Raw genomic sequence first — 245,840 nt, 5'->3', positions numbered from 1 at the left:
AGAATTACCTGGAAAAACTCAGCAGGTCTGTCAGCATCGGCGGAGAAGAAAAGAGTTGACGTTTCGAGTCCTCATGACCCTTCGACAGTTCTGTCGAAGGGTCATGAGGGCTCGAAACGTCAACTCTTTTCTTCTCCGCCGATGCTGACAGACAAGTTCTGTCGAAGGGTCATGAGGACTCGAAACGTCAACTCTTTTCTTCTCCGCCGATGCTGACAGACAAGTTCTGTCGAAGGGTCATGAGGACTCGAAACGTCAACTCTTTTCTTCTCCGCCGATGCTGACAGACAAGTTCTGTCGAAGGGTCATGAGGACTCGAAACGTCAACTCTTTTCTTCTCCGCCGATGCTGACAGACAAGTTCTGTCGAAGGGTCATGAGGACTCGAAACGTCAACTCTTTTCTTCTCCGCCGATGCTGACAGACAAGTTCTGTCGAAGGGTCATGAGGACTCGAAACGTCAACTCTTTTCTTCTCCGCCGATGCTGACAGACAAGTTCTGTCGAAGGGTCATGAGGACTCGAAACGTCAACTCTTTTCTTCTCCGCCGATGCTGACAGACCTGCTGAGTTTTTCCAGGTAATTCTGTTTTTGTTTTTGTTTTGGATTTCCAGCATCCGCAGTTTTTTCGTTTATATACCCCTCCTCCCTCGATCTGCAAGGCCAGAGAGAACAGGGGGCAGAGGACCATTTAGGACTGAGATGAGGAGAAATGTCTTCACCCAGAGAGTGGTGAGCCTCTGGAATTCGCTACCACAGAAAGTGGTTGAAGCCAAAACATTGTATGTTTTCAAGAAGGAGTTAGATATAGCTCTTGGGGCAAAAGGGATCAAAGGATATGGGGAGAAAGCAGGAGCAGGGTATTGAGTTGGATGATCAGCCATGATCATATTGAATGGCGGAGCAGGCTCGAAGGGCCGAATGGCCTACTCCTGCTCCTAGTTTCTATGTTTCTGTGTGAGAGAGCAGGGAGGGCAAGGAGGGAGGAGGTGAGAGGCTGGGCAGTGCAAGAGGGGGAGAAAGAGGGAAGCAAGAGAGGGGCAAGAATGAGAGAGACAAAGAGGGGCAGATATAGAGGCTCAGAGACTCAGACAGTGATAGGGGGGTTACATATACCTCCTCAGCCCCTTTTTCCTGCTTATTCAACAACTTCCAACCATGTTTTAAGCACCACTCATTGCACTCCATAAATTGACAGACATTTCATGCTTTTGTCCAAGGTTAGCTTGAGGGCATTAAAGCCCTGAATTGAGATCTCCCTCTTGCTGTTCCCCAACCCCCATTACCTTTAATGATCAGTGAGAAAATCAGGAACACAACCAAGTGCAAAATTTGAAAGCTCACTCACTCTAACTTACGCACAACTTAAAAATACTGCTGTATAATTTCTGAACTTATTACCTTTAATGTGACTTTAAGGTAAAATCTTCAATATTTAGAATATTTACTTACTGAACATTTTTTTTCTGGCATACGTCAAAAGCTAGGAACTGGCTTTGCAATTGTTTAAGATGTAGCTAATAAAGAACCTTTACTTAAGCTATTAAACTATTGTTGGTGCTGTTTCTCAGCTGAAATGTTAAACCGAAACCCTGTCTGCCCCCTCAGGTGAATGTAAAAGATCCCATAGCAGTATTTCAAAGATGAGGGCAGCTCTCCCCAGTGTCCAGGGCCAATATCTATTCCCAAACCAACATCACTTTAAAAAGGAATCTGATCTGTATCACATTGCTCTTTGTGGGATCTTGCTGTGTACAAATTGACTGCCAAGTTTCCTACAGCACTTCAAAAAGCTAAGGCCATGAAAGACACAATAAAGGAAGTCTGCTTGGTTAATAGAGTTATTGAATGATTTAACACAGAAAACAGCCATTTGGACCACTATGCCTATGCCACCTCTTGATAGAGCTAGCCAGTCAATCTCAGTAATAAACGGAGGTAGTTGTGGTTGAGAGAGGAATGTTACCTACAAGGTCCACAAGATTTCCCTGACAACCTGAGCAGGCAAACAGCATCACATCTCAAAGATGAAAGTTACACAGATTTGCTCAATTTCCAGCAGCACAGGTGAAAAGTAGCCATTTTTGGAAAGCAACAAGATGCAAGAAGAAAGAATTCATAGTTCAAATTTTCCAGTACCTGGGTTGTTGAAGATTGGACATAAGTTGGGAGATGCACATCGGGACCCTGCGGAAGTCCTGACGCACATACATGCAGGGTAACTGCCCAGGAAATTTCAACTTCCAATGGGCTAATTCCTGTTGCCTGGGACCCTCTGTGAAAATCTCTGTGACACTGAGCTCAGTTTGGAGACTTGGTTCAGATGCGTGGGAGTTACCTGCATACTTAGCCTGGAAGTGTTTCGCTAGTTAATATCTGGTCTAACTCAATACCTGAACACCACCACAAACAACCAGGCAACCATCACTCCCCAACTCAACCAGACTACTCCACCTCACCCACTCACCAACCCACCGAAAGACTTGGACCTTTAAAACCCGAATACGGCAGCTTCTGTCATGAAAAGGGGGTTTGTCCTCACTTTGTCTGTCTCTTCTTGCGCCTGACAGTCTTCCCCGTGTATATCTATGCTGACCCTTCGATGCTTCTGCTGAGATCTGAAGTCCCAAGTGAATAATCCCAAAATAGTTGGGTTGCAGAAACCTTTGCGGGCAACATCAATGCTGACCTCAAGATCTAAATAAATATCCAAACAGCTACTGCCAGAAAATATTGTTTTGATTGTCTCTTGCCACCACCCACCACATTCCAACCCACACCCTTCTTCTCATGGACCTATACATCAATCAGAGAGAAAATATTAAATTGTACATTCCAATCCCACCATTAGAACATTTTCATAATTGTGTTAGATTAGATTATACGAGAGGAGAGGAAATTTCCACCAAATTATCATATTTCATTAGGGAGTAGACACCCGACCATGCATTAGTTTCTTGTTCCAGATACCTCATTGTTGGCCATGTCACATGATCAGCAACTGTTTACAGAAATTAATTTGCCTACGTTTTTAATTTTTAAAATCAAAAATTCACAATGGTTGTCCCCATTTACTACCCTTGCCCATCGCGAGTGTGTGTGTCTAGCCTGATCTTGTATCAAACAGTTTGGCACCTAAATCATTTTAAATTGCATGCAAGACGTGATTGACGGTGGAGTGGACATTCATAATTGACCTCATCATAACAAATGTGGTCAGACATTTTCATGGAATCACAAGTGGAGGAGGACATTCAGCCCATTATATTTGTGCTAGCTCTTTGAAAGAACAATCTATTTAGTCCCACTCCTCCTCTCCCCAGAGCATTGCAAATGTTTTTCCTTTCAAGAATTCATCCCATTTTCTTTTCAACATTCTTTTTGGCATGCACGCTTGTTTCAGCATTATAATCTTAAACCAACCAGCCCTAGTCTTCAACCAACCAGCCCTAGTCTTCAACCAACCAGCCCTAGTCTTCAAAGCTCATTGCACACACCTCTCCACCTTAAATCCCTCTCCCAAGCATAATGCTGAACCGGTTTTTGGTTACTTCTAAGCCCTAAGCAATGGCTTGCCTCCCCCCCTTGTCCTTTTGACTTCTGAATCACCTTATGATGTGCTTCTATAATCAAAGGGTCTATATAGATACATGATGCTGTAAGATCATAACTTATTGGGACAGAATTACACCACATGCCTGTTCTTGGATTAGTCTCCAGGTATTAACAATTGCAAGATTACCCAAAAGGAAGTACCCAGAGACCTTGATGTCATACATTGATTTATATGAATTTGCAGAGACAGTTGATAAGATTCCGCACAAAAGGCTATTAAATCAAATGAAAGAGTGCAGAACTGAAGGTAATATTGTGGTATGGGTTGGTAATTGGTTAGGAGACAGGAGAGAGAGAGAATGTTGTCTGATTCGCAGGATGTGACAAGTGATGTTCCCCAGAATTCTGTACTGGGGCCTTAGTTTCTCACCATATATATCAATGACTTGAATCAATTAATGGAATTAGATAGCCAAGTTTACAGAAGACACAAAGTTAGGAGACACAGAATTCTGTTGAATGTTCTGTAGTATGAAATTACAAGAGGGCAGAAACAGTTTAAGTGAGTGAGCAAAACCATGGCAGATGAAGTTCATTGTGGGGAAGAATGAGATCATGCACTTTGGATCGACAGAAGAAAACATGAATATTTTCCTAATGGAGAGAGATTAGGAAATATGCAGGAGGGAAGGGGTTTAGGTCCATGTACAGTAAGCAGCAAAGGCTGGAGCATAAAAACAGAGCATTTTAAGAGGCTAGTGCAATGTTGGCCTTCAACTCAAGGGATTCGGAATTCAAAATGAGGAAGTGATGCTTCAGTTGCACAGTCTTGGTCCGACCCCTACATGAACACCAAGTTCCAGGCAGTACACCTCCTTCGAAAGGGTACAGTACAGCTGCACCAGAATGGTACCAGGGTTTACAGGGTTAGTTTGTGAAGACAGATTGGATAAATTTGGTTTGTATTCCCTTCAGTTTAGAAGATAGATTGATCATAAGTCAACTTGCAACTGAATGGTCAGATGTGTGAACTCACCATGATTTGCTTATAGATCTTTTGTGACGTATCCTCCATGTAGGCTGCAATATCGGATAGACGCTGCTATCATGGGGATCAGACTAGCTCCTAGGAGGAGGGGAGCTGCAATTCCTCATGAAGACAGAGTTTTGAAGGACTTTGCGACTTAGTGAGATCATCAAAATCTGAGTGGACTGCTGAGCCAATTTGTAAGATCTGCCTTAATTGTATGTCATTTAATGTGCAATTTGTAATTTATGTTCAACCACAATTTTTCTGTTAATTCACGTTTAACTCGTTAATTCTGAATTTTTTATATTTATTCATGGGATGTGGGGATTGCTGGCTAGGCCAGCGTTTATTACCCATCCCTAATTGCCCCTGAGAAGGTGGTGGTGAGCTGCCTTCTTGAATCACTGCAGTCCATGCGGTGTAGGTACTCCCACAGTGCTGTTGGGGATTTCCAAGATTTTGACCCAGCCAGAGTGAAGGAATGGTGATATATTTCCAAGTCAGGATAGTGAGTGGCTTGGAGGGGAACTTCTCGGCGGTGATGTTCCCATCTATCTGCTGCCTTTGTCCTTCTAGATGGTAGCAGTTATGGGTTTGAAAGGTGTTGTTGAAGAGCCTTGGCGAGTTACTGCAGTGCATCTTTGAGATGGTACACACTGCTGTCACTGTGCATCAGTGGTGGAGGGAGTTAATGTTTAAGGTGCCCATCGAGGGGGCTGCTTTGTCCTAGGTGGTGTCAAGCTTCTTGAGTGTTGTTGGAGCTGCACTCATCCAGTCAAGTGGAGAGTATTCCATCACACTCCTGACTTGTCCCTTGTAGATGGTGGACAAGCTTTGGGGAGTCAGAAGGTGAGTTACTCTCTGCAGAATTCCCAGCCTCTGACCTGCCCTTGTAGCCACAGTATTTATATAGCTAGTCCAGTTCAGTTTCTGGTCAATGGTAACACCCAGGATGCTGACTTGTGGGAGATTCAGCGATGGTAATGCCATTGAATGCCAAGGGAAGATGGTCATTGCCTGGCATTTTTGTAGTGTCAATGTTACGTGCGACTTATCAGCCCAAGCTTGAATGTTGTCTAAATGCCAATGACATAAAGGTATGCTGCATATGGTCATGGACTGCTTCAGTATCTGAATCGTCACAAATGGTGACCATTATGCAATCTTCAGCAGACATCCCCACTTCTAACTTTAAGCAAGGAAGGTCATTGATGAAGCAGCTGAAGATGGTTGGGTCTAGGACACTACCCTGAGGAACTCCTGCAGCAATGTCCTGGACTGAGATGATTGGCCTCCAACAACCACACCATCTTCCTTTGTACCAAGTACGACTCCAACCATCAGAGAGTTTTCCCCAATTCCCATTGACTTCAGTTTTGCTAGGGCCCCTTGATGCCACACTGGGACAAATATTGCCTTGATGTCAAGGGCAGTCACTCTGATTTCACCTCTTGCATTCAGCTCTTTTGTCCGTGTTTGGACCAAGACTGTAATGAGGTCAGAAGCAGAGTGGCCCTGGTGGAACCCAAACAGAGTCAGTGAGCAGGCTATTGCTAAGTAAGTCCTGCTTGATGACACTGTCAATGACATTTTCCATTGCTTTGCTGATAAACAAGAATAGACTAATGGGGCAGTTATTGGTTAGGTTGGATTTGTCTTGCTTTTTGTGGAAAAGACATACCTGGACAATCTTCCACATTGCCAGGTAGATGCCAGTGTTGCAGCTGTATTGGAAGAACTTGACGCGGCTAGTTCTGGAGCACAAGTCTTCAGCATTATTGACAAAACATTGTCAGGGCCCATAGCCTTTGCAGTATCCAGTGCCTTCAGCTGTTTCTTGATATCACGCGGAGTGAATCATATTGGCTGAAGACTGGCATCTGTGATGCTGGTGACCTCAGGAGGCCAAGATGGGTCATCTGCTCGGCACTTCAGGCTGAAGATGGCTGCAAACGCTTTAGCATGTTACAGCATAGGATAAATAGTATTGTAAAAGCAAAATACTGCAAATGCTGAAAATCTGAAAGAAAAACAGAAAATGCTGGAAAAACTCACCAGGTCTAGCCGCATCTGTGGAGTTAACATTGCGTCTGTACGATCCTTCTTAGTATTGTGTTTGCTTTGGAACATAGGAGCAAGAGCAGGCCATTCAGCCCATCGTGCCTGCTCCACCATTCAATACGATCATGGCTGATCATCCTCTTCAATGCCTTTTCCCCCCACACTATCCCCATATTCCTTTATGTCACTGGCATATAGAAATCTGTCAATCTCTGCTTTAAACATACTCAATGATTGAGCTTCCACAGCCCTCCGGGGTAGAGAATTCCAAAGATTCACAACCCTCTGATTTAAAATAAATTTCCTCATCCCCCTTATTTTGAAATTGTGTCCCCGGTTCTGAACTCACCAACCAAGGGGAAACATCTTAAAGGTATAGACAGAGGAAATGCAGTTAAGTATTTTGTAGGTTTCAGTGAGATCACCTCTCATTCTTCAAAACTCTACAGAATACAGGCCCAGTTTCCGCAACCTCTCTTCACATGACAGCCCTGCCAGCCTGGGACCAAGTCTGGTGAACCTTCACTGCAATTTCTCTATGGCAACAATATCCTTCCTAAGTTAAGGGGACCAAAACTGCACACTGTACTCCAGGTGTGGTCTAACCAAGGTTCTATACATTTAAAGCAAGACTTCCCCAGTCCTGTACTCAAATCCTCGAGTGATAAAGGCTAAAATTCCATTAAACTTCCTAATTGCCTGCTGCACCTACATGTTAGCTTTTAATGATTTATGGACAAGGACACCCAGGTCCCTTTGTACATCTACACTTTCTAATCTCTTACCATTTAGGAAATATTCTGCACATCTGTTCCTTCTATCAAAGTGGATAACCTCTCATTTTTCCACAATATATTCCATCTACCATATTCTTGCCCACTCACTAAGTCTGTCCAAATCCCCTTGAAGGCGCTTTGTATCTTCCTCACAACACAATTCTCACCTATCTTTCTGTCATCCGTGAACTTGTAAATATTACATTTGGTGCCCACATCCAAATCATTGATATATTGTGAACAGCCGGGGCCCACGTATTGATCCTTGTGGTACCCCAATAGTCACAACCTGCCAACACGAGAATGACCTGTTTATTCCTACTCTCTGTTTTCTGCCTGTTAGCCAATCCTAAATCCATGTCAGTATATTACCTCCTATCCTATGTGCTTTAACTTTGCTAACCAATCTCCTCTGGGGGACATTACCAAAATCTTTGAATTAAGCTGTCACATTTGCTAATCTCCAATTTTCTTGACATCTCCCCCCATTTTTTGGGAAGATTGAAAGATAATGGCAAGCCCTTCTGTTACCTCCACTCTAACTTCCTTTAGCAACCTGGGATGGAAGCCATCCAGACCAGGCAAGTTTTCCACACTAAGCATAGCCAGCTTTTTCAGTACATCCCATCCATTCCCTCTACCATCTTCATTTTTATGGATATTTTGTCAGCATCCTCTTCCTTAGTAAACACCAAAGTACTTATTAAATAGTCTAACCTATTCCTCATAATTACTCAAAACCTCTTGCAATAATATTGAATCAGGGACAGGTTCTCACTACAAAGTTAACATAAGCAAAGTAACAGTCATGAAGGAAACAACGGCACTAAAGAACGACAAACCCCCGGGACCAGATAGTTTCCACACCAGAGTTTTAAAAGAAGTAGGTGAGGCCATTGCAGATGCCCTAACTATAATCTTTCAATGTTTGTCAATTCAGAAAAAATTGCTTTGAATTGGAAAGCTGTGCATCTCACTCCACTATTTAATAGACGTGTGGGGGGAAACCAGAGAATTATAGATCAGGTGACCAAACAGTTTTTGTCAGAAGGTTACTAGCATCTGTAATTAAGGGTAGCTTTGTGAACACCTTGAAAAATTTCAGTTGATTAGAGAAAGCCAGTATGGATTTGTACAGGGTAGGTCAGGTCCAACACACCTGATGGAATTTTTTGGAGAGGTGACAACAAGAGTGAACATTGGAATGCCAATTGGATGTAATTTATATGGATTTCCAAAAGGCATTTGACAAACTCCCTCACAAGAGACCATTACCTAAAATTGAAGCTCATGGAATTGAAGGCAAATCATTGACCTGGTTAGGAAACTGGCTGGGCAGCAAGAGGCAGAGTAGGATAAGGGGCAGATACTCAAATTGACAGGATGTGATTAATGGCACACTTGTCCTCTGTGATTAATGGTGTCCCCACAAGAATCTGTGATGAGGCCTCAACTATTCACTCTATTTATTAATGGCTTACGTGATGGGATAGAAAGCCACATATTCCAATTTACCAATAACACAAGCATAGGTAGAATTGCAAGCAGTGCAGACGGAAACATAAAATTACAAAGAGATATCAATGAATGGGCAAAAATGAAAATGGATTTCAAGATAGGAAAATATGAGGTCATCAACTTTGCACTTAAAAGGATAAAACAGTGGACTTTCTAAATAGTGAAAATCTAGAAACAGTGAAGGAACAAAGAGACTTGGGGGTCCAGGTACACAGGTCATTAAAACGTCATAAACAGGAACAGAAAATAATTTTTAAAAACTAATGGAACACTGGGTTTTATATCTCAAGGACTAGAATACAAGGGGATAGAAATCACGCTTCAGTTGCACAAAGTTGTGGTTAGGCCACACTTGGAGTTGCCGTGAACAGTTCTGGGCACCACACCTTAGGAAGGACATATTGGCCTTCGAGGGAGTGCAATGTAGATTTAGCAAAATGATACCTGGTTTCCAAGGGTTAAATTAAATGGAGAGATTACACAAACTAGAACTGTATTCCTGGGAATTTAGAAGGTTAAGGGGTGATTTGATATTTTTGAGGGTTGGAGAGAGAGAAAAACTATTTCCAGTGGTTGGAGAATTAAGGACTAGACAGCAGAGTCTAAAAATTAGAACCAGGCCTTTCAGGAGTGAATTAAAAGACACTTCTACATACAAAGGGTGGGACAAGTTTGAAACTCTCTTCTGCAAACAGCAGCTGATGCTGGTTCAATTGTTAACTTCAAATCTGAGCATAATGGTTTTCTTCAGCTTAAGATGTTAAGGGATTCGGAACAATGGCAGGTATGTGGAGCTAGGTCACAAACATAAGACTATTGAATGGTGGAACAGGCTCGAGGGGCTGAATGGCTAATTTCTGTCGTGTTTCACTGACACAATAGAGACAAAATAACCCACAGATCTAAAGAGCTTCAATAAATCATGATACCAGCCAAAGAAAATGAACTGATGATGAATTCCATCTTAAGATGCAGAACAGATTTTTTTTTTTAAAAATGCAGTTAGGTGACAAAGTTCCAGTACCTTAGTGTAAACAAAATTTTCTATGAAAAGATAATCACAATAATTTATGTGACACATATATCCCAATTTCTGTTACACCTAAGCTAATACTGTGATGTTAGACAGCTTGACACAAACATTCCTACCTTTGATGTCTCAACATTTTTTCATACCCTCATCCTTCCTTTCATCAATGTCCTCCTCGTTTTAACCGTTAAATCCCGCAGCTGTTCTGGTTACCTTTCACTGACTCACTTTTACTCTTAAATTACGCAGAATATCCCAAATTCCTCTCCCCTCCACAGGGAAGCACCTTAGTTCAGCCAGCCATGAAGATACTGATGAGATTGCAGTTTCCAAGATAACCCTCAAGTGAGACAATTTCACCTGTCGCACAAAACTTGTATTTATATTATGGCTTATCACATCTCACAGAAACATCCATAAGCCCTTCACAAATAATGTGCTGATTAAAAAGTGAAATCTGTAGCAGTCGTTATGTAATGTCAGTCATGGCTCAGTGGGTTTTTTTTATTCCTTAATGGGACACGTGAGTGCTGGCTAGACCAGCAATTTTTTTTATTGCCCATCCCTAGTTGCCCTTAAGAAGGCAATGGTGAGCCACCTTCTTGAACCGCTGCAGCCCATATGGTGTAGGTACACCCACAGTGCTGTTAGGGAGGGAGTTTCAGGATTTTGACCCTTGCCTCGGAATCAGAAGGTTGAGAGTTCAAGTCCCACTGCAGAGACTGGAGCACAACCTCCAAGCAGGCACTTCAGCATAGTTCTGACCGAGTGCTGCACCGTCAGAGGTGCTGCCTTTCGGAGAGATATTACAGCCACATCTATCCAAAAAAAATCCCATGGAACTATTTGGAAGAGCTGAGGAACTCCCCCCAGTATCCTGGCCGCCATTTACCCTGCAACCAACATCACAACCACACATTATCTAGTCATAACCACACGGCAGTTAGTGGGATCTTGCTGTGTGCAAATTGGCTGTCAAACTTCCTATGTTACAGCTGTGACTGCACCTGAAAGTATTTCATTTGCTGTAATACGCTTTGGGTGGTCCCGAGTTTTTGAAAGGTTCTATATAAATGCAAGTTATTTCTTTATTCATAACTGTCCTTTCACCTCACTGATGACGGCCTCCCTCCCATCGATTTTGAACAACATTCCAAAAGTCTGAAGTGCAATAAGTTTTTTTTTAAAAAGTCATCTTATATTAGTTTACTACTGCAAACTCTTTAAACATAATTTGAAGGTACTGTTTTCCAGGCCCAATGAAATCAACCATACAGATTTCATTTAAGTTCTCTCAGATGTAGCAATGATAATTCTAACTTTCCAACCGATCTGCAGAACAGCGTCTAGTTTGCTTGGTGCAAACGTTGAAGATGAGGGATTAGATGAGGGTTGAACTGAAATTCCTCTCTCAAAACTGAAACCCACCTAATTGCTGTAAGTCGGGGGACAGAACAACCTCCCATATGGGGTCTGAATGGACAATCTTCAATGTTAAAATATGAAATCCAGGCAGGTTATAGCCTTCCTCTGGTGTGATTTAGAACAGGCAATTTAGATCTTGTGCCATTTGAGCAACATATTTGGTGAAGAACACTAATAAAACTAAAGGGAGACAGTTGCTGCTTAGCCTGTGGCTTCAAACCAAGTGACTCATGTTACAGATACTCATGTCAATACACAAAATATTTACAGAATTGCTCACTTTTCATTTTAATGTTGCAATTTTCCAAGCTATTTCAGTTTTATTCCATGTGAGTAGGATGGAGAAAGGAGATTTCTTATCCCTCAAGGAGACTGAACTTGTTTCCTGTTCTCAACAGAAATCACAAGTCAAGACATAAGGGTGTAGTAGCAAGGCGGTTATGGTTAACAGGCCATTAATTCAGAGACCTTAAGTTCCAACACTGCCACAACAGCTTGAGAATTTGCGCCCTGTTTTTTGAAAATAAATCTGGAGATAAAAGTTGGTCTCAGTAAAGGTGACCAGGAAGCCATCAGACTGACACAAAAACCCAACTGGTTCACTAATGCCCTTTTGGGGAGGGAAACCTGCCCACCTTACCCAGTCTGGATCTGTGCGAGGCTTTAGTCCCACACCAACCTGATTGACTTATAACTGCCACCCTGGATAAGCCAGTCAGTTCTATCATCACCTTTTCAGGGGAACTAGAGGATGGGCAACAAATGCCAGCACATTCTGAGAATGAATTTAAAATTGGCAGCAGCTGTCACCTGTCACCAGCCACCATTGGACAAATGGGTTTGGATGAGTTTTTTTCTGTCCTGCCCAAGATTGGTCCAGAACAACTTGGAATGAGGGTGAAACTGGCATGATGTGTGACATTTTCCAGATTCAACTGACTAGCTGAGTTACGCATACCTCCGTGTTTAGGGAGGCAAGCCTGTTTTTTTTTAAATGGGAGATGGGGTGGGAAAATTGTGCCTTAGGCGAAAATGTAAAGGGATGTAGACAACAAAAGATAAGTGGCCACATAGAAAATAGGAGCACAAGGCAGCCATTCAGCCCCTCGAGCCTATTTTGCCATTCAATAAGATCATGGCTGATCTGTTTGTTTCAAATTCCACATTCCCATCTACCCCCCAATAACCTTTGATTCCCTTGTCTAACACGAATCTATCTACCTCTGCCTTAAAAAAAATATTCAATGACCCCACCTCCACCGCCTTCGGAGGCAGTGTGTTCCAAAGTCATACAAGCCTCAAAAAAATTTTCCACATCTCTGTCCTAAAAGGGTGACCCCCAATCCTAAAGCCCCCCCTAGCTCTGGACTCACCCACAAAAGGAAACGTCTTTCCCACATTCACCTTATCAATGTCAAGACCATTTAGGATCGTATATACATGTACACATAAAGGGACAAAAATTCTTCAAAGCTTTTGGAAAGGCTTTGAAGACATTTCACTATGTCAGCTGACTCATCAAGGCTGTGGGGAAAGGAAAAGACATGACAGACAAAGTCAAAGTGACAGGAAACCCAAGATAGAGACATGAAACTGTCTGCAGCACGGTGACGCCGTTTGATGTCTTGTTGGAAAGAGTTGCCAATATTCCCTTTAATATTTAGTTGTGCATGGCCTGTTTTTTTTAAATCATTGTGCAATCCCTTGAAATTCTTTGACACACACACGTGATATTTATCAAAGAACAAGGCCTATGACGGACTGGCCAGCTGCTCTGCAGTCATGCACTCATTGCAGCTGAACAGGGACAGAGTGGCCTCCTTTGCCAGTCCAGGCCATCTTTGGTATCTCTGTAAAATGACTTTATACTTTTCAAATTTATTTATCCAATTCCCTTTTGAAAGTAAGTATTCAATCAACTTGCACCGCAGTGCTGAGCATTCCAGATCTGAAGAACAGGTGCTCAAATCCTCTGATGAAGCAAACTATTTGTGACTTTGCCTGTAAATATATCCTTGAGGGCAACAGCAGGTGAGGGCTGAATGTCCCTTTATAATCTAAGCTGCCAGCCAGACCTGCTTTGAGCCTCTTGATTTTCCAAAATGAATCCTGTAAGTAATAATGGTATCTTATTCAACAAACATGTTCACAGCCTGAAGGCTGACCTGCAGTGTGACTTACATCATAAAATTCATATATAGACTAAGTAATCAGGTTAAAAACGTGTAACTATCATATAGTAATAAAATAGGCAAACAACTTCAGCAGGTAACAGGGAAGTGGTGGATGGAATATTAAAAGGCTAAAGTTGAATTATTATATTAAAATTCCAAGCCAATGCACCATTTCTACATGACTGAAGTGCATATAAGTTTCTTCATTTAAGAAATCACTTGAGGACTTGAGCCATGTAAGGAATAGGGCTATATATATATAACCTTTGCATGCTACATCACACAGGGTTGAATTTAGTCAAAATTTTAAGTTGCCTTGATTGCTCTGGGCATGGTGGGGGCAATCAGTTCCCAAATTGGGCAGATTGCATAAAGGATTTTACGAACCTAGTACCAACATTAACTCTTCTCGTTTGTAAAGTTTAGAGCTTTGTGACGTGAAAGCTGTCGTCCGACTGATATTGAGGGTCTAAGATCAATCTCAGCACACACTTCTGTATTCTTTCGATCTTCTGCTCCTGTTTTCTATGTTCCTATGAAAACTGTCCCAATTTTGTGAGCCTTAGTATTTGTAGTTCCTCGTACTGGACAGCAAAGGAACACGAGGAGGCCATTCAGCCCCTGAAGCCTGTTCCAGCATCCAATTAGATCATAGCTGATCTGTATCCTAACTTCATTTATCAGCCTTGGTTCTGTATCCCTTGACATTCTTAGCTAACGTAAATCCATCATAGAGTGGCTACAGCACAGAAGCAGCCATTCAGCCCATTGTGCCCATGTCAGTTCTCTGCAAGGGCAACTCAGGTAGTCACACTAGCTCCCATCCTACTCTTCCTCGTAGCCCTGCAAATTTCTCGCGGTGCTTTTCCAATTCCTTTTTGATAGCCATGATTGATTCTGTCTCCACCACACACTTGAGGCGTGCATTACAGATCCTAACCACTTACTGCATTAGATTTTCCATATGCCACCAGTGCTTTCTTCTGTCAATCACAAATTAGTGTCCTCTGGTTTTCGACTCTGCTGCCGGTGGGAACAGTGTCTCCCAATCTCATCTGCACAGATCCATCACCATTTTGAACACCTCAATCAAATTTCCTCTCAACCTCTCTTCTCCTAGCTTCTCCAATCCAACCACATAACTGAAGTCTCCCATCCCTGGAACCATTCTCTTGAATGTTTTCAGCACCTTCTCTTTAAGAAGAACGTGAAGGGTTAAAGTGCAGTGTCCAGAATTGGACACAACACATCAGCTGAGGCCAAACCAACGTTTTATAAAGGCCCATCAGAACTTTTGCTTTTGTACTCCGTGAGCGGAATCATCCAGCCGCACTGGTGCTGAGCGTCATGGCAGGCACAAACAGACAATATGGCAAGACCACCAAAAATCAGTTTCATGCCATTGTGAAACTAGTTTTAAATCGTCCACTCCACCAGCCAATTGTGGGCTGTGTTTCCAGGTGCCGCACATTGGGAACCTAATCTCAATACTTCAGCATCTCATTATAAGCCCTGCTCGCTGGAAATATCCCCCTCCCCCCCAACATCAAATTTACTGTCCATGTCAGTGTGACTTCAGCACAGAGGGTTTCACGACTGCCTTTACAAAAAGGCGTGCTCCAGGCAAGCTGACCTTCAAAGGGAACTCAGAGGTGAGCGCATACAACCTTGCACAGTGCTCCCGAGCATCACTCGGGAAAAGGCATCGCGCATTTGAGGGGGAGGGTGACAAAGGCAAGTCGCTTTTCCCTGGCTGGCTTTCAGTGCAGTGCCAGGTGAGGCCACAGGGGGGTGTGGAGGGCTGGTGTGTCTGATGAGGGGGGCAAGGCAGCATAGACCTGAAGGAAGTGCACAAGGTGGGTGAAGGGGGTGGGGTGAGGGAAGCGGCCAGGCACTCGGACAAGCTTGTCAAAAGTGAGCGTTCTTCCACAGCTGAGACCGTTCAGCTGCAACTCCATTGACGCACTTGGAGTCGGGTGTCTGAAGCATTTCTGTCCACTCAAGCAACTCAAAAGCATGAGTGTGCCACCAAATACTCCAGAACTTTTCATCGCTCGGGTGCAGACCGCAAATTAATGTGCGTTTAAGGCGACTGCAAGTTGTACAATCCCTTTGTGAAAGGCGGCCATGGCGCAGTCACTGATGGAGGTGCTCACAGCCCCTTGCAATCTCTTTATTCAGGTTTGGACCAGTATCCATCATGGTTCAAGTCAACAGCGCAGCCTTGCATTGTGGCTTAATAGAATGCCTGCACCTGAGCTGAGAGCACAGCATGCAGTCTCTGTGGCCGAAGCTGCCACCAATCGGTCAAGTGGAGGGGGGGGGGTGGGGTGGTTGGGGGGGGAGAGAGGTGGGTGGGGGTGTCAAACAGCCAATAAGCGCACCACACACTGGCCAGTCAAGTGGTGGCCAGCACTCTCCTGTGTTAAGGGGCCTTCAGATTTAAGCAAGAGAAGTTTTTAGGACACATGTGCTAACCCATGTTTCTCTCTCCTTGATCCTGCAGGAGGAGAACATCAAGATCATGAAGCCTGATCTAGCAGTATCCCTCATGGCTTACAGGGAGCAGAGGAGGAGGAGAAGAGTGTGATGGAGGTGCCTGGCTCAGCAAAGGAAGGAGTACTTCCCTCAAGATGAGGGGTGGCAGGGCCTGCTGCGCGTGAAACTGAAGATCCACAGAGAGCTGTCACTCATAGGCACTTTGCTAGACCCAGAGTCTAGAGGCAACGCTTGTCATTCCTGCAGATGACCAAGAACCAGTGTCACCAAAGACTGTGCATGTCTAGAGAACTGGTTGGTCACATATGCCACCTGATGAAGGATTTAGTGCCATAGGGACATGGAGGGCATCCACTGCCAGTGGCCATGAATGTGACCGTGGCACTCAGTTTTTACGGCAATGGCTTCATCCAGGGATCCTGTGCCGGGTCTTGCAAGCCTCCACGCCTCAGTGTATCCAGGAGGTCATGGACGCCATCTTTGTGAGGGCACAGAACTTTGTGCATTTTGACCGGGATCAGGAAAGCCAGGAAGCAAGAGCGCTGGGATTTGCACAGATCTCAGGTTTCCCACAGGGGCAGGGTGCCATCGATTTCACTCACAAGGCACCTAGATCTCAATGGCAACAAGCAGTCAACTACGTCAACTGCAGGGGCTTCCATTTGCTGAATCTTCAGCTGGTGGGTGACCACCACAAACGCATCCTACAGAGAAGGGAGGGGGAGGCGACAGCTCCTACATCCTTAGCAGGCCTCAGATCCCTGACATGTTCCAGGGTCCACAGAGGCTGCAGGGATGGCTCATTGGGGACAAGGGCTACCCACAGAGAACATGGCTGATGACACCCATACAGCGGCCTCAGACTGCAGCACAGCAACGTTATAACAAGGCTCATGCTGCAACCCAGACATCTGATGGACCAAGACCAAACAATAGGCATCTTGAAAATGAGGTTCCGGTGCCTCGCCAGGTCCAGTGGAGCACTGCAATACAGTCCACCGAGAGAGTCATGCATCATCTAGCTTGCTGCATGCTCCACAACATGGCACTGCAGTGGGGATAGAACCTGGCTGAGGAGATGGAGGAGCTGCATGTCTCCTCCGGTGAGGAGGGTGTTGAAAGGGATAATGGTGATGAGGTCCTTGAAGGCGAGGATGCCAGCTATGAGGCCATCGGACTGGCCAGACAAGGCAGGCACACACGGGAGGCCCTCATAGATTTGTGGAAGATGACAACTAGATACAGTGATAACACTCCATAGATCTTCACATTGCCCTTGTGAATGTCTGACTCCTGTCTGGCTGAGGGCAGCTTGTTTGAGCTCAGTGATCAGGGTCATATCATGGAGACGCAGCCATGAAACTTTAAATGCACCTGATCCTTTGTCAGCCTTCAGCACCTGAACCTTTCAGGAGCACAGCGTCGCTGGTCATAGATGCTGAAGAGATGGGGGCCAGTCCCATCTCAAAGGTGCTGAGAGCACACAGAGAGAATACAGAGCTCTGTGGCACCTGCCCCCTGAATTCTGGCAGCAATGACAAGCACCACTGAGGTGCAGGCATTACTAATGTATCCAGTGAGTGTGAAGCCGGACCATCACTTTGGTCTGAAGGTTACATACTGCACAGGGAAGAGGCCCTGGACTGAGATATCTGCCTTTATCTTGTGCAGGAACAAAGGCTTCACATACGAACAAACAAAACAGTAGAAGTAGGCCATTCAGCCCCTCGAGCCTGCTTCACCATTCAGTAAGACCACGGCTGATCCGTTTGTGTTGAGTTCTAAATTCCCATCTACCCCTGATAACCCTTGATTCCCTTGCCTAACAAGAATCTATCTACCTCAGCCTTAAAAATATTCAATGACCCCCCCCCGGCCTCCACCACCTTCTGAGGCAGAGAGTTCCAAAGTCACACAACTCCGAGAAACAATTCTCATTTCTGTCCCAAAAGGGCAACCCCTAACTTTAAAAGTGCTGCGCAGTTCTGGGCTCACCCACAAGAGGTAACATCCTTTCTGCATCCATCTTGTCAATACCGTTTAGGATCTTATATATTTCAATTAAATCACCCCTCACTCTTCTGGCAGACCTAGCAGATTGCGTTTAATGTAAGAAAATGTGAAGTTGTTCACTTTGGCAGGAAGAATGAAAAAAGCAGAGTATTACTTAAACAGAGAACAACTGCAGGATTCAGAGGTGCAAAGGGATCTAGGTGTTCTTGTGCATGAGTCACAAAATGTTAGTATGCAGGTACAGCAAGTAATTAAGAAGGCTAATGGATGCCATCCTTTATTACAAAAGAAATTGAACATAAAGATAAGGATGTTATACTTCAGTTATACAGGGCATTGGTGAAACCACATCTCAGATACTGTGTGCAGTTTTGGTCTTCATATTTAAGGAAGGATATTAATGTAGGGGAAGCTGTTCAGAGGAGGTTTACTAGATTGATACCTGGAATGAACGGGTTGTCTTATAAGGAAAGGTTGGACAGGCTGGGCATGTTTCCACTGGAGTTTAGAGAAGTGAGTGGTGACTTGAGAGGTACATAAGATTCTGAACGGTTTCAGGTTCAGGATACATTTCATCGCCCGGATCCGACTTCTGTACACTGCTGCAGAGTGAATTGTTAAGGTTAACAGGTCCTGGTACCTTGAACAATCTGTATCCATATATCACGGCTACCTCTGTTTGCAAGCCATTTGGAATTGTACCATCTACTTTATGTTGTCCTGCCTCAACCATCCTGGCAAAATGTATCACTTCACTCTTACCTGCAATAAATTTCATCTGCCATTTGACTGCCCATTCCACCAGCCTGTGTATGTCTTGTTTATCCTCACAGGTCACAATACTTCCAAGTTTTGTCTTATATGCAAATTTCAAAACTGCCCTGTACACCTAAGTCCAGGCCATATATAACTCAAGAAAAGCAGTGGTCCTACTAGTGAGCCCTGAGAGCCCCACTGCAACCTCCTGCTAAGTGAAAGAAAACAATCTTTGCTCTCTGTTATTCAGCCAATTTAGTATCCATGTTGCCACTGTGTTCATTATTTCAGGGTTTCAACATTGCTGACAAGTGTGTTGTGTGACAACTTATCACTTTTTGGAAATCCAAGTAAATTGTACATTAATTGTGTGCAGGCGGAGGGCATTAGTTGGAGTTCTGCTTGAGCGCATATCAAAACACACGTAATGAAACTCTGCGTGGCTGTTAGGCATACACTTTGTAATTTTCCACTCTGTAAATAAATGCAATACTGAGTAAAGATTGGTACCAGTAGTGTCCCACTCAGACTGGCTTTCTGGAATAGGATATTCCATATACACATCAACCCTCACTGTTAACTGGGGGAGTGATGGCGTACGGTATTGTCGCTGGACTAGAAGAAATCTGGAATTAAAAGCCTAACAATGACCATGGAACCTTTGTTGATTGTTGTAAAAACCCATTTGGTTCACTCAGGTCTGTCATCGGTCCGACACGTGATTCCAGACCCCTTTGAAATGGCCGAGCAAGCCACTCAGTTGTAACAAACTGCTAAAAAAAAAGTCAAAAAAGGAATGAAACTGGTCAGACCACCCGACCGGAAACGACAACAGCAATCTCAGCCCTGTCGACCCTGCAAAGTCCTCCTTACCAACATCTGGGGGCTAGTGCCAAAATTAGGAGAGCTGTGTCTCAGTGCAACAGCCTGACATAGTCACCCTCACGGAATCATACCTGACAGATAATGTCCCAGACACCACCATCACCATCCTTGGTTATGTCTTGTCCCACTGGCAGGACAGGCCCAGCAGAGGTGGGGGCACAGTGGTATGCAGTTGGGAGGGAGCTGCCCTGGGAGTCCTCAACATTGACTCCGGACCCCATGAAGTCTCATGGCATCAGGTCAAACATGGGCAAGGAAACCTCCTGCTGATTACCACGTACTGCCCTCCCTCAGCTGATGAATCAGTGCTCCTTCATGTTGAACACCACTTGGAGGAAGTACTGAGGGTGGCAAAGGCACAGAATGTACTCTGGGTGGGGGATGTCAATGTCCATCACCAAGAGGGGCTTAGTGGCACCACTACTGACCGAGCTGGCCGAGTCCTAAATGACCTGTGGCAGGTGGTGAGGGAACCAACAAGAGGGAAAAACATACTTGACCTCATCTTCAACAATCTGCCTGCCGCAGATGCATCTGTCCACGGCAGTATCGATAGGAGTGACCACCACACAGTCCTGCCTTTACATTGAGGATACCCTCCATCGCGTTGTGTGCTAAATGGGATAGATTTCAAACAGATCCAGCAACTCAAGACTGGGCATCCATGAGGTGCTGTGGGCCATCAGCAGCAGCAGAATTATACTCAAACACAATCTGTAACCTCATGACCCATCATATCCCCCACTCTACCATTACCATCAAGCCAGGGAATCAACCCTGGTACAATGAAGAGTGCAGGAGGGCATACCCAAAAAATGAAGTGTCAACCTGGTGAAGCTATAAGACAGGACTACTTGCATGTCAAACAGCATAAGCAGCAAGTGATGGACAATGCTAAGTGATCCCACAACCAACGGATCAGGTCTAAGCTCTGCAGTCCTGCCACATCCAGTCGTGAATGGTGGTGGACAATTAAACAGCTCACTGGAGGAGGAGGCTCCACAAATATCCCCATCCTCAATGATGGAGGAGCTCAGCACATCAATGCAAAAGATAAGGCATTTATTACAATCTTCAACCATAAGTGCTGGGTGGATGATCCATCTCAGCCTCCTCCAGAGGCCCCCAGCATCATAGATGCGAGTCTTGAGCCAATTCGAATCACTCCACGTGATATCAAGAAATGGCTGAAGGCACTGGATACTGGAAAGGCTACGGGCCCTGACAATATTCTGGCAATAGTACTGAAAACTTGTGCTCCAGAACTTGCTGCATCCCTAGCCAAGTTGTTCCAGTACAGCTACAACACTGACATCTACCCGGCAATGTGGAAAATTGCCCAGGTATGTCTTGGACACAAAAAGCAGGACAAATCCAACCCAGCCAATTACTACTCCATCAGTCTACTCTCGATCATCAGTAAAGTAATGGAAGGGGTCATCAACAGTGCTATCAAGCGGCACTTGCTTAGCAATAACCTGTTCACTCATGCTCAGTTTGGATTCCGCCAGGGGCACACAGCTCCTGACCTCATTACAGCCTTGGTTAAAACATGGGCAAAAGAGCTGAACTCCAGACGTTAAGGTCACAATTGGAGCCCTAGCAAAACTGGGAATCTGGGGAAAACTCTCCACTGGTTGGAGTTATACCTAGCACAAAGGAAGGTGCTTGTGGTTGTTGGGGGTCAGTCATCTCAGCTCCAGGACATTGCCGCAGGAGTTAAACACTAAGATAAAGACAAAATACTGCGGATGCTTGAAGAGTCCTCAGGGTAGTGTCCTCTGTCCAACCATCTGCAGCTGCTTCATCGATGACCTTCCTTCCATCATAAGGTCAGAAGTGGGGATGTTCGCTGATGATTGCACAATGTTCAGCACCATTCAGGGCTCCTCAGATACTGAAGCAGTCCACGCCCAAATGCAGCAAGACCTGGACAATATCCAGACTCAGGCTGACAAGTGGCAAGTAACATTCACGCCACACAAGTGTCAGGCAATGACCAACTTCAGCGAGAGAGAATCCAACCATCACTCCTTGATAAAAACAGAATTACCTGGAAAAACTCAGCAGGTCTGGCAGCATCGGCGGAGAAGAAAAGAGTTGATGTTTCGAGTCCTCATGACCCTTCGACAGAACTTGAGTGAGTCACTTGAGAGACTCACTCAAGTTCTGTTGAAGGGTCATGAGGAATCGAAACGTCAACTCTTTTCTTCTCCGTCGATGCTGTCAGACCTGCTGAGTTTTTCCAGGTAATTCTGTTTTTGTTTTGGATTTCCAGCGTCCGCAGTTTTTTTGTTTTTATCACCCCTTGATGTTCAATGGCATTACCATCACCGAATCCCTCACTAACATCATCCCAGGGATTACCATTGACCAGAAACTGAACTGGACTAGCCATATAAATACTGTGGCTGCAAGAGCAGGTCAGAGGTTAGGAATCGTGCGATGAGTAACCCGCCTCCCAACTCACCAAAGCACAAGTCAGAAGTGTGATAGAATACTCTCCATTTGCCAGGATGAGTGCAACTCCCACAACACTCAAGAAGCTTGACACCATCCAGGACATAGCAGCCCACTTGATTGGCATCACACCCACAAACATTCGCTCCCTCCACTACTGATGCACAATGGCAGTGTGTACCATCTACAAGATGCACTGCAGAAATTCATCAAGGTTCCTTCAGCACCTTCCAAACCCACGACCATTACCACCTAGAAGGACAATAGGAACACCACCACCTGAAAGTTCCCCTCCAAGTCACTCACCATCCTGACTTGGAAATACATCGCCGTTCCTTCACTGTCGCTGAGTAAAAATCCTGGAGCTCCCTCCCTAACAGCACTGTGGCTGTACCTACACCATGTGGACTGCAGCGGATCAAGGAGGCATCTCACCACCACCTTCTCAAGGGCAATTAGGGATGGACAATAAAAATGCTGACCCAGCCAGCGAAGCCCACATCCCATGAATGAATAAAAACACAAAAAAAAATTCAAGCAAATTAGTTAAACACAATTTGGCCTCAAATCCATGTTGACTTTCCTTGATTTATCTATACTTGTATGAGTGACTGTTAATTTATTATAGTTTCTAAAAGTTTTCTCACCACCGAGATTAAATCCTGCTGTGTTTTATCCTTTTTTGAACAAGGGTGCAATATTCGCAATTCTCCAGTCCTCTGGTGTTAGAATCCCAGCTGAAGTTAATACTGGACAAGTCAGATACCAGAGTGGAACCTGACTTGGTAGATCCTAACTTTCTGTTTTTAGAAACCATGGAGGAAAGTTACTAAGCAAATCCAAAAGAGTCTGATGAGCTTTAAACAAAAAGAATAAAATATTTATTAAACAAGAAAAATTAACTATATTACACCAGACAAAAAGGTTGAAAAGATCTCAATACAAACTCATAAAAATGATCCAAATATTCACTATTCCTTCACTCCAGCTATCTTGCTACAGGCAAATACAAATTCAGAATGATAAAACAATTTACCCTATCCACCTTATACTCTAGCTTTCAGGCTAAGTATGCTGCACACATGAACCAACTGGTGAACTGTGGTCAGATACACCACACTCCAAATTAATGCCAGATGTGACCAAAGCAGATTCTATGGATTTCTCAATAACCCACCCAGATGCTTGTCACACCAAGAGCCAGCTGGTCTTGCTGAAAATCTGTCTTTCTCACGAGGGTTTCCAATCTCCAATATTTGAAGACCTGACCTTGGGATTCTCCCTGAAAGTCACTCCTGCTGGGAAGGCTTCAATAAGGATCCACCTCCAGGGATTCACTCACGATTTCAGGGATTCCTTTCCCCTGGATCTCCGAGAGCACTCAAGCTTCACCTTCCAAGCATGGCTTCAGTTCTTCGGCTGTTGCAAGTAAAACACCGCTGCGTTTTTGCTTTTCGTTCTTTTGAAACAGTATAAAGCGACAATTATTAACACTGATCGTGAGTTGTAGACTTAGGAGCTAGACATTTGTAATGTCTCACCTTGTGAATAAATCTGAAACTGAGTTAGGATTAACTTGTGATCTCCTCCTTCACCAACTTGCTGCAAGTTTAATATCTGCATTCCAGTGAATCAACAGCGTACCCTCGCCAATGCATCAAGATTCTTCCTACACCATTCAGCCAAAAACTGCAGCACAGTTCAGTCTCAGAAGGCCAGAAGCTTTCCTTGGCATCAGTGCAATGCCAAAAAAATAGCAGGTTTCTAAAAGAGAATAGAATCCATTTTATTAATTTCTGGAACATTTGGGTTTGACAGAATCTTTGCTGCAAATGGCCCATTGTTGTTGTGACTTATACATTTTTATTTCTCCAAGTTTAAAACAAATCATCTCCTTTATCTTCAATGACTCCTTCCAACATGAGATAAATTCCAGCCAACAGTGCTGTCAGTCACAGAGTCTTTAGCCAGAGCACTTCTGTAAATAAGGTGAAAGCAAAATACTGTGAATGCTGGAAAAACTCAAGTCTGGCAGCATCTATGGAGAGAGAAACAGAGTTAACATTGAGTCCATATGGCTCTTCTTCAGAGTTCTGAAACACGAAAAGTTAACTTTGTTTCTCTCTCCACAGATGATGCCAGACTTGAGTTTTTCCAGCATTTTCTGTTTTCATTTCTTTAACTAAGTGGAGAGAGGGATGAGAGATTAATCACAGGAAACAGGTTCCCTGATCTCTTCCTTCACAAGCTCAGATAAGTTACCTATGGAGGAAATCACCTTTGACTGATCTGCACCTACCAGCCTGTGGATGGTGCATTAATACAATGGCAAACCATGCCATCAAACTGCCTTCTCATGCAACTTATTCTGGAAGCACTGGGAACATCAAGTATGGAAGGCGAAACAAGATAATGCAGTTCATGAAGTTCATTCACTCTGCAAGCCTAGAACAATGTCAGGAAGTAGCGTCTAGGACCCGAGCACGGATCGAAGAAATACAAATATTTCCTTTGTGTTATCCAAGCGTCTTACATGTACCATTAAGTGTAAGGATCTCGGAACTGAAATCCACAGAGAAGAATTTTTGATTGCGCAATATGTAGAAAACATGCATATCCTTTTAGGGAATGGTACTTCCTCCAGTTTACCAAGAGATTGGATGGTTTAGACCAGAATAATTTTGCTGCAAATCCATCTCATGGCTTGCTCTTGGGGTTTTACACATAAGCCAAAGGAAGTACTTCTATTGCACAGGAATCCTGAGCCCAATTGTTTGGACACATCTTTTAGACTAATGGTGGAACTTTGATGTTTGTCATCTTTCTTCAGTAATGAAAGAACATCCTTCATCCTTTTTCAGCATGATCCCAAAGAACTATGTCCAAAATTAAGTTAACACCCACCAGCTGCTGTCACAAATTGGCAACTTGGATAGATGCTTGTATTTTTGGACAATGTTCTCAGCATCAACAAGAAGTTGACCAACAGAATGCTTTCTGTCAAATTAATGCCACAATTCTTTCAGATATACCCAGAAAAGAACATTCTTTGCCATTTAATATATAATTGTTGAAGATACCATTGAATGGAAGAGCAGACAACTGTGTCTCATTCACCTTCTAAGAGAAATGAATTGAAGGCTACCCAAATCCTTACATAGACTTTCAAGCTTGAGGACACATTCCAGACAAAAAAAAGTGGCCACATGCTACCAATGTATCCAGCCTAGTCAGTCTTATGGGTTGTGAAAGGGCACTTCCTATAGAATCGTGGAGTTGTACAACAGGCTGATGGTTCATATTGTGAATACTCATTTACTATTCTTTCCAAAAAGATCACTCACCCAAGAGGTTGGAGCCCTGTAACATAAAACGTGTGGTCAACATTGTCTCGTGGACAACTTTTGATTGCCAAAGCTGGGGGTTGAAAGAAATTTGGAAAATTCTTCTGCCCGAATTGCTGTGGTTTTTAAACCTTTTTTTGCCTCTCAGATCATTGCATAGTTCAGGGTTGGGTGGGGAATCTTTGCATGACACGTGGATCTTCTCCTGGCCATCATTGGTTGCATTTTCTTCAGAGGTTCACAAAGCATGAGGTAGAAAACCTTACAAAAATCAATAAAGGCAGTTCAAGCCTCATCATGTGACATGATCTTACAGAAAGCCAAAACCTGCCTTATACATTACGCAACTAAATAAATAAAATCTAGTCTTTTCCATTTTCCTCATTTCCAAACCTATCCATTAGCCTCAGAGGGGCAGCAGCTCCCAGAACGGGCACCCAGGATTACTGCTGATCCCACCCCTCCCACCTCACTTTAAGGACCTTAAAGAGTCTCCTGCAGATGAAAGGGACACGTCCAGCCATTGCACCTTTTTTGAATTAAACAAAAGTGGGACAATAATTCCCTGGTCTATTCTCTACAGTAATGCCTTGACCAGAGTCAGCATGCCAACCAATCAGCACCCTTTTCTCATACAGCATAAGTGGTTTCCCCCTTTGAAATTTGGCACTCATGCATCTATCCTGATGAGTGAAAGATGAAAAGCTTCGGCATGACACCTTTGTCAGCAATACTCACTTCTGTACGGTCAAAGGACACTGCTGTTTGCTGACATCACAAAAGGCGCTATTATAAATGTAGTATCCATCTCTCTAAGTATAACCCAAAGAACTTTGAAATAACGTAATACTTTAAGCTGCAATTACGTATTAAGCATGTTAACCATTTTGCACCGGGCAAGATGCCACAAATAGCACAAGATAAATAACCAGTTAATGTTTCCCGATGGCAGTTTGCTAATAATTCTTTTTTTTTGAATAGTGCCATAGGATCTTCAACACACCCAAATCTGCAAACAGGGTTTTGGTTTAAAGGTCGCCTGATAAGAGGAAAGTGGTTTGGGACAGTAAAATATTTCAGACTCATGGAGGTGCTCATTGCAGGTGTAGTGACTGACACCAATGTGCAGAACTGCAGGGTTGGTGGAGATAACAGCGCCAATTCCGGTTAGTCCGATAACAGATGCAATGCAATACCAACACTGAGGCAATTTAAGAAAACCCCTCACAAGGAACCAGTACCATTAGTGGTTCAAGATTTGTTTTGTTTTTTTTTTAAAAAATAAATGTTTCCACTTGTTGGGGGAATGTAAAACTAGAGCACCATCGATAATAGGATAGTTATTAACAAATCCAATTCAGGAAAAAGCTTACTTTTCCTGAGTGGTGAAAACGTGGAGCTTGCTAACAGAGGGACTGTTGAGGTGAGCTGGGGGAGTGTGTGTGTGTGGGGGAATGTGTGTGTGTGCAGGAGGGAGTCAGTGAGTGAATGCATGCGGGGTGGGGGGGGGAGTGAATGAGTGAGTGTAGGGGAGTGAGTGAGAGAAAAGGTCAGACAAGCCTGATCCCCGTAAATGTAAGGGTGAAAGGAATAGAAGCATTGCTGATAGGTTCAGATGAAGAGGGGTGAAAGGAGACACTTGGTGCAGCATTAATGCCGTTGGGACAAATGGCCTGTTTCTGTCCTACAAACTCAATCTAACACACATAGCCACAAAGTAACACATAACACAACTAAATCTGGGGAAATATAACACTCAAGGACATACTGCCAGTGTGGTTCTCAGTGAATCACCAGATTCCACACAGCTACAGATCAGGGATACCCAAAGATTGACACATGGATCAGCTGCAAAAAATGTTCTCACCTGGCCTTTTGACTGCTTCCCTCATATGACAGGCGACTGAAGATAAACACAATAAGGAACAAAGGTAACCTACTACTATCCAGCATAAACCCCTAGCTCTGGCCATTTTGGTAGCTAGCTGCGTCTCCCTTTAGGGCTCATGCTTCCAAAGACACTACACTCAATGGGGATTCCAGTAACTTTCAGAAGGATATAAAATAAATACGTGAAGAGGAAAAAATTACAGGGCCATAGGGAAAGGGCAGAGGAGTGGAACGAACTAGATTGCCCTTTCAAAGATCTGGCACAGACACAATGGGCCAATTTGTTTCTTTCTGTGCCATATAATTTGTGCCAGTGTTCTGGCCATTATTTATTTCTGAACCAACATTACTTTTTGTTATTCATTCATGGGATGGTACTCGAACCCAAATTCCCAGAGCATTACCCTGGGTCTCTGGATTACAAAAACAGAATTACCTGGAAAAACTCAGGAGGTCTGGCAGCATCGGCGGAGAAGAAAAGAGTTGACGTTTCGAGTCCTCATGACCCTTCGACAGAACTTGAGTTCGAGTCCAAGAAAGAGTTGAAATATAAGCTGGTTTAAGGTGTGTGGGGGGGAGAGAGAGAGAGAGAGAAGTGGAGGGGTTTGGTGTGGTTGTAGGGACAAACAAGCAGTGATAGAAGCAGATCATCAAAAGATGTCACAAATAACAGAACAAAAGAACACATAGGTGTTAAAGTTGGTGATATTATCTAAACGAATGTGCTAATTAAGAATGGATGGTAGGGCACTCAAGGTATAGCTCTAGTGGGGGTGGGGAGAGCATAAAAGATTTAAAAATGTTTAAAAATAATGGAAATAGGTGGGAAAAGAAAAATTATATAATTTATTGGAAAAAACAAAAGGAAGGGGGAAACAGAAAGGGGGTGGGGATGGAGGAGGGAGCTCAAGACCTAAAGTTGTTGAATTCAATATTCAGTCCGGAAGGCTGTACAGTGCCAAGTCGGAAGATGAGGTGTTGTTCCTCCAGTTTGCGTTGGGCTTCACTGGAACAATGCAGCAAGCCAAGGACAGACATGTGGGCAAGAGAGCAGGGTGCAGTGTTAAAATGGCAAGCGACAGGGAGGTTTGGGTCATTCTTGCGGACAGACCGCAGGTGTTCTGCAAAGCAGTCGCCCAGTTTACGTTTGGTCTCTCCAATGTAGAGGAGACCACACTGGGAGCAACGAATGCAGTAGACTAAGTTGGGGGAAATGCAAGTGAAATGCTGCTTCACTTGAAAGGAGTGTTTGGGCCCTTGGACGGTGAGGAGAGAGGAAGTGAAGGGGCAGGTGTTGCATCTTTTGCGTGGGCATGGGGTAGTGCCATAGGAGGGGGTTGAGGAGTTTGAGGAGTAGGGGGTGATTTACTAGTCTGGTGACAATACCACTAGGGCACCGCCTCCCCCATGATTGGTCATCATCACATGGCTGTTTGTGGGGCCATGCTGTGCTCAAATTGGCTGCAGTGGAACATATCTTAGAACAGTGGCTACACTTTCAAAGCAATTCATTGTTTGTAAAGCACCTTGCAATGCCAAGGTTGTAAAAGGCACTATGTAAATGCAATTACATATGTAACAGAAGAAAACCAAGTTTTCTTGTGTCTCCCTGCAGGTTTAACTTGGATAAATGAAAGGCATTCATCTTGCAGCAAGCAACAAAGAGAAATGTGCACATAGTGAAAAATTGATGAAAAACCGAAAGTGCCACAAATTCACGGCACTAACCAGCCTTTTTCATTCAGTTGCCGACTGATTGGTCGAAAATCCTCCAAAGTCCCATGTTATTTATCCTTTCTTTCATCTCATGTGGAATTTTGCCAGAAATATAAGCAACATAAAACATGACTACATATGAAATCACAGCAAACAGCACAAACGTCCAGAATTTTTATTTGGACTTGACATGGGTACCAATGTCAACTGGTGCTCAGGCACAGATAATCCACCTGGGGACATGAATTAATAAAGAGCTGACAGCCTTTGATGTACCTGTTTCGACTCCTATTAAGTATTTACCAGCAGCCCCCAGTCACAGGTTTGGCAACATTTTGACATTTTTAACAATTCTATCAGAATGTGGGTGTCATTGGCTCAGCCAGCACTTATTGTCCATTTATTGCCCACAAGGATGTGGTGGTGAGCCTGTCTTCTTGAAGCAAAGTTCACACAGTGTACGTACACCCATAGTGGGAGGGGCGGTGGGGGGGTGTGGGGGGTGCGTGGAGAATTTGACTCAGTGACAGTGAAGAAATGGTGATAAACTTCCAAGTCAAGATGGTGTGTGGTTTGGAGGGAAACTTGAAGGTGGTGGTATTCCCATAAACCTGCTGCCCTTGTCCTTCTGGACAGTACAGGTCATTTGGCTTGAAGTTCTGTTGAATCATTTAGAGTTTTTAAGAATTAACACAAGTCCATCCTTGATTGGGAGGGGTGTGGGGGAGAAAGATTATTTGCATTGTCAGGGTTGAGGGCAATTATTTGCTTAAAGAACATCGTGCACAAAATTTTGCATTTTTATTGTTGTGACCAGGTGAGGAGGAGTCAAATGGCTCCCGATTTGACTGTAACAGGATTTTTAAATTTAAAAGGATGTACTTGCTAATTCTGTAAGTGGTTAACTGTTTTCGTGCTGTGATCATAAAAGAACCGATCAAACAGGTTTTCTTGAGTTTAAGAGTTTAATTTTATTGTACTTAGACTGATCTGACTAAAATAATAAAATTTGCACCAAATTTCTCCTTCTCTCACATACACACACACAAATACAGATTAGAATGAGGAAGGATAGGTTGATCAAATTATATTCCATAAGTAAAGAGAATATACGGTTAGTGGCTCAATGACTCTGCTGATCAAATGCTCCTTTGGTGGTTCTGATATTTTGACTTAAAAGCTATGTCCAGTTGGTTTGGTTGTTCCTCTGGAGGCAGTGGTGTTGAGCAGAATTTCTGTTTTAAAAAGTCTCTTTTCACAGTAGATACGCCTCTGGTTGGTTTTGATCAGCAAACAGGGTTCAAAGGTTATCCGGAGGGGTGGAGAGAGAGACAAAGATTTAGCAAATCTGTAGCAGATTTGAGATAAGCTGTCAAGTCTTCATGCTCAACAGCTTCAGCTGCTTGTCCTCAGGTCATCAGCATCAACTCATTACAAAAAAAAAATGTTGAACGCCCAAAAAATGTTTGTTGATTTTGTGATTTGCTCTTTCTGCTGTCTGAGGAGGGAATCCAAAAAAGGCTGTTGGCTGTGTATTCCAAAAGGTAGCTTAATTAGCTCATGTCTGCAAAGTTACCTTCACCATTCTCTCATAGCCCAAGGGATTAGATCTAATGTCCCATCACCAACATTTGAATCTCAGGTACTTGTCTTAATGCCTTGTTAATGGTACAAGAGATGGTCTTTCACATTCTTCAGGGGTTTATTGTCTCTGGTGCTGTCTTTGCAGACCCGGCGTCTTCATCCCAATGAAGTGTCATGTGGAATGCAGAGTGATGAAAATTGGGGCGGCCATTTTCTGGTCATGATTTCCAATCATCCATTTTACCTTGTTTTATAATGTCTGTTCTTCAGTGTTCATATCCAAGTTTTCAGCTAGTGGATTAAAAATCACTATTTGAAATAAGCACATCTTCTTGACTTTACACAGATGTAGAAACATTTTATACATACATGAAAAGATATTTTCTCCCTGCCTGTCCCTAGCTATCCTAAACCAGGATGACTGGCAGGAAATCTGTCAAGATTGACTCTCATCAGATGTGGGGAAACGGGTCCATCTCTTTTGTTCATCACTTCCTGCAGGATTTAAAATTCAATATCTGTGCCTTCAGCTGCTTGGACCCCAAGTTAAAATTCCCTCCTTAAAGCTCTCTGCCTTCTTTAAGAATCTTGTAAATTCTGCCTCTTTGACCAGGCTTTTGCTCGCCTTGCAGAAACAAATTTAACCTCTGGCAACATTTCAGAAACGTTGTTGGCATGTGAGTGACTCTGACAAAGCCACATTTAGTACCCATTCTGGGGAGATGATGGGAATGGGCTTTCTGCCTAAATGACAGCATCCATTTAAATATGCTAAACCTAGTAGCTAATCATTCTTTTTCAAACAGGGTCCTCTTTTCCAAAACAAGAACAGAATTACCTGGAAAAACTCAGCAGGTCTGGCAGCATCGGCGGAGAAGAGTTGACGTTTCGAGTCCTCATGACCCTTCAACAGAACTAGGTGAATCCAAGGAGAGGGGTGAAATATAAGCTGGTTTAAGGTGGAGGGCGGTGGGGGGAGAGAAGTGGAGGGTGGGTGTGTGGTTGTAGGGACAAGCAAGCAGTGATAGGAGCAGATAATCAAAAGATGTCACAAACAGAACAAAAGAACACAGAGGTGTTGAAGTTGGTGATATTATTTAAACGAATGTGCTAATTAAGAATGGATGGTAGGCCACTCAAGGTATAGCTCTAGTGGGGGTGGGGGCCATAAAAGATTTAAAAATAATGGAAATAGGTGGGAAAAGAAAAATCTATATTAATTATTGGAAAAAACAAAAGGAAGGGGGAAGAAACAGAAAGGGGGTGGGAATGGAGGAGGGAGCTCAAGACCTAAAGTTGTTGAATTCAATATTCAGTCCGGAAGGCTGTAAAGTGCCAAGTCAGAAGATGAGGTGCTGTTCCTCCAGTTTGCGTTGGGCTTCACTGGAACAATGCAGCAAGCCTAGGACAGACATGTGGGCAAGAGAGCAGGGTTGAGTGTTAAAATGGCAAGCGACAGGGAGGTTTGGGTCATTCTTGCGGACAGACTGCAGGTGTTCTGCAAAGCGGTCACCCAGTTTACGTTTGGTCTCTCCAATGTAGAGGAGACCGCATTGGGAGCAACGAATAAAGTAGACTAAGTTGGGGGAAATGCAAGTGAAATGCTGCTTGCTTCAATCCTGCCACTGCCTCACCCTTTCCTATAATCTCTGTAACCATCTCCAGTCCTTCAAGCCCCCAAGATTTCTGCATTCCTCTGATTCTGGCCTCTTACGCATCCCCAATTTTAATCCTACCACCATTGTCGGCTGTGCTTTCAGCTCAAGAACCCCAAGCTCTGAAATTTCTTCACTAAATCTATCTGCTCCTTTATGACTCTCCTTAAATCCTTCCTCTTTGATCACCTATCCAACATCTCATGTGGCGCAGTGTCAAAATTTGTTTAATAATATTCCTGTGAAGCATCTTTGGATATTTTCCTACATTAAAGATGCAATATAAATGCAAATTACTGTCGAATGAATTCATCTTCGCTCAAACGGAAGCACACAAATACTTTGGGAATACAACTGAGCCCAACTTAGGTCTGTTTATTTACTTGCTCTCCTTTTCACCTTCTGTCTGAAAATACATTCTCTTTCACAAGTGAAGCAACCCAGTCTGTGATCTACACTGAGACTATGCCCTTGCAGCTGGTTCCAAACTGTGCCCTGGTGAACAATGAATAAACTCAGAGGGAAGCAAACTGGCCAAGCTGAGTGCACTAAAACCTGCAACATTACAGCAAGTGACTGAGATCTTGGTTGGGCTATAGCTAAAATCAGATTGTAGAAATTATGGGGAGCAATTCAGATTGAAAATCTCTTAGCTGCCACTTTAATGTTTAGGTTTTACAAATTTTAAGCAAAGAGCATTTCCTGCATGCTGATTATTTGTATCACTTTTAATCTAATATTTACATTCATACTGTGCCTTTAATGGAGTAAAATAACCCAATTTTATAGGCCAACGGGGAAAGAGCAGGGGAACCAAAGAGCCAACAAAGGAACAATGGGCAAAATGGCCACCCCTGTGCTACATGTTCCATGACTGCATTTCTTTAGACTGGGTGTGAACTTTACAAGGTAAATAAAAACTCCACCAATGCACTTCCACAGTGCCTGGGCTTTACAGAACCTTGAAGGCGACACTGGGTTTCCATGTACAAACACCAGCCTGAGCAACAAAAAGGAGGGAGCTTTTCACCAAAGACCCAAGCTCAAATCCAGCCCAAACCAACAGGAAATCTTTATATTCTGATGAAAGGTCTTCAACCTGAAACAATAACTCTGTTTCACTTCACAGATGCTGTCCAACATGCTGAGTATTTCCAGAATTTATTTCAGATTTTCAGCATCCACGGTATTTTCCTCCCGTGTGAAATGAGTTTGGCCAGTGGCAATTCAGTTCTAGTTACCAGGGAGCCCCACAGCAAGAATTTTTTTCTAACATTCAGCAGTAATTGCATTGACATTCAAATGATCTATGTATCTTTGGTGCATGAAAGGGAGGGGGGTAAGAGTTATCCAAGAGTGCAAAAGTGGAGCAGGGGTGACCCTCAGATTGGCATGACGCACGCTGATGAGGCAGAATGGAGGGAGCTGAGCACTAACTGACCATGGAGTGTTGAATTCAGATACAGGGGTATTATTGATTCTCTTTTCCATCTCTAGTTTCAAATCTTCCCCGGTCAACCCCATCGGTTTGATGACTAATCACTGTCATCTCTAGAAGGACAGCGGTGCTCTTCTGGTTTTAGTATGGGTCCCTTCTGCATAGCCTACCTTTGTTCTCGAGTTGTACATTTTCATATATAAAATAAATGCGCACAAACTACTGCTCAGTAAAGCAGTTTAGAAGAATTTTAAAAAGGCTTTTGCTGCATTAATTTTTGCAGCTTTTTGGAAATAGGCAATAGTACGTAAAGTGTTAAAAAGATTTCTGTTTTTCCTCAGTGCACAAGCAGATCTTGTTTACTTAAAATTAAAAACTTGGATCACAGGAGTTTTTCCCTTAAATGTAGAAATGGCATGCAATATAAAGAGAATAAAAAACGTGTGTACAAAATGTTCAGTGCAAATGCAGCCTGGCAATTAGTTTCTCAAATTACGCAACAAAGTGAACTCAGTTGAGAGAACATAGGGCAAAAGGTAGTTAGAGTGCAGTAAAGCTGGCAGTAACCAGCACCACCTGCTGGTTTTAAAACAAAACCTAATTTTTTCTCTACTAAACCTTAGTTATATACCAGAAATGAAATGCAGCCTAAAACTCTCCCTTAACCTCCTGTGGACATCAGCTGAGACTAAAACAAAAATCCCAAATAAGGCTTTGGGCTGGATCTGAATTAATAGGAAAAACTCAGCAGGTCTGGCAGCACCGGCGGAGAAGAAAAGAGTTGACGTTTCGAGTCCTCATGGCCCTTCGACAGGACTGATTTTTCTTTACAATGGGCATTGTAAAGAAAAATCAGTTCTGCGGAAGGGTCATGAGGACTCGAAACGTCAACTCTTTTCTTCTCCGCCGGTGCTGCCAGACCTGCTGAGTTTTTCCAGGTAATTCTGTTTTTGATCTAAATTAATAGCCTATTTCATGCCAAGCAAGAATTGGCACTCCCAAAACTCCTCCCTCAAACCAGATCTGTGCTTGTTGCACTTCCAAATGACACCTTTTGCAATTATAGGCTTTTTCTTTAGTATCTTTAATTTTTTTAATTAACCAGAGATGATAGGTTTTCCTCTTTTACTTTCTCATTGTGTATTCTGAAATATACCCTTAAATGTCTGCCCTTGCATCTCTATTGGCCTCTCTCTCTTAACCTAATTTGCCAGCTCACTTCAACCAGCTCTGCTTTCATGCCCTCATAATTGTCCTTATTTAAGATTAAAACACTAGTCTTAGACCCACTCTTCTCTCTCACAAACTGAGTGTAAAATTCAATCACATTATGATCGCTGCTACCGAGGGGCATCTTTACTATGAGGTTGTTAATTAATATCCTATCTCACTGCACAATATCAAGTTTAGTATAGTCTGCTCTCCGGTTGGCACTAGAACGTGTTGTTCTAAGAAACTATCCTGAAAACGTTTTATGAATTCCTCATGCAGGCTACTTTTGCCCCTCTGATCTTTCCATTCTATATGCAGATTAAAATCCCTATGATTATCAGCGTACCTTGCTGACAAGCTCCCATTATTTCTTCCTTTATACCCTGTCCTACCATGCGATTACTGTTCGGGGGTCTGTAAACCGCTCCCACAACTGACTTCTTGCCTTTATCATTTCTCAGCATTACCCAAACTGCCTCTGCATCCTGGTTTCCTGGACTTAGGTCACACCTCTCTAATGTACTAATACCATCATTAATGAACACAGCCACCCCTCCACCTTTGCCAAGCTTCCTGTCCTTCCCAAATGTCATGTACCCTTCAATATTCAGGTCCAAATCTATGTCATCCTGCAGCCATGTGGTGGCTATCAGATCATATTTATTATTTCAATTTGTGTTATCAATCCAGCTGATTTGTTTTGAAAGCTATGTGCATTCAGATACAGAGGCTTCAGTTTTGCCCTTTTAGTATTTTTGTAACCTTTAGGCTTCTCTGCTGATTTACACAGATTTGTACTGTCTGTTCCTTCCAGTCACGGTCTGTTTATCATTTCCCATATTAATACCTTTCTCTCTTGCCTTGTCTCTACTCTTTGGTTTACCACATCATCTCAAATTTGATCCCTTGGCCCCAGTATTTAGTTTAAAACCCTCTCTACTTCCCTAGTTACGCAGTTTGCTAGAACATGGGTCCCTGCATGCTTCAGGTGTAGACCAAACCAACTCAACAACCACCAGTTTCCCCAGTACTGGTGCCATGCCCCAAGAACTGGAGCCCACTTTGCAGTCTTTGAGCCACGCATTCATCTCTCTAATTTTGTTCACCCTGTGCCAATATCCATGTGCCCCAAGTAATAATCCAGAGATTATTACTTTTGAGATTCTCCTTTTTAATTTCACACCTAGCTCCCCTCACACACCTCATTCCTAGTCTTTATCACAGAATTTTTACAATGCATGAGGCCATTCGGCTTATCGAGTCTGCATTGGCTCTCTGAAAGAGCTTTCTATGAGTTCCACTTCCCTGCCTTAACCCCATAACCTTGCACATTCTTTCTTTTCAAATAGCAATCCAACTCCCTTTGAATACCTCGATAGGATCTGCCTCCACCACTCTCTCAGGAATTTCATTCCAAACTCCAATCAGCCTCTGGGTGAGAACATTTTTTTTCTCATCACCTCTACTCCTTTTGCCAATTATTTTGAATCTGTGCCCTCTAGTTCTTGATTCTCTCTTCAGTGGAAGCAGTTTCTCGCTTTTTACCCTGTCCATGCTCCTCAGGATACCTCCGTCAAGTCTCCTCTCAGCCTACTTTTCTCCAAGGAAAACAGTCCCAACCTCTCCAATCTATCCTCATAGTTACAGTTCTTAATCCCTGGAATCATTCTTGTGAATCTCCTCTGTACCCTCTCCAATACCTTCACATCCTTCCTCAATTATGGTGCTCAGAACGGGATGCAGTACTCCAGCCAAGGCCTAATGAGTATCTGAGACAAGTTTAACATGACCCCCTTACTCTTGTACTCAATACTTCTATTAATAAAGTGTAGCATACTATATGCTTTATTAACTGCTCTCAACATGCCCTGCCATCTTCAATGACCTATATATGTATACACCAAGGTCCCTCTGTTCCTGCATCTCCCCTTATTTTATACTGTCTCTCCATATTTTTCTTGCCAAAATGAATCATTTCACACTTCTCTGCATTAAATTGCATCTGCTACTTGTCTGTCCAATCCACTGAACATTTGTCCTTTTGAAGTTCAAGAATATCCTCGTCAAAGTTGACAACATTTCCAATCATCTGCAAATTTTGAAATCATGCCCTGCACACCACGGTCTAGGTCATTAATGTATATCAGGAAGAGTAAAGGTCCCAACACTGACCCCTGAGGAACTCCACTACAAACCTTCCTCCAATCTGAAAAACAACCATTATCATACTCTGTGGGCTGTCACTCAGCCAATTTCTTACCCAAGTGCCTAATTTCCCTTTTATTCCATAACCTAGAATTTTACTCTCAAGTATATTGTGTGGCACTGTATCAAATGCCTTTTGAAAATCCACATCAGCAATGTTTCCCTTACCATCCTTCTCTGTTACCTCCTCAAAGAACTCCAGCAAGTTAGTGAAAAATGATTTTCCCTGAATGGACCCATGCTGGCTTTCCTTAATTATCCTGCAGTTGTCTAAATGGCTATTGATTTTGTCCCAAACTGTAGTTTCCAGAAGCTTCCCTACCACTGAAGGCTAACTGACTGGTCTGTAGTTGCCGGCTTTATCATTGCATCCTTTTTTGAACAAGGGTGTAACATTTACAATTCTCCAGTCCTCTAGCACCACTCCTGTGGCCAAGGAAGACTGGAAGATTATTGCTAGTGCCTCTGCAATTTCCACTCACTTCCCTTGGGTGCATCTCATCGGTCCTGGTACCTTATCTATTTACCTATGTTGCATGGACCAAGGCCAGTGGCTCCTCTTTCCACTGCAAGTTCCTCTTCAGCCCTGAGCAGATATCTTGAACCCTGACACCAGGCAGGCAACACAGCCGTCTGGACTCTCTCTGTCTCGACTACAGAGAACAGTGTGCTTGTGCATGAGCAGGGGAGAGAGCTCATCCTGAGTGAGACATAGCCAGAGTGAGTGTGGGTATTGGCAATTTGGTGCACAGTGGGAATTCGGTGCACAGGGGAAGAGGTGCTCTTTGTATTTTTTTCTTTGCTATCCAACTTCTTAAATCTTCAGAGTGGTCTTGCCCTGCTGCAGCAGTAGAGGCTACAAAGGAGAGGAATGACTGGTAAGTAGTGGGTAAGGTCAGGTAAGTATTTACTACTTTTATTGCTTATAGCTCAAGGTCTTTTTGTGGTTTATACTTTGTATATTCTGTAGTAATGAGGGTCAGGAAAGTAGGGCCCGACAGTAATTGATTTAAAAAGTTTAATTTAAAGGGATAAGTCATGGCAGGAGAGCTCAGAGCCATGGTGTGCTCCTTGTGCTCCATGTGGGAATCTGGGAACATATCCAGTGTCCGGGACCAGCATGTGTTCAGGAAGTATGTCCAGCTGCAGCTCCTGGAAGCTCAGGTTTCAGGGCTGGAACGGCGGCTGGGGACACTGTGGAGCATCCGCAAGTCTGAGAGCATCGTGGATAGCACGTTTAGAGAGGTGGTCACACCACAGCTGAAGGAACTTGAAGAAGGGAGGGAATGGGTGACCACCAAGCAGTCCAAGGGAAACAGGCAGGTAGTTCAGGAATCCCCTGGGGTTCCGCTCGCAAATCTGTATTCCATTTGAGGCTGATGAGGGCGCTGGTTCCCCCAGGGAGTGTGGACAGAGCCAAGCTTCTGGCACCATAAGCAGCCTGTCTGTACAGGAGGGGAGGAAGAGCAACAGTAATAGGGGATTCTAAAGTCAGGGGAACAGATAGGTGCTACTGTGGCCGTCAACGTGACTCCAGGATGGTGGGTTGCCTCCCTCGTGCCAGGGTCCGGGATGTCACTGAGCGGCTGCAGGGCATCCTGAAGGGGGAGGGTGATAAGGCAGAGGTCATGGTACACGTTGGTACCAATGACATAGATAGAAAGAGGGATAAGGTCTTGCATCAAGAATTCAGGGAGTTAAGCAGTAGACTGAAAAGCAGGACCTCTCAGGTTGTAATCTCTGGATTACTCCCAGTGCCACGTGAATAGAAATAGGAGAATAGCGCACATGAATGTGGCTTAAGAGTTGGTGCAAGAGGGAGAGTTTTAGATTCCTGGATCACTGGGACAATTTCTGGGGAAGGTGGGACCTGTACAAGCGGGACGGTCTACATCTGAACCAGAGCGGGACTAACATCCTTGCAGGCGGGTTTGCTAGTGTTGTTGGGAGGAGTTTAAACTAATTCAGCAGGGGGAAGGGACACAGAATGTTAGCAGAATAGGGGCACATCATAATACAGTAAAACAATCAAGTCAGAGGGAGTACAGCTGCATTAAGTTTCAAGGGAGTAAGGCAAGGCTGGATGGCCTCTACTTTAATGCCAGGAGTATTACAGGTAAAACGAATGAGTTAAGGGTGAGGATTGACATGTGGAATTGTGATATAGTAACCATCACAAAGACGTGGTTGAGGGAGGGACAGGATTGGCAGCTCAACATTCCGGGATTTGGAATCTTCAGGTGAGACAGGGGAGGAGTTAAAAGAGGAGGAGGCTTTGCATTATTAGTTAAGGAGTCAGTTGCTGCAGTAAGGAGAGATGATATCGAGGAGGGGGCATCGAATGAAGCTTTGTGGGTAGAGCTTAGGAATAAAAAAGGGGCAGCTACATTGTTGGGTGTTTATTATAGGCCCCCAGATAGTCAGCAGGAAATTGAAGGGCAAAATATGTGCACAATTTGCAGGAGGTGTGTAAAACCAATAATAGGGTAATTATATTAGGTGATTTCAACTTTCCCAACATTAATTGGGATAAACAGTGTTAAGGGCTTGGATGGAGTGGGTTTCTTGAAATGGGCATAGGAGAATTTTTAGGTCAATATGTAGAGGGTCCAACAAGAGACGATGCAGTGCTGGACCTAATTCTGGAGAACGAAGCCAGACAGGTGGCCGTGGTGGTGGTGGGGGAGCATTTTAGTGATAGCGACCACAACGGGATACAGTTTAAGCTTGTTATGGGCAAAGAAATAGACAAGTTGCAAAAAAAATGTTTTGGATTGGGGGAGAGCAGATTTTAGTAAAATAAGGCAGGATCTGGCCAAGGTAGACTGGGAACAGTTACTTGTGGGAAAATCTACAGAAGAGCAGTGGAGGGGGGGGCGGTGGTCGTTCAAAAAGGAAATGGGGAAGGTACAGGCTCAACATGTTCCCTCTAGGGTGACAGGAAGGACTAACAAGCCCAGAGAACCATGGATGACCAGAGGTATTCAGGGTATGATGAGAGGGAAAAGAGAGGCTTCGAGCAGGTACAAGGGGAGCAAATCAGCAGAGGCATTAGTGGAGTATAGAAAGTGCAGGGTGGAGCTTAAGAGAGCAATTAAGAGAGCAAAGAGGGGATATGAGAAAGCTCTGGCTGGTAAAAGTAGTTAATATAGATATCCTATAATCCTATAAGTATATCATGGGAAGAGGATAACCAGAGTAAGAGTAGGGCCCATCAGGGACCAAGGGGGAAATCTATGGGTGGAGCCAGAGGACATCACTAGAGTGTTGAACAAATACTTCACATCCGTCTTCACCCAAGAGAATGAGAATGAAGGTATGGAACTCTGGGAGAGAGACTGCGAGGTTCTTAAGCAAATTGATCTAGGGAGTGACAAGATATTGGAGGTGTTGGCAGGCTTAAAAGTGGACAAATCTCCAAGTCCGGATGATTTGTGTCCCAGACTGCTGAGGGAGGCAAGGGAGGAGATCGCAGGGGCTCTGACCCAAATTTTTAATTCCTCTCTGGCCACGGGGGAGGTGCCAGAGGACTGGAGAACAGCTAATGTGGTTTCACTATTTAAGAAGGGTTGTAGAGATAAGCCAGGGAACCACAGGCTAGTGAGTCTCACGTCAGTGGTAGGGAAACTATTGGAGAAAATTCTGAAGGAGAGAACCTATCTCCACTTGGAGAGGCAAGGTTTGATCAAGGATAGTCAGCATGGCTTTGTCAGAGGGAGGTCATGCCTAACAAATTTGATTGAATGTTTTGAGGAGGTGACCAGGTGTGTAGATGAGGGTAGTGCAGTTGATGTAGTTTATATGGACTTCAGCAAAGCCTTTGACAAGGTCCCACACAGGAGACTTATAAAGAAGGCAAATGCACATGGGATACAGGGTAATTTGATAAGGTGGATTCAAAATTGGCTTAGTTGTAGGAGACAGAGGGATGCTTTAGTGACTGGAAGCCAGTGTCCAGTGGCGTACCACAGCGATCTGTGCTCGGTCCCCTATTATTCGTCATTTATATAAATGACATAGATGACTATGTGGGGGGTAGGATTAGTAAGTTGTTTGCGGATGACACAAAGATTGGCTGGGTGATTAACAGTGAGGTTGAGGGTCTTGGGCTAGAGGAAGATATAGATGGGATGGTCAAATGGGCAGATAAGTGGCAGATGGAATTCAACCCTGAAAAGTGTGAGGTGATACACTTTGGAAGGAGTAATTTGACAAGGAAGTATTTAATGAATGGCATGACACTAGGAAGTTCTGAGGAACAAAGGGACCTTGGCGTGTGTGTCCATAGATCTCTGAAAGCGGAGGAGCATGTTAGTGGGGTGGTGGAAAAGGCATATGGGACACTTGCCTTTATCAATCGAGGCATAGATTACAAAAGTAGGGAGGTCATGTTGGAGTTGTATAGAACCTTGGTGAGGCCACAGCTGGAGTACAGTGTGCAGTTCTGGTCACCGCATTATAGGAAGGATGTGATTGCACTGGAAGGGGGGGGGGGGGTGGTGGGGAAAGAAGATTCACCAGGATGTGGCCTGGGATGAAACATTTAAGTTATGAAGAGAGGTTGGATAGACTTGGGTTGTTTTCATTGGAGCAGAGAAGACTGAGAGGCGACCTGATGGAGGTGTACAAGATTATGAGGGACATGGGCAGCGTGGATAGGGAGCAACTGTTCCCCTTAGTTGAAGGATCAGTCACAAAGGGACAAAAGTTCAAGGTGAGGGGCAGGAGGTTTAGGGGGGATGTGAGGAAAAGCATTTTTTACCCACAGGGTGATGATGGTCTGAAATGCACTGCCTGGGAGGGTGGTGGAGGCGGGTTGCCTCACATCCTTTAAAAAGTACCTGGATGAGCACTTGGCACGTCATAACATTCAAGGCTATGGGCCAAGTGCTGGTAAATGGGATTAGGTAGGTAGGTCAGGTGTTTCTCACGTATTGGTGCAGACTCGATGGGCCGAACGGCCTCTTCTGCACTGAGATATTCTGTGAATAGTACCTATCCCCCTGACTGTGCTGTCTCCTATCACTACCACATTCCTCTTTGCTCCCTGCACCTCAATGGCATCATTCACCAAAATGCCATGGTCAGTCCACTCATCCACTTTGCAGTCTTTCTCCTCATCCACACATGTAGCAAATACCTCATAACTGCTGGACAAAGTCAGGGGCTGAAGCTCCTCCATCACTACACGCTAGTTCCACTTACCTGCCTGACTCTCAGTCGCATCCTCCTGTCTCTGACCATTGATCAACTCTAAAGTTCTGCCTAACCGAAGGGGAATGATTACCTCCTTGAACCAAGCGTCTAGGTAACTCTTCCCATCCCTGATGCCTCACAATGTCCGCAACTGAGACTCCAGCTCAGCAACTCAGAACCGAAGTCGCCTAAGCTGCAGACACTTTCTCTTCTTCTGCCCCAAATCCCCACCTGAATGAAATTCCCAACTCCTCACTCAATCCACATCTCATTCAGGTGTAGTCTTGGTGTCTGTGGCCCTTTCTGCCAATGCCTGTAATCTCATGAGATAGTTTTTGTTGTATCTGCTACTTGATGCTTAATTTATACTTTGTGACACTATAATTTGCCTGTCAATTAATGTTTAATTAACGTTTAATTTATGTGGATTCTGATTCATGTTAAAGTAAAATCTACAAAAAGAGCAATCTTGTTGGTAATTTCTTTATTTGGGGGTCATTTCGTAAATTTAGTTATTTTGGATTAAGGTCCCCCACAGAATCGTAATACCAGCATCATCTTCCTTGGTAGAGGCAAATGCAAAGTACTCATTTAGTCATGTCCTGTGTCTCCATATGCAAATCTCATTTTTGGTTCCTAATCTCCCCACTCCTCCTTTTACCATCCTTTTATGAAAAATTTTAGGTTGCAATATCCAATTCCAAATTAGCCTGACAAAGAATTAAGCACAAGCATAAGATGTCCAACCCACTCCAGCCTGAGGGTACTGTACCTAATGCAATGAAAGCCAGTCATGAGACTTTGGGTGATTTTTGACAGAGTCGGAAAATTACAAGCACTTTTCAAATCAGTAGTTCTACTGTCAAACCAATTAAATGCCACTACCCTCAACTGTGCTTCATTTAAATTAGAGATCCACACCCAGGCTTTCAGAATACCATTGTTTGTTGCATGGGAATGACTCAACTTGCCGCAACCAACACTAACTCTACAACATTAAAACTTGTGGGTCACATGCTTAACTGAAAGCTTGTGCAAACATTTCAAGAATGAACTCCAATGCAAAATGCGCACACTTACCTGGTCTGCTTTCCTTTGACACTATTGCTTGAATTGGAGTTTCAATATTAATTTCAATAGTAGTCCTTCACTGTTCCCTGTCACACCATGGATTACCTTTTCCCTACAAATCAAACAAAATACTTACTAAAAAAAAAATCATTTGCTATTTTTCCAATAACTGAAATTTTATGCCCAAAGTCAGGGCTAGAACAAAATCAATTCAAATTGTCATGACCTTGTGAAGCACATTAACATTTATATTTTGTACCATTTTGTGCCATTTATTTTAAGAAAAGTTGCTAAACTTCAAAAACTTTATTTCGGTAGTACTCACTTCACAGTGAGTGATGAAACACACTTACAGCTTATGTATTTCTGTTGTACACATATCAGGAAGCAGAGTGGGTGATGACTTATTTTTATTTTAATTCATCTCAGTAAAGAAACAAAATAATTTTGCACTATATTTGGATGGTTAGAAAATCCAAATAGTCCAATTGCTAACACTGGAAAAACAAGACAAGAAGGGCCTTCCCACATCCTACATTTGATGCTCTTTCAGAATTATTCCTTCAATTTGGTCGACTGTATTTGCTGCTCCCAGTGCGGTCCCCTCTACATTGGGGAGACCAAACGCATACTGGGTGACCTCTTTGCAGAACACCTCTGGTTTGCCTGCAAGCATGATCCAGGCCTTCCTGTCGCTTGCCATTTCAAAGCACCATCCTGCTCTCATGCCCACATGTCTGCCCTTGGCCTGCTGCAATGTTCCAGTGAAGCCCAACACAAACTGGAGGAACAGCACCTCATCTTCCGACTAGGCACTTTACAGCCTTCTGGACTTAACATCGAGTTCAACAACTTCAGACCATGAACTCTCCTCCATCTTCACCCCTTTGATGATCCTCTTTTTGCTACATTCATTTTTATTTTGTATCTAATTATTGTTATTCATTTATTCCTTTTATTCCTTTTTCTAAACTTTTTTCCGCAACCACAGCCCCTCCCACCACCCCACTGCCAAAAGGACCATCTGTTACTTGTTCCATATTGTTTTTTCATAGGGCTGATCCTTGTACTGCTATTAACACACTCTGCTTTACCTTTATGCCAATATCAGCATCTTCTTTAGCCCTCACCACTACCACTAACTCTCCCTTTGTCCTTTACTTCATGACATCTTTGTCAATCTCTCCTTAGTTCCACCTACCGCTGGCCTTCTATCCAGCTTCACCTACTCCATCCCCCTTCATCACATTTTCACTTTAACTCTGAAGGAGGGTCATACGGACTTGAAATGTTAACCCTGTTTCTCTCTGCACAGATGCTGTCAGACCTGAGTTTTTCCAGCATTTTCTGTTATCTCTTTGCAGCTTACCTTACCACCTAGCTGTGTATCATCAGCAAACTTAGGTAGATTACTCTCTGGGACATTGGAGGGGTAGGCCATTCAGCCCCTCGAGCCTGCTCCACCATTCAATACGATCATGGCTGATCCACTTCAAAGTCTTTTCCCCCCATGCTATCTCAATATTCCTTACTATCGTTTAGAAATCTGTCAATCTCTGCTTTAAGCATATCCAATGACAGATTCCACAGCCCTTTGGAATTAGAGAATTCCAAAGATTTACAGCCCTCCGAGTTAAAATATTTCTCCTGATCTCAGTCCTAAGTGGCTTCCCCATTATTTTCAAATTGTGTCCCCTGGTTCCCAACCAGGGGAAACATCTTACCTGCCTCTATCCTGTCTATCCCTTTAAGCATTTTTTGGCTTCGATGAGATTACCTCTCATTCATCAAAACTCTAGAGAAGCCAGACCCAGTCCCGTCATCCCGGGAACAAGTCTGGTGAACTTTGTTGCACTCCCTCTATAGTAATAATATCCTTTCTAAGGTAAGGGGACCAAAACTGCACATAGTACTCCAGGTCTCACCAAGGTTCTATACAGTTGAAGCAAAGCTTGGCTATTCCTGTACTCAAACTGTCTTGCGATAAAGGCCAACATACCATTAGCCTTCCTAATTGCTTGGATCACCTCACATTTTTCCTGTCTCTTCATCCAAGTCATTAATATGGATTGTTAATAGTTGAGGTCCCAGCATTGAAGCATTGATCCTTGCAGCACTGCCATTGCCTGCCAACTTGAAAATGCTCCATTTATGCCCACACACCGCTTCCTGTCAGTTAACCAACCCTTTATCCATGCTAACATTGCCCCAACTCCATGAGCCCATACCTTGCTTATTCACCATGTGTGGCACCTAATCGAATGGCTTTAGGAAATCCAGGTATACTACATTTACTAGCTCCCCTTTATCTACCTTGCTAGTCACATGCTCAAATAACTCAATAAATTTGTCAAACAGGAATTCCCTTTAGTAAAACTATGTTGACTTGTTCTAATCATACTGTGCCTTTCTCAATGAATTAAGACTTCCTTAATAATAGATTCCAGCATTTTCCCAACAACTGTTGTTAGACTAACTGCTTTCTCTCTCCTTCCTTTCTTGAAAAGTTGAACATTTGCCAACTTGCAATTTAGCGGGAATGTTCCTAAATCCAAGGAATTTTGGAAAATCAAAGCTGGTGCTTCCACTACCTTTGCAGCTATCGCTCTTAGAAACCTAGGGTGCAGGCCAGGGATTTGTCAGATTTTAGTCCCTTAAGCTTCTGCAGTACTTTTTCTCTGCTGTTAGTAAGTTCCTTACTCTAAGTCCCTCAGTAACTGTAAATTTCTGGTATGAAACTTGTGTCTTCTACTATCAAAACACAAAATATGTTCAATGCATCCACCATTTTCTCATTGCCCCTGATTTCTGCTGCCTCTGCTTGCTAAGGGACCAACATTTACTTCAGCTACTCTTTTCCTTTTTACAGTTATAAAAGCTCTTACAACCTGCTCGTATTTTTGGGGCTTAGATTACTCTCATTCTATTTTTTCCTTTTCCCCACTTTTTGGTGGCCCTTGGCTAGTTTCAAAAACGCTCAGAATCCTCAGACTTGGCAATTTTTTTTTTTTGCAAGATTGTAAGGCCCTTCTACCAATCTCATACTTTCCTCAACTTCGAATTAGCTACGGATGGGTCTTTCTTGCTGAGTTTTTATTTTTCAATTGAATTTATTTTTGTTGAACATGTTCAATTGTTTCTTTAAATGTCTCCCACTGCTCATTTACCACCATATCTTTTAGCCTATTTACCCAAATAACCTTAACCAGTTTTGCATAATACCTGTTTAAGATTCTTGTTTGTAATTGGGCTATGTCCCTTTCAAACTTAACATGGAATTCAATGGTATAATCATCACTATTTCCCAGTGGATATTTTATCATGACAATACTAACTAACACTGCTTCATTACACAATACCAGATCTAAGATAGTTTTATCCCAAGTCCGTTCCACAAAATATTGCTCTAAGTGTCACAAAAAGATTCTACAACTCATCTTCTAGACAATTCTTGCCAATTTGATTGTCCCAGTCTAAGATTAAAATCCCCAAAAATTGCTGTCCTGCACAGTAAGACAGAGCATACAAGTAGTAATAAATGAGACAAGTTAAAAAGATACCACAATAATCATGGGTGACTTTAATCTACATGTAGATTGACAATTTAAGGTAGCCTGGAAAATGAATTCATACAGTTGGAGCAGTACGTTCTAGAGCCACCAAGGAACAGGCTACCCCGGACCTGGTAATGTGCAATGAGACAGGATTAATCGATTACCTCATGGTAAATTAGCCTTTAAGTGACAGCGATCACAACATTATACAATTTCATGTCCAGTTTGAAAGTGAGAAGTGTGGGTCTATGATTAATGTTTTAAACCTATAATAACAGGTAACAGCAAGGATATGAAGGTAGAGCTGGCTAGCTGGCTAGCTGGCTAAGGCGACTGGGGCTAGCTGGCTAAGGCGACTGGGAAACTAGGTTACAAGGTTGCAGTAGCAGTGTTTTAAGGAGATATTTAATAACTCTCAGCAAAAGTTTATCCTCGTGAGAAAGAAAGGCTCTTCGAGAAGGATGTATCAACTGTGGCTAAATAAGGTAGTCAAAGATAGTATTAAATTGAAAAAAACACCGTACAAATCTGTAAAGATTCTTAGCTGAGGACAGACTTTATGAACTAGCAAAGAATGACTAAAAAAGATAATAAAGGCACACAAAGCACAGTAAGAGAGAAAGCTAGCTAGTAACATAAAAAGATACTAAGGATTTCTACAAGTATTTGAAGACGGAAAGAGTAACTAAAGCTAGCGTTGGTCTTCTTGAGTGAGTATCTAGGGAATTGATGATGGAAAACATGGAGCAGGTATTTTGTGTCCATCTTCAGCATATAAGACTTAGAAAATGTCCCAAAGATAATTGAAGTCAAAACGCAATAGGGTGGGATAAACTTAAAACAAGTCCCCAGGACCCATGGCCTGCATCCTAGGGTCTTAAAAGCAGTAGCAGCACAGATCGTAGATGCATGATCATAATCTTCAAAAATTCCTTAGATTCTGGAAGAGTCCCAGCAGATTAGCTAATGTACCATCTTTATTCAAGGAAGCAAGGATGCAGAAAGCAGGAAACTATAAGCCAGTTAGCTTAACATCTGTCATCTGTCACATTAAAATCTATTATTAAGGAGGTTATGTTAGGACACTTACAAAATCATAATGGGATCAGGCAGAGCCAACATGGCTTTGTGAAAGCAAAATAGTGTTCAACTAATCCGTAAAGAGTTTGACGAACATTTAAGGTGAATAATAAGGAACTGGTAGATGTGGTGTACTTGGATTTCCAAAAGGCATTTAATGGGTGCCACAAAGTTTACTATACATGAGCACATAGTTTACAGGGTAATATATTACCATGGATAAAGGATTGGTTAGCTAACAGGAAGCAGAGAGTAGGAGGGATAAGTGAGTCTTCTTTGGATTGGCAAGCTGTAATTTAAGTGCCACAGGGATCAGTGCTGGGGCCTCGACTATACAAGTGACTTGGGTAAAGGGATCGAATGTATGGTAGCTAAATTTGCCGATGACACCAAGAGGGGTAGGAAATTAAGTTGTCAAGAGGGGGTAGAGAGTCGCAAAGGGATATAAATAGGTTAAGTGGGTGGGCAAAAATTTGGCAGATGGAGGAAAATGCGCAAAAACGTGAACATGTCCATTTTGGATGGAAGAATAGAAAAGGAGTGTACTGCTTAAATGGAGAGAGATCGCAAAACTCAGTGGTACAAAGGGCTCTGGGTATCCTGGTTCATGAATCTGAGTCAGTGTGCAGGTGCAGCAAGTGTTAGGAAGGCAAATGGAATGTTGTCATTTATTGCAAGAGGAATGGGTTATAAAGGGGGAAAGTTTTACTGCAGCTGTACAGGGCCTTGATGAGACTACATCTGGAGTACTGTATTCGCTGCTCCCAGTGAGGTCTCTTCACTGGGGAAGCTAAATGCAGACTGGGTAACTGCTTTGCGGAACACCTTCACTCAGTGCACAAGCATGATCCAGGCCTTCCTGTCGCTTGCCATTTCAACACACTATCTTGTTCTCATGCCTACATCTGTCCTTGGCCTGCTGCAATGCTCCAGTCAAGCCCAATACAAGAAAAGAGTTGACGTTTCGAGTCCTCATGACCCTTCATGAGGACTCCAAACGTCAAATCTTTTCTTCTCCGCCGATGCTGCCAGACCTGCTGAGTTTGTCCAGGTAATTCTGTTTTTGTTTTGGATTTCCAGCATCTGCAGTTTTTTGTTTTTAAGCCCAATACAAACTGGAGGAACAGCACCTCAGCTTCCAGTTAGGAATTACAGCCTTAACATTGAGTTCAACAAATCCAGACCATGAACTTCATCTTGACCCCTTTTTTTAATTCAATTTTTAAATGATGTATTTATTTACATTTTTTTTATCCCTTTTTATCCTTTTCCCCACCCTCCTTCCCCCTCACAGGGGGGGGTTCTTTCACAGAGCACTAGCCATTGTTCTGCTAATAACACATTCTGCTATCTTACCTTTATGTCACTCTCAGAACCTTCGAGTCTTTAACATGACCATTAATGCTCGCTTTGTTAATGACACCTTTGTTAATTTCTCCTGAGCTCCCACCTGTCCCTGACCATCTATTCTACTCCAACCCCTTTTAAACAGTAGAAATCTATTACTTTTCTACTTCTCTTTAGCTGAAGTCATACGGACTCGAAATGTTAACTCTTTCTCTCTCTCCACAGATACTGTCAGATCTGAGTTTTTCCAGCATTTTCTTTTATTTCAGATCTTCAGAACCCACAATATTTTGTTTTTATCTGGAGTAATGTGCACAGCTTTTGTCTCTTATTCGAAAAAATATACAATTTCTTTAGAAACAGTTCAGAGAAGGTTCACTGAACTCATTCCTAGGATGAAAGGTGTATGTTATGAAGAAAGGATGAACAGGTTAGGTAGGCCTATACCCATTGGAGTATAGAAGGCTGGGAGGTCTTGAGGGGACTGGATAGTGTGGATACCAGGACGGCGTTTTCTTGTTAGGGAAACTAAAAAGAATAGGTCGTCTCCTTTTTAGGGCAGAGGTGAGGAGAAACCTTTCACCCAAAAGGTCACTGGTGCGTGGAGTTCTCTTCCCCAGATGGCAGTGAAGGCTGGGGTTTTTTTAATTTATTCAAGGTCAAGTTAGATAGACTTTTGTTCGATAAGGGAGTCAAAGGTTATGGGGTGCAGACAGGAAAGTGAAGCTGAGACCGCAACCAGATCAGTCATGATCCTGTGGAATGGTGGGACAGGCTTGAAGGGCCAATTGGCCAATTCCTACTAAGTCCTATCTTCCCATTATCTTTGTTACAAACTCCAGTGATTTCATGCTCTGTTTAATGCTCTGTCCAATGGTATAACTACTGTTAGGGGGCCTATAAACTACTCCCATCAGTTTTTCTGACTCTTGCTATTCCTAATTTCCATCCAAACAGATTCTGCTTTGTGATCTTCTGAGGCCAGGTCCTTTCTCACTATATCTGTATATCATCCTTTACGATCAGGGAGCACACAAGTGTCCATGACCGCCCCCGCCCGCCCCCCCCCCCCCCCCCCCCCCCCCCCCGACTCTGCAGTCACCAAGCATCGCCTGCCCTGCCATCTTCAGATTGCTTAATTATTTAAATGAATAAATTTAAAATCATGTCTCTCGTCCTGCTTGAGCTTATTTTCTTAATTCAATAAATTTACAATTATAAATATTTATTTTTAAGTAATTAAGTAGAAAATATAGGATATACTCACCAGCCAATCACCTACCTGCTGCCCTGTCATGTCACACCTTGATTTTTCTGAACATGGCTCTGACTGGCTCCTGGGGTCCCTGGGATTGTATGGTCTGCGCCTGCTCCTATTTCTTTGGTTCTTGTGATTTTCTCAAAGGCCACAAGATCCAAGTGTTGCTGTTTGGACACCCCTGGGATCGGACACAGTCAGAGACCATACGGATTCCAAAATTGAAGTCTTCTACAAATGCCATGACCTGATTTTCCCAAATACACACCTTACCTTACACACCTTGCTCTGTCGAGTACAACCAAAGCAGGTTCTTTCTCAGCCAAGGAGCATTGATGAATACTTGAGGCTGTTGCAGTAATTTCAAAGTCAAGGTTAAACAGTGTATTTTATAATTCAGCTCATGGGTCAATAAATATGGCACTAAGTCAACATTTTAATTTTTATTTGTATATGTCAAAATACAATTTTCAGAAAATAGTTGGAAGTTTTTGCAATCAGTTTCATGCAGATGCACTGTCTGCTCAATACTACCAATAAAACTGAAACAGCACACCAGCTACATCATGAAATCCAATATAAAGAATAAATAAGCTAAATATAAAACACTAAAATATTAGAAACATCTACGGTAACTTTGCACATGCACTCAACACATTCCACAATCTGCTAGCCAGTCAGTCAGTCACACACTCAGAGCACTGTGGTGAACCAGCATTCAAACCCTCTGTCGTCACTATTTCTGCTCATGTCAAGCCACAGTAAGATGTCACACACCACTGGTAATTACAATCCAACAATCACTTAGTCCAAATACCATTTGAATGTGAAAATCTAGTTTTCTTGGTACCTTTATAAAATCAATCTCCTGAGATTGGTAGTAAGAGTATGAATCCACACCTGCATAAAACCAATTAACAGAAAATGTCACGCCCCAGAGACAAGAGGCATTATGCCCCAATTACTAGAAGACTACGATAAGCGATGTAACACAAGAACCGTATTTTTATATGACGGGGTATAAATTCACATTTAATACAATATATTTAAGGATAATACAACAGCTACTGCAAGCTTAACAATGTACAATGACTCAGTATGTTTGAACTCTTCAGTGGTTTTATTTGACATATAATATGTGCCGTATGAAGTTGTATTGACGTTTAAATATATATTCAAAATAACCTGGGGTGATGCACAATATTGGTCTAATGGTAAGAGTGTTCACTGAATTTTTTTTTGTAAAAGGCCAAAATATAGGAAGTGCATTTAGATTTCTGGGCTCCAACATGATGATGCTTTTCCAAATTTCAGCGACTCTTCCCATCAGCCCCAAAACAATGGATACAAAACTAAAATAGTTATGTGAAGGCCATTAAGTTAGATTTCCAAAACAAATTTCCATTTCAGTGATATTACTCTGGCAGGAACTTAAATGGCCCGAATGTGACTCACAGAATGTAAAACACAGTAAGAAACCTCTCATTAATCTTTGATGCACATTTTTACATGTGAATATTGGAATCCCAATTCAAAAGTACCGCTTACCATTCAAGACACCATGCTTTTCCAAAAACTCATTTCATGTCTATATGCACCTTTTAAACCATAAAACCTCATCATTAAAAAGCCACATCTTTGAACAATCTGTTTTGTGTAACCATTACGCCTACACGGTGCATTGAAACTTAAAACAGTATGTGTGTATGTGTGTGTGTGTGTATATATATATATTATATAATATAAATATAAAATATACATACACAGTACCTGCTAAAATGAAAGTGCAGGTTACAGATTCCATAAGAACTTATGCTACAGACTTAAAAAACTGTGACAGATGTCAGTCAAGAAAACATTTTGTAAAATAAATCTACTTCAACTGATTTGTTATAAAGCATCTTATAAAGAAATGCATATTGCACAAACAGTGAAAGCTAACGTTTCACCAACTGTATTGATCAACATGGAGGGACAAATCACGATTTGCAGTTACCTCCACTTTCGGGCTTAGACGCATCATTTCCAAAATGGGATAGTTTTGTGAATACTTGTCCCAACTTGAACTGGCACATGGGTGGTTAAGCACATATTAAACACTTTTAAGCACGTGAAAAAGGAACACAATTCTGTGGCACAGTAAAATTTAGTTGTATTCTTAACTGTCTTTGTTGACAATGAAAGCAGTTTGTTGACGCAAGAGTTTTATGTACAAGTAGTAAGGCTTATTGGTTTAATATAGAGGCGCTTCTGCCCTTAAACACTTTCCTCATATTACTGTAAACAAGATTTTCAGTCATTCCACTTCTTCAGCAGTTTTAGCATCTGTTAAATGGCTATATATATTATATATATAATATATATATCCATATATAAAGACATTAAACAGGTTCATAAAAGATGATTCTCTTCAAGGTGGGAGCCTGGTCAGTCACTTCCATCTCTTTTTGATCACTTTGCTGAATGAGTGTGATGTAGCTCAGAGTTAATCAGTTTTCATGCAATGGCATCAACAGCAGTCCGAATCCTGTTTACTTGGAAAGTTTGCTGATGACTCTGATCAAAGCCCCATTTTCATCTTTCAGTCTCTGGTTGTCTGCTTTCAAGTCTGGTAGCATCTGCAGTGAAAACAAAGTACATGCTAAGCCACTTAATATAACCTTCAGCCTGCACACAACATTGAAAACAAAGATTATAAACAAAGCTGTACAAAACAGAACATGAACTGTGGGAACATGTACAAATTTTGAGAGTGGAGCATTACAATTTCATATCTGTGCTCACGAAGGTTACTTCAGCCTTGGAGTTTTCAGTCTTTTGTTATTTCTTGAAGTCATCTTCAAGCATTTCAAATACACACACAGTATATTCAAACTACCAGGTGAGTGAGAAATAAAACTGAGGCCCTTTCTGCTCTTTCAGATGGATGTAAAAAATCCTCTGGGGCTATTTGAATGGGCAGGAGAGTTCTCCCCCACATCCCGCCCAATATTCATTTTTAAACAACAGCACAAACAAGAGAATCTGGTCATCACATTGCAGTTTGTGGGAGCTTGCTCTGCATAAATTGGCTGCAGCACTTCCTACATTACTTCAAAAGTAACTCACTGGCTGTCAAGTTCTTTAGGATGTTTTGAGCTCGTGAAATGTCTCATATAAATGCAGGTTCTTTATTTTCCTTTTTAGCGCCTCAAAGTGAAATTTCACCTAGTGGGAACTAGTTAGTTTTCAAATGCAATGGCACAGTGGCAATTTTCTTCAACTGTCAGTGGGTTGCAGCCAATTTTAAGTATGCTAATTTTGTAACATATATCCAATGATGAGATGAACATCTACTCCACCAACAGTCATAACCCTGATTAGAGATTCTTCTGGGATTGGCAGCATCAGCTTTCACCTACACTTTTCAAATATGGTAATAGAATAGAGCTGGCCTTCATGATTGTTCTGAAAAGTGGAAATCATGCTTAAGAACTGACTCATTAAGTGAAAAATAAAGGACCCCGGTTTAATACAATAATGTATGCTGTTTAAACCAGTTTTAAACTTTTAGTGCTGTACCCAAAACAGAACAGGAAACATCAGCTTTTTCTGATCTCTGTCTCCATTTCTGGTGATAGATTGTCTACCAATATTTATTACAAACCCACCGACTCCAACAGCTATCTCAACTACAGCTCCTCATACTCTGCTTCCTGTAAGGACTTCATTCCATTCTCCCAGCTCCTTCGCCTCCATTGCATCTGTTCCGATGATGCCATCTTCCAAAACAGCGCTTCTAACATGTCTTCCTTCTTTCTTAACCGAGGTTTCCCTCCACTGTGGTTGACAGGGCTTTCCAACCATGTCTGACCCATCTCCTGCACCTCTGTCCTCACCCCTTCCCCACCCTCCCTCATCCCTCCCAGAACTATGATAGGATCCCCCTTGTCCTCACTTTTCGCCTCACCAGCCTCCGCATTCAAAGAATCATCCTGTGTCATTTCCACCAACTCCAGCATGATGCTACCACCAAACACATCTTCCCCTCACCATCCCCATCAGCGTTCCATAGGGAACGTTCCCTCTGTGACACCCTGGTCCATTCCTCCATCACCCCCAACTCCTCATCCCCTTCCCATGCAATTGCAGAAGGTGCAACACCTGCCTCTTTACCTCCTCAACATCCAAGGGCCCAAACACTCCTTTCAGGTGAAGCAGCGCTTCACTTGCTCATCCTTCAATTTGATCTACTGTATTCGCTGCTCTCAATGTGGTCTCCTCCATAATGGGGAGACTAAATGCAGACCGATTAGGCACTTTACAACCTTCCAGACTTAATATTGAGTTCAACAACTTCAGACCATGAACTCTCTCCTCCTTCTTGGGCCTTTTTTTTCCCAAACCAATTCATTGATGATTTTAATTTTACTAATTTTTTTAAATCCTTTTTCCCCAAACCGTGCCCCCTCCCCCCCAGGGGGCCATCTGTCACTTGTTTTTATGTTGTGCTTTCACAGAGCTGACCTTTGTTCTGCTATGAACACATTCTGCTTTATCAGCTTTTTGCCACTGTCAGCCCCTTCTTTACTCTTTACCACTACCACTAACACTCCCTTTGTCTTGCACCCATGGCATCTTTGTTAATTCCTCCTTAGCTGTTACCTATCCCTAACCTTCCATCCTGCTCCACCCTCTTAAACAGTATAAAATCCATCATATTTCTATTTCTTTCGCTCTGAAGTCATGTGGACTCAAAATGTTAACTCAGTTTCTCTCTCCACAGATGCTGGCTGGCAGGCCTGCGGAGTTTTTCCAGCATTTTGTTTTTATATCAACTTTTTCCACGTACCCAATCTCAAAGGTGATCACCCAACTGCATCATCCTAAACTAGGCTACAGCTAGCAATTGATTTATTTAGGTTGTAGCTGGATTGTGTTTACATCATTGTATGAGTTCCCTTTCTACTGTACAGACAGCTGGGTAAATCAGCAAGTTTTTATTGTCAAGTAAATTGCTAAGTTCTTGTATTTAACTTGACAGTAACTTAACATTATCGACTTTAAAATCGCAGCATTTACTGCAAGCTACGCAGTTTTTAAAAGAAGTTTAGGGGATAGGGCAGGCAAATGGAATTAGCATGAGTGCCTGTGAGGAGGAGAAAAACCAGTGGTTGACTGTCACAGCCTATTATGTTTAACTGCATGTAAAAGTACTAATTTCAAAAACTGCTTCTCCCTTGCATAATTCACATCGCAATAAGATGGAGTTAATTGTCACACATCTCCATCCTACAAACATACTAACGTTCATTCCATTTATGAATGTACATAATTTGAGCAATTTTCCCTCTACCACTCCACAATAGTGTTCCTCACTGCAAATCAGTGCTCCCTAATTATTCCTAAAAATACAAACTTATCAGGATTTGATATTGACCATGCAAAGCTGTATTTACACAAATGTAACAGTCTTACATCAGACATTAAATCGTGTCAACTTGCAGCCATGAACTGATCCAACTCCAGAGCATCCTGGTTATAAACAGCACCTAGATATTGCTCCTACAGCTTTTCCTGCAATTAATGCTTTAACTATGAAATGGCCCATCGTACCTTGGGCTTTTCTTGATGACAGCCATGCTAACCTCAGCAATCTTGTCTAGTCAGAAGACTTTGGGTTCAAGTCCCTCTCTGGAGAGTTGAGCCCATTACCAAAGCTGATACTTCAGTGCAGGGAGCACTGCAATGTAAAATGTACCATCTTTCAGCTGAGATGTAAAGTGAGGCACAGTGTTCTCTCTCAAGTGAAAGATCTCATGAAACTATTCTGATGATGAACTTGGAATTACATACGAACATAAATTAGGAGTAGGCCCGTCAGCCCCTCGGGCCTGCTCCATCATTCAATAAGATCATGGCTGATCTGAATGTAACCTCAACCCCACATTCCTGCCTACCCCCGATAATCTTTCACCCCTTGTTAATCAGGAATCTATCTAGCTCTGCCTTAAAAATATTCAAAGGTTCTGCTTCCACCACCTTTTGGAGCAAGACAGTCCCAAAAACACTCAACCCTCAAAGAAAATTTCTTATCCGTCTTAAGTGAGCAACCACTTATGTTTAAACAGTGACTCCTAGTTCTATGTTCTCCCACAAGATGAAACATTCTCTCCATATCCATCTTGTCAAGACCCCTCAGGATCTTAAAGCTTTCAATTATGTCACCTTTTACTCTTCTAAATTCCAGTGGATACAAGCCTAACCTGTCCAACTTTCTTTCATAACATAACCTGCCCATTCCTGGTATTAGTCTAGTAACTATCTCTGAACTGCTTATAACACATTTACATCTTTCCTTAAATAAGGTGACCAGTGCTGCACACAGTACTCCAAATATGATCGCACCAGAGCCCTGTACAAATGAAACATAACCTCCCTACTCTTGTATTCAATTCCCCTCACAATAAATGATAACATTCAATTATTAGCTTTCCTAATTACTTGCATACCAACCTTTTGTGATTCATGCACTAGGACACCCAGATCACTCTGAATCTGAGCTCTGCAATCTCTCCACCATTTAGATAATAAGATTCATTTTTATTCTTCCTGCCAAAATGAACAATTTCACATTTGCCAGATCTTTGCCCACTCACTTAACCTACGTCACTTTGTAGCCTCCTTACATCCTCTTCACAATTTACTTTCCTACCTATCTTTGTCTCATCAGCAAATTTAGCAACCATTCTTTTGGTCCCTTCATCAAAGTCATTTATATAAATTTTAAGAAGTTGAGGCCCCAACACTGATTCCTGTGACACACTACTCATCACATCCTGCCAACCAGAAGGCCCATTTAGGCCTACTCTCTGTGTCCTGATATCCAGCCAATCTTCTATCCATGATAATATGTTACCCCTTAACCCATAAGCTTTTATTTTCTGCAATAACCTTTGATGTGGCACCTTACCAAATGCCTTCTGGAAATCTAAGTACAGTACACCCACTGGTTCCCCTTTATCCACAGCATGTGACTCCTTCAAAGAACTCCAATAAATTGGTTAAACATGATTTCCCTTTTACAAAACCATGTTGGCTCTGTCTGATTGCCTTGAATTTTTCTAAGTGCCTTGCTATAACATCTTTAATAACAGCTTCTGACATTTTCCCTATGAAACATGTTAAGCTAACCAGCCTATAGTTTCCTGCTTTGTCTCCCTCCCTTTTTGAATAAAGGAATTATATTTGCTATTTTCCAAACTAATGGAATCTTCCCCAAATCTAAGGAATTTTGGAAAATTAAATCCAGTACATTTACTATCTCATTAGCCCCTTCTTTCAAGACCTATGGGTTAAGTCCATCCAGACCTGGGGATTCGTCAGCCCGCAGCTCCAAACAATTCAAGGTCTCCTGCGCAATATTTACCCCTCAACCAATGTCACTAAAAAGAAAATATTGTATGTTTGGAGGTCTTACTTGTGTGTGCAATCTGGCTGTTATGCTCCCAACATTGCAACAGTAACTACATTTCAGAAACACTTCAGCGGCTGAGCGCTTTGGGACATCCCGACGTCACCAAAGGTGCTTTATGAATGGAAATTTTTCCTCACCTGCACCTCTTCTTTCAAGTGCTGCAAGAGATTTCTCTTGGCTTGAAGCCATTTTATCTCAAGCCTCAGAGAGCCCCGTCGAACTGGAATTGCACTGGAGCGACAAGCTTTGACAGAATCTTAACACTTTTGTGTTAACCACAAAGAAACACAAGTGAAAGGATGTCAAATGGCAATTTAGTTCTAGTGCGCAGCCCAATTCCCAGTGGAGTTAAAAGCATGCAATTTGTATTGGCAATGTTTAACCAACCACTAGTCAATGCAAATTAAGTTCTTGGTGAGCTTGTAGGCTATGCTTAACCACACATCAAACTCAAATAGTGTAGCTCTTGAGAGAGTACTCAAAGGAACTCGGGGAGATGGGGGAAGCCACATTAGCAGCAGCACAAATATATAAAAGTCACACAGAATTGCCCAACTCTCAAAAGCAGCAAAACATTTGCATTCCACAAATTTAGATGAAGCACTGCAGCAAACAGAAGCAGTCCTCACTCAAAAAGATTGCAAAAAAGTGGGACTAGAAAGTTAACTGAAGTTTAGCACCTGCCTGGCTGTGAAGGGAAGTAATGAAGAAAAGGGAAGGAGCTACGAGTCCACAGCCTGGAGCTGCCTACGGGACTCAGAAAGCTTGGTAACCACTCTGGTCAGAGCCCTATTCTCAGCCAGCAGCCGCTCATTTAACTGCCTCAGAGTCTGAAACTCTTTTACTTGATGCAGGTTCTGCAGGGGATCAAAACACAAGGAGAAGAAACAGAATTGGAAAGCAGAATGATAGCAGGCATAAGGAAAGAAAAAAAGTTAATAAAATGAAAAACAGTGCCCAATTTTCCACTTGGCACAAGGACACAGACCTTGGGGGTGTTTCCCTCACAAGGAGTTCAGCAGCATGATGGTAAGGCAACTCAAATTTGAACAATTTGTATCACATTTTCAAACAGTCACTCAATACCAATTTTATGATCACAAATTACATCATACAGCACAAGGTCTCCATGCAATTCTGACTTGGAACTAACTTTCAGCTTACTCAATGGATCAGAGTTTATGATTTCTTTAATGTCACATGACACTGTCACCTGCTTGCCAAGACAAATTAATGTGCATGCATACACACTACTAATTTTTTTTTAGGAAATAATTGAGAAGGCATCAAACTATACAAGAAGGGCCTTCTGTCAGCAGTTGGCAGGGGGAGAATACAAGATAAGAGATTATAAGCCAGAAAGAGGTTACAGCCACCATATATAAAAATACACAGTAGCTTCACACTGCCATACAGGACTGAATTCAATCCTTTAGTCTCGACTTTAAAATTCTCCTCCTTGTCTCCAAATCCGTCCATGGACTCACCCTTCCCTATCTCTGTAATCCCCTTTGGTCCTACAACACTCAGATGTCTGGGTTCCTCCAAATCTGGCCTTGAAAGCATTTCCAAATTCTTTCATTCCACCATTGGCAGCTATGCCTTAAGCTGCTTAGACCCTGAACTATGGAATTCTCACCCAAAATCTCTTTGCCACCCTACCCCTCTCTCCCTTCTATATGCTCCTTAAAACCTACCTCTGACCAAGCTTTTGGTCATGTGTATGAATATGCCTTTGTGGTTCGGTGTTGAATTTTGTCTGATAATGCTCCAGTGAAGCATCTGGGAAATTGTGCTACGCTGAAAGTTCCATTAATGCAAGCACAGATACCATGGTATCTAGAAAGGAGTTACATCGCAGCCCCATGAGACAAAACATAATGTTTCTGCATATCCCAACACTTGTATCCGTGGCATTTTAAGTCAGGCAATGAAGGCAGACAAAGGTAGACGCGCAGATTAAGACCACTGCTGTTCAACAAAAACAGGCAAATGCAGAGGTCAGAATTTCACTGATCATTCTGGCTGTTTATGACCATAGGGAGCCAGACTACCAGGAAACACAACTTATGATCCTAAGATGATCCAATGCATTTATGGGCCATCTGTTAACACCTGATAGCTGTTGACCATCTCCTTATGCCATGCTTCCTTGTGCTTAGGATGCTTGATCAGGAATTGCAGAATGTTAACTCAAAAGATGAAAAAACAAAAAATATATGTCCAAATTAGGATCGTGTGCAGCTTCAGGAGGAACAAATCATATTCCAGACTTGAGTGTTCATAGATAGAGGAGAAGTTTTGTGGGGTCAGGAGGTAATCCACACATTCAAGTACTCAGCCTTTGCCTTGTTCATGTGGTCATAATATTGATATGGTTGGTTCAGTTAAGATCTACGCAATGGTGCTCACAACCTGCTGTTGATGTAAAAACCAGAGACTATTTGAAGCTCCAGAAATGCTTGACACACACTGAACCACTGGTTAGCTGATATTAAGATGACTGAAATGCATGCAACAGAGTAAAAATGTAATCCAAATACTCTTGTGGCTAGTTTCTTGGATTCCATAACCATGTCATCTCTATAGCTGAAATGTCAGATAAAACTGAAGAACTCAAGTGACGAAATCCTGAAGCAAGTTCCTCCACCTGGATAGAGCAACTGAAATTCTTCATGTAACATTGATAAATGTGAAGAATTACTGACAATACAGCAATGATTAAAAGGCTGCCTTTAGAAAATTCCACAGCTGGGAACATTCAAACATGTTGCAACTGGATAATGGTGTCAAGCTTCTTGTGTGTTGCTGGAGCTGCGCTCATCGAGGCAAGTGGGGAGCGTTTCATCACACTAACTTGAGCCTTGTAGATTATGGGCAGGCTTTGGGGAGTCAGGAGGTGGGTTATTCACCACAGGGTTCCTAGCCTCTGACCTGCTCTTGTAGCCACAGTATTTATATGGCTAGTCCAGTTCAGTTTCTGGTCAATGGTAACCCCCTCCCAGGATGCTGATACTGAGGGATTCAGCAATGGTAATGTCATTGAATGTCAAGGGGCGATGGTTACATTCTCTCTTGTTGGAGATGGCATTGCCTGGCACTTCTGTGGTGCAAATGCTACTTGCCACTTGCCAGTCCAAGCCCAGATGTTGTCCAGGTCTAACTGTATTTGGACATGGACTGCTTCAGTATCTGAGAAGTCGCGAATGGTGCTGAACATCGTGCAATCATCGGTGAACATCCCCACTTCTGACTTACGATGGAGGGAAAGTCATTGATAAAGCAGCTGAAGATAGTTGTGCCTAGGACACGGCCCTGAGGAACCCCTGCAGTGATATCCTGGAACTGAGATGACTGACCAACAACCACAATCATTTTCCTTTGTGCTGGGTATGACTCCACCAGCGGATTCCCATTGACAACAGTTTTGCTCGGGCTCCTTGAGGCCACACTCGGTCAAATGCAGGCTTGATGTCAAGGGAAGTTACTCTCGCCTCATCTCTGGAGGTCAGCTCTCTTAACTATGTTTGAACCAAGGCCGTGATGAGGTCAGAAGCCGAGTGGTCCTGGCGAAACCCAAACTGGGCGTCAGTGAGCAGGTTATTGTTAAGCAAGTACCACTTGATAACACTGTTGATGAAGCCAAGAATCTCATTTTTTAGGCCTCTGTATCAAAGACCATCCATCATCTGCAAAACCAAACCCTTGTCTTTTCTCCAGCTTGATGAAGCTAGAACCTCATACCGGTGATAAAGTGAAAATTACTTCTCATTACTAAGGTGCGCATGAATCACCCAATATAGGATGGTAATTCTGCAACAAAGGAGATGTTGAAAAAACATCAAGGTTTTGCAGGACAAAAATAAAAATACCTGGAAAAACTCAGCAGGTCTGGCAGCATCTGCGGGGAGTTACACAGTTAACGTTTCGAGTCCATATGACTCATCAACAGAACTAAGTAAAATAGAAAAGAGGTGAAATATAAGCTGACTTAAGGTGGGGGGGAGGGTAGAGCTGGATAGAGGGCCTGCGATAGGTGGAGATAACCAAAAGATGTCATAAACGAAAGGACAAAGAGATGTTGAAGGTGGTGATATTATCTAAGGAATGTGCTAATTAAGGGTTGAAAGCTGGACAAGCAAGGTACAGATAGCTCTAGTGGAGGTGGGGTGAGGTGAAGGAATCGAAATAGGCTAAAAGGTAGAGATAAAACAATGGATGGAAATACATTTTAAAATAATGGATATAGGTGGGAAAAGAAAAATCTATATAAATTATTGGGAGAAAAAAAAGGGGGGGGGGATCGGAAAGGGGGTGGGGATGGAGGAGGGAGTTCATGATCTAAAATTGTTGAACTCAATATTCAGTCCAGAAGGCTGTAAAGTGCCTAGTCAGAAGATGAGATGCTGTTCCTCCAGCTTGCGTTGAGCTTCACTGCAACAATGCAGCAGGCCAAGGACGGACATATGGGCATGAGAGCAGGGTGGAGTGTTGAAATGGCAAGCGACAGGGAGGTCTGGGTCATGCTTGCGGACAGACCAAAGATGTTCTGGCAAAGCGGTCACCCAGTCTGCATTTGGTCTCTCCTATGTAGAGGAAACCACATTGGGAGCAGCGAATGCAGTAGACTAAATTGAGGGAAGTGCAAGTGAAATGCTGCTTCACTTGAAAGGAGTGTTTGGGCCCTTGGACAGTGAGGAGAGGGGAAGTAAAGGGGCAGGTGCTGCACCTTCTGCGGTTGCATGGGAAGGTGCCGTGGGAGGGAGTTGAGGTGTAGGGGGTGATGGAGGAGTGGGCCAGGGTGCCCAGAGGGAATGATCCCTGTGGAATGCCGCCGGGAGGGTGAAGGAAAGATGTTTGGTGGTGGCATCATGCTGGAGTTGGCGGAAATGGGGGAGGATGATCCTTTGAATGCAGAGGCTGGTGGCGTGATAAGCGAGGACAAGGGGGACCCTATCATGTTTCTGGGAGAGAGAGGAAGGTGTGAGGGCGGATGCGCGGGAGATGGGCCGGACACAGTTGAGGGCCCTGTCAACCACCATGGGTGGAAAACCTCGGTTAAGGAAGAAGGAAGACATGTCAGAGGAACTGTTTTTGAAAGTGGCATCATCAGAACAGATGCGACGGAGGTGAATGAACTGAGAGAATGGGATGGAGTCCTTACAGGAAGCGGGGTGTGAGAAGCTGTAGTCAAGGTAGCTGTGGGAGTCGGTAGGCTTGTAATGGATATTGGTGGACAGTCTATCACCAGAAATTGAGACAGAGAGGTCAAAGAAGGGAAGGGAAGTGTCAGAGATGGACCATGTGAAAATGATGGAGGGGTGGAAATTGGAAGCAAAATTAATAAATTTTTCCAGGTCCAGACGAGAGCATGAAGCAGCACCGAGACAATTATCAATGTACCGGAGAAAGAGTTATGGGAGGGGGCCAGAGTAGGAATGGAACAAGGAATGTTCTACATACTCCATAAAGAGACAGGCATAGCTGGGGCCCATGTGGGTACCCACAGCCACACCTTTTATTTAGAGGAAGTGAGAGGAGTTTAAGGAGAAATTGTTCAGTGAGAGAAGTTCAGCCAGACAGAGGAGAGTAGTGGTGGATGGGGATTGTTTGGGCCTCTGTTCGAGGAAGAAGTTAAGGGCCCTCAGACCATCCCAATGGGGGATGGAGGTGTAGAGGGATTGGACATCCATGGTGAAGAGGAGGCAGTTGGGGCCAGGGAACTGGAAATTGTTGATATGATGTAGGGTGTCAGAGGAATCACGGATGTAGGTGGGAAGAGACTGGACAAGGGGAGATAGAATGGAGTCAAGTTAGCAAGAAATGAGTTCTGTGGGGCAGGAACATGCTGACACGATCGGTCTGCCGGGACAGTCCTGTTTGTGGATTTTGGGTAGGAGGTAGAAGCGGGCCGTCCGAGGTTGGGAGACTATCAGGTTGGAAGCTGTGGAAGGAAGATCTCCAGAGGAGATGAGGTCAGTAACAGTCCTGGAAACAATGGCTTGATGTTCAGCGGTGGGGGCCATGGTCCAGGGAGAGGTAGGAGGAAGTGTCTGCAAGTCGATGGTCAGCCTCTGCGAGGTAGAGGTCAGTGCGCTAGACAACAACAGCACCACCCTTGTCAGCAGGTTTGATGACAATGTCAGGGTTGGGCCTGAGAGAACGGAGTGCAGCAAGTTCAGAGAGAACCAGGTTAGAGTGGGTGAGAGGAGCAGAGAAATTGAGATGACTGTCACGCCGGCAGTTCCATAACCAGAACCCAGCTTATATTTCACCTCTTTCGTATTTTTACTTAGTTCTGTTGAAGAGTCATACGGACTCAAAACGTTAACTGTGTTCCTCTCCGCAGATGCTGCCAGACCTGCTGAGTTTTTCCAGGTATTTTTGTTTTTGTTTTGGATTTCCAGCATCCGCAGTTTTTTGCTTTTATCTTAAGGTTTTGCAGGACGTTGAGGGATAATAAAATATAATCCAAACCGATATCTTAGCATGAAGAAAAATATCTTAACCCGGCTCCTGTCTTGGTCAAGGCTGACGTTTCAAATCAAACAGATCATGACAGCCCACAAACATTGCACAGTCAACGCAATAGGGTTGAGTTCCTCTGTGCACCATGTGTTACAAAATAATAAACCCTCCCTTATATACTGATTTACTGTCTTGGATAACAGCAGAGGCTCTCCTCCAATTTAACCATTAGAAAATAAATTTAACTGAACCACACAAATCTGTTCGTTTGATTGCATGGAAACAATTGTGCCAGCTATCTAACAGAACCAAGGGGAAAACCAGGGCCTTCAGGTTTTGTCAAATGCAACATGATACAGCCTCTTTATATATCACGCACATCAAAAGAAAACCTTGTTGCAGATGGCTGCCAGTTCCAAGACCAAATCATGCAGTTGTCATTTTCTTTTTGAAAAAAGTCATTGCGGAATTCCAATAGCCGTATTACATTATGGTAAACAGTACAAAGCTCGTTTAAAAACAATTTTACTCTGCCATCACTATCACTTTGGTCAGCAGTCATTTAAACATTTTCATATTATACATCAAGTTTCCATTAAAGCAATACAAAAACCAATCTCAAATAAAGAACATTAATTGGATGAACAATAATTCACCTTAAGCTCCTCTTCCATTTCTGCGATCTTCCTCTCCAAAGCTCTTCTTTCCTGTTAAACAATGGCAAATTGTCACACCACTTGCATTGAAAAGGAAAATCAAGGCTTAGATAAATCACTTCTTGTTCTGTGTCTTCACTCTCAGTTTTAATAAAATAATTCTCCCCCTCCCCCAGCCTCACCTTTTTAAAACAACCAATTTTCCACTTCAATGAAAGTTTGCATACTATTCTGATGACAGTGATGGAAAGATATCTTGTGTGTTCTGAATCTGCTGAACCAATTACACCTTGTGTCATGGCTTTTAACCAACCTGAGTGCTAATCTGGAGCTGTCCAACCCTGGAAGGACAAGCTTTCAACCCGGTACATTGCACTGGAGAATACATACAGTCAGCCACAAGTGAGTATATGATATTTGAGGAACAGAACTTCAATAACCTGCAGTGCTTATAGTTTAAATTATGACTAAAATAGGTCAGCTTCTATTGTACATGAAGAAATGCATTCTGTAACAGTGGCACATTATATATCATCTTTTTTCAGACATTACTTTCAACAGTTGCTACTGCAGTTTTATTAAGAGTTGCAATGTTGACACAATTACCATAACAATATAATTCAATGCAAGATCCATTTCTGAATTTACCCTTCAAGCAACAATAAATCACAACTAAAATACGTTTTAAATATGTTCAGTGTTTGAGAAAACATCTATTTTCCAAATAGACTATAAATCCAGGAAGGCACATCTGGACATTAAAATGTCATTTAAACCAATACAATAATCCTCCAAGCTGATGAAAGTATCATGATCACTGAACTTATTCAAAACTTTCATTACCAGTACTATTCTGGATTGCACTGTAAATTGAAGCTTACCCTTTTCTCCATCTCTAGCAGTGACCGATCAGCTATCCTTTCTTGCCTCTGAAATACAATGTTAGGTCGTGTGTATTTAACATAATTTCCCTCATTCATATCAGGTTACACTCAGCATTCCAGAGATTAAGTGCTGGTATTCAATGTCATTTTTAAGTCACAATTATCATCAACATTTTAAGACTACTGATGTCAGTTGCAATTTCCCTTTCCAACAGTGCTTCAAGAAAATCATTTTACATTACCCCTTCCCAAACAGATCAAAACACCTTAGTTGTTCTTGAAGCACAATATGGAGATTCGAAATTGAAACCAATAGACTCTATTTCACTAAATTACAGGAAAAGTGAAGAAAGTGCATATGGACAACAAGTTCATGTAATGGAATAGGAAGGTCCACTAAAGGCAGGCAATCAACCAATGATCTTTAGTCATTAGTACTCACTCAGAGTCAAGAGTGGACTGGTGAATCCAAAGCTTGTTAATGTCTTCCATCAAAATAATCGAGTTGTTTGCAAACAAATCAATTTGGAAATATTCAGAGTCACAACCTAGTACCCTGCATCTTTTTTTAAAAAAATTTTCATGGGATTGGATGTTGCTGGCAAGCCCAGCATTTGTTGAACACTTGATCTGAGTGCCTTGCTCAGCCATTTCAGAGGGCAGTTAAGAGTCAACCACACTGCTGTGGGTCTGGAGTCACATGTAGGCCAGACCAGGCAAGGATGGCAGATTTCCTTCCACAAAGGACATAAGTAAACCAAATGTGTTTTTATGACAATCAATGCTAGTTTCGTGGTCACCATTATTGAGACCAGTTTTCAATCCCAAATTTTATTAATTGAATTTAAATTCCACCAGCTGCTATGGTGGGATTTGAACCCATGTCCCCAAAGCATTACCCTGGGTCCTTGGATTACTAGTTCAGTGATATTACCACTACGCCACTATCGCCCCATAATCTAGATATATAACAATTCTCTAATCATGAGGGAATCACTGCAACCAGTAAGACATGCATCATGAAGCTGAATGCAGATGGGGCAAGCAGCAACTTCAAAAGATCACCAATGATGTTCTCTATTTCTCTGGCCCAAGAGAAGAGAGGTTTGATACATTGTGTGACAAACAGATGGGTTTTATGAAATTAGCTCACCATACAGGGAACCCTCATATCTTACAATATCTGCAACGGCCTCCGTTTAGATTTGGTGCCAATGATCAAGATTCGTTTGCATCTGGTCCTTTGCTCAATTTGCAAAGCTGAAGATGCATTTTGTGTTGGTAACAATTGAAGCAGAGACTGACCAGTGGTGACTGGGCAGACTTGTTAGACTCCACTGGTCAGTATCATATGCTGTGTGATTAGAATCTACTGTACAAATAATGCCCCATTTAGAATACTAAGGCAAAACCTAACCCATGACTGTAAGACCTACTTAGGATCAAGATCAACTGAATATACAAATGCAAAATAAACTGAACATTTGCTATTCCGACTCAAACTTTCAATTTATATGTTACAGAATTTGTTTTTTCAAATGTCTGTATGTATTTACCTTTATCACCAAAGAGTTAATTGCTGCATTTACCTGTGTGATTTTCTCTAACTGCACTTTCAACTCATTCAGCTCCACGTTTGTGTCATGTAGACTCGCCTTAAGTTTCTCATTTTCTGCCAGGAACTGCTCATAAAGCTGTGAAAATATCACAAATTTCAATCATTGCAATACCTGGAATTCTGCTTTTAAATGCTACAAGTTAAATACCACTGTTCACCAATTACAGCATCGCCCCTTTTGATAAATCATTATGCCTGACAAAACTTTCAGTCATTAGCTTTGCGTGACCCAGGGGCATCACAAAGTGCTTCAAGCCAATTAATTATTTTTTGAAACGTAGTCACTCATGTAAGCAAACACAGCAGCCATTTGGAACCTGGCCAGGTCACACAAATAACAAGGTAAATGACTGGATAATTGGTTTTGGTTGAGGAATAATATTGCCTCCAGGACACGAGGAAAGCGCCCCTAAACTTCGGCAAATTGTGTCAAATAATCTTTTAGCCCAAACAAGCAGGAAAACAGGACCTTTGGTTTAAAAACGCATCTGAAAAACATGAACTCCGATAGCACCGCACTACCTCAGAATCTCAGTATGGAAATGTCAGCTTGATTGTATGTTGAAGTCCTATAACTCTAACTCAAGAGCCTGCTTTGCACGCAGATACAAGCAAGTCAGGGACAGAGGGTTATTTTACAATATTCAAAACTCTTTACAAAGCACAGACATAGAGAAGACACCACTTCAATGGTCACCTTTTTATAATCCAACGTGTCTTCCTTTTCTGCCCTGCTGTGAGGTGCATGCCGGCTTCCTCTGTAAGGGCAGAAACCAGTTCGACTAGCTAACTGCTCGGAACCCTCGTTATGTGCACTACTAGAAAGTCCCGAGTCAAACCTGTAAAACAATTAGACATTGTCAGGTTGATTTCTTTTCATGGTGTCGTGAATAGGTAATGCTGAGCACAAGTTTTTTGCAAATCAAGTAAATCCTCATGCAACAGCTCCAGAACATTGTGTTTTCTTACCAACTTTGGTAATCTTCCCAGCAAAACATTTGTAACACAAATAAGCTTATCACTCACACAAAGCTGTAAATCTTTGTGATTTGACTTCCCCAATTACACTCAGACACAATGATACTCTTCTTTTCCTCTTCCGACTCCCAAACAAAATGCAAATCAGGCATTCTATACTAACAAAGTCTACATGATTTTTTTTTTTCAAAATCCTGTCTAGTTTGTACCTTTGACTGTGCAGCAAGCACATTATCTTGTAATGGCATAAAAATGAACAAAATCATACCTTGAAAGTCTGTCATTCTGGGAAAAGAAACAAAAAGTTAAATTTTAGCAAATTTTCTAATCTTTCACGATAAAGGTCTAGTAAATATGAAACATAAATTGAGCAACAATATGATTTATTTTTCTCCTGGGAAGGAAAAGACATGGAGTTAATAGCTAATCCAAATTCAAGGTGATTCTGCATTTAACACAAATTGAGGATGAAATTAAGTTGAGAATGAGACACTTTTTATCCCCAAAAAATCTCAGCTAAGTTAGGGATATTCAAAATAGTTTCACAGCTGAGTGGCTAACCACTGATTAACATTTTAAAAAATTCTGCAAACCAAAATCAGGTCACTTCTATTGGAAAAGAATCATAAGGGTAGTGTTCAAAATTGTCCATTTTCATTATAAAAATTCCCATGTTTAGGAGCAAGCACTCAAAATCATTCCAATAAGTATGCAGTTCCCAACTGCAATGCTCCATCCTCTCAGAGTGGCTAAAGATGGTAAAATTTAGATCTTATACCTACCAATTCTAAATCCCATTGGATCAGAAGCAAACGAAAGTATGGAGGGGAAAAAAGCTTCACTGTCCATCTGGTCATTTCAAAAACTCTATTCGCCCACAAGGTCAAACATCAGTGAATTCTCCCTCAAATTTTCCCACAATATCTGCCTTCCTCCATAACCTAATCCATAATTCACCTTCCCGGTGTAAAGTCATTTAATCTAAGCAGTCATGTTCTTCTACACTTGAGCCCATGTTGCTGATTTAAGTTTGTGACAATTTTAGCCATATTAGCAAAATTCCACTTATCTACTCTTTCAAGTGTTTCCAGATTTCCTATCTCTGTTAAATTAAACAATCTTTTAAGTCTCCTCGCACAGATGCCTTAAGTATTGCTGCTTTTCTGCACTGCATCTAATATGCTTCATGTGGTACAGTACAGTTGCTAAAATTGTATACAGCACTCAAGAGTGCAAATATACATGCATCTCGTAAACAGTCAGCAGCACCTGAAATATTCCAGCCCAGCAGCTGCCCAAGTTTACCTTAATCCTGGCACAGCTTGAGCTATTGCTTTCAACAAGCTATCAATAGCCCAAATTTCTTTTCCTGTGCTGTGCTCTGTGGCACAGAACTATTCAGATTATTTTCTCTCCATTTATTTCCCTTTGCAGGTCTCATTACATGCATTTAGTCACATTAATTGTCATTTTGTCCTTCATCAGATCACCATCCCAAGCTACTGGGGTCCTTCCATTAGCAATCAAACTGTTAATATATATCATAAATATGAAAAAAATCAAACTTCCAAACACCAATGTTAACTGGCTGGCGCTCCATTCTTGCTCAGCTCCACAATCAGCTCGCTAAAGGGATGAAGATTTCCAACTTTATCTGAGTCATACTGGATTTTGCTAGCAAAGGCCAGAGAAGTAGGGGAGTAAACAAAGGGCCCTAATGCCAGTGCTTCATTGATTTGCAGTAGATGTGTAGAGCTCTACTTCTAGCATACATAGCAGGGTGTTCTGTCATATCAAGGATTACAATTAAGTAGGGCTATAACAGTCAGGTGTAGACAGGTGCATATGCCAGTTATATGTACAGGTCTTAAGGTCAAAAGAGGTGAGATTTAAGACAGCTAGGCCAGATACACAATGAATTTATGCAGGAGCAGAGCATCCAGAAAGAATGGGTAGCACATTTGATTGACAGAGGTGAGGAACTTCAACTTCAGTCAGACGAGCCCAAACCTCCCCAAGGAAGGTGAGACAACCTGTTATCCTATCCTATTATTCTACATCAGTTTATAAGGACTTGGGCCACAACAAGTCTATAAACTTCAATCTACTCAATTATTTGGGGTATAATCCTGTTAACTCCTTGGCCAAGGAGTTAAAATCTAAATTATCAACAATTTACATCAATCTCAGCAGCAAATGCATAATTAGTCAATGCAGAACTACTGAGAAATAATGGTAACCTTTCCCTGCTTCTGTAAGCACTTTTTCAATTCATCCTAATAATTATTTGCATGCACAATGTTTATGTTTCAGTGCTAAGATTCTAAGGCTAATAAAGAAATGTTAGTTCATGAATTTGGTACTCAATCTGTTTTATAATTGGCAAAGAAAAGGTTAATCCAATCAGCAAATAGTTAGAATCCTGATGGGAAATTAGTTATTGTAGATGCTAACAATCTCAACTGATTGATGGAAGTCAGAAGGGAGGAGACGACCTAAATGTTGGCATAAATCCCAGGCATAAACTGGGCAATAAGCCCCAGACATATGGAGTTAAAGCCAGGGGTTAAGGGTTAATCTGGTGCCCTTGATGGAATATTCCTCTGTCAAGATATTAACCTTCGTGATTTTAAACAGATCACCGCAGCTGTTTCTAATTATGGAGCAATGAGCAATTCTGATCATAAAATATTCAGAAGTATGGAGTAGAAATAACAGCTGAAGTCCAACATTAACAAAGTTTAGAATTCACAATTATCACTTTTTGAACTTGCCAAGTTGCAAAGGCTTGAAAGTTAAAGTACTCACACAAAGAGAACTATAACCATAAGTACTCCTTTGCACTAATAATTCAGATTATTCATCATTAACTGAACACATTAAGCATTTTCATGTAGCAATCAATATTTTAATCAAAAAAAGTTCAATTTTGTTATTACAATTTTAGGACATAAACACTGGAATGGAGTTTGTACCGAGAATTATTTATTTGACATTTTGTCACAATACAAGATGATTAATTTACACATCGAAAAGAATTACTGACTACAAATCCAACATGCAAAGGTCAAATATTATATACAAGCAATTTTCTATCTAGATACTCAAGTGGCTTTTATAATTTCATGCTTCGCAGCAATTATGTCAGGGCAAGCTTGCAAGTAAAAGTTACTTCTCAACTGTATCTTTTGAACTCAAGATTGCAAAGTTTTACATGCTCCTATAATGTCCTACATTCTGGTCAGGCCCATCTACTTAGTCCTTCATGGTTGGTGAAGCACGTTAAGCTCAGGAATGCTGCAAATGTCAAGTTAGGACTTATTCAGAGATTCATTGTATGGCTGGAAGGGATGAGAACTGGGTTCTTTCCATTGTGTCACAGGCCTCAAGTTTGTTTCCAATCTCATTACTGAAAACCCGACGTCCCTTGGATTTAGGATTCAGATTTTGCCAAGTACAACAGTGACTAATTCTCAGTTGCTGTCCCAATGGATCAAAATAAACCTAACCTTCCTGGACTACTGCAAGAATGCACAACTGAAATCACAGCACAGGAGACAGGTGGCCAGCACATTCAGTTAGGTAATACATATGTAACTTGCTTGCACACGCACTCTTCCTTGTTAAATAATGATTCCAGTTCCCTTTCAAATGATATTTATAGTCACTGCCCAGAAGACAAATTATTCCATCTCCAATAACCTTCAGTCTTCCAATTTTGTGAATGAAGTTTTATAATCTATCAAAACGAAACTATAATTTGGAAACTTAAATCAAATGGTAAAACTAAGCAAACAAAACTAAAAAAGGCCAAACATAATATTTATTACAAATGACTAAAGTAAAACATTACAACAATGACTATACTTCAAAAGTCATGAAGGGTTTTGGGAAATCCTGAGGTTGTGAAAGGTGCCATATTAATGCAATATTGGTCTACTAACAGCAGCAAGTCCAACTTTCCTAATATTTGTACAAACACTGAAAGATATCAAGCTAACTTTTCCCAAATGATATCCTAAAAAAAATGACAATAAAACTCTTGACATGACCAGAGCCCTTCACACAGAAGTCACCATTCACCATTAGTTAATAGCTACTAAAGAGCTTCCGCATATATACCTGAGATGATGTTACAGCAATACAATGAAGCATAAGGCAGACAAAGAAATTTTCAGTACTTTGCATGCATCAGAAAGGATATTTTCTCTGCTGAGAAGCAGTACTCAGATGATTTACTCCCAAAGATTAATTTAATGTGGATCTACCATGTACTGAAGTACTCAAAATTGACCTAATCAGTTCTGTCTTTCCGTTCATCTCCCAGCAAAGTGGTTAATCTTTGCTGAAAGATCTGCAGAGATTGGCAATTTACAAGTGCAGCACCAGATAATGCTCATCTAAAATGTTACTTATACAACAGATTATATAAAACATCCCACGTAGCCACAAATCTGACAGTTGGGAGTTTTACTGTCATGATGAAGCAAGCATGTTTTAAATTAAGCCAAGGAAAAAAGATGAGGCCAGATTCTTCCATTGCAATTCCAGCAGAAAATTTCTAACAGAATGGTTCTCAACTTGATTGATTCTAAATTTGATCCAGTATGGTACCAAGGAGTCCAAGTAAAATTGAAGTAAATGGGAATTAGGAAAAGCTTTCCACTGGCTGGAGTCATGCCTAACACAAAGATGACTGCTTTATCCAATTACTCACTAAAGCTAGTGCTATCCTCCAGAGAATGAGTCTGGGGAATTGATAATAAGAACATAGGATTTTTTTTTAATCCATCCATGGGATGTAGATGCCAGCATTTATTGCCCATCCCTAATTGCCCTTGTTCAGAGGGCATTTAAGAGTCAACCACTGTGGGTCTGGAGTCACATGTAGGCCAAAGCTGGTAAGGACAGCAGATTTCCTTCCTTAAAACGACATTAGTCAACCAGATGGGTTTTTACGACAATCGATAATGGTTTCATGATCATCATTAGACTTTTAATTCCAGATTTATACTGAATTCAAATTCCATCATCTGCCATGACAGGGTTCAAACCCAGGTTCCCATACTTTTACCCTAGGGCTCTGGATTACTAGTCAGCGACAATACCACTACGCTATCACTTCACAAAAGGAGCGGGAGTAGGTCATTTGGCCCCTCAAGCCTGCCTCGCCATTCAATAAGATCATAGCTGATCTGCCTCAGGCCTCAAACTCGTCTTTCGTGCCAGCTCCTCATCGCCCTCAGCTCCCCAAAATTTCAAAAATGTATCTACCTCCTCTTTAAATACTTTGTGATCCAGCCTCCACAACTCTCTGGGATCAAGAATTCCAGACATTCCCTACCCTCTGAGAAGAAATTCCTTCACATCTCAGTTTTAAATGAATATCCCCTTATTCTGTAACTATGTCCCCTAGTTTGAGATTCCCCCGCTAGTGGAAACATCTTCTCAACATCTAAAACAAAAACAGAATTACCTGGAAAAACTCAGCAGGTCTGGCAGCATCGGCGGAGAAGAAAAGAGTTGACGTTTCGAGTCCTCATGACCCTTCGACAGAACTTGAGTTTGAGTCCAAGAAAGAGTTGAAATATAAGCTGGTTTAAGGTGTGTGTGTGGGGGGCGGAGAGAGAGAGAGAGAGAAAGAGAGAGAGAGAAGTGGAGGGGGGGGGTGTGGTTGTAGGGACAAACAAGCAGTGATAGAAGCAGATCATCAAACGATGTCAACAACAATAGAACAAAAGAACACATAGGTGTTAAAGTTGGTGATATTTAGATAATATCACCAACTTTAACACCTATGTGTTCTTTTGTTCTATTGTTGTTGACATCTTTTGATGATCTGCTTCTATCACTGCTTGTTTGTCCCTACAACCACACCAACCCCCTCCACTTCTCTCTCTCTCTCTCTCCGCCCCCCCACACACACATCTTAAACCAGCTTATATTTCAACACTTTCTTGGACTCGAACTCAAGTTCTGACGAAGGGTCATGAGGACTCGAAACGTCAACTCTTTTCTTCTCCGCCGATGCTGCCAGACCTGCTGAGTTTTTCCAGGTAATTCTGTTTTTGTTTTGGATTTCCAGCATCTGCAGTTTTTTTTTTATCTTCTCAACATCTACCCTGTCAAGCCCCCTCAGAATCTTGTACATTTCAATAAGATCACCCCTCAATCTTCTAAACTCTAATGAATAAAGGCCAACCTGTTTAGCCGTTCTTGCTAAGTCAACCCCTTCATTCCAGGGATCAGCCTCGTGAATCTTTTTTGAACTGCCTCCAATGCCAATAAATCCTTTCTTAAATACGGGGACGAAAACTGTACACAGTACTCCAGGTGCAGCCTCACCAACACCCTGTACGGTTGCAACAAGACTTCTCTATTTTTAAGCTCCAACCCCCTAGCAATACAGGCCAAAATTCCATTTGCCTTCCTGATCACTTGCTGCACTTGCATGCTGACTTTTTGTGTTTCATGCACAAGAACACCCAGTTCCCTCTGTGCTGCACTTTGTTGGAGTCTCTCTATCTCCATTTAAATAGTAGTCAGTCTTTTGATTTTTCCTACCAAAGTGCACGACCTCACACTTTCCTACATTAAACTCCATCTGCCAAGTTTTTTTCCCACTCACTGAATCTATCTATATCCCTTTGCAGATTCCTTATGTCCTTGTCACAACATGCCCTCCCACCTATTTTTGTATCAGCAACAAATTTGGATACATGACACTATGCCCCCTCCTTAAATAGTAAATAATTGAGGCCCTAGCTTTGATCCTTGTGGCACTCCACTAGTTACATCTTTCCAGCCTGAAAAAGACCCATTAACCCCGACATTGTTTTCTGTGTGTTAACCAATCCTCAATCCATGCTAATACATCACCCCCAATACTGTGAGCTCTTATATTGTGCAATAACCTTTTATGTGGCACCTTATCGAATGGAAAACAAGGAAATGGCAGAAGTGTTAAACAGATATTTTGTGTCAGTCTTCACCATGGAAGACTTATAAAACTTCAAAAACATACTTGAAAATCAAGAGACAAACAACAGGCAGGAACTTAAAACTTTCACCATCATTAGGGAAAAGGTGCTGAAAGGCTATTAGGACAAAAGGCTGACAAGTCCCCAACACCAGTTGGCCTGCATCCTCAGCTCTTAAAGGAAGTGGCTCCAGGTATAGTAGAGGAATTGGTTATAGTCTTCCAAAATTCTGTAGATTCTGGTAGGGTCCCAGTGGGTTGGAAAATAGCTGAGGTAATACCTTTATTCGAGAAAGGAGGGGCACAAAAAGCAGGAAACTACAGATCAGTTAGCCTAACATTTGCCATAGGGAAACTGCTAGAACACATCATTGAGGTGTTCATAATCATAATTTGATCAGGCAGAGTCAACATGGGTTTGTGAAAGGGGGATTATGTTTAACCAATTTATTACTTTTTTTCTGAGGAACAAACAAACAAGGTGCATATGGTGTACTTGGATTTCCAGAAGGTATTTGATAAGCTGACAAATCAAAGGTTACTACACACACCCCCTGAAATCAAAAAAGGAGTCAGCAGAAAGACTCATAGGCTCAGATGCACAAGTCTCAAAGGTGAAAACACAAGCTGATAGAAGCTAAATAAAAAAGGGACACTGGGGTTCAGAGGTACAGAATTAGAACTGAAACAAAAATGCACGTATAGAATTTACGAGGCAGGTTGAAATTAGAATAGCATGTCCAGTGTTTGAGTACCTTACTTTAGGAACAATGTCAAGATTGTGGAGAGTATTGGGGAATTCCTTGGAGATCAGGGGTGAAAGGCTCTTTTCATTCAGGCAAATTGTAATGGTATACAAGTTTTGAAATTATGACAGGTTTTGACAAGGTAAAAGTTGAGGGAAATTCTGCCACTGGTTCATGAGTTGTTAATGACAGGCCATAAATTATCGACAAAGAAATAGGGAGGACTTCTTTTATGTTGAAGATTGCTGGGATATAGAATGTCATTCCTCAAACAGTTATGAATCATGCATGTGGATTAATAATTGATTTTTTAATTATGTATGGAAAAAGACTTGGAAAAAGATTTAAATGGATATCACTTCCTGGAAGGCAGCACTGGAGCAATGGGCTCCTTATGTGTTAAGGTTTTCTGGTTCTATAAAATAATATAGAAAAGAATAAAGACTGTTACTTTAAAATGGGTTCAGAACAAAGTCTGAGACCCCTGATCCAAGTGACCTTTGCTCATTTTGCTTTAGCTGAAGAGTGCACTTGGTCTAAACAACTCATGTGCACCTTCATAGACAATTACCTAATACTCTATTTATTTTCAGCAAAACACATTTCTTTCAAAAAGCAAACCATTTTGCTGCCGGTAATGGTGCCTTGTCTGCTGGCTAAATTTTTATTAAGACCCAATTAAAACATTGGATCTTACAACAAACATCTAGTGCCTTGCACTCTCATCATGCTCTTGGCCATATAAAAACAAAATTCTTCCTAAAAATATTCGAATCCAAGAATTTCTCATAAGTGGTTTCATCAAGTGGCACCAAACACTGCCCAAATACGTGCATTTTTAGTGCAGATTTAGTGTTATGTGGAACAGGAACTACTGCAGTAAAGCTGCTTGCGGGTATGATTTGGCAGATCAATGTTCCCATAAACAGAACAGTGAACGTCACAAATATTACAACAGAAAATCCCTTTACTTGAAATTTAATTAGTCTTGAAGTATTTCAAGCAATTCAGGCTCAAACACAGCTGACCCTGATATTAAAGCACACAAAAGTTAACTCTCAGGATAGTATGAGCTTATTCTTTTGATTGCAAATTTCTGTCGCCATTCCAAGAAAAATATTTCAAAGTTCAGTACTTAAGAGAAAGAAACTACCTGACACTTCTTGTTCATTCCATCTTCTGCATCTGACTGCTGCTCTTGTTCGTTCTCATCACTCTAAAAACAACAGTTCCAAATATTAGGATGCAAACTCAAGATATGTACACACTTGCTGACTTGCTCCATAGCATTGATCATGGGTAGTCCAAGGCTTTGTAGTGTTATTGGTGACTGCTATCAGACCAGCTTCTGAAACCCCATTGCTATTATACAGAAGCTTTAAATTTAGCACATCACAATAATTCTGAAAGTTTTTTTTCATTCATTCATGGGATGTGGGCATGGCTGGGTAGGCCAGTATTTATTGCCCATGTCTAATTGCCCTCAGGGTGGTGGTGAGCTGCCTTCTTGAACTGGTGCAATCCATGTGGTGTAGGTACACTCAGCGTTGTTAGGGAGTGAGTTCCAGGATTTTGGCCCTGCAACAGTGAAGGAATGGCAATATATTTCCAAGTTAGGATGATGAATAGCTTGGAGGGGAACTTCCAGGTGGTGGTGTTCCCATGTGTCTGTTGCCGTTGTCCTTCTAGATGGGAGCAGTCATGGGTTTGGAAGGTGCTGTTCAAGGAACCTTGGTGAATTGCTGCAGTGTATCTTGTAGATAGTATACACTGTTGCCTGGTATAGGGAATGAATGTTTGTGGATGTGGTGCCAATCAAGCAGGCTGCTTTGTCCAGCTTCTTCAGTGTTGTAGGAGCTGCACTCATCCAGGCAAGTGGTGAGTATTCCATCACACTCCTGGCTTGTGGGGAGTCAGGAAATGAGTTACTTGCCACAGGATTCCTAGCCTTTAACCTGCTCTTGTAGCCACAATATTTACATGTCTAGTCAAGTTCAGTTTCTGGTCAATGGTAAAATATTCAGGGCTCCAAAGATATAACTGCAATACCCATCAAATGCAACTACCAGTCCTTCTCCAAAAACGACTTCCCCAGAGTGGAGTATACATTTTGCCTAAGATTCAAGGTGTTAATTCATTTTTTCCACAGCTCCCTCCTCAAAATCTTCCTTAATTTCCCTCAGTTACTTGTATGATTATGAAAGGCACTTTTCCTCTGCTTTACTTCCTACTGTAGACCCATGGTTCTTGCTGAAGTCATCACAGAAGTAGTTACACCAGGTTTTTCCAACTGTCACAGGCAAGTGATAATTTGTTTTTGTCTGGCCTGATTAACTCCAGTTGCAATGTTCAGCATAGTCCGAGAGGTGGCTGCGGAGAACAGTCTCTATCCCCCTAACTATACTGTCTCCTATCGCTCCGGCATTGCTCTTCTTCCCACCTTTACCAAGGTCAGTCTGCTCATCCACCTTGCAGTCCTTCTCCGCATCCATACGGGGAACAAGCACCGCATGGCCCCTTCTGATTATTAAGCAACAAAAAGAAATCCTCATCCTGGGCGCTCTGCGCTCAGAATCTTTTAATCGAAAACAGCGTAGAGAGAGGGGCAAGACCAGTGGGAAACTGAAAACTGCTGAGGGGTAAGAATCCACTTTAAAACAGCATCAGCTGAGTCACTGAGCTGGAGGCCAAGCTGCAGGTACTGCACTGCATCAGAGCAGGAAAGTTACCAAAACACTTTATCCCAGGAGGCAGTCACACACCTTAGGCTAGGCAGAACTTTGGAATTGGCCAATCGTCATGGACATGTGGGTGTGACTGCAGGTCAGGCAGATATGGGGACCCAGCATGCAGTGATGGATGAACCTCAGCCTTGGGCTAACAAGTACAAGATACTGGCTACAAGTATGGATGAGAAGGGCTGTAAGGAGGACGAGCAGACTGGCCAGGGTGAAGGATGCCATTTGTGGGTGGAGCTAAGACGAAGGTGGTAATGATAGGAGATGGTATAGCCAAGGGGATAGATACTGATCTCAGCAGCTGCCAGAGGGAGCACCAAATGTTGTGTTGCCTGCCCGGTGCCAGGGTGAAGGACATCTCCTTGCGGCTGGAGAGGAACTTGGGAGTGTAAGGGGGAAAGATTCAGTTGTCATGTTCCATGTGGAAGCCAAGGACATCCAAGGTTCTACCCAAGAGTTTTTGAAGCATAGGGGTCCAAACTAAAACTCAGGAATCAAAGGTAATCATCTCTGGAATGTTACCTGAGCCACACACCAACTGGCATAGGGTTAAAACACATAGCTCAAAGAGTGCTTTGGGAAGGAGGAGTTTAGATTCATGAGGCACTAGCATCAGTACTCAGGGAAGAGAGAGTTACTCCATTGGGATGGGCTCCACTTGATACACGGTGGAACCAGTGTCCTGGCCAATCGTGTAACTGGGGCTATGGACAGGGTTTTAAACTAACCGAGAAGGGGGAAGGTTAGGGTGAAGAAAGACTTAGATATCCAAAGGGAAAGGTCGAGGTATTAGAACAGTATAGCAATGTAGCTAAAGACAAGCAGAGTGGAACATGAAGGGACAGAGAAATAACAAAAAATGTACATCAGCGAATAAGGTCATTATAGGGAATGGAAGTGAAATTAAATGAAATTATATTTTCTTTATCTGAATGTACGAAGTATCTGCAATAAAATAGATGAATTATTGGCATAAATAGAGGTAAATGAGTTAGATCTAATCACCATTTCAGAAACATAGTTACAAGATGATCATGGTTGGGCAATATATATTCCAGGGTACACAATATTTCAGAAAGATGGACAGAATGACAAAGGTGGTGGGATGGCCCATATAGCAAAAGATGGTAAAGTTATTAGCAAGAAAATGTCTGGCCTCTGAAGATCATGAAGTAGAATCAGTATGGGTGGAAATTAGGGATAGCAAAGAGTCAAAAAACACTGGTGGGGTTGGTTTATAGGCCCCAAACTGTAGTTATACGGTTGGGCAGAGCATTAAACAAGAAAATTATTGGAGCCTGTAACAAAGGAAATGTAATAATTGTGGGCAACTTCAATCTTCATATCGACTGGGACAATCAAATTGGCAAGAACAGTTCAGATGGTAAGTTTTTAGAATGTTTTCGTGACAGTTTCATGGAGCAGTACATAGTGGAAATGACTAGGGATAAAAGCTAGCTTAGAACTAGTATTGTGTAATGAAGCAGGGTTAATTAATGTCACAGTAAAAGATCCACTGGGAAATAGTGATCATAATACCATTGAATTCCACATTAAGTTTGAAATTGACATATTCCAATCAAAAACAAAATCTTAAACTTAGTTAAAGCCAATTACATAGGTATGAGGGGAGAACTGACCAAGGTTAATTGGGTAAATAGATTAAAAGATATGGAGGTAGATGAACGGTGGGAACATTCAAAGAAACAAATCCAAATGTTCAACAAAAATACATTCCATCAAAAAACAGAAAATCAACAAGGAGGACCCATCCATGGCTCACTCGGGAAGTTAAGGATAGTGTTAGATTAAAATAAGAGGCTTACAATGTTTCAAAAATCATAGTAAGTCTGAGGGTTGGAAGTGTTTTAGAAACCAGCAAAGGGCCGACAAAACATTGATAAAAAGGGGAAAAATAGAATAAGAGAATAAACTAGCCATAAATATAAAAACAGTTTGGAAGAGCTTTTATAGGTATATAAAAAGGAAAAGAGTAACTAAAGCAAACATTGGTCCCTTACAAGCAAACAGGAGAAATTTTCATCGGGAGTGAGAAAATGGCAGAGGCATTGAACACACATTTTGTGTCTCTCTTCACAGCAAAAGACAAGTTCCATACCAGAAATAGAATGTAACTTAGAGGCTAAAAACAGTGGTGAAATTAGGGAAATTAATATCTGGGCACAACCGTTCTCCAACAAATGAATCCCATATACATTCTTTCTGGATTATTTGGTATCAGAGAGCTCCTGGACAAATAACTGGCTCCTCACACATATTCACTTAGTGGAGATTGAATGAATTTTAAATAGCAGATCCTTGATTTTTCCAACAAAGGAGTCATGTCCAAGTGCTGACCGAGGAGGTAATACATCAAACATGCTTTGTTTTAACAATCGGATAAAGGCATCACACTTACATCCTGTGTCCAATAAGAAACACCTGTTGATCTCCGTTTTTCCCTAGGTCGCCGGCGATCTCTTATTGATGGTTTGTTTTGTGACTTATCATCTAATTTCTCTTCTCCTTCTCGCTCATCCTCCCTTTTGTCCGTTTCTAGTCAAATTAAAGAAAAGAATGTTTTTCCCTTTCGACAAACAGTGAAACTACAAGTTCTCACCAGCTTTACTAAAGCAACAATCATTGCACAAGTTCTCCTACAGCTTTTAGTGTGGGAATTAAACAGAAAAGCTAAATATTTTCAAGTACAATGTCTAGCTTTATACACAGATACTTAAGCGAATCCACTTCAGTATTCATTGAAAATTTACATTTTGGCCATACTTTATTTCTGGTCTCGATATTAAGACTGCAAGAAGCTGCCTATTTTAGTAAATTCATTTTGATGGACATTAGAAAATTTAAGTATACTGATGGTGTTAACAGCCTCCTACGGTGAATCAGAGTGACCTGGAAGGGCCCAAATGTAAACTATGCTGCATGCTAAGTTAGCTAAACAAGTGTTGGAGCACTTAATGAGGCCTACTTTAAAAAGCACATATGTGCGTTGGGTGTCATGTGACCAGGCTTGCCTTAAAATGGGTCTCCAAAGTGGAGGAACTTGGCATCATTCAATGCCCAGACACACGATCACTTCAGCAAAGCATATATGGTGTATCTGCAGACACCTAAGATTCTACAGTCCAGTGCGATTCAATAAGGATGAAGAAAAAAATTAAAGGTATTTTTTGAGAGCAATTGGTTGATTATTTTGGGGCATAATGGGGGAGGCAGCCAATTAAAACGCAGAAGAAAATCAAGAAAATAAAACACTTGGGGCTGAATTTTGAGGTCATCGGGCAAGCGCGGCTGGGAGAAGGTCTGCAGCCCACAATCGGCCCCAGACCGCAAATTCACACTGGCTGGCCAATTAACGGTCAGCCAGTGCGAAAGGCGTGCAGAAGTGCTCAGTGCTGCCGCAGTGGGAGCAGGAGGAGGGTGAGCGTGGAAGACTGCGCATGCATGGGGGGGGGAACCATGCGCTGAAAACCCCGAGGGCACAGAGCTGCCTCAGGGAGCTGAACTGGAGAAACGAAAATAAAGATTTTAAAGATGATATAAACATGTCCCCAGATGTGACTCAGTCATATGAAGAGGGACATGTTTAAAATGATGGTGAAAAATTTTCATTGAATTTTTACTTACCGTTGGAAGCCTCATCCCGCTCATGGATGAGGTTTCGTTAAAAATGTACAGGCCGCCTGGTCTATTTGCACGCGCACCAATGAACGGTTGAACGGGCAGTGAAAAATACATTAACTGCTTAAGTGCTTTAATAGGCCTCTTAGTTGTCGGCAGGCACACTGCCGACTCTTGAGCGCACCCGCTAACCGAAATATCGTGCACCATTTTATGCCCAATTGAATCGAGTGCATGCCTGCCCAACGAATGTAAAATTCAAGCCTGAGTGACACAATTTGGCACAAAATATAACTACCTCTCTTTTGAGATGTCGACTTTGAGTTTGAGTTTATCACATGCAGACTTGTGTACTTAATACTTGTGTACTTTTCTTACGAGGAAAGGTTGGACAGGCTAGGCTTGTATCCACTGAAGTTTAGAAGAGTAAGAGGCGATTTGATGAAAATACAAGATCCTGAGGGGTCTTGACAGGGTGGATGTGGAGAGGATGTTTCCTCTTGTGGAAGAGGAATCCAGAACTAGGGGTCACTGTTTAAAAATAAAGCGTCGTGAGTCTTTGGAACTCTTCCTGAAAATGCAGAGTCTTTGAATATTTTTATGGTAAAGGTGGATAGATTCTTGATAAGCAAGCGGGTGATAGGTTATCGGAGGTAGGCGGGATGCAGATTTGAAGTTACTATCAGATCAACCATGTTCTTATTAAATGGCAGAGCAGGTTCGAGGGGCGGAATGGCCTACTCCTGCTTCTTGTTCATAGGTATGACTCCATGCAGAGGAGAGATTTCCCCCCGATTCCCACTGACTCCAGTTTTGCCAGGGCTCCTTGATGCCACACTTGGTCAAATACTACCTTGAGCTCAAGGGCAGTCACTCTCACCTCACCTCAGGAGTTCAGCTCTTTTGCCAATATTTGGACCAAGGCTGTCATGAAGTCAGGAGCTGAATGGTCCTGGTGGAACCCAAACTGAGCATCAGTGAGCAAGTTATTGCTATGTAAGTGCCACTTGATAGCACTGTCAATGACGTCTTCCATCACTTTGCTAATGATCAAATGGTGGAATAGCCTTAAGGAGCTGAATGGATCTATTCCTTCTGCTATGCCCTTTATATTGTGAATGACAAGGTATAATGTTCCTGTCCTTTAAAAATAGAGTATCCTTAGTCTTGAGCTGAGTGTCACCATAGGATAACTACATGTTACTGCTCCCTCAAGTCATCTCATACTCTGTGAAATGGCCGGTTGTCATGTCCACAGATATAAAAAAAATCCTCCACATTATTCTGCACTTTCATAAAACAGTCACAGAAATTTATAGCACAGGAGACCATTTAGCCCATTGTGTTTGTGCCAGCATTTACCACACTGCAAATTAATAGAGAATAGGTTTAAATGAACCAAAATTCAGTTACATGCAAGTTATTCAGCAGAGTATAAATTAATAGTATGGTTGCCCAACACTATTTTTAATTGAGTATTTCACCTAATGGGTTCATAAGTATTCAGCAAATATATGGAGACTGACGGATTGAATGAGACCTGGCACATAAACTATTGCATTTATACAGTGCCTTTCATGTCCTCAGGATGTCTTAAAACGCTTTACAGCCAATTAATTACTTTTAAAGTGCCCTCACTGTTGTACAGTAGGAAATGGATTAATAACAAACAGATTAGCATTTGCAACACTTGAGTTTCAGTTTGCCTCAGGTGGTAGCTCAGTTCACCTCAATCAGAAGTTCAAGTTCCACTCCAGGGTTTAAGCAGATAAATTTAGCAAATACTTCAGCGCAAGTGTTGTTTTTGAATGAGATATTTAACTACCAGCATGAGTTTAGAGGTTTTCCCAGTGGCCAATAACCCACTGTCAACCAACTTTAACTAAAATTAGCTTCACACACATTGGTAGTTGGTTGCCGGCATAGGAGTGGCTGCATTTTGAAAGGAATACATTGATTGTGAAGTATTGGATGTGATCACATTTCCTGTAAATGCAAGTTCTTTGCCGAGAAGAGGAAAAGTTTGCCAAGATTCAGGTTTTCTTTTACAATTAAATTTTTATCTAAGCATACAGGATTTGTGTGCACACGCATGTTTAATATGTAATATGCCCACAGATATGTATATAAATGTAAATAAATTTTTAAAATGGACAAAATTCCATCAATTTGTTATGAAGCACACTCAAGTGGAACAGGTATAATATATAGTCTCAGACTCATGCTTAGCTCTTGCCAACAGACCACTCAGAAACAATTGCAACTTTACCTTTATCTACTTCTCCAGGGACTCGGGAGTATGCAGATGTAATGCCTATAAGGCTGTTGGGTCGATTTAGATGGGATGCAACGTATGAACTATTGAGGGCAGCAGTTGAGAATGCTGTGGTACTTGGCCTGTTACGTTGATAAGGCTTTAAAATAAAAAAAAATTGGAAATAAACAGTAAGGCTGAGTGAGAGCATTAAAATTTACACCAAAAACATTTACTTAGTGACAGCATTAATTTCATAGATTTTAAAAGGTTATTTCTTTTCAGCAAATCACTGATGAATCATTCACCCTGTTGGGTATTTTTCATTTGTCAAATTATCTGCAACTTCCAAGCATATTAACTACCTAGCATGGTGATTTCCAGGGGAACTGTACACTTCGCACAAATGGAAAAATAGTGATTGTCGGTGGACTGTACGTAAGCAGTATGTGGACTCCTAAGAAAGTCTTAGAAACTGCTGTGCCAGACGATTTTAAATTGAAATTAAAAGTAACTAGGAAATTCATAAACAGTGTCTGAAGAATAACAGGATTGTGGTCTGTGGAGAATGATCAACATGATGAGAATGAAAACCACCCTAGTGTAAGCAATCTTTCTTTCATTCAGCATTTTTCATTATCATGGGTAAGGTGCAAGAAGAATGACCCTGCAAAACAACCTCAGCAGAGCTGCCAAAGCTAATGTGTGCAGTCAAATCTAGATACCACCCATCTTCAACACTGGAGGCCAGGGGGTCTTTAGGAGCAACTGGGGTGTCCACTTGCACTGGCTGTGATCAAATACACAGATTGATAATGCTCCACTCGGAAAGGTCATTAACCGCTTCACATTTTCTCAATGTTGTCTTTCAAAATTATGGGATAAATTGTTTACTCAGTTGCCTTTGGAGAAACCAACATAACTGAGTCAGTTCATCACTAAGCATTTTGACATCTATCCACTAGCACAGAGATTCTAACCACACAAAGCAAAGCATTGCGGCTTCAGTGATAGTTCAGGGCAAGGCAGCTGAATGAAAAAAGCTTAACAAGTTATTTCCAAAGTACGTCCAAACTGAAAGCATATCGTTGGTTTTCAATGCTGGCATTACATTGTCACTGCTGGCAATGTTCTAAACAGCAACAATCCAATTGAAGGTACACTATTCAGCATCAATATCAATCAAGAGCAAGCTTTTTTAAAAAATTCATTCACAGGATGTGGGCTTCACTGGCTGTGCCAGCATTTACTGCCCATCCCTAGTTGCCCTGGAGAAGATGGTGGTGAGCTGCCTTCCTGAACCGCTACAGTCCATGTGGTGTAGGTACACCCACAGTGCTGTGAAGGAGGGAGCTCCAGGACTTTAACCCAGTGACAGTGAAGGAACGGCGATATATTTCCAAATCAGGGTGGTGAATGACTTGGAAGGGAACTTCCAGGTGGTGGTGATCCCACGTATCTGCTGCCCTTGTTTTTCTAGACGGTATCGTCATTGGTTTGGAAGGTGCTGTCTAAGGGACCTTGGTGAATTCCTGCAGTGCATCTTGCACTACTACTGCTGTATGTCGGTGGTGGAGAGAGTGAATGTTTGTGGATGTGGTGCCAATCAAGCGGGCTGCTTTGTCCTGGATGGTGTCAAGCTTCTTGAGTGTTGAGGGAGCTGTGCTCACCCAGGCAAATGGGGAGTATTCCATCACACTCCTGGCTTGTGTCTTGTAGATGGTGGACAGGCTTTGGGGAGTCAGGAGTTGAGTTACTTTGCCTGAATTTGCTTCAGGGGGCCCTTCAAAAGAGTCATTCAGACCCAGACAAAGTTGGTCAATAAGAACTGAATAGGGCACTGCTAGTCGCTGAGCCTATGAACAATTTGACATTGTCCATTGGCTTTTATTTTGCCTCATTTTATTCACACAAGTGTCTTTTTCAGGGCAGCAGTATTTCAAATGCTCATTCTAGAGGGCTCTTGGCAAGGTTTCATCAGCGCAAATGCCCAGACTTGTTGGACAAAACGAGAAGTGAGAAAAACGCTGACTCGAAGAAACAGAAAACACAGAATACCTATCCAACTTCTTGTGGATGTGGACAGATTGAAGGCTTGTCCCAATTGTCAAATGTATGTTAATTGTGGTTTGATTGTATGCAAATGAGCATTAACTGATGCTGTCACAAATAGGAACAGACTGAAACTGTGGTTGATTGATTAGGAGATGCATGTTTATTACCTGCATCTCTAAATCAATGCTTAAAAAGTGTAGAGTTTGGCTCCAGTGCTTGACTTCACCATCTGGCTTTCTGGGATGAGTTCATCCTTCGCAGTCAAAGATGATTATGGCATCAACAAAAATTCAATGAATTAAGCTTCAGGTGTGATGTGTTCAAAGATAACTAATCAGTACCATTTCAACATGAAAAACTAAGCCAATTTTGAATCCACCTTATCAAATTACCCTGTATCCCATGTGCACTTGGCTTCTTTAAAAGTCTCCATGTGGGACCTTGTCAAAGGCTTTGCTGAAATTCATATAAACTACATCAACTGCACTACCCTCATCTACACACCTGGTCACCTCCTCAAAAAATTCAATCAAATTTGTTAGGCATGACCTCCCTCTGACAAAGCCATGCTGACTTCCCCGATCAAACCTTGCTTCTCCAAGTGGAGATAGATACTCTCCTTCAGAACTTTCTCCAATAGTTTCCCTACCACTGACATGAGATTCACTGGCCTGTAGTTCCCTGGCTTATCTCTATAACCCTTCTTAAATAGCGGAACCACATTAGCTGTTCTCCAGTCCTCTGGCACCTCCCCCATGGCCAGAGAGGAATTAAAAATTTGGGTCAGAGCCCTTGCGATCTCCTCCCTTGCCTCCCTCAGCAGTCTGGGACACAGATCATCCGGACCTGGACATTTGTCCACTTTTAAGCCTGCCAACACCTCCAATACCTTGTCACTCCCTATATCAATTTGCTTAAGAATCTCGCAGTCTCTCTCCCAGAGTTCGATAACTTCATCCTCATTCTCTTGGGTGAAGACGGGTGTGAAGTATTCATTCAACACTCTAGCGATCTCCTCTGGCTCCACCCATAGATTGCCCCCTTGGTCCCTAATGGGCCCTACTCTTTCCCTGGTTATCCTCTTCCCATTGATATACTTATAGAATATCTATATTAACTACTTTTACCAGGCAGAGCTTTCTCATATCCCCGCTTTGCTCTCCTAATTGCTTTCCTAAGCTCCATCCTGCACTGTACTCCACTAATGCCTCTGCTGATTTGCTTCCCTTGTACCTGCTAAAAGCCTCTCTTTTTCTTCTCATCGTAACCTGAATATCTCTAGTCATCCATGGTTCCCTGGGCTTGTTACTCCTTCCTATCACCCTATAGGGAACATGTTGAGCTTGTACCCTCCCCATTTTCTTTTTGAATACCCCCGACTGTTCCTCTGTAGATTACCCCACAAGTAACTGTTCCAAGTCTACCTTGGCTAGATCCTGCCTTATTTTACCAAAATCTGCTCTTCCCCCAATCCAAAACATTTTTTTGCACCTTGTTGATTTCTTTGTCCATAACAAACTTAAACTGCACCATGTTGTGGTCGCTATCACTAAAATGCTCGCCTATCACCACCTCAGCCACTTGTCCGGCTTCATTCCCTGAATTAGGTCCAGCACTGAGCCGCCCCTTGTTGGACCCTCTACATATTGACCTAAAAAGTTCTCCTGTACATACTTCAAGAAATCCACTCCATCCAAGCTCTTGACACTATGTCTATCTCAATTAATGTTGGGAAAATTGAAATCACCTAATATAATTACCCTATTGTTATTGTTTTTACACACTTCCACAAATTGTGCATATATTTGCTCTTCAATTTCCCGCTGACTATCTGGGGGTCTATAATAAACACCTAACAATATGGTTGCCCCTTTTTTATTCCTAACTCTACCCACAAAGCTTCATTCGATGCCCCCTCCAAGATAGCATCTCTACTTACTGCAGTACTGATTCCTTAACTAATAATGCAACGCCTCCTCCTCTTTTGCCCCCTCCCCTGTCTAGCCTGAAGATTCTATATTCCGGAATGTTGAGCTGCCAATCCTGCCCTTCCCTCAACTACGTCTCGGTGATGGCTACCATATCACAATTCCACATGTCAATCCTCACCCTTAACTCATCCGTTTTACTTGTAATATTCCTGGCATTAAAGCAGAGGCCATCCAGCCTTGCCTTACTCCCTTGAAGCTTAATGCAGCTGTACTTCCTCTGACCTTTCAACTATGACAAATAGATTGACACAATGGTGCTATGGCTTGATAAAAAGCTGGAGGAGACTGAGAGCACCATAAATCTCAATGGCATAAGATTTGTGTGGATGTGAAGCACAGCTTCCCCAGAGCCTGTCAATAGAATTTACTTTGAAACGGCATTTAGCATGCTTAATGAAAATAAAAACACTATATTGTCAAAATATTGTGCTCTATTGTGCACATTTACTGAATAAATCATGTAAGTTTTTTCATAAAGACCATTACCTCTTCAGTGTTTCTACTAAACCGTTGTCTCTCGTCATCTTGAGTTTCCGGTTGATTCTTGTCCTCTTGCTTTTCTCGGTCTTGCTTTTCTTTTTCCTCCTTTTCTTTTTCTTCCTGTTCTCGAGTTCGACGGTCTAAACGACTCCGCCCGATTGTTTTCTCAGCTTCTTGTAGGTCCGTCAGTGTTACACCCTGCAAAACAGTTTTGTTCAACGCTCAGTCATGATTCACTGTGCATTCCTGTGCCTGTTACAGTAGTCTAAGCCCGAGGAACATTACCTATATAAATACTGGTTAGCCCTCAGCTGAAGTACCATGTCCATTTCTTAGTACCCCATTCTAGAAAGGATGTCAAGGCCTTAGAGGGGGTGCAGAGAAAATTTACTAGAATGGTATGAGGGGCAAGAGATGTCAGTTATGTACAGAAACTGGTATTGTTCATTTCGGAGCTGAGAAAGTTAAGGGAGAATTTAACAGAAGCATTTAAAATTACAAGGCACTTGATAGATTAGATGGAAGGGAATGGTTTCCACTATTAGTTGAGGAAATTAGGTTTTTTCCCCCATAGTGAGTTGTGATGATCTGTAATGCACTATCTGAAAAGGTGTGGAGACAGATTCAATACTTACAAAATTTCATAAATATCTGTAAATAAAAGAGGATTAATTGGATAGCTCTTTGGTGCAAGCACAATGGGCTAAACGGCCCATGTAGCCTGAGATGCTCCATCACATGCACCCAAGTCAGGGCAAAACAAATCAACTCCTGTAATAAAAACTATTACAAGTCTGAGTGCACTTACATCTGCTCTGCCTGATGGCACTTTTTGAAGTTAAGAATATCAGTTAAGGAACCAAGTTTTTTTTTACTCTTTTGCAAGATGAGGGCATTACTCGCTAGGCCAGCATTTGTTGTCCATCACTAATTGCCCTTAAAAAGGTGGTGATAAGCCGCTTTCTTGAACCACTGCAGTTCATTTATTTCAAATTATTTTATGGGATATCAGCATCCCTGGGTGGGACAGCATTTATTGCCCATCCCAAATTGCCCTCGAGGTGTTAGTGATGCACCGCCTTCTTGAACCACTGCAGGCCATGTGATGTAGGTACATCCATAGTGCTGTTAGGAAGGGTTAGGAGTTCCAGGATTTTGACCCAGCGACAGTGAAGGAACAGCAATATTGTTCCAAGGTAAGATGGAGTGTGACTTGGAGGGGTCCTTGCAGACAGTGGTGCTCCCATACAGATAGTGGTGTACCCATGCACCGGCTACCCTTGTCTTATGTGGGAAATGTCATGTATTTGGAAGGTCCTATCAAAAGAGCCTTGGTGAGTTGCTACGGTGCATCTTGTAAACGATACACACTGCTGCTAGGGCATGGTGGTGGAAAGAGTGAATATTTCAGGTGGTGGATGGGGGGCTCATCAAGCAGGCTCCTTTGTCCTCAAATGACGTCTAGCTTCTTGAATGTTGTTGGAGTTGCACGCATCCAGGCAAATGGAGAGTATTCCATCACACTCCTGACTTGTGCCTTTTAGATGGTAAACAGGCTTTGGGGAGACTGGGGGTGAGTTACTCATTACAGAACTTCCAGCCTCTCGCCTGCTCTTCTAACCAGTATTTATATGGCCAGTCCAGTTCAGTTTCTGGTCAATGGTAAGCCCCCCACAAGGTGTTGATAGTGGGGGAATTCAGTGATGGCAATGCCATTGAATGTCAAGGAGGTTGGTTAGATTTACTTTTGTTGGAGGTGACCATTGTTCGAGTCATTATCACTTCTGTGGCACGAATGTTACTGGCCCCTTAAAAGCCCAAGCCTAGATTTTGTCCCGATCTACCTGCATATGGACATGAATTGCTTCAGCATCTCAGGAGGTATAGAATAGAAACACCAATATGTAATAATAAGCCTATATGAAGACCCGTCAGATAGTTTCACTGTTTATAAAACCTGCAGCAAATCAAGTCAGCTCACTACCACCTGCTCAAGGACAATTAGCAATGGGCAATAAATGTTGACCTAGCCAGCAATGACCACACCCCATGAAAGAATATCAAAAGAGATTTGAGTATTTAGAGAGGGTATAATGCAGATTGTATTCACTATATGCTTCCTGGTATGAGACAACAGAACTGAAGATTCCAAAAAACTGGGGGTCTTTTTCCACATAAGGTAATTGGATGCAACAGGGTAGACAGAAGCAGATTTTTGCTGGTCATTGTGGGGTCAAGAATAAGAAACCTAGGTTCAAGATTAAATGTCAGCTTCAGGGCAGAGGGAAGAGAAAATCCTTTGCAGAACTACTTGGATTTCAGATCCAGGGTTGACAGATGATGTGAAAGCAACAACAAAATTTAAGATCACATTGGATAGGTGGATGAAGGGAAAGAACCTTTTCTGAACCAAGGAGAGAAAGACAAAAACTTACCTGCGTTGACCTTCTCGACTGCCTTGCTTGCCTTGACCTGGCTTTTCTTTGTGACTCAGATTCTTCATCTCGGACAGGAGTTAAATACGACCTTTAACATTAAACGTTATTTGAGTCAGGAAATGACTTTTAATTCAGATTTATTTGTTTGAAGAGAAGTATAATTTGCTCAACAACTTGGGCGCAAATGGCTTCTCATGTCTTTTCTTAAATATGAAAGTTCAAATATATCCACATCCATTTTTACTTATTCACAAATCACAACAGTCTTCAACTTAATTTCTCCTATCACTCTTAAATGTTTCAAAAATGGAAGAACATATTTATCTCTGCTTAAACTGTTGTACAAGTGCACCAATTCCAAAATGATAGGCATTGAACTCTCAGATTTTTCCCCCGAACCAAATTAATTGCAGGTGGGGTGCCTCGGGACTGAGACAATGCTGGACTTTGGAACTTGCTGGTTTTCTGGAAACAAATTAAAACCCCTTAATTCAGTGAATAAGGGACACAGGCAAATCAAATGATATGATTGCAAAGCACTTTAGGCTAATGGCCATGTGCTGCTAATATTAATTTACTTATCACACATTGGATTCAGTAAACCTTTCACACCTCACCCACTTCCCTAAGTCAGTGAGCCCTGTTTAAAATGAGAAAAGATCAAACTGAAATGATGTTAAAAACACTCTGTAGTTGTAACTAAAAACAAATTGTTTTTTATTAATGCAAGATTGGACAGTACTTTTATTAACTTTCTTTGAACTGACTTAGGCCATTGCAAGAAGGCGCTCCTATGCGGATAAGGTCAGGCGGATCAGTCCAAGTTGGGCTGGGTGTGGTCAAGGTTCGCTAAGCCACTCTGAGCACATGAAAAAAATGTCCGGTTTTTGGGTAGCCAGATTTGAGGTACTCTACCTGTGCATCAATCTGAACACGTTCAGATGTTAGACATTCCTGTTTTGTATGCAAACTGAATTAAAAGTTTCAGTGCTGGGCACAAAATTTATCTTTAATCTCTTCAACTCAACGCCAGATTATTCTTTCTGGAAGAAGCATTTACTTCCAAGTCATTTGTATTACAGACACCACTGACATGCTCACAATCAGACACTAGACATCAAATGCTAACAGACACCGCAGGACACAAAATTAGACTCGGTCCTGAAAGGAATTATTCAAATACACACATGCAGCTGAAGAAAAACGTGTATATCTGGCATGTATTACAATAGCTGATAACAGGGCTACAAACAAAAATCTCAAATAATTTGCTGATGATAAAATTTGCCGATAAACTGTTAAAATAGTGTATGATTGTTAAATTAAATCAAATGCTAATTTTTGAGTTGAATCAACAGTTGCTTTCATAAGTGAACACAAAGTCGACAGAGAACAAGTTGTCCTGCATTTTTTGCAAAGTACTAACCGGCCAATTAGAACTCCAGGAGAACAGTAGCATAGTGACTATGGTACTCAAATCACAGCACAAATTGAGAGCCCCAATCAGTTTGGGTTCTGCTCGGGCTGCTCGGCTCCAGGTCTCAATTACAACCTTGGTCCAAACATGGACAAAGAATCTGAATTCCAGAGATGAGGAGAGAGTGGCTGCCCTTGGCATAAAGGAAGCACGCCACAGAGTGTGGCACCAAGAAATCCCAATAAAACTGTAGTGGGGATCACTTTCTAATGGCTGTGGGTCTGAGGCGCCAATCATCTCAGCTCCACAACATTACTGCAGTGCTCTTGGGCCAAATATCTTCAACAACTTGATCAATTACTTTGTTTCCATCCCAAGCTCAGACTCCATCTCCATTCCTCAAGCAATTAAGCAATCCATGTCTGCAAGCGGCAAGGCCTGAACAACATGTAAACTTAGGCTGATAAATGTCAATTCATATTCCTGCCATGCAAATGCCAGGCAATGGTCATCTCTAACAAGGGAAAATCAAATACCACCCTTTAACATCGAAGTCACACACTCACTATTCCTTCAGCCTCTCTGGGTCAAAACACTAGGACTCATATGAACTAGTGGTGCAAGGCAGCAGCCCATCACCACTTATCAAAAGCATTTATGAATGGGCAATAGGTGCAGACCTTGCCAGCCTGCAGTGAAATGGAATTCAATAAATCTGATCATCAAAAGCTCCTCTTTTATCCTAAGAACCCAAAAGGGTTCACTAATATCTTTTAGGGAAAGGAACGTAACACTCATAACTGGTCTGACCTACAAGTGTCTCCAATCTTAATGCTTTTAGAAGCAGCTTGATAAACCAGTTACAATCAAGGCCACCAGCTTCTCAGGGCAACTAGGGGTGGGGAAGTAAACACCGTTTCACCAATGTTAAACTCATCACAAAAACTAATACAAGTTAATCTGGTTTTACAGATTAATCTATAGGCATCACCCAAAGGCATGGAGCTAGCTTCCATGTAGATACCGATAACACCTGCATTATTTCAGTATCACCTTCAAGCCTTTGATCACTGTGCTTCCCATTGCTTGCCAGATTTTGAGTTTTAGATAAAACAGATCAATTGATCAAAACTGAAGCCTTAGCCAGATACCCAACAAAAACTGAGCATAGTTCCCAAATCTGTTCTCCTTCCTGGCTGTTCACTCAGGTTGAGCATATTAGTGTCTACAGCTAAATTTCAATGTATCCAATCATCAATGCTATCCACTTCCAGTTCCACACAGCCTGGCCTGTGAAACCTAGCCATGGCTTCATAACCTTCACTCTTTACTTCCCACAGAGTGCTTCTCCTATTCTCCACACTTATCCAAACTTAGCCCAAAACGTTACTGCCCACATCTTCACACTATCGACCCCATCTTATTGAATGGCAGAGAAGGTTTAGGGGCCATATGGCCTATTTCTGCTCCTTTGTGTTATCTCCTTGAAAACTTCCACTGGCTTGCCATTTCTCAAAACTTAAGCTCAAAATTCTTTTCCTCACTTAAAGCTCGTTCCCTGATTGCGCCCCATCCTATCTCAAACTCCCTTGCAGCTCCCTGGGCCTATGGACAACCTACACTCAATGCAAGTCACCCAAATCTTACCTCCTTTAACTTGCCTTCCTCCATTCCACACTTTAATCATTGCCTTCAGCTATGTGGGCTCCATACTTGGAACACTATCGCTCTCACGGCTCCTTAAAACCCATTTCTCATACCATGCCAGTCACCTTCTCCAATTCTCTTACAACTGTTTGCCATTCCTTTTTGCCTTTGTAAAGCACCTTACATTTACTACATTAATGGTAGCATATAAATACAAGTTAATGCTGATTTTTAATGACCTAGCTATATCATCACCAAAAATGCCTGACCATGTGAATCCAGTTTAGCAGCTCTGGGTTGCAATGTTCAGAAGGCCAGGAACAATAAATGCTATTTGAAAAGCTCTAAATTTTGATATTACCAAAACCATGGGATTGTACGAAACTCTCTCCTCCTTACCCATGTGCCTATATTACGTATAACAAATTAGTCTTAATTTTAAGCACTTGTTTTAATATGTAATTCATTACCAATGGAATTTGGACCTTGTGAACATTTCATGTTCAAAAGAACTGCTTTAAACTCGCCCTTAGTTACAGTGCTCATTTTCTGTACAGCATGCTCCTTTACCACATTAGGAATTATAAATTGTAGCCGGAAATTTAGTTTTGGCTATGCTTCCTATCTGTCCTGATTCTGTCCCCACCTTCACCCAATAGCAGTAACTCAAACTGAGGCACGGTTTCACTAATATCAGCAACCATGTTGTGTATTGATACTCAGTTTAAATGGGACACTTGAATTAATGTTGTGCAATATGCTTGTGATATTCTTCATTCATCGCCAACGATGAAACATCTACAAAGCATGATAGCAATGGACAAACCTTATCCCTCCTTTAACAAACATAAAATTATTATACCCCCAATCCAGCAAAGATCAGCTGCTTCAACATCATCAAACCAGGTATCAAACCTGGGACCTGCATGATGACCTCTAAATAGTGAGACTAGGAAATGTTGACCTTCAGCAGGACCTGGTGCCCTTGTACACAAATCACAAAGTTATTATACAGGTACAGCAAAAAACTGGGAAAGCAAATGGCATGCTACCCTTTGTTACAAGGGGATTGGAATATCAGAGTGAATAACTCTTATTCTATTGTAAAAGGCCTTGGTTAGACATCTGGAGTATCTCGTACAGTTTTAGGACCCTTTACCCAAGAACAGAATTACCAGCCTTAGAGGAAGTGCAACAAAGGCTCTTTAGACTGATGTTTGGAATGGCGGGGCGGGGGGGGGGGGGAGATATTTTAGAAAGAAGTTAACTACAGTTGGCCTACATACCTGAGAATTTAGACGAATTAGAGGTGTCTCATTGAAATATGAAATTCTGAAAGGGCTCAACAGTGTAAATGCTGGTCAATTCTGCCTCTTAAGCTGTGCAGGTATGTGGCTGCACAGTCATCCAGAACCTACAGCACAGGGGGCAAACAGGCTGCGCACAGGAAGCAGCCCCTTTAAGATAAGTGCATGTATGGTAAACTTAAAAGGGGCCATGCAGTGCAAAATGTAAGGTTGAAAATACAATTAGAACCAGTTAAATATAGAAGGTTCAGAGGGGAGATGAAAAACCAAAGAGAAACTAAGAGGGAGTATGAAGAGAGACTAGCAGCCAATATAAAAGGGAATCCCAAAGTCTTCTCTCGGCATATAAATAGTGAAAGGGTGGTAAGGGGAGTGTGGCCAATTATGGACCAGAAGGGATTTACACATGGAGGCAAAGGATTTAGCTGAGGTATTAAATTAATGCTTTGCATCTGTCTTTACCAAGCCATGATGAAAGAGGAGACAATTCAGACACATACTGTTTAAATTTGATCAAGTGGTCGTATTAGAAAGGCTGCCTACTCTTAAAGCTAATAAGGCACCAGGACCAGATCAGATGCACCCAAGGATACAGAGGGGAAGTCAAAGTGGAAATTGAGAAAACACTGGCCATAATTTTTCAGTCTTCCTTCAAAAGCAGTGCCAGAAGACGGGAAATTGCAAACGCTGTGAGTTAAGACCAGCAACAACAAGCCACTAAGTTTAATTTCAGTGGTGGGGCAACTTCTAGAAACAATAATTCAGGACAAAATTAACTCAATTGCCCATGTATTTATTAATTAAAGAAAGCCAGCATGGATTGCTTAAGGGAAAATTGCGTTTAGCTAACTTGGAGTTTTTTTGAAGTAGTAACAAAGAGGTTTGATGAAGGCAATGCAATTGATGTAGTGTACTTCCAAAAGCATTTGGTACAGTGCCACACAACAGACTTGTGAGCTAAGTTAAAGCTCATGGAATAAAAGGGTCAGTTGCAAAATGGATACAAAATTGGCTGAGTGACAGGAAACAGAGTAGTGGTTAATTAATGTTATTCTGGTCAGTGTTGGGGCCCTTGCTTTTCCTGATATACATTAATGACCTAGACCTTGGTGCACAGGACACAATTTCAATGCTTGCGTATGATACAAACTTGGAAACATTGTGAACCATGAGGAGGATGGTGTAGACCTTCAAAAGTACATAGGCAAGTTGGTGGAATGCACAGACAGATGGCAGATGAAGCTCAATCTGGAGAAATGTGAAGTGATTCATTTTGCTAGGAAGAACATGGAGGCACAATTCTAAAGGGGGTGCAGGAGCAGACGGATGTCGGTGCATAAGTCACTGAAGGTGGTAGACTCTTCAGAAGGCTATTCTGATGAGTCATATGGATTCAAAAACATTAACTCTGCCAGGCCTGTTCAGTTTTCCCAGCATTTTCTGTTTTTATTTCAGATTTCCAGCATCCGCAGTATTTTGCTTTTCAAGGTGGTAGGACAGGTTGAAAGAGCGGTTAATAAAGCATACAGTTTCCTAGACTTTATTAATAGGGTCATAGAGTACAGAGCAAGGTGTTTAAGTTGAACTTGTATAGACCTCTTGTTCGGCTTCAACTGGAGTATTGTGTCCAATTTTGGGCACCGCACTTTAAGAAGGATGTGAAGGCATTGGAGAGAGTGCAGAAAATGTTCATGAGAATGATTCCAGAGATGAGGAACTTCAATTATGAAGATAGATTAGTGAAGTTTAGGACTGTTTTCCCTGGAGCAAAAATGGTTGAGGAGAGATTTGACAGAGGTCTTCAAAATTATGAGGGGTCTGGACAGAGTAGATCAGGAGAAACTGTTCCCATTCGAGAAAGGGTCAAGGAGGAGGGGACAGATTTAAAATAATTGGTAAAAGACGCAAAGGTGACAGGAGGAAAAACTTCATCACTGAGTGAGTGGTTAAGGTCTAGAATGCACTGCTTGACAAGTTGGGAGGAGCAACATTGAAGCATTCAAAAGAAAATTAGACAGTTATCCAAAAAGGAAGAATGTGCAGGGTTACAAGGAGAAATTAGGAGAATGGCATGAGGTGAACTGCTCAGTTGAAGAGTTGGTGCAGACACGATGGGCCAAATGGCTTTATTCTGTGCTGTAACAATTCTGTGATTCTGCAAACAAATGGCCTGAATGGTGAGAGAAATCACAAAGGGAATATGGATATTGGGGAATGTTGCCCTGGCTGGCTAGGCTGGAACATGAGGTCAGAGTCTCAGGATAAGAGATCAGCAATTTAGGACTGATTTGAGGGGAAATCTCTTCGTTCAAAGGGTCTTTAGAATTTTTTACCCCAGAGTTTACCCAAGACAGAGATCAATAGATTTTTGGATGTGAAGGGAGTTAAGAGGTATGCGGAAAGTACAGGAAGGTAGATTTGATTTAGATCCGTCATGATCATATTGAATAGCAGAGCTGGCTCGAAGGGTCAAATGGTCTAACCATGGTCCTATTTCATGCTCCTATATTCATGCTGAATGTGATTCAGTACAGCACGCACAACAGTTACACCATAAACTCCAAGGAACAGCTATATTATACATTTAAGTCACGACTGCAGCCGTTTCCTTTTCTTCAATAGCATAACGATTCTATACCAAATCTTCCAAAACCAACCCAGAATTAGAGATGCTTGACGTGAAATTAAAAAAAAAACATACACTCAGGTACCACTTCAAACTGCAAATGCTCAATTCAAACTTATTATACTAGCACAGATGTTAAAATGCATGCCGACTTAGAAGTGTCATTTTTATCATAGTCCCAAGCATCTAAATTATACAAATTTAGTGCAATGCTCAGAGTCAGCAATTATAAAAGAAAAGTTAATGAAAGGGGAAGGCCTGTTTCATGCCAATTGCTTTCACTTCATATCAGGTATTCAGGTAATTAAGTCATTCTAATGCTTTGGTTACAGTCTAATGAAGTACAACTCTTAAAAATCACAAGCCAGTATTAATGGCCACAAAGCATGCGGATCTTCATCTCACCGAATCTCGAAAGGAACCAATAGTCTGATGAGAAAAAAGTTGTTTTGGTAAAAATTCAAAGCATGGAATTACTAGTTAATGATTAAGTATAGCCTAGATTTTAAAAATAAGGGGTGAAAGAAGTAAAATGAAAGGAAGGGAAAGAAAAAAAGGAGAGAATAACAGGGGAAGAAAGAGCAGGGAAAAGGAACAAGAGGCTGAGATATAGAGAGGAGACAAAGCAAAGCATTGGGGGAGAGAGAGAATTTGATTGGTTCATAAACCCATGCATTGACTTGACCAATCTGCCCATTTCTCAACTTGAACAAATAAATTAGAACTACAAATGCCAAAGTAGCTTTTTGCATTGCAGGGCCCTAATGCTCGACTATTCAATTAAGTTCTTGCCCAGGACAAGAATTATTCAACAAGTAACAAAATTATTTTATCCACTAAGAGTCATTTACTGTTATATTGATAGTTACTTAACAAAAGCTTCCATGGAAAAACCAAAGTGTAGAAAGTCAGTTCGTACAAAGTTTAATTTTTTTCCAAATTGCAGGAACACTAAATTTGCCAAATAATACTGGAATTGGGTCTTGCCCTGACTCTTGGGTAAAGCAGTACATAGTGTATCCACTCAGGACCATCGATACCATTACTAATCTAGATCTTTAATCTGAGTCCTCTGTTGCGCCACTCTTCAAAAAAAATCTTGTACTTAGGATTTTTATTTGTCTCTCACTGCCTCGATATTTTGAAAGGTGCATTCCCTTCAATGCCATGTGCCTTTATTTCCATTAAAAGTCGATGTGGCATGTTATCAAATGACTTCCATAAAATGAGATATACAATGTCAACCATATCCCTTCCTAACAGCACTGAGGGTGTACCTACACCACATGGACTGCAGCGGTTCAAGGCAGTAGATCACCACCTTCTCAAGGGCAACTAGGGGTGGGCAATAAATGCCAGCAAAGTCCACATGAATGAATAAAAAATATTTTCACCAAACACTGCAAATTCTACAATTGCTCAAGCATGCCATGTCCTTCATTGATCCTTCATTAGCCTATGCCTTTCCAAGTATTTGCTAACTTCATCCCATGTTGAGCGCAAGCGTTGAGCGGAAGTTTACACATATGGGTTAGAACAAGCCAGTCTAGAGTTTCCTGATTTACCCGTTAACTGAATTTGCCACCTATAAAGCTCTGACAAATTATTAGAAAACTATGGCTAATGCCTCTTTCTGGGATAGATACCATTTGGGTCTTTTCTACTTATCCTGCTACTAACTTGAATATGTATCTCCAGTAATGGCTCTTTTTCTCAGCTACTACTCCAGTCTTATTTACAACTTCCTCTGGGGGAAAAAAATGAAGGAAAAAGAGTTCTCAAAACATCTCCAATATTTCATCAACATGGTTTCCTTATGGCTCTTATCAAAACAGCAATTATATAAATGACCAGCTAACAATTATTCCTATTGCCAATTATCTGGTCATTATCTCACTATTTGTGGGACTTTACTGTGCGCAAATTGGCTTCCTTACATTACAACAACTATATTTCAAAAGTATTTTATTGGCTGTAAAACATTTTGAGACTTCCTGAGATTGAAAAAGGGGCTAAAGTAAGACTCACAAGACATTAAAATAGTAAAATTTATCCACGTAAAGCTCAAGAGCAGATCATGCTTACTGCACTTTGGGGAAATGCAAGCTCTGATGGTTAAAACTGTAGTCAGATATCACCTCATCACCTGCCTTTCTGAATCACTAAGAAAGAAAGCCACACTGCCAAGACCTAACCTAATTCTAATTTCACATGTAATATCAGCCTGGTAGCACGAACAATGTGCCAATCTCTGTGCTGCATTAGAATCAAAAATAGCTTCTAATTTACTTTTAATACCTCTTTCTGAAGAATAAAATTCAATACTTTAACATAATGAATATTAGTTTCTAATAGGTTCTATTGATGGATGTTAAATACCCAGTAGTTTAAGATAATAAGGTGAAGGGGTGTTGGGTATTGATTAGCAAATTAAACTCAGATGTGTATATAAAGAAGAGTCAGCCTGCACTGGACGGAGACTGTATTAGAGTGGAGAATTAAACTCTGTGGTGATCAATGAAGGGTCTCTTCCAAGCATCCTAGTCTCAGTGTCTTCTTCACAAGCAGGCTTGGGAATTTCTCGGACAATTAATTATTATAAATTCATACGTAATATCTGTCCCCAAAGCTTCAAAGGCTGTCTCAGGTTATTCTATGTTATGATGCATTTTACATGTCCGCTTGATAAACCTGCAGCTAAAATAATTTAATCTCTCCTTTTGCAGCAGATGTACGAAGTGGTCTGTCCAAAATATGCCCCAACTCTCACCAAAAATAAGTGGAAAAGACAAATGGTAAATGGAACAAAAGTGGGCGAAAAATCTGGACATTACGCATGCAGGAATCATGGCACAGCATTGGAACCCTTAAATCAAATTTGTTTGAAGCGCATGCTAGATCTATATAAAATTCCATTAATTTTGCGTTAGAAGATTCTAAATCTTAGTAGCCACCTCTCTAAAGCTGCATCAACGCTACCAGGAAGACTACACACCTGCGTCTCTCCCTGACCTCTGTTGTTGAAGAGACAGTGCCAGTTGTAGCAACCGCTGAAGGAACATTCTCTTTCTCTCTTTCAGTATTGTCCCCCGTCGAGAACCGATTTGAGGTACTACAGCATATCAAGCAGCAACACAAACAAGAAAATAAGCAAAGCACAACAAACATGAAATCAAAATCAAGCAAAATCAATTTTCAAACAGATTTTGTATGACTTAAGTACTGGCTTTAAAGGTTAAAAAAACCATCAATTTAGGCCTTGGTCTGAATTGTCTTAATTTCTCTAAGGCAATTTTGTTTCTGCAGTTTAATGTGCAACTTGAGAATTCTATTCAAGTATCAGTTAACTACAATCTTGGTACCATCGTAGAAGGAATTTGTTTTCTCTTGGGAAGAACTAAAACAGCATTGTGGGGGTAACTACACCACCGACTACAAAACTGTTCAAAAATGCAGCTCCCCACCACCTTTCCAAGGGCAATTAGGGATAGGCAACAAATGCAGGCCTAACCAGCCACACCCACACATGGTGAAAGAATTAAAAAGTAGTCTGCTGAGGATAAGGAAATTTATTGCAGTACTGCAAAGATCAATTTCAAAGTTGTTTAAACATTAGACCATCTTATGTAAAACAAAAACAGAATTACCTGGAAAAACTCAGCAGGTCTGGCAGCATCGGCGGAGAGAGAAAAGAGTTGACGTTTTGAGTCCTCATGACCCTTCAGCAGAACTGGGTGAATCCAAGGAGAGGGGTGATATATAAGCTGGTTTAAGGTGGGGGGGGTTGGGTTGGGGGGAGAGAAGTGGAGGGGGTTGGTATGGTTGTAGGGACAAACAAGCAGTGATGGGAGCAGATCATCAAAAGATGTCACAGACAAAAGAACAAAAGAACACAGAGGTGTTGGAAGTTGGTGATATTATCTAAATGAATGTGCTAATTAAGAATGGATGGTGGGGCACTCAAGGTATAGCTCTATTGGGGGTGGGGGGCATAAAAGATTTAAAAATAATGGAAATAGGTGGGAAAAGAAAAATCCATATTAATTATTGCAAAAAAAAAGGAAGGGGGAAGAAACAGAAAGGGGGTGGGGATGGAGGAGGGAGTTCAAGATCTAAAGTTGTTGAATTCAATATTCAGTCCTGAAGGCTGTAAAGTGCCTAGTCGGAAGATGAGGTGCTGTTCCTTTGTTGAGCTTCACTGAAACAATGCAGCAAGCCAAGGACAGACATGTGGGCAAGAGACCAGGGTGGAGTGTTAAAATGGCAAGCGACAGGTAGGTTGGGTCATTCTTGCCCAGTTTACGTTTGGTCTCTCCAATGTAGAGGAGACCGCATTGGGAGCAATGAATGCAGTAGACTAAGTTGGGGGAAATGCAAGTGAAATGCTGCTTCACTTGAAAGGAGTGTTTGGGCCCTTGGACGGTGAGGAGAGAGGAACAGAAGGGGCAGGAGTTGCATCTTTTGCGTGCGCATGAGGAGGTGCCATAGTGGCGGTTGAGGAGTAGGGGGTGATGGAGGAGTGGACCAGGGTGTCCCAGAGGGAACGATCCCTACGGAATGCCGCCAGGGGGTGAAGGGAAGATGTGTTTGGTGGTGGCATCGTGCTGGAGTTGGCGGAAATGGCGGAGGATGATCCTTTGAATGCGGAGGCTGGTTGGGTGATAAGTGAGGACAAGGGGGACCCTATCATGTTTCTGGGAGGGAGGAGAAGGCGTGAGGGCGGATGCGCGGGAGATGGGCCGGACAGGGTTGAAGGCCATGTCAGCCAACGTGGGTGGAAAACCTCGGTTAAGGAAGGAGGAGGACATGTCAGAGGAACTGTTTTTGAAGGTAGGATCATCAGAACAGATGCGACGGAGGCGAAGGAACTGAGAGAATGGGATGGAGTCCTTACAGGAAGCGGGGTGTGAGGAGCTGTTGTCGAGGTAGCTGTGGGAGTCGGTAGGCTTGTAATGGATATTGGTGGACAGTCTATCATCAGAGATTGAGACAGAGAGGTCAAGGAAAGGAAGGGAAGTGTCAGAGATGGACCACTTGAAAATGATGGAGGGGTGGAGATTGGAAGCAAAATTAATAAATTTTTCCAAGTCCCGACAAGAGCATGAAGCGGCACCAAAGTAATCATCGATGTACCGGAGAAAGAGTTGTGGAAGGGGGCTGGAGTAGGACTGGAACAAGGAATGTCCCACATACCCCATAAAGAGACAGGCATAGCTGGGGCCCATGTGGGTACCCATAGCCATACCTTTTATTTGGAGGAAGTGAAAGGAGTTGAAGGAGAAATTGTTCAGTGTGAGAACAAGTTCAGCCAGACGGAGGAGAGTAATGGTGGATGGGGATTGTTCGGGCATCTGTTCGAGGAAGAAGCTAAGGGCCCTCAGACCATCCTGGTGGGGGATGGAGGTGTAGAGGGATTGGACATCCATGGTGAAGAGGAAGTGGTTGGGGCCAGGGAACAGGAAATTGTTGATGTGACGCAAGGTGTCAGAGGAATCATGGATGTAGGTGGGAAGGGACTGGACAAGGGGAGAGAGAAGGGAGTCAATATAACAAGAAATGAGTTCCGTGGGGCAGGAGCAAGCTGACACGATCGGTCTACCGGGACAGTTCTGTTTGTGGATTTTGGGTAGGAGGTAGAAGCGGGCCGTCCGAGGTTGGGCGACTATCAGGTTGGAAGCTGTGGGAGGAAGATGCCCAGAGGAGATGAGGTCAGTGACAGTCCTGGAAACAATGGCTTGATGGCTTTATTTCACCCCTCTCTTTGGATTCACCCAGTTCTGCTGAACGGTCATGAGGACTCGAAACATCAACTCTTTTCTTCTCCGCCGATGCTGCCAGACCTGCTGAGTTTTTCCAGGTAATTCTGTTTTTGTTTTGGATTTCCAGCATCCGCAGTTTTTTGTTTTTATCTTTTTAGACCATCTTATGTTCTGGATTGACAGGAGGGGAAAATGATAAATGGGGTGTCGAACTCAACAGAAAGTACTGGAAATATCAGGTGCAACAGCACTGGAAATGAAAACTTTGGGGGTTTCCCTTTCAGCTCCAGACTCCTCGCTGGAATCAATGAACCTGTCTTTTGCTTTTCCAATTGATGTTTTTCCAGCATTTTACTGTAACACTATCTTATTAATAGTTGCAGGAGTTTATCTGGATATGCTAGGCTTTGTGGCCTGGTCTGAATTACTTCATGCTTGCAAACAGTTATGTGGATTAGCTCTTAAGTCGTTAATTGCGGTGGCACTGGATCATTGTTCTCCTTATGGGTCCTCACCTTTCCTTTCTCAACAGCTCATCTTCTACTTCAAGTAGTTTAATTATGGTACTTATGAAGAGAAACATAAGTCATGTGTACCATAACTTCCCATATAATACCTCGCATTTTACACCTGTGGAGTCACAAGGCCACCTGTGGGCTGACTGAACATGTAATTTACTAGTGTTAGGGTGAAGTTCACTCCAATCAATGAAGTGCATCAAAAGCCCATATCAAACTATTCCCATATTTGTAAATAGGATACTTGTTCAAAAATCTGGACCGATACTTCAAAAATTGTATCCTCATTATTCTTACTGAAGGCTCTCATACATTTCTAATTTGTTCTTTAATTTAGTTTTGATACTCTAATTTATTACTCTGATTGCCCCTGCAATTTGCGATTACCACTGAATATCTTTAAACACTAATTGGTTAAGGTACACATCTGGGTACTTGCTGAGTCAAAATCCTGGAACTTGCTTCCTCACCACTGTGGGTGTAACTACACCACAGGGGCTGCAGCGGTTCAAGGCGGCAGCTTACCACCACCTTCTCAAGGGCAACTAGTGATAGGCAATAAATGCTGGTCTAGCCAGCGAAGCCCACGTGCCCTCAATGAAATTTTAAAAAGCACTAAGAACATTGGATACTGAAGCCATGCAAAAGATTTACAAGCAAGATACGGTAGATGGGAGGAGCTTGGAAAATACAGAACTGTAATCACAGGAAAAGATGTTAATGAGGAATAAACAAGATAGATTTTTCTGCTAGTCAACAAACCATAAGTGGATAACAATAAAGGCATAAGGAGAAGGAATGTGAGAAGAAATTTCTTCATAGCAAAGGGTTATGAAGTATGGAAGGCATTACTGCAAGCAGAGATTGAAGAGACATCCACAACACCATCCATGGCAAAGCAGCCAGTTTGATCGGCACCTCATCCACCACCTTAAACATTCACTCCCACCACCACTGACACAGTGGCAGCAATGCGCACATATACAAGGTGCCCATTGCAGCAACTCGCCAACGCTCCTTCAACAGCACCTTCCGAATGCGTGACGGATTTGCATCGAGAAGGATAAGGGTAACAGACTCATGGAATCAGCACAACCCGTAAGTTCTCCTCCAAGCCACAAAGCATCCTGATTTGGAAGTACATCAACATTCCTTGACTGTCACTGGGTCAAAAACTTGGAACCCCCTCCCTAACAGCACTGTGGGTGTACCTACACCACATGGACTGCAGCGGTTCAAGGCAACAGCTAACCGCCACTTTCTCAAGGGCAATGAGGAATGGGCAATATATGCTGATCTTGTTGGCAATACTCACATCCCTTGAAAGAACAAACAGTGGATTGGTGAGCACAAAAATAAACTTCAAGTAGATGATTCTGTTGTGCATCTAATAACACCACTAGCCAATGGACCAACTGGTCTCCTTCCTGACCAAAATTTCAAACTTTCCACAAATAACTATTGCACATATAAATCCAGTATCCTTAAGACACACAAAGGAAAGAAAACGTACAACATAAGAGAAAAAAAACCTAAAAACTTTCCTGTGAAATCTCTGCAATTCATTTGCTTTACCTGCCAGATGCAGAGGATGCAGAGGTCCTGGTAATAGGTTGCAGGCTGTTTGTTGAGGTAATGGTTGCTACGGTGTTGGTTGAAATGGCACTTTGAACAGGGCTGATCAAATCCTCTTTCCTTCTACCAAAAGAACTACTGAAGGGAAAAGCAAAAAAGTGGGGAGAAAGGTTCATCAAAAGTCTTTATGATCTCAATGCAATGCTAAATATTGACTTTCAGGAAGGTTAATAGATTCTTTTTTTTAAATAGCATATTCCATTTCTTTCCTACACTACATGTTCCATTAAACAGAAGGATTGGTGAAAATTCCTCATGTCAAATTCTACGTTTAAGTTTTTTTAAAAATTTGATGTTAATGGAGTCACTTAGCTAGATAATTGAGCCCACTTGTTTGAGCGGTTAAAAAATGAAATCAAAAAACAAGACATAAATGCAAGTTCTTTCTTCCCTTCTCAGATGGTTTAAAAGGATGTTGTTGCTGACATACACAACACACACACACACACCTTAATTTGTTATATACCGTAGCACTTATAGCAATGTTTAACAGATTCCAAAATTACCTTGATTGACAGATAGGGATAAAAATGCCCTCTGTAAAACAATATTTTATCCATATCAATCAATTTTGACAAACAAATGAGTGCAGGAACTTGGCCAATCCAAAATTTTACGTGGAAGCTTGCACATTTGTGTTTTAGTCTGTCCCAGCGGGAATAATTTATTATTCCTTGGGCACTGTTTAAAATAGAGATGCCTTGTGAGAATTTTCATCAAAATTTTTTCCAAGCACTGCTACGTTTAAAAAGGTTAGCTTTAAATGCAGCATTCTGTACAATGAACAGATTTTTTCTTTGATGTCAGTTTAAGAATATCTTCTAAACTTGGTAATGGTTTTTATTGCATCCTGTTTTCAGGCTATGAACAGTACACTGAATTCAGTGTTCCATAACATGAAAAAAATAATTTGACCAAAAGAATAAACAGTGGTTCGTATGTGTGCGGAACTGGGAGAGGTAGTAATAGAAAAGATTCCAAGTCAAATGCAATAGAGAAAAACACGTATGGAAATGTACCAGCACAATGTTTTTGATTTGCATTATTAGGCTTTGATCTCAAATATTGGCTGTGGTTCTTAAAAAGTTGTCCTTTAAACATATTCGTGATATTACTGAACGGTTAATCTTATTACACACTGGAAAGGCAGGATTTACCCTAAAGTTCTTTCAGCTCCAAGGCTAAAAATTATCGGATGCGTACTTGACTTCCCCTTCAGCCTGTCCATTTTTCAAAAGAAACATGTCACATGAGAGGAAGCTACTGAGGATTGCCGAATGTACAATTAAGTGGTTTTAAGGTTGAGGTTTGAATTCCATTTTTGCAGCAAAGATAAATGGGTTTGGGTAGATCAGTTTTGTTGAGAACAGAATTCAAAAAAATGTGGCACAAGGATATTTCAAGGGTAGAATATAACCACTCCAAGCACGCTGTTTTGCAAAAAGGTCAAAAAATGGTGCTCTGTTTGGTAAGGATCCAATGGAACAGGCAATTTCTTAAAATGCCAGTCAAACATGGAAGTGGAAACCAAGAGGAATGTCAACAATCCAATGTTTGAAAAGATACCAAACAATTGGCAGGCCACTAAAGCAGGTTGATTAAAATGACTGTCAACAGATTTATAGTTAACACTCATTACGCTTTGAGTTTTTTGATGCTTCCCCAATAAATACAACTTAACAAGGGTCAGGACAACCTGTACATGAAGCAACACAGAGGTAGATTTTCTTTTTCCTGGGCATACTGGAACACAGGGTGCAGCAAAAGAGAAATATCAGGCTGGGAGGATTGATTATCTCCACAGAGCCTGCCTGCCCAATATACCAAACATTAATTTAAAACGGAAAATTGGGTTCCCTTGGATCACACAAAAACAAAGGGAAACCAGTCAAGGAGCTGCCTTAAGTACTATTCCCAGGATTCCCAGTGTTCCAGGAATACTGAAAGTCATCCCAGCATATCAGCCCCATGCAACACCAAGAGAAAGTGGACAGAAGCCACAATGTGCATATTAGAATGCTTCCATACCAGCTTTCATAATATCATAGAATGATGCAGCACAGAATAATTCATCTCAACATGCTGATACCAGCTCTTTGATAGAGCTATTGTACTGATCCCACTCCTCCAGTGTTTCCCCACAGTCATGCATGCATTTTCCCTTTAAGCATTTATTCTCTTGAAAGTTACCATCTGGCAAGAATACAATTCACTCAGTCATCAGCTGTGCCAAATTTATAACATGGGGCCCCAGATGATGTAGACACACTACTGTCAGCATTCTGACCATCTTGACTATCAGGATACAGAATTGCAATGGAAATGTAGAGCAACCCAAACAGATTACTGGCAAAATTACATCTGAATCATGGCAGCTCTTTGTACAAAAGGTCATCCCAATATAACAAATTCCCTTTTTCTCACGAGCCACAACTACCAAAACTACATATTTTTTAAAAATACACAAATCATTGAAATCCACAAAAACTCACTCCCTAACAGCACTGTGGGTGTACCTACGCCACATGGACTGCACCAATTCAAGGCAGCAGTTCACCATCACCTTCGAGGGCAATTAGGGATGGGGAATAAATGCTGGCCTAGGCATCCCATGAATGAATAAAAAGACAATTATGAAAAAACAGATAAAGACTCCAAATACTGGAACTCCAAAGATTAATTTGTAAAAAAATTCAGCTTTATATGTGGGGGGGAAAAAAATCAAGTTACTGTTTGGGTACAGTCCCTGCAACAGAGCAGAAGGATCTATGCCTAAAACACTACCCATGTCTTTTCCAGTTTTCATATGTATTTTCAACATTTTGTATTGAAGCAAAATCTGTGCAGGGCTTGTATAATGGTAAGTTATCAGACAGTACTTATCTCTTATACTCATTAAAAAGCCAGTACCTCAATCAAAATTAGGAAAACGATGCAGTGAGGACATAATTGCACACAGAGACACACACACACACTAACAAACATGCACAAAAGGTCAGAAGAAAAGCATTCTAGTCAAACTAAGGTGTTGGCCTTTGCAAACAGTTCAATGTTATACCTTTTGTAGATGCTGTAAGATGAGTACTGAGTTGAAGATGGCTGCCTAGGCTTAGAATTAGTAGAATCCAAGCTGATGGTTGAGGAAGAGCTGGCTGGGAGATCTCTGGCACTGCTACTTCTGCCTATTGCTAGCAGATACGAATTACTGCATGCATATCAAGCAAGAAAGCACATCAAAATAATTAGAAAAACGTAATAAAAGCAATAGGAATACATGCTATCATGCATAAATGTAAAATGCAAAATAAAACGTCTTAAATAAAACATCTTAAATAAGCACTAATGTTAAATGAGTGACAAAAGCTAGAAAGTTGTTTGCAACGTTTAGTTTGACTGGACAGCAAAAGACAAAACCCAGTTTCAGGTTGAAACACAAAAACCCACCATTAATGAAATTTACGTAGCTATTGTAGAATGAGAATGGTTTACAGCACAGAAAGGGGCCATTCAGCCCATCATGTCTGTGCTGGCCCTGTGGAGAAGCAATTCACTGAGTGCCACTCCTGCCTTCTCCCTGTAGTCTTGCAAATTTTTCCTTATCAGATAATGATCCAATTCCTTTTTGAAAGCCCCAACAGACACTGCTGACACCATGCTCAAGCAGTGTAAACCACTCACTGTCTGAAAAAGCTTTTCCTCGTGTTGCCACTGCTTCTTTTGCCAATTACCTTAAGTCTGTGCCCCTCGTGTTTTTGATTCAGTGGGGACAGTTTTTCCCTATGTTCTCTGTCCGCACCCCTCAATATTTGCAATACCTCTACTAAATCTCCTCACCTTCTCTCCTCCAAGGAGAACTGTCCCAGCTTCTCCAATCTTCTGACGGAACTGAGCTTCCTAAGCCCTGGTACCATCCTCAAGATTTTTTTCTGCAACCTTTCTGATGTCTTTCACATCCTTTCTAAAGTGTAGTCCCCAGAATTAGGCACAATACTCCAGTTGAGGCCGAACCAGTGTTTTATCAAGGTTTAACGTAATTGTATTAAGTCCAGAATGTGGAATGCTTCATTAACCGCAATTTCAACCTGCCCTGCCACCTTTAATGATTATGCACATACACACCAAGGTCCCTCTGGACCTGCACCCACTTTAGAATTTTATATAATTTACCTGCATTCTTCCTACCAATATGAATCACTTCAAATTTCCAGTGCTATCAGCCACTTATCTACCCATTCCACCAAACTACATTGTTTTAAAGTTCCACACTCTCATGATTCACAATACTTCCAAATTTCTTATCAAACAAAAATTTTGCAATTGTGCCCTGTACCCCAAGATCTAGGTCATTAATATATAATCAGGAAGAGAAGGGTGGGACAATCTCTGGGGAGCTCCAGTATAAATCTACTTCAGTCGAAAAGCATGCGCTCACCACTACTCTTTGGTTCCTGTCACTCAGCTAGTTTCATATCAATGGCCCTTTCATTCCATGAGCTATAACTTTGTTCACAAGTCTTTTGTGCAGCAATTCATCAAATGCCTTTTGGGAGTCAGTGTACACCACATCAACAGCACTGCCCTCATCAAACCTCTGTGCTGCCTCATCACACTCAAGTTAGTGAAACACAATTTGTCCTTAACAAATCCTGTTCTTTTTGTGTTTCGACGATTTCACTTAAGTCCACATCAATAATAAACAATGATGTTAAATCAGTAGAAACACAGAAAATAGAAGCAGGAGTAGATCATTCAGCCCTTTGAGCCTGCTCTGCCATTCACTATGGTCATGGCTGATCCTCTACCTCAACGCCATACCCCTTGACTCCGTTAGAGTCTAGAAATCTATTTCTTTCTTAAATATATTCAGTTATTTGGCCTTCACAGCCCTCTGTGGTAGAGAACTCCATAGGCTCACCACCCCAAGTGAAAAAGCTTCTCATCTCAGTCCTAAATGCCCTACCCCACATCCTGAGATTGTGACCCCTTGTTCTTGACCTGCTAGCCAGAGGAAACATCATCCCTGCATTCAGTCTGTCCAGCCGTGTCAGAATTTTACACGTTTCAATGAGATCTCCTCTCATTCTTCTAACTCTAGTGAATACAGGCCTAGTCAGCCTAATCTCTCCTCATAACCTGCCATCCCAGAGTCAGTCTGGTGAACCTTCACTACACTCCCTGTTTGGCAAGTATATCCTTTCTGAGGTAAGGAGGCCAAAACTGCACACAATACTCCAGGAGTAATCTCACCAAGGCCCTATAAAGCTGCAGTAAGACTTTTTTGCTCCTCTTCTCAAGTCCTCTTGAAATGAAGGTCAACATACCATTCGCCTTCTTAACTGCTTGCTGCACCTGCATGCTTGCTTTCAGTGACTGGTGTACAAGGACACCCAGGTCCTTTTGTACATCAACATTTCCCAATCTATCACCATTTAAATAATACTCTGCCATTCTGTTTGTCCTACCAAAGCGGATAACTTCACACCTCTCCACATTATACTGCATCTGCCTTGTATTTGCCCACTCACTCAACTTGTCTAAATCGCCTTGAAGCCTCTTAACATTCTCCTCACCACTCACATTCCCACCTAGCTTTGTGTCGTCAGCAAACCTGGAGATATTGTATTTGATTCCCTCATCCAAATCATTGTTATATATTTTGAATAGTTGGGACCCAAGCACCGATTCCTGCAGCACTCCATTAATCACCGCCTAGTCCCAAATAAGACCTATTTATTCCTGCTCTCCATTTCCTGTCTGCTAACTAATTCTCAACCTATGCCAATATACTACCTCCAATCACATGTGCTTTAATTTTGCACACAAACCTCTTATGTGGGACTTTATCAAAATCTTTCTGAAAATCCAAATACTCCATACCCACTGGTTCTCCCTTATCTATTCTACTAGTTAAGTCCTCAAAAAACTCCAGTAGGTTTGCCAAACATGATTTCCCATGCATAAATCCATACTGACTTTGTGTAATCCTGTCAATATTTTGTAAGTGTCCTCTTGTCACATCTGTAATGGGCAATGAGCTCCAGGTATACTTCGAATGAGTTGTAGAAGTTCTGATGCTACTAAACTGTAACATGAAGTTTAAGATGCATTGGAAGCTGGTCATGGACTCATTTCCGGAAGTTATTACCAAACACTCTCTTTGTTTTAGGATGCCAAATTGTAGGAGGTATCTTGTTTAATATCATGAAAGAGGAGCACACTATTTGTATTTAGTTTACCCAACAGAAAACACCAACAGTGATTCCTAATTTAAAATTATTGCTTATGCCTTCATATAATGTGTCAGAACTTCATGATAACATTATCAACTTGGAACAGGTTCTTTGGGATGCAGGAGTGTGTCAACAGCATTCACGGTTCATATTCTTTCAATTATACTTGCAGACAACGAAGACAACACACACAGTTATCTGACAAAGCAGAGAACATCCATTTAGATTAAGAGCAAGATACAACAATTCACAACACAGTCGGCAAAACTGAGGTACTTACATCCAGCATTAGTATTAAAAGTTATGATCAGCTTTGCTTTACTATGAAGCCCGTTACAGGTGATGATCTTTTTCATGATTCTTTTACTAATGGAAACTACCCTATTTAAAATTTGCACAGAAACCCTCCCTGACATCATCTACTTTGCAGAAGAGGGCTGGGCTACACATGACTGACTTCAAAATTCTGCTGACGTACAGAAGAAATGCAGTGCAAATTTGGCAAGTCAAGTACTATAGATGTTTATAAAGTTTAAGGCATAGTGAATCAATCACTAAGGCAGGTCAAAGTGGATAATTTTAACTTGTTCCAGCAAAACAATTAAATGTGTTTCTGTAGAAAAAGGATTGAGGTGTGTCAAAAAAGCAGGCAGCTTTTTGAAAATGGTCAGGTCCTCAAATAGCCTTTTTCCATTAGCTCAAATTCTTCAATTCCTGTATAATTGAAACAGAGCTGCCCCACTTGCCAATTAGTTCATTATTTCTGTCAAACTGCAGCCCTCTCTTCATCCTTGTTCCAAGTTAGAAAAAATTCATATCAAAACTTCAAAAATTTACTTTAAAAAAACATCTATTTTTCCCCTTTGATAACTGTATTTTTAGTGCAGTTTTGTGGATGAGGAAAGTCACCCAGCCCATCTTAGTTCATCCATGAAGAAAAATTTTATGTTTCCCATTTCAGCATCCAATTACTTCTTAAAATTCCAAAGTTTGCAGTCCACTGCCATTTCTGAAAACCTACTGCATACATTAAACTACTTTTGCATTAAAAAGAATTACCCCATGTCAGTTCTAACGTTTTTGCCCCTGTTATATTGTCTGGAGAGAAACAAACTCTCTCAAAAACTAAGGGATGGATTTCAATGAAATTTGGTAAAGAAAAAGGATAGGCCTGAGGAAGGACTGGTTGGTTTTTGGGGAAACTGCAGATCTAGAGCCTGGAATTTTTTTTAACGAATCCATTAACTTTGGGAGATAAGGTAAATTGAGTTTTTTTTTTTAAAAAAGAATTTCATAGGTTGTTTGTTTTACAAAAAGTTGTGATTGTCCCAGTTGCTGTGGTGCAATTTGTCATAGCTGTCAAAATATGAGCAGAGTTTTCAGAGCAGGCTGTTGGATATGAATTGGCCTGAAGCCTCCTCAGTGATGAAAAGATTTAATAAAAAGATTTCTTTTTTCAGCTTTGTAGTTACACGGTATCAACCAAGGCAAGGAAAAGTCTCAAGCAAGAGTTGTGTAATTCTGATAACATTGAGTTAATATAGGTGGCGAAGATGTGCGCTCTGAGTGCCCTCTTCACTTGTTTTACCTGTCATCAGTTTGAACCTCCAACCGCATTTGCCATGCTTACTATTTAACTTAACAGTATTACATTTTCACTTCTTCCTATATCCTTACAATCTTGCATATCTTTCAGACACCTTATTTTCAGCCTGAAAGCCCACATTTCTTCGGGTTTCCCCCTCAACTGAACATATTGGGACACTGGAGTTCATCTTTGTGTCTACCTTCACTGCAATGCCTTCAGAGCTTTCATGCCTTTATTGTGACTCAATGACCAGAACAGGACCAAGTACTCAAAGAGTCTGACCAGAACATGACTTTCTGTTGATGTGAATTCTATCACAAATATGACAAAGAGAAAAGCTTCTTGGGAACCAATGTAGGTGTAATGGATTCCTTCTGTGCTGTCAAATTCTGTCACTCGGTTGGACATCCAAAATGGTTTTGAACATGCCTACTTTATTATCACTGTTTTGAGATTTGATCACATGTAGATGGTTTAAAGTTGCTGAATTCATGGAAGAGATTAATGTTTAGTGCAAGGAAGTTACAGATGAGGTCAATTTATCAAAGGAAATTTGCAAAGCTAATTAAATACAATATGCATCAAGCTGCCGAATGACCCTGTCCATTTCATACAACTTACCACAGGAAAGGTCCAGCCTAGATGCTCGCCAGTGGGGGTTGTGAGTATTGTCCATGAAAAATGTTAGCTTACTAATTACTGAAGCACCAAATAGTTCAGTAACACTTGGGAGCTATCTGATATCTGGCAATGCTTACTCTTTCATTTGCTTGAGAAGCATGATAAATGCATGACAGTAGAAATGGCCTGTTGGAGGATATCAGTGTTCCTTTTTTTGATATATGCCTAAACACAACAGCATCTTTAAGTGAAAGGTAGATTCCTCACCTGTAAATTGCAGCATTCGCCATTCTTTATAGGTCAGTATCCTTCCCAAACCAAAATGGGCAAACTCCAAGAACAAGGTACTCGTAACTATTCCAAAATGTTGGGAATGTCCTTTACAAGTTTTCTGGACCAGTGCCAGTAAAATTGCATAACCAGGAAGAACCAACCATCAAGGACCCACCATCTCTGTGCACAGTGCAAAATGTGGCATAAAACACAGAGCTGCCTGAGGCAGGCACCTGCATGGGTGTCATTCTCCTCCTCTGCCTTTTCTTTGGTTGTGGCAGGAGGAGGGTGTGTGCTGTAGGGTGATTAAAGGGGGAAAAGGGTGGAGAAAGAAAACTGTACCTGGGAACAGCACACAAGCAACTGTTGATTTTGCACATCTTCACCTGTGCTGAGGTACCTTGCCTGCCGAAAGGATGCAATAAACCCTGGATACCCATTCTTTGTCAGTATGCATTGGTAGCAAGCAACTATGTTGAAACAAGGGTGACAGCAACAGTACTCCAAGATTCTTCCTCCTCAAACTTTTTGTTTTCATCGTACAAATTGGTATACTGCAACATTTAATATACTACAGGGATGACAATTGATGAGCTGAATAGTTTTTTTTGATCAGATTAATTACTCTTATTTCTCCTGAATCAGGGTTACACGTAGAACACCCAATTGAGGTTTCACAATGAAGGCTTTAATCCCAGGCAGAAAGGTGACATTCTTAGCCAATTCAGGACAATACCCTCAAGAGCCATTTCGCAATAAGGTATCCCATATCATCTGCTCTGGCCATTTCTATATCATTTTGGTGTAGGGGTAACATATTAGCATGGGTAAAGCTGCCTTTGTTGTCTAATGGGCCTATTCAAATCTAATAAAATCAACAAGGATCAGTGACTGTGGTGAGGGCAGGCTAAAGTTGATTTTTCCTTTCTTCTAACTTGTTTCCATAACCAAATCACTACACAAACCAAGAGCTTCCAATTACCTTCTTTGATAATTAGGCACTACATTGGTGACAGCAGGATTTTGTGATGTAGACCCTTCAATGGTGGATGTATGATTCATTTCTTTCCTCTTCAGATCTTCTTCCCAACGTCGCCGTGTGTAAGAACCACTACGCACCAAGTTACTCGCAGAATCTCTGTGAAGCAATCATCTCAGTTGAATACACACAAAAAACGGGAAAGACTAAGGAAATAATAAAAGAAACTGGAGCAGGATTTTACCTGATTTCTCTCTCATCAATGTCAGATGCACTGGCTAGTCTTCTGGATGGGATGGTAGGTACAACATATGCAAGCCTCGCTCCTTTCTGGTCTTTCTCCTGTTGGCAAGGTGGAAAAGTAGTTCAACAACAAATTTTGCTTGGAGCTGCTAAATAATCTTGCCACATCTCTGCCACATTAAAATAATACATGAAACCATTTTATCACTCATAACATATATGCATAGTACTGAAAATGCAAGGAATCTGTCATAGAAACAAAACACTGGAAAGCTAGGTCAAAAAATGCTGGAAAGAGGGCAAGCATCACCTTTGGAGAAACAAAGGTCATCAAGATGATGCTACCTCTTTGTTTCTACAAAGATGTTGCCTGACCCAAATATTTTCAGCATTTTTTTTTTCAATTTTGTTTGTTGCTTGTTTTGTTCATTCCAAATCAGTCCTATTCAATTCTCCTGACTACCACTGACTTACCCAGACTCATGTTCCAGCAAAGCATATTTAACATTGGTCCAAATTATTAGGCTATTCCTACCCTTCAACCCTTGGACATATAATTTAGAATTACACCATGTAAAAACATTACTAACAAGCAAAGAAACTACAACTTACTTGTTTGCAGTTTATAAATCAGGATTGGAGATTCACAATGTAGGTTTCAAGGATAAATTAGGTAATTCTTTTTAATGAAGTGTGCTTTTTATCAAGCATGCTAACAAGTTCTTCTAGTTGGTAGGCACAGCCACCTCCCAAAGTAAATGACTAGGTACAGTTTCTTAGTGAAGACCCAGTCACTTTATTATGCTTGGGTCTGAGTATCCATTCATTTATATTGATATACCATAGGCTACTACATTGCAAACTGAATGTGATCACAGAAGAGGTTCCACAATGAAGGCTTTAATCCCAGAAAATCAGGCAAAAAGATGACATTCTTAGCCTGTTCAAGACAGTATCCTCAAGAGCCATTTCGTAATAAGGTATCCCTTGTCATCTGTTCTGGCCACTTCTAATCATTTTGGTGTAGGGGTGACATATTAGCATGGGTAAAGGACTGGTTAGCTAACAGGAAGCAGGGAACAGGGATAAATGTGTCCTTTTTAAGTTGGCAAGCTGTAACAAGTGGAGTGCCAGAGGAATCAGTGCTAGACCCTCAACTATTTACAATCTACATAAATGATTTGGATGAAGGGACCAAATATATGGTAGCTAAATTTGCTGATGACACCAAGATAGGTGGGAAAGTAAGTTATCATAGAGGGGTAGAGTGTCTGCAAAAGCATATAGGCACAGGTTAAGTGAGTGGCCAAAAAATTAGCAGGTAGAGTACAATATGGGAAAATGTGAACTTGCCCACTTTGCAGGAAGAATAGAAAATGTTTAAATGGAAAGAGCTTGCAGAAATCAGGTGGTACAAAGGGATCCAGGTGTCCTTGTAAATGAATCAGGAAAAGTTAGTATGTAGGTATAGCAAGTGATTAGGAAGACAAACTTGATGGCGTTTATTGCAAGAGAAACTGAATATAAAAGTAGGGAAGTTTTACTGCAGCTGCGCATCTCCTTGATGAGGGCATATCTTGAGTACAGAATACAGTTTTGGTCTCCTTATTTGAAAAAGGATGTAATTGCATTAGAAGGTGTTCAGATAAGGGTCACACAACCCGTTCCTCAGACGAGGGGCTTATCATACGAAGAAAGGTTGAACCTGTTGGGCCTGTACCCATTGGAATTGAGAAGGAGGAGAGGTGATTTTATTGAAACATAAAAGATCCTGAGGGGATTGTCGTGAAAACCCATCTGGTTCACTAACGTCCTTTAGGGAAGGTAATCTGCTGTCCTTAAAAGCAAAATCTGAAGCAAAACCAGGAAATGCTGGAAAAACTCAGCAGGTCTAACAGCATCTGTGGAGAGGAAAACAGAGTTAATGTTTCGAGTCTGTATGACACTTCTTCCGAGCTAATAAGAAGTAAAAATGTGATTAAATTTATACTGTTTAAGGAGGGTGGAGTAGGTGAAGCTGGATAGAAGACCAGCGATAGGTGGGAGCAAAGATGAGATTGACAAAGATGTCATGCACGAACAAACAAAGGGGGTGTTAATGGTAGTGGTAAGGGCTAAAGAAGGTGCTGATTGTGGCATGAAGGTATGAAAGCAGAGTTTGGTAATAGCAGGACAAGGGTAAGCACTCTGAAAAGAACAACATGAACAAGTGACAGATGGCCCTTGAGGGGGTGAGGTGGTGGGAGGGGACGGTGGTGGGAAAGAAGATCAAAATAGGATAAAAGTTGGGGACAAAACAATGAATAAAAATGAAAATAAATAAAAATAAAATTGAGTGAATATAAAATAAAAATAAATACTGAAAATAGGTGGTAAGAAAATGGGGTGAGAATAGAGGAGAGAGTTCATGGTCTGAAGTTGTTGAACTCAAAATGTTAAGCCTGGAAGGCTGTAAAGTGCCTAATCGGAAGGCGAGGTGCTGTTCCTCCAGTTTGCATTGGGCTTCACTGGAACACTGCAGCAGGCCAAGGACGGACATGTGGGTATGACAGCAGGATGGTGCGTTGAAACAGCTAGTGACAGGGTGGTTCGTGTCATGCTTGCAGACAGACCGGTGTTCTGCAAAGCGGTCACCCAGTCTCCATTTGGTCTCTCCAATGTAGAGGAGACTACATTGGGAGCAGCAAATGCAGTAGACCGAACTGAAGGAGGAGCAAGTGAAGCACTGCTTCACCTGAGTGTTTGGGCCCTTGGACGGCGAGGGAGGTGGTGGTAAAGGGGCAGGTGTTGCAGCTTCTGTGATTGCATGGGAAGGTGCCATGGTGGGGGTGGTGTGGGGGGTGTGAAGGAGGAGTGGACCAGGGTATCCTGGAGGGAACAGTCCCAATGGAATGCTGGTGGGGAGGGGAGTATGTGTTTGGTGATGGCATCATACTAGAGTTGGCGGAAATGGCAAAAGATGATCCTTTGAATGCGGAGGCTGGCGGAGTGAAAAATGAGGTCAAGGGGAACCCTATCATGGTTCTGGGAGAGCGAGGAAGGTGTGAGGGCAGAGGCGCGGGTGATGGTTTGGACACTTTTGAGGGCCATCAACCAGTGGGTGGGAACCTCGGTTAAGGAAGTAGGAAGACATGTCAGAAGGGCCCTTTTGGAAAGTGGCATCATCTGAACAGATGCGATGGAGGTGAAGGGACTGAGAGGATGGGATGGAGTCCTTACAGGAAGCAGGGTGTGAGGAGCTGTAGTCGAAGTAGCTGTGGGAGTTGGTGAGCTTGTAATGAATATTGGTAGACAGTCTATCACCAGAAATGGAGACAGGGTAATCAAGGAAGGGAAGGGAAATGTCAGAGATGGGCCATGTGAAGCTGATGGAGGGGTGGAGATTGGAAGCAAAATTGATAAATATTTCCAGGTCCGGACGAGAGCATGAAGCAGCACTGAAACAGTTATCAACGTACCGAAGAAAGAATAGTGGAAGGTGGCCTGAGTAGGACTGGAACAAGGAATGTCCCACACTGAGATGAGGAGAAATTTCTTCACCCAGAGTGTGGTGAGCCTGTGGAATTTGCTACCAGAAAAAGCAGTTGAGGCCAAAACATTGTATGTTTTCAAGGAGTTAGATATAGTTCTTGGGGCAAAAGGAATCAAAGGATATGGGGAGAAAGCGGGAGCAGGTTATTGAGTTGGATGATCAGCCATGATCATGATGAATGGTGGAGCAGGCTCCAAGGGCCAAATGGCCTACTCCTGCTCCTAGTTTCTATGTATGTTTCTATGTGTACCCCAAAAAGAGACAGGCATAACTGGGGCCCATGCGGATACCCATAGGCACACCTTTTATTTGGAGGAAGTGAGACAGGTTTAAGGAGAAATTGTTCACAGAGAAGTTGTTCAGCCAGATGGAGTACAGTGGTGGTGGAAGGGAATTGTTTGGGCCTCTGTTCAAGGAAGAAGAAGAGACCTCAGACCATCCTGGTAGGGAATGGAAATGTAGAGGGATTGGACGTCCATGGTGAAGAGGCGGTGGTTAGGGTCATGGAACTAGAAATTGTTGATATGATGTCGGGCATCTGAGGACTCGCGGATGTAGGTGGGAAGAGACTGGACAAGGGGAGATAAAACAGAGTCAGGTAGGGACAGGCTGACACGATCAATCCAATGAGACAGTCTTGTTTGTGGACTGTCAGCCTTCTGGACTTAATATTGAGTTCAAAAGCTTCAAACCATGAACTCTCTCCTCTATCCTCACCCCTTTTTTCAATATTAATTTTTATTTTTGATCCACTGATTTTTATTTTTCATTTTTTCATTGTTTTATCCTCACCTTATATCCTATTTTCGATCTATTTTCCCCACCACCGTCCCTTCCCACCACCTCACCCCCACAAGGACCATCTGTCACTTGTTCATGTTGTTCTTTTCAGAGTGCTTACCCTTGTCCTGCTATTATCACACTCTGCTTTCTTACCTTCATGCCAATATCAGCACCTTCTTTAGCTTACCACTACCATTAACACCCTACCACTACCATTAACACCTCCTTTGTCCTTTTGTTCATGACATCTTTGTCAATTTCTCCTTTGCTCCCACCTATTGCTGGCCTTTTATCCAGCTTCACCTGCTGCATCCTCCTCAAACAGTACAAATTTTATCACATTATTACTCCTCATTAGCTCGGAAGAAGCGTCATACAGACTCGAAACATTAACTCTGTTTTTCTCTCCACAGATGCTGTTAGGCCTGTTGAGTTTTTCCAGCATTTTGTGTTTTTGAATCTGCTCTCCTTACCTGGTCTGGCCTACGTATGACTCCAGACCCCAAGCAATGTGGTTGGCTGTTAAAATAATTGCCCTCTGAATAAGGGCAATTAAGGATGGGCAATAAATGCTGGCTCAGCCAGCGACACCCATATCTCACGATCGAATTTTTAAAAAAGGCTTGAAGGGCTGAATGGCCTGCTCCTGTAGCTAAGTCCTATGTTCCTATATGTTGCAATAGGGTCAATACTATTCAGCTAAGCCTGCACCTGGGTTGGTTAGGTGGCCTTTGCAAGACAATACAACCAATATGCTGAGAAGAAGTCTCAGTGATCCTGAAAAGATTCTTATTTCTCCAGCTATTTATACCAATTCATTTGTGACTGGGACCTCACCTGAAACTGCCAAGCCTAGGGGATAACAAGCATGAACTATGTTGGCTCTTTGCAGCATAGAAAACCTATTTCTACAGTCAAGTGGCACACTGATCTTTAATCTACCTCTCAAATATTGCCAACTCTTTAAAAAATTGACTTTACACCATCAGTTCTAAACTGAACTTTTTTTTTGGGGGGGGTGATGGAAGACGGGGAAGGATGGGAGAAAGGGAAGTGTCTGAATTACTTCATATCCAACTTTTCACAGACAATTTAGTACTCAACTTAAATGGGTTTCAACATAAATCGGATGATGTGTGCATTTAATAGTTACCTTCTCTTTGTTATCTAGAGTGGATGAAAGTCGAGGGCTTGAGGCCGAACGCATCACACCTGTAACATCCCTCTCTTTCTGTGCCTCTTTAGAAGCACTAATTTCAGCCAATGCACCATAGCTTCCAGTCTTCCGAAGCCCTGACCTCCAAGATGCCGGAGATGCATCTTTCTTCTCTTCCTCATCTTTACTCTTTTTTTCATCCTCTTTCGAAGACTTGATGAAAGGGGTGGCCAACTGTAAAAGAATTTTGAAAACTATACTATCCACGAGTGTTTATCAAGCTCCTGTGCCAGGGCAGACTATAAGTAAAGGTCAAGGATCAACAAAACAATCACTCATTCTTTCTGTACTTGACTTCTACAGTAAACCTGAACTACCATGACAACTTAATATAAAAGTATATATTCAAGTTATGATGTATCAATTCATTAGCTTTCTCAATGTGGGGAAAAAGGAAATGTTCCAGCGAATACAATATCAATAATACCAAGGCTAAGGACCAGATCATATAAACATACCTACAAACAAGTTCTTTAGGACCGAGAACTGTAAAATATTTCTAAATCAGGCAAAAGATGGCCATTTCAAAATACAGCCGTGTAAATCAGAAATGCACAACTGTTTTGCTGTAGAGCTTCAGAAACATAGCCTTCTTGAACGTCATGGGATTCAAGATAGAATAATCAATTTACATTATGATTTTTTATATGCCATTGTTTTGGATGATGTCTAAAAGATTTTCCCCAGGTCTTCTTCCAATATATCATTCAAAAAGCAATCAGATTTAGAAAATAGTCAATACCCTTCACCAAAAGATAAAGAACCCAAACTTTACTAAAACAAAATGACTCAGAAACACAAACAGTCCACCAACACAGTGAGATGGTGGAAAGTCTGGCCAAGATCTGATTCATCAGCTATGAGGTCCAATGATGGCAACATTTTAATGTTTACTGCAATACGTTGAAAATGTAGGGCTCTCAACACGGCATTATCTAAGAATACAAAAATATGCAGAGAATTTTCATAAGCTACAGATTTGTTCTTTACACTGAGCACAAGAAAACAAAGAACCACCTATCAACCACTACTGTTAATGTTGTCAGATGTCAATCATTCTAACTAGCTTTGTTGTACAATTGTACAAACATTGGGCTATTCTATAGCTCTTAGAGATACATCAACATTTACATCACTTTCCAATTTAACACAGAAATATTCAGTCCCTCCAGTTTAATTTCAAGTGCATTATTTGTCTGTGCGGCTTATTTTAATTTCCAAAAGATTAATACAATTTATAAATAGAGGGAAATCAGCTAGACTATATTTTGCAACAAAATAGCCAATTTTCGACCTGCTTCCAAACTGAAAAATTGTGACGACTTGTCTTGAAAGTCATATCATCTTTGAACATAAGGACAAAGAATTAACACCGCACTATTCAAATAAGTCACATCATTTACTAACGTAATACTAAACGTATATTAACGTAAGTGTATTTCTGTCTATGCACAGTGCCTTTGGTCCCCCAAGAGCTGAGGTGGGGGTGGTGGTGGGTGGGTTAACAGGAGACCACTATTGTTAAACTACAATGCCATGAATTACTCCATCGTTACATAATAGTTGGAGTTCATGCACTTTGAGGGCAGGTTAAGGCAATGCAACAAAACAGACGCGAAAAACGTATGTGCACACAAACCACACAAATTCCGCATTTTAATTCACATTTTCAGATGTCAGAACTATTTGTTTAAAAACATGAGGAAAATGAGTGTCATCACAACATGCACTGCAAAACTGGATACTTCTAGTAAACAGGTAACTTTACACAAAACACAAACCTCTGTGCACACAAAAGCCAGCTCACCATAACTTTTTCACCCTTTTGAGGCACAAGAACAATGCCAGTTTTACGCAAACCCTGACGCCAAGATGTCGGATCTAATGGCTCCGCCACAGGCATTAGTGGAGTAATGGATTCATACTGAAGCCAATTAAAACAAAAAGTGCAATGAGAAAACTGCAAGGAGAAATACGCAAGTGTGACATCAGTCGCATGCTATCAACGTGAATAAAATCATCAGCCAGAGAACACTTGAGGGACAAGTAGCTCAACACCTGACAGTATTATCAAACAGTGTATAGTCTTAAACTTTGAACAAATCAAAGTTAACTCACCACTTAGTTTGATATTTTTAATACTTGCTAGGTTCTATTAAAGTTCACAGCAGACTAGACTACACCTTGAGATCATAAGTTGAACAATTGCAGGTTGGGCAAACTGCTTCAAGTTCCAAGTCAGACTGCAAAATGTAATAACCATATAAATGTAAGACTGCTGCCAACATGCTGCAGCTCATTTCCAAAGATAAACACCTGACCAGGGCACACCATCAACAGACTTCTGTCAGAAGAGCAGCCTGACCTCAGTCTGACTGGCATCCTGGTGCAACAGTAACTGAGCTTTTACACAAGCATAAGGTTCCATTAGCATCACAAATAGTTTTTACTGTTTAGAGCCTAGCTGGAGTACCCACTTCTTATTTAATGCTTCAATTCAATGCGAGAAACTACCAGCTCCCAAATGTGGTGAGAAACTTGATGGAAGGCAGCTTATCATCTTGGTTTTACAGCCAATTTGGAACCTTAGATCCAATTTGTACTGCTTTTTTCAAGTAAATGCATACTTAACCCATTTTGCATCAATCTTTAAATGAGAGAATAACTGCACCAGTACAACTACTGGTTTCATTAAAAAGCAACATGAATCCATAATCGTAATCATGAACTGAAAGGCTGCAGACAAAAAAACTAAGTGACAATGTTAAACGTGTGCAAAACTGCGAATACAATAGAGAAAATAAATCTGGATACTTGAATCTAATCCACTAGAATAAGATGCGAACGCACAGATTCAAAACAGCTGAAAGCAACATTCACAAAGAACATAAGAAATGGGAGGAGTAGGACATTCGGCCCGTCAAGCCTGCTCCACCATTTAACAAGATCATGGCTGATCAGATTGTGGCCTCGACTCCAGTTCCCTGGCTGCCCCCATAACTCTTGACTTCCTTGCCAATCAAAAATCTAACTTGGTCTTGAATATATTCAATGAGCTAGCTTCCAATGCTCTCTGAGGTAGAGAATTCCAAGATTAACAGCCTTTGAGTAAAGAAATTCCTCATCTCAGTCTTAAATGGGAGACCCCTTATTTTTAAGCTGTGTCCCCTAGTTCCAGTCTCTCCCACACAGGAAAACATCTTTTCAGCATCCACCCTATCAAGACCCCTCAGGATCTTAGGTGTTTCAACAAGATCGCTTCTCATTCATCTAAACTCCAATGGGGAGAGGTCCAACCTTTCCTCATATAATAAGCCCTTCATCCCAGGAATCAGCCTAGTGAACCTTTCCTAAACTACCACCAACGGAAGTATATACCTCCTTGAACAAGGAGACTAAGTACTCCATATGCAATCTCACCAATGCCCTGTATAGTTGCAGCAAGACTTCCCCCACTTATATACTCAATCCTGCTTGCAATAAGACCAACATTCCATTTACCATCCTAATTACTTGCTGTACCTGCAAGCTAACTTTTTGTGACTCATGTGCAATGACGCCCTGATCCCTCTGTACCACAGAGTTCTGGAATCTCTCTCCATTTAAATTATCATGCTGCTTTTCCATTCTTTCTGCCAAAACGGACAACTTCACATTTTCCCACATTATACTTCATCTGCCAAATTTTGCCCACTGAACTTACCCAAATTCCTTTGCAGACTTTGTATCCTCCTCAACTTGCTTTCCTAACTATCTTTGTATCATCAGAAAATTTGGCTGCAATACAGTCAGCCCCTTCATCCAAGTCATTAACATAGATTGTAAATAGTTGAGGCCCCAGCACTGATCCCTGCAGCGCCCATCAGTTACTGTTTGCCAACCTGAAAATGGTCCATTTATGCATACTTTGTTTCCTGTTAGCCAATGCTCTATATTCATGGTAGTATATCACCCCAACGCCATGGGCTTTTATTTTGTACTGTTACCTTTTATGTGACACGTTATCGAATGCCCTTTGGCATACACTACAAATACACTACATCTACCTTGTTCCCCTTCAGCCACCCTGCTTGTTGCAACCTCAAAGAACTCCAATGCTGCCCAGCCGCATAGCAATCTTAAAGGGATTGTTTAGTGCCACAAACAAGCCACGCAGAGTGAATAAACATTAGAAGGAACATTGGTCAAAAGGTAAATTCAGGGCTGATGCCATGAATTTCTTCTGAGTATTAAATATAAGGAGCAGACTTGCAGATGGAAAGAGGAAGGGAGGGGAGGGAAACTGTAGAATCTTATTCGGTGGTTGAGCTAAGATGGGCTGAATGGCTTTCCAATCCAAAGGATTTAGGGAGGCTTTCATTTAGCATAAAAGTAAAATACTGTGGATTCCAGAAATCTGAAATAGAAACAGAATATGCTGGAAATACTCAACAGCTGTGGGGGAAAAACAAAGTTAATGTTTCAAGTCGACCATGACTCTTCTTCAGAACTGAAAGAGGATAGAAACGTGATGGGTTATAAAAAGATATATCGGACTCGCTGTTGTGTAAAGTTACATGACCAGTACAGATACAATGGAGACAGGGAAACTGGGAGAATGGAATGGAGTCCTTACAGGTGCTAGAGTGTGAGGAAGTGTTGTTGAGGGTGCTGTGGGAGTTGGTGGGCTTATAATAAATATTAGTAGACAGTCCAGCCCCAAAAATGGGAGACAGAGAAGTTGAGGAAGGGAAAGAAGTGTCGGAGATGAATCATGCAAAAGTGAGGGAAGGGTGGAAATTGGAGGCAAACTTGATTAAGTTTTCCAGTTCTGGACAAGGGCAAGAAACGACATTGATATAGCCATCAATGTACAGGAAAGAGTTGGGGGAAGGGGTCTGCGCAGGACTGGAACAAGAAATTCTTCCACATACCCCACAAAACAACAGGCATATCTAGGACCCATCAGTACCCATAGCAACACCTTATATTTCAAAGAAGTGAAATAAATTATAGGAGAAATTGTCCAACGTGAAAACAAGATCTGTCAGGTGATGGTTGGAGGGGATTGGTGGGGCCTCTGTTCAAGGTATTAGCATTTAGCATGTCGCAGAAGTATCTTGAAAAGCTTTGAATGGTTTTGATATTTCAATACAACCAGTGTCCACTGTGTATCACATAATCTAAAAAAAGTCTCCTCCACTTCTTCCATTCTTTAGCCAGAAATAAAGCACCAGAAAATCCTTTTCCTCAGTGTCAAAGCATGTGCAACACCTATCTGAACTACCTGATAGAACTTCCAATGTCCACTCAACACCTTTGATAATAGAAAAAACCTGGAACACTACAGCCATTATGGGTTTCCTGGAATTGCCAGAATTTTTCAAATCCTGACAGGGCCAAAATTGACTTGTAAATGATAGTTGACTGATGTGAGAAAACACTCTGTATAAGTAATCTCCTTAATACCTGGTCAGTTCACAACAAGGACAACTCTGCACGTGATGCACAACAGCTCACCCATTACTATCAACTTTAATAGTCTAAAAAACCCTGTAATAGAATGACATACTTGACCAGCATGAAAAGTTCCCTTCATTCTTTGGCTTCACATCATCCAAAGTTACATATTGGAGGGCTTATTTCATGCTAGCTATCCAAAGTCTCCAACATCAGAGATTGCCAAACTGTTAATCTTAAATAAAAGATGTCTGAAGCAGGTCCACAACTTCTTGACCTTAAACAACACCTCATTTATGAAAACACTCAAAGGACTGCAGCAGTTACACATCAGTATTCTATATAAAGTAAAACATCTGCACAGAATGCTAAGTTGCTTCACCTCTAGTGGTCCATCTTCGAAAACCCATCTTTGCCTGAAACACGATGCAGAAGATTGAGTGAAGTTTTTCTAGAATATGCATCAGGCCACATTATGCCTTTATACAAATTCTCCAACTTTTTCATCAAACCTTCTGCAATATCCAATATTAAGTATTTTGGCTCAGACATAACCAAACTCATATCCACTATAAGCCCAACTGCCAATTTACAAGTCTCTATTGAGACTGCCTGCTAATGCTGCTGACAATGGAGCAGACTGATGGAGTGAAGGGAAAGCCAAAGTGATATGAGTGAACTAACTAAATTAGTGAACTCAGCTGACAAAATAGGTTTTCTCTTAATTCTTCAAAATGAAAGAAGTTGCCCTTTCATGTCTCACTTGGAACATTCAGGTTTTCCATTATTTTGTCTACATCTGCATTCAGATTAAGTGAACCTCAACCTGTATTGTCTGGCATGTCAATATATTTAAAAAATCATCTAAGTACTTGCTTGAACCTGCCCTTCATTGGTCAAGAGTTTCTGATGCTTAATTTTTATCTGCCACCTGTTCTCTCTAAAACACAACTTTGCTGATTAGAGACATAGCTTTCTGTGCTTGTAGGATTGAGGTCACTTTCCAGTACAGAACCATGATTTGGCAGCAAGAGCTTGGGTAAATCCATTCAAAAATACATGGCTAACTAACACATAAAGTGCATTTCTTTGTGTTAGACTTCAGCTTGTCAAATTTCACATAGGAAGACTCATTTGAAGACTCATTCTAATCAAATTCCAGTATAATTGAACTCATGTGCAGTACTAGTTACATGCTTAAATGCTTCCATGAACTATTCCTGTCATATAACAAAAAATGCTTTGGCATTTGCGGTTCAGGGCAGCCTCAATATTTACTCCAGCTCCATCTGGCATATCTGTGCATAAATGATAAGTAATTAAGGAAGAATGCTGGAGTAACCACATTTAAATGTTTGTATTGTACTTCAAAAATGTCTTCCCTTCTCTGACCTTAAATACTGGGAGTTTTGAATGCGCATATTTTCACCCTGTTGTAACTATTCACTACAACGGTCTGCTCGACGAGCCCAGGACAGTGGTGATGTCAAGTCTTAAAAGGACAGTGACTGATTTCCATTTGGATAATCTACTCATTTCACATGCTCATTGCCAGTATTTGCAGTTCCATGTACCAACTGCAACCAATATATATTGAGATCCTTTTAGATTTCTCATGTTTAATCTTCACTTTCTCTATCCAGTGCCGTCTCTCTAATTAGGGAGGCAGGACGCATAGATCAAACAGTTTAATGCTGTCACCAAAATGACTACATCACTCAATTGCTGCAGGTATGTTTCACACAGAGCTATTTCAGACAAGATGTAGGACAGTATTTATCTTTCCCCTCAGATGTAAGGTTGCATTTGCTACACATTACAACAACCCAGCTAATAATTAAACTGACCCAATAAGAATTTTTGAACTGATTAAGATTTAAACCCTCCAGTGGAGTGTCCAAACACCTCTCCTGCCAAGATTTCTAGCCCACCCAATGCTGACCATTTAAAGTTTAAATTGGCTATCCCATACCTTTTTCACTGGTGATGTTGGTGTAACTTGATTTGTGGGCACTGTTGATGGGGCCACAGCCGCAGACTGTATACCTCCACTGTTGATACGGTTTACACTATTTACAGTTGCTGTAGGTTTGTTTTTTTCTGGAAGAAAATTGCACTTCTTAAATCGAGTAATGACTAAAGAAACCCACAAAATTAACTTATAAACTATCCAAGATAGTCATAGCATTCTATTTGTTGGAATGTTGCCGCATTGACCCATGTGCACCATATTCCAAGAAGTTTTAGAGAAAGGACAAATTAAAATCACTTTTCTTGTTTAATTTGCTAAATGTAGAACACAACAAATGGCATAACTTTTAATCATGAAATATTAGGGTACTACATGGTGCTGTTTGTCAGGCAATGGCCTCTCAGCTCTGGCACTTGAACACAAATGCAGCCCACGCTGATGGAAACATAATTCTGTCTGTTGCTGCAAAGGTTCTACATAGAAATAATTTTAGTCTCAATTCAGTTTCTAATGGATCTGAACTGGTTGCACATAACTGCTTCTCAATACCATTACTATGCAATAAATGAGGTTGACATTGTAAGGACAGATGTGAAGGGAATTTGACTTGACATGCTGTTTATGACTTCGGAGTGATTGATGCTGACATGGGATACATGAAGCAGAGGCTGTTCTACACCTCATCATTAGCATATCCCTCACTTTAATGGCACAGACTTGGCAATTTTAGACAAAAAAAATCCAGCAACTTTCAGAATATGGTCAACATGATTGGAGGTTTTGAGATGGTCCAATTATTCTAATCATGGCTGCATTTATGGCTAACAATTTAAAAATTTCTTGGAGGTTACCTGTCTCTGCTTCTGACTCTGAGTCCTCCTCCTCCTCCTCTTCACTGGAACAACTAGAGTCATCTTTTTTCCCCTCCTCCTCTTCGTCCACTTTCTCCTGCTCCAGGGACTCTATATGCACTGGAATCTTCTGTTCATTCAGCAGGGTTTCTTTACTGTTAAGAGAATTTCAGTAAGGTGCCAGTTTGTAGGCTATGAATGATCTTAATCATGAGCAGGAACAGGAAACAGAAAACTTGACTTCCCAAATGATGGAGCCTATCAATCATGACTAACATATTGTGAATCTCACTTTTACTTACCTTTTGATGGGTTTTAGTTGTTGGTTGTTCTCCATTGTTGTAGTTGACTCGATCAATGGAGATTTATTTGCTTGCTTCTCCCTAAAAAGCTTTTGGCGGGGAACAAAAAAAAATCAAGGTACAATTTTAAAATGGTGCTAGATTATAAAACTATTGAATAATTGCATTTCCATTCAGTGCAAGGCAACTGACTAAGAGAAGGGCAGAATTAGGAAAGGTACACAAAGTATTTATTTGTTCTCAAGGTGAACAGCTTGGGTGGGTAGTTTGAGACTGCTAATAATGGACTAATTTAAGTCAAATAGATAGGTGCTGTAACAGGAATTTAATAGAGTTGACATTCTAGAGCTTAAATTGGGTGAAAGGTTTTGTTACCCCCCAATCCATCTTAAGATGAGCAATTTAAATAGACTGATAACAAAATCAAGAGGTTGCAAGTTAAAAATATGAGGGTCATTTGGATAGTTTGAACCACGTGCAACATTTACTTGCGTGTTTGAAAACTTGAAGAAATCAAACTATACATGTCAAACAGAAAGTATTTTAAATTCTGATCTCAAAAGGCTGTTCATGTTATGGTAAATTATTTTTTGATTACAGAAAAAGCAATGACTGAAACTCAGAAACCATTTGTCCTCCCACCTCTGGGAGCCAAGTGCATTTTGACAAAGGATTCACAAAGGATTTCACATTGAATGTTTAAACCACATTTTGGGGAACAACAACCAAGTTGAAAAGGCCATGTCTCCATGATGCATGTATTTTTCACTGGGATAGTTCAATTTACACCTCAAGGAGTATCACAGGGTGCTTTGAGCAAAAACAGCTGTCAAAGGTGTAGACTTATTTGTCATGGCAACAAAAACATTACTGTAGAAATTTCAATGGCTTTGTCACTGAAAATGTAATGAATATAGGTCTGAAGAACACAGACAGTGTTTCTGGCTTGTATCAAACTGATGGGCAATTGTTGGAACTCAACAGGTCAAATGCGAATTGCTCAGTTTTGAACTTAAGTGGCTAGCAGCATGCATCTGTATCCCGATAAGTTCATGTAGCAAACAACTTGCCTCCGCTCTTTGACTGAGGAAACAGACAGATTGGGCAGTTTTATGTATTGGCCTCTCCCCAAACAGTGGCAAGATTATCAAAAAAAAACTACCATAGGGACAGACAGCCAATGCAACTTAGCAAGGACAAAGTGATGCACATTGGGTGAAGGGAAGGGAGCACATGAATGACAGCAACTGCAGAGAGAGGCTAATTTAAGTTTCTGAAAGGAGTAAGGAAAAAGAGAGGGGGCTCTGGCAAAGAGAGAACACAATGTCAGAGACACAGCAATGGGCTAAGGGCTTTAACAAAATGTGGGACACAAGGAAACAATTTCTGGGGGTGGAAAAAAAATGCAGACTTGATGACTGACCAGGTGACCAGTACATTAGGGGTACTCAGGTCAAATAGAATGTCAAGATGGCGAAGCACTTAGTGTAGTCTGAGCACATAACTGGTGGTAGTGATAAGATTTGCAGCAAAAGGCAAGCAAGTATTGGTAGGAATGGAAAAGGTGTGGCTTTGGTGGCATTCGGTTGGGTGGAAACATTTTCACTTTCTTTATCAGAACAAGTTGACATAATGGTGGAGGAGAGGTAAAGTTGGGTGCTACAGGTTTTGTCCATGTGAAAACTTACTCAGTGCTTGCGAATGGTGTCACCAGGGGATAACCCCAACAGGCATAATATAAATGTGCTGGTAGCAGGCCATCTATACACATGCAGATTTATATGTGTAGCAGTCATAGACTTTTTGGAAAAGTTACATGCAGGCAGACGTTCCACAATCTCTATTTCAAACAAATTCTTTTGCATAGATTAAAAACAGCAATATTTAGTCATGCACAATGAGAGTAGTCAAAAACAGCATTCGCCACTACTTAACATACTGAAAAGTTAACAAAAGGGGCTGTGAATGTGTCTTCTATGGTTGTCCTTCAAGATACCAATTCTGGTTTTAATGATAAATACTGAGAGTTCTATTAGAATGTCAGGCCTGAATCTCATAAGCCAGCTTTAATGTTTTGACCAGAGGGTTTCCTTCCATCCCTACTTAACTCGGCAGAAAGCTTTATATGTATTTGCATGGATAGTTCAATCACAATAAAACATGACTGAAGTTATATTGAAGAAATTCACCTCTTTTCTTCTGCCAAGAGACAGTTAATAAAAGAGTGATCATTTGTAATAGGTTCCAGAAACTTACCATATTCTGCCTTTTTTGCAACTCTTCTAAGTACCCAAGAATGTCTTCATCAGCTACATCAAAAGCTGTCTGCCCCTATGGACAAAATTCACAGGTCTCAGAAGAAGTCTACAGAAAAAGAAAAACCTTTCTACCAACTCAAGTGCCAAATTGAAAATAAAAGTTATTAATAAAACACAAACTGGGTTAGACAGTTTCAGAAGCCATGGTAACAAGTCTCAAACCATTCACATCACTCTCTTGGGAACTGAGGCTGCCAGCAACGAGGCACCACATTAGCTGATATTGTTCTTTGTTCATTCTCAAGTATTGTTCCCCCATTTCAAACCTGCAGTCATCAACCCTCTCCTCAAAAGAACTCACCCTGACCTGTCTTTGCCCCACCTCAAACCTCCCTTTCCTCTTCAAGGTCCTCCAATGTGTTGTTACCTCCCAAATCCATGCCCATCCAATCTATAATTCCATGTTTGAATCCGTCAGATTTCCAGCCCTGCAAAAGTACTGAAATGGCTCTCATCAAAATCACAAATGACATCCCTTGTGACTGTGACAAAAGTAAACTATCCCTCTTCATCATTCTCAACTGATCTGCAGTCTTCACATATTTGACCACATCATCCTCCTCCATCATCTCTCTTGGTGGAACCGCCCTCGCTTAGTTCCATTCTTGTCTACTGGAATTGTAGCCGCAGAATCACCTGCGATGATTTTCTTTCCACTCACACTCGTCTCTGGAGCTACCAGAGTATCTCTTTGGCACCCTTCAATTTTTCATCTACATGCCACTCCTAGGCAACATTATCCAACTACATATGGTTCTGCATGTGCACTGATGACTCAGCTTTATCTCACTATCACTTCTCTGGACCTCTCCAATGTCTCCAACATTCAAAATTGCACAAAAATTCTCAATTAAATATTGCGAATACTGAAACCGGTATCTTTGGTCCCCACTACAAGCTATATTCACTGGCCACCATTTGCATCCCTTCATAAACTTGATCATCCAAAACTCTGCTGCCTGTGTCTTAACTCGCAACAAGCCCCATTATGCATCACTCCATGCTGGCTAACTTATACTGGTTCCAGGTCAAACAATGTCTTAGAATCACAGAGCGACTACCGGACAGAAAGTTGCCATTCTGCCCATCGTATCCATGCCAGCTCTCTGCAAGAGCAGCTCACCAAGGCACACTCCACCACCTTTTCCCCATAGCCCTGCAACTTTTTTTCTCTTCAGATAATTATCCTATTCTCTTTTGAAGGTCTTAATTGAATCCGCCTCCACCACACTCTCAGACACTGCATTCCAGATCCTCACCACTCACTGTGTAAAATGGCTTTTCCTCATGCCGCCACCGTTTCTTTTGCCAATCTCCGTAAATTGGTGTCCTCTGGTTCTCAGTCCTACTGTCAATGGAACAGTTTCTCCCTATCTACTCTGTCCACATCCCTCGTGATTTTGAGCACCTCTATCAAATCTCCTCTTCATCATCTCTTCTCCAAGGAGAACAGCACCAACTTCTCCAATCCATCCATGTAACTGGGTCCAGGAATGAGGGATTTTTTTTATTCATTCACGGGAATATGGGCTTTGCTAGCTGGACCTGCATTTATTGTCCATCCCTAGTTGTCCTCAAGGTGGTGGTGGTGAGCTGCCTTCTGGAACTGCTGCAGCCCATGTGATGTAGGTACACCCACAGTGCAGTTAGGAAGGGAGTTCCAGGATTTTGACCCAGCGACAGTGAAGGAACAGCGATATATTTCTACGTCAGGATGGTGAGTGACTTGGAGGGGAACTTCCAGGTCGTGGTATTCCCATCAATCTGCTGCCCTTGTCCTTCTAGATGGTAGTGGGCGTGGGTTTGGAAGGTGCTGTCTAAGGACCCTTGGTAAATTCCTGCAGTGCATCTTGTAGATGGTACACACACTGCTGCTACTGTGCGTCGGTGATGGAGGGAGTGAATGCTTGTGGATGTGGTGCCAGTCAAGCGGGCTGCTTTGTCCTGGATGGTGTCAAGCTTGAGTGGGAGCTTCACTTATCCGGGCAAGTTGGGAGTATTTACAGTATCACATTGCAGAAGAGGCCCTTCGGCCCATCGAGTCTGCACCGACACATGAGAAACACCTGACCTACCGACCTAATCCCATTTACCAGCTCTTGGCCCATAGCCCATAGGTACTCTTTAAAGGATGTGAGGCAACCTGCGTCCACCACCCTCCCAAGCAGTGCATTCCAAACCGTCACAAGGTTTTGCCTCACATCTCCCCTAAACCTCCTGTCCCTCACTTTGAACTTATGTCCCCTTGTGACTGACCCTTCAACTAAGGGTTACAGCTGCTCCCTATCCACTCTGTCCATGCCCCTTATAATCTTGTACACCTCAATCAGGTCATCCCTCAGTCTTCTCTGCTCCAACGAAAACAACCCAAGTCTATCCAACCTCTCTTCATAACTTAAATGTTTCACCCCAGGCAACCTCCTGATGAATCTCCTCTGCATCCCCTCAAGTGCAATCACATCCTTCCTATAATGTGGCGACCAGAACTGCACACACGACTTCAGCTGTGGCCTCACCAAGGTTCTATACAACTCCAACATGATCTCCCTACTTTTGTAATCTATGCCTCGACTGATAAAGGCAAATGTCCCATATGCCTTTTTCACCACCCCACTACCATGTACTCCATCACACTCCTGACTCGTGTCTTGTAGATGGTGGACAGGCTTTGGGGAGTCAGGAGGTGAGTTACTCATTGCAGGACTCCTAGTCTCTGACCTACCTCTGTTGCCACAGTATTTATATGGCTAGTCCAGTTCAGTTTCTGGTCAATAGCAACACCCAGGACGTTGATAGTGGGGGATTTAGAGAAGGTAATGCCATTGAACGTCAAACGGCGATGATTAGGTTCCCTCTTGTTGGAGCTGGTCATTGCTTGGCACTTGTCTGGCATGAATACTACTTGCCACTTGTCAGCTCAAGCCTGGATAGTGTCCAGGTCTTGCTGCATTTAGAAATGGACTGCTTCATTCACGTGAATCTTTTCTGCACCCTTTCTAATGCTTTCACATCCAGGAATGTGATACCCAAAGCTAGACATAACACTCCAGTTGAGGCCGGAAGTGTTTTATACAGCTTTATCACAACTTCCTTGTTTTGGTGCTCCATGCCCCTATTTTTAAGACCCAGGATCCCATATATTTTATTAACTGCTTTCCCAACTCCTGTCATCATCAACGATTTATGCACATGTACCACTAGGTCCCTCTGCTCTTGCACCAAAAACACACCCTCTCACTGATCACTGATAGGATTAAACAAAATTTTGCCTAATTTATTATTCCAACTACAGTCTACTTTGTTGCCATCAGGTCCAAGTACTTCAAAGGCTTATTAATACTCCTCACAGCAAACTAGTCCTCTTTACCCTTGCACTACAACCCTCTTGTCATATCTTCATCGTGAAGCAGTTTTCATTCAAGACTGCCAAAATACGGAATCTCAATTGCTCGACTACACGTCTACACTACAAAAAGGCATTTTGACTACACCTACACTTTGACTTTAGCTTTATGTACCGTTTACCGCCAGTGTAAATGCCAAGACTGTGATTAGGCGAGATGGATGTTGTTCTTGCTTTCAGTCTTTTATTCCAACTCAAACAGTGTGACAAGGAAATGGATCTGGAGGATCAGCGTTAACATAATACCTAGTGCAGCTCAGCAGCCAAGCTTCAGAATAGCAAGTTAGTTTACAATGCTGGCTTGTGTATCTAAACTATTGAACAAAATAATTAATGAGAACATTTCCAATAGAATGAGTGTTTACTGGTGTTAATACACTAGAAGCGCCTTTTTCTGGTTACATGGTTTCCTTATGGGTCACTGCTACCTATAGAAGCACAAATTCAGTTTGCCACCAGACACCTTCACATTCAGATGATGTTGATATTAAGTTTACTGAGAGAGGAACTGAGTCAGAGAGATCATAAATATAACAGGGTATTAAGTCTAGTGTGTGCTGAGTTATCTTATTCAGCCGGAGATACAGGCACAACAATTACCTTCAGTTCTCCTGAGCCAAGGAAGGTGAAAAGGAAACCTGTTCAGCTTAAATCACTGCTCTGCCTCTCCACCACACCCCAATCGCCCAATACCTTGCCAACACTGACTGCCAATGTTCACCACTGATGAATGGTTATCCAAGTGTGCTATCAGAGGCTGCCTAATGCCTGTGAAACCTCACTGTAGCAAGGAGACAACGCATTCAGGAAAAACAGGGAGGGAGAAAAAAAAAACTGGACTTAATAGTGTCTTAGGATAATGCCTTACAAAACTTTACTATCACAGGATTAATCACCTTCTCAAGGGCAACCAGGGATGGGCAATAAATGCTGGCCCAGCCAGCGGGGCCCACATCACATGAATGAATATAAAATAAACCATGATTGAATACAAGAAAATAAATAAATATTCATGAGGGCACTAAAGCACAAGCTATATGCACCTGTTGGATGAGACAATAAAACTAGGCACCATCTGCTCTTTCTCAGGTAGGCATAAAAGATCCCATAGCATTTTGAAGGTGATCAGAGTTCTCCTTGGTGTCCTGGTCTATACTTATTCCTCAATCAACATGATAAAAAGCAGACTATCTGGTCATCACATTGTTGTTTGTGGGATCTTGCTGTGTACAAATTAGCGGCCATGTTTCCTACTGTACAACAATGATTACTATTCAAAGAGTACGTCAGCTGTAATATATTTTGAGACATCCTTATGTCACGAAAGGTACACAGAAATGCAGGTCTTTCTTCCACTAAGTGTATCCCAATATTCTAAAGATCAATGGATACTCCTGTGCTGCTATTTAAACGCAATGCTTAAAAGCCAATTCATGAGGTCACTGAAATTCTGGACAACGTGGTATAATAGTTGGCTGCATTTTTTGCCATCCTCTGAGGGGATTTCTGGCAATTGTTTTTACGATTAAGTAGCTTGTCCGATCACCTCAGAGGGTATTTAGAGTCCCTTCGCTATCAACGGATAGGAATCATCTGTTCATCAGGCTACCTAGTTTGTGACAGGTTCATTTCCCTGGCAACTTGTGCACTGTTGCAATTTCAAGCAAAATGCTCTGATCTTGCAATCATTTAACCATCCTTTTCTCTTTACACTTGAGACTTAAAAAAAAAACTGGTTACCACTAACAAAAAAAATGTAACTGGCAACAAACCACTTTGTTGATCGTCTCCATATCACAGAAGCTTTCTACCAGGATTCGGCAGGTTTCCTCTTTACCCCAGTGTGCTGCAGCGTGAAGTGGAGTCCAGCCATCATAATCTTTGATATTTACATCATAACCTGCCTGGATTAGAAGCCTGTGGATTTAAAAAAAGTCACCTTTTCAAAAAAAGTCAACCACAAAAGAAGAACACCCCCATAAATGTCTTCTCTGAGTTACAGTAGCTTTTTGGAACTTCAATGTATATTTTAATAAAGTTAAATTGAGCCAGACGTCTACAAACTCAGGCAAACACTTTTGATTCAGCTGTACTATATCAATCACTTCTCAGTCATAAACACTTCAAGACAAGCCCAAAGTTTGGTGTCAACAAGGCAAGAACATGCTAAGAGGGTACAACACCCCAGTGAACAGGCTCGCTTAGCCAACTGACACCTGGTAGGTGCATTTTACGACAGTCTTCTGTTTACAGGTTTCAACTCAGCGAGTTCCATGTACTGCCACTTCTCAACATTTAAATTGCCTTGAGCCACCTAAAGTCACCTGATTCCTAAAGCAGTCAAACAACGTGTAATTAAATTGCATGCTTCTGTTCATAGCTTACAAGCATCATGAAGTATCCCACCTCCATCAAATATCTACAGGGGTATGAAATAAATAAAACCACAACCAGTCATTTTAACTACAGTAATTACAATTTTGATACACAAGTTACCCTAGTGCATCATGCAACAGATAAAAAAGGAACCAATTTGCTTGTTTCAATCGTTTATTTACTTTTGCATACAAAGTATTGGAGTAGTTTTGAGTACGTACTTTAAAACCTCCGAGTAGCCTTTAGCTGCAGCTACATGAAGAGCTGTTCCCCCAGATTTGGGGTGCCTATTGTCATTTATTTGCCCACTATTTAACCACTGCCTGGCATCGCGGAGCATTATTCGTTCTTCTTCTTTCCGAGCTGCCTCTATGTCCACTCCTAAACAAACAGATCAGTTCAAAAAGCAAATTAGCAAAACAGATTAGCCGCACACCTGCTAATGAATGCTAAGCATGCATCATTACGTTTAAACAACTTGGCATACTTATGAGTCAGAGGATATTTAGGGTTTAGCACAGAAACCAAATCCAAACACAGCAAAGAACCTATTCAAAAAAACATGGATATCTAAAATGTGGATTGCAACATGACATCTGGGCTAATTAGGGCTACTGTTCTACAGAGCAGATGGCATTAACAACTGCAAAATTAAGACTTTATGAATGAAAATTGAATTACGTTCGATTAAAAGTTATTGATTTTGCTTGTGCAATTGTGATCATACAGTAAATGACATCCAACTTACCTTTTTATGTTTATATTCCCTTTAGGCTCATGACATAAGGAATAAAGGGAGGAATGAAATTGCACACGAGTGCCTTTTCACTAGATCAGGACATCTTAAAGCATTTCAAAGCAAAAGTACTCTGATGATGTAAGGGAATGACAGTCAACTGGCATATAGCAACAGCCCACAGGTGAGAGACCAGATAATCTGTTTTAGCAACTTGGGTTGAGGAATACATATTGACTAGGACACCAAGAGAACTCCAGATAGCACCATGACACCTCTTAAGTCCATTACATCCTCTCTGCCATTTCCTCCATAAAATCACCTATTTCCACCCTTGCCTCCACCCAGATGTTGTTGAGACCCTTATCCATCATTTTATGTCGAGACTCCAGTTCGCTTACCATTTTCCAGTCTCCAGGAACTTGAACTCATCCAACACACTGTTTCCCACATCCCATTTCATACCAAGTCCTGTTCATTCATCACTCCAATGCTCACTGACCTAAATTAGCTCCCAGTCCATCAACACTTCAAATTTAAATGTTCATTTGAACATTCAAATCGCTCCTAGCATTGCCCTCGCTCCCTCCCACCATTTCTTACCTCCTCCATCTCCACAACTCTGAGAACATTACATTCCTCCAAAGCTAGCCACTTGCACATCCCCAATTTCCTTCACTCCACTGTTGGTTGCTGTTCTTCAGCCCAAGGCTGAATTTCCCCCCTCAACCTCCTCAGCTCGCTCTTTAAAATGTTCCTACCTCTGAACAAGCATTTGGTCACCCACCCTCATGTTTCATCCTTCAGCCAGTGTCAATTTTTGTCTCATTACACATCTGCAGAGCCTTTTACTAAAGTGCAAGTTTTTGTTGGTGCTGTTACTGATCTCTGTTCAATATGTCAGAAAGACTCCACCAAGTAACGCACTGTGGTCAGCTTACATTATCATGTAGTCTCAGACTGGCAGCGAAACTCACAACCCACTTCAAAAGGTGAGCCGGAGCTGATACCCCAACTGGCTGAAATGCTCGTCAGAACACAATTTACAAATATTACAGTGACCCACCTACCTCAAGGGGAAAGACTGATTTAAAAGCATGGTTAAAGTGTGGAATATGAAATACATTTACACCCACACATCACATCGGTCAATATCTGAAACGAGAAACAGGTTTAACATATCCAGTGCAGACCTATCATCACAACTGGCTAAAGGATCTACAACGTTATGATTTTCCTATCCTGATTTTTCAGATGCAGACAAACTACAGTTCCATAGCAGTTATAGTTCCATAGTAGTTAAAACACAGAAATAGGCCTTTCGGCCCAACTGGTCTGGGCTGTTACTTTATGCTTGAGCCTTTTGCCATCCTTCATTCAACATATCCTTCTATTCCTTTCTCCCCATGAGTTCACTTAACTTCTCCTGAAAGCTATGTTATTTGCCTTAACAACTCCTTGTGATAGCAAGTCCCACATTCTCACCATGCTGAATAAAGTTTCTCCTGAATTCCTTAATGGGTTCATCAGTGACTATCTTATATTTACAGCTACAAGTTGTGCTCTCCCCCACAAATGGAAACATCTTCTCTATGTCTACCCTATCAAACTCTTTTATAATCTTGAAGACTTCTATCCGGTCACACCACAAGACTTGTCTTTCCTGGAGAAAAGGAGCCCCAACTTGTTCAACCTATCCTGATAGGTTGTATTCATCACTGGTGCAGGAGCAATGTCTCAACAAAGAAATTATCATGTCACTTCTGTGACTTGGATGTCAAAGGTCTTTAAAATTATCAAGGGATTCTTGTGGGCAAAGGCCAAAACTCAGATCCATAAATATAAGATAGTCACCAATAATTCCAACAGGGAATTTAAGAGAAACCCCTTCACCTGGAATGTTGTTGGAAACTCACTACCACATGGAGTGATTGAGACATATAGCACAAATTTATGGGGAAGGTAAATAGCCACAAGGGAGAAAGGAATACAAGGTGTGCTAATAGGGTAAGATGAAGTAAATAACAGTGGGAGGACACTCATGTGGAGCATAAAAACTGAGACTGGTTGGACTGAATGGCCTGTTTCTGTGCTGCAAATGCTATATAATTTCATGGGAAAAAAGTCCCTCTTGTCATTATGCAAGTATAATCACAACAACTGCAGCAATTCAAGGCTGAAGCTGACCACCATATTTTGTAAGTCTTCAGGAACAAGTAATACATGGGTCTTGCCAACCTCACTCACATCCCAGCATTAACAAGGGAGAAACTCTGCCATAGTCATTTTGTGTGTCTTTGATGGGTATTAAAACTCTCTTTTAATGCGATGTGTAATATATAATTCCAACACAATATACAATTCCCTTTCACAGAATGAAATCTCACAATTAGAGCATGTAAAACATACAGTAAACTGAACAGAGCAAGGAGTAACACTTCCCCTGTGCTGCACGGCCTGAAAGTCCCCATGCAAGCAAGTGCACTCCTTTAAATGACAGTGCATCCACTGCAGCACAAGAAAATTTAAAGGGGTTGTGCACTTAAAACAAATCACCCACGCACTCCGCAAAACAAGGGGGAACATTGCCAAGTTAAAGGTTCAAGCCCAATTTGAAAATAGGGCTGTCTCACCTACTGCAGACACACAACACTCATTTCATTAACAAGATAAAAATGCGAGGGAAATCCTTTAAACAATACCGTCCCATCTAAGTGGGACATCCCAGCTTACCTTTCAATTTGAGGGTGAACAACTATTCTCAACTGTCATCTTTCCAAGCCTTACGCAAGAGATAGCCATATACAGTGATGAACACAAAACTAATTAAGTTACCTACGAGATGGTTCAGAGGTTCAAAGAGGAATGCCTGACCTCCAATATCTGCCTGCAGTTATGTGGTCAAAATAAAGAACCTGGTGGGTCAAGTTCAATGGCTTAATCAGGCACTTGCTACTGGGTAGCATGATTTTAATAAATCAAAGAAAGTTGAGATAGAAATTACAAGGTCTTCCAAAGAACTCATACAGCCAGACCTCCCCAACATATGCTTATCATAGAACTAACTAGCACACATTTTGAAACTAGGCAAGGATAGTCACATTCAAAACATTGTTAACAGCCCTAAGCCGAGATCCAGACAAGAGAAAAACTTCCAAGGAGCAGCTAATCTTGAATAATCACCTTCATTTCTTCTAGCACCATGTTTAAGGCAGTCATTCTCATATAGTATCAATCTTAGATCAGTGGTAGCTCACTCAAGTCAAAGTTGTGAGTTCATGGCTCCAGAAGCCTGAACACAATCCAGGCTGAGACGACACTGCCGTTCGGATAAGAGTGCTGCATTGTCAGGGGCACCATGTTTTTTAAACTAAGACCATCTGTCTTGTGCGGTGGATGTTAAGGGTCAATTGCATTTTGCTCAGAGCTAGAGTTCAGTAGCATCCACAATTCCTCAGATAATAAAGCAGTCCCATGCTCGCATGCAGCAAGACTTGAACAACATTTAGGCTTGGGCTGATCAGTGGCAAATGGCAGGCAGAGATCAGCTCCAACAAGAAAATCTAACCACCTCCCCTTGATGTTCAACAGTATTACCACTGATGACCCCATTCTCAACATCCTGAGTGTCATCATTGACCAGAAACTTAGCTGGATCAGCCACATAAATACGGTGGCTGCAAGAGTGAGTAACACCTGCTGACATCTCAATGTCTCTCCAACATCCACAAGGAATAAATCAGGACTCTGGATACTCTCAAGTTGCCTAGATGAATGCAGTTCCCATAACAACCAAGAAGCTCAACACCATGCAAGACAAAGCAGCCTAAATGATCAACTGTGGAACATTTCAACTCATAAAATGCCTTAAAATTCCCTGGTCATTGAGCCATTTACAATACAGCCCATCAAGTCCATGCTGGCTCCACATGGAGCAATCCATTTAGTGCCAGTCCCCATTCTATCCCCGTGACCCTGCAGGTTTATTTCTTCAAGTGCCCATCCAATTTCCATTTGAAATCATCGATTGTTTCCAATTCCAACCTCATGGGCAGCAAATTCTAGGTTACTGTGTAAAAAATGTTCTTCCTCACATTCCCCCTGCATCTCTTGCCCACAATCTTAAATCCATATTACCTAGTCCATGTACCATCAGCGAATAGGAAGAGTTTTTATACTCATTTATGGGATGATGGCATCACTGGCTAGGCCAACATTTATTGCCAATCCTTAATTTCTCGAGAGGATGGTGGTGAGCTGCCTTCTTGAAACGCTGCAGTGCACCTGGTGGGGGTATTCCGACAGTGTTGTTAAGGAAGGGAGTTCCATGATTTTGAACCAGCAACAGTGAAGTAACCATCAGGATGGTGAGTGGCTTGGAGGGGAACTTCCAGGTGGCGGTGTTCCCATGTATCTGCTGCCCTTGTCCTTCTCAGTGGCAGAAGTCACGGGTTTGGAAGGTGCTGTCAAAGGAGTCTTGGTAAGTTTCTGCAGTGCATAGTACACAATACTGCCACTGTGATGGTGGTGGATGATGTGCCAGTCAAGTGGCCTGCTCTGCCCTGGATGGTGTCAAGCTTCTTGAGTATTGTTGGAACTGCACTCATTGAGCTAAGTGGAGAGTATTCCATCACAATCCTGACTTTGTGCCTTGTAGATGGTAGACAGTCCTTGGGGAGTCAGGCAGTGATTTATTCTTTGTAGAATTCCCAGCCTCTGACCTGCTCTTGCAGCCATAGTATTTATGGCAGGTCCAGTTCAGTTTCTGGTCAATGGTAACCCCCAAGATGTTGATAGTGGGGGATTCATTGATGTTAATGCCATGGGGAGATGGTTGGATTCTCTCTTGATGGAGATGGTAATTGCCTGGCATTTGTGTAGTGTGAACGCTACTTGCCACTTATCAGCCCATGCAATGTCCAGGTCTTGCTGCATTTGGACATGGACTGTTTCAGTATGAGTCGCCACGAATTGCGCTGAACATTGTGCAATCGTCAGCCAACAACCTCACTTCTGACCTTCTGATGAAGGGAAGGTCACTGATGAAGCAGCTGAAGATTGGGTCTAGGACACTACCCTGAGGAATGCCTGCAGTGATGTCCTGGGATGATTGACTTCCAACAATCACAACCATCTTCCTTGTGCGAGGTAGGACTCCAACCAGTGCTGAGTTTTCCCCCTGATTCCATATCCCCCTGACACCTTAGCTAAACCTGTCATAATCTTGTACACCTCTATCAGGTCACCGCATAACATCCTTTGCTCTATGAAGAATAACCCCAGACTTCCCAACCGAACCTTGTAGTTAAATCACATCACAACCCCCCACCCATTCCTAGAACTGTTCTGGTAAATCTCCTTTGCTTCCTCTCAAGGACTTCCATATCTTTGCGAAAATATAGTGATCAGAAGTGGATGCAAGGCCCCGAGCTTTATAAAGGTGCAGCATAAATTTTCCTGCTTTTGTGACCAAATCCTCTACTTATGAAACCCAAGATCCCATGCTTTGCTAGCTTCTCTCTCACTGTGCTCTGCCGCCTTCAATGATCAATGCACGTGCACCCCAGGTCCTTCTGTTTCCGCATATAATTTGGAATTGTGCCATTAAGTTCTGTCGAAGGGTCATGAGGACTCGAAACGTCAACTCTTTTCTTCTCCGCCGATGCTGCCAGACCTGCTGAGTTTTTCCAGGTAATTCTGTTTTTGGTTTGGATTTCCAGCATCTGCAGTTTTTTTGTTTTTATTACCATTGAGTCTATACTGCCTCTCCTCATCCCTTCTGCAAAAACGCATCACCTCTCAAATTCTGTTATGAATTCTACCTGCCACTTGCCTACCGATTCTGCTAGACTATGTCCTGTTGCAGGTAATTACTATCATCCTGTCCGTCATTCCTCCAAGTTTAGTATGATCGGCAAATTTTGAAGTTCTACTCTGTATTCCAAGTCATTTATATACCGCAAAAAAAGCAGTGTCCTAACATTGACCCTTGGCGAACATCACTGTCTACCACCCTCTAGTCCGAAAAACCACCATCTACTCTGACACAATGCTTTCTGTCCTTAAGCCAATTTTTTTTTAATCCAGATAGTCGTTTGGTAGCACAGAACGTGAGTATTAGATTGGATTAGAGTATTGGAAACTGACCCTCCTATTCCTAAAGCCTTGGTGAACAATATGTTCTCAACATTCCTGTATTAAGGAAGTTTTGAGGAAAATAGATCTGGTGAAAGACAAATGCTCAATATGAAATATTTCCTACCTCCAAGGAGTTTCTTTTCTATTACTACTGGAACAGTTTACGTGGTAATACATTTGCTGCACAGGATTGTGAAACTATATTGCATTGTGCTATATTATTACGCTATTAATTTTATTTTCCAGGCTTTGCTGAACAAAGACCTTACAGACAGATGGAAAAATTGCCTGCAGAGGGCGATGTAGTATGCTGTTGGGCTTGAACAGAAGAGCATGTTTCCTTACAATGGATTTTTTTTAAATAGCAGAAACTGAAATGAGGTTCAATAAAGTTAAAAATTCAACTTGTGTGTCAAATTTAAATTAAAATCTGGTAAAAAAAAAAACGGGCTCAATCAAGATAGAACTTGTAGTCTTATCACATCTCAAAAATATTCCAAAACACTACAAATATGAACTATTTCTTTGGAATGCAATGATGTGACAATCATTTTGCACCCAGCAAGTTCCCACAAACAACAGGACGAATGATCTGTTAATTTATTTGATGAGGTTTGTTAAGACAAAGCCTGGTACACTCCTTTAAAAAGTGCTTTGAAAGACCATCTGAACACAAGAGCAGGCCGATATGGAGCCTTGATTTAATAATCTCATTTCAAAACAATATAGCATTGCTTTGGTGCTGACCTCAAGGGTTTAACTAGATTATGTGGAATGAGGCTTGAGAACCCATGACATTCTGTCTCTGGCAATAGTGCTACCACATGAGCCAAGTTAATACGTGCCTGTCTTGTTCTCTAAAGCTGAAGAGATTTACCAGGTGAAATCATAGCAGCATTGCATTATCTAGATTATCTAAAGATTGATCAATACAAGTTGTAAGACACGAAGAGCAGAATCTCATCAGTGCAGCATAATGCATATCTAGAACCCATGCAACCTTCTTATAAGTTCTCCTCTCAGCCAAGTTCCAAAGTATCCGTGAAATCCGTTCAAATTTCTGACAATCTCAAAATACATATCAAAAAATAGTTGAGATGGAAAGAACGTTTGAGACCAGTGGAAACCAGTGAGAAACTGGAAAATGTTATGAATGCCCAAATTGGTTGGATATAAACCTTCATCACAACAGTTCGTATACCAATTAATGCGATCATCAACACGAGAGTTCAGATGATGGTAACCTCTCCCACTTCACATGTTGTGCATTTCCTGTTCTCATATTTTAATGTATATCATTGTTTTACATTCTTAGCTCATGAACACATTGATCAAGCCCAAATCAGTGAACCCGAGAGTTTAGCAGTATTAAAAGGTCAATTTAGGCATTATTGTCAAAGAACAATTTATTACAGATGACTCCAGAGAGGAGCTAATCCAACCGATTGGCACAACAACCGAGTAGTTAACCAACAAATGAGGGGTTATGAGTTAAATTCCCAACACGGCAAGTTGTGAAAAAAAAATTACCAGTTATTTTAATCTAATAATTAGATCATACCAAGAAGGACTGAATTTTCCTAAAACTTTAACTGATTGACTAATGTCTTTCAGGGAAGGAAACCTGGCACCCCTACTCAGTCTGGCCTAAATATGGCATGAGTTGACTCAAGCTCTCAAGCCAACTAAGAATAGAGATACTGCCTTGCTCAGGTTACCAACATTTCAACAACATTAAAAATTCTGTTGAACTGATCAATTTTCCACTGTATGGAAGTTGTCAAAAAGTTGGACAAATAAAAAATAATTTCATGCTGCCTTCATTTTGTTTGTATATGAAGACAAGGTAATTCATATTGAAACAGAAAACAAATGAAATACATAATGGAAGGATGTGACTGAGCAAGAATGTTGAAGGAAAAGAAGTGGGTGTCATTTTTGAACAGTCCGGTCAATGTGAAATTAATCAAATATTAGGATTCGCAACAAAGGACCCAATTAAGTCCCAAGAAAGTATTTGGAATTTCCACATAATTTTGGACAACCTACATTCGAAAGAATTGCTGGGGCTTAATAAGAACTAAATGGCTGAAGATTGTTGCGAATGCTTCAGCCTTATCTTTTGCACCGATGTGCTGGACTCCTCTATCATTGAGGATGGGGATGTTGTGGAGCCTCCTCCTCCAATGAGTTGTTTAATTGTCCACCACCATTCATGACTGAATGTGGCAGGACTGCAAAGCTTAGATCTGATCTGTTGGTTGTAGAATCGCTTAGCTCTGTCTATCACTTGCTGCTTATGCTGTTTGGCACGCAAGTAGTCCTGTGTTATAGCTTCACCAGATCGGCATCTCATTTTTTGGAATGCCTGATGCTGCTCCTGGCCTGCCCTCCTGCACTCTTCATTGAACCAGGGCTTCTCCCCTGGCTTGATGGTAATGGTAGAGTCTCCTCTCTCCCCTCACTAGTCCCAGAGTGTTAATACTAATTATGTGGAGAAATTTGAAGTTTTTCCACTTCAGAAGGAAAATAGAAAAAACAGTGTATATTTTAAATGGTGAGAAACTGGGAAACGTTGGTGTTCGGAACACTTTTGGGTGTCTTTCTACAGGAATCACAAAGTAAACATTCAGGTCCAACAAGCAATCGGGAAAACAAATGGTGTGCTAGCCTTTATTATAAAAGGATTGGAGCATAGGAGTTAAAAAGTCTTACTGCAATTACAGTTGGTGAGATCACATCTGGAATACTGTGTACAGTTTTGGCCTCCTTACGTAAGGAAGGATAAAGCTGCCTTGGAGGGGGTACAACGAATGTTCGCTGGACTGATTCCTGCTATGAGGGATTGTCCTATGAGGAGACACTAAATAGACTAGGCCTATATTTCCAGAAATTACAAGAGCGAAGGTGATCTCTTGTAGTATATGAACGTTTTAAGGTGCTCTCCATATAAGACAGAGATTAGGAGAATTTTTTTTCTTTCAGAGGGTTGAATGTCTTTGGAACACTCTTCCTCAAAAGGCAGTGGAAGCAGTCTTTGCATATTTTTAAGGCAGAGATAAAAAGATCCTTGATAAGCAAGAGGGTGAAAGATTATCAGGGTCAGGATTGTGGAGTTAAGGCTATCAGATCAGCCATGATCTTATTGAATGGCGGAGCAGGCTCGAAGGGCTGAATGGTCTACCCCGGCCCCTTGTACATATGTTCGATTTCACCATAGGAGGTTCTGGGACAAAAGGAGCTGAAGCGATTTTTAATGCCAGGTGGAAATACTGAGGCGAATCATTATGCCGGCCTTAAAAATGATTTGGACTTTATTACGTGGAACAAAAGAACACAAGTCTAAGTTAAACTAAGAAACTGTTCTTCTCAACACGCAAAGACTGTGGCAAGAACAGACTATATGGACTGAAGAAATACTTTTTTCCCAAATTATCATGCCAAATAATACTTCCTCTAACGGATTTCCAACTTCAACCAACTACAACTTATTTTAAAGTGCCTGTTTGAATTGCTGAATGACTGGTTCAAAGATTTACTACCAATGTCCTTTTAATAGATTCAAGGGTTCTCCGAATGAAACATGGACTACTCCCGTTTAGTTCAATTCAACCTAATATTATGGGGTGCAATTCCTCGTCAATTCCCTCATCCCATGCAACATGGAGGTACCCCAACAGGAAAATCACAATGCTATCTATCCTTCTGAAAGGCATATGACCCTTCAACCACCAGAGAGAGAGAGTCTGGTCTTAAAAGAGCGTACCCAACTGCTAATAACTTGGCGCTCTGATGCCAGCTTGTTTAGCTGACATCATCTTTGTGCCCAAATTGATGAGGGTTCTAGTATCATTCCAGGAATTTGGTGTACATTTCGTGCCAGCTCTAGGAATGTTATCCTTTTGATCAAATGTTAAACCAAGATCCTGTTTGCCTCTTTCAGTGGCCCAGGTGGATGATTAAGATCTCAACATTTAAGGGAAGCAATGAAATGAATCATCAGTTGGTATGCTAATTTGTGGTTAGGCCACCAGGAAATTCTCTTAGTGCCCCAACCATAAAGATTAACTGGTCTTTCATCATACAGTTAGTATGAGCTTGCTATACCCAAAATGACTGTTGTCCTCTTTAACAGTCACTATACTTCAAATGTTTACTTTGAGAAAATGTATTTTCTAAATGGCTAAATGCAACATTATATAGATGCATTCATTTCTCCAATGATCCCCAGTAAAATTGTATGCTGTATCACAACACAAAGACAAAGGCAGACTCGAACATGGCCTACTGCATTCTCATTGAGAACACAAGAGAAGTTAGCTTAAGAGTAGCCCACACCATTTGCTAAAACATATGCAGCGCTGGTTAATGGATATCTTTGCCAATAGAAGGTGGCTTGCCAGTAAAAAGAAAAAAGTAATAACACTCTAAATGAGAGGAAAACTGCATGGTGTGGAAGATTAGAGGGGCTTGGGAGTTCAGGTTCACAAAACAGTACAGGTGCACTGTCTCAAATCTGGCTCTCTGAAAACCGGCGATCTCCAAAAACCAGACATTTTGAAGCCGAACATTAGCTATTAGTTGAGAAAAGTAACTTATTGGTTTGTTCGGCTGGGTACTGCACTGATTGGTTATCGGCTTCGCTCGCCTATCTTTTCCTGCACTTCCAATGGTACAAGCGACCCATGACCCCACCCAACCCTGCTCTCCTGATCCACCCAATCAAGAACCAAAAACCAAGATCTGAAATCCGACAAAGACTCGGTCCCAAGATAGCCAGTTTTGAGACACTGTACCTGTGGAAACATCATCTCAAATGAAAAGGGAATATTGGGCTTAAAACAAGAGGTATAGGAATACAAAAGTCAAGATGCAATGGTGGGTCTATATTGGTCTTTAGTGAGAGCACAGTTGTATGTCAAGGCAATGGATGGAAAAGAGTGCAGTCACCAAGATGCTGCCTATGAAGAAACATAAATATGAACAGTTGAAAACTGGTACTGTTTTCATTAGAACACAGAAGATGAAGCAGTGATTTGAGATAGATACTTCATATTAGAAAGGGCAGATAGAAACAGTTTCAAGTAATGTGGGTCCAGAATGAAAGTACTCGGACACAAAATGAAACACAAGAGGTTTAGCTAAGAATGACAAACTATTTTCTACAGAGTTACAAATATGTGGAACGCAGTGCCAAAGTTGATGACTGAAGCAATATCCAAGCCAACATTTAAAAATAGGGCAGGCACATTACATTAGAACTACTGTTTGTGTGGAGGATATGCATCAACACGGGTTAATTGGGCCAAATGGCCGGTTTTATGTTGTAATTTCTATGCAAGTTAGAACATATGCCTAGTGGAACAAACCTCATGGAAAGCCTTCCTGATAGTTCTTTTGTTTGTCTGAGGCAGCTGGATGAAATTCCTTGCATCAATAACTAGTATCTGATCTCCATCAGGTTGATCCTTCAGACCATACTGCATGCATAATCTAAACGAGATGGAATGTCATGCCTTGGGGAAGTCCATGTCACCACAAAAATACTGAATTTGCGAACAATAAATTTGTCCAAATGGAATACAAAGTTGCTTTGAATTGTAATTAGCACTAAAGCGCTCGCTGAACGTACTGGGCCATTCAGAATCTGGCTCAAATCGAAATTCGTAAGTACAACAGGTTTTACACTTACAATGTTGAGCAAAGCAAAGTTCAATGCAACTGAATGAAGGACATGAAGGCAGACACCAGTGAATGCAATCTTAAAAATGCATGCAAAAGCATGGTGATAAAACAGAAAGTGCTAAGACAGTCTTAGCAGGCCTGGCAGCATCTGTGGAGAGGGAAACAAAATTAATGCTTCAGGGCTTTTGACAGAACATGCTGACAAAAGGTCATCAACCTAAAACCTGTTAATTCTGTTCCTCTCTCCACAGATGCCTGACTTGCTAAATATATTCAACATTTCCTACTTTTATTTCAGGTTTCTAGCATCCACTGTATTTTTCTTTTGGAAAGCAAGGTAATTTGGGTTCTATGTAAAGAACCTCTAAGGCAAAGGTTTAGCTATGATTTTTCCAGTGAGATTGTCCGAAGGATCAAAGGATTCCAATTCTACTGGAACCATTCCAAATTTGCAAGTTATCCACAGATTGTATTCTACAGTCAGCAGTAGCTACATAGCATTGGTGAGATACTTTCCCCCATGGCTCATTTCTTACCTTGCCTACTAATTTCTTCCTGCAAGAGCTCTTCCATGGCTTCTTCTTCAGCTATATCTAATGGAGTTTCTCCTTCACTGTTGACTGCAGCTACATTTGCTCCACGACTAATTAAATACCTGCAAAATTATGTTTAAAAGATAAACAGTCTTTATTGGATTTCATTTATTTCAGTAAAAGAATGGCAAATATGTTAACAACGCCAATTAAGATTTTAACTTAATTCTAATTTCATTTTTAAAAATAAATTTGGATAGAAAATAGTTACCTTCATCAATTCAAGGCTGAACGCGACAGATCCAAATATTCATTACTCCATAAATTTAAACCTAACAAGAGTTTAATTTCTGACTTTCATCAAAATGAAGACTGAATTTCCACTTAATTATTTTTGTTATTGAATTTCCCAAGCATAAGCAAGTTTAAGTCTATATAATCATCAGAATACTTTCTTTAATCATTTGCAAAATTCTCACAACCAGTCCAAGATTCAACCACATTCTTGACCGAATTTTTAATCTTCTGGGGCCTTGATTCCTAATTGTATCATAACTTTTAGATGGGTAATGGAGAAGACCAAGGAACAATCTAACATAGAACTTTTAAATTGGAAGAGGGCTAACCTCAATGTGATGAAAAGGGATCTAGCCAGAGCTAAAAGGAACTGGAGATGGTCAGGGAAAAAAAAACAAAGGGACAATGAGCGATCTTTAAGAGGTGCTTCATGTACAGACTAAGTACATGCCAACAAGGGGAAAAGGCAAGGGAAACAAAAAATGGAGCCTTGGATGATGAGAGAGATAAGAGATGGTGATTAAATGAAAGCGAAGGATGTATGATGCATGTCAGAGTTCTTCCAGTGAAAACCAGATTAAATACAATAGGTTGAGAGGGGAAAAGAAGGCTGGCTAAGAGAGAGTATGAGAAAAGAATGACAGTCAACATGAAAGGGAACCCAAAAATCTTCTAACAGCATTTTTAAAAATATATTCGTTCATGGGATGTGGGTGTCGCTGGCTTGGCCAGGATTCATTGCCCATCCCTAATTGCCCTTGTCCGGGTGGCATCCCAGGTTGAGGAAGTGGGGGTGGTGAGAGCAGAAGGGTTTGCCTTAATTTCCCTAGACATGAGGGAGGTGCCAGAAGATTGGAGAATGGTAAATCTATCACCTTTTCTTGAAAAAGGGTGTCAAGGACAGTCCTAGCAACTACAGGCTGGTCAGTCTGACATCAGTGATAAGCAAGCTTTTGGAATCCTGAATTGGGTGGTGGGGGTGTTGGTGGAGAGAATCACCTGGCACTTGGAGAGGTTCCAGTTAATTAAGGAGAACCAGCACTGATTGGTAAAAGGGAAATCATGCTTGACTAATCTAACTGAATTTTCTGATGAATGAACAGGAAAGGTTGATGAAGGGAATGCTGTGGAAGTTGTCTATGTGGATTTTAAGTGTTTGACAAGATCCCACATAAAAGGCAGCTTAACAAAATTAAGGCTTATGGAATATGAGGGCCAGTGCCTAATTGGATTAAAAAAATTGGCTTAAGGACAGAAAGCAGCAAGTTATAGTAGATGGGAGGGTGGTAGAGTGGTGTTCCCCAAGGATCAGTGCTATTTTTGCTATATATGTATAAATAAATGACTTGGATCTTGGAATACAAGTAAAACTTCAAAACATGCTGATACCACCAAATTTGGGAGTGGCAAACAGTGAGGATGATAACAATTGCCTGCAACAACACATAGATAGGCAAGCAGAACAGAGAGAGAAGTGGCAGATGCAATTCACTACAGAGAAATGAGAGATGATGCATTTTGGCAGAAGGGGTGGGAGAGTCAATATAAACTTAATGACACAATTCTAAAGTGCGTGCAGGAACAGAGGGACCTGGTGCTGCATGTGCATCAGCCTTTGAAGATGGTAGAACATATTGAAAGAGTGGTTAGCAAAGCATATGGGATCGTGGGCTTCATAAATAGAAGCATTAAGTAGAGAAGGAAGCGGTTATGCTGAATCTTTATATTAAGCTCTGGTTAGACCCAAACTTGAGTATTCTTTCAGTTCTGGTCACCACACTTAAGGAAAGATGTGAAGATCCTTGACAGGGAGGAGAGCAGATTTACCACAATGATTCCAGGGATGGGGGAGGATTTAGTCAGAAGATTAGATAGGAAAAGGTAGGGATCTTCTCCTTGGAGCCAAGAAAATCGAGGCAAAATTTGACTGAAGTGCACAAGATTATGACAGGCTTGGATAAGGTGGAACAGGAATAACTCTTCCCATGAGCTGATGGTACAAGGCCTAAGGGGCACAGATTTAAGATTTAGGGCAAGAGATGCGGGGAAAGGAAGAATTTTTTTTAGACACAGCAAATTTAGCGCCAATGTGGAACTTGCTGCCCACATGGGTGGTGAGGCAATCAGTGATTTCAAAAGAAAACTGGATGGGTACTTAAAGGAATTGAACTTGCAAGGATATAGGGACTGAGCGTGGGGCTGACTGTGTTGTTTCGTGGGGAGCCAGAATGGGCTTGATGGGCCAAATGGCCTCCTGTGCTGTAAGTTTCTCAATGACTTATCCAACAATATTTCAGTCTGATTACCCACTGATACATCTAGTGCCCACGTTTACAGTTGGTACCCCATCACTGCTTTCCACTGAAGCTGCATTCAATACAGCATTTTTCTAAGCTTTGTCAGTCAATGTAGGATAGGGCCAAAAATAGAGAGAGCAAAAGAATGCAATGCAAGGGTAATTCCCTGATAACAGAATGGTCAACAATCATCAATTTGTCCCCTCATCCCTGTCAAATATTCCTCCTGCAAACTGCCAACAGGTTGCATGCATCAAGTTATGAAGATAGTAATGTAAATTCCTACAATGGTGGCTACAATGCAAAAAGTACTTAATTGGCTGTAAAGCATGTTGCACCATGAAAGGCACCATAAGTCTTTCAAACACCGAGCGCCTGAGAGTGGAATTAAATACACAAATAATGCATGCTCATTGTACAGCTCTATTGGACCGGTCTCCTGACTTTCCTACTCCATCTGAATTTATCCAGCATTCTGCTGCACAAGTGAACATCTCAAATATGCAGCTTAGGTTCCCATTCTAACCTACACAACAGGTCGATACACATAGGCCCAAAACCCCTCAGATTCAAAGCTCTTAGCAAAGCACAAGGTGAAGCTATTCACAGACCTATTCCCATCACTTTGAATTTGAGAAAGCTATCTCACTGAGACAAAACTGATTTTACAACTGTCTTGTCTGCACCTGAATATGCATAGAAAAATTAATAAATTATAAGCCCAAATTGAGCAAGGACTGCACAAGAAACAAAATCCTCAATTTGAAACCAGACATTGCTGTGCTGTTATAGATTCAAGTTTAAGGCTAGCTAAGTGGCAAGCTAATTAATTGTCCCTGCCTCTTGCTATCTGTCCAACAGGTTGCTGGCACCAAGATATTAGTTTATGTCTCATGAAGTGATAACCATTTGCAACTTGTTTATAGGCCTTGCAGTTTCATGCTAAGAAAAAGTCTATTATTGCATGATTATTAAAAACTGATTTTGCAATGAGCTGAAGTACCACAGCAAGCAAAGTAATTCAGCTTAGTGTAAAGAGCTGAAGCAATTTTGAGGTACTACACACTGCTCTGGATTTGGAGGGTTACCCCAACTAAACATTCCTAACATGCAAAACTTAAATACAAAATCACCAGGGACAAAATCTGGTTCCTGTTGTATACTTAAAGCCAAGATTTATGCTAGTAAGTATTCATAGCAAGTACAAGAATCAATGGAAGCTCCATAAATCTGAAATACAAGTGGGACAACTTCAAATTCACTCCTTCACGATGTTGGTTAGTCCATAGCCCACGAACATTGCAAGCCCACTCTTTCAGAATCAAAAGCAGACTAGCTGAAACTTGAATTTATGTATTGAAATGTCTGCCATGTGCAATCTAGGTCCATTCCATAGACACATGCATCTCATTTAAAAAGCAGATATGAGTGGATATTACAACTGTAACCCAATTTATACTTGGTCATTGTAGAGCATTGAAAGCTGCCATTAAATGTTGACTCCTCAGTGGGTACTTGAATCGCAAAAGGTTGGTATGCAGGTACAGCAAGTAATTAGGAAAGCAGATAGAATGTTCCCATTCATTGCAAGGGGAATTGAATACAGAAGTAGGGAGGTTATGCTTCAGTTGTACAGAGCACTGGTGAGACCACATCTGGAGCACTATGTACAGTACTGGTCTCCTTAAGGAAGGATGTAAATGCATTGAAAGCAGTTCAGAGAAGTTTTACTAGATTAATACTTGGAATTGGAGGGTTGTCGTATAAGGAAAGGTTGGGAAGACTCGGCTTGTATCCATTGGAATTTAGAAGAGTAAGAGGCAACTTGATTGAAATTATGAAGATCATGAGGGGTCTTGACAGGGTGGATGTGGAGAGGATGTTTCGTCTTGTGGAGGAATCTAGAACTAGGAAGTCACTGTTTAAAAATAAGGCGTCGCCCATTTTAGATAGAGATGAGGAGAATTTTTTTCTCCGAAGATACAATGTTTTTGGAACGCTTCCTCAAAAGGTTGTGGAAGCAGAGTCTTTGAATATTTTAAGGCAAAGATAGATAGATTATTGGTAAGCAAGGGGGTGAAAAGTTACTGGGGTGGGCAGGAATGTTTCAATCAGATCAGCCATGATCTTATTGAATGGCAGAGCACGTTTGAGGGACTGAGTACCCTACTCCAGCTCCTAGTTCATATGTTTGTATATGAAGATAGGTATCCTTATATTAAGAGCCAGTTACCACACTACATTAATATAAAAACAAAAAACTGCGGATGCTGGAAATCCAAACCAAAAACAGAATTACCTGGAAAAACTCAGCAGGTCTGGCAGCATCGGCGGAGAAGAAAAGAGTTGACGTTTCGAGTCCTCATGGCCCTTCAACAGAACTAGGTGAATCCAAGGAGAGGGGTGAAATATAAGCTGGTTTAAGGTGTGTGTGTGTGTGTGTGTGTGTGTGTGTGTGTGTGTGTGTGTGTGTGGTGGGGGGGGCGCGCCCCACAGCAGACACCCCCCCCCAACACACACACACACCTTAAACCAGCTTATATTTCACCCCTCTCCTTGGATTCACCTAGTTCTGTTGAAGGGTCATGAGGATTCGAAACATCAACTCTTTTATTCTCCGCCGATGCTGCCAGACCTGCTGAGTTTTTCCAGGTAATTCTGTTTTTGCTTTACCACACTACATTGTCTGAGGAATCTGTGGGAAGGAGCTCAACACGCTTGGGACAGAAAATTCCAACATCCTCCCATACTTTTCTTGAATATTAAGAACTGAAAAGGAACTCCACCTAGACTAATGTTGTTCTATGATCCCAGGCATCTAACACAACCAAATTTCACTTGCTAAACAATTGCTATTTACTGGGCCAGATGGCTGCTTGGGTGTTATAAACTCCCATGGTTCAAAATCAACATAGGAGCTGCCTGGGTAAAAGCCAGGTTAAAGCCGGTTTGATGTCAGAACAACGCTACAACCAAAACACCTACTGCAGCTGTCATTTCCACAAACCTCGTTCATACTTTTGTCATTAATTTTACAGGCAGCCTGAAATATGGGAGAAACTTGAGCAGTGATGGGGGATAAAATGTAGTTTTGCTCAAACTGAACATTTATCGCAGCAAGCTTACATCAGTAACGCTCAGCAAAACATTCATATATCTAGTTTGCTGCATTTTGAAATACAGCAACTTGATCTGTAAGTGTCCATTGTTGCAGAAACAGCTTGTGTTACCGGGGGCTTCCTCCACTCTCTTAAGGCTGCTAAACTGTGTCCCATGGGCTCAAAACAGCAAGTTACTCATGATTGAGATTCTTCATCCTTTGACACAAGGCACAAAGTGGAAAAAAAGGGGAGAATAAATAACCTCAAGCCATCCGAATCCACGCACAACATTAGTTAAGAGTTTGGGATTAATGGGGTTAATGTTAATTAATCCCCTGTTCTGATATTATAATATGGTAGGTAGGCTTCACTAAATCAAAAGCAGGATACTACAGATCCTGGAAATCTGAAATAAAATGGTGGAAAAACTCAGGTCAGGCAGCATCAATAGAGAGAAAGAAACAGGAGTTTAACGTTTTGTGGAGATAGTGCGCTGTAATATCAAGTCCCACTGTTCCCTAAGCCACGACAAATGTGAAAAAGTTTGATCAAACCACCAGATTGCCCCATTCTACCTGACTGTTTAATTTAGGTTAACAGAATACGAGCACCAGGTTTGTGAGCTTAATAAGTAAATAAGTGTTTATTGAACAAACTGTTGTTAACCAGTGGCAAAAAGAAAGAAATATGAACTGCTAATTTGTAGCACTATAACTTAAACTGTATCCCCATCTTAAATGTCTATAAACACACATGTACGTAAGGCGCACAAAAACATGGATTTTAAGGGTGGGATAAAACAGTTCAATAGCACCAATTCCAGACTGCAGAATTCAATGGGTTTATTTTGATCGATGTCTTCCAAATTCCTTCTAGTTCTTACTGATGATACGAGGCGGTCTTTCAGCATTTTCAGTATTTAGTTCACTGGTTGAGCACTTGCCTTTCAATGTCTTTGATGGTGATCTTCCCCTTTTGCCTCTTAGGAGGGGTTTTCAAAGAGAGCAGGTTATAGAGATAGGAGGAGAAAAAGCCAGCTAGCTATTATCGTGAAATTACTGGAATCTTCCAGACACAGAAGAGTGGTTTTAGATCTTTCTCATTTTAGGCTGGGGGTTATTTTGCTGTACTGCTTCTTTCACAAAATCTGGTCACCTGGTCAGGAGTCAATTAAAACGACGTTGTCAGGCAACTCCCTTGGTCCAGGGCTCCTTTCTGGCACCACTCTGTTTTTCATGGCATACTCTGTTCCAGGACTGCAACATTGTATACATCTATCCTGGTTCAGTGGACATGTCTTTCAAACTGCAGCCACTGTAATTTTAATTCACAGTCGAACAGAAAATAAAAAGATATAAGACAAAAACAGAATTACCTGGAAAAACTCAGCAGGTCTGGCAGCATCAGCGGAGAAGAAAAGAGTTGACGTTTTGAGTCCTCATGATCCTTCAACAGAACTGGGTGAATCCAAGGAGAGGGGTGGAATATAAGCTGGTTTAAAGTGGGGGGTTGGGTGGGGGGAGAGAAGTGGAGGGGGGTGGTGTGGTTGTAGGGACAAGCAAGCAGTGATAGGAGCAGATAATCAAAAGATGTCACAGACAAAAGAACAAAAGAACAAAGAGGTGTTGAAATTGCTGATATTATCTAAACAAATGTGCTAATTAAGAAAGGATGGTACAGCACTCAAGGTACAGCTCTAGTGGGGGTGGGGGGGCATAAAAGATTTAAAAATAATGGAAATAGGTGGGAAAAGAAAAATCTAAATAAATTATTGGAAAAAACAAAACGAAGGGGGAAGAAACAGAAAGGGGGTTTTGATTATCTGCTCCTATCACTGCTTGCTTGTCCCTACAACCACACCACCCCCATCCACTTCTCTCCCCCCACCTTAAACCAGCTTATATGTCATCCCTCTCCTTGCATTCACCCAGTTCTGTTGAAGGGTCATGAGGACTCGAAACGTCAACTCTTATCTTCTCCGCCGATGCTGCCAGACCTGCTGAGTTTTTCCAGGTAATTCTGTTTTTGTTTTGGATTTCCAGCATCCGCAGTTTTTTGTTTTTAAATAAAAAGATATGTTCTTTACAACAGTCCAACAGAAATTTTAAAAATATGTTCCTTACAGGGTCAATAACCTTTCATCAGTACTGGAAAAGGATGTGACAGGTTTAAAGAGGCAGGGAAAGGAAGGATGATAAGCAAAATGAAAAGTCTGATAGAGTGGAAAGCAGGAGAGATTAAATGACAAAGGATGACTCCTAACTTTATTGATTCTGGTGAAAGGTCATCAACCTGAAATATTATCTGTTTCTCTCTCCACAGATGCTACCTGACCGGACTATTTCCAGCATTTTCTGTTTTTAGGCTTCAATAAATACTGGATTTGTTTGGCCAGGCGGTGGTAAAATAAAACTGCTGGAAATACATGGCAGGAGCCATCAGCATCAGTTTCATTTTGGGAAAAAACGCTTTGACTTGCTGATGGAACTGCTGTGGTTCCTGTGCTTTTTCCCAAGATTTTCTTTTAACGTTGAGAAAAGGCCAATGTTCCAGAAAGGTTTCAGAAAGCAAAGAGTTCATGTGAGGAAGAAAAAGAACATGCCAACCCAGAGCATTTCAACATGAAAAGGTAAAGATGAAAACTAATTCAATCATATGAACAAGCACCTGCAAACTGCCCAAGGATCAATGTGCTGATAGGATGAGAAGTTTAGGAGAGGGGTGCCCAATCTACGGGCTCCCTGAACCCCAAACAGCAAAGCTGGCAAAGCCCAGGCTACTCATAGCTGCTCATATTTTTTCTTTGCTCTGGAGGTTTGGGAAGTGGTGTCATGCAGCACACAGGAGCCCATCATCTCAAAGTATCCAGATCCTTTTGAGTCATCTTTTGGTCAAGTTTGGTGAGAAAAACTAGAGTAATTCACTTATGGCAGCAAGGTATGATGTCACCATTAATGGTCTTTTCTCTTCACAGATGTTGACAGATCTGCTGTGCACAGTTATTGCTATTACTTACTCTAGCAATGCCAGCTTTTTTTATTTCCTCTAAACTAGGGTGCCTTCAACCTGAATTATAACAGGGTTTAACATTCAGTTTACTGATGGATTTTCTTTTAAAAAATATACAATTTACATTCCTAATTTTTCCACTTCTACTCTGTAATCCCCTATGGAAAAACAACACTGAATCTGGCTTTGGCAACTCAATAGCTCGATCACCACTGTCTAGACTCTCATAAGTCACTTGTGTGATGCCACCATTAGCCAATTCACTTAACTTTAATCTAAATCTGAAGCACTACCCCTTTAAAATGCCATTCTTCGGGTGAGGTGTTACAATTGAGGCTGCCATTTGCTCTCTCGTGTGGACATAGAAGATGGCACAGCACTATTCAAAGAACAGAGAAGTAATCCCAGTGTCATGGCCAATATTTGTCCTTCAAACAACATTGTTAACAGGCCAAAACAAAAACAGAATTACCTGGAAAAACTCAGCAAGTCTGGCAGCATCGGCGGAGAAGAAAAGAGTTGACGTTTCGAGTCCTCATGACCCTTCGACAGAACAGGCCACCTTGTCATGAATTGAATGCCCTATGTGGCACCTCCCTGTACTGCTGCATTTCCTAGATTACATTTTAAAAATGTCATTGACTGCAAAACAGTCAAGGGCACCTTGAAGACGTGGAAGACACGAGATAAATTTAAGTTCTTTCTTAAACATAATTCTGTTCTTTCAAACCTAGGATAGGAAAAGCATGTGTTATCAACTCAGATTATCAAAAGGGTTTCTGCCCAATGTGATCAAATTCAGGCTAACACAAGTGTAACAAGGATGACTTGCAGCTGGTAGGCTCTTCCTTACTGAAAGTTGGACATGCTTACAGCTTCCCAACAATCCAACAGACTTCAGATAAACGAGTATGTCAATGTCCAGTTCAAGGAGTTCTTTATCTTCATGCTGTCAATTAAGGCACCCCTCCCAACGCCATCAAATCTCAGTTATCTTGAATGTTGCGAAAAAAACACTTCTCAAAACAACGCACGTTTTCAAACAAAACGTAAAAATATTCATACATTGAAATTCTATATGAGCACTAGTTACTGCAAATTTTACAGTAATGGTGGTGACTTTGAAGGAATACGGTTAAGTCAAAATATTGCAAGTGATTTGGAAGGCAATAGAATGTTGCCATTTATTGCAAGGAGAATGGAATATTGAAGTAGGAAAGTTTTGCTAATGTTGTACAGGGTATTGGTGAGATCACATCTGCATTACTCTGTACAGCTTTAGTCTCCTTACTTAAGAAAGGGTATAATTGTGATAGAATTTCAGAGAAGGTTCACTCAACTGATTCTTGGGATGGGGGTTATCTTAAGAGGAAAGTTTGGACAGGTGGAGCATGTATCCATTGGAGTTTCGAAGATTGAGAGGTAATTTTATTGAAACGCAAGGTTCTGAGGGGGCTTGACAGGGTGGATGCTGAGAGGATCTTTCCCTTTTATGGGAGAGACCAGAACACAGGACACTAGAACAACTAGGACACTAAAACAACTAGGTCACAGTTTAAAAATAAGAGGTCATCCCTTTAAGACAGATAAGAAGCAATTTTTTTTCTCTTGAGTCTGTGAAATTCTCTTCCCTAGAGATCAGCGGAGGAAGGGTCATTGAATATTATTAAGGCAGAATTAGACAGATTCTTAATCGACAAAGGAGTCAAAGGTTATAGGGGGTCGACAGGAAGGTAGAGTTCAGGCCATAATCAGGCCAACCATGAATCTATCAAATGGCAGAACAGGCTCAACCTGCTGAATGGCCTACTCCTGCTCCTAATTTATGTTTGTGTGTTCATATATGCACCTCATAGTCTCTGCCCACTCAACTGAAAACGAATATTCAACAGCACAAATAGCTGTTGAATATCTGAAAATTAACATTTGAAAATTACTTCTCCCCTTAAAATCTAGCCCCAGTTCTTTAATGCCAATGCACCTAAAGTTGTTATCCAGTGAGCATGTTGCAATAAATCGATTCAAACTTAAGAAATTCAGTAACGGTGACAGCACAAGGTACTATCAATAATTTCCACCTTGAATCCCAATGTTTAACAACATTAATTCAAGCAGACATTAGTTTTTGTTATTCGAATTTAGAAATGAAATTTAAGCTGTTTAAAATTTCATTGATGGATGTTTATATAAATGCAATCTTTACTTTCAGCTCATCATGCTTTATTTCACCAACACTAGTATAATTTCCTCAGATTTTGGTTAGTTGCAGTTTGTGAATTTCAAGTAATAGTGCACCTCCACAGTTGAACTTAATTGCAGAAAGGAAACCAAGACGGTTTAGCAACTATTAGGAATTAAAGTATTTTAGAAAGTCTAACTTTGGATCGTTCTGTTTTTTTAATTAAATGGCAACGAACAAACTTGTACATCTATACGCTGCTCCCAATGCAGTCTCCTCTACACTGGGGGGACGAAATGCAAACTGAGTGACTGCTTTGCAGAACACCTTCGCTCAGTCCACAAGCATGGCCCAGAACTTCCTGCCGCTTACCATTTCAACTCACCATCTTGCTCTCATGCCCACATGTCCATCCTTGGCCTGATGCATTGCTCCCATGAAGCCCAACACAAACTGGAGGAACAGCACCTCATCTTCCGATTAGGCACTTTACAGCCTTCCAGACTTATCGAGTTCAATAACTTCTGACCATGAACTTGCTCTTCCATCTTGACCTTTTTTCAAATCCAATTATGTTTTTAAGTATTTTTTTAAATCCTTCCATCCAATCCCCCACAGCCATGTGTCACTTGTTTTGGTTTCAAGGTGCTGACCCTTGTTCTGCTATTAACACACAGAATTACACATTCTGCTACCATACCTTTATACTAACAGCATCTTCTTTAGTCTTTAACACTACCATTAACACTCCCTTTGTCCATGACATCTTTGTCAATTTCTCCTTAGCTCCCATCCATTCCTGACCTTTTATTTTGCTCTACCTGCTTCACACACACATTCTCTCCTCCTCCTCCTCCTCCCCCCCAACCCCCCCACTTAAACAGTATAAAATCCATCACATTTCTCCTTCTTTGTTTCTGAAGTCATATGGACTTGAAACATTAATTGTTTCTCTCTCCACAGCTACTGCCAGGCCTGCCGAGTTTTTCCAACATTTTCTGTTTTTATTTCAGATTTCCAGCATCCATAGTATTTTGCTTTTAAACTTATAAATCTTTTGGTTTTAAGAACAACTTGAAGTATTACACAGAAAAAAACTGCCATCAAGTAACTCAAGTTATTGATCCATATAGTTCTAAGTAAATCACTTAGAAAGAATAAAGGGAGAACTTTGCACAAAGATAGATTCTCTTTGTTACTAAAAGTTACTCTGAGCGTAAAAACACCAGAGGTTTAATGAGAGGATAGTCAGGAGTGTGAACGATTTAAAGAAGGCAAAACAGAGATTTCTTCATACAACTGGCACACATTATTTGGAAGAGTACCTGACACAAGAACAACAAAACCATTAACAATTTGATGTAGTCCTCATCAGGCAGGTTACAAAGCTCACATGACTAATACTACTGCTGCAATCACAAGACAATAAACATGGTAAGTTGTCAGAGTACAGACAGCACTGGCAGAATTTATTGCTCGTGCCCAGCTGCTGTGAAGAGGTGATGCTGCTCCTGTGAAGTGGCAGGTTGAGCATTTCAGGATATTGGCTGGAAAATAAAGAAACAGCAACATAGGAAGGATCATCTTCATCCAAACTTTCTTGTGCAATGTTTCTCCTCGTGGTGTGTCAATGCAATAATTTAGTGCATTAGTCAAAGAAACACCATCAGGAGCACTTTAACCCATGCCTTACCTATTACAAATAAGGAACTGCAAATCATATTCCAGTTTTTTGGCAAGATCCTTGGTGCTGCACATTTGACAAACAAAACTTGTTCTCAGTACAAAAGCTAAACAAAACAGAGCATCAAGCTTTTTTCATGCAGTGTTCAACACAAGACAAATCCATTTTCAATTTAGAAAATGAACATTTAACTATACATACTCAATTTGTTTCAGGTACTTTCAGCACAGCAGAATTAAGTAACATAATGGTAGCAATAAGAGAGTTGACAAAGTGTTTTGCCAACAGGTCATGTGCAAGAATCACAATGGTGAACTTGTGCCTGCTTTCACACTGTGGTAAAATTCTTCATCTTTACCAGACACTAATTGTGAAAAATCTAAGATACTTTGAATACTGAGGCTATATTATAGCCACACCATTGGATTAAACACATCGAGGTGTTTACACGAAACATTACTAGTTACAGCTACCACACCTCACTTTGTGCAATGTGACAAAATGATGCCATTTAGTCTTTCCTGCCTTCTACTGCATCACAGACCCACCACAGGCCTTCGTTGACCATCACTTACTTACAACTCATTACGTTTGAAATGTTTTTGGCAGGTGTTTGTCTGTAACATTGTGGGTTAGACTGGATTTTTGATTTGTCCCCTTGAAAGTCAAGACACACAAAGCTTTCCTGGAATGTGTAATTTGAACCTGCCTGTTGAGTACATTAAGGTGTCTGCATTGTGTAATTGATGAAGCCCTCATTAGACAGGCTGCAAAGCTCACATTGTAAACACTACTGCTCTCAGAACATGCAGCATTCATCCCCAGGTTCAGAGAATGCATAACTAAGCCCAACAACCTCCACTGCCAGAATTCAGGGGGCGCGCAGAGCTCTCAATCCCAGGTTCAGAGAACGCGCAGTGTTCACATCACGCCACCAGCTTCTCAAGGACAATTCGGGATTGACAATAAATGCTGACCCAGCCAGCTGCACCCACATTCCAAATATGAATAAAAAACACTCACCGCCTCCAATATTCATAGAACTCAGTGCATGCTCACCCTCCCCCTGCCTCACCACAGATGCTGTGGTTCAAGGTGGCAGCTCACCATCGCCTTCTCAAGGGCAGTTAGGGATGGGCAGTAAATGCTGGCCTTGCCAATGACGCCCATCCCATGAACAAATAATAAAAGAGAATCAAATTCAAGAGTAAAGATTATCCCCTCAATCACAACTGTTTCAACTCATTGAAAAAAAAATCTTACTTTCAAATAATTAACATCCATGAGATGGAATAAGATGACTAATTCTTTCTTTAAAAAGGATCGATCTTCAAGCAAATGCTTTAAAACTTCTGAACTCCAGTTTAGTATCAGGGAGCTTCAAGGTGCCAGTAACAACTTCCAACACCAATATAAGTTTGACATCAAGTGGAAATCTGTTGATTCGCAGCCAAGCAGTATTAAAGTTTAAAAAGGGGGAAATCCAGCCACCCTGTGGCAACATACACCCCTTGGCAGCCAATTATACAAAATTGTCGAATCCCCCCAGAAGGTTTCACCCTCTCCGTCCTTTAGATTTCCCTTAATGCTGGGGGAGGACAGCAAGGAAGAAATAAAAACACAAGTCTATAAAAAGAATTGTGGAGTTGTCTACTTACTCTGCTATGTCTGCATATCCACAGGAAGCAGCTGCATGCAATGGTATCCAACCTTCATTATCTGGCTGATTAATATTTGCAGAATGCTCCACTAGGAATTTCACCATATCCAGGTTATCATCTATACATGCCTAGAAGAGATATAAAAAATGTCTTTTTTCAATATTTGCTACAGATGGATAGTAGAGTCAAAAAAACTCAAGCACACCTTCTCACTACAGCATCTTACAGTGCTCATCCATGTACTAAATGAGCAAAGTTCAGATATTACTTGCAACTTGATCTTACTGCCAAAACTACACTGCAAATTAGCATCAGGTAATTTTTTTGTGTTCTTGATGAGTTAATTCATCATTGTTCCAAATCCAACAGGAAGACCAAGCAAATTAAATAACTTTCTTTTAAAAAATCAGAAAATGAGCACCAACAAATTTGCAGCTCTGACTTCCCATGTTCACTTTCCAAACATTCCAAATTGTTTGGGGGAAGAGTAGGGAACAAGAACGAAGGTTCAAGCATCCTAGACTTTTTTTTGAAGGTGAAGTGAGAGCATGAACAAAGAACAAATATAAAGAGAAAATGTTGCTAATTCCCAACAGTTTTGTCAGCAACTGCTGAAATGAAGGCAGGTTGCCAGTTAAGATGTAGATCCTTCACCAGAACTCTGCTAACACAATTTATCTCTTCACAGAAGTTAATAGGCCAACGTTTTTATTTCAGGCTTGGCTTTTGTATTTCTGCCCCACTAGTACAAAATAACTTATGGACTGTTTGAAACAAAACTCAACAATTTCAAACTAAAATATTCCATGATTACCTTCAAAATAAAACTGTCAGAATAAAAGAGAACTGGCATTTGGTGTTTGATGACTTCACAGATAACATGCCCAAAATATTGAAAGCAGTGACGAACACTGAAAATAAACTGGTGACAATAAGTCAAATCACATTTCAATACATTTCATGCAGGCACACACTAACAAGTCCTTAAGAAACAGTTAGTACATTAAAGGACTTATTTTGAAAGTTAATGGTCAAGATTACTGAACATCCACAAACATAGAAAAGGTTCTGCCAAAAGCATTTGGGAAAGAACGGTGTCACAATAATGTCCTTCACAAACAACATAATTGAATTTAACGTGATTTATATCACCATCATGTTCTTCATAAATCTGTTCCAGAGTGTGAACCCGATAAATTAAAAACAGGGTACAAAACTGTACTCAAAAACTTAATGCTTCACTGTCAAACTGACAAAAAGTAAATAAACCATGTCTATATTTCACATCAAAATCAACTGATAATAGCATAGTGCCTTAATGAAGAAAAGTTTAGCCTAATTATGATAAACCAATTATGCCACTTAAAATAGGAGGTTAACATATTTCTAAAATACTTGAGTGAAAGCAGTTTCACACCAGAGAGACAGCGATTAGTGCCAACAAGTTTTTCCTCTTTGGACGATTTGTCTGGATTTTGAGATTGAAGCTCAGTGCAAGGGAGCATAATTACAGAAATCTGCCTCTCAATCTATGATTTCCCCTCTGAGACAAAAACAATTACACATTCCAGATATTTTTCCTCCAAATCAACGATGATTATATTTGTGCATATACAGATATTCATGCACAGAGCACAACAATGAAGTTAACTGCATTTGGATAAATGCAGTCAGTTCTTTCCTTTAAGATCCTCACGAGAATCCTTCAAACATATATGTGTTTGGACCAATTTATTGAAACAGATAAACTCAAAGTCAGTGCTCTGCTGTCCTATATTTGAACCAAAATTGTAGCTGATGCCCCTTGTAGGTGATGTGATTATACCGTAACAAATAACACCAGGTCCTAACTAAAGTAGCTGGCATGTTCAACTTTGTAACTGACAAGAATAGAAATGGCAAATCCATCGTGCTATTTGCACGGTTTCCAAGTGGGAGGAGTATATAGCCCGACCACTTACCCGACAGCCTTTAAAATCAGAAAAATACCAAATTGCTAAACGCATACACTTCTTTAAATTAGGTTGATTGAGTCAGCTCCTTCATAGTCAACTGGACGCATGACAACAGGACTTTTTCAAAAAATTTATCGTGCAACCCTGATATGCATTGTAACTCTTTCGAGTACAAACCCGTTTCCATCTGTTTCAGATGAAGTTACATAGTTTCATAGTTTGCTATTGTGAGATTTGAACTCTTGATCTTGGGGTTCCAAACCCAGTACCATAACCACTTGGCTATTTAGGCCAAGCCCTGATATGCATTGTATCTGCCCTACAAAAGCTAACCCCTCAACGATCAGCTGGATTTTTTCTTCCCCCATTCAATATAGCATGAGCTATCATGGGGCAAAACAACAAAGAGATTTCCAGTCATTTTTTTCTCTTTTAGAAATTAATTAAAATTTGCAATAACAGTTTCAACAACAAATTAGGCACTCGATAAACAATTCCAATAGTTAATGTTAAAATATACATATGTATATAACTGTGAAAAAATTAATTCTGGAGTTTGTTTCACCATTTCAAAATAAATATGCAAATATTCCGCAACCAAAAGCCATTTGATTTAGTGCCATTCAGTAATGACTGTTTGGGTGTTGGCCGCTTTGAACCCACAACGACCTCAACCATTTCCTCAGGTTATCGCCAATACCTCGCCTAGTGGTTAGTAGCAGGCCCCTATTTATCAAGATTGATCCTTAAGGTATCAAGCATTTTTATTCTAATTAATTAGTGAACACATGCTTGAGATCTGCTGCTCCAAGGATTTCACAAAGAGAAAAAAATCAAAAACCAAAACCTTTAATATGAAAACTAATGCTTTCACACAGAAGCTAGGTGCGCTGTAACATATTTCACTTTCCAAAAGGGATTAGGAAGCTTCTATAAAAGTTAGCTAAGGAAGAAACTGAGGGAAATCCATCCTTAAAACTTTTCCAATGTCAGGAATTGGCAGACAACAAAGGGGGCTCCTTTATTGATCATGTCAAGCAATAGGCAAGTCTTCCAGCACTTCCTGTAGGCAATGCATCATTCTGAAATATATTTAAGCTCTTTGGCCGGAAACACCAATAGTAATGAGTGGCAAAAGTTTCAGCTATAAATTCTCACAGCCGTTAAGGAATTTTTAAAAACCAGCTTCATTCTCAAATCACCTCTCACCTCAACTAGCTACAAAGCTGTAACAATTCTTTAGCTGGTCACATGTCTGACAAACTACCAATTAGTTCAAATAGGAACATGCTCCCTGATTCTATTTTCTCCAGATGTGTTTCATGTCAGCTTTCTGAAATGAGTATTACTTAAATTCACAAAGCTTCACTTATTGCTATTTTCAACGGATATTTTTCAAAGCACTACATTTTATCTGATATTTACATGTTATAAAGAATTAGTCAAGTTATTGACTCAAGATGAGAAAAGGAATCACTGGTGTTAGCTTTTCTTAGTTTTAGCATGAGTTGCAAACCAATGTTATTTTCTACTACGTTCACTCAAATGTAAATCTTGTCTGCACCCTAACCAGCGCTTCTATATCCTTCTTAGAATATCGCGGCCAGAAATGCACCCAGTACACCAAGTGTGGTCTACCCAAAGTTCGATACAGGTTTAGCATAATTCCATTTCAATTTTCACAACAAGTGCAACTGCCACTCTTAAGGGCCCTATGGGCATACAGAATAGAACTAGTAGTCAAAACAGATTTTGTTTGCTAAACGTTAAAACATGGCTAAGGGCCTGGATCGAGAGCTAATTTCAGAGAACAGTCAGTAACAGTGCAACGTAGAGGTGAAAAGAACAATGTAATATGTAGGGAGAGCTCTAAAGAGTGCCAGGGTATAGATCAAATGGAGGTTGTGTTTGAACTGCAGTTTTGTAGTAAGGATGAACTTCCTATAACAAGAGGATCAAATTTGTTAACTGCTATTTTGATTAGGATATCAAGTTATAGTAGTTGGTGTGTAGGTCTGACAAGTTACATCAAAGATGTATGATGCCAGATCAAAGCAACAAAGCTTTGAAAGAGCATGGGCATTCCTGAGGCTACTTCTTACAAGTAACATTGAACAGCTGGCTACAAGTGGGCTGAGTTTCAACTACCCTTGATGGGTCCTATCCTGACAGGATAAAAGCCCCGAAACCCTAATGTCTGTTCTGATGATGAAATCACTAGGATGTGGTCTTATCAGAAAAGGTTGTCTGGTTTGGTAAACAGATAGAACGGATTATGAAGCTGGAGTTCTGTACTCAAGCAACATCTAGTCAATGAATAAAGTCAGGGTCATTTTGGGTGAGGAGACAGCCATTCCACCCATTGAGTTGATGCCAGGTCCCCATGAAACAATCCAGTCAGACCCAGTCCCTGCTCTATCTCCGTAGCCCTGCAGGTTTATTTCTTCAAATGCCCATCCAATTTCCTTTCAAAACCATCGATTGGGTCGGCTTTCATCATCCTTATAGACAGCAAGTTCCAGATCAGAATCTTAGCACAGTAGGAGGCCATTCGGCCCATGTTCACAGCAGCTCTTCAAATGAGCATTATGACCTAGTGCCATTGCCCCGCCTTTTCCCTGTACCCTTGCACTATGTAGAAAAGTTCTTCCTCATATTCTGGGGTTATATTTTTCTGAAGTTTAGAAAAATGTGAGGCAATCTGATTGAAACTGACAAAATTCTGAGAGCTTTGAAAGGGTAGAAGCTGAGAGATTGTTTCTCCCAGTTGAGAAGTCTCAAACACAGGGGTACAGTCTCTGAATAAGGGGCCAATCATTTAGGATTGAGAGGAGGAGAAATTGCTTTGCTCAAAGGTTTGTGAATCTTTGGAATTTTCTACCCCAGAGGGTTGTAGATGCTCCATCATTGAGTACGTTTAAGGCTGGGATAGGCAGATTTTTGGTCTCTCAGGGAAGAGATAGGGAGAGCGAGTGCGAAAATGAAGTTGAAGCCCAAGGTCAGCCATTAACATAGTGGCGGAGCAGATTCCACAAACCATATGGTATTCCTCCTGCATCTCTTGCCCAAAATATTAAATCAGTGACCCCTGGATCTTGTACCAATAGCCAAGGGAAGTTTTTCCTCATCTACCTTATCTAAGCCAATCATAATCTTGTACACTGCCATCAAATCTCACATCAACCTCCTTTGCTCCAAAGAAAACAACACTAGCCTTTCCAACCTAACCTTGTAACTAAAACCGCCCCCATTCTGGTAAATCTCCTCTCAAACTCTCAAGGACCTTCACATCTTTTCTAAAGTGTTACGACCAGAACTGCACACACTACTCAAGTTGGGGCCTAACCACAGCTTTATAAAAGGTTCAGCATAACTTCCATGTTTTTGTACCCAATGCCTCTATTTACGAAGCCCAAGTTCCCATATTGCTTTGCTAACCACTCTCAATAAGTTTTGAAAGAGACATCAAATAGCACAAAAATCGTACAACTATTTTGTTCATGGAGCATGAACAGCACTGGCAAGGCCACTTTTATCACCCATCCCCAGGAGCCAGATGGTGGTGTCGGCCGCTCTGCTCATTCATGACAGTAATCCCGTGATGGCATGGGGTAGAGTGTTCACAGAAACAGTGAAACAGCAGCGATACATGTCCAAATCAAGACTGTGTAGAGTTTGGATGGAAACCTTTGAGATAATTGTGCTCCTATGATATTGCTGGTCTCTTCCTTTTGATTACAGGGTAGGAGCTGCCATTAGATGGTGTGGACAGTCCTCTTTGCATCAGGTTATGCTGTGCCTGAACTGTGAATATTAAATGTTTCGTACTCCACCCTTAACCATCAGCCTAAAACTTCTCTCACAGAAACAACTGTAAAGTCTTCTAAGGCTATGGCATTCAATCTTATTGTCCTTATAGAGCTCACAGCTATTTCATATTGAGTTTAGCTTAGTTTTCCCATGAATTTGCATATACTGCAAGTTGCTGCACAAACACATCTTGATATTGATTTAAGATTAATCTACCAACTAGACAACACTGAACAAAAAAAACTTCTCAAACTGCAAGTCACCTGAAGTAAGCACACAGGGGCTTGAGGCATTGCATGTGGCCTGAAGTCTGGATCCTCTTGCTTCATGGGAATAGGTTTGGTACATAATCATGACTAAAGAATTCTTCAACAGTGTAAACTAAAGCAAATACTGTATGAAAGGAATTGTAACTTTCTAAAAAGTACAAATTTAATATTTTAAATTCCAGTTCTTACACAAATTTTTGGTGATCAAAGTAAAAATGAAGCCATGTGAAAGAAAAAGAGTTACGACAGGACAGAGAAAGGAAAAAAGAGTTCCAGAGGATACAGTAACGTAGAAATACTGAACTTTACAAATGATAACAGCAGATAGGTTTACAGCATGCTGACGTGAGTACTGCAATTAAACATCAAACAACAGCTGAGAAACATGGGATAATAATTTTTAGCTGCTGTCAAATGCCCAGACCAATGAGGGAGGCGATGACAATCAGTGCAGTTCTCCAGTTTGCTCTATTGACCGAAGAACATGGATGCTTCTGATTCTTTTTCTTTTAAAAAATTGCTTTTGACACTAAGCTGTGTGACGAGGCGACAAGTATAAAAGGAGACTGACTGAATTTAAGAGGCTCTACACGAATGAAGTGGGCAGCTTAAGGAGCAGCTGCAGATAAATTTTTAGGGTGAATCCAATCCACATTGGAGTAAGAAAAATTAAACATATTTACATGATGAAGAGGAGCCCACTGGCAAAATGCTCAAAAATAGGAATGGGGGTGGTGAACCTTCCTGTTCACTAATGACTGGTTGTCAACAAGAATACCTAAGTACTGGGTTGCAACTCAAGGTCATTTGCCTTCAAGTTAAACCAAGTTATTCTAATCTTCCAGACATAATTGGAGGGAACACATTTGGAATAGAGAGATCAATTTCATACATCATTTCTTTTTATTTGTTCACAGGATGTGGGCTTCACTGGCTGGGCCAGCATTTATTGCTCATCCTTAGCTGCCCTTGAGAAAGTGATGGTGAGCTGCCTTCTTGAACCGCTGCAACCCACAGTGCTATTAGGAAGGGACTTCCAGGATGTGGACCCAGTGATAATGAAGGAACAGCAATATATTTCCAAGTCAGGATGGTGAGTGACTTGGAGGGGAACTTCCAGGTGGTGGTGTTCCCATCTATCTGCTGCCCTTGTCCTTCTAGGTGGTTGTGGTCGCGGGTTTGGAAGGTGCTGGCGAAGGAGCCTTCGATGGTGGAGGGAGTGAATATTTTTGGAATTGGTGCCAATCAAGCGGGCTGCTTTGTCCTGGGCAGCCTCAAGCTTGTTGAGTGTTGTGGGAGCTGCACTCATCCAGGCAAGTGGAGAGGATTCCATCACACTCCTGACGTGTGCCTTGTAAATGATTGATAGGCTTTGGGGAGTCAGGTAGTGAGTTACTCGCCACAGGATTCCTAGCCTCTGACCTGCTTTTGTAGCCACAGTATTTATATGGCTAGTCTAGTTCACTTCCTGGTCAATGGTAATCCCCAGGATGTCGATAGTGGGGGATTCAGTGATGGTAATGCCATTGAACATCAAGGGGCGACGGCTGGATTCTCTCTTGTTGGCAGTAGTCATTGCCTGACGCTTGTGTGGCACAAATGTTACTTGCCACTTGTCAGCCCAAGCCTGGATATTGTCCAGGTCCTGCTGGATTTGGACATGGACTGCTTCAGTGCCATCCAAAAGATAATGACTCATTGAAGAGGATTCAGAGAGGAGCTGAAAGGGTGTTTTCAGGACTAAAAATTCCAAGACATAGCAGCGAGTATACATACAACCAGGCTTGTCATTCAGTTTTTGTTTGGGGGGGGGGGGGGGGGGGAGAGAAGCCTAATCCATATGCAAAAGTAAAAACACATTCAAGTTGATGTTAATATAGTATCATAGGATGCAATTAGAAAATTGGAAAACTGATAAGCCTCCTAAGAGTCAAAATCATTCCCTCCCCAGCATTCCCAACCAGTAATGGATTTGTTCAGAAGATTCAGAGCAGAATCAGCAAATACTGCTTCAGTAAAGTCAAGATAGCAATTTTTGTCAAGGAAGAGACTGGTGTCTCAAGTTTTGATAAGGTAGATTAGAATACACTGTAGACCATAACAGACCTTATACTACTGCCAGCAAGAAAAAGTGTCATTTGTGAAAACATCCAACAAGGTTTAAACAAATAGAAATTGTGCAATTTTGACCATCTTATGGTGTCACAAAGAAATGCTCACAACTCCCCTCAGGCAATTCAATAAATTGGGCCTTATGGACTGATCTATTGAAGGGGCAGGTTATATGTACCTGTACACGATTCCAATTTTACTACCCGTTCTCTTTAAATGTTGAATCTAAACTGCCATATTTATAAATTTATGAAAATTATCTCCCTTGCCTTTCTAAAATTACATTTCACTCCCGCTCTTGGAAGGATATGCTGCCGCAAAGATAGTTCATCCACGTGTAATTTTCGAACAGATATCTTATACACATTTAATTTGGGAAGACAGCCTACAGCCAAAACGCCTTTAAATAGGACCACGGAAATTTACAACACAGACATAATTCAGCACATCTCTGTGGTCGCTCTTCTGGAGAAAAACTAATCTTAGCCACCATATTGACTACAAACCCACCTGAACACATAGTTATGTAAACACATGACCCATCAATACAGTGATGGTGCAGTGTCAATGACTAAAAAAATTCCTGTGCAAGCCTAACTCTCTGGAGCCTATAAAGTTGTGTCATCTTAGCCCAGTTATACAGTGGAAATTGGACAAATAGCGTCTAAACAGCCCTTAAAAATTCTGAAATCAAATTCTACTCTCCGCAAACTTGAGGTCATCCAAAATTCTGCTGTCAGAGTCTTCACTCGCAGCAAGTCCCATTCCCGTCACCCATGCTCACTGAACTATTTTGGTTCGCAAACATCATCTTGATTTCAAAATTCTCATCTGTTTTCAAATCCCTCTATCGCCTTGCCCTTCCCTATCTTAAATCTCCTCCAACCCCTCAACTCTGAGTTATGTGCACTCCAAATTCAGCCCTTTGTGCATTCCCAATTAAATTTCCTCCATTATTGGTGTCCATGCCTTCAGTTGCCTAGGCTCCAAGCTCCAGAATTCCCTCCCACTGCCTCTGTACTTTGCTTTCTCTTTGAAGTCACTCCTTAAAAACTACCTCTTCGACCAAGTTGTTGGTCATCTAACATCTCCTGTGTGGCTCAGTCTTACCTTGTTTTAGTGTTTCTCTGAAGCACTTGAGATGTTTCATTATGTTAAAGGTACCATATGTTGCTGCTGTCCTTCACTCAGATTGTTCAACCTATTGGCTTTATTCATAGTTTTTATACTACCTTATGTTCACTAAAATTTAGGACAATATATGATTGTTCAGTTAGCAGAAATCGTTAACATGACATTTGAACCAAACAGATGCAATTGTCCACCCTAGATGCAAGATTTAATTCATGGTATCACACTAAAAATGAAACCTCAATTAGCAGATTTCTCAATTTTGACTAATAAATGCCTGAAATTGAGGGGCTGAATGGCCTACTTCTCCTATTTTGTACGTTCGTACAAGAGGCACTGCAGCAATTCACCAAGCCTCCTTCGACAGTACCTTCCAAACCTTCAATCTCTACCTAGAAGGACAAGGGCAGCAGACTGCCACCTGGGAGTTCCAGTAATCACTTCTAGGTGGTAGTCTGCTGCCCTTGTCCTTCTAGGTAGAGATCAAAGGTTTGGAAGGTACTGTCGAAGGAGGCTTGGTGAATTATATCCTTTGATACTATATTAACATCGCTCATCAAATCTCTTGCATATAGTATACTGTTGCCACTATGCGTCGGTGATGGAGGTGACTGTATAAGGTGGTGCATGATGTGCCAATCAAGCACATTGCGGTGTCATAGAGAAGGCTGAGCTTCTTCCATGTTGTTGGAGCTGCACTCATCCAGGCAGGTGGAGAGTATTCTATCACACTCTTGACTTCTGCCTTGCAGATGGGAGGCAGACTTTGGGAAGAAAGGAGGTGCATTACTCACTGCAGAATTCCCAGCCTCTGACCTGCTCTTATAGCCATAGAATTTATATGGCTGGTCCAGTTAAGTTTCTGGTCAACAGTAACACCCCAGCATGTTGATCGTGGGAATTCTGCAATGGTAATGCACTGGGGGTAAGGGGGAGAAGGTTAGAATTTCTCTTTTTGGAGAAAGTCAATGCCTATTACAACTATCCATGTCATGAATGGAATAAAACTTTGTTTCATTTCACTTAACTTCACATAAAAGAGACCTATGAAACTCAAAATTAGATTTAGTGCAATTTTCAGCATCATTTTTTTTTAAAGACAACAAATTGTTCTCTCAAGTATTCACAAAAAACTTTGCTCAGAATGCATTCTTAAACCAGTTTTAACTTGACCAACAGATTTTAGGCTGTCAAAGGCAGTGGATTAGATACCAGCCTTGCACCACTGAGATCTTGATGCCGTTTCAGGCCAAACTGATGGCAGGTCTGCTGACTGCTGGCTGGAAGGGTCCCAAGCTTCACTGGTCTTTGGGCTCTCAGTGCAGCAGTCTCAATCCAGTTCCTAATTGACACTGGCATTGAACTCAATCTCCCACAGAAGCCACTGGATGACTAGCATGTGAAAACAAAACAAAAAATGCCTGGCTTAGGCACATTTTTGGAACAGGAAATAATGAGTTTTATTCTTCAGCTCACCAAGTTATACCTGACACAGTGCTTTATGCTGATCACAGTTTGCTAAATCCCTCGTTTTGACATCGGGAAAATTAGCAAATTGCAAATTACAATTTTCCAAAAGAAAAAAATCACTAGTGGCTAATTTCACAACTTTCCATAGACGAGTTGGTAAAAAACATCAAAAACAAAAGCACAGAATTCAGGACAGATAGCATCAACAGAAACAGCCAACTATTTGAAATATCGAATGCCCTTGGAAGTAGTACAGCACACATTGAACATAATATTACCAGGGCTCAAATGGTTAAATCAGGAGGGAAAATGGCAAAACCATAGCTTGCATTCCTGAATTTGGAAGGTTTAGCAGAGATCTAATGGAGGTTTTTAAAATCATATGAATTCAATAGGGAAAAACAGCAAAATTGGTTCCTCTGGTGGTGGAATCGGGAAGCACTTTTTTCCATGTTCTAAACAGGAGAAATTGGCCTGAAATATTGACAATCAACAGCACTGCTTTGCCCTAGATGTTGTCAAGCTTTTTGAGTATTTTGGGAGCTGCACTCATCCAGGCAAGTGGAGAGTATTCCATCACACTCCTGACTTGTGGCTTACAAATGGTGGACAAGCCTCGCGGAGTCAGGAAGTGAGTTACATGCCACAGAATTCCCAGACTCTGACCTGCTCTTGTAGCCACAGTATTTATTTGGCTGGGCAGTTCAGTTTCTGGACGATGGTCACCCCCAGGATGCTGATGAGGATTCAGCGATAGTAATGCCACTCAATGTCAAGAGATGGTTAGATTCTCTCTCGTTGGAGATGGTCATTGCCTGGCACTTGTGTGGTTTGAATGTTACTTGCTACTTATCAGACCAACAATTTTGTGGATAAGTCAATGAAAATGCCAAATAGCAATTTTCTCCACATCTGCAACAATCCACGATTGAGAAGCCTAAAATACATGGCACCAAGAAAATAACCATAACATTGAACAATCAAACTCTGGCTGCACATTGGTTGGGACATACCTGGGAGATCATTGCTCCCTTGATCAGGCTAATTCATTATTTTCTGGGCCCAGGAGCTGATTGATGCATTGTAATCAAGCACAAACTACTTTAATGATACTTTCTATTCACGGAAACACTGCTGGCTTCAGGTCATTTTGTCTTCCCAATCGAGGTATATTTCATTTTGCTACTGACACTGCTCAATATTTTGTCATTTCATTAAGAATTGGCTGGTTTTTATTTTTATTTGTTCATGGGATGTATGGGTGGCTGGGCTAGTATTTATTGCCCATTTCTAATTGCCCTCAAGAAAATGCTGAGCTGCCCGTTAGAATCACTGCAGTCCATGTGCTGTAGGAACACCCAGGGTGCTGTCAGAGACGGAGCTCCAGGATTTTGACCCAGTGACAGTGTAGGAACTGCGATATAATTCCATGTCAGGATGGTGAGGACTTAGAGGGGAACTTCCAATGGTGGTGTTCCATGCATCTGCTGCCCTAGGTGGTACAGGTAGCGGGTTTCGGAAGTGCTGTCTAAGGAGCCTTGGTGGGTTGCTGCAGTGCATCTCGCAGATGATACGCAATGTGACCACTGTGCGTCAGGGTGGAGGGAGTGAATGTTTGTGGATGGAATGCCAAACAAGCAAGCTGCTTTGTCCTGGACAGTGTCAAGTTTCTTGACTGTTGTTGGAACTGTCCACATCCAGGCAAGTGGAGAGTTTTCCATCACATTCCTGACCTGTGCCTTGTAGATGGTGGACAGGTTTTGTGGAGTCCGGAAGTGAGTTATTAGCTGCAGAATTCCCAGCCTCTAATCTGCTCTTATAGTACTGAAGACATGTGCTCCAGAACTTGCTGTGCCCCTTGTCTGCCCTGTACAGCTACAATACTGGCATCTACATAGCAGTGTGGAAAATTACTCACGTATGTCCTGTATACAAAAAGCAAGACAAATCCAACCAAGCCAATTACTGAGTTAAAAGCAAAATACTGCGGATGCTGGAAATTTGAAACAAAAAATGGAAAATATTGGAAAAACTCAGCAGGCCTAACAGCATCATTGTACCACTCCCAGTATCACCCCTTTGTCCATGACATCTTTGTCAATCACTCCTTTGTCTCCATCAATCTATCGCTGGCCTTCTATCCAGCTTCACCTGCTCCACCCCCCCTTAAAGAGTATAACTTTCATCACATTTTTACTTCTCTTTAGCTCTGAAAAAGAGTTATATGGACTCGAAGCGTTAACCCTGTCTTTCTCTCCACAGATGTTGTTAGGCCTGCTGAGATTTTCCAGCATTTTCTGTTTGTGTTCCAGCCAATTACTGCCCCAGTCTACTCTGCCCCAGTCTACTCTCCACCATCAGCAAAGTGCTTTAAGCGGCACTTGCTTAGCAAAACCTGTTCACTGACACCCAGTTTGTGTTCTGCCAGGGTCACTCAGCTCCTGACCTCATTACAGCCTTGGTTCAAACATGGACAAAACAGCTGAACTCCAGAGGTGAGTTGAGAGTGACTGCCCTTGACTTCAAGGCAGCATTTGACCAAGTGTGTCATCAAAGAGCCCTAGCAAACTGGGGTCAATGGAAACCAGGCAGAAAACTCTCTACTGAGAGTCAGATCTAGCACAAAGAAGCTTGACACCATCCAGAACAAAGCAGCCCACTTGATTGGCACCACATCCACAAACATTCATTCCCTCTGCCACCGACGCACAGTAGAAGTTTGTGCCATCTACAAGATGCACTGGAGTTCACCAAGGCCCCTTCGACAGCACCTTCCAAACCCACAACCATTACCATCTAGAAGGACAAGGGCAGCAGACACATGAGAACACCACCATCTGGAAGTTCCCCTCCAAGTCACTCACCATCCTGACTTGGAAGTATATTGCTGCTCCTTGAGTGTCACTGGGTCAAAATCCTGGATCTCCCTTCCTAACAGCACTGTGGGTGTACCTACACCACATGGACTGTGGCAGTTCAAGAAGGCAGCTCACCACCACCCTCTCAAGGGAAATTGGGGATAGGCAATAAATGCTGGCCCAGCCAGCAAGTCCACATCCCATGAATGAATTAAAGATGGTTGTTGTTGCTGGAGGTCAATCATCTCAGTTCCAGGACATCACTGCAGAAGTTCCTCAGGGCAGTGTTCTAGGTCTAACCATCTTCAGCTACTTCATCAATAACCTTCCATCCATCATAAGGTCAGAAGTGGGGATGTTTGCTGATGATTGCACAATGCTCAACACCATTCACGACTCCTCAAACACTGAAGCAGTCCATGTCCAAATGCAGCTAAATTTGGGCACTGACAAGTAGCAAGTAACATTAATGCGACACAAGTGCCCAGCAATAATCATGTCCAACAAGAAAGAATCTAACCATTATCCCTTGACATTGAATTGCATTACCATCACTGGAATCCCCCACTATCAACATCCTGGGGGTTAATATTGACTGAAACTGAACTAGCCATATAAATACTGTGGTTACAACAGCAGGTCAGGGGCTAGGAATCCTGAGGCGAGTAACTCACCTCCTGACTCCCCGAAGCCTGTCCACCATCTTAAAGGCACAAGTCAGGAGTGTGATGGAATGCTCTCCACTTGCCCGGATGAGTGCAGCTCCCACAATACTCAAGGAGCTTGACAACACCCAGGGCAAAGCAGCCCAATTGATTGGCACCCCATCCAAAAACATTCACTCTCTCCACCACTGATGCACAGTGGCAGCAGTGTGTACCCTCTAGAGATGCACTGCAGCAACTCGCCAAGGCTCCTCAGACAGCATCTTCCAAACTCACTACCACTACAATCTAGAATGACAAGGGCAGTAGACAGATGGGCACACCACCACCTCGAAGTTCCCCTCCAATCTACTTACCATCTTTACTTGGAAATATATTATTCCTTCACTGTTGCTGGGTCAAAATCCTGGAAATCCCTTCCTAACAGGACTGTGGGTGTACCTACACCACATGGATTGCAGCAGTTCGAGTAGGCAGCTCACCACCACTTTCTCAAGGACAACTCGGGATGGGCAATAAACGGTGGCCTAGCCAGCGACATTCACATCCGATGAGCGAATAAAAACAAGCCACAGTACTTACATGGCTGGTCCAATTCAGTGTCTGGTCAATGATTATTTTTTTGTCCCTCTATGACTCAGATTTGTGATTTTACACTCTATTTTACAACTTAAGAAAAGCTCAAAGAATATAATGTCTCTGATTGAAGTACAAGATAACCCGGTAGGAGTCAAGATCAGCTTTAAGCAGGATCCTAAAAGTCGTCTAAAAGCAATAAAATAATATTTAGAAATGCCATTCACGACCACCAGACGTCTCAAAGCACTTTACAGCAAATGCAGTACTTTTGAAGTGCAGTCACTGTTGTAATGTTTGGCCCCTAAATACTGTTCAATGTAACAGCTGTATATTTCAGTTCTGGATTGTGCAGGTTGAGTTTTTCACATCAGCCTCAACATAAAGTAATGCAAATTAAAATGATCATTTGATTCCAGGGATTAATAAGAGGAACTTGCAAAGTTGGGTTGATACGTTTTAAGCTGCTGTCGTGGCAGGTTGCAGAAGTGTTCATCCACAGATGGAGAAACTCCAATCTCTCCAGCCTCAGAAGAGATTAATAGGGCATGTTACAAGCAGCAACTGCAAAAATGTAAATTTGGCCAAGTTGATTTAAATTTTCACTGCAAGAAATCTAGCCAGCAAAAAAAATAAATTGACATTGAATCTGGGACCCAAAATGCTTTTTGATTCAATTATTAAGTTTTAAGTTAGCTGATCCCTGCCAGCACATTACAATTGGTCTTGGAATCCCCACATTAAGACAGAAAAAAAGGTTCAGGGTTCCCATACCTGATCACCATTATCCACACTTCCTTAGCTTGAATCAATTTCAAAACTCTCGAGTTCCATCCCACACAAACACAGCTGTATCCTATTCCAAAGTTCCAGTTACCTCTACACACCGACCTGTGCTAACTCAATGTTCTTCAGGATACCAAATTACTTACTTGCAAATCTGTGGCCTTAAGCTTTAGAAGGAGTAGACCATATGGCCCCTCGAGTCTGATTCATCATTCAATAAGATAATGGCTAATCTTTATTACTTTCGTGCCCTACCCCATTTTATCTCATTTCCCTTAATATCCAAAAATCTGTTTATCTCAACCTTGAATATATTCCCACTGCCTTCTGGTGTGGAGTATTGCAAAGATTCATAATGCTTTAAGAAATGTCTCCTTATTCAGTAGCTGATCCCTTATCCTGACATTGTTTGCCCAGGTGGGGACTGTAGAACACAGGGCCACAATCCAGCGTCTACCTTACCAAGTCCTCAAAGGATTTTACACATTTCAATGAGATCATCTCTTATTCCTCTAAACTCCAGATACTATCGGTCCCTTTCACTCAACCTTTTCTCAAATAAATGTTCCTTAAATCCCAGGAATCAATCTAGTGAATCACTCATGCCAAGGCAACAACTTGTATTTATATAGCGCATTTAACGTAATAAAACATCATGAAGTGCTTCACAATGGCATTATGTAAAAATAAAGCTACATAAGATGATCTTGGGGCAGATAACTAAAAGCTTGGTCAAAGGAGTGAGTTTTTGGTGTGCCTTAAGAGAAAGGGAGATGGAGAAGAATTGGGCACAGACAGCTTAAGGCAAAACAAAAACAGAATTACCTGGAAAAACTCAGCAGGTCTGGCAGCATCGGCGGAGAAGAAAAGAGTTGACGTTTCGACAGTTCTGTCGAAGGGTCATGAGGACTCGAAACGTCAACTCTTTTCTTCTCCGCCGATGCTGCCAGACCTGAGTTTTTCCAGGTAATTCTGTTTTTGTTTTGGATTTCCAGCATCTGCAGTTTTTTTGTTTTTATCTCTGTGTTTAATTGACTGCCACTGCTCTTCAAGAAATGCCTACCTCCTTGAAGAAGTTCTGTTCTTCTCTGCGACAAGATTTCCGTACCTCTCTTTTGCCTTGCTCACCTTCATTGCTTTCCATTTCCCTCCTGGTGTTTGACAAGGTGTTTACTAAAAACCACTTTCACAGCCATACCTCCTTTCTCAGTGACTGTCTCCGTCTCCGACTTACCCCACATGGATTTCAACTGAAATTCCACCCCTCACGTTTCGAACCCACCCAGGATTACAGGTATCTCCGGGACATAAAACGTTTCTCAGACTGCTGTTCCCGTCACATTCTGAAATCCACACTCAGTGCCATGCGCCGCCATGTGAACACACTCGACCTCTCCCTTCAGCAGCACCGCCGTACCCTTTTTCAAAGCTGCGCGTGCCCTCAGTTTCATTTTATTCTTCGGCTCATCCGACGCCTCAACAAGAAACTTTTTCTCTTTCTCTCAAGTGCTAAGGAACGCAAGCTCCAACAATTCATCGACACCAACACCCATCTAGGACCCTCCACCCCTGCCTGTTCCTCCGTCCCCACCCCATCTTCCAATCCCAGCCCCAGCCGTGTATTCGCTATACCCCCTGACCTTCCCCTCTCCGATGCTGAACGTTCAGTGCTCAGCAAAGGACTTAGTTTCATACCCTTAGGCCCTCACCTCAATGAATTTCGGGCTCGGCATGATGCTGAACTCTTCTTCCACCGTCTTCGTCTCCGGGCTCACTTCTTTGGGCAGGAGTCCTCGCCCCATTCAACGGATCCTTTCACCCACCTCCAATATTCTCCCTCCACCTGGACCCCTCCCTCTGGATTCTTACCTTCTCTTGATCTTTTCATTTAGAACTGTCGGCGCGACATTAGTCGTCTCAATTTCTCTGCTCCTCTCACCCATTCTAACCTGTCTCTCTCTGAACTTACTGCACTCCATTCTCTCAGGTCCAACCCTGACAAAATAGTTCTGTCGAAGGGTCATGAGGACTCGAAACTTCAACTCTTTTCTTCTCCGCCGATGCTGCCAGACCTGCTGAGTTTTTCCAGGTAATTCTGTTTTTGTTTTGGATTTCCAGCATCCGCAGTTTTTTTGTTTTTATCAGCTTAAGGCAATGTCACCAATGGTGAAGTGAATAAAATCAGGATGCTCAATAGACCAGAATTAGAGCAGCAGCAAGATTTCAAAAGCTTGTAGGGCTGGGGAGATTACAAAGATAGGAAGGGGAGAGGCCATGGGTGGATTTGAAAACAAGGGTAAAAATATTTAAAATCAAGGTGTTACTTAAATAAGAGCCAATATCAGTCAGCATGCACAGGGGTGATCAGCGAATGGGACTCAGTGCGAGTGAAAGCAGCAGTTCTGTATAACCTCAAGTTTAGGGAGGGTAGGAGGCCTGCCAAGAGTGTGTTAGGATAGTCAAGGTTAGTGGTAACAAAGGGTTTCAACAGATGAGCTGAGACAGGGATGGATTCAGGCAACATTGTAGAGGGGAACTAAGGAGTCTTAGTGACAGCACAGGCGTGTGGTCGGAGGCTCATCTCGGGGTTGACAATGACACCAAGATTGCCAACAGTTTGATTCAGCCTCAGTTGTTAGGGAGAGGGATGTAGTCAGTGGCTTGGTCATCGAGCTTGGGGTAATCAAAAACAACGGCTTTGGTCTTCTCGACATTTAATTAGAGGAAACTACTGCTCATTCAGTACTAGATGTCAGACAAGCAGTCTGACAATTGAGAGTGCGTAAGGCAAATATATCAGTCCTCAGATTAAGGTTGGGGGAGCTGGGGGGGGGAGCAGCTGGGGAGGCTACTCCAGATGTGGTCTCAAAGACCTGTATAATTGCAGCAAGACTTCTTTACTAACGCTCCAACCTCCTTGCAATTCAGGCTAGCATATCATTTGCCTTCCCAACTGCTTGCTGTACCTGCATGTTAACACCGTGATTCACATGTAAGAACACCCAAATCCCTCTGAATGCCAACATTTATGCGCATTTCACATTGTCACGAGCCGGAGGTAAAATAGCCAAGACAGACAACTTTCCTTCAATCTCCCCACATCTATCCTACCTCAAACCCTTCAAACCCAAGTATATTCTTTGGTGCTCCAGCTTCTGTTGCATCCATTTTCTGCTCCTCCAGACCATCCTTTGCCTCAGAACTACTCTCCTCAAATGTAACTTTTTCATCTTGCCGTTCTTCTCCCAATTTCAGACAGCTTAAATATAACTTGTCAAAATTATGCTTTAAATAGCCACTAGAAAGAGTGGACCGTTTAAAAATAAAGGATCTCCTATTTAATTTGGAGATGAGAACCTTTTTTTTCTCCACAAGGTCTTGAATATTGGGAACTCGCTTCCCCAGAGAGCAGTGGAAGCAGGGTCATTGAATATTTTTAAGGCAGAGGTAGATAGATTCTTGACTAACAAGAGTCAAAGGCTATCAGAGATAGACAAAATGCGGAGTTGAGGCTACAATCAGATCATTCATTAATCTTATTGAATGGCGAAGCAGACTCAAGGGGCCAAATTGCATATTCCTCCTCTTAATTCATATGTTCATTTTTCCTAATTCTTAACCTTCAGCTTTAATAGCGACATAAGGTTGCAGTAACGTGCAGGAAAACACATTTTCCCTTGAATTATTTTTAGCCATTGAAATTGTTCAGTACCTCCAGAGGATCACTCTTGGCTCTGATGAGGACTAAAACATCATAACATCAGGCCTCATTCTATCCTGTATAGTAACTTGGGAAAGTTGGTGACAAATAAAGGTGCTGAAAAATGCAAGATGTCACTGGCAATAGCGGCCATGGAACCATACATCATAATATTGGAAAAAAAGACGGAATAAAACAGATGAGAAAAAAAATACAACTTTCTTTCCCTTTCTCTCCCTTCATGCATTTGGTTCATGTCCAATGCTTTGCACCAAATACTGATCAATCTGCTCCTGAAGATTCAATTATGGCAGGCTCCTATTCTACCAGCGGCTATGCCCTCTAATTACTCACCACCCACCCAGCTGAGGGCAACTAAACTGAGACGCTGATCAGTTCTAGAGCATCCGAGTATCTGTGTACCTCATACCCACATGAGCTGCATTTCCAGAACTCTCAAACTTGAAGGGCGGAGGGTGGGGGTGGGGTGAAAACTTAGTCGAGAAGCTAATTGCTTAGTTTGAGTCTTTTCTACTGACTTTAGCTTTTTGTGCCTCACACTTCAACATCACACTTATAGACAAACCCAAATCCAAACACACTGGTATCTCAGTAAGAATCTCAGCATCTTAGAGAACAGAAGGCTGCCATTCTGCCCATCATACTTACGTTGGCTCTTTGAAAGAGCTATCCAATTATTCACACTCCTCCTGCGTTTACCCCCATTGCCTGAAAATCTTCCCTTTTCAAGTATTTATACAGATTACTTTTGAAAGTTACTACTGAATCTGCTTTCTCAATGTTTTCTTGCAGTGCAGTCCAAATCACAAAATCCCACTGCTCAAGTTCAACATGGGTTATCCTAAACTTCCACAGGATTTTCCATGTGATGAGAATTCAGAACTCCAGACTTGAATATATAAGCACATCTATTTCACAAAATATAACAAGCAAATAGCTAAATGGTATACAAGGTGCACTGCAGCAACTTGCCATGTTTCATCAACACAACCTTCCAAACCCACGACCACCTAGAAAAACAAGACAGCTGGTACATAGGAATGCCACACATCATCCTGGCTTGAAAATATATCACCGTTTCTTCACTGGTTGCTGGGTCAAATTTCTCAAAATCCCTTCTTCATTATTTAACCACTACAACAGCTGTAACAAACCATGAAACCTTTTCCATAATCCCAACAAATCGCTTTAAATAGCACAGGAAATTTATGACAAGAAGCCATTCACCCCATCATGTGCCTTCCGGTCAATGAAGGGTCACCCAGCCTAATCCCATTTTCCTACGCCAGGTCTGAAGCGCTACAGATCAAGGCTCTTCCAGTAAACATTCAAGTATTTTTTAAATGTGGCGAGAATTTCTGTCACGTTTGTTTAATTTGAAGTTAGAGGAAAAAATCTAGTGCTCCTTATGACAGAAAGCAGTTAGCTTGAATAGTCAGTTTAAAAAGAACTGTACAGAAGCTGTGGGAGCAGACTGGGAAAAAGCAGTCTATATATGTCCACAGCCAGGACAAGGAGCTGAAGATTTCAGAGTCTTAAAATTGGAGGGTCACTTAGCCAAAAACGAATGGAAAGATCTCCATTAATCCTGTATCTTGGAGGAAACTGGAATAGTGAGGAGAATTAAAATAAATTCCAGAGGACTGCAGCATACCTTTGGATTGGTGCCAGGAAAGGTGAAAGCATCTGCAGGATTTTGTAAGATAAGGGGGCTCTTGGGGGCAGTTTGCAGGGGTGGGAGTAAAAAGTAGAATGGAATTTATAGAATGTGTTTGTATAAGCTATAGTGTTAAGTTTGTTGTGCTTGCTTTGTTTAATTTGTCTTCATCTAAAGTAAATTTTCTTTGTTCAAAAATATGAAATCTTGAGGCATACTTCTGCCGGTTAATTGCTGGTTGTTCGGATTTCTTCTTCAAATATCAACTGTTCCTAACAGGATCATAACACAGGATATGAACCTGTTCCTTTCAACTTCAGTCACTAAATGCTTTATACAACCTGAATACCTTTCATTGTTATTTCTCAATGATTGCCAAAATTTTCGTTCCCCCACACCTGGAAAGAGTAAAATAGCCATTACAGATTAAAAAGCTGCTGCATTCATCAAGGCAAGGAGATCAAAATTCAAGAGCTTTTGTTAAAAAAAAGTTTGCTAAGTGTATGAATCAATAAACTGAAGTGATGCATCAAATCCCAATTTTGAAAGTGATTTTGCAATACTTTTGGTAGGAATCCAACTTTCTTTGTGGCTCACCCCGACCTTCTCTTGGACAATTCGGAATGGGTAATAAATGCTGGCCTGGCCAACCACACCCTGAAAGTATTAATATTTCTACCAGAAGTACTGTGCGCTGAACATGATATAGGCTAAAAGAATAAACGTTGCTTCCTTGACACAGGCAACAACCTTTGAAGGTCAAGAAAATGAAATTCTTCCAGCGCCAGCACTGTAGTACAGAGCTTCAAGCCGGCTTCATTAAGCAAGCTACTGTTCTGTTACAGGAGGCCAATAAAAGGGCAGAGCTGATTTTGCTCAAGCTGAGTTTCTTTTCAGGCTCATTATGGTACCATATTGCCTTATATGGAATAGAAATCCCAGAGAAGCCCAGATTTACAGTTTAACATACCATTATAACAATACCTGGAATTCAAAAGGATATGCATTCCCATTGGCTGTCATTTAGCCAGATAGACATTGTGCTTAATATGATTTTAGATTAGACAGACTGTTTGTGCAGTACAAGACCAATACTGACAACTAAACAAACACGTTCAATGAAGCATTCCATTTTTCCTACCCATGAGGATATTCAACACTTTGTACTGTCCATCGTGCTACCCCCTGACCATACCTGCCGAAGTGTCCAAATACTTTGTTGCCTGTGTGTTCAGCAAATCTCCCTGACCCCACTCAGATGATAAACTCTGCATAATCTCAATGGGTGCAGGTAAGGACCTGACCACGTTGTTGTTGCTTCACCATGCTGCAAAAGGCAAGTTATTTCACAAAGGCATTATTTTGGGAAAAAATGGGTGTGTGTGTCATATTTGGTGAGATAATCAAGTACAAGTCCTCAAACCAATCTTTGAATGCATTCACCCTGCCTCTGGGGAATTATTGCCCCAAATGCTGCATTTGCAGTTAATGTGGCAACTGAGCCTGACTTAACAGTGGAGAAAAGATAAACAAGACTCATGGAGGCATTTATGTTAGTCCACTTGGGAGTCAATTTGGCTCTCAAATTGGGAATCAATGTGACCTTCAGCAGCTAATTTACATTTGTGTGTTTAGCTTAAGTGTATAGCTGTTTAAACTTTGTACCAAGGTCAAACTATTTAACAGAAAAATCTGGGATATTAGTAAACGAGAGACATCCACCTGCATACTTATACATTCATATATTAATGGACAAGTGCACTATTGCATCCAAATTTCGACAGTCCTGCTGCATCCAATGGTGACTGCTAATTATTAAAACAATTGGAGCAGGAGGCTCCATCAACACCCCCATCCTCAATTACACTCAGATATTGGTCTCTGCCATGAGACACAAGACTGAAGCACGAGTAACAATCTTCAGCTACAAGTGCTGATCTTTCTCAGCCTCTCACCCTCAGATGCCTGTAGCTGATTTGATGCAGCAACTGCACTTATATGGTGTCTTTAGCCCAATAAAACATCCAAAGCTTCACAGGAACATAAAACAAAATTTGACACAAAGCCATATAAGGGGATTTTAGACCAGATGACCAAAGGTTTAATCAAAAAGAGATAGGCTTCAAGGAGCATCTTAAAATATGAGAAAGAGATAAAGTGGAAAGAGGAAATGTCTAGGCAGCTTCAGGCATGGTCACCAATGGTGGGAAATGAAAATTGGAAATGCTCACGAGGCCAGAACTGCTGGAGCATAAAGATCTCAAAGGGCCGGGGAGACTAGAGATGATCACAAATAGGAGGGATTTAGAAAAAGGACAGGAAATTTAAACTCAAGGCATTGCTGAAGCAGGAGCCAACATGGATCATTGAGCATAGGGGAAATGGGTGAGCGAGGCTTGGCACAAGTTAAGACACAGGCAGCTGAGTTTTCAACTGCCTCAAGTTTGCTGAGGGTCAAATTAGGGAAGCTGGTCAGGGGTGCATTGGAATCGTTAAGGCTAAAAGTAACTGAGACATAGGTGAAGATTTCAGCAGGCAAGCTGAGGCAGGGGTGATGTCACAGTGGTGGAAATAGACCGCCTTAAGTGATGGCAAAGATATATAGAAGTTGTACATCTTGGGGTCAAATCTCAAGATGAACCAAGAATGCAAACAATCTGGTACAGCCTCACACAGCTGCCATAGGACTAGTGGAATCGGTGGCAAGAGAACAAACTTGGTGACAGGGACCGAAGACAATAGCTTTCGTCTTCCCAATATTCTGCTAAAGAAAATTTATATTCATCCAGTATTTGGTGTCTGACAAGCAAATTTTATCATTCCACAATGTTAAGAATTTACTCCACAACTCATCACACCTCAAATCAACTTGTTCCAGTGCATCAATAATGCTGACAGGTACCAGACCAACAATTTGGAAAATGAAATAAAAAACAGGAAATGCTGGAAAAGCTCAGCAGGTCTGGTAGTATCTGCAAAGGCAGAAACAGAGGTAACGTTTCAAGTCTGTGAGACTTTTTTTCAGAGCAGAGAATGTGGAAAATGATCCAAGTAAGCCTCGCACAAAAAAGCATAACAGATCTAACCCAGCAATGAGCATTTTACCAATCTACTCTCAATCATCAGTATAATTAAAGGATATTTAATCAATAATATATCCAGTTTGGATTCTGACAATCATGGTTTCAAATCTTACAGCCTCAATGCAAGGTTGACACAAGAGCTGAATTTCAGAACTCAGGTGAGAATAACTGCCCTCGACATGAAGGGGGCATTCAACATAGTGCGGCATCAAGGAGCCCTAGTAAAACTTAAGTTAGTGAAACTCAGGGGCAGAAGGGGGTGGTGAAATTCAGGAGGCTGGAGTCAATCCTGCCACAGAGGAAGCTTCTAATAGTTTATGAAGGTCAATCAGCTCAGCCTCTGAACATCAACATCCACAAGACATCATCTTAGAACTAGCTGTTTTATGAAACTTCAGCAATGTCATTGCCTCAAGGTTAGAAGTTGAGTTGTTTGCTGATGATTGCCATGTTCAGCCACACTTTGAATTTGTGATGATCTGGATAACATCCAGGCTTGGGCTGACAAGTGGTAAACAGTTGCATCATGTATCAGGAAATGATCATTTTCAACAAGAGATGGCCAAACTATCACACCTTGATGACCAAGGGCATTACCAGCACCAAATACCTGACTATCAATATTTTCGTCATCATTGACCAGAAGTGCAACAGAACAGGCCATGTGAACACTGTGGCTGCTGAAGCAGATCAGAGACTGGGTATTGTGTGGCTCACCAAAGCCTCTCCAACACCAACAAGGAACAAGTTGAAAGTGTGAATGAATACTTGTCACCTGACCGGATGGGTACAGCTGCAGTAACATTCAAGAAGCTAGATACCATGCAGAACAAAGCAGTCTGCTTGATCAGCACCCCATCCACAGGCTGAAATACCCTTCCCTCCACCAGCAACATATCTTGGGTTGCAATCTTTGCTATTTACAGAAAGCACTGCAAAAAGAGTCATATGGACTCAAAACTTTAACTCTTCCTCTCTTCACAGATGCTGTCAGACCTGAGTTTTTGCAGCATTGTGTTTTTTATTACTGCAGAAAGTCACACAGTTTTGCTTGCAATGATGTGTACTTATATGGCACCATTAACATATTTCACAGAAATGTATACCAAACAAGCATTAAGATAAAGGGATAGCTAATCAGAAATTGAGTGCCACTTTATAAAGTGATGGCATATGATGTTCAGCTAACAGTATTTATTAAGAATGGTAATCGGTTGAGGTGTCTTGTTGCATTCTTCCTGATTCACAGCTTTCTAATCAGACATGCAGGCCTCCAGTAACAGCACTCAAATATGATTAAATTTTAATGCTGGCCACACGCTAGGTATTAAAACAGTGTTAGGCAGGCACCAAAAAGGAAGGCTGTTGCTTTGTTTTTTAAATAAAGGACTGGAAATATTGCACCTTAGGATTTGTACAGGCATTAAGGTTAAAACTAAAAAAAAGTGAGCAACATCAATGTTTATTCTATAATTACCACCATATCTAGGTATTAATTGCTTGATGGGGAATGAGCCTGCCTTTGGCTCATTAATAACATTGCTACCCAAGAGTCAAAAGGTCTAGGGTTGGAACCTACTTCAAACAGTCTTGGCAAATGGAGACATGAACCCCAGCTGTATATTTAGGCTTACATCCAGCTCAAGTGCAATGGACATCCTCCCACCTCGCTGCAAACTATATGAGTTATGGGAGCCCATAAAACCCTCCCGCTGTATGGGAACTGCATTAAGACCTCACTTTAAGTTGCCCTGTTTTAAGTTGTTTCAACTAAGCATTTTGTTTTTAATGACACTGGTATTCACTTTTAGTATTGTGCGTTCACATTGACATCATTTCGCACTGGGTGAAATGGTGGGTCAGGTGATGCAATTGCTACCATTTTGGAGTGGCTTCTCCTCTTTTCCCGCCCCGGCTCTCAAGCTTGTGGCTTGCCTCAGTGCCCCTGCGACTCAAAACTGCTCACTCCATATGTTGATTTCTGCCTCTTGCTGTTCATCTCCCAAGCCGTCGCTCATGAAGGATTCGGGAGGAAGAGCAGCCGAGCCAGGAGGGATGGCAGAGCACAATTGGCAGCCAGCGGGAGGATCGGGGAGTGGGAGAGGCAGCAAGCGTGATAGATGACAAGTGGGAGTTAAGTAGAAAGAGGATATTTCTGTTATTATTTTTAAATATATATTACAAGTTATTTAGTTTTCCAAGATAGTAATTTAGCAACGTACAGCATTTAAACTCTCAGGGTATAATGTTTTAACTTATTTTTGATGGGGCATGTCCTACAGAACCCAACTAAAGCTTTTTCTTAGGTTGTGATGGGCGAATCTGACGCACTTCATGTTGTTTGATTTAATATCACACTTTTCAGTACACACTAAATGAGGAATTACTGTAAAAGGTATAAATATGGTTACAGCCATGAAGCATGTATTTACATTGTGGCCAGTCAAATGGTTAATCAGTTTGTGAACATTTCCATTGATTCACATTATTTCGTGAAAATACAAGAAAACTGCTTGACAATAGTTGTCAAAAACATGTAATTTCGAGAAAACAGTAAACAATTACTACATTCAAAACTTCTTTGTCAAACATAAAGGAAACGGACATGCACTTTTAAGCCTTCTTACAAAATATGAGTTTTAAAAAGCTATTATTGCACAAATAGATGAGGCAAGTATTCAGATCAGCTGCTAAAATTACAGTCTATAATATACAAGTTTATTTTTCTATACTGTAAACGATGAAAATGGATGGTGGATTAAAAGTCAAGCATTCTATAAAATAATTATGGCCTGGCAAATTCAACTTCTTCTGCAGAACTCATTCGCACAAATTGCAACGTGACTAGAATCATTAAGGAGGCCATGCAGAATGTTATCAGACAATATAAGTTCAGTTTTGAAATGGAAAGCTGCCAAAGCCTAATTTGTTGAGGGTGAAAGAGTTCAGTACAAATTAGTTCACAGCAAATCACAGTGGCATTTCACTCTTCCAATATCCGTATTTTAACCCTGTTTTTTGCTAGTTTTACCACATAATTAGTTGCTGTACAAAACCAGCAAATGCAGAGTTCTCCCAACAGCTTAAATGACAAATGAATTACGCTGTGAGAGCAGAAACCAGAGTCCAATTTTGATGAATATTTCACTGACAGGAGAACATTGCAACGAATGCTCCCCTCATATAGGTTATTGGAACTCAAAACCATTGCCAAAGCTGATATAAAACTTCAGGGACTGCTTAGCATCCAAAAAATTACCAGTACCCGAACTTGAAGCTTGAGTGTAGCAGTTTAAACTTAGCAGCAAAAGGCAAATTTCGGGCAGATATCAGAAAATTCTTCATCCTGTGATCAATACCAATTATGGAATAAACATCTGAATAGAGTTGTGGAGATGAGAACCTTGGAATCATTTAAGAACTAATTACATCCTGCAATTAGATTCTACAAAAACAGAGAACTTCACTGTCAATGTTCTAAGATTAACTAAGATTGGGCAAATGGCCTTCAGAATCATCACAGGAACAATGAATGGAGCTGGAATCCAAATGGTGTTTTAGAGAGTTTGCATAAAATATTTGCCATTTGTAATAGGAGCTTGCAAAGACCATGGAAATCACAACTTTTCCTGTTTGGAAGATAGGCTATGTACAAAAGAAAATTCAATGCAATTCATCCCAAGAAGAATTACAGAGAAATCAAGGTCATGCAATAGGACAATGGGATATACTCCTATAAGGAGAGAATCTTGTAAAACAGATCCAGACTGGCTTTGAAACACACAGTAAGATATGTAGTGGAAAGAAATTGGTCAAACAAAATCACCAAAACTGAATTTGGAAAGATTAACTTCAATGTTGCTTCATGACGAGTAAGCAGTCAGCATTTTCATTTCAACAAAGCAAAGACAACCAAATACTGTCAGCCCTTCACAACATTGATGCAACAGGTTCTACAGTGCCGTATTTTTCTGCAAGATTAAGAGCAAATACTTCAAGTCAGTGGAAGAAACTAACTTGACATTGAGTGTTCAAACAGGTTTTTTCACATATGCGCTTGGTTTATACTGTGCATCTGATTTCCAGTAAAAATATCAGTGCCTGCTTCAGTACCATTGTGCTGAGAAAACTATAGCTCCAAAATCAGTCCAGTGAGATTGTTTTTTGAGTTTAACAAGCTTTAAACAGGACATAGTAATTTCAAATATAGCAGTTTTCTAGTTATCAGACATGGACCGCAGCATGAGACTAACATTTATGATTTAAGCCAGACAATAAGGAAATTCAATTTGAATCATGATCGAACATACAAACATACAAATGATAAGGCCATTCAAGCCCCTTGAGCCTGCTCTGCCATTCAATAAGATTTTGGATGATCTAATTGTGGGCCCAACTCCACTTTCCTTCCTAGCTCCTATGCCCTTTGACTCTCTTGTCAATCACAAATCTATCTAATTCAGCCTTAAAATATTCAGTGACCCCACCTCCACCACACTCTGGGGAAGAAAGTTCCACAGACTAACAGCCGTCTGAGAGAAAAAGACTCAACTTGGTCTTACGTGGAAGACCCATTATTTTTAACCCATGTCCCCTAGTCCTGATCTCTCCCACAAGCGGAAACAACCTTTCAGCATCCACCCTTTCAATTCCCCTCAGGATCTCATACATTTCAATAAGATCACCTCTAATTCTTCTAAACTCCAATGGATACAGGCCCAAACTGTTCAATCCTTCCTCAGGGAATAACATCCCCATCCCAGGAATCAGGCGAATGAACCTTCTCTGAACTGTTTCTAATGCAACTATGTTTTTCTTAAATAAGGAGTCCACAACTGTACACAGCACTCGAAATGTGGTCTACAACTGTAGCAATATATCCCTACTTTAATATTCCATTCCCCTTGCAATAAATATCAACATTTCATTTGCCTTCCTATTCACTTGCTGTACCTGCATACCAACCTTTAGATTCATGTACCAGGACACCTAGATCCCTCTGCAATTCCGGCTGCAATTGCTCCCTATTTAAATAATATGCTGTTTTTCTATTCTTCCTGCCAGTGGACAAGTTCACATTTTCCCACATTATACTCCATCTGCCAAATTCAGCCCACTCATTTAACCTATCTATATACCTTTGCAAGACCCTTATGTCCTCTTCACAAATTACCTTCCTACCTACCAGCAAATTCAGCAACCATATATTTGATCCAGTCATCCAAGTCATTATTATAGATTTAAATAGTTGAGGCCCCAGCACTGATCCCTGTGGCACTCCACTCAAACCCAAAAATGACCCATTGATCCCTACTCTCTGCTTCCTGTTAGCTAACCAATCCTCTATCCATGCTAATGTGTTACCTGCTGTACTATGAGCTCTTATTTTGTGCAGTAACCTTTGATGTGGCACCTTTTCAAATGCCTTCTGGAAATCCAAGCACTCCACATCCACGTGCTCCCCTTTATCCGCGTTCCTTACTACTTCCTCAAAGAACTCTGATAAGTGAGTCAAACATCATTTCCCTTTCACGAAACCATGTTGACGCTGCCCGATTACATTGAGATTTTCTAAGTGTCCTGCTATAATCTCTTTAAGAATAGATTCCAAAATTTTCTTTATAATGTGTTAGGCTAACTGGCCTGTAATTACCTGCTTTCTGTCTCCCTCCTTTCTTTAATAGAGGAGTTACATTCACTATTTTCAAATCTCTTGGGGCCTTCCCAGAATCTACAATTTGAGAAAATTAAAACAAATGCATCTATGATCTCAGCAGCTACTTCTTTTAAGGTCCTAGGATGAAGCCCATCAGGACCCTGGGACTTGTCAGCTTTTAGTTCAAATAATTTTCTCAGTACTCTTTCCTTTGTGATTGTAATTGTTTGAAGTTCCTCTTTCCCTGTCACCTGTTGATACACACTTAGTTCTGGCATGTTATTCGTATTCTCTACAGAAAAGACAGATAGAAAATATCTGTTCAAATCATCTGCCATTTCCTTGTTTTCCATTATTAATTCCCAAAGCTCACTGGAGGATCAATGCTCACTTTACATTTTTCCTTCTTAAATACCTATAGAAACTCTTTGGTTTTTATATTTCTAGCTAGCTTTCTCTCACTCGAATTTCTCCCTTTTTTTTTTAGCCATTCTTTTTGCTGTTTTTGATATTCTGACCAATCTTCTAACCTGTCACTAATCTATGTGTAATTGCATGCTTTCTCTTTCAATGTGATACTAACTTTAACTTCCTTAGCCACAGATAGCAAGTCATGCCCCGAGAGTAGAATTTTGTGCGCAGTTTTGGTCACCATATTACACAAAGGACAAAATCGCTCTGGAGAGAGTACAGAAAAGATTTCAAGAATGCTGTCAGGGCTTCAAAATTGCAGCTATGAAGAGAGATTGGATAAACTGGAGTTGTTTTCCTTGGAACCGAGGAGATTGAGGTGTATAAGATTATGAGAGGCCTAGGTAAAGTTGACAGGGATGCCGTTTCCCCAAGCAGAGGGTCAATTACCAGGGGCACAGATTTAAGGTGACTGGTAGAAGGATTAAAGGGTACATGAGGAAAAACTTCTGCACCCAGAGGGTGGTGGGTGTTTGGAATTCACTGCCTGGTTTGGTGGTGGAGGCAGAAACCCTCAACTCATTGAAAAGGCACTTGGATCTGCACCTAAAGTGCTGTAACCTGCAAGGCTACAGAACAGTTGCTGGAAGGTGGGATTAAATTGGGTATATTTTTATTTTTCAGCTGGCGCAGACACAATCGGCTGAATGGCCTTTCTGTGCCACAACTTTTCTATGGTTCTTAAAGAGATTACAGTGCAACCAATGGGCTGCCAGAGTAAAGGGAAATTAAAAGGAACATAGGTATAGGGTTGATTTCATGAGTGGATAAATTCTAAATGACGAAATCGATCAGAATCTGAAAACATGTTAGCCTTGGTTTAAACTTTAATATCAGGCTCACAAGAGACAATAGCATGCATGCCTCAAGACACAACCTAGATGCCTGGTTTAAGATTTGTCCCAGTATATTGGTCCTGTCACAATCCCGAGAATTTGTGTTCGACATTAACTTAGGTAATAGATGGCTTACAATTCGACAGGATCTTAAAATCCACCTCCTTAGCCAAGCTTCGGATCACCTGTTTTTATGTCTGCTCCTTTTCCGTGAATTTTTTGTCAGGTTACATCTTTGTGAAGCATTCCAGGGCAATTCATTATGTTTAAGGTGCTACATAAATGCATGTTAATCCTTTGAGCCATGATAGCTAAACTTTGAGTTACGCACAACTATGAAATGACAAAAAAAAATTTGCAGTGTTATTTAGCATTTGATGCCAACGTGTTATCGGATAAAGTTCTTCAAGTCAATCTGTTTCTCGAGCAATGTTTTAAATTTGCTCAAAGTTACATCATCACTATTTCACCCTACTAGTATATAGCTCAAAGTGCTCCATCCAGACATTTTGAGTTTGGAATTGCAAAATCCATACTTATACTGCTGAGTGCATGAATGGTTTAAACAGGCTGGTTTGTGCACCATTACAACTAACGAAGGTCCTTGCAGAAAAAAGTGCGAAACAGCTATTTGAATATTTAAATCAATTATGCATCTTAAAAATATATGAATTTGAACAAAATAATAGGATTCAATTGGAATACTGAAGCTGGATGAGAAACAATATGCACATCAAGCAGATAACCTGACCCAAAACGCACATCAAGCAAACAACCTGAAATATACTGGGCAGTACTGATTGCAGAGTAGTAACTGCCAGCTCTATGTATTAATGCTAATAAGTCACAAGAGGCAGAGGCCATTGCCAAACAAGGTGACTTTGTAGTCTACTTCTGGCAGCTGCTGGTTGTGACAGGTGCCAACTCCACCAGTTATCCTGATTTTAGCAAACTTGAACTCTTAGTCCATCTCATATATGCCAGGATGTCATTCCCAGTTGCTGGCCTACACAGAAATTTTTGATAATAGCCAAAGTCCACTGACACAATTGAACACAATATTGCCACTACATTCACTTATATAGCACCTTTGAGATTCCAAAATACTACAACTGATGCACAGTAAAAGGACATATTAGGAGCAATGATCAAATGCTTGTTCAGAGATGGGTTTAAAAGAGATTCTTTAAAGACAATATTGAGGAGGATTAAGAGGAAGAATTCAAGCCCATGTAGTTTTAGGCGGCTGAAGATGGAGCCACCAAACTGGGTCAATGAGGAGAGGGCAAAGGAAGTTGGAAATGATGAGTATGGGCAAAGCTGCAAGAGGACAGAGCATTGGTTGCAAATCAGAGTTAAGGAAGAGGCAAGGCCACTGATTAACTTAAATACAAGGGTGAGAATTTTAAAAGGTTTTGGGGGATTAAGTCAATGCAGAGAGGACAACAATGATGGGCAAGCAGGTCTTGGCACAAGACAGCATGCTGGTAGCAAAGTTTTGGACAAGGAAAATGAACTGAGTGGAGGATGAGATATCAATCTGAAGTACATTGGGATAATTGAGTATCGAGCGGCACGAGCATAGATATGGATTGAAATGGCAGATGGGCTAGGGTGGAGGCAAAGGTGAGCGATGTGCAGATGGAAGCACATCACAGATGTGACACTGCTTCAATAGCTCAGCACCAGGGACAGACTCAGTTTTAGTTCGTTCTTGGAATATGACCATTGCTGGCAAAGCCAGCATCTGAAACCTATTTTGGATAGACCTTGAGAAGGTGGTGATGAGCCACATTTTTGAACCAGTGCAGTCCACCTTGTGTAGATACACCCAGTCCTGCTCGGACTGGAGTTACAGGACTTAAAGCCAATGGCCGTGAGAACACAGTAACATAGTTTCAAATCAGGGTGACATGCGGCTTGGAGGGGGCTTCTAGTTGGTGACATTCCACGCGCCTGCTGCCCTCATTTTTCCAGGTGATAGAAACTGCACGTTTGGAAGATACAGTGTGTAACATCTACAAGGTGCACTGCAGAGGCTTGTCAGCTGCTGCAGTGCATCTTGCAGATATTACACACTGCTGCCACTGTGCGTCAGTGGAGGAGGGAGTGAATGTTGAAGGTGGTGGATGGAGAGCAGATCGAGCAGGCTGCTTTGTCCTGGACAGTGTCCAGCTTCTTGAGTGTTGTTGGAGCTGCACTCATCCAGCCAAGTGGTGAGTATTCCATCACACTCCTGACTTGTGCCTTGCAGATGAAGGAGGGGTTTTGGGAAGTCAGGAGGCAAGTTACTCGCTGCAAAAGTCCCCAGCCTCTGATCTGCTCCTGGAGCCACAATATTTAGTTGGTTGATCCAGTTCAGTTTCTGGTCAATGGTAACCCCTAAGATGCCGATGTTAGGAGATTCAACAATAATGACATTCATTGTCAAAGGAAATGGCTAGGTTCTCTTGTTGAAGGTGGTCATTGCCTGACACTTGTGTGGCATGAATGTTGCTTGTCACTGGTCAGTCCAAGCATGAAAGTTGCCCAGGTCTTGATGCAATCTGTGCCTGCAAGCATCGGTATGTGAAGAGTTGTGAATGATACTGAACACTGCAATCAGCAGTGGTCATTCCATTTATGATGGAGGGAAGGTCATCGATGAAGCAGCTGAAGATGGTTGGGCCTAGGGCAATGCTCAGAGAAACTCCTGTAGCGATGCCCTGGAACTGAGATATTTGGCCTCTAAAAATCACAACCAGCTTTATTTGTGCTAGGTATGACCCCAATCAGTGCAGGGCTTCTCCATGTTTCTCATTGGCTTCAATTTTACCAGGGCTCCTTGACACCACACATGGTCAAATGCTGCTTTGATTTCCATAGCACCCATTTCACCTCTGGAATTCAGCTCTTTTGCCTGGATAAAAGATAAAATCCATTTGGATAAAGGCTGTAATGAAGTCTGGAGCAGAGTGGCTCTGAGGGAACCCAAGGTGAGCATTGGTGACCAGGCTATTGCTTATTCATGCAGTGGATTCAGTGACAATTTCCATCATTTTGCTGATGATCAAGAGTGAACCGATGGGACAGTAACTGGCTGTATTGGATTTGTCCTGCTTTTTGTGGACAAGATATAACTGGGAGATTTTCCATATTGTGGGGTAGGCATTAGTGCTTTGTAGCTGTATAGAAAGAGCTTGGCTTAGAAGTACAGCTAATTCTAGAACACAAGTCTTCAGATCTATAGCCAGGATGTTGCCAGGGACGATAGTCTTTGCAGTATTCAATGACTTCAGCCATTTCTTGATATGTGGAGTGAATACAATTGGCAGAAGACTGACATCTATGATAATGGGACCTCCGCACAAGGCCTTGAAGGATCAGCCATTCAGCACTTCTGATCAATAGGTTTGCAAATGTTTCATCCCTGTATTTTGCACTAATGTGCTGGGCTCACCCATTATTGAGACCAATCCTACTGAGGGTGGAACTGAGAGAATCCCAATCTGTATACTGACCAGTAAAGGCAGGCTTCCAGTAGACCATGGTAGAGAATCCTTTGGCAGATTTCTCAACTGGTACGTCAAGGGAGGGGAGTTCATTTGACTGCCCCCATTTCATAGGTGAATTTGAATGCAGGATGGAGCTCATTATGACATGTAAGGAAATTATTACATGAAGCAGCTGCAGATTTAAATATAGCAAATGTATAATCTACATATCGGAAATACGCAAGAGGTAGGAGATTAGTTGTCATTCCATCAAAGACACGTTTCTCATGGAACACAACAAAGATGTTCACGGGAGCTGCGCCTAGAGATCATGCTGTGGCAAGGCCATCTCTTTGGGCATACATTGAAGCTGAACTCAACTGCGCAAGTTCATAAATTCAGTGAATATTACTTTCGGCCCTTAAAAGTGCCCAGTCTACCTCGGATTACCCTGGAAGGGCAGGGTATCTCAAAAATTTGAGCAACAGGTGAAGCTAGCTGTTTCACGCTGCTATGCAATAACAACACAAGTAGTATGCGCCACTAACAGGATGCTGCCGTCAAGCCAAAAAGACGTTCTAGTTATCACACAAACAAGTAAAGCGGTATATGAAGTTCAGTGCCCGTGTGATGCTAGGCATCTAAGCCGTATGCCCCAAAGACTGGCGGATTGTATCAAATAGCGTATCTCAGCCACTGTTCACAACAGGCAGGTTACAGACCATCCCAACCAGCCTGTGCTGGCAAAACTCAAAACAGAGTGCCCAACATTAGCTGTGATTCCGCAACTGGCCAACATTTGCATCCTCAATGTGCTAAGAGTTACGCTGACAACCAATTTAATATCGTCTGTCGGGTTCGCAGTGTGGAACATTTCACAGTATCAAGATATCTTTATAATGCAGGAGGCTATTCGGCCCATCGAGTCTGCACTGGCTCTCAAAGAGCATTCCACCAAGTCCCACTCCCCTGCCTTAACCCCGTGTACTTGCAAATCCTCTTTTCAGGTAGCAATCCAATTCTCTTTTGAATATCTCGATCAAGCCTGCCTCCACCATCCTTTCTGGAAGTTTGTTCCAGACTCCAACTACTGAGTGAAAAAAAATTTTCTCTCATCACTTTTACCCTTTTTGCCAATTATTTTGAATCTATGCCCTCTAGTGATTGACATTCTCTTGAGTGGGAACAATTTCTCACTATTTACCCTGTCCATACCCCTCAGGATCTTGAATACCTCCATCAAGTCTCCTCTCAGCCTTCTTTTCTCCAAGGGAAGCTTTACAAGGCACTAGTTAGACTACACCTAAAATACTGTGAACAGTTTTGGTCCCCTTATCTAAGGGGAGATATACTAGCATTGGAGGCAGTCCAGAGAAGGTTCACTAAGTTGATCCCAGTATGGAGTGATTTTCTTATGAGGAGAGGTTGAGTAGGTTGGGCCTGTACTCATTGGAGTTTAGAAGAAGGAGAGGCAATCTTACTGAAACATAAGATTCTTAGGGGGCTCCACAGGGTAGATGATGAGAGGTTGTTTCCCCTTGTGGGAGAATCTAGGATCAGAGAGCATAATCTCAGAGTAAGGGGTCGCCCATTTAAGACAGAGATGAGGAAGAGTTTATTCTCTCAGAAGGTAGTGAATCTGTGGAATATACCCAGAGGGCTGAAGAGGCTGGGTTGTTAAGTATATTCAAGGCTGAGATAGACAGAATTTTAATCAGTAAGGGAATCAAGGGTTATAGGGAAAAGACAGGAAAGTGGAATTGAGGATTATCAGATCAGCCATGATCTCACTGAATGGCGCAGCAGACTCAATGGGCTGAATGACATCCTTACCCCTGCACTCAAATCCTCACACGACCAAGACCAACATACCATTTGCCTTCAACAACAAAAAACAGAAAATGCTGCAAAAACTCAACACGTCTGACAGCATATGTTTGTACGACTCTTGAGAGCTCTGAAGTAATCATATGGACTTGAAACGTTAACTCTGTTTTTCTCTCCACAGATGCTGTTAGACCTGAGTTTTTCCAGCATTCTGAATTTGTTTCAGATTGTCAGCATCTGCAGCATTTTTCTTTTATCATACCATTTGCCTTTCTAATTGCTTGCTGCACCTGCATGCTAGCTTTTAGTGACTTATGAACAAAGACACCAAGGTCCATTTGGACACACGCTCTTCGCAGTGTCTCACCATTTAAGAAAGAGTCATATAGACTCAAAACGTTTACTGTGTTCCTCTCCGCAGATGCTGTCAGACCTGCTGAGTTTTTCCAAGTATTTTTGTTTTTGTTTAAGAAATAACCTGCCTTGTTTCTCCTACCAAAGTGAATAACTTCACACTCAGTCACATTTTTTTCCATCTGCCATGTTCTAACCCAATCGCTTAGCCTGTCCAAGTCCTCCTGAAGCCGCCTTGCATCTTCCTCTCAGCTAACGTTCCCACCCAGTTTGGTGTCAATAGCAAATTTGTAAATATTACAGACTGTGAAAAGCTGTGGACCTAGCACTGATCCTTGCAGTACCCCACGAGTAACAGCCTGCCATCCTAAGGGTCTGTTTATTTGTACTCTCTGCGAACCGATTCTCGATACATACTACTGTATTTCCCCAAATCTCATATGCTCTAATTTTATTTACTAACCTGCCTTCTGAAAATCCAAATACACCACATCCACTGATTCTCCTTTAGCTATGCTACAAGTAACCTCCTCAAAAAATTCCAACAAGTCTGTCAAACATGATTTCCCTTTCATAAATCCATGCTCACTCTGCACAATATTACCATTCCTTTCTAAATGTCTAGTTATCACATCCTTCATAATAGAGTCTAACATCTTCCCTACTACTGACATCAGACTAACAGGTCTGTAGTTCTCCATTCTCCCTCTTCCTCCCTTCTTAAATAGCAATATTTACATTTGCTGCTTTCCAGTTTGCTACAGCTTTTCTAGAATCTATAGAATTTTGAAAGATAACCAGCAATGCATCCGCTAACTCTTGCCACCTCCTTCAACACTCTGGGATGAAGCTCATCTGGTCCAGGGGACATATCAACCCTCAATCCAATTAACTTTTCAAGTACTCGCTCTTTACTAATACTTATTTCTTGCAGTTCCTCAGTTTCACAAGTCCCTTGGTTGCACAGTATTTCTGATATATTTTCTTTATCTTCTTCCATGAAGGCAGACTTAAGTTAACTTATTGGTTTCTCTACATTTCCCTATCTCCGCAATAAATTCTCCTGTAATGGGCTCACATTTGTCCCAACTCATCTTTTCCTTTTCACATAGCTAAGGAAGCTTTTGCAGTCTGCCTTTATGTTCCTCGATAGTATGCATTCATATTCTCTTTTCTCTTAATTCATCAGTTTCTTGGTCCTCGTTCGCTAGTTTCTAAATTGCTCCCAATCCTCATGCTTATCACTTTTTCTGGCAACCTTATTTCTTTCGATTTAAAGCAATCTTTAACTTCTTGCATTAACCACAGTTGATTTACCTTTCCCTTTGCATGTTTGTGCCTTACAGGAATGTAATCCAGCTGTGCAACAAGCAAACAAATGTATGTATACAGTTGAAATGATAAGATTACTGAATTACTCCTTGTCATTCACATTCATTTAGGTCTCAACATAACTGCTGGTCACTCCCTCAATGAGATTATCAGCCCTCAGCAGACATTCACAAGAGTAGCAGAACTGTGACAGAAATTAAAACAGTTAAACATATTCACATACCAACTTCAGCAATTTCTACAACACTACGCTCCAACCTATGATGGTGAACATGGTCAGAGAGGCGACTCCCTGTCAAGTATAAACTGCAGGTCTTTAACCACAATGTATAGCTGTCTTGAGAAGTTCAAGCCTCAAGCTATTTTGCTCCCACACAGCCTGTACATTAGGATATTAGGGTATAATCCATTGTTGTACCTTTGTAATGAAGAAATGACAATGGGTTGGGCAGTCAGTGCAAGTCTTCTCTGCATGCCCACAATGAATTACAAAGCCATTGACTGTGTGCATGCATGTATCCTGAAATTATTGGGTTTTCCTTCTTTACAAAAAAAGATAAGATGACCAATCTGCAGTTATGCTTTAAATGCAAATGAAATGCCATTTCAACAGTTTCAAAGAAAACCCTCTATTGCATTTCAGTTTCACACTTTAAAAGTGTTCTTTACACTAAGGGCAACTTGGCACTGAACCCACTTAATGTACAGAAGATCTGTACAAAACTGACAAGATTCGATTCTGCCACAGATTTCAAAAAATGGACCGAAGAAATAGAAATGAGTAGCTTTAGCAGTCACTGGCTGAACCAAGACTTGCACAGGAAATTACATTTAACAGCCCCTTACTACAACCATGGTTCAGCTCAATAACAGGAAGTTATTGCCCATCACTGAATTATAGTATCAAACTACAGTATCCCTTTTCAGACAAACTCTGTACAAAATCTTTGCCCCAGCTCTTAGCAAATTAAAAACAACATTAATTTGCAAAACCAATATTACAAAAGAGATACTGCTGTTTCACGAGTTAGCTTGTGGTCAAACGGACTTAAAGTTTTGTAATAAAGCCAAACAAAACATTAAGTGTAATCTGACTGCCTTAAAAAAACAGCAGCACACAAAACTCCAAAATCCTGCAACTACACAAACATTGGAGTAAAAGCTGCTCCATTGACTTTTTCCAAAGGTGTTGATTACTAGAGAAATGAATATAGCTAATTAAAAGAAAATAGTTTATTATTGTTCAAAATGTATTCAAGTTGGATTTGGCAGTCAGCAGATTCACTGATGGCTTTTCTTGTCCAATTATTTAAAGGTCTCAAAAAGCAGGAAGCTACTATAACCTCGCCTTCTATTCTAAAAGCCCATTTCTGCAACTTTGGTCATGTTGCAAAATGGTTCTGGGGGCCTATGAAGCAGCCTGAAGCACGGAGGTGGCAGATGCTCCCCATTTGGCCATTGTAATTGGTTCCTGTACCTACAAGCTGCTTTTCTACTTGCCTTAATGTGGCAAGTCGGGTGTTCTCAATGTGCTGCTTTCATGCACCCTTTGTCAATAATAGTCATTCGTAAAGCAAAGTAAAAGTTATGCAACGGGAACCTGCTCCTCCACTGTCAGTGATAAAAATAACTCCATGCGCTCGACAACACAGGTTTTGGACAATCAACTGGACACCTCATACACTTAACAGCTTGTTGGTGATAAATATAAATAGTAATGAGCCACTTGTGTACACCTTCAGTTCATGAGCACTCTTCATAAGTTGCACCATCAATTAAGCGTTCAGGCACAAAGTCAAAGCAAGGACAAAATACAAAAAAAATTGCCAGAATTGATTTGTGCCTGTTGATCTTAGCAGTTGGAAATTTGATTAAAATCTTTTTTTTAAATTCATTCATGGGATGTGGGCTTTGCTGGCTGGGCCAGCATTTATTACCCATCCCCAGTTGCCCTTGAGAAGATGGTGGTGAGCTGCCTTCTTGAACCGCTGCATGTGGTGTAGATACACCCACAGTGCTGTTAAGAAGGGAGTCCCAGGATTTTGACCCAGCGACAGTGAAGGAATGGCGATATATTTCAAAGTCAGGATGGTGAGTGACTTGGAGTTGTGGTGGTGTCCTCATCTATCTCCTCCCCTTGTTTTTCTAGATGCTAGTGGTTGTGGATTTGTAAAGTAGTGTCTAAGGAGCCTTGGTGAAATCCTGCAGTGCATCATGTAGATGCTGCTACTGTGCGTCAGTGGTGGAGGGGGTGAATGTTTATGGATGGGGTGCCAATCAAGCAGGGTGCTTTGTCCTGGATGGTGTCAAGCTTCTTGAGTGCTGCTGGAGCTGCATTCATCCAGGCAAGTGGAGAGTATTCCATCACACTCCTGACTTGTGCCTTGCAGATGGTAGACAGGGTTTGGGGAGTCAGGAGGTGAGTTACTCATCGCAGGATTCCTAGCCTCTGACCTGCTCTTGAAGCTATAGTATTTTTAGGGCTAGTCCAGTTCAATTTGTGGTCAATGGTAAACCCCCAGGGGGTTGATAGTAGGGGATTCAGTGATGGTAATGCCACTGAATGTCAAGCGGCGATAGTTAGATGGCTGTCTTCTTGGAGATAGTCATTGCCTGGCACTTGTGTGGCACGAATGTTATTTGCCATTTGTCAGCCCAAGCCTGAATATTGACCAAGCCTTGCTGCATTTGTACGTGGACTGCTTCAGCATCTGAGTCATGAATGATGCTGAACAATGTGCAATCAGCAGTGAATATCCCCACTTCTGACTTTATGATCGAAGGAAGGTCATTGATGAAGCAGCTGAAGATGGTTGGGCCGAGAACACTATCCTGAGGAACGCCTACAGTGACGTCCTGGAGCTGAAATGACTGACCTCCAACAACCACAACCATCTTCCTTTATGCTAGGTATGATTCCAACCACTGGAGAGATTTCCCCCCGATTCCCATTGACTCCAGTTTTGCTTGGGCTCCTTGATGCCACACTCGGTCAAATGCTGCCTTGATGTCAAGGGCAGTCACTCTCACCTCACCTCGGGAGTTCAGCTCTTTGGTCCATGTTTGAACCAAGGCTGTAATGAGGTCAGAGGCCAAGTGTCCCTGGCGGAGCCCAAACTGGGCATCAGTGAGCAGGTTATTGCTAAGCAAGTGCCACTTGACAGCACTGTTGATGACTCCTGCCATTGCTTTACTGATGATTGAGAATCAACTGATGGGAGCAGTAATTGGCCGGGTTGGATTTGTCCTGCTTTTTGTGTAAAGGATATGCCTGGGCAATGTTCCACATAGCCGGATAGATGCCCGCGTTTTAGCTGTATTGGAACAGTTTGGCTAGGGGTGCAGCAAGTTCTGCAGCACAAGTCTTTAGTACTACTGTCAGAATATTGTCAGGGCCCATAGCCTTTGCACTATCCAATGCCTTCAACCATTTCCTGATATCACACAGAGTGAATCGAATTGGCTGGAGACTGGCATGTGAGATACTGGGGACCTCCAGAGGAGGCCGAGATGGGTCATCCACTCAGCACTTCTGGCTGAAAATTGTAGGAAACGCCTCAGCTTTATCTTTTGCACTGATGCCCTGGGCTCCCCCCAACATTGAGGACAGGGATATTTGTGGAGCCTCCTGCCCAAGTGAGTTCTTTAATTATCCATCATTCAAGACTGGATGTGGCAGGACTGCAAAGCTTGGATCTGATCTGTTGGAGTGGGATCTGTGCAAGTCCTTCATCATGAATTTCTCCTTTTGAGAAATGTTTATGTTTTCCTCCAATTCCTCTCCATCCCACCCCTATTTAACCAAAGGGCCTGAGACTTACCTTGGTCACACCTGATGACAACATAGTTTCAAGCAAATGCCTCAAGAGCCGAAGGAACAAGAGGATTAGGCTATCCAGTCTTTCAAACATGTCTGCCATACATTAAAAACAAACCAAACTGAATATAGACAAGGAGTGTCAATTAAATTTTATTCACCCGAGTGGGGCACTTTGTCAACTGCTAAACAAGCAGAGACAGGGCCGAGCTTCCTGGTCTTCATCATTAGTGCTCTATCTCGAACTCATTTTAGTCTGATTCACTTGTATAAAAGTTAAACCTGCAGCTTTTATATCAACTCTTTAGACTTGAATGTAGGAGGGTTGACCATTAAGTTCGCGGATGACATGAAAATTGGTGAGGTGGTAAATAATGAGAAGGATAGCCTTAAGATTACAGGAGGATATAGATGGGCTGATCAGTGCCAAATGGAATTTAATCCGGATAAGTGTGAGGTGATGCACTTGGGCAGGACAAACAAGGCACGGGAATACATGAGGAATGGCAGCACCCTGGGAAGTACCGAGGATCAGGGGGACCTTGGTGTGCATGTCCACCGGTCCCTTAAGGTAGCGGGACAGATAGATAAGATGGTTAAGGTGGCATATGGGATACTTGCCTTTATTAACTGAGGCATAGAATATAAGAGCAGGGAGGTTATGCTGGAACTGTATAAAACGCTGATTAGGCCACAGCTAGTGTATTGCGTGCAGTTCTGGAATCCACATTATAGGAAGGATGTGATTGCACTAGAGAGAATGCAGAGGAGATTTACCAGGATGTTGCCAGGGCTGGAGAGTTTTAGTTAAGAGGAGAGATTGGAAAGACTGGAGTTATTTTCCCTGGAGCAGAGGAGATTGAGGGGGGGACATGATTGTGGGATATAAAATTATGAGGGGCATAGATAGGGCAGACAGGAAGGAACTTTTCCCCTTGGTGGAGGGATCAATAATAACCAGAGGACATAGATTTAAGGTAAGGGGCAGGTGGTTTAGAGGGGATTTGAGGAAGAATTTTTTTCACCCAGAGGGTGGTGGGAATCTGGAACTCACTTCATGAAAGGGTGGTAGAGGCAGAAACCCTCATAACATTTAAGAAATGTTTGGATGTGCACTTGCGATGCCCTGGCACATAAGGCTATGGTCCTAGTGCTAGAAAATGGGATTAGAATAGTTAGGTACTTGTTTGACCAGCGCAGACTCGATGGGCCAAAGGGCCTTTTTCTATGCTGTAGACCTCTATGCCTCTCATCGTAATGCTGCACAATTTAAGCTGATAAACAATTATCAAAGCTTGTGTATGGTGGAACAGTGGCCACAGATTTCTACACTGTTTTCTGACTTAGAATCAGTTTTTTAAAAAATGGGCAGTATTTATGCCCTTAGTTATGGGACACTGGTCTGATTCAAGTTCAGATATAAACCTTTCCTGCTCCTGCTCTAGTGATGTGCTTCAACACCAAGCTGAGCTGTGCACTACAACATGATTCTAAGTTACCAGCTTGGTTCAGTATACTGTATTCTCTTCTGAACCTTAAGACAGTGGGCTTGAGCACATTATCCTGGCTGACTGTGTCAGCACAATTCCAGGCATTGCCTTCCTGTTAAGCCAAGGCCCTGTGTGGTTGTTCAGGCAGACATTAAAATGTTCCATGGCATTGTGCAAAGGGTTTTGGAATGATCAGCCACCATATAAATGCAATTTCTTTCTTACACCAGTGCGACATCGCAACATTCCACAGGTCTACATGGCACACCAGTTAGGCTTGGATTATGGACAGTTCCCTGGGACAGACTTAAACCATTTTACGCTGAAGTGCAAATTTTTCAGACACCATAATTTACAGAAATGTGTAACTGTGTTCCACTTTTCAATTTGAAATTCTATGCCTGTGGTCAGCATTGACTTGTTTTTATTCATTCATGGAATGTGGGCGTCGTTGACTAGGCCAGCATTTATTGCCCATCCCTAATTGCCCTTGAGGTGATGGTGGTGGTGAGCTGCCTTCTTGAACTGCTGCAGTCCACAGCATTACATTTCAGAATGGTGAAGAGTGTGTCACAGTTAAGAGTTGCCATTGAACCATTCCGCAGTCATATTTTAAATGAAAAACATTTACTGGTTTTAACTTTCACCTTCTCATATTGGTAAAACTGCCTAGGAATTCAAATGGACCTCGGTACCATTACCTCAAACCATGTATCATGGCACAGCAGCAGCTTGCGCTTTCGACGGCTCTAAGCTGGGGTGACTAGCTTCCATGTTATCTTCCCCTTCGCTTTCATTGGAATTATGTAGTTATGTGTTCATTCAGCAGTTTTACTCTGTTAAGCCATAAACATTGCTTCCTATGTCCCTTTTCACTCCTGTCCTGACAGGACTTCCTTTTTCTAGCACAATCTTGTATACAGTGGATAACAAATGCCATGGTCCAGTCACACAAAATAGCACGTGCAAGACATTCTTTTTGCTGATTCAGTTTGTGGGGAAACCAGTCACAGTGAAACTGCTGTTAGTTTTACTCTCACTGATTTGTACAGCTTGTATGGTTTAAAAACCTTTCACAACATGTTGAAAATGTGTATGAAGAGCCCCAACTGATTCTCATGGTTATCTATAAAATTTCTGCTCTCCTAAACTGAAGCAGACATATTGAACCAAGGTTTTCCAGTCACATTTTTAAAAAAAGACAAACATGATTTTGATGCCAGGATTGGAGCCAAAGGCAAAAAAAGCAACAGATTCTGCAAACTGAGATGGAACCAAATATATCCAGTCTTCCTTATGCTATTACGGATAATGTATGCCCTTTCCAGAGCAGTGCTATAAATAAACCCATTAGTGTGCTCTTCTCATTTGTAAATCACTTTTAAATCAGGCTCTGAAATATACGTAGCAACTGAATTTCTATCCAGAGCCAAATTTGCAGTGTGCCAATCATTTTGATACTGCAATAGGATTTTCTATCTTATCATCCGGGGATGTAAGTGTTGCTGACATTGCATACATTCTATTGCCCATGCCTCACTGCCCTTGGAATAATGGTGGTAAGTCACTTTCTTGAATGACTGCAGTCTGCATGGTTTAGGTATACCAACAATGTTTTTTGGGAGGGTGTTCCAGGTTTTTGACTCAGTCACAGTGAAGGATTAGAGATATATTTCCAGGTCTGGGAGGCATAGGCTCAGTGGATAGCACGCTCACTGACTCACAACGTTGTGGTCTCAAGTCTCACTCCAGAGGCTTAAATACAAAATTTAGGCCAACACTCCAGTGCTGCACTGTATGAGGTATTGGCTTTTGGACATGATGTTAAATCAAAGCCCTGTCCTCCCTCTCAGGTGTACCGTAAAATGCAATATCTCAAAGAAGAGCAGGGTACTTCTCCCACAATCGTTCTGGCCACAATCAACATGAGATTATCTGGTCATTATCATACTTCCCATTACTGGAGCTCGGCTATGTGGAAATTAGTTAGATTTCCAAAATTGTAACAATGACTACACTTCAAGTGCTTCATTAACTGGAACGGCTTTGGTGCCCCTCCCCCCCCCACCCCATCATAAAAGGCACTACTTAAATGCAAGTTTTCCTTTTGTCAGGGTCAGCTCAGTCAATGCGTGTCATGTGCTTGCAGTATTAGAAACAGAAATAAGCATTGTCATGCCCTTCATTATCAAAGGATCGAGAAAATCTGTGAAAATTAAGTCTATTTATCACAATTTCTTTTAAAACAGATCTAAGCCTATTTGGCTGCACTGCATCTTGCTGTGTAGCGTGATGCTGAATGCGCCTGAATCCCTTCCACTTTGAGATAGTGACCCAAGAATAATCTGTCAGGCTAACAAACTAAACTTTTTGGTGCCAAAAAGCAGACAGATCAGAGAGACTAATTTAACAAAAAGGTGAATGGCCAACTTATTTTTTACATTTTCACAGCGTGTGGGGAGCACTGGCTAGGCCAGCCTCAACTGCCCTTGAGAACACGGTGGTAAGCTGCCTTCTTGAACCGCTAGAGTCCATGTTGTATATGTACACCCAGTGTTGAGTTCCAGGATTTTGACCCAGCCAATGAAGGAATGGCAATTTGGTTCCACGTCAGGATGGTATGTGGCTTGAGGGGGAACCTGCAGGTGGTGGTGTTCCCATACACCTGTTGCCCTTGTCCTTCTAGGTAGATCGTGAGTTTATAAGGTGTTGTCGAAGGAGCCTTGGTGAGTTGCTGCAATGCATCTTGTAGATGGTACACACACTGCTGCCAGTGTGCATCAGTGGTGGACAATGTTTAAGGTTGTGAATGGGGCACCAGTCAAGTGGACTGCTTTGCCCTGGATAGCGTTGAGCTTCTTGTGTTGTTGGAGCTGCACTCATCCAGACAAGTGGACAATATTGCATCACATTACTGCCTTATAGATTGTAGACAGGCTTTGGGGTGTCAGTTGAGTTACTTGCCGCAAAGGTCATGGGCCCTGGCAACATTCTTGCCGTTGTAAAGATTTGTGCTCACTAGCTAGCTGAGCCCCTGGCCAAGCTACAACACTGTCATCTACCTGACAATGTGGAAAATTGTCAAGACTTACCAGCTTTTGATCTGCTCTTGTAGCCACAGTCTCTCTATGGCTGGTCCAGTTCAGTTTCCAGTCAATGGTAACCCCCAGGATGTTGATAGTGGGGGACTGAATAATGGTAATGCCACTGAATGCCATGGGGAGATGATTAGATTGTCTTTTATTGGAGATGGTCATTGCCTCACACTTGTGTGACACAAATGTTACTTGTCATTTACCAATCCAAGCTTGAATGTTGTCCAGGTCTTGCTGCATTTGGACATGGACTGCTTAAGTATCTGAGTCATGAATGGTGAACATCCCCACTTCTGACCTTGTGATGGAAGAAACGTCATTGATGAAGCAGATGATGATTGGGCCTAGGACACTACCCTCAGGAACTCCTGCAGTGATGTTCCAGAACTGGGATGATTGACCTCCATCAACCACAACCATCTTCCTTTGTGCTAGGCATGACTCCAACCAGTTCAGCAAGTGCCGCTTGATAGCACCACTGACACCTTCCTTTACTGATGATTGAGAATAAACTGATGGGGCAGTAAATGACCAGGTTGGCTTTATCCTGCTTTGTGTGGACAGGACATACCTGGATAATTTTCCACTTAGCTGGGTAGAGGCCAGTGTTGTAGCTGTACTGGAACAATTTGGCCAGTGACTCAGATAGTTATGCAGCACAAGTCTTCAGCACTACTGCAAGAATGTTGTCAGGACCCATGGCCTTTGCAATACCAGTGCTTTCAGCCATTTTTTGAGATCAGGTGGAGTGAATCAAACTGGCTTAAGATTGGTATCTGAGATGCTGGGGACCTCAGGAGAAGGCCAAGATGGATCACCCACTCAGCACTTCTGGCTGAAGGTGGTTGAAAATGCTTTAGCTTTGTCTTCTGCATTGATGTGCTAGGCTCCCCCATCATTGAGGATTGGGATATTTGTGGAGCTCCCTCCTCCTTTTAGTTGTTTAATTGTACACCACCATTCAGGAATGGATATGGCAGGACTGCAGAGCTTATATCTGAGCCACTGGTTGTGGGATCACTTTGCTCTGTTGTGTGCTGCTTCTGCTGTTTGGCATGCAAGTAGTCCTGTGGTGTAGCTTCACTAGGTTGACACCTCATTTTCAGGTATGCCTGGTGCTGCTCCTGGCATGCCCTCCTGCACTCTTCATTCAACCAGGGTTGCTTCCAGGGTTGATTCCCTGGCTTGATGATCATGGTAGAGTGGGGGATATGCTGAGCCTTGTGGTTACAGATTGTGGTCAAGTACAATTCTGCTGCTGCTGATGGCCTACAACACTTCATGGATGCCCAGTTCTATGTTGCTGGATCTAATTAAAATCTATCCTAATTAGCACAATGGCAGTGTCACACAACATGGAGGGTATCCTCAATGTGAAGACATGACTTCATTTCCACAAGGATTGTACGGTGGTCACTCCCACCAATGTGCCATCATGGACAGATGCATCTAACACAGGTAGATTGGTGAGCATGAGGTCAAGTAGGTTTTTCCCTATTGTGTTCCCTCACCACCGGCCGCAGACCCATTCAAATTTCAGCTTTCAGGAAACATTCTGCTGTATGTTTGTTCGTATGATGCAGGCAATGATAAAGTTACATTTGTTGCACATCCACAGTTGCCCAGAGGGGCTAGTGGTGAGCCTCAGCTTTGAACCACTTTAGTTCTTGTGGTAATGTTGCTCCCAAAATAATGTTAAATAGGGAATTGTAGGATATTGAACCAGTGACAATGGAGGAACAGGAATATCTGGCACAAGTCAAAACACAAGCAGATCAGCCATGATCTTATTGAATGGCGGAGCAGGCTCAAGAGGCCAAATGGTCTACTCCTGTTCCTATTTCTTATGTTTCTAAGTGAGGTTTGTGTGTGATTTGGAAAAGATTCCTGTAACATTGTTGCCGGCTTGTTATTCGTGTGTGCGAAAGGAGCAATTAAAAGCAAAATATTGCAGATGTTGGAAATCTGAAAATAAAGTGCTGGAAATGCTCAGCAAGTCTGGCAGCATCTGTAGAGAGAGAGAGAGAGAGAGAGAGAGAGTGTCAATATTTCAAGTCAAATACAATTCATATTCCACTCAAAGGATCAACTGTTTTTCTCTCTCCACAATATTTCCAGTACTTTGTTTTTATCCCTATCAAAATAACCTTGGTAAGTTGCTGCAGGACATTCTGGAGATTGACCATCTGGTACAGCAGCCACTGTGCCAATGATGATGGGGATGGATGCTACAAACAAGTAAACCTGTATATTTTAGACAATGCTTCAAAGCTGCTGTGAATGAGACTATGAAGTTAAAAATGCTAGTTTCATACCATACTTGAGAACCCAGACCGATGTCACATTAAAAGCTATGAAATTCAAGTAGCTTCCTCGCCCACCACAGCTGTTTATTTTTAAAAGCTGCATCAAACTGGGATACTGCATGCATGTTTACCATCAACTGCGAGGAATCTTGCGTTGCATCCAAGCTGCAGCAGCAGTAAACACACCATTGTTATGGGGCAACCTACTTGCTGCCACACTGGCATTTGTTATCTCCAGTCAGTATTGCGATCTTTTTAGCTGAGAAAGTTGGGGTTAAAAGCTCAGAGCAACCAATGCAACTTGATGACGCGAGAAACAAAAAAACTTCACGTATGGCCAAATCTTTAAGGTATGGCAACTCAGACTTTCAAGTACAGAATGTTCGCAGATGTACCGGCTGCCTCTACCCTTCCCTGTTCCGAAAGAAACAGAGGAATTTTCAAATCTGGTGGGATCCAAAAACTGACATTACTTTTTTCAGGTATGTTCAAAGGGAAGAGCAAATCAGGTACAGCTTTCAAAGAACCAGTGTGATGAACAAGTCTGGTTAAACCTGATACAGCGTCATTACATTCAGGTGACGTTTTCAACATGTAGAACAGATTGCAAATAAGGAAATAAGATATGCTAAAACCTAGACGTTAAAGAAACAAATTCAGGTGACCATCACACCTAGCTTTGCCACTTGAGGCCATAAGTAGATTCAGACAGACATTCGCATGGAAATGACAGAACTTGATTTGGTGTTGAGACTCTCAAGCAAGCTCAAGCCAAGTGACAAAACCCGTGTCCCAGTGGTGCACTTAACACAAAGTGAAGTCTAACTTCGGTACAAATTAAGATGTGGTCAACGTAATAAAGTGGTGAAAAAACAATTCCAAGGAGAAAAGTAAAATAATTCAGATTTCCAGCATCTGCAGTATTTTGTTTTTAATTTAACAGAACAGGCACGATGGGCTGAATGGCATGTTTCTGTGATACAATTTATTGAATCACAAGCAATCTCCACCATGCTTTTTTGGCAAGAAACAAAGCTTCAAAAATCACAAGGCTGCAGGACTATAAGATGCCAAAGTTCATGGGATACACTGGCAGCATACCACATAAGAAGTCATTTATAAAACTAACCAATCCAGAAGGCTTCCTGAATTGACCAACAGTTTTGTTAGGTCATACTGGAATGCATTCATTAGACCATCAAACTAATCGCACACTCAATAGTTCCACCACCAACATATACTAACCTGGGTTCAAAAGGCAATTGTTCATTTAGAAAGAATGCCCAGAATGATTTGAAAAAAATGGTCACAACTGTAACTGAGAGACATTTCATTAAAGTATATTATGCTGAAGTCACATTCCCAGTTTTACATTGGTAAACCATTTTCAGAAAATCAGCAAGTGTATAATTCATAGCTTTGGTCTCAGTCCGGCTCTCAAGCACATTAAAACCCAAGCTGTTTTGAGAGCTCATGACTGCCTTCTCACTCACAACAACCTGTATTTATATCGCACCATTAACACAAACATACCATCAAAAAATAGATGTCAAGACAAGGACATATAGATTAAAAGAGGTGACCAAAAGCTATCAAAGAAATGGGTTTTAATAGGGAAAGGGAGATGGAGGTTGAGGGAGGGAATGCTGAATCTGTATAAAGCTCTGGTTAGGTCACAACTGAAGATGTGCATCCAGTTCTGATCACTACACTTTAGGAAGGGTGTGAGGATCCTTGAGGATACAGAACAGATTTACCAGAATGGTTCCAGGGATGAGGTACAAGGCCACAAGGTTAGATTGGAGAAGCTGAGATTGTTCTCCTTGGAGCAACGGAGGTAAGGGGATATTTGATAGAGGTGTGCAAAATTATGACATGGTAGGCAAGGACAAGTTGTTCTTTAGCTGGCCACTAGCTGATGGGTCAAGGACTTGGGGGCACAGATTTGAAGTTTTGGGCAAGAGGTGACATTGGGAACACTAATTTTAAAACACGATTGGTAAAGACCTGGAATTTGTTTCCTACAAGGGCGGTAGAAACAGAGACAATGAATGATTTCAAAAAGGAAATTGGATAGGTGCTTGAGGGACACAAATTACATACCAGAAATAGAGAGTCACCTAGGGATTAAAGTAGTGAGGAAATTAAGGTAATTAATAGCAGGCAAAAAATACCAGGGATACTTGAACTAAAATTCAAAAAATTTCCAGGACCTGATGGCTACGACCTTGGGTTGTAAAAGAGATGGTGAATGCACTGGTTATCATTTTCCTAAATTTCCTTGATTCTGGAGCAGTCCCAGAAGATTGGAATATAACAAATGTAACACTGTTATTCAAGGGAAGAGGGAGAGAGAAAACATGGAATTACAGGCCTGTTTGCCTATGAAAGCCTGACAGTCATAGGCAAAGTGCTGGGACCCATTAATAAAGAAGTTTTAACAATACATTCAGAAAATCATAGTATGCTCAGACTAAGTGAACATGATAATGCAAGAAAAATCTTGCTTGACAAATTTAGAGTTTTCTGAGGAAATAACTACTAGCGTAAGTTAACAGCAACCAACAGATGCTGCATTCGTGAATTTCCAAAAGCCATTTGATATGGTTAATACACAAGATAAGGGCTCACGGACTGAGGGCAACATACTAGCAGGGGTAGAGAATTGGTTAACAGACAGGAAGCAAAGATTAGAGACAATTGGGGCATTTTCAAGTTGGCAAGCTATGGCTAGTTGAGTGCCACAAGGATCAGTGCTGGGGACTCAGTTATTTATAAATCTAGATTAAATGACTTAGAAACATTACTTTGTCTCTCTGCCTAAGTTTGCTGACAATACAAAGCTAGGTGGGAATGCAAGCTGTGAGAAGAAGCAAGACACAGGCTGCACAGGGTTTTGATGACACCATACTTGGAATATTGTATCCAGTTTTGGTCTCCATATTTAAGGATATACTTGCACTAGACACCTTACAGTAAAGATTCACCAAATTGGTCGCTGGTATGAGAGGGTTGCCCTATGATGAGAGGTGGAGTAAACCAGGTCCATATTCTTTGGAGATAAGAGAAATGAGAGGTGATTTTGTTGAAAGGTACAAAATTCTGAAGGGGCTTGACAGGGTAAGCACCGAGTGTGTTTTCACTAGCGAGGGAATCAGGGGAATATGGGCACAGTTTCAGGATAAGGGGCCAGTCTTTTAAGACCGAGATGAGGAGAAATTTCTTCACTCAAAGGGATGCGAATCTTTGCAATTTTCTACCCCAGAGGGTCATGGATGCTCCATCATTGAATATGTACCAGTATGACTTTAATTCCGGATCATGGGGCTGAGGTAGCCAAATGCACAGCTGCCAAAGAAGGGAAAAAGCAGCAGGAAGTTTTTTTGGGGGTGCGCAGCAAGCAGAGGCAAGGGTGCAACTCTACACCTGTATCTAGTTTGAAATGTACTCAAGCACATGTAGTAACAACTTGAAAATGACTGAGTAATAGATGCTGCCAGCTATGTTTTTAGCATCAAAGTCTAGTCAGAACAGTTCTAAACAGAAAGGAGGAGTAGGCCATCTGGCCCATTGAGCCTGCTTCATCAATCAATAAGATCATGCGTCATTCCCAACCTGCTCAACTCATAAGGCAATCCCTTCATCCCAAACATCAGATGAGTGAACCTTCTCTGAACTGTCCCCTATGCAAGTATATCCCTCCTTAATTAAGGAGGCCAAAGCCACACACAGTACTGTTGTGAATATACTGAAGTTTTTTTTGATCCTTTAGCCAGTACCACCACCATCAATACCCTTCGACCTTTTGTTTATGACATTTTTTGCAATCTCTCCTTTGCCTCCACCTATCCCTGGCCTTCTATCCAGCTTCACCTGTCCCACCCCCTTTAAACAGTATATATTTCACCATTTTTACTTCTCTTTAGTTCTGAAGTAGAGTCATGGGCTCGAAACGTTAACTCTGTCTTTCTCTCCAAAGATTCTGTCAGAGCTTCTGAGTTTTTCCAGCACTTATTGTTTTTGTTTCAGATTTCCAGCATCTGCAGTATTTTGCCTTGATCTTAGTGTTTAATTGACTGCCACTCCTCTTCCAGGAATGCCTACTCTGAAGAAGTACTGCTCAGAAGTACTGCTCTTCTCTCTGACAGGGTTTCTGCTTGTCTCTTTAGCCCTGTTCACCTTCATTGCTTTCCATTTTCCTCCTAGGGCTTGACAAGGTGTTTACTAAGACTCGCTTTCACAGCCATATTTCCTTCCTCAGTGACTGTCTCGGTCTCCGACTTACTCTACGTGGATTCCAACTGAAGTTGCATCCCTCATTTTGAATCCACCCAGGATTACAGGTATCTCCTCAAGCTGCTGTTCCCGCCGCATCCTGAGATCCACTCAGTGCCATGCCCCGCCATATGAAAACACTCGATCTCCCCCTCTTGCAGCATCAACTCACCCTATCTCAAAGCTGTCCTTGCCCCCAGTTTCATTTTATTCTTCATCTCATCCGACACCTCAACAATAAACTTTGTCTTTTTCTTTTAGGTGCTATGGAACGTAAGCTCCAACAACTCATTGATACCAAAGCCCATCCAGGACCCTCCATTCCTTCCCGTCCCTTTGACCCCATCCCGTCTTCTAATCCCAGCCCTTGCCGTGTATTCACCATGCCCCCTGACCTTTCCCTCTCTGAGACTGAATGTTCTGTACTCAGCAAAGGGCTCAGTTCCATACCCTTACACCCTCACCTCAATGAATTCCGGGCTCGGCTCGATGCTGAACTCTTCTTCCACCGCCTTCATCTCTGTGCTTGCTTCTTTGGACAGGAGTCCTCCATCTGTTCAACTGATCCATTAATCCGCCTTCAGTATTCTCCATCCACCTGGACCCCTCCCTCTGGCCTCTTACCTGCCCTTGATCTTTTCATTGGCCCCATACACACAAGCATAACTGGGGCCCATGCGGGTACCCATAGCCACATCTTTTACTTAAAGGAAGTGAGACGAGTTTAAGGAGAAATTGTTCAGTGAGAGAACAAGTTCAGCCAGATGGAGGAGAGTGGTGGTGGATGCAGATTGTTCGGGCATCTGTTCAAGGAAGAAGCGGAGAGCCGTCAGACCATCCTGGTGGGGGATGGAGGTGTAAAGGGGTGAAGAGGCGGCGGTTGGGGCCAGGGAACTGGAAATTGTTGATATGATGTAGGGCATCAGAGGAATCATGGATATAGGTGGGAAGAGACTGGACAAGGGGAGAGCGAACAGAGTCAAGATAGCAAGAAATGAGTTCCGTGGGGCAGGAACAGACTGACACGATCGGTCTACCGGGACAGTCCTGTTTGTGGGTTTTGGGGAGGAGGTAAATGTGGGCTGTCCGAGGTTGGGAGACTACGAGGTTGGAAGCTGTGGGGGTAAGATCTCCAGAGATGAGATCAGTGACAATCCTGGAAACAATGGCTTGATGTTCGATGGTGGGGTCATGGTCCAGGGGGAGGTAGCAGGAAGTGTCTGAGAGTTGTCGCACAGCCTCTGCGAGGTAGAGGTCAGTATGCCAGACAACAACAGCACCACCCTTGTGGCAGGTTTGATAAAGTATGGGTTGAACCTGAGAACACAAGTTCAGAAGGAGACAGGTTAGAGTGGGTGAGAGGAGCAGAGAAATTGACACAGCCAATATCACGCCGACAACCCACTTCTACGTCCTCCCCAAAATCCATAAACAGGACTGTCCCGGTAGACCGATCATGTCAGCCTGTTCCTACCCCACGGAACTCATTTCTTCCTATCTTGACTTCATTCACTCTCCCCTTGTCCAGTTCTTCCCACCTACATCCCGTGATTCCTCTGATGGCCTACATCATAATCAACAATTTCCAGTTCCCTGGCCCCAACCACCTCCTCTTCACCATCCAATCCCTCCACACCTCCATCCTCCACCAGGATGGTCTGAGGGCTCTCCGCTTCTTCCTTGAACAGAGGCCCGAACAATCTCCATCCACTACCACTCTCCTCCAGTCTGGCTGAACTTGTTCTCTCACTGAACAATATCTCCTTAAAACTGTCTCATTTCCTCCAAATAAAAGGTGTGGCTATGGGTACCCGCATGGGCCCCAGTTATGCCCGTCTCTTTTTGAGGTATACATAGAAACATACATAGAAAATAGGAGCAGGAGTAGGCCATTTGGCCCTTGGAGCCTGCTCCGCCATTCATTATGATCATGGCTGATCATCCAACTCAATAAACTGCTCCCGCTTTCTCCCCCTATACCGCATGGGCTCCAGTTATGCCTGCATCTTTATGGGGTATGTGGAACATTCCTTGTTCTAGTCCTACTTAGGCCCCCCCCTCCTACAACTCTTTCTCCAGTACATCAATGACTGTTTCAGTGCCGCTTCATGTTCTTGTCTGAAACTGGAAAAATGTATTAATTTTGCTTCCAATTTCCACCCTTCCATCACTTTCACATGGCCCATCTTGACACTTCTTTTCCCTTCCTTGACCTCTGTCTCAATTTATTGTGAATGACTGTCCACCAATATGCACTACAAGCCTACCGACTCCCACAGCTACCTCGACTACAACACCTCATACCCTGCTTCCTGCAAGGACTCCGTCCCGTTCTCTCAGTTCCTTCGCCTCTGTCACATTTGTTCTGATGATGCCACTTTCCAAAACAGTGCTTCTGACATATCTTCCTTCTTCCTTAACCAAAGTTTCCCACCCAGGGTGGTTGGCAGGGCCCTCAACCGTGTCTGACTCATCTCCCACACCCTCTGCCCTCACACCTTCCTCTCCTTCCCAGAAGCATGATAAGGTCCCCCTTGTCCTCACTTTTCACCCCACCAGCCTCCGCATTCAAAGGATCATCTTCTGCCATTTCCACCAACTCAAGCATGAACACGTTCAGTCTGTCCACATGACCCAGACCTTCCTGTTGCTTCCATTTCAACACACCATCCTGCTCTCATGCCCATATGTCCGTCCTTGGCCTGCTGCTATGTTTCAGTGAAGCTCAATGCAAACTGGAGGAACAGCACCTCATCCTCCGACTAGGCACTTTACAGCCTTCTGGACTGAATACTGAGTTCAACAACTTCAGACCATGAACTCTTTCCTCCATCCTCACCCCTTTTTTGATCCCATTTTTTCAAATATTTACTTTTTAATTTTCATATATTGTTTTCCCACCTTTTATTATTTTTAAAATTCATTTCCATGTTTATTCATTGTTTTATTCCCACTTTTTAGCCTATTTCGATCTCTTTCCCCCTACCCCACCCCGCTCCAAACAGTAAATATTTCACCATTTTCACTTTGCTTTAGTTGTGAAGATTCATACGGACTCGAAACGTTAACTCTGTCCACAGGTGCTGTCAGACTTGTTGAGTTTTTCCAGCACTTGTTTGTGTTTGAGTTTTTTTTTTTTTGCTTTGCATAGGCGCAGGTCAAAGTCCACAGCACAGCTAGCTCTGTCAGTAGCACTTCCCATCATAAAACTACCGTTCTTGGAAAGGTTACATAGTTTAATTACAGACTTACATGACGTAAACAGATTCGAAATAAACTACCCATATAAGGCTTTACACAAGTAACCGATCAGCTATTAAACCAAGTCGTTTTTGTGATTTGTTTTGAAAGCAACATATCGTTTACAACCATAAACGAAACATTTATACAACACAGTCATTTGGAAACCTTGGAGTTCTACGTCAAAATCAAATTAAGTTCATCATGGACATCAGAATGAGATGACTTATTTTGCAGCTCAGTGAGACATTATAAAAATATGTGGGGACTGTGGGATAAGTCAGCATTTGAAACAAATACAAGCATCTTTTTTTAAAATCGAACAGCTAACATCTATTTCAAACTGAACTGATTTTGTTTCAGGTCTCAAAGGCATGCATGCAATTTATTGGAGACCATAAGAAGTCAATTCACAAAATTTAAAACAGACATAGTATGCATCCCACTGCAATTTTGTAACCTTGAATCTATATTCTATATCTTCTAGGGACGTATGTAGAAGGTGAAGGATTTTCAAAGCATACCATAATGAGAACTCAAGTCCTCACACGAGACACAAATACTTGTAGATACATTTCAGCACAATCTACAAGCACATGCGAGTTTAGTTCACATTTCAATATTCTAAAGTCATTGAGATTATGCTTTGCAAAACTTGACTGAAATCTTTTGCTGTGGAATTTCTGAAATTTTAAGTAGGTCAAACCTTTAAATGGAAACAGGCAAGCTATGGAAAAACAGTATTTTAGAAAACAGTCTTAGGTGAATTTCAAAACTGGACACCGAAGACAAGGAGCCAAATGCAGCATGCACAAATGACAAATGTATAACCTATACTTATTTAGTACTAAACTTCAGAACATAGTTGTAGCATTTACAAATCCTCTTCCTATGGCTAACTACTCTTGCCCCTCCCTGATCTTTATCAGCCAAAATGAACTCCATGCTCTAGGGAACTCCACTCCTCGCCCTTCCCCTCAACTTGCATATCCTTTGATGCTTCACTTCAATTCTGATATAGCACACAGGACTAGCATTATATCAACTCATCTCTTTCGCTTCCTCTCAGACTGGCCTACAAAATTCCATAAACTACATCATTTTATCACAAAGTCATCTGATTCTGATGTCATCATCTATCGGAGATAATAATGTGTAACAACTTATATTTAGTCATTACCAAAGTCCCAAAGAACTTTACAGGAACAACATTTGATACTGAGGCACATTACTGCAGATAACCTAAAGCTTTGTCAGAGGCAGATTTTAAGTGATCTCAAAGTGAGGTAGGGAGGCAGAGAGGTTTAGAGATGGAATTCCAGAGTTTTGTGCCCTGGCAGCTGAAGACAATGGTGGAGCAATCAAAATCAGGGCAGAATTAGAGAAGCGCAGATACCTGAGAAGCAAATTATAGATAAGAAAGGGCAAGGCCATGGAGGGATATGAAAGCAAGGATGAAAATGTTAAAATCAAGGCATCGCTTAACTGGCAGCCAATGTGGATCAGTGAGCACAGGGGTGATGAGTGAGTTGGACTAAGTTAGGGTTCAGGCAGCAGTTTTGGATGACAAGGCTGCAGAGGTTACAAACTTGCACATTGTTCCTAATGCACAGTCTTGATGCCATAAAAATTTAACTTTTAGATAATATATACCAATAAAATAAGAAAAAATTGACAATTGTTACAAATTTGAACAAAATCTGACCAATTAACATTTGTAAAGAGGACAGATGGCAGCACATTTTAAAAACATAGGTATGATTCCTTGCTCCCCACGAAATAGTAAATTTTCCTTGGTATTGCCCACAGAATGAGAGTTTTTGATATATAAACTGGCAAGAATTGTGGGGCGAACAGGCCAGAGAATCTCACTCCAGAGAGCTGGCCAATGGTTAGAGCCTGTGACATGGTAGCAATTAGCATAGCAAAACTGAATGAGAAATGTTGAAGTAACAATTTACAAATGGGACACGCAGACAAAAAGCACGCCCAGGAAAACTGAGCATGAAGCTTATGACTCTGAACTCAAAGTGTGCACCCTACCAATGATGTTTAATATAGGTGTTTCAAATCTTTGACCCTTTGGTCATGTGTCTGGAGTTGAGGCAATCTAGTCTTTGAATCCCAGGCAACTTGGTCCTATTTCCACCTGTATTTCTCTTTTGCTTGCTTGTCCTGTTCAAATGAAATGTTTCGAATGGCCTGCTCTTTATCATTTTGCTCTACTAGTAAGTACATCCTTCTGCAAAACTTAACAGCAACTGGAGAAATAAGTAAATTAGTAGAACATGGCTTTAAACTTCAGTCTTGAATCTCATGTATGAACCAATTTTACAGATGGAGAAAATGTTTCAACTTCAGCCCCAGGGAATCCTAATTAACTAATGTAATCATAAAGAAGCATACAGGTATTGGACCCCGTAGCTGGGGAGATGGGAACCGGACATGTGACGGATTTGGGGATTTTGGGTCCTCAGCCTAGCATGTGCAATGTACTTAAAACACACAAAACAAGTATGAAAAATAAAGAATAAAAAGGGTTTATTTATCAAACCATCCATCTCCCCACTTCCAAATGAAGGCCTGTCAGATTTTTTTTAATTCATTCATGGGATGTGAGCATCACTGACTAGGCCAGCATTTACTGCTCATCCCTGACTGTCCTTAAGGTGGTGATGAGCTGCTTTCTTGAACAGCTGCAGGCCCTATGGTGTAGGTGCACCCACAGTGCTGTTAGGGAGAGTGTTCCAGGATTCTGACCCAGCGACAGTGCAAGAATGGTGATATATTTCCACGTCAGGATTGTGAGTGACTTGAAGAGGAACCTCCAGTGGTGACGTTCCCATGTATCTGCTGCCCTTGTCCTTCTAGATGGGCTGCTTTGTCCTAGATGAGCTCCTTGAGTGTTGTTGGAGCTGCACTCATCCAGGCAAGTGGAGAGTATTTCATCACACTCCTGACTTGAGCCTTGTGAATGGTAGGCAGGCTTTGGGGAGTCAGGTGGTGAGTTACTCACTGCAGGATTCTGAGCCTCTGACCTGGTCTTTTAGCCACGTTATTTATATAGCTAGTCCAGTTCAGTTTCTGGTCAATGCTAACCCCCAGGATATTGATAGTGGGGGATTCAATGATGGCAATGCCATTGAATATCAAGGGGTGATGGTTAAATTCTCCCTTGTTGGAGATGGTCATTGCCTGGCACTTGTGGGACGCAAATGCTACTTGCCACTTGTCAGTCCAAGTTGAAGGTTGATGCTTTGTCAGAATTCTTTTAAACATGTCCTGCAGCTTATGTTATTTCAAATATTTAGGCTTTTCTTTCAGGAACACCTCTTCTATCTTGCAGACCCACATTATATGCTGCTCTGTAATTAGGCTCTTCTGCTCCTCCCATGAATTAATTCCTCCATAATGCTTATGCACCTGTCAATAGGCACTTTTCCTGTTCATCAAACACACCAATTTCATTGCCATCATCATCACTCTCATTCTCTTTATTCTTATTCATGACTATGTCACATATTTCACTGTCTAAGAGCTGGAGGTGAACCAGAGCATCATTGTCAATATTCAAACAATCTTCAAACAGGAATTCAGCCTTGTACCTGGTCTTGAATGCTCACAGAATGCCTTGGCCCATGGGCTGATGAGGGACATACGGTTGCGGGGCAAATAAGCTCCGAAAACAGTGTCTTTGATGAGGAGTTCTACATCAGGGCATGCAACAAGGAGTAACACAATTTTGCAGTCCCCAGGAAGAGTCAGGCACCGACAATGAGCCCTGGCTTCAGGGAAAAAATAGCTTTCGTACCAGTCAAGGAAAATTTGTCTCGTCATCCATAGATGCTTAGTGGCCTTATAAACAGCAGGAAAAACCCTGATTCCCCCCTGAAAGCCAGAGGATTCTGGCTTTTGCCAATAACAAGCAATTTATACCTGTGTGTAGCTGCATACCTGTAATTTGACTCCAATTAGCTTTAGAAAAGGTCATTGGTGCCACCCTTGGCTTGTACTCAAATAATCCCATTGTTCTGGTGTTGGCCACAGGTAGTGCACACTTGAACATCCGAGTATATTGTGCCACCTTTAGAATCTCTGAATCCTGTTGGTGCAGACTCATCCATTGTTACCAAGGTTTTCCTGGGAACATACCTCCAATATGACAAGGTCTCATCAGCGTTGCACACTTCCTATGCTGTTAAACCTTCTTCCAACATTATTGTGGAGCCTTCATTCAAGCATGCCTCTGCAGCTTCATGGTCAGCTGAAGCTTTTTTGCTGCAAACTTTCAGCAGACATACTGCATGGCATTTCATATATCTGTAGTCCCATCCCGATGAGTATTCACATGGTGTTGTTAGACCTAACTAGTCGTGGAGCACTTTTGCTTGGGCCATAACAATGAAGCAATCCAATGGATATTTTTTGCTTCAACACTGCCTGATCCACTCTAGTAACACTGTCTACACGGACAGTCTTTGACTGATCGAGTGTTTTCCTAATGTCCATTAATTTTGGAACATCACTGTCAGTATCAAATTTAAGTAACTTCTCGCTAAGATAAAAGCAAAATACTGTGGATGCTGGAAATCTGAAACAAAAACAGAAAATGCTGCAAAAACTCAGGTCTAACAGCATGTGTAGAGAAAAAAACCAGAGTTAAAGTTTCAAGCCCGTATGACTCTTCTGTTTTTGTTTTAGTAACTTCTCCTTTTGCTTCTTCAAATCATAAATGGTCGATGTAACACCACCATATCCTTCACTCAATCTTTTCACTGAGGCATCCTTCTCTCACATATTACTAAGTCCACTATCTGCCTAATACTCAGCAACAAATCGTCTTGGCACTCCCGCCAGCCACAGGACTTCCTGCCAGTCTTTTCTACATGATTTTGAAAAAAAAACAGGGCCAAGAAAGACTGAAATTACAGAGACACACTTGTATGCATAAGGAGCAGTGTTTGAACCAAGCAGGAATTGGTAGCGCCATCAAACAAAGCAGCAGTTCAAAGTAGTACTCTGCGTACCAATTTCAAATTACTACCCAGGGCACCAGCTTAGAATGTAGCCAGATTTTGGGTCCTTCTGGATTTTGAGGCACCAGATAAGGGGTCCGGAGCCTGTTTTCCCAAACGCATAAGCATTTTAGAAGAACAAACATGCATTTAAATACAACTTTGAGTTCTTGAGGGGTCCCTAAGCACTTCACAGCCAATTAACTACTTTTTGAAGTGTAGACACTGTTATAATGCAGGAAACGGCAGGAGCCAACTTGCACAGTAAATTAATTACTCGTCGTCATTGCTGGCATCTGCCTAAGATGATGGGCATGCAGTAAATCAAACCTGTTGAGGATGAGTTAGCTATACATGGTGCACTTTTGCTGATGGCTGAAGAAACAAATGCAAATTAATGACCAGCTAATATTTTAATGATGTATTGACCAAGGAGTCAGAGTCCCTCTTCTGCTCTTCAAATAGTGCTGTTGGATCCTCGACATCCAGCTGAGAAGGTACACGGAGCCATGGTTTATTGACTGATCTGATAAGACAGAATTTCTGACAATGCAGCACTCTCTCAATGCTGTACTTAAGTGTCAGCTTTGATCAAGTGCTCAAGTCTCTGGTGTAGGGCTTGAACCCATGACCTTTTAACTGAGAGATGAAAGTGCTACCCGAGCAGAGGCTGAAAGCCTAATACGTCTGCTCACCAAGATAAGACCACTGGCATCACAATTCCCAATTTAATTCTGATCTATTTATTTCCATCCCACCCTGCCCACTCTAAATCAGGCAATCAAGCTTCAGATAATTAGCCTGACCTGCTTTTATATTCACACTGATAAATTTGGATACTGAGAGATTAGTGGCGGCAAATGAGTGTACCGTGTCCCAAAAACAGAAACCCCAGCGTTGTGGATCACAGAGTCAACTACCAGAATAACAGAGCCAGATACAACAGTGCAAACATCGGTTGCGGGTTCACAGCCACGGTTCTCCTGAACTCCAAATTAAACAGTGGTAACATGAAAACAACTTGCAACTGAGTTCTATGGAATAATAGTAAATGCTGCATACATTACAAGCTTTTCCAGGGCTGAAACACCTGAGCCCTGTCCATCCAACAAAGCTGATATCAGGAAATAAAATTACTCAGTACTAAAATCAGTTACATCCCAAAGAGATCAAATGTCACCATAGTAAAGCTATCAATATGCAGTTTTGACAAAAGAAAGTGATTGGACTGACAGAATCTCAACACAAACATTCCAGGAAATCCCATATCTGTCACCATAAACCAGAGGTCCTGATCATGATGGTGAAGTACCTCTTCATGAAGTCTACAACCTGCAGTCAGTTCTTTAAGTGACTCCGCTAGCCTGCAAGAATCAGCTCCTCTACTTCTGCCCAGATAGGAGGCTGAAAATAAGTAGCCAACTATGCCAGATGAGCTTACTACAATGAGGAAATACAAAGCAACATAAATTTTAACAATGCAAAGCTACAAGGATATTATGGCACCAGGTATGCTGATTAAAGTGCTGCGCAGCCAAGGTTGAATTTCTAATTTCATTTAAAACATTCAAAGCTTGTGTCCTTCACTCAACAACACCAACCTCCTTTGATGTGAAAGATTTGCATGATTCACTATCTCAAATTTTTTGTATGATGGGCACAAATGTGCAAATGGTGATATCTTCTGAAATATCAACTGAGAAACATCTATTAATTTATGCAAATCAGTCTTGTTAAGATAGCTGGGGATCTGTGATTCAAAAGAGTTAATAGTAATTGCTTGAAAACTGAAGGGGTTAACAAAGTCAGGTTAAAACACGAAATTTAGAGTTTAGTCAGGGACATAAAAATTCTGATTTCACCTCAGACATGAGATATAAAAGGGGTACATGATGTACAAGGTGATCAAGCACACAAATTCCTCACTCAGAAACAGAACTCCTACCATTTTGCAGAAATGTAAACTCGCCTTAAAACTGCTCTTAAGGACAATGGACTATATATACTTACTTAGAACCTGCTAACTGGTGTGCTTCATAGATTATTTCACAACAAAACAAGGTTTGGTTGCTTTGTGTGCTAATTATTTCCCCATTTCCACAACTGTGTGTTAACTATATTAAATCCAACAAGCAGATAAACATACCAATCATCCCTTTTGCTATATTCTTCCCTTAAGTGTGTAGCCAAGGTACAAGACTGTTCTTTGAAGAAAAATGCAGGTCTAGAACAAATGTAATCATGCAGATTCAATGGTGGCACAAATGCACTGTCTTATACCCTAAAAAAGGCAAGTCAGCGGCACCTTTGAATTTTGTACATACTAAGCACCATTCTTCAAAACAAACTTAAATCAAATTAACTATCAAACCCAAGCACACATTCCATGTTGAAACTGAAGTACATTTTCTCCTAGCTAAAATTCTGGATCACAGTTTAAATCCTCATACAGTTTTAAAATTTTAATTTATCAATATACATAGATTTTCTGTTCCATTTTCAGTTAGTAGACAACTAAACCATCTGCAATAAAAAAAATTTCCTCTATACATTTGAAAAAAGTGGTCAAGTTATGAAAGATTTTGTTTCAAATGCTGTTCAGGAATAAAAATATCCACTGCCATCTAAAGATTTGTTAAATGCAACTTACAGCATTGTGCAGACCATTTAAAACAAAGTAATTAGATTTTGGTTTAAGTTTTTACTGCCCCATAATTAAGTCCTATTTAAAATTCAAGCACCAAACTACACACAGCATTTAAACACAAATCTGAATGAAATTAAACTTCATATATGTAATGTACCTGCAACATCTATGTGCCTTCTCTCCTGCAGATCTGGCTGGCCCATGTCAAGCTTCAGGCCTACTGTACTTCACTGTGGGGACCACCACAGAGCAGCGTGGCCACATGCAGCCAGCCCTCACATTCTGCTCTCATGCCACATGTCAGAATTTTTGTGGGTCTACATCAATTTTGGTTTGTTAAAGGTTTCAAACACTAGGAAACGTAACCCATCAAATGCAAGGAGAACGTTAATGACGTGGATGAAGGGACCAAACGTATGGTTGCCAAATTTGCCAATGACACAAAGACAGGCAGGTAGGAAATTAAGTTGTGAAGAGGACATAAGGAGTCTGCAAAGGGAAATGAAATTGATAGGTTAAGTGAGTGGACAAAAATTTGGCAGATGGAGCATAATGTGTGAAAATGTGAACTTGCCCTCTGACAAGAAGAATAAAAAAGCAGCACATTATTTAAAAGGGGAGAGATTGCAGAACTTGAGGTAGAGGTATCTAGGCGTCCTGGTACATGAATCAGAGTTCGTATACAGGTACAGCAAGTGATTAGGAAGGCAAAGGAGGAAGCAATAGCAAAGTGGCATTGTCACTGGGCTGGCAATCCAGCGACCCAGTGTAATGCTCTGGTGACCTAGGTTCGAATCCCACCGCAGCAAATAAAAATCTGGACTTCAGCTGACTCTTAAATGCCCTCTGAACAAGGACAACTAGGGGTGGGCAATAAATGCTGGCCTAGCCAGCAACACCTACATTCCATGAATGAATAAAAAAATGATGTTGTTTATTGCAAGGGGAATAGCATATAAAAGTAAGGATATTTTGCTACAGTTGTATAGGGTATAGGATAAACCACCAAGTAGTCTGGAGGAGTGTACAGAGTTTTGGTCTCCTTGTTTAAGGGAGAATATATTGACATTAGCAGTTCAGAGAAGGTTCATGCAAACTCATTCCTGGAATGAGGGCACTACCCTATGACAAAAGCTTGGTCAGGTTGGGCCTACATCTATCAGAGTTCGGAAGAATAAGAAGCGACCTTATTGAAACATGTAAAGTTCTGAGGGGACTTGACAGGATGGATGTTGCGAGGATGTTTCCACTTATGGGAGAGACTAGAATAAGGCCACATGGTTTAAAAATGAGTCTTCCATTTATGGCTGGTCTGAGGAGAAATTTTTCTCTGAGGGTCACAGGTCCATGGAATACTGTCCCAAAGAGTGATGGAGGCAAGGTCATTGAATATTTTTACAACTAAGAGAAATTCCCAATTGCAAGGGAGTCAAACGTTATGGGGGAAGGAAGGAAGTTGGAGCGGGGGCCATAATCAAATCAGCCATCATCTTTTTGAACCGTGGAGCAGGCTTGAGGGGCTGAATGGCCTTCTCCTAACTCATAAGTTTGTAAGAAGAAAATGACTGTTCACTTCAAAAAAGCACCCTTCGGATCAACCATAATGTTTTCAAATATTTTGTGTTATTTGAACACTCAGAAAACATCACATTACGTTACTAAGCAAGCCCACAACCAAAATCATGTCATTCAAGTAGCCCTGACTGGTACAGAAGTGATGAGTTGAACAGCCCAATTTCTATATTGCAGCATTCTGTCCTTCCAAACTTGGCTTCACTGTATGTTTGGTAGCAAAAATATTCAAGAAAAGATTTGCATCTTTATAGCACCTTTCATGACTTTAGAGCATCCAGAGGCACTTGGCAGTAAAAAGAAGTACTTTTGAAGTGAAGTCACTGTTGTCATTTAGGAAATGAGACAGCAAATTTGCACTCAGCAAACTCCCACAAAAGTGTGATAATGCTCAGATTATCCAGTTCTGCAACGTTGGTTGAAGGATAAATATTGGCCCAGGATGTTAGGGAACTCTCCCTTCATTTCTTTGACGACGTAACATTGGTTCTTTAACATCACCAAGATGCAAGAAACAGGGACAGCAGACCACATAGCTTGTCGAGCCTGCTCCACCATTCAATACAATCACAGCTGATGGTGGGTTTCAGCTCAGTTTTGCACACCCGCAACCCCCCCCGCCCCCAAACCACCAACACCACCACCACCTCCCCAATTCCCCATATCCCTGGCACACCAAAAATCCATCTGTCCCAGCCTTAAACATAATCAACAATGGTGTATCCACAACCCTCTGGGAAGAGAATTTCAAAGATTCATAACCCTTTGAGTGAAGCAATTTCTCCTCATTTCAGTCTTAAATTATTGGCTGTTATCATGAGACTGTGCCGCCTTGTTTTGGACTCCCCAACCAGTGGAAAAATGTCTTGACGTCTACCCTATCAAGCCCCCTCAGAATTTTGTAGGTTTCAATGAGATCATCTCTCATTCTTCCAAACTCCAGGGGCATACGCCTGAGGAGGGTCTCAGTTTAGCTATTTATCTGAATTATGGCACCTCTGACAGTGTGCTCACCTCAGTAGTGCACAGGAGGGTCAGCCTTGATTTATCTGTTCCAAGTCTCTGGAGTGGGACTTTAACTCAAAACCCCTAACTCAGAAACAAAAATAGAAAATATTGGAAAAACTCAGCAGGTCTAGCAGCACCTGTGGAGAGAGAAACAGAGTAAACATTTGAAGTCTGTATGACGCTTCTTCAGAGCTAAAGATGTGGAAATGTGATTACATTTATACTGTTGAAGGCGGGATGGAGCAGGTGAAGCTGGATAGAAGACCAGCGATAGGTGGGGATAAAGGAGAGATTGACAAACATGTCATGAACTAAAGGACAAGGGGAGTGTTAATGGCAGCAGTAAGGGCTAAAAAATGGTGATAATGGTGCCATAAAGGTAAGAAAGCAGACTGAGATAACAGCAGAACAAGGGTAAGCATTTTGTGAAAGAACATGGAACAAGTGACAAGGCCCTTTTGCGGAAGGGGGGGAGAACTCAGGTGTGATGGGGAAACAAAGGATAGGAAATGGGATAGAAGGGGGAATGAAAAGGGGATAAAGCAATGAATAAAAATAAAAATGTAGAAAAAAGGGAGTGAGGATAGAGGAGAATCCATGGTCTGAAGTTGTTGAACTTAATGTTAAGTCCGGAAGGCTGTAAAACACCTAATCAGAAGATGGGGTGCTGTTCCTCCAGTTTGCATTAGGCTTCACTGGAACATTGCAACACACCAAGGATGGACATGTGGGCATGAGAGCAGGGTGGTATGTTAAAATGGCAAGCAACAGGAAGGTCTGGGTTAGGCTTGCAGACAGACCAAAGGTGTTCTGCAAGGCAGTCACCCAGTTTGCATTTGGTCTCTCCAATGTAGAGACCACCGCATTGGAAACAGCGATTGCAGTAGACCAAATTGAAGGAGGTGCAAGTGAAGCGTTGCTTCACCTGAAAGGAGTGTTTGGGCCCTTGGGCGCATTTTCTGTTTTTGTTTCAGATTTCCAGCATCCGCAGTATTTTGCTTTCCCTTATGTCAGATGTGGGCTATCCAGTTAGCCATGGATGACAACCTAAACCCTGAACACAGTCAACATTTTTTTCTACAGAACGCAACAATGGCTTAAGAGTGTGTAGTAACATCTTGCTGAGTATAAACCTTAGAATTAAAGGTTCTCAAATTCTTGAGACTTAAAGGTATCAAACATTGGTTTCCAAGAGCTGAGCACCAGCAACTTTCCTGTATCTCCGTCTAAGGCATTGCATTGCCCCTGCTCCACACCCCCACTCCCTAAACAAAAAAACTGTCAATGTTTAGAAATAGACAAAATGTATTTGACGGAATGTAAGCAGTTTCCAGAGACAGGAATTAGCTGGGGCAAAACTTAGCACTTATCACAATGAAAACAGAAGTGAAACCCACTTTTGAAAGGGAGAGTTCAACTCTGTAACGATCTGGTTTTTGCCAAGTTCTGCTTTACTACTAACTTCCAGTTTGAGCATACATTTACACATCCAACAAATGACAATTTAGCCAAGTTCTGCTGCAGGATCTAGTATTATAACCAAAATAATCAACTGATCTTGCATATCATCAGTTTATGAGATCTTGCTACGTGCAAATTAGCTGTTGTGTTCATCATAATAGCGGCTGCAATTCAAACATGGCTAATTCATTATTAAGTGCTTGGGGAAGTATTAGAAAATTGGGGACTAGAGAGAGTCACATAAATGCAAGTCTTCTTGTTTGCATCATTTTTATGGCTTTAAGCACAAGGCAAGCAGCTGACAGCCTGTGGTACACAACATGTACTTAGCCAACTAGTGACCTAATCATACTTAGTGCTTGCGAGAATCAAAACTGATCGAAATAAATCAAAAGGAACATCATTCTGAAGTTTAGTCATGTCCAAGTCAGAAAACTTTGGCCTTTATCCTAACGCCACGTGACAGTGATCCTCCAACACAAATGCAGTAAGTGTTGTCATTTATTCCTCAGAGGCTCATTACAGAATATTAAGCTGGGAGGGGGAGGAGAGATAAAAAGAAACAAAGACATAGGCTGAGTGTGACATTTGGCTCACCGTGATAGCACTTCCCCTGGTTGGAAATGGTCACTGAGATATCAGTCCAGACAACCTAGTATGCAAACCTTTTTATTAAATGCGTCTTTGGAATGTGAAAAGTGGCAGGGGTATTTGCTGACCACCACCAGCTGCTCCAAGGTGGGCGGTGTATCTTTTAGAGCTTGTGTCTGTATAACTTGTCGACTTACCATACTGCTCAAGACTGTGAAGATCAATTACGTAGCTCTGTAAAGCATGGGTAAAAAATACACCATGATTGCACACTAAAATTTCAAAACTGGTATTTTTGGAAACTATTCATTTGTCTTCCAAGATAGACACCACCATTTACCTGCACTTGTGCAGCGCTCTGGGAATCAAACGCCAGCTATTAAACCTCTGGGACTTACTGCATTTTTTGCTTCTGCCGGTCTTGTGTTAATGCACACCATAATCAAAATTGGGCAGCTCAAATGAAGCTTTGAAATTCATTTGGTAAGACAAAAAATTAGTTTTCCACTAAGAAATCAGTGTCATCCAATGGTGCTACAGCTACTCCATAATCTAATTGAATTATTTCATCTAATAAATAACTGTAACTTGGAAATGTCATGGAAATGGCAAACCCGCTTGAATGTTTTGATTATGGTGCGTTTAATCCCATTTTCCGAACTATCAAATGATCACTTGATGGTATAGAGCTTTGGTATTACTGAAAAAAGAGACATCATGAAGCTTTTCATGTTGCACTCATCAGGACAGGCACAGGAATGCCAAATTTCAAGGGAACAACACATTATACTGCATGAGAAATAGGTACAGATTGGTTGGCAAGTCGGCTGTGTGTAGTGCTGGTGCTTTCACTAACAGGATGCTGCCTCCAAGCCAAAAAAGGCATTCTGCCTACCACATAAATGAACAATGTGGTCCATGAATCTCAGTGTCAGTGTGATGCCAGTTACAGTGGTCATATGTACTAACAACTGGCGGATCATATCAAACAGCACGTCCCTTCGGCTGTTTGCAATGGGCAGAATACTGACTGTACTCAACCAATTTGTGCTTGTAAAGCTCAGAACATAATGTTGACATTAGATTTAATTCCGCGAATGGGCAGTATTTGCTGAACAATCCCGAGTGTGCTAATTACACTAACAACCAATTTAAGTTAATCAGCCAGCCTCGCAACGCAACTCACTTATGTTTGCTAGAAGCTGCATATATTCATATGCAGGGACCTGTTCTCTGCAGGTAAAAGGAATATGTCCAGACATTGCACCTTTTTTGAATAAACAAAGCATGAGGACAATAACGTCCTGGTGCATTTGCTATGGCAACATCTCGACCAATCAGGGCCGACTTACCAACCAGTCAGCATCCTTTTCTCATGCAGTATAAATTGTTGCTCCCTTTGAAACTTGGCATCTTTGCATCTGCGCTGACGAGTGCAAGATGAAAATCTTCCACAGCATCTCTTTTCATCAAATACCTCAAGAATTTTTTAAGAACACAAAATTGTGCTCAAACAAGAGGAGACAATCCACAGCAAAGTATATGAAGGATTGGAAAACGTCCCTGGCTTTCCATATTGTGAAACCTACCTAGTCCAAAAAGCTGATGCTAAATTTCGTGGTGTTCCTCTTCAACGTGCTAGCTCAGCCTATGCTAGATTGTGTACTTTGAGAATCATATCAAATCCAACACTAAAGCCTATTGGGTAATGGTTCTCCCCAAATTTCTCTACAATGCTGAAGCTTGGACAACTTATAGACACCAAATCAAAGCCCTCAAAAACATCAATTCTTTGGCTAGTGCAAGTCAAGTGGGAGGACAAAAAACATACATAAGCATCCGAGACACAGACATAGCAAATATTAAGGCTGTGATAATCTCTCAGCTGAGATGAATAGGACATATTATCTGAATTCCTGACTCCGGGCTACCCAAAAAGGTGCTCTGCTCAGCCACGCCACAGAACCTGTTCACAGGACCAAAGGAAACATTTCAAGGACAATCTTAAAGCCTCTATGACGATCTGCTCAATTAGCATCGACACATGGGAAGCAGATACCCAAATGCAACCAAACTGACAATTCATTAAAAAAAATTGTGTCAAGATCTTACAATCAACAACAGCAGCCACTAAGAGAAAATAACGAGAGAGACAGAGAGGGAAGGCAGCTGCTCAAGTCAACAATCCGTCAGCACTTCTACCAACCGGCAACGGATATCGTCAATGTGGGAGAACCTGTAAGGTTAGCACAGGGCTCATATGCCATCTGTGAACCCTTGGCCAACAGTGACGCCTCACCTCAACCCAACCATCCGCAGGAAGTTTCATCCATGACACAAGGAATTGCCAATGACCGATGGTGGTGTCTAATGTTCAGAAACCTTGAAATTCAGTCCATTGCAAGGTAGCTAAGTTTAACCAGGAACGTAATCCCCTCTCAAATTTAAAAGTAAAGACCTCTATATCTAACAAAATGTCCCTATAGCATAGATGGTCAAAGCTAGATTTATTGCACTCTTCCGAAAGGCTAATATTGAATTGAAATACAGAAGACGTTGTATTAGATTTGCTGTCATAATTTCTTGCTGCGAGGAAATAGTCAAAACAATATGATTTCACAGATCTGCCCCCAAACTATACATTTGAACTTCAGTAAGTTACAACTAGATATTTCTAACATGGAAGTAAACCAGAAACTTCTTGTACTTTCTTATCATTTCTACTTTTCAACAAAACGTGCATCCTCAATCAGAGGTCATTTCAAGCCTGGCAGTTAAAGAATGCATCCACTCCTAGACCATTGTCTGTCATTTCAGGAATGCACACTGCAAAGCATGACAGGGTGGAATGCATCCGCCCATCTGATATCATCAGAACAGGCACCATGCAGTGTATATTATGAATCTCATTGCCCTATACTATAAGCTTCATTTACCTTTAAAAGGAAATGCTTAGTATATTTTTACATACATATGGAACTGGTGTTCCGTGATAAGAGCTACTCTCTGTTCTACACCTGCTGTCACATTGGAATGTCAGGTACAAAAGACTGCTGTAGAACAATATACAGGCAATTTGGTTTTGAAAGTCCAACACATTTTTAACATTAGGCGCCTTGGAACATTCAGTCACAAGATTAGGAACTTATAAAACTTCAAATTCTGCACAAGCGTATAAGCTATATGTTACATAACCAGGTTAATAGATGAAACATGCCTGGCCCTTAACTTAATTAACACTAACCAATTTTATCTATGACTAACCATGGAATAATAGTGTGAGCATTCAGCATACAAATAAAATGAAGCACATTTTTCAATGTACCTGTGATGAGATCACAAAGTCAATACTTGCATGAACTTTGATCACAAGGAACACAATGACAACTGCTGTCAGCAACAAAAGACGAATGCACACATCTGAAACACTATGAAAGTTAGTGAGATTCCAAGGCTGTCGGCTGATCTCAGAGCTCTGACAAGTTACAAAACATTCCAGCTTTTCTGCCACATTTTGCATCATTGAAACACCTTAAGATTGTTGAGCAATCCCTTGTCAGAACAGGACTTTTCATTTGTTCAGTGCTTATTTCTCAGCATCATGGACAAATCTAACATTTAAAATCATCCTTTAGAGATAGCAAAGCTACCACATATCGAACAGCCTTTACCACAGTCTAAAACAAACTGACAAGCTATGGTAGACATCAGAAACACAGCAGAGTGCACGAGATCCATTTGCACAATTTCAATACAGCTCAAGTAAGTGCAATTTCACAGGGGAAATAAAAAGCTCCATCACAGCATTTTCGTCAGAAACTGTGACATTACAAATTGCTGCGGCAATCTACTCTGAAACAAATTAATGCAATAATGTATCCTTTACTGACAGGTTTTAACAGTCTTCACAACCCAAGAAAGCCTCAAACTCTTAAGCAATGCAAACTTTAAGATCAGACAAAAGCTGCAAGTTCATAAGCCTATTTTGTAGTGCAAACAAGATGGTTTGAGCTGTGGTTGAAGGAGTCCGTCGCTCAGACTGGGAACTTTCAGCTTTCTGACTCTGTTCACCCCAAATTCAGCACAGCAGCTTTGAAATGCCCAGCTTTCAGCCTCCGTTGTGGCAGTGATGTTGGCATGCAAGCTCTGACAACTAGAATGGGAGATCATGGGATGCTCAACTACCCAAATCTTAACTGTAATATCCATAAATGCCACAAACTCCCTCCTCAATCTCAATTTGCAGTGCCAATGCATCATTCCCAAGGCCCACCCTGATGCAAAAGATGGCATTTTCCATTCAGAGACATTGCTCTTGCCCAGCTGATGGCAAGGTGACCAACAAGAAATCAGCTTCCACCTTGGAGAGCTGAGCCTCACTCATTGCGTTCACCCAAAGCAAATTTAACATCTCCCCCGAGAGACAAGTGCGGGGGGTGAGCAGAGCAGAGAGTGGGGGATTGAGAGAGGGGGCTGGGGAGGGGTTGTGGGATCATGGAAGGTTGGTGGTGGGGAGAAGGGGCTGGGGCCCAGGGGAGGTGAGGGGGAGATTGAGGGGGGGGGGGGGGGGTGAGCAGGGGGATAGTACTGAGGGGGGAGAAAGGGGCCAGGGGCCCACAGGGGTTGGGCGGAGGGGCCCGGGGGAGGAAGGTTACGGGGAAGTGAGTCTGGAGGGAAGGGAAGGCCGGGAGGAGGAAGAGGAGCGGGCCCAAGAGGAGGGAAGAGGGGGCCCAGGGGGAGGGGAGTAGTGGGCCTGGCACCCGTGGGGGGGGGAGAGAGAACTGAGAAGGAGGGTGGGAGGGAAGAGAACTGGGGAGGTAGGGGTAGGGGGGGAAATCTCTGGGGAAATAGGGGTAGGGGTGGGAGGTAGAGGTGGGGGGGGAGAGAGAACTAGGGAGGAGGGGGGAGAAGAGAACTTGGGGGGATCTCTGGGGAGGTAGGGATGGGGGGGAGATCTCTGGGGAGGTAGGGGTGGGGGGGGAGATCTCTGGGGAGGTAGGGGTGGGGGGGGAGATCTCTGGGGAGGTAGGGGTGGGGGGGGGAAATCTCTGGGGTTAGGGGTTGGAGATCTCTGGATGGGTAGGGGTGGGGGGGAGATCTCTTGGGGGGTAGGGGTGGGGGGGAGATCTCTGGGGGGGTAGATCTCTGGGGGGGTAGATCTCTGGGGGGGTGGGGGGGGGGTAGATCTCTGGGGGGGGGGTAGGGGTGGGGGGGAGATCTCTGGGGGGGGGTAGGGGTGGAGGGGAGATCTCTGGGGGGGTAGGGGTGGGGGGGGAGATCTCTGGGGGGGTAGGGGTGGGGGGGGAGATCTATGGGGGGGTAGGGGTGGGGGGGGGAGATCTCTGGGGGGGTAGGGGTGGGGGGGGAGATCTCTGGGGGGGGTAGGGGTGGGGGGGAGATCTCTGGGGGAGTAGGGGGTGGGGGGGGAGATCTCTGGGGGGGTAGGGGTTGGGGGGAGATCTCTGGAGGGGTTGGGGTGGGGGGGAGATCTCTTGGGGGGGTAGATCTCTTGGGGGGGTAGGGGTGGGGGGGTAGATCTCTGGGGGGGTAGGGGTGGGGGGGAGATTTCTGGGGGGGTAGGGGTGGGGTGGGGAGATCTCTGGGGGGGTAGGGGTGGAGATCTCTGGGGGGGTAGGGGTTGGGGGGAGATCTCTGGAGGGGTTGGGGTGGGGGGGAGATCTCTTGGGGTGTAGGGGTGGGGGAGATCTCTGGGGGGGTAGATCTCTTGGGGGGTAGGGGTGGGGGGGGGAGATCTCTGGGGGGGTAGGGGTGGGGGGGGAGATCTCTGGGGGGGTAGGGGTGGGGGGGGAGATCTCTGGGGGGGTAGGGGTGGGGGGGGAGATCTCTGGGGGGGTAGGGGTTGGGGGGAGATCTCTGGAGGGGTTGGGGTGGGGGGGAGATCTCTTGGGGTGTAGGGGTGGGGGAGATCTCTGGGGGGGGGTAGATCTCTGGGGGGGTAGGGGTGGGGGGGGAGATCTCTGGGGGGGTAGGGGTGGGGGGGGTAGATCTCTGGGGGGGTAGGGGTGGGGGGGGGAGATCTCTTGGGGGGTAGGGGTGGGGAGATCTCTGGGGGGGGGAGATCTCTGGGGGGGGTGGGGGTGGGGGGGGGGAGATCTCTTGGGGGGTAGGGGTGGGGTGGGGGAGATCTCTGGGGGGGGAGATCTCTGGGGGGGTGGGGGTGGGGGGGGGAGATCTCTGGGGGGGTGGGGGTGGGGGGGGAGATCTCTTGGGGGTTAGGGGTGGGGGGGGGGAGATCTCTGGGGGGGTGGGGGTGGGGGTGGGGGGGGGGGGAGATCTCTTGGGGGGTAGGGGTGGGGGGGGGGAGATCTCTTGGGGTGTAGGGGTGGGGGAGATCTCTGGGGGGTAGGGGTGGGGGGGGGAGATCTCTGGGGGGGGGAGATCTCTGGGGGGTGGGGGTGGGGGTGGGGGTGGGGGGGGGGGGGGGGGAAGAGAGAACTGGGGAGGTGGGCGGGGGGTTTAGGCGGCCAATCTCCGCCTCCCCAGGGCGCCCGAGCCACGGGTGGTTTACCCGGTGATGGAGCAGAAGGCCCCCGGCCTGATTCCCCGGGCCTGCTGGCGGTCCGCGGTCTCCTGCCACCGCCCCCCCCCCCCCCCACCCCCCCCCCTCGCTCCTCGCTCCTCGCTCCTCGCTCCCTCACCTGGTGCAGGGCGGTCAGTCCATCCACATTGGCGTAGTTAATGTCCGAGCCGCGATCCAGAAGCTTCTTCACCTCGTCCGTGTCCCCGCTGGAGCAGGCGGCCAAGAAGACGGCGCCATCGTCGAACTTGACCTTGGTTTTTTTCTTCTTGAGGACTGGCGGCTCGAGCTCAGTCTCGGAGCCCAGCCAGCGCTTCAGCTGCTCGTTCCGCTTCTGTTTAGCGTCCGCCATCTTGTGTGGCCCGTCTCCCTCCCGCTATCCCATCGCCCTGGGAGCCATGGCGCCGCTCATCTGCATAATCCCGCGAGAACTGGAGGCCCCGCCCACAGCGCGAGATTCCCGGCTCCCGCCCGCTGACGTCACCGGGAGGGGGTGGGCGCGATGCCGTCACGTGCCTGTTGCTGGGCAGATTTCTCTTGGTTGGGTGGTTGGGTGGGTGGGGGCCCAACCAATTTGGGGAAAGAACATGGAGACGCAATTCTAAAGAGGGTGCAGGAGCAGAGGGGCCTGGGTGTTTATGTGTATAAGTCAATGAAGGTGGCAGGACATGTTGAGAGTGTAGTTAAAGCATATGGTATCCTGGGTTTTATTAATAGGGACATTAATAGTACTCGAGCAAGGAGGTTATGTTGAACTTGTATAAAACACTGGTCCAACCAGTTCTGGGTGCCACACTTTAGGAAGGATGTGAAGGGGTGGGACAATGTGCAAAAAAAAAAAACACAAGAATGTTTCCAGGAATGAGGAACTTCAGTTATGAAGAAAGATTGGAGAAGATGGGAGGGGGTTACCCTGGAGAACAGGAAGCCCGAGAGGAGATTTAGTAGAGGTATTCAAATTCATGAGGCGGCTGAACAGAGTAGATAGGGAGAGACTGTTCCCGCTCGTGAAAGGATCGAGGATTCACCAAGAACCCTTTGACAGCACCTTCCAAACCCACAAACTCTACCCAGGGTGACCAACTGTCATAGAGGGAATTAAAGGACAGCCTGCCATGGGGCTCCCTATGAGCGGGGTGGAGCTGTGAGAGCAGGGAGGGTAGCGCTGCCATGTCTTGGGGTGTGAGTGAGGGGAGCTGTCAGGGCTGTTTGAGAGCACTTACAGGAGAAGAGGAGGGTCTAAGCATGTGCAAAATTTAGAAGTCCATTTGACAGGACAAACAGCGTTCCAGGCCCATGCAGATCAGAACACAGGACAGTGAACTCAGATATGGAATGACTGTTTTGTATTCCTTGGAGACTCTGTTAGATTTTAACATTGCCATGTCATTTACAGAATCACAGAATCACACAGTGCAGGAGAGGCCCTTTGGCCCATCGAGTCTGCACCGACACATGAGAAACACCTGACCTACCTACCTAATCCCATTTATCAACACTTGGCCCATATCCTTGAATGTTATGACGTGCCAAGTTCTCATCCAGGTACTTTTTAAAGGATTGAGGCAACCCGCCTCCACCACCCTCCCAGGCAGCACATTCCAGACCGTCACCACCCTCTGGGTAAAAAGGTTTTTCCTCACATCCCCCCTAAACCTCCTACCCCTCACCTTGAATTTGTGTCCCCTTGTGACTGACCCTTCAACTGAGGGGAACAGCTGCTCCCTATCCACCCGGTCTATGCCCCTCATAATCTTGTACACCTCGATCAGGTCGCCCCTCAGTCTTCACTGCTCCAATGAAAACAACCCAAGTCTATCCAACCTCTCTTCATAACTTAAATGTTTCATCCCAGGCAACATCCTGGTGAATCTCCTCTGCACCCTCTCCAGTGCAATCACATCCTTATAATGTGGCGACCAGAACTGCACAAAGTACTCCAGCTGTGGCCTCACCAAGGTTCTATACAACTCCAACATGACCTCCCTAATTTTGCAATCTATGCATCGATTGATAAAGGCAAGTGTCCGATATGCCTTTTTCACCACCTCATTAAAATGCCCCTCCACCTTCAGAGATCTATGGCCACACACGTCAAGGTCCCTTTGTTCCTCACAACTTCCTAGTGTCATGCCATTCATTGAATACTTCCTTGTCAAATTACTCCTTCCAAAGTGTATCACCTCACACTTTTCAGGGTTGAATTCCATCTGCCACTTATCTACCCATTTGACAATCCCGACTATATCTTCCTGTAGCCCAAGACACTCAACCTCACTGTTAACCACCCTTTGTGTCATCCGCAAACGTATTAATCCTACCCCCCACATAGTCATCTATGTCGTTTATATAAATGACAAATAATAGGGGACCGAGCACAGATCGCTGTGGTACTCCACTGGACACTGGCTTCCAGTCACTAAAGCAGTCTTCTGTCATCACTCTCTGTCTCCTACAACTAAGCCAATTTTGAATCCACCTTGTCAAATTACCCTGTATCCCGTGTGCATTTGCCTTCTTTATAAGTCTCCCACGTGGGGGCTTGTCAAAGGCTTTGCTGAAATCCATATAAACTACATCAACTGCACTACCCTCATCCACACACCTGGTCACCTCCTCAAAAAATTCAATCAAATTTGTTAAGCATGACCTCCCCCTGACAAAGCCATGCTGACTATCCCTGATCAAACCTTGCCTCAACAAGTGGAGATAGATTCTTTCCTTCAGAATTTTCTCCAATGGTTTCCCTACCACTGATGTGAGAATCACTGGCCTGTAGTTCCCTGGCTTATCTCTACAACCCTTAAATAGCAGAACCACATTAGCTGTTCTCCAGTCCTCTGGCACCTCCCCCGTGGCCAGAGAAGAATTAAAAATTTGGGTCAGAGCCCCTGCAATCTCCTCCCTTGCCTCTCTCAGCAGTCTGGGACACAAATCATCTGGACCTGGAGATTTGTCCACTTCTAAGCCTGCCAACACCTCCAATACCTTGTCACTCCCTATAGCAATTTGCTCAAGAACCTCGCAGTCTCTATCCCCGAGTTTCATACCTTCATCCCTTCATCCTCATTCTCTTGGGTGAAGACAGATGTGAAGTATTCGTTTAACACTCTACCAATATCCTCTGGCTCCACCCATAGATTGCCCCCTTGGTCCCTAATGGGCCCTACTCTTTCCCTGGTTATCCTCTTCCCATTGATATACTTATAGAATATCTTGGGATTTTCCCAACTTTTACCAGCCATAGCTTTCTCATATCCCCTCTTTGCTCTCCTAATTGCTTTCTTGAGCTCTACCCTGCACTTTCTGTACTCAACTAATGCCTCTGCTGATTTGCTTCCCTTGTACCTGCTAAAAGTCTCTCTTTTCCTTCTCATTGTATCCTGAATATCTCTAGTCATCCATGGTTCTCTGAGCTTGTTACTCCTTCCTATCACCCTAGAGGGAACATGTTGAGCCTGTATCCTCCCCATTTCCTTTTTGAACCCCCCCCCCCTCCACTGCTCTTCTGTAGATTTTCCCACAAGTAGCTGTTCCGAGTCTACCTTGGCCAGATCCTGCCCTATTTTACTAAAATCTGCTCTCCCCCAATCCAAAACATGTTTTTGCAACTTGTCTATTTCTTTGTCCATAACAAGCTTAAACTGTACCATAGATAAAAGCAAAGAACTGCGGATGCTGGAAATGCAAAACAAAACCAGAAACAGAACAGAAACAGAAATACCTGGAAAAACTCAGCAGGTCTGGCAGCATCGGCGGAGAGGAGAACAGTTGACATTTCGAGTCCTCATGACCCTACAACAGAACTAAGTAAAAATAGGAAAGGGGTGAAATATAAGCTGGTTTAAGGGCGGGGGGATTGGGGGCGGGGGGGGGGTGCGGTGGGGGGGAACGTGGTTGTTGGGACAAGAAGCCAGTAATAGGTGGTTATCTCCATCTATTACTGGCTTCTTGTCCCAACAACACCCCCCCCACCCCCCCACCTCCCCTTAAACCAGCTTATATTTCACCCCTTTCCTATTTTTACTTAGTTCTGTTGAAGGGTCATGAGGACTCGAAACGTTAACTGTTCTCCTCTCCGCCGATGCTGCCAGACCTGCTGAGTTTTTCCAGGTGTTTCTGTTTTTGTTTTAAACTGTACTATGTTGTGGTCACTATCACTAAAATGCTCCCCCACCACCACCTCAGCCACCTGTCTGGCTTCATTCCCCAGAATTAGGTCCAGCACTGCACCGTCCCTTGTTGGACCCTCTAAATATTGACCTAAAAAGTCCTCT

General features: G+C 42.0%; 1 protein-coding gene across 9 annotated transcripts; it reads right to left on the bottom strand.

Annotated features, from left to right (window-relative positions):
* Positions 1–51,161: 51,161 nt before the first annotated feature.
* On the bottom strand, positions 51,162–241,965 carry ppp1r12a (protein phosphatase 1, regulatory subunit 12A). Of its 9 annotated transcripts, XM_041215819.1 has the most exons (28): positions 241,685–241,965; positions 166,464–166,594; positions 152,242–152,360; positions 139,368–139,527; positions 138,543–138,687; positions 133,306–133,380; positions 131,050–131,138; positions 130,748–130,902; positions 129,897–130,024; positions 122,423–122,659; positions 116,956–117,053; positions 116,715–116,870; positions 110,079–110,225; positions 106,961–107,098; positions 102,104–102,220; positions 99,514–99,537; positions 92,109–92,199; positions 89,680–89,871; positions 85,163–85,307; positions 81,674–81,810; positions 77,670–77,732; positions 69,060–69,076; positions 68,511–68,652; positions 67,785–67,889; positions 66,193–66,240; positions 65,312–65,362; positions 58,872–59,044; positions 51,162–53,349 (listed from the first exon to the last, which is right to left on the bottom strand). In XM_041215819.1, exons 1-27 carry the CDS (start codon positions 241,913–241,915, stop codon positions 58,910–58,912), a joined length of 3,276 nt encoding a protein of 1,091 aa, XP_041071753.1. In that variant the 5' UTR covers positions 241,916–241,965; the 3' UTR covers positions 51,162–53,349; positions 58,872–58,909. The 9 variants fall into 9 exon arrangements, with proteins under 9 accessions (XP_041071753.1, XP_041071755.1, XP_041071754.1 ...); XM_041215821.1 differs by lacking the exon at positions 58,872–59,044; XM_041215820.1 differs by lacking the exon at positions 99,514–99,537.
* Between the last annotated feature and the right edge of the window lie 3,875 nt (positions 241,966–245,840).

Source organism: Carcharodon carcharias, chromosome 21 (genome assembly GCF_017639515.1).
Source record: "Carcharodon carcharias isolate sCarCar2 chromosome 21, sCarCar2.pri, whole genome shotgun sequence".
In the NCBI taxonomy this organism is placed as follows: domain Eukaryota; kingdom Metazoa; phylum Chordata; class Chondrichthyes; order Lamniformes; family Lamnidae; genus Carcharodon; species Carcharodon carcharias.
Note: the sequence above shows the minus strand (reverse complement) of the source record. Positions and strands in the feature narration are given on the sequence as shown.

Excerpts from the sequence above, each read along its gene's own strand:
- ppp1r12a (XM_041215819.1), bottom strand. The coding sequence starts at position 241,915 with ATGGCGGACGCTAAACAGAAGCGGAACGAGCAGCTGAAGCGCTGGCTG. Across the intron at positions 110,226-116,714 it reads GTGCCTAATTATCAAAGAAG|TAATTCGTATCTGCTAGCAA; the intron begins GTAATTGGAAGC and ends ATATGCATGCAG. Across the intron at positions 81,811-85,162 it reads CCCTGGAGAAGTAGATAAAG|AAACGGACAAAAGGGAGGAT; the intron begins GTAAAGTTGCAA and ends TAATTTGACTAG.